Source organism: Euprymna scolopes, chromosome 9 (genome assembly GCF_053919585.1).
Source record: "Euprymna scolopes isolate OS-2025 chromosome 9, ASM5391958v1, whole genome shotgun sequence".
In the NCBI taxonomy this organism is placed as follows: domain Eukaryota; kingdom Metazoa; phylum Mollusca; class Cephalopoda; order Sepiida; family Sepiolidae; genus Euprymna; species Euprymna scolopes.
In genome coordinates this window covers 93692635-93947982 of record NC_136490.1, presented here as the reverse complement: position 1 = coordinate 93947982, position 255348 = coordinate 93692635, and the positions used below count along the sequence as shown (strand labels likewise).

Sequence of the window (255348 nt, the reverse complement as noted above, 5' to 3'; positions counted from 1 at the left end):
AAGTGGTGACTCCTACGTAAAAAAGAAGAGAACCCAGAAAGCATGGAAGAAAGATATCCCCCCTTCTCTCTCTCTCTCTCTCTCTCTCTCTCTCCCCCTCCCTCTCTTAATCCCTGTTCACTAGATATACCAGTATATACAATTTTCACTGAAGACAACTACTAGCCAACCTGTGACAGCCCAAATGATTTTCAACTCTTCATTTTCTTCATCCACTACCCAACTTTTTGCTACCGAAATAAACCCTTTCTTTGTTGTTTTAAAAGTGTAATTAAAAAAAGGATTTTTGTTAGCATTCGTATGACATTCTAAAACCCGACTTGTTCAATTTGGTACCAAGAACTGGACTTTAGTTTTTTTTTTTATCACGTCTTGACTTTAGTCTTTTTTTAATCACGTCTTTTTTGGGAGTGAAGTGTCATTGATATTCAAACCAATGCATATCAAATTACAAAAAGAAGTTTTGTTTTTCCTACCATGCTACATTTTTGTTGACTATTAATATATAGAGGTAAGTTTCACATCTCTAAAGTGTTACAAATTTTAGTTCTCATTTTTATTCTCTCCTTGTTGTTATTATAGTGATAGCCATCCTATTGTTATAAAGTGTACTTAAAAGTCTCCTAAGTTCGAGACTAGTGCTCTATTTATAACACCAGATGACGATCGGTGTTCCACTTTTTTCCAACCCATCTCATTGGTCATCTCTATTCTCTACATACCTCCCCTTATGACCACAATACCAATGTTTTTTGATCACTTGTCGAGAAAGTTCTGTGTAGTTGTGAGTTGGTCATTGCATTTGTGGGGATAATGGTCTGGGTTAGGGTCTTGGTGGTCGTGTTACTCTCATGGTGCACTATGGAATCAGACTTGTTGGTTTTTGCTTGATCAAGTCTTGGTTATCCACCTCCACGTCTGTGTCGGATGTGTCATCTGCCACCATTAAATCATCATCTATCTTTTCTGCATCAATCATCTCATGTATGTTATGCGGGGATACACTGTCCTCCACTCTTGGCTTTTGAGGAGGTGGTTGTATGTGCGAATAATCTGGCGTAACCACGATAGGTTGGATTTTCTGGAAGAAACGTCGATTCCATAGTGTGATCCTGCTGCTTCCATCCAACTGTATCCGGTATTGTCTATTACCCATGGTCTCAACAACTTTTCCTGTTTTTGTCCATCATCATGAATATGGTCCCTTCTGATTCTGCACCTGCACAGATTCGCTGACCTGAAGCTGTTGGAGTGGACAATTGTGCATGTTGTACTGCTCTTTGCCTTTTTGCCATCGCCTTTCTCTCAATTCTTTGGTTTCTGTCCAACAATCATAAATCCGGTGCTTCTCATGAAGTAAAGGGTGTTGATCCCTCATGGTTTGACCATATAATATTTCGGTTGGTGATAATCTGAGGTCATGGTGGGGCGTCTTCCTATTTATAATCATTGCCGTACCCATCAAAGCAGTCCATGAGCATTCTTTTAGCTGTTCTTATGGCTAGTTCGGCTCAGCCATTAGTTTGGGGATAATGTGCAGATGGTATACATTTCTTTATGCCCCAGTCCTCTAGGAACGATTTATACTCCAATGAGTCTAATGGTGACCATCCATCAGATGATATCTCCTCCTGGTGCATCATATGTACAGAATCATCCCCTCAATGCATTGCATACTGCTGCAGCCTTCCCTCATGGTAGCAGGACAACCTCATCTTAGCTGATGTATCAGTCTGCATAAACCGTGTAACTCTTCCCATGTATATTCAGTTGGTGGAACAAATATAGCTGCTGGTGTCATGGAATGTGATTTAGAATAACTATCATACATTGTAACTCGGGCTGTGAAGACAACCATTACATCTAACAGAAATACAGTTTCTCACTTTATTCACTTTCTATTAGCCATTAGAAAATTAGCTGAAATACAACATCAACTTAATTTGGAAAAACAAACTTATTTAAGATGTAACCATATGGTGGAATTCAACACCTTATATTTTGAAAATAAATTAAGAACAACGAAAAGCTCTTGTAATGTGTACTATATGATAAGATTCCTACCTTAATAACTTATCAATGGAGACTTCTTTGAAAAAATATTCAGTTCCTAAGTCCATTTGAAGAAATCACCAAAGAAACTTACAAAACAGTAACCATATCAATGATACCTACAAATTTAGCTGTGATGTTATTTCTGTCAAAAACTGTCCAATCTAATTCTATTATTTTTGACTTTAGTGGAATCCTTCTTACCATTGTTGAACAATTCAGGTTATCGATAGAAACATGAATTCTTTCTATCTAAATGATAAAAACTTGTGTATGTTTACTTTCCTAGACCCATGATTCAAATATTAATTTTAAAAGATTGACATAGAAAACATATTTAGAATTGATGATGATCATCAGTATACACTACCTGGCTGAAGGTGAAGAAATATGAACATGTGTAAATTATAACATGGCAACTTTGACTACTGACAAAAAGTAATCAGTAAAAATGTCACAAAAGATACTTTCATCACTCCTAGTATAAGTAGACAATAGGAAATAAAAGTATTATTATTTCTCATTCAATTTCGACCTTCATTTTTGAGGTTTGAAAAGTGAATATTGCATCATTTATAATAGCAAAATTACATTGATAGACAATTTTTAAAGTATCATCATAAAAACTAAATTCAATGACAGTAAATATGAATATTTTATATAATTCTATACATAATGATTTTTATGCCTATTTTTTAAACAATTCCAGCTGCAACTTACTTCATTATAAGTCAATAAAATTGCTGATGTTCAATTTTGGTGGCGGAAATGAAGTATCAAATGTCATAAACATATACTAATTTCAAAATTACATATCACAAAAGCTATTAAAACATACAGATGTGAAATATTGCATGCCCAATCAATACATATTGTAAAATGCTATATTCAAATGTCAGCTCTTTATACCATGTACTTCTTAAATGATATCCTCAAGAAAATTATGGCGATGTAATTAAGTAAACATATATGTTCAATATCAATTTGATTTTAATAAAAGAAAGAGTTGCATTTTATCAGCAATAGACTGTTATCCTCATTTTCATAGCTGTTATTGTTTTACCATGTTGTGGCCAACTCATCATCTGAATAATATGAATAAATAAAATAATATATAATACCATTCAATACGGACCTGACAATTAAAGATCAGATAAGAATGAAAACTTGGATTTATATGACCAAAAAATCCAACCTTCATGGCCCGTGGCACAGTGAATAGAGACATTGAGTCTCTACGGTTACTAGTGAGCATTGCATGAAGATAGCAGTTTCAATCCTAGCCAAAGCAAGCCAGAAAATAAATGAAATAAACAAAATAAATACACAAATGACTCATCTCAAAGGATTTCAATGAAATAAATAAATAAAATAATATATAAACATACATTGTGTTGAATATTTATTTCTGTAAACAATCACAAAATATAAATATCACTGATGATGAGGATAATCATTTGACTTTGACTTGTGTTATCCATTAATTGAGAGTGAAAAATGTGTGCAATATGATGTTCATTTACTCATTGTGGACAGAAGCTCCAGTTCAAGAGGCCATTATCATTTTCCAGAAGCGTCTTGATCATAATATGAGAACTTCCAGTCTGACGTTTGATCTCTGGAAATGCCAGGAAGATTTTTCTAGCAAGTTTATTGTGTCAGGAGTCATGTCCAGTCAGCACCAAAAGTTTGCATTAAACAATTGCAGACATGCACGGAATATAACCATGCAGCATCTTATTTCTTACATGGTCATCAAGATATGTTGCAGATGGTGCGTAGCATTTTATTGCAAAGTACAAAAGTCTAAATGTTACCTGATCCAAGAAACTTATTGAATCATACACAAAGTTCAAAGACAAACAACATACTAGTGTTGGGACGATTAATCAAGATCGGAATTGGAAAAATTAGAACTTTTACGGGTATCAGAATCGGTATTGGAAAAATTTGTGCCGAAACGATTTTTTTGTCTTTTTTATTTCATTTTGCTCAAAGCAAAACCTCACAATGCTAATAGTAATGATAAAATAACTAATAGTTATTGATTTTAAACTACCAGTAAAACTGAAATGGATTTGCTGGTTTTCTTATTGTTGTTCACTTATTTTAATTTCTCATCATTTCTTGGCAGTCCTAGGTTGCATGTAGCGAGGTTTTGCAACTTTACTGTCCAGTGACTTAATGAGAGCTGTCGACTAACTATAAACTATTTGGACCCCCCCCCCCCAAAAAAAAAAAAAATGAAATTCTGCATTTTTTAGGTTGTTAGACAATTTCAGAATCGGAATCAGCAATTGTAGCAGAATCAGGAATTTAGAACAGAATTGGTAATTGTATCAAAATCGGGAAAAAGTATTGGTATTATTATCTTTTCATCACCAAAATGGTTTTAATTGTTCTCCAGAGAGATCTGTCAATGTCAATCTGGGTCAAACTATGATTCTCGATCCTGGAAGAATTTGATTTACATTGGCTAAGACTATAAGAAAACCTACAAAAATGGTAAATTAGAACATGGAAATAATATTTGCTGTAATGAGCATGGATCATGAGAAACCAACTATAAAGTGATAGCCCTTGGTTACATTGTGAATGAAATCAGGTGAAACATTGTTTATAAACCCTAACCCAATGAACTACTAAAGTGTATGAAATATGCTTCATATCATTGTGCATATACTGATAACTTTTATTTGTATAAGTACGTAGTGGGGTGACCTGATGATCGCCTTCCTGATTGTGCTACGATAAAACAACACAAGACAAGCATTTGATGTAAATCAGTGAAAGATTGTTTATAGTTCTTCTCCGGGAATTAATCCATGTTTTAGTCATGTAAATTCATTCAAGTTGAGTGCAAATGATGTGGAAATTGTGGTCGTGTTTCTTTCACAACGAAATGTTGGCTTATTCCCAAAGCAGTGCAATCAGAAAAAAGGGTTGGATTCAGAATTCTTCTCAACAATCAGCATTCTATTTCTTCTCCCTCATAGCCACCATTGTAATTCTCTTTTGGTCTTCTTCATAACTGACAACAACCTCACGTGTACAAGATAAAAATGTCACCGTCACTGGAACAAACAAAAAAATGTCTTTTTATACTGTGCCTCAAATCACAGTAGCACTTAAATTTGCGTTTATCTTATTTTTTGTATCGGATAGGTTCCAGGTTCGAATGCCAGCACTTCTCTACAGAGGGCACATGCCAACTCTTAACACTTATTGCTGTGGCTCTCCACACTGTTATTATGATCAGTTTAGCTCTGTGTGTGTGTGTGTGTGTGTGTGTGTGTGTGTGTGTGTGTGTGTGTGTGTGTGTGTGTGTGTTTATAGCATCATCTAATATAGAAAAAGGAACCCCAAGTCCGATCTCTTTCGGGGTACCTCTAAGCTGCCAATCATCCCAAACTGGACATTATCCTCAACTATTGCAAATTCAAGAGTGTACATAAACTGTCCTTACAGAGTGAAACAATAAAAAGCAACAACACTACAGCTTTATTTTAAAACTTTTATTGAAAAAATCAATTCAGGTAATTGATTATGTAATAGAGCTGACATCTATTCAATGTTGCCGCCTTCAGCCTCAATCACTGCCTTGATACAGGTTCAGACTGGGAGTATATCTTTTCCACAAGCACCGGTTGGAGCTCAGCGAATACTTGGCAGATGACAGCAACCAGGCTGGCTTTGGTGTTGTATGAGGTCATGTTGGTGATGTTCTTGATGTATGACCAAACGAAGTAGTCCAGTGGGTTTAGCTCGGGGGAAGAGGGAAGCCAGTGAGAGAGGGATACAAAGTCATAGAATTATATAGAATAGTTAATTTAATTTTAATGTTTATTTTAATCAGTGATGTTGAACTTTAACTAAAATGTTGTTAAAATGACTGACTTGATTTGAAGATTAAGCTTGATAGTCAAGAACCCGCCGCCATATTTTGGCATGCCTCATTGTCAACAAATGCAGGGAGATCCACACTAAAATGAACTAACTGCAGTTGATCTGTTGACAATCTCCCAACGAACCAAATTTGCTAATCAGGCTTTTGAAAGATTAAAATGCCCAGCATATGCAAGTTGCAAGGTGGTGAATAAGGTAAGGGGTGATTTTGAGAGACAGTTTTTCTCTTTTCGTGGAGGAATCAGTTTGCTGAGCCACTTGTGTAAAAGCTGTGTAATGAAGTTTCAGCATTTGTTCTAAGAAAATCAAGCTATAGGAATAGATTATATTTTTCTAACACAAAAATGTCTAGAACATCCTGTATCAAGTCATTTTCTTTCAGTTAGCAGGTTCATCCATTTTCCCTTTTTCTTTGCCAAAAACATTGAAGCAATGCTGAACATGAACTTAACTTCAGTTTGAATCAGCAGCATCAATATCACAGTTTTACGGATCTTTAAATTTAGAACATGGGCTAAGAATTATTGCTGAAGCAACTGGTCACAACTTATATGACAATCATGGTTTCTGAGATTGAAACTGAACTATTTTTAATGTGGAACCATGGAAAATATAACATTAAGTAACTTTAGAAGCTACGATAGTGTTACAGTGCCAGCTCTGCTTTTAACAAACCTAAAGTATCCGCCTCTACTAAATGAAAGTTCATAACCTTTAAAAAGTTAGATTTACATTTAAAAAAAAAATGATTCCACTTGTTGAGTTGACCCCATCTCAAATTGAGGCTGACTACGTCTGATGATTCAATGTTGCTGTAGTCAAGCCATTTGGGGTTCCAACGATGTATACCATAGAGGTGAGAGCCCAGAATCAACTCGGCATCTTGTTTCACCATCTTGATCCAGGTCTTCAGCACAACGTTTCTTCCAGCTCTGCAGTGGGGCTAAGTCAACAGCTTCATGGATGAAATCGCCTGGTTCTCGGCAAAGGGAGTGGCCAGACTCTTGGAGGCTCCTTGTGAGGATAGATTGGACAAGTGGCAATGTTTTTGCAGCATGTAATTAAATACATCCATGAAATTAGAAAAAAAAAACGATTTTCAAAAGAACAGAACTCAATTTTGGCCCAGATTAAAGCATGTGAAGTTAAGTAATGTTGAGCCTGGTCAGTACCAGATGGGTGACCATTTGTGAATAACAAGCACTATATGTGAAAGGATAGCAACATCTCCATTTATTTATTTTATTTTATTTTAAACAATATTTTATTTTCAGTAATTATTTCTGTAAACATTTTCTGTAAATGCACATATTAAATAAAAAAAATTCTGTAAATAAGCATATTTAAATGAAAATAAACAGTTCCCGGATATTCTTCTGTGTTGACCCACATTTCTGTTGGGATATTAGATAAGTAACAGTGTTTATTTCCGAGTTTAAAAATAAAAGTGGCTTGGATCGGTAAATACACAAGATCAAGATAGTCTTATTATATAACTAGCAGGATGTGTGGAAATTCTTTGGAATTAGAAATATCAGCAAATATATTTTGATAGAGCTGATATTTTTCTAAATAGTGCAAAAACATTTTTTAGCCAGAGAAACAAATAACATGCAGCAAATATGAGTTTATTAAAATTTCTATAAAAACAGAGTCCATCGTATTTTAAATATAGAACTGATCTAAATGAGATAAATTAATAAAAAATAACAAATACTCAGAAAGTAATATTGTACTACAGAGTTCAATAAAAGTAATAAAATTGCATTGTAAGAGACAAGCTTTAATTTACTCCTTCAGTCCAGCATCACTTCGCAGAAAATATTCTCCTGTTTTCCCCTATTTCTTTCAAATGTACCCTTTTTTATGTAACATTTTACTGATTTCCTTCTTTGGTGAAGAAATGTTGCATGTAGAAATTACTACAATTTTTTTATCACACTATTGTAAGAATTATCATATATTATTATTATGATATTTGAAAACGTGGCTAAGGGAGTTTACACTGTTTTATGATTGGCCTTTTTAAGGCCAAATTTCGTGATACAGTTTGGCATTTAAAAATTGTATTTGACAATTCTTAATGTGTAATGTACAGACTAACTAAGAAAGAAACTAAAGGTATATTATATAGATTATGTCCTGCATACATTATATTAAGTATGTATAATAATGTCATGCATATGCTTATATTTAGCATATATAATTATGTCCATTTTATGTTTATAATCTGTATATATTATGATGTCATGAGTATGTTTATATTTAGTATATATAATTATGTCATGAGTATGTTTATATTTTGTATATATAATTATGTCATGAGTATGTTTATATTTTGTATATATAATTATATCATGAGTATGTTTATATTTTGTATATATAATTATGTCATGAGTAATTTTATATTTTGTATATATAATTATATCATGAGTATGTTTATATTTTGTATATATAATTATGTTATGAGTATGTTTATATTTTGTATATATAATTATGTCATGAGTATGTTTATATTTAGTATATATAATTATATCATGAGTATGTTTATATTTTGTATATATAATTATATCATGAGTATGTTTATATTTAGTATATATAATTATGTCATGAGTATGTTTATATTTTGTATATATAATTATGTCATGAGTATGTTTATATTTTGTATATATAATTATGTCATGAGTATGTTTATATTTTGTATATATAATTATGTCATGAGTATGTTTATATTTTGTATATATAATTATATCATGAGTATGTTTATATTTTGTATATATGATTATGTAATGAGTATGTTTATATTTTGTATATATAATTATGTAATGAGTATGTATATATACTGTATGTATTATTATGTCCGGTGTATGTTTATATTTTATATATATTATTATGTCATTTGTATGTTTTTTTTATGTATAATTGGGTCACGTATGTTTATTTTTTGTAAATATAATTATGTCATGTAAAGATTTATATTTTGTGTATATTTTTATGTATATGATTATATTTTGTATATATTATGTCATGTTTATATTTAGTATATATAATTATGTTGTGTATATGTTTATATTTTGTATGTAAAATTATGTTACGTATAGGTTTATATTTTGTATGTATAATTATATATATGTTTTATTTTATATATATATTATTATGTCATGTGTGTGTTTATATTTTGTAAATATAATTATGTGATGTGTATGTTTAAATTTTGTATATATAATTATGTCATGAGTATGTTTATATTTAGTATATATAATTATATCATGAGTATGTTTATATTTTGTATATATAATTATATCATGAGTATGTTTATATTTAGTATATATAATTATGTCATGAGTATGTTTATATTTTGTATATATAATTATGTCATGAGTATGTTTATATTTTGTATATATAATTATGTCATGAGTATGTTTATATTTTGTATATATAATTATGTCATGAGTATGTTTATATTTTGTATATATAATTATATCATGAGTATGTTTATATTTTGTATATATAATTATGTCATGAGTAATTTTATATTTTGTATATATAATTATATCATGAGTATGTTTATATTTTGTATATATAATTATGTTATGAGTATGTTTATATTTTGTATATATAATTATGTCATGAGTATGTTTATATTTAGTATATATAATTATATCATGAGTATGTTTATATTTTGTATATATAATTATATCATGAGTATGTTTATATTTAGTATATATAATTATGTCATGAGTATGTTTATATTTTGTATATATAATTATGTCATGAGTATGTTTATATTTTGTATATATAATTATGTCATGAGTATGTTTATATTTTGTATATATAATTATGTCATGAGTATGTTTATATTTTGTATATATAATTATATCATGAGTATGTTTATATTTTGTATATATGATTATGTAATGAGTATGTTTATATTTTGTATATATAATTATGTAATGAGTATGTATATATACTGTATGTATTATTATGTCCGGTGTATGTTTATATTTTATATATATTATTATGTCATTTGTATGTTTTTTTTATGTATAATTGGGTCACGTATGTTTATTTTTTGTAAATATAATTATGTCATGTAAAGATTTATATTTTGTGTATATTTTTATGTATATGATTATATTTTGTATATATTATGTCATGTTTATATTTAGTATATATAATTATGTTGTGTATATGTTTATATTTTGTATGTAAAATTATGTTACGTATAGGTTTATATTTTGTATGTATAATTATATATATGTTTTATTTTATATATATATTATTATGTCATGTGTGTGTTTATATTTTGTAAATATAATTATGTGATGTGTATGTTTAAATTTTGTATATATAATTATGTCATGAGTATGTTTATATTGTGTATATATTATTATGTATATGTTTTATTTTATATATATTATTATGTCATGTGCATGTTTATATTTTGTAAATATAATTATGTGATGTGTATGTTTAAATTTTGTATATATAATTATGTCATGTGTATGTTTATATTGTGTATATATTATTATTTATATGTTTTATTTTATATATATTATTATGTCATGTGCATGTTTATATTTTGTAAATATAATTATGTGATGTGTATGTTTAAATTTTGTATATATAATTATGTCATGAGTATGTTTATATTGTGTATATATTATTATTTATATGTTTATATTTTTAATATATTATTATGTCATGTGCATGTTTATATTTTGTAAATATAATTATGTGATGTGTATGTTTAAATTTTGTATATATAATTATGTCATGAGTATGTTTATATTGTGTATATATTATTATTTATATGTTTATATTTTTAATATATTATTATGTCATGTGCATGTTTATATTTTGTAAATATAATTATGTGATGTGTATATTTAAATTTTGTATATATAATTATGTCATGAGTATGTTTATATTGTGTATATATTATTATTTATATGTTTATATTTTTAATATATTATTATGTCATGTGCATGTTTAAATTTTGTATATATAATTATGTCATTTGTATGTTTATATTTTGTATTTATAATTATGTTATGAGTATGTTTATATTGTGTATATATAATTATTTATATGTTTATATTTTTAATATATTATTATGTCATGTGCATGTTTATATTGTTTATGTATAAATTTGTATGCAACACCAAATTAAAGACAGCAGAGACTGTTTTATTATTTCCCTAGAAAGTTGTTCATCATGACTTTGAAACTTAATTCTTATTAATTATAATTAATTCTCAAATCTTTACTAGGAGTATTGACCACATGTGTTAGACATGTGGATATTAAAAACAAACTCCCGGTTGTGTTTTGCAAAATAGTTAATAATTTTATAGATGTTAGTCAAGTCAGTTACTAAATGTCAGAGCGTCAATGAATCCAAGCCAAGAGAAACAAAGTATTTAGACTATGGCAGGTGTCTGATGGAGAGTGTTTACGTGGTATCTAAAAGTCTTATGCGCTGTCAATATTCTAAGCAAGGTAGGAGTTCCATACATAGTATGCAAATTTTAAGTCTGGTCATAGCTGTAGTTCGATTTCACTAGGTGGCTGTAGAGTGGCTAACAAAAGTATTGTTGAGTAATGTCTTATTGAGATATTTAGAAAACTAATATGTATTGCCTCCAAAAATATGGCTGAATCTACTCATTTTTATGTGTTTTTTTTTTTTTTTTTTTTGTAATACTCAACAAGGCACAGTGCCACTTGGATGTAAGGGACACTATGTCTGTTCGCACTACATTTAAATTTCTGCACCTCAGTAGAGTTAGATAAGCAGAAGATCGGGAAGGAATTCTAAAGTTCAGCAGTTCAGGGGAGGGAATTGTTATAGTAGAAGGCTTTCCAGCTTCTGGGGATCTCTACAGCGAAGGGGTAGAATTTTGCTGCTTGTCAAATTAATCAAAGGTATGTAGACTGAGGGGGTACAAGTGCTAAGAATTCGTCATAGAATATTCCATTAAAATACTTGTAAAACAGGCGCAGGGATGTAACATTTTGGACAATGGGACATATATATATATATATATATATATATATACCACCATTTTTGGCAATTTTATAAGTTCGAAATCTTGGCGACAATTGATCAGAATTTAACAAATGAGTGCTTGTTGGAAAATTAATGACCTAAATTGTGTAGTAGGCTATGTGACATTTGCCCTTAAGGTCGCACATTAAGGGGATCATCCATTATTCAGAGCCTATTATTGGCACTTTTTTTACAGCCATAAACTGTTTCAATCATAATCATTTGTTTTCCTAGTTTTGCATATGAATTACAAAATATCTGATATTTCCTCAAAACTTCTGACCTTAATGGAGGGGAGACTAAAACTTGTAGCTATGGTTTCAAACGATCTGAAAAAACAGCAAATGGAGACTTGATTCCAAATATTTCTCATATGTTATATCTCCCCTCTTTGGTTTTCATACATAAAATAAATTTTACAGTATATAAGGATTATTTGATACTAGAGATATTCATAATCGTACACTATTTCCAAAAAAAGGGAGATGTAAGAAATATTTGAAATCAGGTCTCCTCTTGCTGTTATTTCAGATCATTTGAAATCATAGCAGTAAGTTTTAGTCTCCTCTCCATCAACACCAGAGGTTTAGGGAGTATATATATATATATATATATATATATATATATATATATATATATATATATATATATATATATATATGTATATATATATATATATATATATAAAAGTGAAAGTGTCTGTCTGTCTGTGTGTGTGTGTACATTTCCCTACGCAATAACTCTGTCAATTTTAAGTCTACAGACTCAAAATTTGATATACAGGGTACTGAGATTTGGGAAAATCGATGTGATCGGTTTTCGGCCAGAAATGTGGCTGTTAAGGGGTCAAAGTTCAACGATTTGAGCTTTGAGAACTCTACCAAACTTCTCCGACAATTTAGGGTCTAAACACTTGAAATTTTAGATATAGGTTCCTTGAACATGTATCTAACTTAATAACTTGATTTGAGCACAAAACAATAAATTTTAAGAGGGCATAATAGGGGCCAAATTTTAAAAAATTGACCACTTTTTTTTTTGCTCAACATACATCTCTAAATACCCGGGCAACGCCGGGCACCCATATTGGTATATCTATAAAAGTGAACGTGTCTGTGTATCTGTCTGTCTGCGTATCTGTATGTCTGTGTGTGTACATTTCCCTACGCAATAGCTGTCAATTTTAAGTCTACATACTAAAAATTTGATATACAGGGTACTGAGATTTGGGAAAATCGATGTGATTGGTTTTCGGCCAGAAATGTGGCTGTTAAGGGGTCAAAGTTCAACGATTTGAGCTTTGAGAATTCTACCAAACTTCTCCGACAATTTTGGGTCTAAACACTGAAAATTTTAGATATAGGTTCCTTGGACATGGATCTAACTTAATAACTTGATTTGAGCCCAAAACAATAAATTTTAAGGGTAATAATAGGGGTAAAATTTAAAAAAGAAAAAAAAGAAAAAATATATATATATATAAGTATATATATATGTATATATATATGTATATATATATATGTATGTATATATATATGTGTATGTATATGTATATATATATGTATGTATATATATATGTGTATGTATATTTATATATGTGTATGTATATATATATATGTGTGTATGCATGTATATATATGTGTATGTATATATATATGTGTGTGTATGTATATATATATGTGTATGTATATATATGTGATGTATATATATATGTGTATGTATATATATATATGTATGTATATATATGTATATATGTATGCATATATATATATATATGTATATATATAAAATAAAAATTACAATTAAATTTACCAAAATGATCCAAGATGGTAAAATTAAAGTATATTATAAATATTAAAGAATTAAAATTTATAAAATTATCTCAACCAGATGTAAAAGCTTGATGAAACCAAATAGGAAATAGAGCTTATAATATGAGCAAATAGTTAATAAAATATGTTAAAAAAACACTTTGAAATGAGTTAAAAACATATTTAATCTGAAAAGGAAACACTAGATAAATGGATAGTCCTTAATCCGCGGAGTTTCAAAGAAATACTTCCTTCTTATCAGAGGGTAGGAATTAGCAAAATGCGGGATCGGATTTTGCATGCAGAAGTATTTGATGAAACAACAAGTAAGTCAAAGATCTTACTTGAAAGCAAAAAAAGTGAAGCAGAAGGAACATAGTGAAGAAAAAGGTGATTACACATGAATGGATAGTCTGGTGGAAAATAAAAAATCCAGTGATGGTAAAATCCAAATGTAAAACTTCAAGAAAGTTAAAAGAATTTCCATTTGTACAAGTAAAATCCCAGGAAATCCCATATTTGGAAGAAGATGGTCCATAATAATCCAAAGGCAGAAATCCATGGAATAATTCACAAAAATGTGTACAAGGAATAAAGAAAAGATTCCAATAATATTAATAAAAGAAAAATAAGATATGCTTTTCACTCTACTTCCGAGATTTTACGAGAGCTGGTCCAAAAAAGGAAGATGCTGCTTATTGCTCTTGCTTTTATAATTGTTTCCGGTGGTCTTTTGTGCATGTGTGGATTTCCTTTGAAAGGGAAGTGATGTTGTCCTTGTGTGCATACGTGTGCACGTATGTGAGTACATGTGTGTATGTTAGCGTGTGTGTGTATACGCATGAATGTGAGTGTATGTACGCGAACGTGAATATATGTATGTGTGTGGACGTGCGCGCATATGTTTGTGTGCGCGTATGTATATGACAAGTAATATAGCTTGAGATGTGAACGCGTGTTTTTGTGTGAGACTAGGAAAGGCTCCGACAACGTAATCCCCCAACGCAGGTGATTACAGAAACATGTATGCACATATGTAGCCATTAATGTTTGTATAAATAAATTTAATATACCTGCTCTGTTCACTCATTGAGCACTCTTTGGTAGACACATGTTGTTTCATTGGATGTACTTCTAGGAAACTAAACTCTACTGGCTAAATATGTATATATATATATGTATATATGTATATATATATATGCTCTATGTGGATGATTGTGATCTGGTGGCTCATATAGTGGCTGATATTCAGCATCTTGTGGACGCCTTTGCAGTTGCCTGCAGCGCATTGGGCCTGACTATCAATCTGAAAAAACTGTTTTAATGTATCAGCCTGCTCCGTGTATGCCATACTATGAGCCATCAGTTTATATCTGTGGATCAAGGATAGCAGTTGTCATAAGTTTGTATACTTGGGTAGCACACTGAGTATGTCTGGTGCTCTGGATGATGCAGGGCAAGTGATGCCTTCGGAAAATTGGACAAGCGTTTGTGGAGACGTCATGGGATCTTGCTGCCAACTAAGATTAAGTTTTATGCCGCATGCGTTCTCTCTGCTCTTCTCTATGCCTGTGAAACTTGGACAACATACGGGAAGCATTTGAGACGTATCGAGCGGTTTCACTAGACGTGCCTACGGCGAATCTTAGGTGTGGGTTGACAAATGTATGTCAGTGATGTGGAGGTGCTTGAACAGACCCAATGTCTTAACATTGAAGCTCACATTATCAAACATAGACTGAGATGGAGTGGACATATCATGAGGATATTAGACAGTCGACTTCCCAAACAACTCCTTTATGGCGAGCTTGCTGAGGAAAGATGTCTGGTTCAAAAGCCTAAAATGAGATTCAAAGATTGTTTGAGGTCCAACTTAAAAAAATGTGAGATAGATGAAAGAACCTGGGAGAAGGACCTTGCAGGGAGGTGTGGGCAAGTTTGAGGCATATAGAACCCAGTATGAGCGGCTGAAACGCAATATCCGAAAAGGGGGGGGTGAAAGGAGCCGTGGATGGGCGGGGGTGCCAAATTGGTCTGGAGTGTGAGGTTTGCGGAAGATTATGTCTGGCAGGGCTTAAAAGCCACCTTCGTGCGGCCCATCACTGAATGTTTTCGTGTTTCTGTATACCTTTTTTCTTGTGCTATATCAAGCAATGGCAATGTTCGAAAACGAATTAGCTGCCATCATATGTATATATATATATATATATATATATATATATATATATATGTATAAGTATATATATATGTATATATATATGTATATGTATATATGTATAAGTATATATATATATGTATATATATATGTATATGTATATATATATGTATATATATATGTATATACATATATATATGTATATATATGTATATATATGTGTATATATATATATGCATATGTATATGTATATATATGTATATGTATATATATATACATGTATATATATATGTATATATATATGTATATATATATATGTATATGTATATGTATATATATATATATATGTATATGTATATATATGTATATATATATATATGTATATGTATATATATGTATATGTATATATAGATGTATATGTATATATATGCATATGTATAGGTATATATATATGTATATGTATGTGCATATATATATGCATATATATGCATATATATATGCATATATATGCATATATATGTGTATGTATATATACATATTTGTATGTATATTTATGTATATACTAATATATGTATGCATAAATATGTATGTATATATATGTATGGCTATATGTATGGACATATATATGTATATGTAGATATTTACATCTGATATATGTATGTATGCATGCATACATATGTACGTATGTATGCCTATATATGTATATATATATATGTGTATGCGTATATTTATATACAGTGGTACCAAAAAGAAGGTCTGCACTTATCTTTTTTTCAAAAACCACAAACGTAAGCAAAATTGAATGTAACTGTTTAAACAACCTATACGTCATTTTATTTGCCTTCTATTCCTCTATGATTTTACCTGTTCATATTTGACTTTTAATTGAGATATCCTAGTGTTCACGTCAATTTAAAAAATTAACTTCAAATCGAGAAGACACAAAGAATGGAAAATTGTTATTTAAATATATCTGTAGAACATTAATGCAACACGAATACAACAGGAACACAATGAACTAGTTAATATTTAGTAGCATAGCCCTTCTGCAAGTTTTGGGGCATTCCTTGAATTAGTCTGCAGCAATACTCTAGTGAAAGGGCATCCCACTTCTCTTTCATTTTTGTCCAAAGTTCTTCCAGATTTGAAATTTTATCATTGCGTAGCTGTGGTTCGATTTAATGCCATGCGTTTTCAATAGGATTGAGGTCTGGAGATTGTGCAGGCCAATCCAAACACAGGATATCATGCTCTTTAAGGAACCTTTTAACATTGCCTGCTGTGTGAATGGGAGCATTATCCTGCATGAAGATCATGCAAATTCCGGCCAAATTAGGGTAGAAAATGCTCAGTCAACATATTAATGTACTTGGTTGAATTAATTCGACCTTACAACAAACTATAGACCCTGGACCAATAACACTGATAACGCCTCACACCAAACTGAACCTCCACCTCCTTGAAGTGTTGAAACTGTGCACCTAGGATTAAACACTTTATCCTTCCTTGGATGAACATACTGCCTACCATCACTGCCAAGCCTATTAAACTTGCTTTCATCGCTAAAAATTAGTTTTGACCAATATGAAGAGTCATGATCTTCATTGCATCTGACGAAGTCCAGACGGCGTTTTCTGTTTTTTAAACAAATCATTGGCTTGCATCTTGCAACACAGCCTCGTAAATTAAATTACTTCAATCTATTCTTAACTGTAGAAAGAGAGCACTTTTTAAGAAGATTATACTGTTGTTGGATTTGGGGAGGGGTTTCAAATCTGTTTCTGAAGCTGTGAATCTTTATAGCATTGTCTTCCCTGTAAGAAGTAACTCTAGGATGACCAGATTTATGAGCATCACGAACATTGCACAGTCATTCGCCCTGTTTATTCATTATATTTTAATCTGCAGCTGATTTCTCAATTGGATAAACCAATAAGATGGAGATTAATGAGTTTCTGACAGTCACTAAGATAAAGTCGAGGCATGTTATGTTGTATAACCTGGAACAACAACAGTTACGATTAGAGATGCTTTTTTGCCTAAAAGGTGGATATTTTAAGCTAGTTTTAAGCTCATTTGTTTCTGCAGAGTTTCTTTTGCCTTCTTGATTGGAAGTTAATTTTTTAAATCGACGTGAACACTAGGCTGCTTCAATTAAAAGTCAAATATGAACAGGTAAAATTATAGAGGAATAAAAGGCGAATTAAATGAGATATAGGTTGTTTAAATAATTACATTCAATTTAGCTTAACTTTGCAGTTTTTGAAAAAATGACAAGTGCAAACTTTTTTTGGTGCCACTATATATGCATATATGTGTATATATCTATTTATACATATGCATGTATATATATACTAGCAAAAGTACCCATCGTTGACTGGGTTCAAAAACAGCCTACAGAAAATGGACTCTGATTTATGAAAGTATGATAGGTTATGAAAAGGAAGGGTTGTAAAGAGATAGCTTCGAATTTGGGGGTATCAAAACCAAAGCAAAATATGATGAAAGTAAAAATAAAATAGATAAACCCCATAATTTATTATACCATACCTGTTCACACTGAAACACTTATCACAATATTCTGTGGATCTATATTAAAAAACCTTGTTAAACTTTGTGACATATTTGCATTCTATGGAGGTCAGGTACGAACGAACACCCCATAATTTTATTATACAATATTTCTTCAAACTGAAACATAATTATCAAAGTATACTTACGCACATAGATATGAAAAGTCTTTATTAAAGTTTATGCCTATTTCCATTCTATGGAGACCAGGCGTGAACGCAGACCCTACAATTTTATTATACCATCCCTATTAAAGTTAAAACATACTTATCAAAGTATTATTATGTACAGCTATATCAAAAACACTTGGAAACGTTTTTTTTTTAATTTTTAAATTTTTTATTTCCATACTTTGTGGACCAGACGCGTATGCAGACCCCACAATTTTAATGAATCATCATTATGCCAGATCAAACATACCCATTCCTGTGTCTCGATACATCTTCTATCATTATATGTGATCAGTTTTCTATAATAGTCAACCATATAGGAGCCTATTCGTGACCAGACACACACACAGACGTTCAGCTTTATATTATAGATGTGTATGCCTATGTATGCATGTATATATGCATGTATATGCATGCATATAAATATGTATATATGTGTGTATATATATATATGTGTATGTATATGAATATATAAGTTTTTGTGTTTTAACTTATTTTAGAGTGTTTGAAAAAAACTAGTGTCAAGACTGTTGAGTTAGCACAAAACAATGTCGATTTTGTTAAAGCCATTTGGACCTACATACAACACAATCACATTGACACATCGGTTTTCACCAGATCATTAAAGTTAAGCAATGTTGAACCGGGTCAGTACCAGATGGGTGACCATTTGGGAAGGCTAGGCGCTGTATGTACCTTCTAGGAAAGTTGGGCGTTGGGCCAGCACCATCACCCCGAAAAAAGAACTCCTCACTACAAAAGCATCTAGAAAAATTGTGGATGGCCTATGCCCCTCCAGGGGCTCAAAGCTATGGATAGATGGATTTGGACCTACGATAATCCCTCAAAAATCGAAAATTAAACAAAATACTGGTAGAAATTCACCAATCATGCAAAAATGTAATGTTTTATTAGTATTTTGTTTGATTTTCGATTTTTTGAGTTATTATCGAGGGTCCAAATGCCAATAATAGAAACGTCATTTTTTTTGTTCTAACTCAACAGACTTGACACTAATTTTTTTCAAATCAAATTTTTTAAATAAGTTTAAACATAAAAACCCTTAGCCAGGGAGTTAAATAGTAACTTATTCTGTAGCATTTGTTTGTTTTATATTTTCCCCCCCTTTTTTTTGCTTTGTTGGCTATTGTAAAAAATATCCAAAGCTGTTCTTTTTTTAATTTGCTATGTAAAATTATTTACATATAAATTATTTACTAGGGTATTATTTGTACTAGGAGTTACTGCATAAATATCTATCTTTCTGGTCTTGTCGAACATGAACAAAACGGGTTACTATCATTTGTTTTAAGAATAAATCAATTTCATTCAAACAGTTTCAACACAACAATCTGAGCCTTCATTTAGGGGGGGAGATGAATTAGCATACGGTACCTTCTAAAAGTACAAATTTACCTTTTAAAAACATATACCAGGTGCATTCCAGAAGTAATACCTCTTAATTTTTATTCCGACTGAATAGATAAGAAGGAATTGCAAATTGCACTGTTATGATGACTGAACTTATGCATTCATGACCTGAGAGTTTCATCTCTGTTTCAAATATTGATCGTTTGAGACTATGAAAGCAACCCCCTCTCATGGATGCACATCAGAAGCAGAGATGTGTCATTGAATTCCTGGCAAAAGTGAATCATTGAGAATGGTGGTGACTATGTAGAAAAATAAATTCTGGAGCATGAAAGGTTGCTCGTTTGAATGGTACCACTCCTATCTTCGTAGCTCTTCAACTTTTTGAGTTAAAAAAATAAGAGGCTTAATCTTTTAATGATCTTCATCTCACATTTAAGTAACACTCTCGTATAAATAATTGAATTCATTCAAAACGTATCACAAGAACTAAAACAAATAAAATAACATCTACGTAAATCGCGATATATCCAAACAATTGTGCGAGATGGTCCAGTGGTAAGAGTTTAGGCTTTTTACCATGAGGTCCTGATTACGAATCTCACTAGATTCAGCCACTGATGAGTCATAGATGATGAAACACATGTCAGTAGATAATTATATTTTAAAAAAAAAATATATATATATATATATGTATATATATGCATATATATGTATATATATATATATATACACACACGCACACACACACACACACACACATGACAGAAAAGAATGAACACTGAAGTAAATATTTTTCCTAAGATTGATATATGCTTGTTTATATTTACAGATAAGAATATTGCTGAAATAACTTAGAGCATCTCATTAAAATTGCACCTAACAACATTGAAGCATGCCATGAATCAAAGGAGGATCAGATTTATCAGAATTTCTGTGAGGACAAATCGTGGGTTAACATGAAGTTGGTCTTAGTCAATGCAAAATAGCAGGAAATCTTTCAATACTCCTTTTTACTGTTATAGAGTGACTGTACAATTCACAAAAAAAGACAAAGAGTGCACAAAACCTCATCCAGGTTGCTCTAGGCCCTCTGAAAGAACCTTGCACCCTGTGAAAAGAAATGTTAAAGATGATCTTTGGTGCAAAGCGTCTGACGTTGCAACACAAGCTGGTGTCAGTCCCAGAACAACTCAAGTATTTTCCCAAGCTAGGCTACTATGATAAAGCTGCAAGAAGGAAACCTCTTCTTGGTCCTGCCAATATCAAGCGTAGAAAAGAATGGGCTCGTGTGATGATGGAGAGATCTATGACTTTTTGGACCAATGTCATTTTCTCTGATGAATCATGATTTGCATTATTTCCTGATAATGGAAGAGTATGTGTATGGAGGCTCCATCAACAAGAGTTTGACTTAAAAAGACTCCAACCAATGCTGAAAGATGGGGATTTCTCGGTTAGGGTATGGGGTGCAATTTGGAGTGATGGTCGCTAAGACCTAATGGAGTGCAAAAGAAACATCAATTCTGCTTGAAGGATTCCTACCAATATTCTCAAGTGGTAAAACGAACCCCCTATTTGTGGAAGACAGAGCTCCTTGTTACTCTGCTAGGGTGCCATAATATTGGTTGAGCCAAAATGGGATTAATAAACTTCCATGGCCAAGTCAGTCCCCAGACATGAACCCAATTGAAAACCTCTGCCGCATATTAGACTTGAACCTTCGTAAAAAGAAAAGAAAGTCATCTTCTAAGCCTGAACTTTTAGCATTATTGCATCAGACTTTGCAAGAAATTCCTCAAGATGATATGCGTCAACTGATGAATTCTATACCGAGAAGGATCCTAGAAATAAAAACAGCAAAGGGAATTTCAACCAAGTATTAATTATTAAATTTGTGAGCATTTATTTGTGATTTTGTTCTTTAAATTATATGTTTATTGAAATAAACTGTTTCTATGGGTGTTTATTCTTTTCTGTCATGTGTGTGTGTGTGTGTGTGTGTGTATACACACACACATATACAGGGTCATCAATATTTAGCGTTACAGTCTATTTCAAACTATAATTTGAATCATTTTTCTCGGTATTCCTTTATTTTTGACACTTATTCATTAATCTTTATACTTTCAGATACCAGATTATAATCATGAGTAGTATTTTAGACAAGCGGACTGCAATTGTTGAGCTGTTTAAAGCAGGAAACTCTAGGAAGGATATCTGTAAGAGCCTGAAAGTGAACAGAATGCTGGTGTGGAGGACTTTAAAACGTTTTGAGGAGACTGGAGACATTCAAATTAGGCCAGGGCAAGGTCGCTCTTGAACAGTTAGAACCCCTAAACTTGTTATATCCATCAGAGAAAAGATCAGGAGGAATCCTAAGAGATCCATCCAGAATCTGGCTAAAGAGTCGAGAGTGTCGTATGGGACCATGTCAACTATACTTCGAAAGGACCTGAAGATGTCTCTATTCAAGTATGTCAAGAAACAACACCTTTCTGCTCAAGTTGTTGATAAACGACTCCAAAGATCCCAGATTCTTCTTTCCCGCATTCAGGATGGCATGCTACCAAATCTCGTTTTCAGTGATGAGAAGAAATTTGATGTTGAACACCACTTTAACACTCAAAACGATCGGGTTTGGTCGAGGGATGGGGACGAAGGATCCCGATTGGTGACAAGGAAACAATGTGCCGCCTCATTGATGGTCTGAGCAGCCATGACAGAGTCCGGTAAAAATCCCCTCTTTTTTGTTGACCAGGAGGTGAAATTGAACCAGCAAAACTATCAAGATAACATCCTCGTTGGCACATTGTTGCCCTGGGCACAGAAACACTTCAAAAACCGTCCTTGGTTTTTTCAGCACAACTCCACACCATCACATGGGGCCAAAAAGACTCAGGAGTGGCTTTCCGAGAATGTCCCACACTTCATTCCCAAAGAGGAATGACCCCCATCTTCTCCCGATCTGAATCCTCTTGATTTTGGGATCTGGTCATACCTTGAGAGCAAGGTCTCGGCCACTCATGATCAAAGTTTGGAAGCTCTGAAGGTCAAACTGCAGAAGGAGTGGGCCAAAGTCCCCAGAAAGTAATTTGTGACACATGTAAGGCTTTTCCTAAACGTCTTCAACTAGTTATTGATGCAGATGGTGGACATATTGAATAATATTTTGTGTATCAACTTTCTATTGTTTTTTCTACAATAATATGTTTGCAAAAATTCTAAATTTTAATTTCCTAAATATAACCACTTTAAGTTGTAACGATAAGTACTGATGACTCTGTATATATATATATATATACATATATATATATATATATATATATATATATTCTCTGTAGTATAAATAAATAATCAGATTCTGACCATCCATCACCTAGCGTTTCCAACCCTCTTTGGCTGTTCATCGCCACCTGACGATCTCATTAACCCCTATCCTCGAGTGGCCTTTAGGCTTTGATAAGTTGTGAAACAGTATAAAAAAATGCATTAGTAAAATATAAGGTCAACTAAAAATAGGTAAAAAAGAGTAAACCACGCTCAAAAATATCATTCACAGGATTTATCTCCCATAGAAAAAAGTAATTTGTTCTCTCTCTCTCTCTCTCTCTCTCTCTCTCTCTATATATATATATATATATATATATATATATATATATTCTTTTCGTTGTAATGTGGTAGAAATATAAGCAATTTTAGTTTTAACTCATTTTTCCAAACTTACCGTGTTCCACAGAGAGTCCGCCGCCATTTTGAATTTTCAAATGCATCAAATACATCGGTAAACGCTGTATGTTTTTCGAGCTGAATAAACATGTTACATTAAATAAAAACACTAAAAAATGATCCAGTTAGGTAGAAAAGTAACTTATCTTTGATAACATTTATTTGTTATTTATTTGTTTTTTGTTTTTTTAATTACATTTTCACCCCAAACAAGGCGCATTGCCACTTTGGTGTAAGGGGCTACTATCAGGGGCAGCAACTACTGGGGCACTATGTTGGGATTTGGGCAGCAAGATGTCGGTTCACGTTGCACTTGAACTTCTGCATGTCAGTACAGTTGGGGAAGCAGGAACTTGGAATGGAATTCCAGAGTCTAGCGGTTCTGGGGAAGAAACTACTGGAGTAGAAAGATCTTTTACATCTAGGGATCTCTACTGTGTGGGGGTGGGATTTAGCTGCCTGTCAGGTTTGTCGAGGGTGTCTACGTCGTGGGGGCACAAGTGTCTGCAGTTCTTCAGAGCCACCATTAAAATACTTGTAAAACAGGCAGAGGGATGCAACATTACGTCGATGGGACAGAGGCTGAAGCTTAGATGCCAGTTCAGGGCCTATCAGATTGGCGACTCTTTTTTGAACCTTGTCTAGGAGCGAGAGACTAGTAGCAGATGCACCGGCCCAAATGTGACAACAATACTCCATACATGGGCGAATGGTGGCCTTATACAGGTACAGGATACTTTCAGGTGTCAGCAGTTTTCTAGCACGGTAGAGAGAGCCTACCTTTTTCGCAGCGGCCCTGATAATGTTTTCAATATAATTGTTCCAACTCATGTTTCCTGTGAACGTTAGGCCAAGCAGTTTGAAAGATGTACTCTCAGACAGGGAGTCACTGGCCATTGCTATTGGTGGCAGAGAAGGTTTCATGTAATTCTTGAATGAAACCAGTTTAGTCTTGGCAGCATTGAATGTGATCATCCATTTATGTCCCCATTCCACTACAGATTGGAGGTCATCCTCTAGTGTTTTTGCCATTTCTTTAGATATGTGTTCGTTTGTTTTCCTGTCATGCCTGTTATAGAGTGTAGTGTCATCAGCATATATATCCATCTCAGAGGCAGTTTTGTCGGGGAGGTCATTAATAAATATTAGGAACAATAGAGGTCCAAGGATAGACCCCTGAGGCAATCCCGCATTTATATCACACTGTTTAGACGTACGACCGTCGAGGACAACCTGGATTTTTCTCTTATCTAAGAAGGATTTAATTATGTTAAGTATTCTACCAGTGATACTGTATGATTTAATTTTCCTGAGGAGACCTTTGTGCCATACCCTGTCAAAAGCCTTAGATATATCTAGAGCTACCACTCTGCCCTCCCCCACTTTGTCCAGTGAATAGTATATACGTTCAGAGATTACAGTGAGGATGTCAGCTGTGGAACGGGCATGTCTAAATCCATATTGTTTGTCAGTCAGAAGTTTAGCATCTGTAAGGTGCCGGACTAGAACGTGGTTAATTATGGTCTCAAATATTTTGGCGAAAAGTGGGAGGAGGCTAATGGGGCAATAATTTGATGGGTCAGTTCTTTTGACAACTTTTTCGAATCTATGTGTATAGCAATACAAACACCTGCATAAATACCTGGTATTTTTACAGGATTACTGAAAATTATCAAATCGAAATTTAAAAAAAATTGATTTTTTATTTTAATTATTTTTACTATGCAATCACTTATATTGGTTTGAAACTGTCGAAATTAAACTTAAAACATTGTTTGCAGTTGTTTGGTAGAAAGTGAAACAGTTGATTCCATAGATGGTGGCCCAGGCCCACTGACCCATGCTCACGGCCACGAATTAAAAATAGGAATGTGTGAGCAAGTAAATTCAATATTGCCAACATATATTTGTTAAATATGAGGTCAGTCAAAAGAAGTGGGAGTGGGGAGTCCTAGATAATTATCTCTTTTTAAATTCCATTTTTTTTTTTCGCTTCTACAGGACGAGATTTTGTAGTCGATAAATGGAGTTTTCAGATTTAAAAAAAAAACAACAAAAAAACAACAAAAAAAACAATGGTTTCAACTGATTTTTTGTCAATTCTAATAAGTTACAATGGTAGCTTCCAAATTATGCAGGAATACGTAGATACCATTGTTTTCATGTGAAATTCAGTATTACGATTTCCGAAATTTTGTCCCAATAGTGTAGAAGCGCCTCCTCACTCCTCATTGTGCTCCCTTCCGCCCCACTCCGCAAAAACCTGAAAGTAAAAGAATGCCAATTATTTCTTCTTGTCAAGCTGCACTGTTTTTTGTTTTGTTTTGTTTTTTTCGTGTGCACATGCAATTTTGCACGTATCTAAATTCACATTGAACAGTCGAATCGCACACAATTCACGAAAGCTCAATTCACTCACAAACAATACCTCCGCTTTGTTTGTGAATGAACACGGAAGCGCATTCGATCGGTTATCAAAGGTCGCTCGGTTTCTTTTTAAACGATATCAAGCCTGACCGTTATGGCCGTTTAATTCATTGATGATTATCTGAGTAGCGGAAGCCGAGAGATTTACTTTAGAACCCAAACATTTTTTTAATCAATCCAGCTTGTTAATTAATTTAGGGGAATTATGTTTTTAAACCAGACCACATCGGGGGCCCATTCATTTATTCTATTTCATTCTTCCCGTTACTACTCATTCAAGATGAATGTAACTTTTCCATTTGCTCTCCAGTCGCCACCCCGTCAAGCACCTTCCATATACCCGAAAAAGGAGAAAAAAAGGAATTCCATTGAACCTTATTTATTTACAAGAGAGACAGCTACCTACGCGCTCTGTTCTACACGCCCACTCACGCATTTTCTTTTCTTTCTTTTCGCTATTTTCTTTTTCTTCTTTTCGGTATTGATTCCTTTATTATTTAAATTCTTTATTATTATTATAATTTTATTTTCATGGTAACGGTTCTTTAACTTTTGAAAAATGTTTTGTAGCTAAATTGCCTCTAGCTTACACAGAGAGAGAGAGAGAGAGAGAGAGAGAGAGAGAGAGAGAGAGAGAGAGAGAGAGAGACACACACACACACAGATAGATAGACAGACAGATTTTACTATTTTAGGCGATTACTTTCTTTCTTCTTCTTTCTCACGAAGTTTTTAGGGTGTTTAGGCGATTATGTCTAAACACCCAAAAAACTTTGTCAGAAAGAAGAGGAAAGAAAGTAATTTTAGACTTTAGTGCGTTGATTAATTTCATATATACATTTCAGGTAAAATTATCTCCATTTCCGTGCCATTCTAACTTTTGAGGGCACTTAACTATTTTTTTTTACCACAAACCCTAAGTCTGAGTCACAAGGTAGTAAAACCATGTAATTGTTTTTTAAAAGTGCATAGCATAGCAAAAAATAAAAAAATAAAAAATAAAATCAGTTAACTTCTTTAAAACACTGAAATAGTGTAGAAATAGGGGGTCATCTTACGTTCAATTTATATGTGAAACTGATCCCCATTTTAAATTCTAAAATGATTTCTTTTCGCCAAGTTATCCAGGGTGTTCACATGTAATCCCCATAAAAAGTAGAATCTCATTTTTTTTTTTTATGGGAGGCGGTAACTGAGGGTGTTAATCTACAAAGATGCCAAATGTTTTGTTTCCTCGTTTTTTGCTAGAAATATGCTGCTTCTTTTGTTAGTCCCTATTTACTTACCCCCCCCCTTTCCTCTCCTCCCTCATGATGGTAGACTTAGACACCAAGTCGTTTTTAATGTGAGGAAAATCCAACACCCCAAAAGGTTCACTCAATATAGGAATAAAAAAATGAAATTATCTCGGCCCAGAAGCATTTCTCCTTCACCGACCGAGGACTTAGAAAAGATGAAATGTAGCATCAGAACAAATACTAACCACACTTTGCTCCTAACCAAAAGGCTAATAAATCGAGTCCCATTTATTTGCTCCCTTCCCCACGAGGGCAGAGTTAGACACAAGGTTGACTTTCTGTCCCAAAAGGGGGCACTATGTATTGGGGGGGGGGGACTAAGTCTAGAAGTAATTCTTCTCTACTGACTGAGATTTGGTTGCTTTGTATTACGGCATATCAACCCTTTTCGGGTTATTTAATGCCGAATCCAGTGATTTTAGAAAAACTTTTTATATTTCAAATTCTTTATATCTTTAAATATTTATTCCTAGTGTTTGGTTAAGTTGTTTTATAGATGAAATTTTGTTGTTTTTGTTTTTGACTTTGCAGAACATGATTGAGTTTTGCACAGAGAAAGGGGGAAAAACAAGAACATCAATGTTTGCTATATTTTAGACTAGGAAGCCAGTATTTTCAGAAAGCCTGATCTGGTAGCGCCAGGCATTGGCTAAGGATAAAAAATATGAAATATAGTATCATAATAGTATCAGAACAGATACTACACTTTATTCCTAGCCACAAAGATTCAGGAATCTTTCATGAAAACAGAAAAAATGCGATTTTTGTATATATTTTTTTCTAGAATTTCTTAAAAAAAAAAATTTAATAGATGAAAGTTGGGAGAGGTTGAGGACGACAATATTTGAAATGGCGGGAGGATGGAGATGAACTCTTGAGTTATGAGACGTGATGGATGTGGCCAACAAAGGAATGTGTGAATGGGTAAAGAGTGGTCGTATTGTTGCCCTCCTCCGTCACGGGAAGAGACAAATGGGGTTAGGGTTGCTCAGTTGGTTAGATTTTAGGTTATTCTGATGAAATGAATGGGAAAGGGCGAGCAAGGGTTTTTGCGTGGGCGGGAATGGAATGGAGTTAAGACGTGGAATTCCAGATCAGGTTGGGGTTGGAAGAAAAAGGAATTCCAGGATTCCTTGTTGTCTGCTGCACTTTGTTGCAGGAAAGTTGTTGGTCTGTGACGAATCCACGTCCCGCATTGGATGAATTGTGTGTCAGCAGCAGATGCGCGTGCGTGCGTCTGCATGCATGCGCGCGTGCGTGTGTATGCGCGTGCGCGCGCACGAGTGTGTATCGTTTCTTTTCTTTATTTTTTTTGTCAATCTATCAAGGTGTGTGCGTGTATATCTTTTTGCGTATATATCATTTTTTCTTTGCATATATATCGTTTTTGCGTGTGTATATATCGTGTGTGTGTGTGTGCGTGCGTGTGTGTGTGTGTGTGTGTGTGTAGATCGTTTTTTTTTTGTATATGGGTTTTGTCAATATGTCAGTGTGTGCGTGCGTGCGTGCGTGCGTGCGCGCACACGCGTATGTGTGTGAGTGTGTAACCTTCTTTCCTCACCTGCTTCATAAGGAAAGAGACAGAGAGGGAGCGGGAGAGAGAGGGAGCGGGAGGGAGAGAGAGAGAGAGAGAGAGAGAGAGAGAGAGAGAGAGAGAGAGAGAGAGACGTCCACCCTACCAAAACAATGTCTGGATAGTAAGTTCGTGTGCCTACAAAACACCCACACACACCTAAGAAATAGAAGATCACCGACAACCGCGAAAGCAAAAGCGGGGGAGGAAGAAAGAAATGGCGAACAATGCACGCACACGCGCATGCGCGCAAGCAAAGCCCAAGCCCACCTCCATCATCAGCTTACTTTTAACGCTTAACCCACAATTCATTCTTTTAATAAAAAAAAATTTTTGAAAACACTTTACCTAATTCTCTTTTCATTCATTGTTTCTTTTAAGGTCTTTTCTTTGTTAGTTTACCTACTGAAACTGCCTTAAAAAATCAAAAGTTATCCATTTAACGCATCTTTGATAACACAGAAACGCGTGCGAAAATTAACCTTCTTTTTTTTCTTTTTTCTTTGATTTACGCCCAAAACAGGTTTATGAGAACAAATAAATCGTAATACTTGACTTTTGCTAATAAACTTTGATTCGAGACAAAAATGAATTCTTTATCAATAGTTTAAAAATTTAAAGGTTGATTTTTACATTTTGCACATTGTGCCAAACATTTTTTTACGGGCGATCGTGCAGTAGAGTTAACAAGAAAAAAAAAAGGATAAAAAAACAAACAAACAAACAAAAAATAAAAATCAAATAAACAACAAATAACTGTTACCAAACGCAGCAAAATTTACTTTTCTTCTTGTCTATTCAATTTTCATGTAAGATTAATGATCTATACGTTTGCTCTGATTACTCTTACTTAGCCAAGCCAGCGTGCTTTTCAAGATGACCGACAATTGTAATGTTGTATGTAGGGTTTTGCAAAGAGACAAAGGAAGAAAAAATTGACTCAAGTTTTTTTTTTTTTTTCAGTTGAAACGAAAGGCATTTATTACCAGTCGTTTCATCACCAAACCACAGACACGAAATTTTCCAAGCCAGCGATAATATGGGTGCGCCCTGTGTTTCTCTTGGGTTAATTATCCGTTTCCCAGTTTGAAGCTCACTTTACGTAACACAGTTGTCCAACCATTTTTTGTTAAAAGTCCGGATTGCAGTTTGTAGCAACCAGCACTTGCTACTTCTCACAACTTTGAGATTTGAAATCCATTTCCTCCTGGCTTGTCCAATCCACATGCCAGCTCTTTATCACATGACAGAGTATATAAAAGGCAAAATCTGAAACTCTCAACTCTCTTTGATCCTGATCCTGCCTGGGAGCAGAGTTCGCCTGGAGCTGAAGCCTCAAGCAGAACGTGAGTACTACAAGCTAGCTATGGCTCTCTTCAAACTCACATTTATTTCCACGTGCTGTACCCAAACGAACATTCTTTATCATGCTAAAGAACATACAACTTATACTCACCCACGACAACACATTAATACACTAACGACTTTGCCATTTCTTTCTTTTTTAATTGGCTTTCTTCATCCTGGCAACTACTAGTTATAAACATTTGTGGACTGAGCTGTTCTCTCCTCAACAAGCCGGAAATATATTAATTCTATCTCTACACAAGAACACTTCAACCTACTAACCCGTTTCTCTCTTGTATGCATCTACTAAAGCTACTAACGAAGATAACAAATAAAGTTGTTTATTAATTGTTAAAATGAGACTTCCCTTCGTTGTCTTCATTATAAACTAAAAGTTTGTTTTAAAAGTTCCTCTCACACTAACATGTGTTTCCTGCTACATGGTTTCAAAATTTCTCTGTCCTTTTCTTGTCCTTCTTTTGCTTCACTGTGACATCAACTCGCACCACAGCCTGGTCATTTGCACACGTCAAGATGCCGATGTTGCTATATACACATCAATGGCTTTGTTACACAATTACTTTGTTTAAATTCATTCACTTTTATGAATCAGACGATTCTGTTGTTGGAATTGATTTTCCTAATAATCTTTGAGACAAAATTCGTTCTAAAAAGACATTTTATGAGAGGAACCTGTAGCAGCCAACACTCACTACAAACAGGTAGAAGCTAATTCTCTCGACTCGAGATTTGAAATCCATTTTCTCCCTGGCTTGTCCAATTATAAGCCAGCTCTCTATCACGTGACAGAGTAAATAAAAGGCGAAATCTGAAACTCTCAACCCTCTTTCTTGCTGCTCTGCCCAAAGCACACATCGCCAGGGAATGTGAGTACTACAAGCTAACAATGTCTCTTTTCAAATTCCCATTTGTTTCCATGTGCAGTACCCAAACAAACAGTCTTAATCATGCTAAAGAACACACACACACACACACACACACACACACACACACACACACACACACACACACACACACTTACTCTTTTTACCACGAGACACTAACCTTTTGTCCTCTCTCTACTATTGGATGCATGCTCCTACATACATAAACACACTGAAGTCATAGCCCTTTCTTTCTCCTGTAACCGGTTTCCTTTGTACCGACGGCTACTAGCTATAAACATGTGTAAACAGAATTGAACTATTCTCTCCTTCAACCAGCCGGCAATATATTAATTCTATCTTTACACAAGAACACTTCAACTACCCTGTTTCTCTCTTGTACACTCTACTAACGAAGATAACAAATAAAGTTGTTTATTAATATAGAATGAGACTCCATTTCATTGTCTCATTTCTATAAATCACGTAAATGTTGTCAATATCCTAAGTGAAAGTGTTTCTGTGGAACGAACTGGATGCGAACTTGGTACACCCAGATTGTGAGTCTGTTTTGTTAAACACTATTTCTCCCTTTTAGTTAAATGAATGATCAATTAATTAGTTAAATTTATTTGAATTGTTATTAATTATTAATTTTCTGAAATTATGATAAAACATTCAATAGAAATTAGCTAATGTTTGAAAAAATGATAATAGAATTTTTTGTGCTTGCTAAGATACAGTCGACAGATCGATTGTTTTTTGTAGGTGATTTTAAGCAAAAACAACACTACTTACTTAATTGTCATGTCGAAAATAGTAATAGATCAAAAAATTACGAAAATTCAGAGTAGAAAATTATTTATAATTAAAAGTCATTTTTACAGAAAATTGAGAGAAACTGAATTTTCCACCTTGAAAATTGCAAATGCAGAGTACATACTTATTTCCCTTTTCGCCACTTTAATAGCAACCAACATTTTAGCCTCATAGCGATAGACTTTTTTTCTTTTTTTTTTTTTTACTAAAAACATAATAACAATTATTCTGCTCAAAGAATTTTTGTAATTTTTGGATATATATTAATATTTTCGACATGACAAGTAAGTACTGTCGTTTTTGCTTTAAAGCACATATTTAAAAATCTTCTTCAGGTGTATCTTATCAAACCCGGGAATGTTTCTGTCAAACTCGGGAATCTCAACTGCATTTCGAACGGAACCTTTCATTTACTTCATGGAGTTAACATGCTCCCATTCCGTCAGCTATGACTAAATAGAGGTCCTAAGTAATTCGCAATTTTCAGAGGTTACGTCGACTGAAACGCTGTGAAAATTATACTCAACGTGAGAACAGTTGTTTGAAGAATCTAAATTATTAATAATATTAATAATAAATAATTAAAGATTAACTTGTAGAATATGAGGTCAATGAATGTTCCGTGTTCACCATCACATGGGGGTCACCAAAATCTAGAAATGGGAAACAAGAAAAGAAGTCTCATTCTAACATTTAAAAACAACTTTATTGATCATCTTCATTAGTAAGAATAAGAAAACGGGTTAGTCATGGAAAGTTTTTCTTTGTGGAGACATTGATGATTATACAGGCCTGTTGAAAGAGAGAAGAGTTCATGTGTGTTTGTGTCTAAAAGTAGGAGTGGAAACATGCATCACTAAAGACTAGAGATAGTACTGTATGATGAGAAAGAGAGTTTGTGTTTCTACCGCACTGAAGCCCATGTGTGGAAGTAGCCATGTAGACTTGTTTGTATTCATGTCTTAGTCGAATTCCGGAGCGCGAAGGCCAGGTGAATTCTGTTCAGTCCCAAGAGAGAAGTTGGGGGTAACAGGTCTGTTTTGTGTGGAGTTATTGTCAGTCCAACATCTAGGAAGAAAGAGAAAGAGTGTTTGTTACTGGTTTAACCTTTTATAAACTTGGTCATGTGACAGAGAGCTGGATTCTGATTGGACAAACAAGGAAAGAAGTGTATTCAGCCCCGAGAATTTGCTCCTGCTTGTGTTTGTTTCTATTTTGTCTGTTACAAACTCAAATTGTCAACAAACCCATTCACATAATGGATATTTTAGAAGCTTTTTTGATCTTTATCTGATAACTTATCATGAACAGTGTATATCAACTGTTCTATCTTCTCTGTGATCGTTTGTGTGAGACAGATTGCCACAGTATTGCATTTCAACCTTGATGCAGAGAACCAAGTTGCCATAATCGTTACAGAAACACTTCAGTTCACAAATTGTATGTATTCACATTTGAAAACGAAAAAAAGAAAATGCCTTCCAAAAAATACTTTAAATTTAATTTTGCTCCTTTATTTGAAAATGACATCAGTATGAAAACAATTCCGATCCAGTCAAAGTATTTGCTGGAAGGAATTTTATTTTTGGTTCCAACCAAATGAAGTGACTTTGTATTGATGAATTCATTACAAAAGGTGGCGTTCATATGAAAATGATTCTGGCAAGATCAGAGTATTTTCTGAAAGAAGTAAATCGAATGTTATTTCATTATTCTTAACAACATGCTATAATGGTTCATCAAAAGAACTGATAAAAGAGTGCTTGTTTATCATTTTGTGATGGTCCGGATTTCAAAACTGATTTTGTGGTTTTTAAACTGCTGATATGAAAGTAATTTCTGGCTTAATTAAAGTGTAAACAAAGAAGTCAAGTATTATGGTTCATTTGTTCTCTTGAACTAGACTGAAACATTAATTTACAAATGCGCCTTTGCTATATTAAAGAACTTATCTGTCTTTCTATTTTCCTGTCGTTTAGTCACACACACACATACACACACACACATACATAGTAAATGTGACTGTATTTATCTTCCTAGTACGGCAAGTAGATTAGACGCAAGTGTCGAAAAGTGGAATTTAAAAGCCTGTGACTCCAAGGAGGAGCACTTTGGCCTACAAAAAAATGTCTGTGCATTCATTCCTCAATATAGGGGCACCTTAGGCGGTTAGCAATAAACTAACCCTTTCTCAAAGAGAGAGAAAAAAATCTGTGACGGTGAACCCCCTAGAACTGCACAGGACCAGCAATACACAGCAATCAACAGGGAAAAGACCATTACAAGTATGGTTTAAACTGTTGATTTTTGTGATTGCATATTCTATTTATTTACTTAGGATTTTATGAAAGTTTCTTGAAACAAATATTTGACAGAAGGTTGTTGAAACAAATATTTGAGAATATGGTAATAATCAAATATTAATTTTGTAGGAAGGAAACTATCTCTGTAAAAGCATAACATTGAGAAGGAATTAAAGCTATGTAGAAACAACTGGAGACAAGCAGGGAGAAATTCAGAATTGTTTTTGATGGATGGTTGCAATACCATCTCTAGGAGCTCCCACCCCCAATCCATAATACAGGTTCTCCACTAGGAGACTGCTCTTAATACACAAACTAATCTAGTTTATCTATAAAAAGTGTGTTTGAGGACATATACTCGACGAATTTTTTATCTCCAGACTTGAAATTTGGTATATAAGGTATTCAGACATGTAGAAACCCTTTTAATCAGTTTTCATCTGCAAAAAGTGAATACTAAGGGGTTAGAACTGAACAATTGATACGTGGGAGTCATTGGATTTTTATTTGGTTGCTGTTTCACAAATGCACGTGTGAATCGTTCTCATGACAGATTCCTTATGTTAAGAATAAGTAAGTTTGAAAACACCTAAAAGTAATAAAAAATGATATACAAACAGTGAAAAGTAAATATGCAATATGAGAGTTTGCAAACATGTGCATTCGCGTGAACATATGTTGCGTGAAAAGATGTTCAGTTGACAAATGCACACAGTTGCTGGTTCTTTAAATCGTGGGTGTATAGATAAAAGAGTCATCTGCTTCTGATAACAAGAAATGCTCGTGGAGTTATCTCCCCTGATAACAGGAAGAGAGTGATCTCCTCTGATAGCCGTATATGGAGGAGAGATGGTAGTAGCCATTTGCTTTTTGGGTAGATCTTAGCAACGACTCTCAATAGGATTGAATACTATTGATTGAGAATGAGCATTGTTTTTAGCTACATAGGCCTAATACAAAGAGGTATCCAGATTGGAAGACTCAGTCACAATCCAGGATGAACTACAGGAGACATGTACATCAAAAACAAATATGCTACTCTTTGAACTGCTACAGCCAGAAAAGCTCAACTCAGAGGAGTACTTTTTATATCAGATACGACTAGTGGCAATGAAAGGATTTCACAAAGGAGTTCACTGACAGAAATTCCACATTGAGTAAGACACTTCTTATCAAGACTGCGTGGCAAGTTAAATTTTGAAAATTTCAAATTCAATGTCCAAACAAACTTACCAACAGCAAATGGACAATTCAGATTGCATGGTTGCCAGACAGATGATAGCTGGACTGAGAAACACCAAACAGCAAAGGAGGATACTGGCAGAGGTAGCTTCGATTACTATATTGGAACAGACATTTTCATGGTTGGTTTGCCTGGAGACAGAGCCAACTCCCTATTTTAATGATGCTGCATACCCTCGTATGCTATCTAGTGTACAAAGGTTGAACTAGGAGAATAAGGCTCTTTCGATCCCACAATACGCCAACAGATGTGGAAAGATGTCACACTCTAGAGGGTCGATGAGTCAAAATGTTTGTCCAGCACCTGAACTCAAATGATACTTTTGCAGAGTGGTGATAAACCTGAAAAAGGTATGCCATAAATTTGAGGGGTATACAACAAAAACCATAAGCAAAATATCGAGAAGTGGGGAGTCAGTCATATTCTCTAATGGTACCTCAAATAATGTTTCTTCTCGCAAACACAACAAAGCACAACCAGCAAATGTGGCTCACTTCAAGTGGGATGGGGAACAATTTCAGGTGTGCACCCCAGAGCTACTCCGCACCTCAGTGACAGTGGAGATGATTATGATGGTGTAAACTCACGCAAGATTCAGACATGTACTGAAAAAAAAAAATGGTGTGCCAGCACAGTTATCACATCTCTGCCTTTGCAGACACAGGGGCACAGACGTATTCAAGTGGGTCTGAAATTCAGAAACTACTTGGATACCCAGAAGGGTACTTTGTGTTAACCACCCATCAGATCTGAGGCATAACAGACAGCCATTTACTCATCAAAGGTATTTCTGCACATAAAGGTGGGATAAAAGTGATACAGCCAGCCGTATATATGTCAGAAAACATCTATGGGCTTTATTTGTCACATTGAAGGAGTTGGACTTATTACATCATACTTTCCTGGCCTCGCTATCGTGGAATAGCTCCTTACAGGGAACATAAAAAATTGGCTCTTTGTAGATCCTAAGGAAACCATAAACCATTCAGGCATGAACTGAAACAATGGCTAATAGAACATTTTAAATCAAGCACATTCAACACATGTCCACATCAATCACTGCAAACAATGGAAGATAAACCTGAGAAATAAAATCCATCCCAGGGGTAACACTAACAGCAATTCACACACCGATAACAATTCCTCATCACAGAAAGAAGGTGAAGCAAAACATAAACAGAGATGTTGCACTGGGGATAATAAAATAGATAATTTGCACACCTACTACCTTTGTTCAAGGATGGTAGTCATGCCAAATAAGGATGGATCTCCAAGGCACACAGTGGATATACAGAATTTGAATGATGCTACTATGAGAGAAACACATCACACCTCATCCCGATTCAATCAGCTTTCAATGCTGGTATCAGCACACACCAGAAAAATGGTACTAGCTGCATGAAACAGATACAACAGCCTACCGTTATCCCCAGTCATACAGGACGCTACTATGTACATTACCGAGTGGGGTCGATATAGCTACCGTCAAGCACCCCAAGGATTCCATGAATTTAGGGATAGATACACCCGTCGGGTTGATGACATCATCATAGATATAGTTCATGAATACTGATGCATAAACTACAGCCTCCTATGGTATGACTCAACAGATTGACTACATCAGTTACTCCATAAACAAAAGGATTGTATTTAATCCAGACAAGTTTCACTTTGCTGAAATGGAGAGGGAGTTGGCAGGATTTTTGGTTACCACAAACGGTGTTAAACTCACAAAAAGAATGATAGAAGCCATCCTTCACTTCCCTATCCACACAAATATCACTGGGGTTAGATCCTGATTTAAATTTGTGGACCAGTTGTCATATGCCTTTTCACAAGCAGAAGTTATGGTCCCCTTCCAAGAGTACCAAAAAGGACAAAGAACAGAAAGTTCTATTTGGATGAAACACTGGAGCACCTATTCTAAGAATAAGAGGATTGAGAAAGCTATCCAAACATTTGAAATAAACACAGTGGCAACAGATTACAGCAAAACAGGAATATCGTATTTCCTATTTCAGAAACACTGCAGATGTCAGATTGAATTGGACATAACTTGTGGGAATGGTCACTGCAACCTCATTCTAACTGGATCTCATTTTACAAATGACAGAACCACAATATGCATCAGGACAAGGAGAAGCTTTAGTCTTGGTGTACCAGATGTGCAGATTTGCTAATAACAGGGGATCACCTACCACTAATAAAAATATTTTCAAACCAGACCCTGGAAAATATTAAAAATCCCCACCTTTAAAATTTCAAGAAAAAAACACTGATGTATATATTCCAAATAAAACATCATCTGGGAAAATTTAATTTAGCCCCTGATTGTGCATCCTTATACCCAGTAGTTACCCCACCATGATCAAATTGATATGGCAGTCAAAATTGCCTTCACATCGATGTATGAAAGTGATCCAAAATTGAATGCCATTATATGTGAAAGAATATGGCCACAGCAGCCACAGATAAAAAATGCAGAATCTTAAAAGATCTAATTCAAAATGGCTTCCCCCAGTCACGTAACGACTTCCCATCCCAGGCTCGCCTATGCATGAAGGATTATATTGCCTGGAAGGAGTTATTACCAAAGACAACAAAATCCTGATACCTTGACAACTTTGTGCAGAGATATTGGAATCTTTTCAATTTGCACATCAAAGTTCAAATGGTATGCTGGCGAATACAAAATAATGATAGTTCTGACTGGTTTGGATGCTAACATCAGGCAAACCAGATCCCAGTGCCACACTGACAACATGATTGCACCATCTCAGCTCAGGTAGTCCTTGATGTCTCCAGAAGACTCGAAATTTCCATTACAACACATGGTGGTTGACTTTGTCGATAGGGTAGGAACTTTATGGTGTTCACTGATCGATATACTGGATGAGTTGAAGTGACCCTAATGACGTTGGGTAGGGCCTAAATTGTATGTGATACATTGAGAACTTGGTTCTCTACTTTTGATGTGCCTGAAGAAATCTTTGAGTCCCAGGAGTATGACTCCTTTTTTGAGGAACTAGGATATATGGAAATGTATTTCATCAGTTTATTATGCTCAAAGTAACGGTTGTGCAGAGTTAGCTGTTAAAATCCACAAAGCATACACTAGCTGGCAACATGGACAGATATGGATGCCTGTGTCATGATCGAGCTGCTTGGGCATTACTAACCCTTTTAACATCCCCGTCTAAGACCTTGACATGTTCCTGGCGATAATGCTATATGGTTAAAGATGACTTTCCTGCCCTACAGGATAAATATCAAATGTGGAAACGATGGAAAGAAATAGGCAAAAGGAATTGGCAATGGCCTAGAGGCATATATGGAATGAACAATTGTACAACCAGCAGTGTAATCCACTCCAGGAACTCCGAGTTTATATTCAGAACCAGGATAGTAACTCCTCGTGTCAATGGACGAAGACTGGGAGGATCATTGATACACAAAGAAACTGACAGTGCCAAGTGTGAGTAGATGGGAGCAATTGAATAACACTATGCAGCCATCAGTTTTTCTGTAAAACATACTCAGTTGTGAATGACCCACATTATGCCACACCCAGAACCTCAATTTCATCCACAAATCCTGAGCCTCTTCAGGAATAACCATCTGAGGAAGCAATGACGGTTGAACAGCGCATCAATGTCTGATCGCCCAGCAAGCATGATGAAGAAAAATGGAAATTGATGAGACCACTCAATCAGTCCCTCACCATTAAGACAACCTTTGTGTCACAAAACAAGAACACCAAGAAACTTATCTCTACAAATGCTTGGAAAATTACACAAGTTTTCTGGTGCACTTAAAGATGACCATGACAATTCTTCCTATGGTCACCGGGTTGGGGGACATGTATAGATGTATAGGTGAAAGCGCCATCTGCTCCTGATAACAAGAATACTTGTGGAGTTATCTCCCCTGATGACAGGAAATAATCAAGGATTTATATCCACTGAGAGCTATATACATCCATGGTTAAAATTATGGAGCACCTATAAAAAACTTAGAGGTTAAAAGGTCAAGAGTTGTGCAGTCAACAGTTGAAAGCAAATGTAAAATATTTAACAGTAGATTGTAGTATTTATTTGTTTTAAAGCCTACTTTCAAGAATCTTAGCTGAGTTTCATACTAAATTCATTCCAATATTCAAAATGATTCATTGTCCTACTGGTGAAGAATATTCTCAGGTAGACACTGTTAGGATGATGGAATTCTTGAATCATGTTTATATTTCAGAATAGTTCCCAATGCTATTCTATACCAGTCCTGGAGACAAAGAATTTTCAGTGAGCAGCTGTTCTGTACAGGTTCTGGACGTTATAATTTTGCAAGCAAAGAGCAGAAGATCCTTCTCGTGTTGACACAAAAATAAATATGTGCTGGAATGTTAAAAAAAATTCTGGTTTCTGATTGGTTGATAGCAGAACATTGTTCGATTTGATCCATCAGTTCCTATTGGCAGCGTTTATAAATAGAATCTCCCAACTTTCAGGGATCATATCATAAAAAATATTGCAACAGAAATGTATGCAAGGGAGTTCAACAATGACTAAAACTTACAAGGAAACAAAGTCTTTCAAAAACAGAAAGTGACAAGGCTGTAAAAAGTCTACAACCACCAGGGAATACAAATCTTTGAAAAGAGCACCCTTGCAGAAAGGAAGTAAAGTTCTTCAGAGCTTGCTGCTTAATTTAGAGAGGATACAAACAAAAACTTATCAGGTTATTAGAAGTGGGATTAAAAGGATGCAAAGCAAGGAAGCCTCAGGTCAACAAGAAAAACGACTGGAATTTGCAAAAAGCATGAAAATTGAACACATGATGATTAGGTCAAAATTGTTTGGTCTGTCGAGAGTAACTTTGAAAGAAGTTAACAAACCTCTATTTCTTAAACTTTGAAAGGAATATTGAATTTTTTATGCGAATGCACACGTATAACATTTATTCAAAAATGGTAGCAAATTCTCATTGTTTTCATTAGATTGTTGGCACCGCTGGAGCGGTTTATGGTCGCCATAGGAAAGGAGAGGCATTTCATCCTGATTGTGTGGTTCCAACTATCAAATTTGGAGGAGTAAGCGTAGTGGTTTGGGGCTGCATGGCTTCTTCAGGCACTGGACTGTTGTACACGTGTGAGGGTAGAATGAACTCTACAATTTATACTAACATCCTGGACCAGGTTTACCAAACCTCTTTGACTAAAATATTTAATAATAACATTCAAAGTGATGTAATCTTCCAACAAGACAATGCGTCATGCCATACGTCAAAAGTTTCAATAGGTTGGTTTAAGAAAAAAAGGATTACAGTGATGAAATGGGCCCCTCAATCCTCAGACCTAAATCCCATTGATACTTTGTTGTCTCATTTAGGGAAAAGAGTGAGAATGCACAAATTTTCATCAAAAAAAGAATTAGAGGCTAAACTTCATGAAGAATGGCAGATAAGTTAACAATTAAATAGAATAAATAAAGTCAATTTGATACATTTAATTACACATACACATACATACATGCATACACCTGCACATACATGCACACACACACATATTAATTTCGAAATAAGTTATGGCATATTTATATCAATTCTAAGAATTTAACACCTTCAGCAGTTTAGACTTACGATCGTTTCTGAGATTAAAGGTGTTTATTAATACTATGCTGTCTCTGCTAGAATAAATAATAATAAATAACAGAATAATAAGGAGTGAGTGAAGCAGCATTTTCTTTTTTCAGTTTGGACTGGAAAGCAAGAATCCTGAGTGGCTTGAAGATGGCACAGAGTACTTGGACTGGAAGTCTGTGGTGGAAACATGGAAGTATTATTCTGGACGTCCCAAAGGTTGTGACACATCATCTCATTTTCTCCTTGTGCAGGGAAGCTGATCGGGCATCTACCAGTGTGTGGGTAGCTCCGGGTAGTAACAAGCATTTTAAAGTGAATAGCCAATATCATGATCTGAAGAGGAAACTACACCATAAAGGATGCTCCACTCTGACAAATTGTCCAAGAAATAATAACCAGAGTGAAGCAGAGTGATCCTTCACAGGGACTATAGTGTATGCATGGACAAGGTGTCAATGTATGAGTAGTTGCAAGTTTTCTGGGGACCAGTGTGCTCCTGGAACAAGATGATGCTGTGCTCAAAGATACATGTTGACTGTGATCCACAGACAATAAATTGCATATTAACTTGACTAAACTTGATGCAGCACTGAAGGGCATCAATCTGGCATTAAAATTAAAATGCATAGTCATACACTTAAAAACAGACTTTGTAAGCGTGTATCAGTAGCTAGTATACACATTCACTGGAAAGACCAGGGTATGGACAAATGCCACTAGTGAAATGTTGTTGCAGCAACAATTGGAAATGATAAGGGAGAAGAGTATGGACTGCCCATCGATGTTGTTCTAATCCTGTCAAGCCAGAACTTGGCAAACCCCATGACCTGAGTATCACAAAAGTGGCTAAAGAGGATGAAATATGCAATTGAGCCTGTATTTCTGACTGGTACGATGACAAGTGATGAAATGACAAACAGTCAGATCATGGAGGTACCTAAGAGCAGTGGACATCCAGACATCTAACGTGCAGTATATTTCGTCTAGTGGGTTTTACTCAATGATTATACCAAATCTGATGTCTCATCAGTTATTAGAGCATGTGAAGAATATCAAATGATTGATCCAGCCCCAGTTAATTGGACAAAAAGGGGATTAGCAGTAAAAGATAATTGGCAAAGGCTGGGGATGGATATAACTCACTTTAAAGGGAAACAATTTCTGGTGATCACTAATTGCAACAGTCCAGCACAATTTTACCATTTAACGGCCGTTGTCACAACCGTACTCCGGAGATGTTATTTAGCATCTTGAATCAATATTCTTTGAGCACAGCGAACCATAGGAACTGCTTACTGACAATGACACTGTGCTTACTAGGGAAATTCAGGGAGTTTTCTGTCAACTGAGGAGTGTACTTATGGGTTTGGTGTGCCTAGGTGCCAGCAGGCAAGAGTATCACAGAACGATGCCACCACAGTATTAAATAGATTGCAGCTAGAAAGAGGTGAAAGCATGTAGTGGTACAACATTACACCTAAAGATGATACATTATCGTTGATTGCACCTGCCAATGAGATCTACAGATATGAGGTTAGGATAAGGAATGTCAAACAAGTGGCTAAAGAGGATGAAATATGCAATTAAGTCTGTATTTCTGTCAGATCATGGAAGTACCTAAGAACAGTGGACATCCAGACATCTAACGTACAACATATTTTGTCTAGCGGGCACAAAACTAGTACCATCTGGGCGACCTAGTATGGGTCAAGCTGGCTTTTTATCAATGCATGTCTAAGTTCCAAAAGGAAACAGGAACAAAAGTAATCAGCCCACAAGCCATTATTGTCAACAGCGTCCTGCACTATGTGAAGCGTGTGTCACCTTGAAATAATGCTATCCCATCTAGCACAGCAGATGATGAAACTTCAGATGACACTGGATGTATTACATTGCCTGGCCAGCAAATAATACAAGAGGGAGAAAACTCAGAACCCAGATGAATGCCATCCCATCTTCAAATAATACTGAGCATATCACACTGCCTGGCTGACAGACAACATGGAATGGAGAAACCTCAGAACAACCCATGTGATGAAGCACATGCCAGAGATTACGGAGAGAACTTGAATGCCTACTAGACACTATCCTCGAGTGTCTAAGGTCTCTCTGTACAGGGGTTTGTCAGAACAATCTGGCACGAGGATACTTTTTCCATAGAAGTAAACCCTGACCAAATATTCAAAATCACATAATATTCACAGCCTAAATAAGATCTCACTACGGCTACCCCACAGCTTTTCCAAGGAAGGTGCACCTTCTCCAAGTGTGACCTTGCATGTGCTGTGATCAGGGATCAGGAGAGAATGTAGACAATGCATGACGAGGCAAATGTCATGCCGGTCAACCTAAAGATGTCACCACGTGTGTGCCAATGCTAGTACTTATTTGCATACATGTAAGCCTCAGGAAGCATAAAAGATGGTGAATTTTCTTGCATGGGTAGTATTTGTTTCAGAATCAGACAGATTCCCATGAGTCGTTTGTTTCAGAAGAAAGAGACGGGAAAGAAGTAGGAGACAACCAAAACAAAAAACTAAAACACAATATATTTACATTTAAATAAAAATATAAGACAAAAATCTAATAAATATGCAAGAATATAGAAAGAATATAGAAAGAATAAAATGAAGAAATATTTTCTTTAATTGCAGGAATTTCTATCCTTGAAAAAAAAGATTAGTTTTTACTGGAGACAAAATAAGAATTATACTCAAAGAAAAGTGGAGAAAGTTAACTCAGAGTAATACATTTTGAAGAAAAGGAACAACAACCGTGTATATAATTCGAACAATTTGATTTTAATAACTAATTAAGAATTATATACAATCAGTAAAACGTAAATACACGGAATGGGGGTTTGTGAATACGTGCATCCGCATGAGGAAGTATTCTGTTAACAGGTGGATACCAGTGGTGTAGCAAAGGGGGGGCACATGTCAGAGTGCGGCATTTTGAGAAGGTAAAAGTAGAAAATAGAAAAAATTGAAATAAAAAATGTAATAAGATGAAAGTCTGGGACAAATAACAACAGAAATCTAAAATTAGATCCTTGATTGTAATTTCATGTAAATAAATATTTTGAGGACTTTCGGAAATTTTGAAGGTTAATGGATTATCAATGGCAAGCGAAGTGGAGATCAAATCCTTGCAGTTGTGGTTCTTTCAGTTGTAAGAGTGTGTCTTTGCTTGCGGCAGTCATCTAAGTCTTGTGTCATAGTACCATCATCATTATCATAGCCATTACTCAAATCGAGCATACGTGCATCCAGAGGCTTCTCACATGAAAAGATAGTCCAATTCGAGTCACACATCTGATCACAATTTAGGCACACATTATCGTATAGCAATTGTGTACATGGCTGATTTTCGTGGCACACTATTCTTGCTGCTCTCAGCTCTTCAGCATGATGATGCTGTTCATTTTCAAAACTTTTTAAATTAACCCCTATTCCATTCCTCCGAGTGCACTCACCTCCCATGTTGTGTGATCAACTCCACACTTCATATCCTTCTTCAAACGATTTTCTGTCTTCCATGGTACAATCAACGTACGTCAGCAACGTCAGCCGTAGTAGTAAAAATGAAAAAAACAGCATGAGCCCTAAGCGTTTATTGTGTTGGAGAAAAATTATTGTAATCACTACAAAAATATTAAAATTCACAAACTGTTATACATACACTGGTGGCTAGTTGTTTTTCTGGCATGTGCTTTTATGCTTTTTTCTTTTTCTTTTTTTTTTACTAGGGTGTCACCATCTATCAAGAGTCAAAGACCACTCAAGGATAAAGATGAATGATGAGAGAAAATCGTGATGATTAAAATGATGGTGTTGATTGGGTAGAAGTTGATTATTTAAGTAGATGGCTCAACAAGAATTTGTTTACATTGAACTTGAAAATGACCATGTTATAGTCTTGCAGTCTAGCAGTATAATGTTCCATAGATGGGTACTTCTGTAGAAAAAAACTTTCATGGCAATTTTGTTTATTTTTATGTAGAGGGAGAAAGAGAAACGGAAACTACTGACAGTGGTTGCAACTAGACGAGGTTTTGCTGTGAATGTTTTGCAGAAGGAACCATAGAGTGAAGATCAGTCGAACACTTGTCATGAAAATAACGAAAGAGTAGAGAAAGACTATCAACATCTCTTCTGTGCAAACGAAAAGAGGCATCATCGAATAGGTTTTGAAGTTGTTTTTTGTATTCCGTCATGGCAATAAAGGATGCTCTTGACAGCACCTATCCAAATATGGCAACAGTATTCAATCTTAGGCTGTATTTGGCTCTTATACAAGTAGGGGATTCCATTAGGCGTGAGATAACTTCTAGAGCGGTAGAATTTTTTTTTTTTTTTTAATCATGTTCACCCCTTACAAAGCATATCGCCACTTGGACGTAAGAGGCTACTATTTGGAGCCATGTCTAGGAAAGATTAACAAGATATTTATTTATGTTACATTTAAACTTCTGCATATCAGTACAGACAGGGAATTCCAAAGTCTAGCTGTTCGAGAGAAGAAACTATTAGAATACAAAGCTTTCTGGCATTTAGGGACAACAACAACAACAGTGAAGGGGTGAGATCTTATTGCTAAGCGGGTTTGTCGGGGATATGTACATCGAGGGGGTACAAGTGAAACAAGTTCATCAGAACGATCCAACTATTTTTCTAGCAACCTTGACAACAGATTTGATATAAGACTTCACTTGTAGGTTTGGCGGGAAGGTCAGTCCTAGCGCCATAAAACTAGCATTTTTATCGGATGTTCACACTTATGTTTGAAATAGTATTTTCATCAGCCTTTCAGGATTCAGTTTTAAATAGCACTGTACTTGATTTGCCGCCTTTAAGTTTGAAATAATATTTTGATGTTTCTGACAAAGGGAGAAGAGTTACTATTTTCTTGGTCAGAATCTATACATACAACACTTATCATTGGCTACTTTTTAGTAAGGTACTGGTTTGTACCCACTAATAAAATATATTTAATGAATACAGCACAAAATGAACAACAAACTTCTTTCCAACAATAACAACGTAAAAGGGTGTTTAATTGCAGTAGAAGTTGGAGGTCGGACTGAGATAGAGGAAGGGGGAACAGAAAGTTCTTTCGGGGTCAGTGTCGGTCAATTAGGATATTTCTTGTGTCGTCCTCAGTTAGCAGTTGTCTCCAGTGAAGACCGTCGATGCTAGGTCGAGTTGTCTAGTGGGCAGGGGACGAGAGAGAAGAGGTGTTGTTAGGCTGAAAATCCGGTCCTGACTGGTTGACGTTCCCTCAAGACTTTAGGGAGCAGATGGGTCAATGCGCCCTGTAAGCTGATAGGTTAACCTATGGCTGAAGAATTCAGAGGGGGGGGCATTGATTCCCTAGAGAAAGTAGTTCTTTGTGACTGCTACAACTTTATCATCTTGAAATAGTATTTTGTTTAACTTCTTACATCAAGTGGCTTCATACCTTGTCTGGAGCGATTTCCATAAAAAAGAAAAAATGTCTTTCAAGCATTGGTTGTGCAACCAATCCAAGAAAAGGAAAACTTGAAAATAACACTAGTCGCTCTCTGTTTATCTTAACATTGTTTTTGCTCATCCTGACCTCAATGGATTGCTCAACTTTTGCTTCAGTATAGACTCCCTGCACATATATCCTTACAGGAGGTATCCATTGTTTTTTGCAACTGAATAGAGAAGTAATTAGGCCGATTGTGTTCTGATTGCAACATTTCACATTAATCTGTCGGCTGTTTGCCAGCGGTCAGAAATTAAGTTTTATTATTGATCATCTACGTCCATTCGATATGACAAGAAACTATAATTATAATAAAAATATCATCTTCATCTTTATATATTAATAAATTTATGTGACAATTTCATGTGTGTTATTTGGTGCTGCCAGATCAGGCTGTCTGACGATACTGGATTCTTGACCTGAAATGCACCAAACATTGATATTATTGTTTTTTTGCCTTTCCCTTTACAAAACTTAGTTATGTGTGCAAAGTCAAAAACAACAATTTTGCTCTACAAAACAACTAAACCAAATGCGATGAATAAATATTTGAAGATATAAATAATTTGAAACATAAAAACTTTTTCCAAAATTACTGGATTCAGCATGAAATTACTTGAAAAGGGTTGATATGTTTGTAAAATAAAACAACTCGCCTAAAATGCACCAAACATCAGTGTTATTGCTTTTTCCTTTTTCATTTGCAAAACTCAATCACGTTTTGCAAAGTCAAAAACAAAAACAACGAATTTTCCTCTACAAAACCAGCAGACTAAACTTTATAGATAAATATTTGAAGATATAAAAAGCTTGAAGCATAAAACCTCTTGCCAAAATGATTGGATCCGAAAAAGACTGATATGCTGTAAAACAAAACAAGCAAACCAAACATCATAAATAAATATTAACACATACACAAAAATTTTTGTGTATGTGAGGAGAAATAAAGAAGAAGTAAATGGCCTTACATGCGGCTGAATATCTGCATTATTCGCAGTGTGTGTGCGTGCATGTTAATGAGCGCTTCCCTGTGTGTATGCATGCATGTGGATCATCATGTTTTTTCAAGATGGCGGAAAATTATGTAGCAACGGAGTCGTTGACATGAATAGAGAAGTGAGTGAAGAGCGATGAGCGATGTGAGGAACGCAGAGTGTGGAGCGCCGAGTGAGAATGAGTGAGTGAATTCGTTTAAGTATTTGTCGATTGGCTCCCAGGCGATGTGAAAAAAAAGGTTTTGAAAATTAAATCCTTCTTTGAGCGTTGATTGGTTGGGAAGTGCACTCTTTAGTCACATGGTATGCTTTCAACTATGTCCACCGAACAAAGCGCATTTTGAGTTTGGTTCCCCATAGAATTAGCGTGGGCGACTTTTTAAAAATCTTTGTGCCTCTGAAATTTATCTTTTTTTGTTTGTGTGCGTAATTGGGTTTTTATCTATTTATTTGTTATTTTTAGAACAAGAAGTGAATGCATTTTTTTTTAGGTGTGTTTAACCGTACAACATAAATTATTTTCGAAGTTATATATATCGATATATATGCAGTGACCAAACAAGAAACGATTTTACTATTCAACTATAAAGTCCCTGACAAGTGTTTAACAAAGAAATTTGAGCATTTTAAAAGATACAACAAGAGAATATTTACGTTGTTTACCATAAGTTGTAAGTGCTAAATGTGGGAATTAGATTCCTGACCTGCGGTTCTGTGGTCCTTATTTTAATGTTGCAAATAAACAATCACCTAATAAATATATTGTATTTGTTTCATTGTTAGTTATCAAAGAAAAAAATTAAAAGAATTGTTTTTGGAATCGGAAATAAGGTTCAAATTTTTCTGATTTTGATACCAATTTCAATATCCTAAAAAGTTTCAATTTTTCTGACAATCCATTCCAATTAATCGTCCAACACAATTTGTGTGCTGCTGCTGTTTCTGTAAGCCCTCCTCATTGATTGCAGGTATTTGAGGGTCCAGTGGTTTCATACAAAATGAAGTAAGGTTTTGCCCAGAATGCACAAAGGAATGATGGTTGCATATACACAGATGCAATGCTATTGTCCTTGTGGTAGATTAAAAATAAATATGTGAGACGAACGAGCCTTTTCTTTCTTTCTTTGTTCAGCTAACTCTTTTTCCTTTTTTTTCATTTCTTTTATCGTTGGAATGTTTTGTTCTTTTTACATTGAGATGTGATTCTGAGAAATGCTAAAAGGCAAATGACTTTAATTGCTACTTTTTCTCTTTCTCTACTTTGGTTGAGATTCATTCTCTTCATCACTTCAAAAGCAAGCCGAGTTTCACTGGAATGTATAAACTTTCCTCTCAATAAAAATCGTTTCAGATTCCCAAACTAACAATCCTGTGAGAAATTCAACATGCTCATACAACAGTGACTTGATGAACAGAAATTCAGAGTTCTTCTGGGAACATCTGCTACCTGTTTCAGAGCCAACTGACGACCAGCTACCAGTTTCTAGAGCTCTCTGACGTCCAGCATCCACTGACGACCAGCTACCTGTTTCCGAGCCCACTGACATCCAGCTATTAGTTTCCAGAGCTCACTGACATCCAGCATCCACTGACGTCCAGCTACCAGTTTCCAGAGCTCACTGACGTCCAACATCCACTGATGACCAGCTACCTGTTTCAGAGCCCACTGACGTCCAGCTACTAGTTTCCAGAGCTCACTGACGTCCAGCATCTGCTGATGTCCAGCTACCAGTTTCCAGAGCTCACTGACGTCCAGCTACCAGTTTCCAGAGCTCATTGACGTCCAACATCTACTGATGTCCAGTTACCTGTTTCAGAGCCCACTGACGTCCAGCTACTAGTTTCCAGAGCTCACTGACGTCCAGCATCTGCTGATGTCCAGCTACCAGTTTCCAGAGCTCACTGACGTCCAGCTACCAGTTTCCAGAGCTCACTGACGTCCAACATCCACTGATGACCAGCTACCTGTTTCAGAGCCCACTGACGTCCAGCTACTAGTTTCCAGAGCTCACTGACGTCCAGCATCTGATGATGTCCAGCTACCAGTTTCCAGAGCTCATGTACGTCCAGTATCTACTGAGGACCAGCTACTAGTTTCCAGAGCTCACTGACGTCCAGCTACCAGTTTCCAGAGCTCACTGACGTCCAACATCCACTGATGACCAGCTACCTGTTTCAGAGCCCACTGACGTCCAGCTACTAGTTTCCAGAGCTCACTGACGTCCAGCATCCACTGACGTCCAGCTACCAGTTTCCAGAGCTCACTGACGTCCAACATCCACTGATGACCAGCTACCTGTTTCAGAGCCCACTGACGTCCAGCTACTAGTTTCCAGAGCTCACTGACGTCCAGCATCCACTGACGTCCAGCTACCAGTTTCCAGAGCTCACTGACGTCCAACATCTACTGATGACCAGCTACCTGTTTCAGAGCCCACTGACGTCCAGCATCCACTGACGTCCAGTTACGTTTCCAGAGCTCACTGACGTCCAACATCCACTGATGACCAGCTACCTGTTTCAGAGCCCACTGACGTCCAGCTACTAGTTTCCAGAGCTCACTGACGTCCAGCATATGCTGATGTCCAGCTACCAGTTTCCAGAGCTCACTAACGTCCAGCTACCAGTTTCCAGAGCTCACTGACGTCCAACATCCACTGACGTCCAGCTACTAGTTTCCAGAGCTCACTGACGTCCAGCATATGCTGATGTCCAGCTACCAGTTTCCAGAGCTCACTAACGTCCAGCTACCAGTTTCCAGAGCTCACTGACGTCCAACATCCACTGATGACCAGCTACCTGTTTCAGAGCCCACTGACGTCCAGCTACTAGTTTCCAGAGCTCACTGACGTCCAGCATCTGCTGATGTCCAGCTACCAGTTTCCAGAGCTCACTGACGTCCAGCTACCAGTTTCCAGAGCTCACTGACGTCCAACATCTACTGATGACCAGCTACCTGTTTCAGAGCCCACTGACGTCCAGCTACTAGTTTCCAGAGCTCACTGACGTCCAGCATCTGCTGATGTCCAGCTACCAGTTTCCAGAGCTCACTGACGTCCAACATCTACTGATGACCAGCTACCTGTTTCAGAGCCCACTGACGTCCAGCTACTAGTTTCCAGAGCTCACTGACGTCCAGCATCTGCTGATGTCCAGCTACCAGTTTCCAGAGCTCACTGACGTCCAGCTACTAGTTTCCAGAGCTCACTGACGTCCAACATCTACTGATGACCAGCTACCTGTTTCAGAGCACACTGACGTCCAGCTACTAGTTTCCAGAGCTCACTGACGTCCAGCATCTGCTGATGTCCAGCTACCAGTTTCCAGAGCTCACTGACGTCCAGCTACCAGTTTCCAGAGCTCACTGACGTCCAACATCTACTGATGACCAGCTACCTGTTTCAGAGCCCACTGACGTCCAGCTACTAGTTTCCAGAGCTCACTGACGTCCAGCATCTGATGATGTCCAGCTACCAGTTTCCAGAGCTCATGTACGTCCAGTATCCACTGAGGACCAGCTACCTGTTCCAGAGCTCACTGACGTCCAGCATCTGATGATGTCCAGCTACCTGTTTCCAGAGCTCACTGACGTCCAGCATCTGCTGATGTCCAGCTACTAGTTTCCAGAGCTCACTGACATCCAGCATCTGATGATGTCCAGCTACCAGTTTCCAGAGCTCATATACGTCCAACATCCACTGAGGACCAGCTACCTGTTCCAGAGCCCACTGACATCCAACCACCGGATTCCAATGCCTGATCCTGTTTTACTCTAGCTGATTCTGATTACACGCTCTTTATTAACTACAATTTAACATTTCAGTTCTCTGTAAATAAAACACGATACCTATCGTCTTTAAACAATCATTAGTTTCTCGTTTTACTTTGCTATTGCTGTGATCTCTTTGTCTTGTGTCTACTTTATATTAGCTGTACCGTCGATTTGGCACATTCACACTCTTTAACTCTCTGCAACAGTTCTGCACCCAACACATAAAGTTTAAGACCAGAGGATGCTGAGTCCTGATGTTAATTCCTTTTAGATTGCTACCCTGTTAGCAGGATAGCTTAGATACTACCACGTTTCCAGTGTGTGTCTATTACATTGAGGAGGGGTGAGACTTGGGAGGGGTGGGTTTCTTGCTTTCGAACAAGTGAACACATCCACTGTACTTAGCAACTACCATTCATCCTTCATGACGTCACACTGCTTTTGAAAACCACCATTCATCCTTTATGACGTCATCCAGTAAATATATATTTTTTGAACGTCAGGGGTGGGAGTTCCGGTATAGGAGCATTGATTTAATTTGAATAAAATAAAATATGCATCAAGTGTGCTTGAAAACAAAATTACAATGCAATATTACGAAAATAAACAAATATTCTACTTGTTTGAAATTTATAATTTATATATATATTTCGGAGTTAAACTCCATCCTCAGTATTTTGTCTTTTTCTTGTTTTGTTTTTTTCTTCTTCTTTCTTGCCATGTTGTAAAGTTGGAGAAAGAAAAGTCAGTAGTAAAGATCCGCGCATTGAATCTCAGTAGTTGTATTTTGAATTGTCGGAAACGGTATGTTGGCTACACAAGATTAAAGTCTGGGGTGTGCTCCATTATAGAAGAATTGATTTAATTTGAATAAAATAAAATACGCATCAGGTGCGCTTGAAAGCCAAATTACAACGCAATTTTACGAAAATAAACAAGTATTTTACTTGCTTGTGTTATGTTGATTAATCGGACTATTATTCTCATCTTGGGTGTTATTAGCACAACGTTTCAGTCACCACAACCTGCGACCATCTTCAAGTGTTGAGAACATGCTTTTTTTCCTACTAAGGAAAAAGAGGGTTGGCTCTGCATTACAAGAATTCAAACTGTTTGTTTGAGGGTGAGTCCGTAGATCATAAGAAAGCTTCAATCAAGGGTTACTAAGATATTTTTTAAAGGCTTTCCTATGACTCGATTTTTCAGGATATCTATACTAATTGTTGATATTAGTGAAAAATTGTTTTACGAAACAGAGGATCAATACCCATGCATATTTTTTTTTTTTTTTTTTTTAAAAACATGATGTATGAGGGACAACTCTAAGAAAAAAGAGTTTTTTGTTATTGTGAAGTTACCTCCCTTGGGATGGGCATATATCATGTTTTCTTTTTTCTGTGATTTTGTAGGCGTCCAAATGCAACTTAAGTCTATGCTGGGGGGACTAATGGTGTTATTATTATCTATTATATGTGCTGCCTCTTTAAGTTTTGTGATCCGCCATCTTTCTTCTGTATCCAGTATTTTGACATCATCCCACATTAGAGAATGGTTACTCCCTTTCTTTCACACATGTTCAGCTAGGACTGATTTTTCAATTTCAATAAACAAATATTTTATAATTTAAATATATTTCAGAGTTAAACTCCATCCTCAGTATTTTGTTTCTTCTTTTTTTCTTCTTCTTGCCATGTTGTAAAGTTGGAGCAAGAAAAGTCAGTGGTAAAGATCCACGTGTTGTGTCTCAGTGGTTGTATTTTGAAATGTCAGGAACGGTGTGTTGGCTACGCGAGATTCAGGGGTGTGAGTTCCATTATTGAAGTATTTATTTTTGGTTTAATTTGAATAAAATAAAATACTTTTCTTGCATCTGTTGGGCTGAAATATAGTTCTAGGCAGTTCCAGGAGGTCCATCCTCCCAGGCTTTATCTTCTCTCTCTAAGAGGGGATTAATTTATTGTTAATCGCCTGCGGCGTCCCTATTAGAAAATATTTTATGAACCTGAAGGTATCTCCTTGTGCGCTGGTTTTCCAATCTACACCTTCCGACCTTCTGTCACATCTTGCCATGTTGGGAAGTAGATAAATACCTATTTACAAAAAAAAATCCATTCTCATCAGAGATCAGCCACTTTTTTTTTTCCCCCCATTTTTTTTCTGCTTATCAATAATAGTAAAAAAAAAACAACAAAAAACAAAAAAAAAACAACAACAACAACAACAACAACAACAAAAAAGAGTTGATGAATAAAATGTCCTTTTGAAAACCAATATGCAAATATCATGTTTCATCGGATATTCTACTTACTTGTCAGATTAATAACAAGCTCAAGATGTTTCCTCGAATAGTGGTGGAGAGACTCTTCTAAATCTAAATAAATTCATGATGATCTTTGGCATGGTACGTCATCAATACACCAAGTCGATAAAAGAAATACTGCATGATGGTGCTTATCACACTACTTATTTCCATTTTTGTTTTACTTTTTATTCACCCCAAACAAGGCAGATTACCATTAGGACATAAGGTTCTACTATGTCTGCAGGGGCGCTATGTATGGAGGTGAGCAGCGAGATATTTATTCACATTACATTTAAATTTCTGCATGTTAATATGGTAATCACCCTCACCGATCAAAAAGATTTTTTTTTACACAGGAGTCACTACTTATCAAGGCCTGGAGGCCACTCGAGGATAAAGGTTAATGAATGTACAATAGTCAATGGGATCATATTGTAGTAATTCTTAGTATTGGAAATTTGGTAAATTGGATTATTTAAGGAGACGGTTCATCAAGAACTTGTTTACATTGGACTTCAAGACGATCATATTGTAGTCAGCTGGAAAGCAGGGAAACATAAGAGAGTTCCACATGCGTGCAGTCTTAAGAAAAGCTTTGTTCATGGAATCCACATTTAGGTTTAGGCACAGATAAAGAGTGGGGGAAATTATTGATAGTTTCAGCTAGACGAGTGTTTTTCATGAAAGTTTGGCAAGGGAGTGGGCATAGATTTGAGCTCAGACGGGCACTTGCCATGAAAATAACAATAAAGCTTGCCATGAAAATAACAATAAAGCAGAGACAGGTTTGTAACGTCTCTTCTGTGTTAAAGAGGTTGCAGAAAAGAGCATCCCCTATTAGGCTACAAAGTCTATTTTGCTGAATAAATAAATTTATAAATTAAGAAATTCTAAATAAATGTACAAATTTTGAAATGCTGGGGCCTAACTGTCAAAATGGCAGCTCAGAGGGTGAATCAAATATTATGATGACTACAAATATGAATGTGGCAGATAATTGAGCATGCTGAATGATATTGTCAGTATATATGGGTTAAGAAACACATACAGATTCGCAAGGCCCCTTATTGAATGGCCTTGTGTCTAATTGTATGCATTTATAGTAAGCATAAATAAGCACGGTAACATGCAAACACGATCCACATACTTTTGGTATTAGATAGATTATGCAATTGTTATTGGGAAGTAATTGGACCGATTGTGTTGTGATTGCAACATTCCACATTAATCTGTCGACTGCTGCTGATGCCTATTTCTAATTATCCGACTGTTTACCAGCAGTCAGAAATTAAGTTGTGCTATTGATCAGCAATCCATTGTGAGAGGAGATTATGATTATAATAATAAAAAAATGACATCTGCAACACACACACACACACACACACACACACACACACACACACACACACATATAATGAATAAATGACAAAAGTCTATATTCCAAATTTCATGATGTTGACCATCTTACAATTTATTCCTTTAATTCACTTGACACTTACTTACTTGAATTAAAGGAATAAATTGTAAGATTGTCAACATTATGTAATTTAGAATATAGACTTTTGTCATTTATTCATTATATGCTCTGTAATTACATTGAGCTTCTTAAATAAGAATTAGTATATATAAAAAGGAAATATAAGTAAATAAAGAATATTTCCACAGAAATATATATATATTATATATATATATATATATATATATATATATATATATATATATATATATATATAGGGTGACCCCAAAAAACGGGCCCCATGTACACTTTATGTGATATCTCCATTATTTATTCACCGATTGCCCTTATTTTACAGGACATGGCAGAATCAACGACTGTGAGTACACCAAGACCCCAATGGGACAAAGAATACACTGTGTTAAATTTTACTACAAGACAGGCTCATGTAAGAAAACCAAGGACAGTTTCATGCATCAGTTCGAATGTGAAAAGGCTCCATCCAAAAGCAGAATTCAGAACTGGGTGGACCACTTCGAGAAGTATGGAACCGTGGAGAACCTCAAGGCTGCCAGAGAGAACCGTTTAAGCCACTTGGGACGTCACAAGAAGCGAACAGCCGAGCTGGTCGAAAGAGTGAGAGAGTCTCTCCAGTAGAGTCCGAAACGCTCTGTGCGTAAGCGAAGTCAGTCCCTCAGTATGTCCCGTGAGACTTACAGGAGAGTGCTGGTGAACGATATCAGGGCTTACCCATACAGAATACAGACACTGCAGACCCTTACAGCCTCAGACAAGAAGCAGAGGAGGACTATGGCAGCCAAGATGCTCAAGAAGATCGAGAAAACATCAAGTTTCCTTAACCTCCTTTGGACCGCAGATGAAGCCCACTTCCATCTTGTCTTCTGGAGGTCCTCCAGACCCAATGAAATAGCCACCAAGCCTCTGCACTCTCCTAAGTGCACGGTGTGGGCTGCAATCTCAGCCAGAGACATCATCAGACCAATCTTCATCGAAGAATTTGGCGCAGCAGTGACAGTCACCCAGGAGCGGTATGTGAAGGTCCTCAAAACCTTCAAGAGTGAGCTCCAGACTATCTACCCGTCGCTCATGAGCAAGTTCTGGTTCCAGCAGGATGGAGCAAGTTCTCACACCTCAGACCTGTCCCGAGATTGGCTGAAAGAGAACTTCGGAGGCCGAGTGATCAGTCTCAAGACTGATTTTGAGTGGGCATCCAATAGCCCGGACTTAAGTCCCCCAGATTTTTTTCTTTGGGGCTATCTTAAGGACAGAGTCTATGCAGTGAAACCCAGAACCATCACGGAACTCAAGGAAGCCATCAGGGAGGAGATGAGAGCCATTACCAATTCGGTCTGTAAGAACGTCATGGACAACTTCGTACTGCGTCTCAAAAAATGCACGGAACTAAATGGAGACCATCTAGAACATATGCTGTAGAATGGAGAAAAAAAGGCCAAAGACCCTAGTGTTTTGATGTGATGTTTTGAATATAATAAACTAGTTATGACCAAAGTTTCATTTCATTCAGACAAAACATTAAGAAACGGGGCCTAATTAGAATTGGGCCCGTTTTTTTGGGTCACCCTGTGTTAATCATGACATCCTGCACTGATGATTCCCGAAAGGATGAAACACTAGTGTCTGTAGGTATTTAATAATTATTATAGTGAATAATTATAAATAAATATATATATATATATATATATTAAGTAATGTGATTTATAATTTATTTGAATTAGCTCTAGGACATTTAACTATCGAGCTTATTATATATCTAAATTACAACGAGCTCTTTCTATTTTCTGTATTTTAATTAAACTAGTAATTTCACTGTTACATTAAAATACACTCAGCTCTTTAGACTATTGTTCTAATCTCCTTTAAATTATATATATATATATATATATATATATATATATATATATATATATATATATATATATATATATATATATATATAATATTTTTTATTTATATAGACAAATATTACATCGTCGCTACGCCAAACTTGCTAATGTTTCGGACAAATTGGTTTGCAAGAAACCAAAAGTTAATATACGGATAAAAATAATTGTCAGAATAATTGTTAATGATTAGAATGACATAATAGGAGATAAAAATTAAAATACAGTAACAATTATGGAAGTAATACGGACGTCAAGAAATGTCAAATAAGTAATAGTTAAAACACAATACAATCATAGAAGTAGATGTAAATAATAAAGAATTTAAATTTAAATATTTGAAAATTTTAATTTTGAAATTTTGAAAATATATAAAATTTAAAAAATTAAAAAAATCTAAAAAACCTAAAAAACCTAAAAAAACAACAACAAAAAAAATTAAGAAATTTCTAGCAAGATAGAATTACAATTACAATAAAGTTGAGAATGTTGCACATGTTGGCAGTTTTATTTAACTCATGGTTGAAGAATGGATCAATCCTCAACCACTTTATCATAGGTATCCTAAAGCTGTTTATGCAAAAAGAAAGATAGTGAAGATGGGTTACATAATTATAGGCCCTTAACAATGGCTAACACGGAGTTAAAGATTTTGCCCAAGGTTCTTGCACATCGTCTGCAGCTTGTCCTAGCTGGCCTGACTAGCCCTGAGCAAACTTGCACCGTGAAAAGTAGGACAATTCAGGATAATCTGCATTCGATGCACTTGATCATAAAAAAAGTTGACACTGAAGCCTCGCTGATCAATTTAGATCAGTCCAAAGCCTTCGATAGGATGGACCACCATTACTTGGAGGCCGTTTTATCAGTGGCCGGTTTTGGCCTTCAGTTTTGCTCATGGGTTCGCCTCCTTTATGCCAATCCCACAGTGCTGGTAGAAGTGAATGGAAGGATATTAAAGCCCTTCAGTTTATTCCGATCCATTCATCACTGTTGTCCATTATTACTGATGCTCTATGTGCTTGCGTTGGAGCCTTTGCTACGTAGGCTAAGGGTGAATCTGGTCTTACTCGGTATCACTTCCAATTAAATTTTATCTTTTTAGGCGATTTTAGAATCAAAATTGGTAATTGTTTTGTAAAGTACTCCGCCTATGCTGATGAAGTAACAGTGTTTGTAATGAAAAATGTCGAGACTAGTGTTGTTAGTACAGAAATCAAATCGTATGAGAAAGTGGCAGGGGCCAAAATTAACTGTGGCAAGTCTTGTGGCTTGTGCATTGGTGCCTGGAAAGGAGTCTCCCTTCAGGGGCCCTTTAGCTGGAGTGACGGTTCTTACAAGATACTTGGCATCTGGTTCGATCCTGATCTTCAATTGGAGAAAAATTGGTTAGAAGTCTTGAAAGCGGCCCAAGATGCCATTAGTCAGTGGATCTACAGAAATCTTTTGTTAAAGGAGAAAGCAGAGCTGAGTGCTTCACACATATATCCAATCTTCATATACCGGCTTTCAATTCTTTGCCTCCAACTGGATACACTGCTTCATTTGTAATGGGCTCTGTTTAAGTTATTATGGCTTGGAAAGTCTCATATGGTCCATCATGAGTTCTGTTATCTCTATCCTTCTGAAGGCCGTCTAGGTATGTCAAATGTGGAGATTCATCAACACATGCTTCAGCTGTATGTCCTAGATCAAATGTGTACATAAGTTAATGAAAATGGTGGCTTCCAGAAAGATGACACTAAGAAAACCTTCCCAGTTTTGAGAAGTGTGCGCTCGAGTGAGATGGAGGCACACAAGCGAGTGCTCCTTCTATCAAGAGTGTTGTCGCACTTTGAAACTCCTTCTAAGGGTGAAAGAACACCTCTCTGATACCCTGCTGTTGTTCCAAAAAGCATTATAACAGGTATTAGTGTGGGAATTTGTTGAGGATATTACTATTGAGGGGTTCGTTTCGATGAGGTGGCAGCATCGCTCGATTTGGGTTTGGGTGCCCGGGTTGGGGTATCTCACAAGCAACAAGGCATCTTTGGCCTAGCTGGTAATCCAAAATGCTTTCTAGGTCAGTAAGAGACTTCAATCAGTTGGCTTGACAAGTTTCAACCTGGAACCCATCAATGTTTGTAGCAACTGGGTCCCAGCAACTGATGGGCTTAGAAGACAAATATGTCTGATCTTGCTAGCAGTGATGAGGGATGTGATATGGAGGACTTGCATGAAAGTGGTTTACGGAGCTGAGGACTTTGTTTCTCCCGACCTTGTTCAAATTTTCCATTTTTATTTGTATTAAAGCCAAGAGAGGATTGAACTCTCTCCATCTGACTTTGCTGAAAGGTGGGTGTCTGTTGCACATGTCTGTCATGTAAATAATGGTGGACGTTCCTAAGGCTAGAGGATTTTGGGTTCCAAAAATAAACGTCAGCTTTGACTTGTTTCCTTAAGTCAAGTCTATAGTTTAGCTTAGATTTCATTTTTAGACACTTCAAGTTCATAATTTAGCTAGTGTGTGAGAGGTCTTATTTTTCTTCTTTTTTTTTTTTTTTCGACCTCAACTAAGTGACAGATCACATGATTTGCTAGAGATGCAGATTCCCTTGTGATGTTTTTGTAAGTGATGATAGTACCTATTTACTATGCCTCCCCACGGGACAGAGTTAGACACCAGGGTCATTTTTTAACGTGGAGAAAAGGTACAAAAATAAAAATTGTCTCAGTCGTGAAGGATTTCTCCTCCACCGAAAGAGAACAAGAAATAGAAGTGCAGCATCTGAAGAACAGATACTACACTTTGATCTTGTCCCGAAAGCGATTGAACCTGTATGACCTTTTTCAACTGGTAAATCGGTGTATTTGCCACAGTTTTAAAAGGTAGGGTCTTTATACTAACACCTTTTCCTTTCTTTTCATTGTAAATATAACTTTTCTTTCCTTCATCCACTTCCAACCCTGCTTTCACATATTGTATAAAATTGGGTTTAAGTAGGTTAGTCATAGTATGAGTTTTTGGTGATTGATATAATATAAATGCGGTATTATGGTGAGAACGTTTGAAAAATTATTTGTATTATTCAAACTATTTTCATCTTGGTTGTTATTTTCACAATGTTTCGGCCACTGTAACCTTTGACCTCTCCAAGAAGATCTTTTTAAACTCAGGAACCTTCTTTTTAACTTGGTAATCTATATGTATTTTCAAACTAAATCTTTTATTTAAGCTATGAGAGTAGATTATTCTTGTTCTGTCAACCATGACTATGTAGAAGGGTTAAGTTTTATGTTAGTAAATATAATCTGCAGTATGGATTGAACCTTCAATTTTCAGAAGACGGTCCCTTAGAACCGATTGTAAATCAACACTTTTAACCATTGCACAATGGGTTCATGTGGACAATATAAAATTATGTGTTGTCTCAACCTCCACTTGACAAACCTATTACCTAGCGATGAGACGATTCCAAAATTTTTCATTATTCCGATACAATTACCGATTCTGTTCTAAATTCCCAATTTCAAAACAATTCCAAATTCCAATCCAAAATCGCCTAAAAAGATGAAATTTCATTGGGAGTGGGGATGATTTAATGGACAATCCTTATTTACCTTTAAATGTAGATATTATTTTCTTTATTTAATTTGACAAACTAATTAATGTTTTCTCTTTATGAATTTCGTCCAAGATTTTCTTCTAGATTTTTTTATAGTTGTACCTTTCACTTATTCAATTATGCCATTTTTACCTGTGCCATTTTTACTGAGCCATTTTTATAACATCAGTTTTACCTAAATTTGTTATTATGGTCTAGAAATTTTAGTTTTCCTGGTAATTTAAATTTAATAAATATTTATTATTTTATTATTAGTACTAGCAGTGGAAAATTAAACTTTAAACAAAAAAAAAAATAGTTAAAAGAAAAAATAATAATTAATCACTTTTGGAATCAGAAACTAGGCTCAATTATTTCTGATTTTAATTCCAATACCGATATCCTAAAAAGTTAATTATTTTTAGATTTCTAATTCGATTCTGATTAATTGTTGCAACACTATCATTCTATCATTTACCCTTAACCTCCAATGGCCTTCAGGCCTCGATAAGTAGTGACTCATTGGTACAAAACAAAAATAAAAACTTACATCATGCCGATTTTCTTCAGATGCATTTTTTGAACGTGGAAATTTTATATTAAATTCCACAACCCATAGAAAATTTTGAACTGAACACTTTTATTTAATCGTAGATTATTCCCATTCCGTCGGCCAGTAGAAGTGTTAATTAATTAAATTGTTATTCTTAGTTATTATTGCCAGTGGTATGAATTGTACCTTCAATCTCCAGATTACTGTCATTTAGAACTGATTGTTATTCAATGCACTATGGATCCAAGATTTAACATTAAAAAAAAATTGCACCTGAAGAAGGTCAGAAGTTACATTGACCAAAACTTGAGAATAACAATGAAGATGAGGATAGTAACGGAAGAAAAGAAATAATCCAAATTATCAATCTTCATTGCAAAATTTCTGTTCAAGTTCAATTTTTAGCTGGGTATTAAATTTTCTATACAGATTTAATGTACAATAACTCTTTAGTATCTAATTGTTCGACCAGTCTTTACCCAAAATAATAATGTTTGTAAAAATATTTTTTTGAATGAAAGGAATCCTTGGTAAATTTTACTTTTACTCCAACTCAACACTCACTTTTAAAATGACAACTTTTGAAAAGTTTTCGAGTATGCTGAAAACAAATATCACATTCAAATTTGGGGCAGACAAATTTCTCGATATTAAGACATTTTTTCCAATGTATTACTTAATGAATTTCAGTAGTCGTTGCCATTCTTAACTGGAGGAGGGAGTGTTTTGTAACACGCATGTGCATTAGTACTTGTTTAGTTGGGTGAAAAAAATAGCCGCCAGTGCAAACATAATGGATTACATTGGATAATAAAGTCTTAATATCCATAAAACTACTCGTCTGCATCAAATTTAAATATGATATTCGTTTTCAGCATTAACATGTTGTCAATTTAATGGTGAATGTTGAGTTGCAGTTAGTAAAAGAAATGTAGGCACCTCCAACCCATTGTGTAGAACGTCATCATTATACACATTAAGTAGTGACATTATCATTTAGTGTGATTACTATAGTTTGGGTCAATTTCTATGGAAGATCATTTATGCAGAAATTTATGAATAAATAAAATGTGCAATAAAACAATGGATAAAAAACAATATAAGGCTTACCTTTTACAAGACAAATAGATTTTAAATAACGAACTACACAGACGATAAAATTAATTTTTACCTGTTCAGGTGATACATGTATCTAAGTATGATGTAGCTACAGACCTACGTACTTTTTTGGAAAAAAAAGCGCAAATGTTGATTATCACCTCTCTCATTTTAAATAATCAAATCCAAACGAATTTTTTTTAGTTAATTTTACTTTTGCAATTTTTATCTCAAGAGTCATATATTCTATTATATGAATATATATTTTTTTATTATTGAAAATCTGTTATATAAAAAAAATCTGTTTAAACTTCATATCGCGCAATATTTGAATTGAATATTATTTAAAACTTTTTTAAAATCACCGAAGAAATACAAAGGGAAAGAATAAGATCATAATTGTCTCAAGAGTTGCTTCCCTTGTGTAAACGTCTCCATGGCAGAGCAGTTGCCAGGAAACGCTAACTGTACAAACACTTGTTTGTGATTAAACTGATCTTTTTATTATTAATGCTAAAATTGTTGGACAATGAGTGGAGGGAAAATTCACGATTTTCCACATTTAAAACTCGATTCAGTTATCGGTTTTAATGGTAAGTAGTACAGAGATGCATTCAAATTTAAGTCATTTTTTTATTAATACGTTGCTCTTTTTTAAATAGAGGATTCTTATAATTTAAAAATGTTTTGAATAAAAAGAATTTGTCATATTACCAAAGTTGCAAAGAATTTTCCTTTCTACCTAACATCAGAGTTGCTTTCTAATAACTCCCCATCTGTATCTTTGGTAATTTTCCAATATTTTTTATGTGATTGTCGCTGTATATTTCTACAATTAGTCAACTGTAAGATCATTCCCAGAATTATACACTAAGGTGCTGTAAATTTTAAAGAAAATCTGTTCAGCCATTTCAGAGTCTATAAGGAACGAACTCACACATGCAGAGACAAAGTTGCATTTATATATATATATATATATGTATATATATATATATATATATATATATATATATATATATATATATATATATATATATATATATATATATATATATGTATATATGAATTTTTAGAATGTGAGAGATGATATAATTATTTCCGCAGTCAAGCAACGAAGTAGGTACATTCCATTATCAGGTTTACTTGTTCTGTGTTAGTAATAGAATTTATTGCGTGTGGCACAGTTGTTCAAGTAGCAGAGTACTCACCTCCTTTGCAAGAGATTCGGGTTTTGAATCCCGAGTTCAGACGTGTTTAAGGGCGAATCTCAAGTCTTAAATTTCCAGTTTCAGTTTGTTGACTTTCATTGCTCTTGTTAGATGCAACGTTGCTTGATTGTGGAATATATATATATATATATTAAAATGAAGATTGGTTCGTACATATTAAAAATAATAATTGATGAGCTAAAAGTGTGTGTTCAATCTAAAGAAAATAGGTGATGCAGAATAATAGGCGACACAAATAATGTCAGATAAAAAGTTATTAAAAATATTATAAAAATAAAATATTATTAAAAAAATCAATAAATATTTCATGAAATAGTATATTTTTTATAGGACTAAAAACCAATTAAAATTTTTTTTTTTAAATAATGTTTTATTTATTATTTTCTGCAAAACATAATTAAGTATAATGCAAATTTTCTATCTGAGACTGTTTGCTGCTGACTGTATCATTGAAAATTTTTTTTTGGGGGGGGGGGCGGGGGGTCCAGCAGAACTAAAGTATTTATATGTGTGCGTATTTTTTTCCTATATTGTCACTCCAGACTTAGGATTAGTGTTAGGTGATTAAAGGGCATTTTTTTATTTTTTTTATTTTTTTTATTTTTTTTTTTTTATTATTATTATTATTATTATTATTATTATTTATTTATTTATTTATTTATTTATTTTATTTTTTTTTTTTTTCTGTGTTGTTTTTTTCTGAAAGAATGAGAACAAAAACCACATGCCCTTCATTAACCCCACCTCTTCTCCACACTCTAGAAATCAATAAAATAAATTATTTGTAAATTTTCTGCTTATTTGATAGTAATCTCAAGATTAGAAAAAAAAATAAAATAAAATAAAAAAAAGATTAAATAGTAAGTAGATTCCACTGTCCCTATTTACTCGTCCAAACACGAGGGCAGAGTTAGATACAAGCTTGATATTTTATGTGTCAAAGATCCATCTCCCCCAAGAAGGGGCAATCCAGATTTGTACAAAAATTTAATAGTCTCGATCTAGAAGATTTTCTCTTTGAATGATCAAAGATAGAGTAGATAAAATGTAGTGTTGGAACAAATACTATACTTTGGTCCTAACCAAAAGACTAAGGAAGATTCCACTGTCTATACTATAAACATGTATTGATTGAAGTTGGGAGTGACACAAAGGTTCTGTTTTCATTGACTACTACACTGAGATGTAGGGGAGAGCACAACTCTTGAATTGTTTCATGTACCCTGGATCTTTACCTTTGTAGGAGACTAGGATATATAAATACCCCAATCCCGTTACAAAAGAATAATGAAACGAATGGAATTGAAGGAAACAAAGACTCAATTGATGGATAAGATAAACGTCGTTTATTTGCTGTTGAAAGAATGAACGTTTTAGTTATAACATGTGTCCATGTCCGCGCGTATGTAACCAATGTTCGTTGCAGGGTTGGTGTTGTAGAAGAATAGGAAATGTGTGTTCATCTCACTATCGTTTGTTCACGCGTGGGAAGAGAAATAAGTGTTGTAGTGGAAATGAGAATACTAGTCCAGCGTGTAGACAAAGAAGAGGATATTAGAGTTGTCATCAGTTAGTAGTCAGCTACGCTAAGGTGTTCTCAGGGACCAGTAGTAGATAGAGAGAAAGAGTGGGAATGTGTACATACGGTCTGTTAGCTCGTGCCCCCATACATAGTAGTAAGTGGGCGTGACGCACGCGAGCGGTCCAAAGACTGACCGACCAGCACGGAAGCTGGGCCGGAAAAAGGAAGAGCCGGTTGTGACTCTCTCTTTTATACTCGTTTCCGGTGGTCATTTGCGCATGTGTATAATTCCTTAGAAAGCGGAAGTGATGTCGTCCATGTGTGCGTTCGTGTGCGCGTGTGTGAGTACATATGTGTGGGTTAGCGTGTGTGTCTATACACGTGAGTGTGAGTGTATGTGCGCGAACGTGAATATCTGTACATGTGTGGACGTGGGCGCGTATGTTTGTGTGCGCGTATGTATATGACATAACTTGAAATGTGAATGTGTGTTTTTGTGTGAGACTTGAAAAAGGCTCGTACACCTTATAATGTTGAGTGCTTTGCAGGAGTCTTTTAACAGGTTGATCTGAAGAGATGTTTCATGATGACGAATTAGTCCTTGCCTTTGAAACAATGAAAGGTGTACTTCTTAAGCTGAAGACTTGGAGGAATGCTGTAGAAAGTAAAAGTTTGAGAGTAAATGTTACCAAAGTGATGAGCAGTGGCTGTAATTTTGGAAAGTCTCAAAAAGAAGAAAATTCCTATGTTTAGTTTGCAGAATGAGCAACTCAATTTTTTTGCGGTATTTGTAAGCATTGGGTAAACAAAAAAAGTGCAGTCAAATTACTGATAGTTTGAGAAATTATAACCAGCTTGTGTGCTAGAAGTGTAGACAATAGAGACAGATCAGAACTCAAATTTGGAGAAAGTATATCTATTGAGGTTGTTCAGACGTTTTTTACTTTGAGAATATGATTGGAGTATAGGGTGGAGCAGGCGCTAGTGTAAGTGTAAGAGTTAGAAGTGGATTGAGTAATTTCAGGGAACTTTTGTCATTACTAACCAGCAGAGCGTTACCGCTGCCGACCAAAGGAAGAGTCTATTAAACATGCGTGCAAAGAGTAGTGATGTATGAAAGTGAAAGCTGAGTAGTGAGGGTTGAGGATATGCGTTGCATGGAGATAAATAATATGAGAATGATATGATAGATGTGTAATGTGAGTCTTAAGATCTGATAACATCGGAGGAAGAGTAAATCTGTAGAGTGTAGGGAAATGTCTGCAGAACAAGAGACTTTGTATGGTTATATTGAAAGAATGGATGAGAGTTCTTGGATTGGTGGATGTAGAACAGTTGGAGTAGCAGTTTAAGTTGGTAGGGGAAGACCAAGTCAAACATAAGAGAAAGTGATAAGAATGGATTAAAGATAAATTAAGACCTATTGGTAATAGTCACCTAATGTACTTCCTAACTTTTGGTGTATTTGCTACCGGAAGTGGTAACAAGGCAAATCAGTTTCTTCATTTTTTTTTTTTTCTCTCATGCCTATATCTCCCCTGTGCACGTACTCTTTTTCTTTCTTTCTTTTTTTTTTTCAAAGGAGTCACTACTTATCAAGACCTGGAGACCATTCGAGGATAAGGGTTAATGAATGTACAATGGTCAAAGGGAACATGTCATAGTAATCGTTAGTAGTGGAAATTTGGTAAATTGGATTACTTAAGAGGATAGCTCATCAAAAATATGTTCACATTGGACTTGAAGACAACCATATTGTAATCAGCTGGAAAGCAGGGAAACGGAAGACAATTCCACAGGTGTGCAGTTCTAAGAAAGAAGCTTTGTTCATGGAATCTACGTTTAGGTTTAGACACAGATAAAGAGTGGGGGAAATTATTGATATTAGTTTCAGCTAGACGAGTGTTTCTCATGAAAGTTGGGTGAGGGAGGACCATAAATTGGAGCTCAGATGAGCACTTGTCATGAAAATAACAATAAAGCAGACACAGGCTCGCAACATCTCTTCTGTGAGAAAGAGGTTGCAGGGAAGAGAAAAGGGCACTCCCAATTAGGCTATGAAGTCTATTTTGAATTATATCAAGGCAAGATAAGCTGCTTCGAGCAGCTCCTGCCAGAATGTGGCAACAGTACTCCATCCTTGGATGCACTTATCTCTTATACAGGTAGAGAATTGCATCAGCAGTGAGATATGTAATGGAGCGGTAGAACGATCCCACCATTTTTCCAGCAGCCTTGGCAACTGCTTTGATGTATGTGTTTCAGCACAGATCACGAGTAAAAGTCAGACCTAGGAGCTAGTCAAAACATGAAGTCTCTCCAAGACGAGAGCCATTCATTTCAATTGATGCCAGATTGGATCAGTGCGTTGATGATGGAAAGATAGAAGCTTAGTTTTAAATGCATTAAAATTAACCAGCCACCTTTTTCCCCATTGCAGCACATGACCAAGATAAGAGAGAATCAGAACTTGGTCATTTACGGCCTTTGAAGCATTGCCATAGATGGTTGTGTTGCAAGCATAAATGTCTACACTCTTTTTTGTATTACATTGTTTTTTTATTTAATAATCATTGAAAAGTTTTTTCCGGTCTTATTTGAATTAAGAATTATTTAAAGTACTTTTATTTTTTAAAATAGTTATCGAAAACACTTTTTGTGCTTTTTTTCAAAAAGAATTAGTGAAAACACATTTAAACAATTTTAATTAAGAATTATTAAAATTAGTCTTATTTTTTAAAAAGAATTCTTGAAAACACTTTTGTGCTCTTTGATTTTTTTAAATAATAATTGAAAATATGTTTATAAATTTTAATCAAGAATTATTGAAATTAGTTATCTTTTTTTAAGAATTCTTGAAAACACCTTTTGTGCTTTTTTTGAATGAATTATTTTTTGTTAATTTTTTTGTATATTTTTCAATTGTGTCCTTTTCTTATATTTTATTTCAATAAATCACTTCACAATAGAAATACTGAAGAACAATAAAAGTGAAGGAACTGATTTGCCTTGTCACCGTTTCCGGTAGCAGACATACCGGAAGTTAGGAAGTAACTATAACCGACCTGGTCAGGGAAAGGTTAGTTTGGAAGTCAGTTTCTCAAAGCCGTCTAACAGATGCAAGCATGTAAAATGGGCGTTAAATCATCAATAATAATAATAATAATAATAAACAATTCTGATTTCGTTTATGAACGTCTCTGGAAAGGGATGGGATTGATTTCCAGACGATTTCCCTTAATCCCGGCTTCAAACCAGGAGCTTCAAAGATCAAGGGTTTTCCTAGGGATGTTGGTGGTACCTATAATTGCAGATGTTTGAAGGTCACCTAAAGCATTGGGGATTTGTAGTTTTTTCAATTGTCCTTCCAGACAACTTGATACTACTCCTAGTGTACCAACTATGACCGGGATTATTTGTGTTTTAACCCCATGTATACGCCTTATCTCCAAGGCCAATGGAGCATAATTGCTCCAATTCTCATTCTCCTTCTCTCTCACATTCCTGCCCCAGGGTACTGAGAAGTCTACAATCTGCCAGTTTTTTGAGACCTTGTCAATGACGACCAATTCCGGACGATTATGTTCCAATTGCTTGGTCGTTATGACACTTTTGTCCCACCATACCTCTACCTTGTCATCCTCACTTGTTCTCACTCCATCAGGCACCTCCTCAAACCATTTTCCAGCACACTTTATCCCAACCCTCTTACACACCTCCCAATATATTCGGTGTCCCATGCGATCGTGTCTTTTACAGTACTCTCTCTGGGCCAGTCCACTACACCCTGCTGCAAGGTGTGTAATTGACTCTGAGATCTTACCACAAATCCGGCATTCTGCAGCAACTTCCTCTCCTAGAACCACTTTTTTGAACAATCGTGTTCCTAATGCCTGCTCTTGTGCTGCACAAACAAAAGCTTCAGTACACTTAGCCAGATACCCAGCTCTAAGCCATTGCCATGATCTTTCATCAGCCACTTCTGCTCTATCCTGGAAGAACCTTCCATGCATTTTCTTCCTAGCCAGTTCCTCTGCCCTTTCTCTATCCATACGTTTCACATAATCACCCTTGGTCTCACATACCTCCACTTCATTGGCCACAACCTTAAGCATCCACTCCTCACTTCTAACTAAATGCTCCTTCAGCGACGTCTCCTCGGTTATAACACAATCTTTTACACTTTTCAATCCTCTCCCACCATCTTTCCTCTTTTGATACTGCCTTGCTACGCTACTTCGAATGTGAAATATACCAAACATTGCTAAAACTTTTCTTGTTTTGATATCCATGGCATGCAAATCCTTGTCAGACCATTCTAAAATTCCCGCACTGTATCTCAAAACACTGACTGCCCATGCATTTACTGCTTTCATTAGGTTTCCTCCATACAGTTTCGACTTTGCAATTAGTTTCACTCTTCTAAGATACTCTTTCCTGACTTTTTCCTTCATTTCTCTGTTCATGATGCCTACACCCTCCAGCACTCCTAAATACTTATATCCTGTATCTTCTATTTCTTTCATGATTTCTCCATTTGACAGCACTATTCCATTCGAATTAACCTTTACTCCTCTTTTCATCACCAGCACCGCACATTTACTAATCCCAAACTCCATCCCAATGTCTTCTGAGTATGTCCCCACAAGTTCTACCAGTCTCTCCATTTCCTTTTCATTTCTACCGAATATTTTCAAATCATCCATAAACAGTAGATGGTTGAGGCGTCTGTCACCAGATCCAAAGTTATACCCCAGTTTTTCTCTCTTCAAGAGGATGCTCAGTGGCATCATTATCATTACAAAAAGAAGTGGCAATAACGAATCTCCTTGAAATATCCTATCTTTAATGCCAACCTGCCCCATCTCCTCTCTGTTTGCTGTCAGCACCGTTTTCCATTGAGCCATACTTGTCTCCAAAAGCCCTACCACATTCTCAGCAACCTTCATCATCAATAGTGTTTCACATATTCATGAATGAGGAACCATGTCATAAGCCTTTCTGTAATCGATCCATGCTACGCTCAGATTCCTCTTCTTCTTCTTCTTTGCATCCTGCATTAATGCTTTATCAATTAGAAGTTGCTCTTTAGTACCTCTCGAGCCTTTCCAGCACCCCTTTTGTTCGCCAGGAAAAACACCATTACTCTCTAGATGTTCATAAATTTTCTTCGCAAATATTCCAGTCAATAGTTCTCGCATCAATGGCAGACATGTAATTGGTCTATAATTATTGGCATCTGTTCCTTTTGCAGGATCTTTCCTAATCAGTGTTGTTCTTCCCTTCACAAGCCAATCAGGGACATCTCCGGACTCTACAACCCTTTGCAGAGCAGCAGCTATAGGTGGATAAAGGCATGGAAACTGTTTAAACCAGAAGCCCATCACTCCATCTGGACCAGGTGCCTTCCAGTTTGTCATCCTTCGTATGCCAGCCTTAACATCATCGATGGTTATCTCAACGTTCTTCATCTGCTGCATTTCTGATAGCCTTTCTCTGACCTCTCCCAACCAGCTAGCCTTCTCATTATATCGCCCTCCAACAGACCAAATCCCACTCCAGAACTTCCTTGCATCTTTTGCATTTGGAGTGTTGTTATTTCCCGCCTGTTTACTACCATTTAATTCTTTATACAGCTGAGACTGATTGTTCTGGAAAAGGTTGTTCTGCCGAAATGCAACACTTTTTCCAACAAAGTTCCCAATTTTCATACCACCAGTGTGGACCTTCTCTTTCAACATTGTTAGAACATTCATCGTTCCTTTTCCCAGCAATCTATACCTCCTTTCAAGCTCGTCCCTGGCTTTCTGTCTTAGTTTAACTCCTTTTCTTATTTCTTCGATTCTATGAATGTCTTTCTGCCACCGTTTAATACTTTCTTCAAGCCGCCTCTGCCAGTGTGACCCTCCATCCCTCATTTCTCCCTTTTTCTTCTGTAATAAGCCAAGACGATTCGCAATAACGTATGACGCCGCACACAGAAGCCTGTTAAGTTCCGTAATCGATATGTTTTTTCTTATGATGTTGTGAATTACTCCTTGAATTATTTTTACCTCGTTTTTATTATTATTATTATTATTATTATTATTATTATTATCATTATTATTATTATAACAACAACAACAACAACAAGGAGGAGGAGGAGAGCTTTATTTTTTTTCTTTTAAAGATAAATCTTTTACAATATTTCAGGACGGAACCCAAATGGTATAATTGTTCACCCTGACCGTGAGCACATCATCTACTATCTTGGTTTTGTGGTCATTGTGGAGAATATTAACACCCAGGAGCAGTCACTTCTCTCTGGCCACCACAATGATGTCAGTTGCCTTGCCGTCTCTAAACTTGGACGTTACATAGCCTCGGGACAAACAATCTACATGGGTTTCAAGGTACATTTCTCTTTCTTGCACAATTTCCCTATAATAGACACTTGCAGTCCTGTGATTACTGCTATTTTTATTTCATTTTTGATATTGTTTTCTGTCTATATGGTTTTCAATATACACAATGTTTGGAAAATCGATAGCATAACTTCTGGTTTGTTCTATATATATATATAAATAAGTTTGGAGACCTTGGATTTCGTGTTATAAACCATTGAAACAAACATGGATCAATATTCTTCATTGTAAACACCTAACGCATAAAATGTGGATCGTAGTGAACTGTTATCTCGGCATGGGATACATAAATACTATATGTGTGACAAGATCATGTGTAAAATTATAGAAACGAGATACACTTTCATATATTAGAGATTAGCAGGACCTGTTAACCAACCTTGCCCGGTAGAAAGCACCCCCCCCTCCATTATAAAAAATGAAGTTACAGTTGTTGTTGATGGCCAATTTCCAACCTCCTTATGTTAAGAATGGCTTTCAGAATAGACACCCTCAACCTCATCATTTTAAGAACGGCTTTCAGAATAGACACCCCATTTTTTAAGAGGGGTTGTCAAAATATTTGCACCAAATTTAACCTTAATATTCTTTGTCAGCATACCCACCCACAAATGCTATAAACCAAAAATAATTGGGCGTGGCAGTGTCGGTCAGAGAGAAGTAGATTTGTTTATCACACGTGCGTACAAATCTGTGGTCACTGAATTACACTGCTTAATACAGGTTTTTATATCTCGAAAACTACTTGTCTCTGCCAAATTTGAATGAGATTGTCTTATTCAGCATAGTCGAAAGCCTACAAACTCATCATTTTAGAGAAAATTGTTGAGGTAGAGCTAAGATAACAATTTACCTAAAAAAAAACAAACAAAAAAAACACAGTTAATATCTGTGCAGTGTCGATAACGAGCCCAGAAATGAAAATTAAATAAAATACTCCACAGAATGTAAAATTAGTAAGAAAACAAATATTTAACAAATAAGTGTTTGTGTAGGCAATGTAATTTACTTTAAAATCTATCTGCCTAAAATTTTGGGACGTTAACTTATTTTTAAGCAGTTGACACGATAAGTAACATGATTGAAGCCTGGGTGCTCATTGGAAAATATATAAGTAATTAAAATCGTCCACTAGTAAATGTAAAAAAATAAGAAAAAATACCCCCCCCCCCCAACTAAAACAAAATAAAAAAATAACATCGTGTAAGGGTTGAAAAGCTGCTCCAAAATCGAAAAATAAATAATGGTACCCGTTAATGTTGTTTTTCTTAAGGCTTTTTTGGAGGGGGAGGGGTAGTGCCATGTAGGCACTTTGTGGATAGATAAGTGTAAGGTTAGCAGTATTTAATTTTCTGTTTATGAGCAGTTATCATGTTTGTTTTGTTTTTTTAGCACAATTGCCTCATGTAGAGAGTGACACCATATTGGAAAATTTCTGGAGCATTCGTTTATGTATGAAGAAGTGGACTCCGTAATAATAGAATTGTCAAGTCTCGGCCAATCAGAATGGGCAGATTTTGAGAAGGGAGAATTTATTTTTTTTGAATCGGGAAATGGAAAGATTATGCTGTGTGGGTGAAGCTATTAACCAGTTACAATGGGTGCAATAAAAGTATCATATTAAAATGTAGAATTGGTCCTGGTGTCACTTGGTAGCAGTGGAAGAACTAAATACCTATAGAGAAAAATAGGGACTTCTTCCTCTATAGATGTTGCAGTTGTGATGGTGTTACTCCTAGGATGCAATGTAGGATTTTATTATAACGATTTAATGTGTCTAAAATTATGTTTGGAAATTACATAAGATAGTGGCTAATAGCCTAGACATATTGAATTTGTATGTGGCATCTGTTATTGCAAACCTATGATACTTTGGTCCAGAGGGGAATTTCTGCAGTCAAAATATTATATAGGAGAGGAGATATAAGAGATAAGAAAGTAGACCTCAGATTTACTTTTGGCTGTCTCATAACTCTTGCTTCCCTTATTTTGTCCTTTTGTCTTCACATTTCATGAGCAATATTTCTGACATATATTCTGGTTCAGAATCTATCCATCTCACACTTATTGTTGATTGGTTTTTAACCTTGAAATAGTGTTTCTTTTTAGCGCTTTACATTAAATGGCATCATGTCTTATCTGGAACGATTTCTATAACAAAAAAAGAAAATCACACGAAAAGAAAAGCAAAACATCTGTTATAACAACATCAAAAGGATGTGTAGCATGTGTAGCATAAATAAAAATGAAGATTTATTTTATTTTACAAATCAATGCTCTCATTGAACAAATTTGGCCACACACTGACCAATCAGCTTGCAGGAAGCATTGATTCCATTTGTCTCCTAAGGAACTTCTTTAGCCCCTTTGGGAATCATGATCAGTCAGCAGAGAGAACTCAGCAAGCATCAAAGAAAGACCTTTCTTTGCTCCCCTGTCCCTGTCCACTGGACTCCCCAGCAAGAACGATCTTCACCAAAGATAAGTGCCGACAAAATAAACCTTTTTGTTGTTGTTTTAAAAAAGTTCTTGTTTTTCATTCCCTGCTATGTGTTCGATTGCTATTTATTTTGGAGGGGTGCAAACTGGCATCCCTAAACCTGTGCCTCATGTTGTCACGTACATGAACAAAACCATGAAAAAACATTAAATCCGTGAGGCTCAGAAGAAAGATCTAAGCATCATGATCAGTGGGGGTTGCTTTCATAGCCAACATGGGGTAACCGTTTGGTATTCTGCAAATGTTGGCTCTTCCTATTTCAGTTAACAGAATACAACAATCTAAATATGAATGAATAAATATGCTCAGCACAAACCAAAGAGCACGTTGATGTATATTAAGAAAAGATATTATAGTAATGTAGTGTTATCATAAAAGCAACTGCCATATAAAAAGACTCTTTTACAGAAGCACTTGTATCCCCTCGACATAAAAACTCCTAACAAACCCGACAAGCAGCAAAATCCCACCCCTACACAGTAGAGCTCTCTAGGTGTAAGAAAGCCTTCTACTCCAATAGTTTCTTCTCCAGAACTGCTAGACTTTGGAACTCTCTTCTGGGATTCTGCTTTCCCAACTGTACTGACATGCAGAAGTTCAAGTGTAATGTGAATAGACATCTTGCTAGTCATCTCCTTTCTTAAGATCCCTTCAACTTATGTTCTCGATAGTAGCCCCCTACATCAAAGTTTGGGATGAAAATGGAATAAAAAAAAGAATATAATCCATATTTCACAATCGAGTTTCCAAACACTTTGTATATATTTTACAATAATTTTTTTATTATGAAATGTATGGCGACAATAAGGATTATATTGTCGATTTCAATAAAACATTGTTTCTGAAACGATCGTACAAACGTTTGATTTTGTTTGTTTTTTCCTTTTCAAACTGATTTTCAATTAAAAAATTATGAATCATTTTACTCAATATTAAAATAGTTCAAGGATATCTATACCTATCAAGCTTATTATATATCTACATTACAACGAGCACTGTTTTTCTTTTAATAGTATTGATACATTTACTAATACATTAAAATAAACCCTTCTCTTTAGACTCTAGGTCTAATTCCCTCAAAATTATATATATATATATATATATATATATATATATATATATATATATATATATATATATATATATAGTCTTGGAAGTTTTTCAACCTTTAAAACTATATAAAAAAAATTTTTTTTTAAGTTTTAGTCCTGAGTCCTTCGTTGGAAAACTCCTTTTCTTTGTAAGTCAATTAATTTTGTGTAATCACTGCATTAGTTTGCTTTCAAGAATTTATGCTAATCTTAATATTATTGTAGGAATCATCAGCTGTTTACCATGAAAAACTGTTTCAAGATTAAATAGTTATATCTGAAGACATGCGTTTCATCATTTCTATAACTCATTACCTCATCATTGTCGATAATCCTAATGAGATTGGAAACCGGGATCCCAGTGATTAGGGTTCGATGCTCTATCAACTGAGTTATAAAACTGCTAGTGACAGTTGTAAATGTGTTATAGTAAAACGAAATAATTGAATTAGAAATAACAATAAAAATAAAAAAGTTAATTAAATCTTTAACTTTGATTTTTGTTTTAAAAACTTATTTGTGTACAATTGTTGTTAACTGTTTTCAGGCTGATATAATTGTATGGAATTATGAAACTAAAAGCATACATTGTCGCTTCACGCTTCACAAGGTCAAAGTTCATGCCTTGGATATTTCACCAAATGAGAAGTTTTTGTTGTCTTTAGGTGGACAGGATGATGGCAGGTAAGATTTTTAATCAATTGAAATCAAGGTAAGGACATCCATTTCAACTTTTACAGTGAGACAAGGGATATACTGTAGGCCCCATCCGGAAAATATTACGAAATTAGATCAGTTTCAAAAAGTTGTTTTAAGCTATATGAAATTGGGGTGTGCCGAGGATTTGACGATGAAAAATTCTATAGTTTGATAAGAAAATTTGGTAAGGATGGAAAAAAGTTTTACTCCATTCTTACTGGATTTTCCTATCTTGTCAAAATCACAGAATCTTCCATTATCAAATTTTCTGTTACTGAATCTTCCTAAATTGGAAATCGAGTGTTCACATCTTTCTTCTTGAGATCAATATTTAATAACTAAGCAAATAAAAATAAATATCCAACCACCACTTTTCGCTGTATTGTCACCATAATTACCAACACAGAGAGGTGTGGCTTCTGCTTTGTTCAGAGATTCAGAATGCCTGAGTTGGATAGTAGGGAAGTGCTCCTCTTTCCCTATTAAGTGACACATGAGTATTGTTCCTTTCTGCCAGGCAAATTCATATCCACTGGGTGAAGATTAGTCTTCCTTCTCTTAAATAATCTTCTTCCCTTAAATGTTCAAGGCAAATAATGGAATCATGAATGGTTATCCATCTCAGGCAACCTCATCTAGGACTTCCACATGTGAGCTGCTATGGTTCAATATGTAATACATGCTTCGAAGGAAGCCAGTTCAACTTAACTAAGGCGAATGCTGCCACAGTTATTTCTTTTTGAAGCTGGGGAGAGGTCACCATTTATAAAGGCCAAAAGCCACTCGATAAGAGCATGGTTTTATTTGGTTGTTTTGTTTTACAGTATGTCAACCTTTTTGAGGTTATTCTAATACAAAATTTTTAGTAAAAGTTTTTATGTTTCAAATTCTTTATAACTTCAAATATTTATTCATAGTGCTTGCTTTGGTTTGGTTGTTTGGTTTAATGCATGTCAGCCTTTTCCAAGTTATTTAATGCTGAATCCAGCCATTTTGGAAAAGGTCTTCTGCTCCAAATTTTTTATATCTTTAAATATTTCTCCATAGTGTTTGGTTTGGTTATTTTGCAGAGGAAAATTGCTGTTTTTGTTTTTGGCTTTGCAGAACATGATGGATTTTTGCAAAGGGATAGGAAAAAGAAATAATAATATCAATGTCTTTTGCAATTATTGCAATCACAAAGTTGGTTTGATCTAGGTTGGTAGACTTTTTCCAGTTTTGCTTTTATGATTTCTATTTTTGTACCATTTGTCTGGTGGACAGTGATAAATTGTTTAAACCAGTAGCATATTGGTATTATTACTAGTGTATGATCCCAGTATTTTTCTAATTCTGATACAATTACCGATTCTGTTCTAAATCTCAGATTCTCATACAATTATTAATTCTGACTCTAAAATCGCCCCATGGAATTCTACCTTTCTAACGTAGAATTTAAATATTTTCTTTTTAAATATTTTCCTTGGGTTAAAAATAAAGCTTCATTACTACTTATTAAATTAAATATTAAATATTAAATAAATAAATATTAAACAAATGAAATATTAAATATTAAATAAATTAAATATTAAATAAATTATTAATTATTAAATAAATTATTAGTTAAAATAAATTATTAATTTATTAAAATAAATTATTGATTAAATTATTATTTAAATTATTAATTAAATTATTAATTTATTAAAATAAATTATTAATTAAAATAAATTAGTAGTCTAAATAAATTATTAATTATTAAATAAATTATTAAATATCAAATAAATTAAATATTAAATAAATTAAATATTAAATGAATAAAACTTACATTACTACTTATTAAATTAAATTATTAACATTAAAACTGTGTCATATTAGCCAATGCAGTGAAATCCTATTAGTTTTTAATTTTTATTTGCACAATGTTTTAAAAACTTATACAGAAAATAAAATGCAATTTTACTTATAAGGGAGACAACTCTTTTATATTTTTCAATTAAAATATGAGTTTTGATTTTACGGGTATAATTGAAAATGTTTCTATATCATCAGTTGTCCAGATGAGATTGTATTACCTTTAAAATAAACTGTTTTTTTATAATGCCGATAACATGATACAACAAAAATCAAATTAAAACTATGTATCACAGAATCAAGGTTTGATATGTCAACTTAAATGCTGTTTAGGCCCAACTTTTAAAATCTCACAGGATAACTTTACATGTAAGATGCATCGTAACAACTAGTATATATATATATATATATATATATATATATATATATATATATATATATATATATATATATAAGAAATAAAAATTACAATAAGTTTACCAAGGTATTCAAAATGGTAAACTTAAAATATATTATAAATATTACGGAGTTAATATTTACAAGTAAAGTAATCTCAACCAGATGTAAAAGCTCAATAAAACCGAAAAGGAAATAGAGCATGTTTTATTAATCATTTGTTCATATATATATATATATATATATATATATATAGATATATATATATATATATATATATATATATATATATATATATATATATATATATATATATATATATATATATATATATATAAACTGCAAGGAGTATATATTTGCTAGTAGCAATTATATAATTTTTTATTTTATTTTAGCATTGTGCTTTGGGACATTTCTGCCAAAGAGGCAATCTGTGGATCTCCTGCCCAAGCAGTCACTGCTGGAATTTCACTTTGCTGCAAATTTTCCAATACATCTGACTTCATGTTCATTACTGGAGGAGAGTAAGTATACAAATAGGACATTTTAAAGTCCTTCTCAACAAATAGCAGTAATGATAAAGATTAATACTTATCGAATCTGAAGTGACTGCAAGGCTTTGCTGATCGCAATCTCAAGCGAGAAAACGGTGTATGCTCAGTGACGTGGGTTTATGATCAGGTTTTGTAAATTTCATACACCAACATCAATCCATTTTAAAAGATGAGACACTTTTTATAGAGAAGCAGAATAAAAAAATGTGGTTTTGCTTGTTGAGCAGCTGTTTGCAAGAGAGAAAAATTGCATTCTCATTGTTGTGTTTTTTTTTGCTTTGTTTTCGTAATTGTTTGTAAGTTGATGCAAAAACACTGATTCATCTTAAAAGACGTGGCATGATGATAATGAGGTGGAAGGAAAATGCACAAGCCTTTTCTAGTCTCACACAGTGGCGGCTCGTGCCTGAGATTAGTGGGGGTGCTGCTTTAAAAATTTTACATATTTTTTTAATATCGTGTAAAGGAATTCGAATATATAAATAAATATTTAATCAAATAATAAACAAACATTCAAATAAATATTCAAATATATAACAAAGACAAATAATCAATCAGAAATGGATAATACGCAAAAACTTTTTTTTTACCCTTGGCCGCGTGTTAGCTTCACTACTAAATTCCTAATAAATTAAAATAAACAGTTTCTGCATATTATATATTTCCATCTGCTACCGACTTAAATCCCAACGCTAAAAGTGTGCGTATTTAAAAAAAAATAGCACAATATTTTATGTACAAGAACACTTTATGTGCAGATTTTAATAATAATTTTAAAAAATATAAGTAAACCTCCCTTCTTTTTTTTTTTTTTTTTGCAATAACAATGTTATCATATTTATACAGGCGCACACTCTAAGCAAACAACGAATTTCACGACACGGAACTGTGCCAAGCGACAGTTTTTAAGCAGCTTTCATCGGCTGCCTAAAGTGTTGAGACACTTGTAGTCTGTCTAAACTGTACGAACGAACTGACCAAACCAAGATGGCCGACTCCTATTTATATCACCACAAGCAAGGGAGGTAACCATGTAACTGAAGCAAGGGAGGTAACCAATGTCTACATTAACATTGCTGCTGTCCTCAAGTGAATAATTTATTTCTGATTTAACAAGTCCCTTAGAAGCTCAGACGAAGCTCCTGCCTTGGTCAAACAATCAGAGACCTGATCACAACCCTTAATCCATTCTATCTGTATCTCTCCTCTACTCTTCATTTCCTTCAGCCTTGCTACATCTATTCTCAATCGTCGATCGCTTACCAGATTGTTGGAATTCAATGTCTCCACAAGTGATGCATTATCTGTCCTGCAGAGAACGTCTGGCAATTTAGATAACTGAAATACCTCTTGTATCATAACCGCAGTCAAAACACCAGCATCAGCTCCCTCATTCAGAGCAAGAGTCTCTGAGGCCAATGGGCTTTTTGTCACTCTGTCCAATTTCTTTGACGCCCAACACATGGGGGCCATTTTGTCAGTACTTCCTCCAATAAAGACAACAAAACCACCCTGTGAAGATCCATCTTCCAGACTGGCATAAGAGGCATCAGTATAACACAAAATGTGTAAATCTGAGGGCTTTCCCAATTTTGGAAATGTTATAGAACCCTTCTTGGATTTCAATTTTGATAAGGCTTTATTCGCCTCAAATAAGGCTTTTACTTTGGGATGCTTTCCAGTGTTGCTCATTTTACACACATCAAAAGCTATATCAGGACGTGTTTGAGTTGAAACCCACATCATGTGACCTGCAAGTCTCTTCAACTCATGCTTTTCTTCTTCATTCAGTTCATCATTTTTCCTCAGTATCCTCCCTTTGCTTATTTCTATTGGAGATATGGAAGATACATATAGATCTTGTTCTACAGTGATCCCATTTTCCTGTTGATTAACATTCAGTCCAACATATTTGAATGTTCCACTTTCATGAGATCCCACCTTAAATTTTTCTTTCAATGTTGCAATCACATCCCTTTCAAACTCTGTGTTTCCACAGAAAACAAAATCATCCACGTGCATAGCAAGAATTCCAGTCAAATTTCCTTTAATATCATGCCACAAAAACAATGCATTATCATAAGCACTTGCTACTCCTTTTAATTCAATCAAAGCCTGAGTAACTCTCTTGTACCATGCCCGTGGAGCATCATTCAATCCATAGATGCATCTTTTTAATTTCCACACTTGAGATTTAGGACAAACATCAGATGGTGGCCTCAGGTACACATCTCTCTCTAAAATACCACCTTGCAAAAAGGCTGAGGTAAAATCTATGGTCTGCAGCATCCAATTCTTTATTGATGCGGTTAGCATGACCATTCGCATAGCTTCACGGCTACATGTTGGGGAGTCCGTTTTCAGATTACTATTTTCTTCATAGCCTCGTGCTACAAGGCGAGCTTTCATTGTTTTCTGATTATCCTTGAATTTTTCAGTAATCACCCATCTTGTGGATATTGTTTTTTGACCTGTGTATGGCACACATTCAAATACTTCATAGGTGTTCATGTTTTTTATTTCTTTATGCTTGGCATCCATTACAGCTTTCGACTGCTCTTGTTCAGCGGTGAGCAGGACTACATTTTCCTGTTCAGTATATTGGGGCACTTCTCTCCAATGATCAATATGATTCCAGTTGATACAAACTTGATCCTCGTTTTCATCCTCAGGTTCTATATTGATCCAATGACTATATTTGCCAGTTGATTTAGGCTGTACTGACATAACCTTTCCTTTCTTCCACTCCCCACTTCCATTTATTTTATAAGTTATGGTCTTATTTCGGCCAGGTTTTTCAGTCTTATCTCTTAAACTGGTAAAACTATCAACAACTTCTTCTCTGTCTATATCTTCACTTTCTACCACTTGATTCTGCAACTCCTCCTCCTCAACTGAAAGGTATTCATTCTTCCCTTCTGTAGTGTTTCCCAGCATTTCAGCTTTTTTTTGTTCTTTTTTCGTTGTTTTTATTCACTTTCATCAATTGGCACGGATGCATCCTATAAAATGCTCCGCCATGTCTGATTAAGACAAACTGGCCTTCTCTGCCTAACACTTTTGCTGGACCACGCCATCCTTTAAAACCCTGCCTCCGATAATAGATCTGGTCTCCGGTAGCATAATCTTCATCAGCATAAGTTCTGACATTAGACCTGAGAGCTCTCCTAATTCTCTCACTGGATTCAGCTTCCAAAAAGTTTCTCCTTGCACTATGGAGAGCATTTAAATTTTTTCTCACCATGTCACTTGTAGTAGAGGACTCCATAGCAGGTAACTGGTCTGTCAGAATTGAGGGTGTATTTACATTGAAACCGAATACAAGTTCATTTGGACTGTGTCCAGAGTAATTGAGGAGGGCATTTTTTGCACAAATAGCCCATGCCAAGGCAATTTCAGGTTCACACTTCTCATCGTCAATTGTTTTTTTCATTGCCTCAGCAACTATCAAATTATGACGTTCTACAGTACCGTTGCTGAATGGACTTTCTGCGGCAGTAGTACAGGTCTCTATGTTGAGTTTTTCATTCATCTGTCTATAGTGTTCGTTGTTGAATTCACCCCCATTATCACTCAGAAAACGAACAGGAGATCCGAAATAGGTAATCCACATCATAAAGATGTTTTTGATGATCTCCTCCTTCTTCTTTGTTTTGATCAATGTTGCCGCTGAATACCTGGTAGCGGCATCAATGAGATGTAGTATCCACACCTCATTGTGGATGAACTCTTTCAAATCCATGCAAACTGTGTGATTAAATCTATTGCCAAGAGGCAATCCCACAACCGGTCGCAGTGGAGCTTTTTTAAATCTAAGGCAAATTTGACAGTTTTCACAAACCTCCTCAATCGCCTTTATAAATTCCTTGTCATTGAATTTGCCACTTTTTTTAACCAAGGAAACAAGTTTTTCCTTCGAGGCATGAGCAAACTGTCGATGAAGTTTTTCTGCTTTTTTTTTTTTTTCTGTGAAAGAACACTGACCAAAATTCTGAACATGTAATACAATGTTCTTAGTACCACTATGATCCAACAACTTATTTGTTAAGGGGAGACAATAGTGCCCTGAAGTTGTGGTCTTTAGTTCAATACATTTATCAAAAATCCAGCACATATCTTTCCGGAAATCTAGCACTATTCCTGCTGTCTTCATTGATTTATGACTTAATAGAAGAGGCAAGTCGTTTTTCACAATATCTGCTTCGATATAAACTCTTATACCTCCGAGTGTAACCGGAAATTTAGCAACTTTAATTGCTGTGACAGCCACTCCATCACCAAAACAAAAACTCCGGTTTGAGTTCGTATACTTCACTAGTTGCAGGTCACTTTCATTTAAAGTATCTAAATAAACATCAAGTCACACTTCGCCAGCCAGTGTGCGAGTACAAGCAGAATCCAAGACTGCCATTCCAAATGTTTCCTTTACAAGATTTGAGATTTTTTCATTTGTACTGTTCAAATAAATATTTTCTTGAATGAACAACGTAATGTGTATTTGTTCTGTCGCTTCCGTAAACCTGGGCGTATTTCTAGGACACTCTCTAATTAGATGGTTCGGAGACTGACATTTGTAACACAACAACACGTTTCCACTTCGGTCACATGGATTAGATTGTCCTCGACGAAAACGCCTTTTGTTGTTACCCGGTTTAGAATAATTATAGTTGACGATTTCGGGCTCTGATTTCACTGCCGGTACATTTTCATCACGATAAATGTCACCAAATACTTTCTTTATCGATTCCTTCATGTTTTGATACGTCAAAACAGAACACGTTGTCCGCGCTAATTTTTCGTTCTCTTCCGATATGTTAACCGTGTTCAAAACAAGAAAAGCTTGCACTCCTTCCGGTAGAATAATGTAGAATTTTTTTAATCTTTGGTACAAAAACTCATAACGAACAAGAAAGTCATTTATACTGGTACCTGACGATCTTTTATAAGTGTAAAATTCCTTAAAAGTCATGTAAGCGCGCGTGTGTTCATCCTTTAAATATATGTCATCCAGTTTCTTTATTAAGATCTTCAAGCCATCTCGTCCGCCGATGTCACTTGTTGGCAATTCACGGACACATTCTCTAATATTCGGTGGTAGCGTCAAAAACACTGCTGGCCCTTTTTTTTCCTCAGAAAGATCCGTGAACAACGACCACATTTCAACGTCTTGTTTCCAGTTCTCGTAAACATCCTCCCCCTCCAACAATGGAGGTTGTTTGTTCGAAGTTGCCATATCCGATATCCGATCTGTCTAGTGCTACAGACAAGCTGTACAAAAAAAAAAATTTTTTTTTTTTTTTTTTTTTTTTTTCGTTTTGTCGCACACAGAGGGATATCTCTGCTACCATTTGTTGAGACACTTGTAGTCTGTCTAAACTGTACGAACGAACTGACCAAACCAAGATGGCCGACTCCTATTTATATCACCACAAGCAAGGGAGGTAACCATGTAACTGAAGCAAGGGAGGTAACCAATGTCTACATTAACATAAAGCGTCTAATCCGCGCATGCGTACAAGAGAATTTCATTAAGAAAGTGTAACTGTGAATTTAACAGCTCCAAGCAAGTTTTATTTTTGTTATTATATGAATTTGGAGATACCGACATTAAAGTTAATGATTTTATAATGTACACATAGAAAAAATAAAATAATAATAATAATAATAATAATAATAATAATAATAATAATAAACAAACGTATTATTTTTAGTTTTATCATTAATATTGTGTAGAAATAACTTGGGGGTGCTGCAGTCCCACAGTTCCATGCACGAGCCGCCACTGGTCTCACACAAAAACACGCGTTCACATTTCAAGCTATATTACTTGTCATATACATACGCGCACACAAACATATGCGCCCACGTCCACACACATACATATATTCACGTTCGCGTGCATACACTCACATTCACGTGTATACACACACACGCTAACATGCACAGATGGATGACGTCACTTCCCCTTTCAAAGGAAATCCACACATGCGCAAAAGACACACCGGAAACACCTATAAAAGGAAGAGATAAGCTGTTTCCAGCCCTTTTCAAACCAGCCTCCTAGCTGGACGGTCTACGGACCGACAGCGTGCCCTTTCAGCATGCGCGCACGCGCATACCTCACACCACTTGCTACTATGTGGGACAAAAAGCCAACAGGCAGTACGTACACTTTATACGCTTTCTATCTCTATAACCTGGATTGACTTTCTCACTCTATCTCCCCTTTCGGCTTTGGTCCATCAAAACAGACATGTGCGCGACGCTCTACTGAGCTTAACCCTCTCTTCCTACAGGCCGGCTTGCCACTTTGCATTTCTCTATTGCATTCCCCTTTCCTTCCACGCGCGTAGTCATCAACGGCTGAATGAACACATGTACACCCAAGACTTTCATTTCTCAACAGAAAATAAACAGGTTTATTTTATTCCAGCATTTGAGTTCTTTGTTTCCTTCATTCAATTCGTTTCATTATTTTTTCTTGTAGCGAGTTTAGGGTATTTATATCCTAGTCTTCTACAAAAAGCACAATGGTGGTAAAAATTTGTGCAGTTGGGAAAGCATTTTGGTAGTTTTGTTTTGATATTTTCGAAACAAGAATTCACCCTCCTCAAGTTTTGGACCATCATTGACGTCTTACTATGCCACAAAAGATTTTTCAATTTCTTACAATAGTTTTACATATTTAATGTACTTTGTTGAGACAGTTATCTTTAGTAGAACCTTCAACCTCGAGGATGTCGCTTAGAAGTGATTATTATTTAAAACTTTTTCAGTTGCAACACATTTCCCAATATAAATTCCGGAGTTTGGCATAAAAATTCCCAAGTTCAACAAGATTCACATGAAGGAGATGAGCAGTTACATTGTCTAAAACATTGTGAGAATAACAAGATGATAGTCATTTTCTTTTTATTGCTAAATTCCATTTGAACAAATTAAAGTAAAGTTTGACTTGTTATACCAGCCATTTTAGTATTTATCATTCCTTCACTTAAGGCATTAGGTAATTTCAGGAATGACTAGGTGAAAGTTATCAACACTGAAAGTGAGTTTTTGTGAAACGAACTGGATAGCAGCTCGTCAGTCTGTGTCATTAACTATCAAAAACCCGTCGCAACACTACAACACAATGAAATAGTTTTATTAAACTGTTTTCTTTTTATTTGCTATAGTATTTTATAATTCGACTTCATTCTAGTATGCATCATTAATTAGACTTCGTTTCCGTATACATCAGTAATTAGACTTCATTCATTGATAATCAAGTTTAATCATTTGACTGTAAATAATAGAAGTGTATTCTTTGAACTTTTATTCACAGATATTGTTTGCGCGTTTGGGAACTTGATGTGAAAAACCATAAAATCCGACCAACAGAAGTGAAGCTGCGACCTTATAAACGAATCATTCAGTGCATTGCTGTGAGAAAAATTTTGTTTATTCTATTTGCTAATATTTTTTTTCCACAAACACTTAATATTAATTTTTATATCCAAATATTTTGTAACTTTTATTGAAAAGTCTGATGAAAACAAGAATACATAATTTGGTTTATGAATCTTTATTCAGTGCTTCTCCAGAATTCACCCTATATTAAAAAACAAAAAAATAAAGAAAATCTGTATGATATACACACCTATGATGGAAAGAAAATATCATATTCCAAAGATCATGTAAATTAATCAAGAAGTTTTATTTTTAAACAGAACATTTGATGTTATGGTGTAACTATGAGCAACAATTTTGCAATGCCATGTTGAAAACAGTCTGAAAGAACACGGGTGATAACACCAAATAATTCAAATTTGCGACATTTTTAAATATGCTTGCAAATGATTTTCTTTATAAAAATAATAGAACTTTATTTAATCCACGAGAGTAGCATGTTCTTGTTCCATCAGTCATGACTTAGTAAAAACCCTAAGTAATTCATAATTAATTTTTAGGATTGCCTGCACTGACGATTGAATCTTCAACCTTCAGAAGAGTGTAACTTACAACAGAATTTTACCAAGTACTTTATCCATTACGTTAGTGGTACTTGGCAAAATTCGGTGCATGCTACCCCCATGGATTAAATAAAGGGTTCCGTTTGAAATTCTGTGCAGATTCCTGAATTCAACAGAAAGGTTCCCAAATTCAACAGAAAGATTTCTGAGTTTGACAAGATATACCTGAAGAAGGTTAGAGGTTATATCAACCAAAATATGGTGAAAATAACTAGTGTTGGGACGATTAATCAGAATCGGGAAAACTAAAAATCTTTAGATCATTCCCCACAAGTGTGTTCTTTTTACGTTTTAGAAAATATATGCACATTTCATGTGTGTTTTCACAGTTATCGGGAAAAATAACAACTTTGTAGTTAAATATTTAGAAATTTATAAAGAATCGGAATTGGGAAAAATATTGGAATCATCCCATCACTAAAAATAACATTCAAGATGAGAACAGTAGTCGGAAGAAAAATATTCGTCACGGGTGCGAGCCTCTCTCCCAACCAACACTTTTTTTCCTCCCTTTTATACCTCCAAACACCCAGGCAATGCTGGTTGCCCTCGCTAGTTAGAAAATAAATACTAAATGGCATCTAATATATAAAGTTATCTTGTCAAGACCAAATAGCATTTAAACTGACAAATAAGACTTTACTTCTGACTAGTCCACTTTCATTGGTACCATGTTATTAGAAATATAATTCACGAGAATTTATTTTAAAATATTATTTAGACCAGCCCAAATGACTACCAATAAGAAACATTTATAAATAATCACCTAAAAATGAAAATCACTAAGGGAGATAAGATATTTTGAATTGAAAAATATAATAGAAGTTGTTTACCTTAAGTTTAAAAATGTGCAAATAAATAAGAATTAAAACTAAAATAACTTTGTTGCATCTTGGGCAATGCAAAATAGGTATAACTAGTTTGAATGTTTCTTTGTTACGAGTAATTCTGTTTTTTTGTCATTGCTGTTTTGGTCTTGTTACTTTCCACATACATGGTTCCAAAATTGTCTTATTTCTGTCAGTTCAGGTTGTTTTAGTTTGTCCTCTGTTTACAATGGTAAAAGTATGTTACATTATTTTCCAAAAATCCCATTTTATTTGTTTAAATTTGTATCTGCATCTTTTTAATCTTCCTTCCATTGCTAGTATCTTTTATTTTGTTTCTGAATTTTTTTCTGCAAGGACCCATGGTGCTTAAAGTACTTGAAAAATCAATTGTGTTATAAGGAAAAACAATACCCCCCCTTTCTTCCTTTCATGTCATGATAAATGTATGTATTAGTCAAGCAGACACCCCATCCCCAACCTCCATCCATCCACCCACGCAAAGAAAATCACAGAGACAAGATCCCCCACCTCATCTCCACCACCTTTCGACAAGACGGCGAACATAACGGATGTAAACCAGACAGAAACCCCAACCCACCCATCTCAGAAGGGAACACAAAAAATAAATAAAAAGACTTGAGTCAGAAATTTAGTTGGGCTATGGACAGCCAGGGGAACACTGGTTAAAAATGAGTGCCCCGAAGAAAATGGGGTTAACACCAGCGTAGAGAGACGCACAGGTGAAATATAGTCCATTCAACTCGGATCGGCGGATCGCCATTGGACCGAAAAGGGAAATCAACTCAAAGCTTGAATATACCTTGGCTGAATGTTATTCTTGGAGACGAATATCCCTCCAAGGGAGAATCTTATGCTTAAAATCACTCGTCAGGAATAATGTTAAAAGAAAAAGAAAAAAAAAAAAAAAAGAATGGTGACGAAGAAGAAAAGACATTGTGTTAACGATGCTCGTCGGGACCAGACAATAATCAAGAAGCTAAGTATTTATCAATTTTCATTCACTCCAATCTGCCCAACCCGCTCCCATGTCTCTATGCTAAAATATCATTCATGTTATGCATAAATTGACTTTTTGCCATGTGCAATGAAAGAAGATATACGTGACTGTCTGATTCTAAATAATAACTGCGACTAAATTTTTCTTTTCATTCAAAAAAAAAAGGGAAAAGGAGGGGAGAAGAGACAATACATCCCCATGAACAAACTTTATTATCGTCCCCCTCCCATCTCGACCCGTAATATTGTCTGCACCCCCATTAGCATTATTGTTGTTTTATTTTTGTTTTGCATTCACCTGTATTACACTCATGTAAATGAATTAATGTATTTCTAGTACGTTCATACTCGATTGTGTCATCGTCGTTCTTATTGCCTTATTCTAATAATTAACCGTGAATGTCGTTAAGGTGTTTCATGACGATAATGCTGGTTCGAACCTTGACAAGTGACATTTGGTTGTAATATCGTCATAACCGGCACGCTGCATATTTTTTATTTTATTTTACAACTTGCAGTTGGAAGGAGAATTTCAATTTGAAATTCCTAACCCCGGGCTATCGACACACGGGATTCCCATCTGAGATCCCAACACACGTTAGACCCAAAACCATTACAATTGTAAAAAGTGATGTTCTCCTCAAGGTTGAAGGTTCATGCTCAGTGTGGGCAACTGAAAAATACAATTGTAAATTACTTACGAGCTTTATCCAGTCATGGCTGATGGAATAAGAGCACGCTACCCCTGTGAAGTAAATAAAAGGTTCCGCTCGAAATTCCATCCAAATTTATGAGTTTGACAGAAACATTCCGGAGTTCGACAAGATACACCTGAAGAAAGTCAAACGTTACATCGGCCAAAATGTTGTGAAATCACACTCATGATGAGAACAGTAGTCCGATGAATCCAAATAATACAAATCTTTTGTTTTGGTTCTTCATATTTTTAGTTTTGCCTTTCTTCTTTGTCAGCAAATGTTTTTTCACTTCATCATTTTCTGATCTCTTTGGCTTTATTTACAGTATTAGATTATTTCTATAGTTTGCTGATTTGAGTTTCCAGTCTAGTTTCCCATTCAGACTTTACTGATCCATTCTTGTTTAAGATTAGTGAAAAATTTAATCAGCAACTACATTTTGTTGTTGCAATAATAATAATAAAAAAAAAACATAGAGATACAGTGGACAAATTTCAGTGAAGCAAAGAAATAAAGACAATTTAAAACTTTGTATAGAAAAATTGGTGCAAAGAGAGACCAGCATATTTTATTTTTTAATTACTAACTACAAAATGGAGGAGTGGATTAAGGGATGGCTTCCTTTTACAAATATCATTATTATAATAATTATTATTTATTCAATAGAAATTCTCAGAAAAGTCATTATTGGTGATTGCTAAGTGGCAATGACAAGTACTGTTCAAGTGACAAGTCTTCCCAGAATTCCGGCATTTTCTATTTTTTTTCATTAACTATCGGAAATCATAGTGATATTCCCTAGAGTCTGGGTGGCAAATCTTTCCAGATTTCTAGTACTTTCCACCTCTTTCCATAATTTTTATAAATGAGTTTGCATTATCGCAACAGCCGCTTGCCATTGACTTCTTGTTGGCAATGACCATTGGTCTTCACTGGAATTTGGGTAACAATAAGCCTCCCCAATTCTCAGTCCTCTTCTTGGTCTTTCTATTCTTCTTGATCCTTCTTAACTATTTTGTGTGATACCAGTCGATGTTGACACTACAATTTTTTTAGGGGTGGGGATTAGCTAGCTTACAATTTTGCAGTTTCAGTTTTCTTGGTTACATGTGGTGTTCCATTATCTTTTTGTTTTACTTCTGTTGTAGTTTCCATATAGCTGGTTAACATTTGTAACTCATGTGAATTAATCTTCGTAGTCGAGGATTTTCCTTAAGATTTCAGCTGTTTTCAACATTATTGTATGTTGTATAATATATTTTGTGTATATTATTATTATTATTATTATTATTATTATTATCATTATCATTATTATTATTATTATTATTATCATTATTATTATTATTATTATTATTATTATTATTATTATTATTATTATTATTATTATCAGCTCACAAGGAGCTTTATGACACAGGTCATAAAGGATTTCTCCTTGAGAACAACCTGTGGTGTTCCCTGGAAGCTGAGTGACAACAAGTCTCCTCAGATTTCCAGTACTCTCCACCTCTTTCGACAACATTTGCAAATGAATTTGTATTATCGCAACAGCCGCTTACCATTGATTTCTCGCTAGCAGCGACCAGTTCTCTTGGGATTTGTCCAGTGGAGGTCTGGTCTGTGCTCTCTCCTCAGTCTTTACATCCTCCTTGAGCCTTCTCGACTATTTGGCATTATTATTATTATTATTATTATTATTATTTGTACTCACTAGGAGTTCTCACACATATCATCATCAGATATTACCCACTAACAATAATTGGTGGTGTTCCCTTGAGTCTAAGTGACAACAAGTCTCCTCAGATTTCCAGTACTATCTACATCTTTTGATAACCTTTGTAAATGAATTTGTGTTATCACAACAGCCGCTTGTCATTGATGTCTTGCTGGCATTGGCCATTAGTCTTTACTGGGACTTGAGTGGCACTCTGCCCCCACCTCCCAAGATATCCTAGTATTATCCACTCTTCCAATGGAGTTCTAGTTAGTGGTCTTCTCCTCAGGCTTTCCATCCTCCTTAATCCTTCACAATTATTTTGTGTGAGGCTGATACCATCTTTTTAAGGGGTGAGTACAATTTATAAGACTTCTTGCAGTTTCAGTTCTAAGGTTTATTTGTTGTCCCTTCCATAATTTTGTTGTATTTTTGTTGCAATTTCCATATGGCTGGTTAGTGTTTATAGTCTATGTAGGTTGGTTTCTGCATTCAAGGATTTTCTGTAAGATTTTAGCTATTTACATCATTTTACATCCATTGTATAGTCTCAGTTTTTGCCCTTGATTACACTTTCTCGTGGATTTTTTTCCAGGTTTGTTGGGGCTTCTACAATTATTGGCATTGACTTTTTCATGTTCCATATCCCTTTCAGCTATCTCACACGCTCCGTGTATTTGCTTTGTTTTTTCCATCTATTTGATCTTCATCCTGTCGGCTGCTGAGATGATAGAATCTACAATTTGGCAGTTTTGTTCCTTCTTGCTAATTATTATGATGACCAATCTACTTACTTGGATGAGTTTATCTGTCTGTAGCGCCATGTCCCAAAGGGTTTTGTGGTTTTTATTTTCCAGTACTGTCTCCGGTAATTGACTGGAAATTGTTTTATCCTTTAAAAGGAATTCATCAGTATTTTCCTAAAAAAATCTTGATTTGTTCCTGCAGGTTGAAGAGGATGATTCTTATTTTTACTGTGGAACAACAACTGGCGACATATTGTGTGTGACCATGAGAACTTCAACTCTTGCAGTGATTGGGCCGCCGAAGAAATTGTTTTCCATGGGAGTACAAAGTTTACTACTTGTCAAAACAGGAGGTCACCATGAGCTACTTGCCGGGGCAGGTGATGGCACTGTCGCCATTGTAAAGGATAAAAGTAGCAAATTTCAAAGAACCAAGTAAGTCATTCTGTGATAAGTACATTTTTACTTTTCATATAAAATGCTAATTTTTCTTTTCTTGTTTTAATATAAGCGTTTTGTTTGTTTTTAATGAAAAACCAACATTTTTGTTTTTCTTGCATTCACAATTCATAAAGATCATGGCTGTCTTTTTAAGGGTAAATCAAAACAGTAGTTTTTATGACTTCAGGGAAATGCATCGGATTGACTTAGAATGTTATTTGTTGTTGTTTTTTTTTATTCGGGCAAGTGTATGCGCAGAAACTATTTTAAACATTTTTATTTTGAATGCTGAGGAATAAACTTCGCTAGTTACACTAAGACGCTAAAACATTTTTACTTTCCTTATAAAATGTTTTTACTTTTTTTAATATAAGAGTTTTATATCTTAAATAAGGACCAACATTTTTGTTTTTCTTGCTTTTCAATTAAAATCAAAACTATTATTCTCACGTCTGTTAGGAATATTATTAATTTAATTTTTGTTCCATCTTAAGTCTGGATTATTACACATTTGTGCTTCCATATTTTGTAAGGAAAATGGTGGTGGGGGGGTCGTTGCTTCGTAAATTTGTTTCAAGGAGAGTGGATCTTGGACCTAACATACCATGTTTCTGACAAAGAGAATTTCTGTTTTCTAAGCCAGAATCTATTCCATTTAACATTTATTGTTGCCAAGTTTTTTACCTTGAAGTAGCATATATATTTTTTTAACTCCTTACATCAAATGGCTTAATGCCCTGTCTGGAGCGATTTTCATAGACAAAAAAAAAATAACACAAGTTTTATATGATGCAGATAACACCTGTATGTGACTGAAGAATAATATGAGTAAGAGATTGATGAGTACATTAAGAGAAGAGAGACGTGTGTGAACGTAAAATCTTTATTAACACTGAAGAAGGATACTAGGACGTACCATGTGATTATGTGGTGGGAGGTTGCAGGCAATGACGATAGTGGAAGTAATTACAGTTAAAGGGAAGTAACTCGTATTAACATCCATACATGACCAAAAGCAAAAATACACACACACTCGTAAAATTTAACAGTTTTTACCTAGTAGAGGGATTTTTGTTTATTTCTTTCTTTTATAAGGATGGACAATGAAAGCGAATGTAGTTTGTTTGTTTGTTTGTTTGTTTGTTTGTTTTAACCAAAAACTGAATTCACCTGATTTAAAAGCATCCACGGAAATCTAAGAGAATTATTCGATTGAATTTGTCAGTATGTTCACTTGTAGATGCGAATTAAAAAAAAAAAAGTGAAAAAAGCAGTTTTCGATAGAAAATGATACTAAAAAAAATGAGAAATTTAAATGTAAAAAAATGTCTTCAGAGATTTCACTTATAGTTCGTCTTTAGCGGAAAGACTAGAAGTCTCAACCTTATTTTTCTCTCATCAATCATCTCTCTTTGAGTCAGCAATCGGGGGGGGGAAAAAAAAAAAAAAAAAAAAGAAATTAGTATAAAAATTACCAGTTACCTCCCTTTGAGCGGTATAAGATTAATCTTCCTTTGTACTTTTATATTTTGGAAAATGCATTAAAATAAGTTTTATTTACTTAGCAAGAAACAAAAAGTATTAAAACAATTAAATTCTCTATTCATTTTCAATATTTCTAGCAGCTTATTAATATAATCCTTGCTAAAAGTTTGATTGAAAATGTTGAGACGTTATAGCAAGGGAGTTGGAAGCTACAAAGATTAAAGAGAATGGAATTGGCAAACCAATGGTACAGGCAAAAATTGACGAATAAAGATAAGGGGACCTAGTTTTAAACGCCGATTCATCATACTTTTTTTTAAGGTTTCCAACTACTTTTTGATTGTGTTTGAAAGATTAAAGAAAAAAAAAATTTGTACACAACCAATTCAGCTAAATTTTGAAGTTAAATAAATTCATTGTAAAAATCCTTTAAAAGATAAATATTAGTTTTCTGGGTCTATTTCAAAGATGATTAGTAAAGAAAAGTCCTAAGATATTGAATTAATTAAAAAACAAACAAACACCTTGTTTGTACAAAAAAATAGCTTAATTAGCTCAAAAACCGAGAGATTCTGCCTTTTGCAAAATCACAACAAACGGGAGTTTTGTAAACATGGATATACGGAAGCCTAGAATTTCCACCAGTCGAAAGGCTCTCTGAAAATGACGTCATGTAATTCAAAAGAGGGAGGGGGTGCTAGTTTTCTTTTTTTTTCCCCCCCAGATGTGCATCCGTACATTCCTATCTTGAACGTTTGTATCATTTTTGCCATTTTTAAAAATTTATTTGTTTTTCTATGTTCCTGTTTTTAAATTAATTTTCTTTTAATTATTGTTCAAGATTATATAAAAATTATATTATGTCGAAAGTTTCACATTCATGCAAGCAAGGAAAATATTGAAATCTTGCATATAAAAATTATGCGAAATCTGTAATTTAAAAAACAAAAGCAGAAATATTTTTTGCAATTATAATTTTTTTATGTGAAAATATTAAATAATGCTTAATATAATGATAATATCTCACTGCTGATGCTATTCTCTATCTATATAAGAGCCAGGTACGTCCAAGGATGGAATACTGTTGCCACATCTGGGCAGGAGCTGCTAGAAAGGACTTGTCCTGCCTTGAAAGAGTTCAAAATAGACTTCGTAGCCTCGTAGGAGATGTCCTTTTCTCCTCCTTGCAACCTCTATCTCACAGAAGAGATGTTGCGAGTTTGTCTCTGATGTATCGTTATTTTTATGGAAAGTGTTCGACTGAGCTTCAATCTATGGTCCCCCCTCGCCAAACTTTCACAAGAAACACTCGTCTAGCTGTAAACACTATCAATAATTCCCCCCACTCTTTATCTGTGCCTAAACCTAATCGTAGATTCCATGAACAAAGCTTCTTTCTTAGAACTGCATGCCTGTGGAATTGTCTTCCGTTTTCCTGCTTTCCGGCTGACTACAATATGGTTGTGTTCAAGTCTAAAGTAAATAAGTTCTTGATGAGCCGTTCCATATAAGTTATCAAATTTACCAAATTTTCATTACTAATGATTACTATATTGTCCAATTTCTACTGTACACTCTTTAACCCTTATCCTTGAGTGGCCTCTGGGCCTTGATAATGTGGTGATGCCTCTGTAAAAAAAAAAAAAAAAAAATATCGATAATTTGAGAAATTAATTTTTCCTTGAGTTATATCGAATTCATTAATATGGATTTTAGGGACTTTTTTCGTAATGTTCCTGTAAAAATATAATTTTTTTTTTTTAATTGTTACAATTTATGATGCGTTATTTTCATTAAAAAAAACAAAAAAAAAATAAATTCATTCATTTTACTTACTACTAAAAACCATCACTTTAGTAAAGGTGTTTTTTGTTTAAACAAAATAATAGATTTCCACTAAGATTTAAATAAAAATAATGCATTCTTTATATTACGTGATCATTATTTGATAAATACTGAAAATTTCATTACAATTGGTTAATTTCCTGATTTTTGATGAATTTTTAAGTAAAGGAGGGGGGGGGTCAAAATGTTTATACATTTTGAACATCAGCATTCATTTTGCACGCAGGCAATTTCAAATGATGTTAGATCTGCTATGATCTTATATGTCCGTAGAAAAGTTATGAGCATTTATTCCTTGCCAAGTTCTGGATAAAATAATAGCATTTACAATAATTAATTTTAAACAGTGATTGCGTTTATTTCGAATTACCCCCCCCCCACACACACACACACCACATCATTAAATAATTAACAGAATGGTTGATATAATGTGAAAAGTTTTGAGAGATTTGTGTATGATATAGCTAACTGAGCACGTCATAAATGCACTTTGCTTTATAAATCATAGGTGTGTTCCCTTGTCTTGATAGGGCCATTTCGGACGACGATGGTGTTTTTGAGTATCACCAAGAACCAATTCAGCAATTAATGTAAATTGCTGATATAAATTTGACAGTAACCGAGGTTTCCTATGATTTACAAACTGCATTTTCTTCTTCTTCTTCTTCTTCTTCTTCTTCTTCTTCTTCTTCTTCATCATCATCATCATCATCATCATCATCATCATCATTTTAATAACTCTTACTGATTCTTTTACAGGAAGTCCATAAAACTCAATGGCAGCATAATGTCTCTTTCTCTCCGAGGATCAGGGCATCAAGTGAGATATACTTTTTTATTATTATTTCTTGAGATACTAACATGCGTTAAAGTAAAACGCATCAATATGTAACATTACGATTTCTTTAGATATACGGTAGTCATTCAATCACATGGATGACATGCCGAAATAACAGACAACCTCTTCACAGGAATTTGTTTTTTACGTTGATCATGTATTATGGAGAACAGGACTCCACCAAGCAAATTATGACAATGTCCTATATGATGAGACCTACCTGGTCGCATATGTTATTGCAAGATTTTCCTTCTTCTAACCTATTTGTCTTACTGTTGTGGAGACTCAGCCATGCACACGATATGAACTCTTCTGAACTGTATAAACAGACTGAGAAATACTGACTCTTGAGATGGTGTGCGTGTATTTCATAGTATGTGTAGCAGTGACACTTCACGGCTTAAGATTTTGAATATCTTTAGTTTGTTAGCTCAGTGTTGATTGATGCTAGCTGTCAACTTTTCTTCTGGCTTACCCAATCATATGCCACCTCTCTGGTGAGTTGAACACGTGATGAAGTGCATAAAAATTAAACCATGGCAGCTCTCTCTCTCTCTCTCCGTCTCTCTCTCTCTCTCTCTCTCTCTCTCTCTCTCTCTCTCTCTCTCCCATTTCGGCTCTCAGACCAGCAACACTCTTCACAGGACTTAGACTTGAACTTCTCTTCAGGGCCTGAAGGTCGACTAAGACAAAAAGACAAAGAATCCATTGTGGCTACTGCCAAACGATAGCTTCAACCACACATACATGAACTCTCCTTCTCGCACAGGACTGTTTAATCATTTGTTTCCATCCATACATGGACGCATGCTTCTACTACTAACTTCAACGCACATTCATGAACTATTATATTTAAATTATAAATTTCAAACAAGTAAAATATTTGTTTATTTTCGTAAAATTGCATTGTAATTTGGCTTTCAAGCGCACTTGATGTATATTTTATTCAAATTAAACCAACGCTTCTATAACGGAACTCACACGCTTGATGTTAATCTCACATAGCCAACATACAAGTCCCGACATTTCAAAATACAACTGCTGAGAGATAATTTGTGGATCTACTGACTTTTCTTTCTCCAACTTTACAACATGGCAAGAAAGAAGGAGAAAAAAAGAAACAAAATACCGAGGATGGAGTCTGACTCCGAAATATATTTAAATTATAAATTTCAACCAAATAAAATATTTGTTTATTTTCGTAAAATTGCGTTGTAATTTAGTTTTCAAGCGCACTTGATGCATATTTTATTTTATACTAGCAAAAGTACCCGCCGTTGACTGGGTTCAAAAACAGCCTACAGAAAATGGACTCTGATTTATTAAAGTATGATAGGTTATGAAAAGAAAGGGTTGTAAAGAGATAGCTTCGAATTTGGGGGTACTAAAACCAAAGCAAAATATGATGAAAGTAAAAATAAAATAGATAAACCCCATAATTTATTATACCATACCTGTTCACACTGAAACACTTATCACAATATTTTGTGGATCTATATTAAAAAACCTTGTTAAACTTTGTGACATATTTCCATTCCATGTGGTCAGGCGCGAACGAACACCCCATAATTTTATTATACCATATTTCTTCAAACTGAAACATAATTATCACAGATAAATATGAAAAGTCTTTATTAAAGTTTGTGCATATTTCCATTCTATGGAGGTCAGGCGTGAATGCAGACCCCACAATTTTATTATACCATCCCCATTTAAGTTAAAACATACTTATCAAAGTATTTTTATGTACATCTATATCAAAAACCCTTGCAAACGTTTTTTTTTTCATTTTTTTATTTCCATACTTTGGGGGCCAGGCACGAACGCAGACCCCACAATTTTTATGAACCACCATTCTGCCAGATCAAACATGCCCATTCCTGATCCTCGATACATCTTCTATCATTATATGTAATCATTTTTTTAAAATAGTCAACCATATAGGAGCTTATTCATGACCACACACACACACACACACACACACACACACACACACACACACACACACACACACGTTCAGCTTTATATATATATATATATATACATATATATATATATATATTTTGGTAACAAGTCATTATTCAAGCTTGTCTGATTGAACACAACTGAGTTATTCTTTTTTCCGATTTTGTTGGATAACTTTTTAATTCGCCGAGCGGTCTTTTTTTTTGCCTGGCATGTTGTATATTATGGCGCCCAGACATACTTGAATATATATATATATATATATATATATATATATATATATATATATATATATATATATATATATATATATATGCATGCTCCATTTCTTGGAATGTAGTAAATGAAATAACTACCAGTATAACACAATGATCTCTGTCTAAAAGATGAAACTTCCAACATTTAACAATGTTTATCATTATGATTCATCTACTTCAGTATCAGCCAGATGGTATTGGTGTTATCAGCTTTGATTGTCTAAATGTAAAATGTTTTTGACTCATGATGGGGGGGGGGTGCTTCCAATGATTTCAACGATCGTTTTTATAACCACAATTAAAATAACCAACTAATCAGAAGCTTCAAAAGTTACTCTAAAAAATGTTGAATTTTGGATGCAATCAGTTCGCATTTGATTCTTTGCCGCCATCTTTGTTACTAGGAATGACTTAACACTTCATATTGCGATTACATTGATTCTTTGCCGATTTGATTTACTGCCGCCATCTTTGTTCAACGTAATGTCTCAACACTTAACAATATAAGTATTTTTTTTTTTTTTCATTTCAGTTTTTTGTTGGCACAAGCAAATCTAACCTGTACAGATTTAACTACATGGAATTCACATACAAACTTCTCAACACGGGACACTCATCTGCCATCAGTGATATTATATTTCCTGCGTAAGTTATTTCTACTTTCTTCTTCACAAACACATCGTTTATTATAGCAAAATATCTCTTACATCTATCCGGAAAACTGTTGATGCTAGCGGTTATTGTCCCCCCCCCCCCCCACTAGAAGGCTACTATTTCTAAACAGGCTTTTATTAATTGCTGAAAAAATAATAGAAATATTATGGGTGTTGTTTGATTGAATTTATGGTTAGGTCATATTAATATGCAATCACCTTTTTTTTTCCAATATATTTTTACTGTTAAAACTAAGCAAAAAATACCACATTAACACAATGGTTCCTGTATCACCAAAGTTGTTAAGCAACACTGAATGTGGCCAGTGTTGAATGGTGGACCAAGAACTCTTATATATTATTTCAAAATGGCCATACCATCTAAGCCTATTCTTCTATGCACATAAAGTTCAGATTTAATCTTCATCTGAGGTCATCAAACTTTAAGACTCACATTACATATCCATTGTATCATTCTCATATTATTTCTCTCCATGCATTGCATGTCCTCAAGCCTCACTATTCACGTCCCATATATCATCATACTGAGTACACATGCCTGATACTTCTCTTGGTCAACAGTGGTAATGCTTTATTGGTTAGTAATGATAGAATTACTTTAAATTTACTCCATCCACTCCTGCTCCACCTTGTGTTTCAATGGTATCACCATGATAAAACTTTGATCCTATTTCTTATACAACATTCTTTCTGCAAACTCACTCCTTAAATATTTCCTCCTCTTTGTCTCCCTCTTCAGACCACTGTTAAAATATGTTATCTATGTCTCTTCCCCATATCTAATGTGTGATATTCAGCATCTGGCGAAATTTCAAAGACTGGCTACTCAAATGGTGCAGGGTCTGTCGGATCTGCCCTATGAAAGCCGACTCAAAAAGCTCAACCTTTTCTCTCTTGAGCGCTGATGATTACACAGTGATTTGATTTTGCCTTCAATCTCCTCAACAGGATTATGATATAGCTCAGGATTTTTTATTTACTCCTGCACCAGAAAAAGAACTACGCAAACACTATATGAAAATATTTCGCCATTAATTTCGATTAAACAGTTCCCAATCAGAATCTCTGGACTTTTTTATTTTATTTTACTTCAATTTAAATTCTCAGAAATCAAGGGTCCCACTACCTCAGTCTGTCAGATACATATATATTCGAATGTTCTATTAAAGTTCTTTATCTCTCAAACACTGAGTTAGTAAAGAAATTGATAACATAATTTTCCTCTCCCCAATTAACCATTTTCATATGTTGTAGTATATTTTTTGTTCTGGTATCTTGGTCTTACTGGATTCCAGAACAAGAATTTATCCAGTCTGATGGAATATCCAGCTTCGTGCTATTACTTGAGATAATATCACTTGGAGAAGGTGCACCATTCCTCGTAAAAGCTAATGTGCGTTAGCCATAAAAAGGAGATCTTATTTGGGCAGCGAATACTATGTGATTTTGAATATTTCATCAGGGTTTACTTCTCAAGAAAATGTATCCTCAAGCCAGGCTGTTCTCGCAAACCCCTGTACAGAGAGACCTTAGACATCCGAGGATAATGTCCAGTAGGCATTCAAGTTCTCCCCAGTAGGCATTCAAGTTCTCCCCTTTGGATTTTGGAATAGATTTCCAAGTGAAGTAATAAATGCAACAATTTAAGGTAAATTTAAACAAATGCTGGACTACTGTGTCCTCTTTGTAAATTGTTATCATCTTTTCCCTTCATGGCATTTAAGCATAATTGTTTCATTTTTTTTTTTGTTTTTGCCAAATAAAAGGAATTGAATTGAAACCGATAACCTACATAGCTGCCTTCAACATTCATATTTTGTCCACATCTGGGTTCTTATCCATCTACATTGTCTAACACTTCTTGAAGATATCAAAGAAGCATTTCGGAATGATAAAGAAAGTCGTTGAAAATATAATTAAGTTGATATCTGAAACAAAAAGAAAAGACTTTAAAACCTTGCCTTCTCGAATTGAACATAAACTAAATTGAGTTATAGCAAAATAATTGCTTTTTATCAGCATTCAGATTTTTTTTTTTTTTTTACATAACTGACCTTAAACAACCCAGAGAGGTTGTATCAACCTCTCTGGGTTGTTTAAGGTCAGTTATGTTTTTTTGTTGAGATTCTTTATTTTTCTGATTCAGATCTTCGGATATATATTTTTTTAGCTTTTTTTTTTAGGAATTTAAAGATATTTGCTATATTAGTATTTTTAAATAAAATTTTCATATTATTACTTTTGAAGAAAGACTTTCTGAGGTTCTTTAGTGTTTCACATTCCATAAGGATGTGTTTGACAGTGACAAGTGTTACATATTGGTTGTAATTCTTTGTTCATAATAAAAGAGTGTGTTAGATTTGGGTGCCTCTGCGGAGCTGGGATAGGATAACTTGGTCTTTCCTGAATTTTGAGAGAGCACGTATATATTAATCTATCTTGGGTCTTATTTGAAATAATTTGTTTTGGGTGTTGTTGTTCCATTTTTGTTGCCATTTATTTTGGAGAAATTTATTTATTTTTGGTTTCAGATCTATATATGGAATTTTTAGATTTTGGGCGGGGGGTGGGGGCTAATTTGAGAGCAGATTTGGCTGCTTTGTCAGCCTTTTCATTAACTTTTTCTCCTGTGGCTCGGGGTCCAGCATAAAACAATTACTTTATTGTTGGACATATTGTTTAGTTTACATAGAAGTTTTACAATGAGAGGATTTTCAAAATTTTTATTTTGTAATGATGTTAATACCAATAGTGAATCTGAAAGTATGATGAATTTTTGATGATTGTTGTTTGAGATAATGTCAAGTGCTAGTTTTATTGCATATGCTTCTGTTGTAAAGATTGAGCTTTCTGTTGGTAGAGAAGTTTTTTAGGTTTTTATGTTAGCTACTGCTGTGCAAGCTGTCTTTTCATTGTCCTTAGATCAATCTGTGTATATGAGGTGGTATTTTGGATATGACTTTCTGACTAATCTATAGATAAAGCTAGCATAGTCTAATTGGGATCTGATAAGGTATTAATATATTTTATGAAGGGTTTGTTGATTAGCTCCTCACTTTGTGTGAGCAAATACTCAGTTGGTTTTGTTGCTTTTTCTTAATTTATGTAGGGCATGAAATTCAATTTCTTATTGAATATTACCCCAAGAAATTTGTATTGGTTGACCACTGGTATTATGTTTCCCTCTAGTTTGAGAGCTGGATTATTATGCATTTTTCTTACAGAAATGAAATGAACACACTGAGTTTTAGTTTTTGAGAAACTGAAGTCATTGTTTATAGCCCAGTTATTTATTCTATTTAGATTTAATTATAAGGTTCGTGTGGGAGCCATTCCTAGTCTCACACAAAAACACGCGTTCACATCTCAAGCCATATTACTTGTCGTATACATACGCGCGCACAAACATACGCGTGCACATCCACACACGCACATGTATTCACATTCGTGTACATACACTCACATTCATGTGTATACACACACACGCTAACGTACGCACATGTACGCACACAAGGACAACGTCACTTCCCTTTCAAAGGAAATCCACACATGCGCAAAAGACCACCGGAAACAATTATAAAAGCAAGAGCAATAAGCAGCATCTTCCTTTTCAGACCAGCTTCCGAGGTGAGTGGTCGGCGCACCAGCCGCCGCCGTTTCGGCATGCGCGCGGATGTGCGTGCCTCACGCCACTTGCTACCATGTGGAGCAAAAAGCTAACAGACCGTACGTGTCCACCTTATATGCTTTCTCTCTCCATGGCCTGGATTGACTTTTTCTCATTTTCTCTCTCTCTCGCTATACTACAATAGACTTTCCTTCTCACCAGCTAATAGCGAGAGACGCACACCAAACTGGATTGACTTTTTCTCATTTTCTCTCTCTCTCGCTATACTACAATAGACTTTCCTTCTACCAGTAAACAGTGAGAGACACACGCCAAACTAAACACGTGTTGTTCCCTTTTCTTTCACTTGTTTCTTCACGAAATAAATTCTAGTTCGTTTAAATCAAGTAAACGTGTTGTTCGTTCCTTCCTCAAAGCAATTCATTTTTCCTTCCTAGAGACAACTCACTATTCCTAATTTGCACCACCACTACAAAGTGGTGAGACCCGAACATGAGACAAACACGCATTTCCTTCTAAACCACAAGTCCCGCAACAAACTGGCGACCGACTGACATGAAACGAACAGGCATGGTGACCCTACTTTTTTGAAAGGAATTGTTTTGAGCGAGATGCGCGTTTTTATTGATAAAGAAAAAAAAACGAACATTTCAACAAAGAAAAACAAGTGAACTACTATCGACAAGAATCTCAACGAACTACAAACAACAATGACGTAACCCCTCATCAGACTCGGCAGAAAAATAAACACGCAGCTATCGACTTCATACTGAAAATAAAGAAAAATTTGAGCTCGACAAACATTTTTCACGGTTTCCTGACATTACCCTGCAACAAACGCGAGGAGCAAAATCACATAGGCCTATGCAATTCTCTCCCGCACAGCAGACGCAACAACAAAGAAACAATTACAGGATATCCCTATCAGCACATAGGAAGAAGCTGAATTAACAATGAGTTGAGATGCACCACACACACACGGATAAACTCAGAACTGGAAGTTTCGTTGATAATGGCAACTGGAAACTCATTCAACACGAACGAATGCACAACAAACGCCCGTACAGACAATGTACACACACTACCGCAGACTCACATGCGAAGACAATGGCAACTGGAAACATGTTCAACACGAACGAATGCACAACAAACGCCCGTACAGACAATGTACACACACTACCGCGGAGTCATTTGCAAAGACACTGTCAACTTGACACATGACGTCAACATGAAACAAAAATTTTTCTTCCAAACGAACAATTCACTTTACTGTCCAAGCAACACGCTGCACATGTCAGCACACAACAAAAAAAGCAAACAAAACAAAAATATCAGTCTAAAAAAAAAGAGTAAGCGCATTTTCCATGCGTAAGTAAATACTTTTTTTACAAACACACTCCATTTCTGACGTTTTTTTAAACAACCACACCAACAACAAAAAAACAGGACAAAAAGTCAATTGCCGAAAACATTACTTAAAAAAAAATATATATATATATATACACTGCATATTTTCTTTTTTCCTAGGAAGGAGAGTATTGTGGGAGCCTTTCCTAGTCTCACACAAAAACACGCATTCACATCTCAAGTCATATTAATTGTCATATACATACGCGCACACAAACATACGTGCGCATGTCCACACACGCACATATATTCACGTTCGCATACATACACTCACATTCATGTGTATACACACACACGCTAACGTACGCACATGTACGCACACATAGACAACGTCACTTCCCTTTCAAAGGAAATCCACACATGCGCAAAAGACCACCGGAAACTGTTATAAAAGCAAGAGCAATAAGCAACATCTTTCCTTTTCAGACCAGCTCTCGAGAGGTTTTGGGAGGCACGCGCTTGTGCGCGTCACGTCCCCTACTATGTATGGGGCACGAGCTAACAGACTGTATGTACACTTTATACGTTTTCTATCTCCATGGCCTGGATTGACTTTTTCTCTTTCTCTCTCTATACTACAATAGACTTTCCTCCTCACCAGCTAACAGCGAGAGACAAACGCGGACATGAACACGTGTTGTACCCTTTTCTTTCATGTGTTTCTTCACGAAATAAATTCTAGTTCGTTTAAATGAAGTAAACGCGTTGTTCATTCCTTCCTCAAATCAATTCAATTTTCCTTTCCCAATGTAATTCATTTTTTGTACGACTGGTGGATATATAATATATCCACCAGTCCACTACAAATTGGCGACACCCGACGTGATGATGAACACACATTTCCTTCTATACACTAGACCGCTACATTCTTTTTATTGTTTGGATATGGGAGGATCTGTAGCTAATGACAAAGTCATCAGCGTAGAGAACACTGTCAATTGTAGGCGTTAAGTTTTTTATTATATTATTTATTTTAATTGAAAATAGTGTTGTGGATAGGATACTTTCTTGTGGAATATCTTCTGTTACATTTTTTGTATCTGATAGAGTTATTCCCATTCGAACTTTGAAGTTTCTAGTACATAGGAAGTTTTTGATAAATAATGCAAATCTTCCACTTATGATTTCATATCTCCAAGCGGTATCATAAGCTTTTTCTATGTTGAAAAATATTGCTGTCATATGTTGTTTTTGATAAAAGTTTGTCCTACGAGAGTTTCTAATTTAATAATCTGGTTATTTGGTCGATTATTCCTCTTTTTTTTTTCCAAAATCCTGTTTGAATAGTTGTGATTTGATTGTTTTTTTTCAAGTAGCCATGTTAGTCTGTTGTTGGCTATATGTTCCATTGTTTTACATAGGCAACTAGTTAAAGCAATGGGTCTGTAGTTTTGTAGGTTAGATGCCTCTTTACCTGTTTTAGGTATTGGGATAATTGTCATTTCTTTTCCATGTTTCTGGGAATAAGTTATTTAAATCATAACATTCAAAGTTTTTCATATTGATTTTGTCCTTTTTCTCTTGAATGTTTCTTGGAGGCATATTACAGATGAGTTTACTTAATCTATTAGTAATTGTGATTCTTTGTAGTTAGCCTTTAGGCCTTGGCAATTCCGTTGGATTATCTTATGGTTTACTATAAGGATTTTTCCTTTAGTTTGCTATTTTTTTGTTTTTTTCAAAAGGTTCATGCTTTTTTAGGTTTACTGTTTTTGTTCTTCGTTTTTTTTTTATCCAGAGAAGCTAGTGTTTATTTTTACCCTCTTTTTATGTGATATCTTCAGTTTGTTTTAGTGAAGTTTGATGACTTTGAGTTGGTGTATTTTTTTCCTTTCTTAAATTATATTCTGTTGGTGCATTTCTATTTGTTTCTACGACCTCTATTTTTCAGATTTGTTATTTGTATTTCTAGTTTTTTAGTTTGATCTGTCTCTTCTTTGTGTTTTATTTGTATTTTGTTTTTTTTTTGTTTTTTCTTACTTTTCCAAAGATTGGCGATGTTTTTCAGCTTTAGATGTTTCAGCTATATTTTTTGATTGAGTTATCTATTTCCATCTCTTCAGAGGGGTTTGATTTGTTTTTTGTTGGGGATTCTCTTTTTGTGTTTTTGTTTTTGTTTTAATTTTTTTTTAGAAATTCGTCCATTCATTTTGGTCTATTAATTCATTGTATTTGTCTGTTTGCTGTGAACTATTTAGGTTTGCTTTCCCTGCCATTTTAGCATAGGATTGATTCTTCATATATCCTTCAACTATACCTTATCAGAGTCAAGAAGGAAAAACGTGTAAGAATATTTTGTTATTTGGTGTAGCGTTATGATCAGTTCTTCTCGCAACTAATTTTTTGTTGAAGTTGTTATTGTCTCCAAGATTTTCAAAATTTTTATTTTGTAGTGATGTTAATATCAATAGTGAATCTGAAAGTATGATGAATTTTTGGTAATTGTTGTTTGAGATAATGTCAAGTGCTAGTTTTATTGCGTATGCTTCTGTTGTAAAGATTGAGCTTTCTGTTGGTAAAACCTTTTTTAAAGGTTTTTATGTTAGCTACTGCTGTGCAAGCTGTCTTTTCATTGTCCAAGAAAATACCACTCCATGGCTTACTGAGCATTATCATTGATTATATTTCTTACAATAAATCTTTTATTATGCACATAACCAGTCTTTATGTCATTGTAAAGATGACGATTAACCACATAAAAAATAGATGTGTAATAATAGTGAATAAGAGAAAGTGCTTTGATAATAATATATTTATTTGATCAAGAAATTTATATACATACTAGTGCACTTACCATATCTACGATTTCTTCTTCACAATCAGTTCGATGGAAGTAGGACATTATGACTCATGGTGGCCTTTCTTCTGTCAAGTGAAGTTGTAAAAATAACACTCATGATAAGAACAAATAATACAAATTTATAGAATCTATTTTATAAGAGTGAGAGAGAATCGAAAATTTCCAACTGAAATCTTTATTTAATGAATTTAATGAATTCAGGCAAGTCTGTTCAACAGTGCAGATATCTTAACTGTAGTCTCTGAACGTATATACCGTTCACTGAACAAAACAGGAGAGGGTAGAGCGGTAGCCCTTGATATATCTAAGGCTTTTGACAGGGTATGGCACGATGGTCTTCTAAGCAAAATTAGATCATATGGCATCACTGGAAGAATACATAATGTAATTAAATTCTTCTTAAGTAAGAGAAAAATCCAAGTTGTTCTTGACAGTTGTACATCTAAACAATATTATATAAATGTGGGAGTACCTCAGGGGTCCATCCTTGGACCTTTATTATTCCTGATATTCATAAATGACCTCCCCGATAAAATTGTCACCACTCTCTATAACAGGCATGAGGGGAAAACAAATGAACACATATCTAAGGAAATGGCAAAAACACTAGAGGCTGACTTCCAATCTGTAGTGGAATAGGGACAAAAATGGATGGTCACATTCAATGCTGCCAAAACTAAGCTTGTTTTTTTCAATAACTACAATAAACCTTCTCTACCGCTAATAGCAATGGCCAAGAACACATTGCCTGAAAGTACTTCTTTTAAACTCCTCGGCCTAATATTTACAGGGAACATGAACTGGAATATATACATTGAGAGCATTGCCAGGACCGCTGCAAAGAAGGTGGGCTCTGTCTACCGTGCTAGAAAATTACTTATGCCTGAAAGTATCCTATACCTCTATAAGGCCACCATTCGCCCATGTATGGAGTACTGTTGACATATTTGGGCTGGTGCATCTGCTGCTTGTCTCTCACTCCTGGACAGGATTCAAAAGAGAGTCGCCAACCTGATAGGTCCTGAACTGTCATCTAAGCTTCAGCCTCTGTCCCATTGACGAAATGTTGCATCCCTCTGCCTGTTCTACAAATACTTTAATGGTGAATGCTCTGACGAACTGCAAGCACTTGTACCTCCTCGCCGTGACTACCCCCGACAAACCCGACAAGCAACTAAGTCCCACCCCTTTACAGTAGAGATCCCTAGGTGTAAGAAAGTCTTTTACTCTAATAGTTTCTTCCCCAGAACTGCAAGTCTTTGGAACTCCCTTCCGGGATTCTGCTTTCCCAACTGTACTGACATGCAGAAGTTCAAGTGCAATGTGAACAAACATCTTTCTACTCATCTCCCTTCATAGTGCCCCTGCAAATTATGCTCTACTTCAAAGTGGCACTGTGCCTTGTTTGGGGTGAAAATTGAATAATAAAAAAAAAAAAACATTTGCAGAAGGCAAAGGAGTTCAACAACCGAAGTATTATAAGCATGATAAAGACAATTGTCTGAAACATGTAGATAGTATAGCTATTATAAGCCATATTCATATATTGACAACTCATTTTTCGAGTGTGCCTTTTAAATGTGTTTTCGCATCTCTACAGGTCTGTTGTGCCTCAGTTTTAAATAGACTTTTCATCACTAACATCTATGAATGCATATCAGCTCATTTGTTATAATGGTAAGAGTGTCCACTAATAGGCCAGGATCTGAGGTTCAGTCTTCAGTGAAGTCATAAAAATGCTACTTGGTCCCTACTTGCTAAACACTAAGCTTTATAAGGAGAGGATGAAGTGGAGTAATACTGTTATATAGCCAGTCAGAGTGTATATGTACTGTATATATGACGTGTATATAACACATGTATAAACGAGTCTCTACTATTGATGTTCATGTATTTCATTTGATCGTTTTTAGTTATATGTATATTTTTAATAGTTTATTTGTGGGTATGTGTGCGTGTTCACATATAACCACAATAAAAAGACAGATATCATTCCATGGGGTGTACATCGGAAAATAGAAAAACATTCTTTTCATCTGGTTAATCTTGCGTTGTCAGCTTCTTGGGGAAAAAAAACTTACAACAGAAGTCTTTATTGTATTTACAGCTTTTATTTTCTGATGCTTCCCTATTGAAAAAATGCATGCTGGTCTTCAGTTCTACATCTTAATTATCGATCACCCCTCTGCTTGGGGCCATCACGATTTGTTGACCGTCTCCCTCGACTTCCAAGTGCCAACTCCTGTTACTGACTGACTTAACAAACTTTCTACATGTAAATCTAAAATTCATTACATCATCAACTCCATGTAACCAAAGACACAAATCGGTTGATCTATTTGCACCACATATTTTGCTCTAACATTCTTAGTGAAAACATAACTATCCGAATGACATTTGATCCATCAAGTTACATTCCAGGAAACCATTTAATGTAAATATTTTTATTCTTGTAAAACAACTTTTTGCATCGCTAACATTTTTTTATCTAAGCAAAAAGAATCATCATAATCAACTATCAGCAAAACTAACTATTTTCTGGGAAGCTAATAACATAAAGATCTCGGAAATAAAAATATAGTAGCTAAGAAAAAGGAGCCTTCAGGTTGCTATCGACTATAGTCAGCCACTTAGCTTTTTATTTTTAGATGCATCTGTAACGTTAACCTTTGAAATTTTTGTTCATCTGCCATGCTTAAGTGTGAAATAGTATTTTTGTTAGTTTGTCAGGTTAAGTTTAAATATTATTATTTTTTTTTTTTGTCATGCATAAGTTTATAGTAGCATTTTCGTTAGTCTGTCATGTTTAAATTTATAATTGCGATTCTGTTGGTGTATTCAAGTTTAAGATAATATTTTTCTTGCTCAATGCATGGATTTAATGGTTGCACATTAAGAATGGATTTCTCTTTTATCTTCTAGTGATGTTCCGAAATTGTTCCTCACTTGCGGAGCAGAACAAATCCGTGTTTGGCACACTCCATCACAGAAAGAATTACTCCGGATTGTCGTGAACAACATGACATGCAATGCTTTAGACATTTCCAAAGACGGATCAGTGATTGTTAGCGGTAAGTGTGGCAATTATCAACATTTTAAGTTATGACTAATGTGTATTATTGGCTCACAACGAGCTTTCACACAGGTCTTCAGATATCTTTCCCTGAAAACAGCCTGTGATGTTCTCTGGAAGCTGAGAGACAACACGTCTCCCCAGGTTTCCAGTACTCTCCACCTCTTTCGATAACATTTGCAAATAAATTTGCATTATCGCAACAGCTACTTGCCATTGATTTCTCATTGGCAGCAGCTGTTGGTCTTTGCTTGGATTTGAGTGGCAATAAGTCTCCCCAACATCCCAATTCTCTTTGCACTTATTTGGTTGAGGTCTGGTCAGTTCATCGGTCTTTTCTTCCTCCTTGGCTCTACTTGGTTATTTGGTCTTGATTTTTTTGGGGGGTGGGGGGCAGTGATGTGTCAATGTGGGTAGGGTTGGGTTTGTATTATTATTATTATTATTATTATTATTATTATTATTATTATTATCTACTGACATTAGTGTTTCATGCTTATGTAATCTTTAGTGTAGGTAATAATAATTACTGCCAGTTAAAGAATTCAAACACAGTTGCAAAGTCACCTTTGAATCTGTAACCTGATACTCTACTCCCAGGCCAACATCAATTAACATTGGACAGAAAAGAATATAAACTCTACATAACACACACACACACACACACACACACACACATATATATATATATATATATATATATATATATATATATATATATATATATATATATATATATAAACCAGGTATTATGACTATAAAAGCACAAATAATTTAAAAAAAAATAAAACACAAAATAAAAACTGCACTAGTAACATATTACTGGAAGCTCAAAAAAATTTGAGCACTTGCCAATTAGTTAAGTGGAAAATAATTTGACTAACTAGTACATGTAGAAATTTAGATACCCATGTAGATTATGCCTAAATGAGAAATCTGAAATTCTAAACTTTAAAAACTTTCAAAATCTATTAAACTGTAGAAGTGAAATAGGAATCAATTTGATATGTGGAATAAATTTTACTTTAGGATAGCAATACATAAGAAAAATAAAATACAGTTATTAAAAAAATAACAAGCACACATGTTAAAATAAGTTCAACACATTCACAAAAAAGGGCATATAACCTTATACAAAATAGGACAATAGTATAGAAAGTAGAAGTCAGTCAAACCTTTGTCTTAATGAAGCTCGGCCATTGGATAACGAACACTTTAACTTGTGGCTGTGAATAAAAATGAATCTGATTGGTTAGCTAGTTAAACTAAATAACATATGGATATATAAAAATGTAAGCATTGTAGCTTAAAAATTCCTTACGGTGATAAAATGCTGAAGATTCTGTGTAGCTTAATTGTCATATATGTTCATTTCAAATAACTTACTATATATACCGATATACATGCACACATGAAAGAGAAAAAACGATTAACAGTCGTTTCTGATAGTGCAGACTTTTTCCTAAAATTGATGTTGAAATTTGAAAAGTAATGTTTTATTTCCTTCTTTATTTGGATTCTTTGTATTCTTGAGGTCGCCACTCGGTTGCCCCTTCCCTTTCCATGTTACTTCTTTTTCATTTATTTATTTTAATTTTTGCAGCATGGAATGATGGCCGCATCCGTGGTTACTACCCAGAGAGTGGCAAATTGATGTACCAGATAGAGAATGCACACAATCGTGGCGTGACATCCATCGCATTCATATCTGATGCAAGTCGCATCATCAGTGGAGGAGGGGAAGGTCAGGTTCGAATTTGGGAGGTGAGCACAGGCTACACCCAGAAGAAGGATGTGTTCAAAACGAAACTTATTGAGTCAATGAAAGAACACAAGGGTTGTGTAACACAAATCAAGGTTTTCCCCAATGACCATCAATGTGTGTCAGTCAGTACAGATGGCACTTGTGTAATTTGGAATTTGGAGTAAGTAAATCATTTCCAGGTACTTATGTAGTTTACCAACCATGCTGAAATTATAACATTTTAATTTAGAAACCCTTTCTTGACGTGGGAAGGGGATAACGTTTTGTAACTGGGTATTTATGCAGAACCCTGCTCAAATGATACTGTTATTATTTAGAAACCTATTCTTAACATGAGGAGGGAAACATGTTTTGTAGCAGGGTACTTATGCAGAATACGGACTATGCTGAAATAATAAAGTTATTATTTAGAAACCCGTTCTTAACATTTGGAGGAGGGCTTTGGTAACTATTCTGTATGTTCATTTAATAAAAAAACTAAAAAAACTGTGAAAATTTGAATTTAACTTGAAAATCCTATCTAAAACATACTATGGCCTGTATTCTATATAAGTGTCCATTCCTTTTTTTTTTATATATAAAACACTGTATACATAAATATCTACAAGATACCCCATTGAGAAACCACAAACTTGTACAACATATTACTTGCCATTAACGTTTGTTTTGTTTTGCAGCATGTCAACCCTTTTTAGGTTATTTAATACTGAATTTAGTTGATTTTTTTGTAAGTTGTGCTTCAAGTTCTTAGTGTCTTCAGATATTTATTCATGTTTTTTTATTCTTTTTTATTGTACGGTGTATCAACTCAGTAGAAATTACACCTTTTGTTAGATTCCGTTGTAAACATCAGCTTATTTTTTTTATGGAAATCTCTCTATACAAAGCATGAAGCCACTTGATGTAAGAAGCTAACAATAATGAAAGATGATTATCAAACAGACAAGAGATGCCTATTGGTCTTCAGCTTGTAAAGAACAAGGTTATAAGTACGAAAGATGATGCCCATTGGTCTTAGTCTTAAAAAGACCAAGGCTATAGGGAGGAGGAAAACAGTCAGCAGGGAGTTCCACAAGCCTACAGTTCTTGGAAAGAAGCTACTGTAATAGGAAGCTGCGTTACAATGGGGTATCAAAACAGCGAATTGATGTCGACCACTAGACCAATGAGTCAAACAAGTTAGAACAAAGGAAATACAGAATAGATCAGACAATTCTGCAGAACACATACCATAACGGAAAAGACTGAGACTAGTGACATTACCTGTATAAAAGATAGGTTGTAGCGAAGAAGAAAGGGTGAGGACAATCAAATTACAGATAAATTTCTGCATTATTAAGAACCTTCAAATGGGACATAAATTCAACAACCTAGATATGACAACAGTACTCCATATACGTAGTTTTCTTTTAAATATTCTACCTGGAGAAGTGCATATTCTCAGATTTGTTTCTTTATAATATTTTTGTCAAGTGTGTTCTAATCTAGACAATTTGTCAATATAAGTCATATTATACATGCCTCCTGGAATAGAAAGCCAATTGGAGCTGCTTCCATACCAAGGAGGTAAGAATGAGTGACATTTCTGTTTACAATATCGAGTCTTGATAATATAACTTGTTCTTTTCCATTCTCATTTTCATAGGATCATCATTTGTTCTTTTTAATTTGTTATTTTATTGCTTGTATTTTATTGTTGATGCAAAAATTCAATATCTTCTTTCACTTACTTCTTTGTACATTCAAAGTTATGCCGCATATTAACCTCAAAGTTCTTTACGGGATTTATAGGATAGTATGCAAATGTGATACTTAAATAAATAGAACAAACCTTGAGCATTTGGTATTGCTGTAATCACGAAACTTGATATGCGATTAACAGGGGACAACAATGTCATCACCAATAGGATACATGAACACACTGGACAATCCAGACTATGTAGAAATATGGATAAGATGCTTTGAGGTGCTGTCCACAGTACAGAAACTAAAAGATAAACGAAGCAAAGGAGAGCAAAATGAAATTACTCATATGTTCCTTGCAACAGTTGGATGTGAGGCAATTGAAAAAGTTTCAAAGACGGCATATCTAAGAAATTTGGAAAAGCTGAGCTTACAAGAAATTGGCGAGATAATAAAAATGAATATCATATCAAAGGAAAGGTTAGATAATGACTAGGGCTATGACAACTGAATATTCTTTTCATTGTTTTGACTCTCGAGTATATATCCGACACAGTCAGACACAATTAATCAACCAAGAACCACATCACTCTATATAAAAGCATATAAGATATCAACGGATACACACTCGAGAGTCAAAACAATGAAAAGAATATGCTGTTGTCCTATTCCTAGTAATCACTGGAAGAACAAAGTTTCTGGAAACAAGACAGCAGCCCGATGAGTTTATTGTATATACGCCAATTAAAAGAAAGAGTAAGATCTTGCAAATTTGAAAAACTTGGCACTGGTAAAAGGAAGGGGAATTAATCATGCTTCAATGGATAGAAGGTATTTATGAGCTTTTAAACATAATTGTTAATTTAACAAATTTACAAACATCTATAGAATTTGTGCAGCAATTTGAATTGATGAACAAATGTAAGCAACAATCGAATGATGTAAAAGCATATTGGACAGGCGGACACGAAATGTTATGGAAGTTTTGTGGTAAACGGTGTCAAGAAAAAAAAAAATTCTCAGCTCTCGGTAAGACTTGATCGATGTGCAAAAGAAAAAAATCATTCCTCGAATATGCGCAGATACAAACGTTGAGGAAATCAAATATACATAAATGATAGACGCAGAGCAGAAATTTTCACAGAAATAAAAATAAATGGGAAATATTTTCACAAGCTCGTCAATACTGGCTCTGACATAACCTTGATTCCAGTAAATTCTTAGCAGATTATAGCCAAGGCTAAAAAAAGTCAATCTTGCAACTAAAACAATTCAGACACTTTTGAAGTCAGGTTTGAAACGAAACATCGCTTTAAGATGATATTTATTAGTCATGGCATGCACTAATGGTCACAGACTGCTATGTATAGAGGTATTAAAGAATGACACAGCAAAATTAATTCTATGGAGTCAGAAGATCAAGAAATTGGATTATTAAAAGGTTATAAGGCAAGCATTCGATTGAAAGAGAACTAACATTCTAGATTTATCCAAGCGGGACAATTACCCATACATATTTTACTTATTGTAACATCAAAACGTCAAAGCTAAAAAAATAATTTACCAGAAAAATTTAGAAAAGGTCAGTCAAGGGTAAAGTGAGTGGGTGTCACCAATAGTCACGATTAAAAAGCTTGATGTATTATCCAGGCTAAGTTTTCAAAGCAAAAATGAAGAAGAACATAAAAATTCAGAGGATAAAATTATACTATGGATAGAGATGCAGTGCTATCTTTTAAAACGCTATGCAGAGAAACCCAACAAGGCCCAATACCAAGCAGAATACTTGAATGTGTAAGAAAAAATGTGTGAAGTAACTGTTCTATAGCAAAGAGATCTTTATTAGTAAATGGAAGAGAGTGGCATTATATATGATGAAGACACAATAGTGCCAATCTAAATTTTAAGGAATATTTTTTGTTCAGGATGCCATGTTACTTACCATGTAAATGACATAAGAACAAGAAACGTCACTGTTTACAGCAATTGATGATTGTTCATTTTTTGTTGCAGAAATTACCAACGTGATGCTGTATTATTTGCCAACACATTGTTCCAATGCGCGTGTGTCCATCCTGAATGCTGTCAGGTGATAACCAGTGGCACAGATCGAAATGTGGCTTATTGGGAAGTGATTGATGGTTTGCAGATCCGGTCACTGGAAGGAGCCAAGTCAGGATCCATTAACGCCATGGATATTTCGGCAGATGGGAAATGCTTCATCACTGGTGGCGATGATCATCTTCTCAAGGTCAGTCTTTAATAGTACAGTAGAACCCTGGGATACGGTGGCCCTAGGATACATTTTTTTCAGGTTGTGATGTGGAAAACAATGTTTTTCCAACCCCTGGTTATGATATTTGCTCCATCTTATGGTGTTATTTATAATGTTATTTGATTATATACATGTGTATTATATTAATAATTTTTGTTACTAATCTTTAATCTGGGGTTCTACTGTATTAGCAATTTTTTAATTTTATTTGTTAGTGAATAAAAATGTATTTAGTTGGTTTTGTGATATACACAGATCTTTAACAGCTGTGCATCACTTGTGTTACTGAGAGGAATAACGTGATGGATATAGTGTTTAAAAAGTTCAAAAGTTCATGATATTTTACGAATCCTGTTGTGTTGATAGGGCAGACATGAGTCACATGTAATGTGATAATGATATTGTACCCTTACCAATAGCATGCAGAAGAGATGAAGTGATTAAATTTATAGCGATATCAAATTTAAAATAAATTATTTTTACATAATGGCTTGAATTAAAGTTTAAAATACAAAAGTCAAGTATCATGGTTCAGTTGTGTTCGAAACAGAAACATTTATCAATATCAAAGAACCTACTATTGCTGGGCCATTCTGCTTGTGCGGTGATAAAACTTGTGATGTTAGGCTGTATAAAGATGTTAACTTTGATCAAAATCAGACTGTTCCTTCTTTAAGTAAATTTTTTCGATTATCGATTTTTGATACTTATCAGAGACATTCTGATACAAAACCTATCTAAGAATACTTCCAGACAAATAAAGTACATTTATGTGAAATTTATAAAAAACTGGCTTAGCCGTTTCGGAGTCCATGGAGAACTCACCCACACATTCACACACAGACACAAAGTACCTTTATCTATAAATACAGATAGAGATATGTATATATTTCAACTTGAAATAATAGATTCACTGTCTTTTTTAACATACTACTTATGTATATGTGACAACAGTTGTAAAGTTATCTAATTTGCATATTGATTTTGAAAAAGGATGTGATTTAATTAACTTTTCATTGTGATTAGTCACACTCATTCGAAATGCACGATATATGTTTTTGCTTGAGTGATGATGAAATAGAAAAGAATGAATAAAGACATGGTCGTGGGAATCTAATTTTCTACTGTTTATATATATATATATATAACAAATTACCACGTGACTAGAAAAAAAAAATATATATATATAAGTAAATTAAAAAACAATCCCTACATTTATTTCTACAATATACCTGAGGATGATAGAAGTACTTCTGTCGAAAGCGCTCGCGATTATGGATTCAACATATACAATTTCGAGAAAAACACAAAAAGGACTATTCGGAGATTGGAGAAGATAAAAAGGAAAATTGTAAAACAGAATAATTCCGTGCTATTTAATAATATTTGTCTAAATATATATATATATATATATATATATATATATATATATATATATATATATATATGCACACACACACACACAGACACATATATATGTATAGCCCACATGCATAGATCATGATGTTAAAATCATTTGATCTGTCTAGACTTATTTGAATAACATTTACACTTCATAAATGTTAATTTCAACTAAAATTCTCTCCATGGTACACGCTGGCCAAGGGGTATGTTCCTTGCTAATGGAGTCAGAAAGGATGAAACACTAGGTATTGATATTTTATAGGTTTCATTTTAGATGTTTCCATAATTATAGTAATATATATATATATATATATATATATATATATATATATATATATATATATATATATATATATATATATATATATAGTCATCCACATACAGTACTGTTTCACTGTCTCACAGCTCATTAGTGCAGCTAGACTAGCAAGTATCTCAAACCAGGATTGAAACTCGCCTGCCAAGGCGATATTCAGCGTTTTTTACCATTACATTATTTGGCTGTTGCTAAGATGAGTATGCGAAATTACAATGTTTAAACATTGTCCAAACGCCTAAGCTCTATTTGTTTTACACAAAGAGCATTGCTTTGTACCCTAGTGGCATTTTGTTAATAATCGGTATATCCAAATAGGTTGGATGTAAGATATTCTTGAGAGTCTTTCGAAGGGTAAATGCTCAATTTTAAGTACAAAACAATATTAATAAGAAGAATGGATGAAAAATAAAAATGTTCTTATGCTAATATACAGCTAACCAGCAATAATCAGGATTATTTGTTTGTCTACTTAAAAAAAGATTCCAACGGCTTTAATAGAATTATGGTAACATTTAAAATGAAACCTATACAATATCAATTTAAAAACAAAAACATCAAGTTTATTCAATTGCCATGATTAATTTTCATGTTTCAGTTGAATTAGTCATTTTAAAACCATATAAAATGTATCTTTGTGAAGTAAGTTTATTAAAATTTTTGATAAATGGGAATTTATTGTAATTTAATTTAAATAATTAAACACTAATTCCATAACAGTACTTATTTAAATGCTTATTTTAATAAATTAATTCAATATAGGGGGAAAAAATAAATCGACCAGAAAACAAAATGAATTTATTGATAAAAAAAAAAATGTAAACTACAATTTTTTTTATTTTTTATTTTTTTTTTTTTTTGGACTACTAATCTCATCTTGTGTATTATTTGCGCAACGTTTTAGTTGATGTAACCTCCGTTCTTCTTTAGGTGTATCTTGTCAAACTCAGAAATCTTTCTGTTGAACTCGGGAATCTGCCCCAAATTTCTAAGGAAACCCTTTATTTTGACTCCTTAAATTCATATTAGAATTGTCTGCAAGGACCCTTGGTATAGTAGATAAAGTAACTGGTAAAATTCAGTTGTAAAGTTACACTTTTCTGGAGGATGAAGGCTCAATCTTCAGTGCGACATTAAAATACAATTGCAAATTATTTAGGACTGCTACTCAGTCATGGCGGATGGAACAAGAGCATGCTACCCCCATTGATTAAATAAGGGTTCCATTCAAAATTTTGTGTCAATTCCTGAGTTCAACAGTAAGATTTCCAAGTTTGAAAGAATACACCTGAAGAAGGTCAGAGGTTACATCGACTAAAACGTTGTGTGAAGACGAGAACATTAATCTGAATGATCCAAATCATAGAAATTGTTTTGATTTTAATCAAATTTGTTTAACAGAAAAATCTTTTGTCAATTCAAAAGCTTTTTTTTTTAATATTTATTGATATATTCATTTCAGTTTTTAAAATTTTATGAATTTAATTTTTTTTTCTTTAATTATTTGAATTCAGCTATGACCTTATTAATTGTAATCAATTGAATTTAGGCATGACTTTAAATTTATGCCTGACTTTTTTGATTTTGATTAAATTCATTAATTGAATTTATGTTTTACTTTATTAAATTTGATTAATTGAACTTATATCTGACTTTGATAATTTTAATTAATCAAATTTATATCTGCTTTTAATTTTAAGTAAATTCAGATAAAATTTTATTAATTTTCGTTAATAAAATGTTTATGGTTTTATTAATTATAGTTGATAAAATGTTTTTTCATTTTATGAATTTTATATATATAAATCATTCTAAATATAAATATTATATTCATAAAATGTTTTGCTTTTATTAATTTTCGTTATAATTTCGTTTATGACTATTAATTTTAATTAATGAAATGTATATGTAAGTTTATTAATTTTAATTATTCGAAATTGTGAATGACTTTGTTAATTTGAATGACTTAAATGTTTGACTTTATTAATTTGTAGATGTGGGATTATGATGAAGGCAGAGTAATTTTTGTGGGAATTGGACATGGAGGCAGCATCAAACGTGTAAAAATTAGCCCAGATCAAAAATTTATCATCAGTGTGGGAGACGATGGCGCCATTTTACAGTGGGAAAATCCAATCAAAAATGAACCAATTCAAGAAGAAAACACAGAAGATACGACAAAAGCAGAAAATTAAAGATTATATTTGCAATTGCTCTAATTTCATTGATGACATCCAGCATTCCCAATTTTCAAAAAAACATATACAATAAAATTTAAAATTTCTCAATTGATATTTTCTTAATTTTTGAGATGAAGTCTAATTATTCATATTATTTGGATTCTCTGGACTATTGTTCTCATCTTGAGTGTCATTTTCATAATGTTTTGGTCAATGCAACCTCTGATCTTCTTCAGGTGTATCTTGTTAAACTCGGGAATCTTCCTTCTGTTGAACTGCATGGAATTTACAATTGCAAATTACTTAGGATTTCATGGTTAATAGAACAACAGCATTTTACTCTGGTGAACTAAATAAAGGGGTCAATTTGAAATTCCGTGCAGATTCCCGAGTTTGATAGAAAAATTTCTGTGTTCGACAACATACACCTGAAGAAGGTCAGAGGTTACATTGGTTGAAACGTTGTGAAAATAGCACTCAAGATGAGAACAATAGTGTAGTGGAGTCGGGAAAGGTGAAAGTAAGAAAACACGACGACTGGTAAGAATACGAAGAACATTTATATCCAGAACAGGGTTAGTGATACAGGAAGATTAGTAAGTCCGTGGGGAGTCGTCTCTGTATGACATCCTGATAGCTCTCATTGAGCGATCTATACTTGCTGCATATATGGCTAATGGATAAGTCCATCTTAGTGATTATAAGGATGTGTATGTCCCCATAACACCCCCCTCCCAGGATTTTTGTTCCGGGTGAAAAACATTAATATTTTTTCCTTTTTGGATCGATGATAAGGGGTTCAGTAACCTTTCTCTTCCTTGTCGATCGGCACTGTTCTAAGTTTGCTTGGGGAGGCTCGATATCGAACATATCATATAACGTATCGCTAGCTTCTTCCTCAACTTGAGGTGTGTCTTTGCCATCGTTACGACGACGTCTAATTTGATTTATATGTCTCTTGTGAGTGGTGGTAGGGCCTAGAACAATTTAGGTTGTGTCTCCAATTCTTTTGTCAATTGTTACCTGTTCCCAAAACGATGTATTGTTTCCGTATGCTTTAAAGAAAACTTTTTCTCCTGGGTTATATATTTTTTGTGGGAACGGTAGTGGTCCTACCTGAATTTGCTTGTTTTGGCAGTAGTTTTTCGAATATTGGTCGTATTTTTCGTGCAAACATGGTCTCTGCAGGAGACGTTGCCTCAGAGGTATTTGGGTTCGGTGTGATCCTGTAAACCTCTAAGAACTGTTGTAAGGCCTTATCTGAAAGTGTTCCTATAAGCTTTCTTCAATGCTCTTTTCAAAGTGTCTATGAAACGTTCTGCCTGTCCATTTGATCTTGTATGATACCGAGGTATAGTAAAGTGTTTTATTTGAAAACTGTCGCAGAATTCCTTAAAATCAGTTGATGTGAACTGTGTCCCGTTGTCGCTGACTAAGCAATCGACAATGCCAAATTGGGCAAAAAGTTCATGGAGGAAAGAGATAGTGACCCCTGTGGTGGGTCTCTTGTACCGAGTACTTCTGACCATTTTGAATAGCTATCTACTACAATCAAGTAGTAGACATCCTCCATTGGTCCTGCGAAATCCACATGTATTCTCGACCAAGACTGGTCTGTCTTTGGCCATGGTTTGTAGGTGATTGGTGGTGTTGTAGCTGCTAGAGAACAACCCTTGCAAGAATCCACCAAATTTGAGATGTCTAAATCCATATTTGGCCAGTATACATAACTCTGCATAAGGCTTTTCATCCTATTCTTCCCTGTATGTCCTGCGTGAAAATCTCGTTTCTGTAAAGTCTTGGGTATAACCACCCTTTCACTATATACTAGTACGTTGTCACACAAGGAGAAAATGTCTGCTATCTGTCGATGTTTTTCTATGATTTTCTGTTTTGTGGAGCAAATGAATTCGTCTTCTTGGGCTTCGCATTTTATTTCGTGTAGAGTAACTGGTAGTTCTTTAATCACGTTAAACATCAGATTCTTGATCTTGCTGTCATTTTTTAAAGAAGCAATAACAGTGTCTTCTAGTTTTTCGTTTTAACTTGGAATTAGCCTTGACAATCAGTCAGCATGACCAATTTTTTGTGAGGGTAGGTATTCTAACTTAAAGTTATAGTTAAGTAAGATCGTACCCCATCTCAGCATTCTGTTTGCTGTATACACAGGTAGTCCTTTCTTCGATCCGAAGATAGTTAGGAGTGGTTTATGGTCAGTTTGCAAATTGAAAAATCTTCCATGCAAATAAGGATGGTACTTTGTTACTGCAAATATTATTGCGAAGGCTTCCTTCCCGATCTGCGAGTAATGTTTTTCCGAAGGTAATAACGTGCGTGACGCATGTGCCACTAGTTTCTTGCTTCTATCCGGCATTCTGTGTAGTATGCAAGCGCCTATCCCATGAGAGCTTGTGTCACTGGCAACTATGATACCTAATTCTGGATTGTAATGTGTAAGAGATAGGTCGGACGTCAGTGCAGTTTTTATTTTGTTGAATACCTCCTGGCATTCAGATGTCTATTCCCAAGTACTGTCTTTCTTCAAAAGTTTGTTAAGTGGGGCCCAAAGATTATGCATGTTGAGCTTTGCAGTTCGGCGACATTCCCGGGAGTTGGCATGTTCTTTATTGCAGTTGTCCTGTCAGGATCTGGTCTCCTTCCTTCCTTTGTCAATTATGTATCCTAGGTATTTAATTTCTTCTAGAAGAAATTTGCACTTTCCTTCCTTAACTTTGAAATCAAAATCCTGTATTCGTGAAAATACTTTTAGTATGTGCTCTCTATGTTGTTCCTTGGATTTGCTGATGATAATTATATCGTCCAAGTATTCAGTTGCGAAATCGAGTCCGTCTAGCATAGTATCCATTATTTCTTGAAAAATCGCTGGAGCGACCTTAACTCGAAATGCTAGTCTATAAACCCCTGTGGTTGTTTATGCAAAGTAGCTTTGAGCTATTTTCCTCCACCGGAATCTTAAGATAAGCCTCATTGAGATCGATCTTAGAGAAGATCTTACCTCCGTTCAGTTTTGCGAAAATCTCCTCGGGACTAGGCAGTGGATAATGGTAGTCTTTCAAGATAGAATTTAGCCCAATCGAAAAATCAGCGCAAACGCTGATTTCCTTCAATTTTTTTTATGTACATGGTAGGAGCCGCCCATTGGCTGAATTCCACTTTTGATAAGATGCCGGTCTTGACTAGTCTGTCAAGTTCCTCATTAATTTTCTCTAGCGAAGCGAATGGTACGTTCCTTTTTTTTCCTAAAAACTAGTTCTGCATTGGGTTTCAGTTCAAATTTGGCTGTTGCTTTCCTACATTTACCCAAGCCCGCTGAAAAAAATTTCAGGAAAAAGCTTTTTTAGATCCACTTTAAGTTCTTGTTTTTCTGTAGAAAACGATTCTACTTTATGGCAAAAGGCGTTGATCGGTACATCCCACAGATTAAATTCCTGAAACCGATCGGTCCCAAACAAATTTTCTGTGTTCTTGAGCACATATAATTTAAGTTTTTTCATTGTACCATTAAAAGTGACATTTGTAGTTAGTTCTTCAAAATTTATTTTTTCTCCAGTTTTTGCTGACTTGCCAGTTTTATGCATAGTCGGCCTATTTAAATTTCTCCACGTCTGTAAATTTATTATCAATAAGTCCAACCTTAAGTCTAACTGTAATTTAATGTCCTTTTTTAAAATTCTAAGACGTATTTTTGACTGTTATTTTCTTCTTTCTTATTCATTCTCGTCTGTTGAACCCGAATTTTACTTTTTCTTCTGCCATTTGCAGTATGAGCTTTTGTGTCCTAGTTTTTTGCAATTAAAACATTCTTTGGTATGAAAAAGGCAATCCTTTGACCAATGCAAGTTTCTGCAGCGAAAACAAGGGGTTCAAGGTTTCTGAGTACCTTGTCTTTCGTGCTAAAGTGGAAGATAGCGTTTAGTTTCCATTTTGTTTTTTGGAGAGTACCCCTTAGTTCTTCTCTGTATGTTCTTTATGTGTGCAATACCAGCTTCTTCGATGTTCTTTGAGTCCTTCTTGATACTAATGATTCTTTGGCAATCTTTTCGCTAGCTTTTGTACAGTTAAGCCTGGTTCACTTTCCAGTTTTGACAAAACTCTTTGACAGATCTCAGAGTCTCTTGTCAAAGTTAACCTCTGGACGAATATGAGGCACTTGAAATCATTGGCACTCAATTCTGACAATTTAAAATCGTCACAGCGTTTGTTAACAACCGAGGCGAAAGTCAAGTAGTCCACATTGTCTTTTTTCGTAAGGTTCAAGCATGTCCCCTGTCTTTGGAACAGCGACGATTTCGAACTAAATAGTTCAGTTAGTCATTTAACGGTTTCCGTAAACATCAGATCGCTAGTCTTTTGTGGCAAGATATAGTCAAAGAATTTGTCGTGTTCCGTAGCCCCTAATTTGCTGAGTTACAAACGGACTTTTTTTTGGTCTGCCCAATTTCCACAGTTGATATTGTACAGATCTTCATACCGTTTGAAATACGTTTCAAATGTTTGATTTTCTTTAGGACAGTAGGTGAAATTATTTATTGTACTTAGCACCGCACTATGGGAAAGCGCTGTATCGCTCTCTGTAGCTTGATTCTTATTCATTAAAACCTGGAGTAGTGCTTCAGTTCTCTTTTTCTGCTCTGTTTGCAATGCAAAAGTCTGTTATCAGCTCTCTTTTGCATTTGGATCATTCTTTCTTCTGCTTGCTGTAGTCTATCGTCAGCTCTTCTTTGCTGGTCCATTTGAAATTCAATTAGACGGGTTATCATCTCTTTCACATCTTCCATTGTGTCTCTTTATTTTATTTTCTCAAAGAGAATTTTTTTTTATTCTTTTAAGGGTATTTGTAACTTAAACGGAAATCACAGCAAAGGAAAAATTTTATAATTTATGGACTAGTATACTCTTCAGTAGTTGTAGCAGAAGTGCAAAAATTATAGATTAATTTTGCATACACTTATTTTCTCGTTGACACGTGTTTCTTTTGTCTCTGATATGCCAATAGTTCAGAAATGGGTCAGATTTTTGTTTTACCGTAGAGAAAAAAATAGTACAATATACTACATACACCATGCAATATACAACATGAAATATACAATACAATATAAAATATACAATATTACACATGCAATGTAAAATATACGATATAACACATACAATGTAAAATATACAAGTGGGTTTGTGTTCAGCAAAGTTACGGTTTAAAAAAAATATTCTGGGTTCCGGTTTTCAATAATAGATATTGGTATACGAGCAGTATTTTCCTCACTCCGCTGGCGAGCAAAAGTTTAACTAACCGAAAAGAGTCTTTATTTTAAAGTGCTTTAAAAAATTGACAGGTGAAAATAAAAAAATAATAGAAGGTACCATTTCCTTTCAATGTGTGTGCATGCCGTTGCAAAAAAATGGGTTGGACGAAAACAAAAAGAGAAAAACTTTTTTTCTTTTTTTAAGTCATCAAAACAAAAAATTGGCTTCCCAGCCTGTAAAAAGTCTATCGCAATAACTACTTTGTCATAAAACAAGAATTCATTTCCCGAAATTTCCATAACAGAGAAAAAAAATCTTCGACATAAAGTCCATATGTAATTTGCATAAACAATTGCATTGACCCATTCTACGGCAAATTAAATCAAGATTGCTTTTCTTTTTTTTCTTCCTTTTTTAGCAAGCATGAAAAAAAAATTCTACTTACAATTTCTTTGAGAAGATAAATTTAAGTGCAGACTTTTCTTTTTTTATGTCGCAATATTTCGTTGTTGAACTTTTGAGATTTTGCATTGTAACTTAGAGAGTTTGCAATTGACTATTTCATACAGCTGGAGAGTTGAAGTTTTTGCGCATGAGTTTTTTTTGTTTTTTTTTTTAATTTTTTGTTTTTTTACATCCTTGTCGCCATTGTAGTGGAGTCGGGAAAGGTGAAAGTAGGAAAACACAATGACTGGTGAGAATACGAAGAACATTTATATCCAGAACAGGGTTAGTGATACAGGAAGATTAGTAAGTCTGTGGGGAGTCGCCTCTGTACGACATCTGGATAGCTCTCATTGAGCGATCTATACTTGCTGCTTATATGGTTAATGGATAAGTCCATCTTAGTGATTATAAGGGTGTGTCTGTCTCCACAACAAATAGTTCACAAGAATCCAAATAATACGAATTCTCAATTGATGTTAATTCTTCTTTTTTATTGATTTCTATTTTTTCCTTTTTTTTAAACTTTTGCTCACCCCAAACATCGCACTGTGATTAGAGTTCAGGTTATAAGGAGGGTATCCTAAGTGTGAAATTGTATAGCAAGATGTTTGTTCACATTACATTTAAATTTCTGCATGTTAGTACCGTTGGGGAAACAGAGAGCAGAAAGGGAATTCCAAAGGCAAGATGCAGCTGTCATAAATAAAGACTTATTTTCTGTTGTGGAGAAATGTCCCTGCTAGGTGATTTGGCCACACACTGATCAATCAGCTTACAGAGTGCATTAATTCCATTTTTTTCCTGAAGAACAGATGTGGCAACAGTACTCCATTTTAGAAGTAGAGGATTATGTCGTGAGTGAGATACCTTCTAGGACGATAGAATGATGCAATCATTTTTCCAGCAGTCTTGGCAACAGATTTGATGCAAATCTTCCATTTCAGGTCAGGAGTGAAGGTCAGACCCAGGAGCTTGTTAAATCGGAGGAGCTTCTTTGAGATGAGTCATTCATATCAATTAGGGCCAAGTGGGAATCAGAGTGTTTATGATGAAAAGATAGATGTGTTAAGATTAACCAACCATCTTTTGACCTATTACACCAGGGAGAGACTGATTGTTGGCCTTTGAAGTGCTGCCATAGATGGTAGTATCATCTGTGTATATGTTGATGAATAAACTTAGAATGTGATTTGGGAGATCATTGATGAAGATAAGGAAGAGAGTTGGGTTCAGTACACATCTTTGAGGCACACTAGCATTGATACTTTGACTTTGGGATTTCTGTCCATTCACAACTACTTGTATAAACTTATTGGAAAGAAAAGGTTCAATGGTTGAAAAGACATTTCAAGATATTCCATAGTTGGAAATCTTATGAAATAGATATTTATACCAAACCCTATCAAATGCCTTTGATATGTCAAGAGCTATTGCTCTAGAGAGAAAACCTCCATCAATAGATTCACTTAGGTTATGTGAAATTTCTCTATTTAACATTTAACACTCAATATTGTGAACATTGAAATCTCCAGATGTGAATGTTGGCTAAGGAATGAGCAGACGGGGTATGATCAATTTGCTTAGTGATACTCTTAACGATTGCTACTCCATCAGTGTGGAAATGGTAGGGGCAAATGTAAATACTGTCTTGTGAGCAAGTACTACTTAAAGCACATATAGGGATGTTTGGGGTCTTCTTTGGAGATATCCCTATAACAGGGGAAGCTATCCCTAACATAGGCACATATTCCATGCCCATGGTGATGTTGAAGGTTGGGTTTAGATGTGAACTTAAAGTAGTCTTTGAGGAGAAATCGGCTAAGAAAGCAGTTGAGTTAATGGCAGTTTCAGACAGGAACAACAGGCTAAATTTGGTCGCCCATAATTGGATTTCAACTTTTGGAAGCATGAAATGTAGGTCTCTGATGTTAGAGAAGGAAACCTTGTAGTGCGAATCTATGTTGGAAGTTGTGGTTCTGAGTTTTTCGCTGTTTTATTTGTTGGAATTTTTCATAGTTAGGTTGGAGAGTTTGTGGAGGGGCTTGGAAGAGTTGTCTAGAACAGGGCTGAGGGAAGCGAAAGAGAGAATAGGGATGGAGAAGAAAGTGAAGAGAGGAAAACTTTTGTAGATAAATGAAAAGGAAAAGCCATAGCAGTTTCCAATAATATGGTATTGAGAGGCCACACCAGAAGCTACTACATGGTCCAGACTCCATTCACCAAAAGGCAATGCAGCAACATCAGTATTTTGCATCTGCTGATAAGATGCCCTCCTTGGCAGTTAATCTAAGGTTCAGGTACTTGACTATCAGGTAGATAAAGTCAGTCCAGGAAAACATTTATCTCTAAGACTCTTATTAATAACATGACAACAAGAATAGAATAGAAAGAGAATTCAGTTTTCCCTAGCTACTGCTTGCACAAGACTATCGACTGAGTATACAGCGTTTTCTTCATTTATTAGAAACATTGCTCATTTGTTGAAGATAAGGACTGAGGAACAAAACAGAAGCGAGAGTTTCTGGGGTGCCGAAAAATGCATCCACAACGCCTTTTCTGCTCTCGTTAGAAAAAATAAACAAAAAAACACAATTAAGTATTGTACTTAGAAGTTCACATTTATTTTAAAGAAAAGATTATAGATAGGTCCTTCTCTCATGGTGTTACATGGCCTAAAGGAAAAATAACTTTCAATGGGAACTAAATCTGCCTAGTTTAAGGGTTCAAAGCTAAAGAATTCACCTACCTACCTTAAATATAAATGGTTTTTAAAAGACATGCTGAAAATCTTGTAAGAATCAGGAATGAAAATAAATTTGCTATTTCTTGCAAAACTATCCATTCTTTTTCAGACTAAGCCATGTCCCTGGCTTATTTCTTAGATGGCTGGACACATACTTAAATTGCTTGACAGCATTTGGGTGTTGGTAGGATGGAGTCTAAATCTCAACTGATTTTTTTTTCTGAATATCCTTTTAAAACATATTTATCTATTTGTTATCATTTAGGGGGTGCGCCCATCCTAATTCACATCTGCCCTTAAAAACTTTTAAAATAAGTTACATACAAAAAATTAATAGATAAAGGAATTGCTCTGCATCAAATTTTAAATTTTATTAATTCATTTTTAAAAGGATCAGTGCAAACACATAGCCACAATAATATATATGTGCTTGGTAAATTCTTAAACTAATAAACTCACCATTATGAATTATGGGATATGTATTCTAAGCAACATTGTATATAACATAGGAGCATTATGATTTTTTAAAAACTTTACTGTTTACCGATGTGCCACTAAAATTGTACCATACCGCCAAAAGAAAGAAAAAAAAAACATTAAAATTTAAAAATAATACTACCCTCATTTTAGGATTTTATATAACTGCTAGTTATATAAATGAACTAGTGGGACGCTATGGAAATTCCAATTACTTTATATAACTTACTGTTACTGATATCTCTATTGAAATAATGTATGCATGGTTTAATATTTAGAAAGAATTGTCTTTCTTCTTCCGTAAAAATGATTGGCATTGTCAGCTAAATATTCTTTAAATAAATAAAAAGAGTATCACTTTAAAAAGTTATTTATAAAATTGTGAGAATAGAATACACAGTATATCATAAAACAGAATGCTGTTGAAACAGGATGCATGAAAAAAAGATAAAAGGAAAAACGAATAAAATACAGGAATAAATCATCAAAAATGAGAGTTTTACCTTTTTCGTTTGGATCAACAAACGTCTTCAGAAAAAAAAAATGATCCAAATGTAACACTCTCGTTTTTGATAATTTATTACTGTGTTTAATTTATTTTTCATTTTGTCATAAAATTGTAGCAATTAGATGTCTATAAAAATTACATCAGAATAAAAAAAACGTAAAAAATAGGTTAAGTAGAAAAAAATGACAGAACTCGATTTTCGAACAATTCATTCTGAAATGAGTAAACCAATTACTTTTAACATTGCATTTTTTGCGAAGCCAGCAATCTCGTTTTTTTAAATAAGTGCAGCACATGATTATGTATATAAAAACTAGTGTTGGGACGATTAATCGGAATTGAGAATTAGAAAAATTGGAACTTTTTGGAGTATCGGAATTGGTATCAGAATCAGGAAAATTTGTGCCTATTTTCCGATGCCAAAAAACGATTCCTTTAATTATTGTTTTTAATTGATTTCGCTAAAAACAAAATCTTCCACTGCTCGTATTAATGATAAACTAATAAATATTTAACTCATAAAACTAAAAATATTTACATCATTCCCCACAAGTCTTTTTTTTTATGTTTTAGAAAATATATGCACATTTAACGTGTGTTTTTACAGTAACTGGGGAAAAATAACAACTTTGTAGTTAAATATTTAGAAATTTATAAGGAACCGGAATCTATAATTTTATCGGAATCAGGAATTTAGTGCAGAATCGGTCATTGTATCGGGATCAGGAAAAATATTGGAATCGTCCCATCACTACGACAAACATAAATAAGCATATTATTATACACTACAAAATTGTTCAACAAAGGCAGAAATGGAAAGGAGAAAATAAATCCGGAGAATTAAATTTTATAATTGTTTTTATTTTTATAAAAGATCAACAACTCAAACAGAACTGAAAAGAAAAGCAAAGGCGAAAATAAGTCTCCTAAAGTTCTCAGTTGCAGGGTAGCACAACAGGGTTAAAGTTTTTATAGCATTAGAAATGAACAGTCCGATAATTTTCTCAGTCAAGACGATTACACATCAAGTCAGAACATGAAGATGAAAGTTAAGGAAACGTGCAAATTGCCCAAACGTGCATAAATGCGCCAATTCCAAAATCATTAAAGTTTGAGGCAGCAGTCATTCAACAAAAGAACAAGAAAACCACATAAAATATTTAAGAGACAAAATCATGTCAGAAATAGAAAATAAAAATGAACTTATCTCCGACTTTAACCTTTGGATTAAATCCATGCAAGGAATATTAATTCATATACGATGATCTCATACCATCCATATACAGCATAATCACGTTGACACATCGGTTCCTGTCAGATCACCGAAGTTAAACAACGTTGAGCCTGTTCATTGTTAAAATGGGTGACCAATTTGATAATTTCAGGCGCTGTATGCAAGAGGACATCAACACCTCCCTGCAAGAGTTGCAAAAACCTAACATCATCATCTCTCCTAACAGGGATATACATGCGGCAGGGGACTGCTTGTTAATTTCATACTCCCATAGAAACTTCCTCCTTTGGAGGAAACCGGTTAAACCCGAATAGGTTTAGTGCCGACACACATACAAACACATGCTATTCATTTCTTTTATATTTTACTTATTTTTTATCTTTTCTTGTTATTCCTTCTTTTCATTAATAAAGGATACCCATGACTCACAAGACTTTAAGCCTTATTTAGTTAAGTTGAATACACGACTCGTAAAAACATGACAACCTTGTGTTGCAAGGTACCATAATGGGGAGATGCTTACTTCCATCTCGAGCTCCACCGAATTCATAATTTTATCTCCATTCAAGATACAATATCTTTCTATTTATCCTTGTTGCTTCTGCGAGATAGCACTCGAAACTTGAGGTCTTGTACCATCTGCCTTGAGGGTAGGAAATTTCAGATACATAAAATTTTTGTCTAAATGGTTGATTCATTTCACAACTCGCTTATCGTGTTTAGTTCAAACTGTAATTTCCTGTCCATCAGACATTGTTGATTTTTCAGCACAAGACAATTTTGCATTTTGCTTTCCCTTAGTGATACAAACTGCAGGGAACTTCTTCCATCTTTGCTGCCACTTTCAGAAGTGAGAATTTCTTCTGTCCTCTTTTTTGCAAACAAATCTCTCGCTCACGCACGACTATACATTACCCAAAAAGTGTTACATTGATTAGCTGATTTCCATCATCTGACTCCAATTTTCCTGAAGGCTCTGCCAGCATACGTGATGCAGCAGATTCAGGCAATGGCAGCGCCTGATGGGAGAATGGTCTGGTGATGCTCAGTACTAGGAATGTCACAGCTGTCACTTGGAACTGATTATTACTAGGCATTTATATCCTATCATGACGCCACAAATTATCAATCCTCACCTCAAAAATTCTAAAATAGAATAAAATGAAGTTTCAAAATACACAAAAGTCAAAGAGAGAGAGAAAAAAAAAACAAACAAAAAGATATTGTAATTATCAGTTGTTTATTATACATGTTTGTTGACTTTTTTATATAAATTAAACGAGATTTAAAAATATACAATGATTCTATCACATTTGTTGAGTGAAAAAATGTTCATCATAATCCATTATTTATTTTCTATTCAGCCAATAAGTTGATCTGTGAAGAGATGACAACTTTATTTTTTGGATTCTTTTTCGATTGGGAAATTTATCAACTGAGAAATAATATACTATAAGCATCAGATTAAGGAAAATAAGAAGAACAAGGGAAAAGTAATAACAGGTATATAGTGCATGTGTCTCCCCCCCCCCATTACTCCCTATTCTATTCTAATATGAAGAACCCTCCCCATCACCATGAGGAAATTGCTCTTTGCAACTAAACCATTGTTTGAATCATCAAAGATCAAGGAATTATCATCCAACTAATGAAGTTGTCAGTATTTATTCAAAACATGACATATTTTATAAGCAATACAAACTTTCAAAATTAACAGAGATTTTCAAAAAGCAATAATGTTTTGCTTTTGGGTTTTGTTTAATATTTTGCTACTGTTGAAAGTGAAAGCAGTTAAGAAAAGAGTAAAAAAACAAACAAATACAAGCAGACATGAAATAACTGTTACTAAATGCAAGGAAATTTACTTTTCTACTTATTTGTATAATTTTCACATGCTTTTATTGATCGTAAGATTTATTATCTATGAATTTTGTTCTTGCCACTTTTACTTAGCCAAGAAAGCATGATTTCCAACATGGCCACAAATTTTGTGAGTAACTGATCATGTGTTTCAGGATTAAAAGATAAAAACATGCTTACCCTAATTGGATTGGCAACCACCCTCAGACTTAGGGTTGTGATTACACCAACCCCTCTTTTAAAAAATTTGTACTATCTTTTAAACCAGAAATTTGTAACGAAGTCTTGCTGAAATTGGTAATGATTTTGGAAACTATGCTTGTTTTGTTAATAAAAAGTGCCAATAACCAATGCATAGATAATACATTTTAAAATCAGTAAACATGTGAAAATTGTATAGATAAGTAGAAAAGTAACTTTTTCTTGCATTTGGTAGCAGTTATTTGTCATTTACTCGTTTTTACACGGCCATTTCAAATTTTTTGCTAACTATACTGCACAAAGTAACTGTACATAATTTTAAGTAAAGTGCCAAAATATAAAACTAGGATGGTCTTCAGAGCATTACGGAAACAATCCTTTCCAGGACTTCTCAACAGACATTGATTGATCCCGGTCTGGGAATTTGGAGCTAGGTACTACCTTTCTCAGTGAAACTTATTTAGAAAACAGATAAGTATAAAGTAGAATTAAATCAGTTTTATTAAATTCTTTAAAATGAAAAAGAATAAAGCAACAGTTTTGTTGTTCCATCTTAAATGTGAGGGGGTGGGGAAAGAAAAAGAAATGTATATTTTGTCTTCTTTAAACTTCAATTATACAGCCATTTTTGATTTGATATAAACATTCATTTAAAGATGGAATTCAAAATTTGAGAGTGTAAAAAAAAAAAAAAATGCAAGAATTAAAGAACAAAAAATTTGATGCAAGTCCAGAGTTCAATCTAATTAAAAAAAAAACAAAAATACAGAAAAATCTGACATAGAACAAAAATGTCATATTCCAAAAACTCCAAGTCAATCAAGTAATTTTTTTTATGTATTTTAGAGATTAATAGTATATCACAGCCATTACAAGGCTAATTTTAAAATTCTGGTACTTTGAATTGAGTTGTCTCCTTTATTAAACATGGTGAATCAAGATAAAATGTCTCGCTTCCTCATAAAATTTAATTTTCTTATTAAAAAAATAACTACTTGATCAATTTCCATGATTTTGGAATATGACTTTTTCGTCATGTGACAGGAATGTAGATCGTATAGATTTTGCTGTATTTTTGTTTATTTATTAGGTTAAATTCTGGACAAGAACCAAAAATTCTAACACAGAATTTGATTTGGCTGCAAACCAGATCCTCTCAGCGATTTCCATGCTCAGCTGAGCATACTTGCACGATTTTTAAGCATGCAAATTATTTCAAATGAGGGGATCCAAAAGAAGAACTCTGTTAAATCAGCAAATCCTTTCTTGCAGGCATTAATCAGAGGGAGTCATCTACATCAGGGCACCATTTCTTAGCCCCAGGCTGCAGTTTTGCAATAATGGAGAACGAGTTTCCCATCACTACCATAACACTGAAATAAAACAAAAAGAGCAATATATAAAGACATTTTGTAAAAAAAAAAAAAAAAATTTTTAAATAAAAATTCTTTGATACTTGATGAATAAGCAAAATTTATTTTGTGGATGTCACACGTCTAGTATAGTGATTGCGCCCTCTCCCATCTCCTCACTCAACAATTTATGTTATAGCAGTCACATGGTTGAGATCTGTCTTCTGTTGTGCATATAATCTTTTGTGGTACATCTATTGCTATGCCCAGACTTGTATAGCGACACGAGCGTTTGGTACACAGCAAGTATATCTACGTTTCTCATTTCTGCCCAGTCTTATTTTGGCACCTTCTATAAACAGTTCCAGAACAGAAGTTGCTGAGACCAGATGCTGCGAATCTCTCTTTGTCTCCTGCCATAGCATGGCAGGAAGAGATAGAACTCCAGAACTCATGCTTTTGTTTCATTATTCACCGACTGGCTGAACCAACCTATTTTACATTCTTAAGTTCTTGTGCTACTAACTGTCTGCTTCCTATTCTATTTGATGAAGCTGCTAAATAAAGTTGATTTAATTGGAAAGATGTTGGTGTTTTTATATTTGTTATTCTCACAACCTCCAATCTTCTTCAGGTGTATCTTAGTGAACTCGGGAATCTTTCTACCGAACTCTAATCTGTACTGAATTTCAAACAGAACCGTTTATTTAATCCACAAAGATCTATGGGGTAATGTATAAAGTAGTATTGGGACAATTAATCAGAATCGGAATTGGAAAAATCAAAATATTTGAGGATATTGGAATTGAAAAAATTTGAGCCTCATTTCCGATTCCAAAACCAATCTTTGAAAAAAATATTTCTTTGACACAAAAAATTGAAATAAACACATATTTATTTATTAGTAGATTATTCACTTACAAGTAAAAATAATGGCCAAGGACTACAAGTGAGGAATCCCATTCACAAATGTATCATTGACTCTTGAGTCTAATTTATTTATTTTTTATTGGTGAAATATTTTAAGCAAAGTAAACATTTTAAATTCACTTGCTTATTTCACCAATCACATTTATTTTCACACCCACTTAATCGTCTATATGACACTCCTCAGACACTTCACATTAAACAATTTATTCTGCTAGACAAGTCTTATTTTTTTGGTAACATTCTGAGCTTGTCATTGTTTGATGGCCCCAGTTAAAAATATGAATGAAAATCTCCCAACGAATTTATCAAAATATTGGATAGAATACATCAAGGGAAACAGAAGTTTGTCAAATAAAATAAAGAAAAGTATATCTATATTTAAAAGTAAACCCCCTTTCCTAAAAAATGAGATTTTACATTTTTAGGCGATTTTGTGTAAATACACTAAATAAAAACAATTATTTTTAGAATTTAGAGTGAGAGTTAGTTGCGCATATAAATTTTACGTAAAATATTCCCTGTTTCAGGATATTCTAACTGTTACGGAAGTTAACTAATTTTTTACTGCTAACCCTAAGTTTAAACTGTAAAATCATATCATCAATAGTTTTATTTTTGTCTTATGGTTTGTAGTAAGAAGTAAATACATCCTTTATGAATTTTAATGACATTTTCTAGTAAAGGTTAAATCAAGAACATTAATAGGGTCAAGATTTAAAGCAAACAAAATTGGTAACATGTCCTTAAAACACTGTCTGGGCCAAAAGAGGTAAACATTTTACATTAAATTTATATGGAAATTTACATTAAATTTATATGGAAAACTGATTTTTGTTGTTTTATCTTATTTTTTATCACAAAGTTTTTCATTTTGTTTACATGTGATTGCTTAAAAATCACATTTTTCTTTTTGGGTAAATTAGCTTATTTATGAACAAAAAATTAAAATTGCAAATTGACAAAAAAAAAAAAAAAAAAAAAACAAGCATCGATAATTTCATAAGAATGTTATATTTATCAAGTATCAGAAAAAATTATTAGCAATAAAATAAGAACAGTTTTGTCAAGAAAAAATACTAATAAACATTTACTGGGAATTATATAAAAAATAAATATAAAAAAGATTTATTTAAGAATTTAGAGTGCAGGATCAGTTTTACATAATAACTTTAACATAAAATAAGCTACTATTTTCAAGATATTCTAGCATTTTAGAGCAATCAACAAATTTTTTTTCTTCTCTGGAGTATGAATTCTACTGTATTTTTTGTGGGGGTAACTTTTTTAAGGGATTACACATGGTTTTATGACCTAATACATCGGACTTAGAGTTATTAGTAAAATATTTAGTAAACATCCATAAAAAAATTAGAATGGCTCCGAAATAATTATCATCTTACATTAAATCCATAGAATAAACAACTCCCTCACTCTAAATTCTAAAATAAATACTTTTTTTCTTTTGGTCAAATTTTTAAGGTGCTTAAATGTAGTCACCTAAAATAGTAGAATCTCATTTTTGGGAAATGACTAATTTGAGAGTGTTAATCTATAATTTTAGCATTATTATTATTATTATTAGCTCACAAGGAGCTTTCACACAGGTCATCAAAGATCTCTCCTTGAAAACAGCCAGTAGTGTTCCTTGGAAGCTGAGTGACAACACATCTCCTCAGGTTTCCAGTACTCTCCACCTCTTTCGATAACATTTGCAAATAAATTTGCATTATCGCAACAGCTGCTTGCCATTGACTTCTTGTTGGCAGCACCTATTAGTCTCCACTGGAATTTGAGTGGCAATAAGCCTCCCCAAGGTCCCAGTTCTCTTCACACTTATCCGGCAGAGGTCTGGTTAGTTCCTCAGTCTTTCCTTCCTTCTTGACTTGACTATTTGGTCTTACTCTTTTTTTTGGGGGGGGGGGCAGTGATGGGAGGATGGGAGAGGTTAAAGAACTTATAGATATGCGGCTTCAGTGTTCTTGTTTCCATGTAGTGTTTCATGTTTTGCCTTTGCAACAGTTTGTCTGGCCCGCGTTTGTTGCTCCTATGTGTTAGTTTCCACATTCAAGGGTTTTTCTTAATATTTCAGCTGTTTTCATTATTGTTGTTCGTTGAATTTTTCCAGTCATTCCTCTGATTCCCATTTCTCCCATTCTTTTTCAAAATTACTATTATTATCATTATTTATCTTGTTTTTTTTATTTTTACAGTAAAACAAATCAATCTAATAAGCGACCAAATCTTTATAATTAGGAAAAAACATAAGAACATTCTTTGATAGAGGAAAGACACAGCATAGTAAACCAAGCCAACAACCCACTCGCCCTTTTCATGTTCAGAAGAGTTTTCTAAATTGTAACATTATCATTTAAAAACTCATTCTAAACTTGGAGGAGGTTTTGTTAGTTATCCTATTCATATACCATCATCTTATTTTACATGTCAATCATTGACTATTTTCAATTAATCACGAAACAATTCAAATAGCATTTTATACAATAACGATAAAATAATACATTTCAGCTTTGTTTTAAAAATTAAAGTTATCTTATTATTTGGATTTACCAGACTACTGTTCTCATCATTTTTTTTTATTTCGACGTTTCTGAATTCAAGATGAGGATTGGTTATTTCTATTATTTAGATTCATCGAACTACTGTTCTCATCTTGAGTGTGATTTTCACAATGATTCAGTCAATGTAACCTCCGACCTTCTTTAGGTGTATCTTGTCAAACTCAGAAATGTTTCTGTCGAACTTGGGAATTTGGATGGAATTTCGAGCGGAACTCTTTATTTACTTCATGGGGTAGCATGCTCTTGTTCCATCAGCCATGAGTGGACAGAGATCCTAAGTAATTCGCAATTGTATTTATTGGTCGCCCACATTGAGGATTTAACCATCTTTTGAATTGATTTTTCCAAGTACTCTAACCACTGCGCCACGGGTCTGTGAAATAAATAAAGGGTTCCACTTGAAATTCCATCCAAATTCCTGAGTTCGACAGAAACATTTCCGAGTTCGACAATATACACTTAAAGAAAGTCGGAGGTTACATCGACCGAAACGTTGTGAAAATCACTCAAGATGAGAACAGTAGTCTGATGAATCCAAATAATACGAATAACCAATCCTCATCTCCAAAAAATCAGAAAAGTTAATTTTTATTTATCTCACAATTTTCAATCAATTACAAAACATTTGAAATATATATTAAGTAAGGTGTACTTGTGTAATATACTGCTTCCACGTTAGTGTAATTTTATGCTTGCAAAAATATATGCAAACATTACATTAAGTTTTACAGTAATTTGAAAATATTAAAAAAAAAATCTCTAATTATTTAAAAATTTAAAAAAAATCAGAATCAGTAATTGTATCAGAATTGGGAAAAATTTTGGAATCGTCCCATCACTAGTATAAAGTATTAAGCCAAATTTAGTTCTAAATTTAGTTCTTTTGGAGGTTGAAAGTTCAATTTTCAGTGTGCGCAATAGTAAGAATATGATCATGGCTGATAGAACAAAAGAAAGATACTCCTGTGGATTAAATAAAGATTCCATGGAAAATTTCATACAGATTCCGGAGTTCAACAGAGAGATTCTAGAGTTTGACAAGCTACACCCGAGGAAGATTGGAGATTACATTGGTCAAAACTTTGTGAGAATAACAGAAAGATGAGAAAAGTAATCTGAAGAATCCAAATAATATATAAAACAAATGGTTAATTTTGCAAAAGAGCATATTTTTCTAAGTATTATGAATTCTATTGGGGAAAAAAATCAATTTTTATTCGTCATAAATGCCACATGACCAAAATGAGGTCTTTTATAGAGATATGTGACTTTACTAAAAATGTTGTTTTTTGCGATCACTTGTCTACCAAAACGCAAACCAATTTTTCTTTTGAAACTGAAAAATGTTATATTTTGTGCCTTCAATAACCAAATGAAAATAGGAGTACTTACATCAAACAAAGTCCCAACAGGAGTGTCAAGAGCAGGTGCAAATGATTGACTCACATAAAGGAACTACAAAAAAAAGGAAATAGAAATATTACAGAATATGTATACATCATGAAAGTGAAAGAAACAAAATAATTGACAAGCAATAATAACTTTCTCTAATTTAATTGTATATCAAACATGGAAAGAATGCATCAGTGCAGGTAGTCGTTGGTATTTGTCTGTGGAGGGACATTTTATTTGGTTTTACAGGTTTCAGAGAAAGTGGGTAAAACTGCAGAAAGAAAACAAAAAACTGCAATTTAAATAACATATTTTTGTCCTTTCCCTCTCACATTGGAAGAAGATGCAGCTGCACAACATTATTGTAGATGACAGAAGTATACACATTATAAACTCTTACAGTCTTTTCTATAAATACTATTATGACATGCATTCTTCAAAATTGTATCTGTTTCCTTTGTTCCAGCTCCTTTGACTCAGTGGTCTAGTGGTCTCCATCAATTCACTATTTTGATACCTCATCGTAATACAGCTTTCTATTCCAGTGGCTTATTTCCAATAGCTGCAACTTTCTGGAACTCTCTTCCTGCTAACCGTTTTCCTCCTACCTAAAGCCTTCCTTTTTTTTTTTTTTTTTCAAGATTAAAAATAACAGGCATCTCCTGTCTTTTTAATAATCATCTTTCATTCTCAGCTCCTTACATCAAGTGGCTTCATGACTTGTCTGGAGTGATTTCCATAAACACACATGCACACACACACTTGTAAACTTGAGTGTCTAAGGTCTTTCTGTACAGGAGTTTGCTACTAGTAAATCCAGACTGAATATTCAAAATCACATAGTATTCACAGCCCAAGTAAGATCCCTTGGTATGGCAAACCCACACTGACTTTTATGAGGAATAGTGTACCTTCTCCAAGTGATGTTACTTCAATTGTAACACGAAGCTGGATGCTCCATACTAGATAAATTATTGTCTTGGAATCCAGTAAGACCAAGAGGCGAAAAAAAAAAAGATATACAAAAATGGTTAATTGGGGAGAGGAAAATTATGTTTTCAACTTCTTTACTAACTCAGTGTTTGAGAGATAAAGAACCTTAATAGAACATTCAAATATCTATGTATCTCATGTAGAGTTCAAGTGTTATCCTCAGGAAGGAGGCTCCCTTGATTTCTGAGAACTTCAATTGAAGGAAAAAATAAAACAAAGGAAAAGTGTTACAAACGTTCATAGGGATAAAAATATGAACCACCATATTCAGAAAAATAAAGACAAGAAAAAGGGGAAATGGTACAATTTTTTAGGGTTTCATGAGATAAACAACTGATAAATGCAACCGTCAACAAATCACAAAAGTTAAAATATTACAATCAGAATTCATTTATGCACATAATACAAAAACACAGGCTAACAAACAAAAACCGATGTGGGTTTCTAATTAACTTTAAAATTGAATAGACATACAATAAATTATAATACAACAAAAGATACTTATATTGTATGTGAACTTTAAGAGTGATGAAGAATTGGTAAAGAATTCAATGTTCCATGTGGCAAAAGTATTTTAGGGTGAAAAGAAAGAATTCATGGAATTGTTTCAAACGTGAAAGCACTTGAATGGTCATAAAAAAAATGAAAATGGCACTAACCCTATATGGATATAACCGGCTTCCTCCAAAGAAGCAAGTTCCATGGGAGTACGAAGTTTACAAACAGGCCTCAGTCGAATGTATATCCTCAGTAGAGGAGATGATGAAGTTAGGATTTTGCAACTCTTGCAGGGAGGTGTCAACGTCCTCCTATATACAGTGCCTGGAATTCCCAAATTGGTCACCCATTTGGTACTGGACAGGCTCAACGTTGCTTAACTTCAGTGATCTAACAAGAACGGGCGTTTCAGTGTGATTATGTGGTACTCGAATGGTTATGAATTTGGTGAAAGGAACTTGTCGTGGGGTTGTCACTACCGTATGAGATGAAAACATTGGTTACTTCTTTATCAGAAACTTTTTGTAGATGGTCATTTATTGATGAAATGTGTTCTGTTAAATGAGCAATAATTGATTCCACGTTGAATGTCAAAATAAATCTCTTGGTAAAATTATATGAGAATGCTGAATATTTTGGACAAGGATTGATAATTTGTATTATTGGAATTATTTGGACCGCTGTTCTCATCTTAAGTGTTATTCCCACAACATTTCGGCCAATGGATCCATCGGTAACAGATAAAGTACTAAGTAAAATTCAGGTCTAAGTGACACTCTTCTGGAGGTTGAAGGTTCAATCCTAAGTGTGGACAATACTAAGAATACAATTGCGAAGACTTCTACTAGCAATACACATGAAAAAATTTAAATGGTTTAAAATATTTCAATATTGGTATATATAGAAAGAGCTTGATAAGCTAAGAAAGAATCTTTTTAAATTTTTAAAATGCAATTAAAATCAAGGAAGTTATGACTATTTTTATGCCTTGTGTGTTTGGATATTTTCCCCTCTTTAAGACCATATGCGTTTTGTCACATTTTTTGCACTACTTTTTCAGTAAAAATGCTATATCTTTGTTAAAACATAAGACTAAGCAATGAAATTTGCCATATAAGTGTATTTTTGTGCAAGGAATCTGAATATGCTACTGAAAATCTCCAGAAATGAATGGTTTCCAAATAATCTGCAGTAAATGCGCATAAATACGCTGCGATTGCTTAAAAATGCCATGTATTCATTAAAAGAAAAGAAGTTAGAGAACTCAAAGTTTAGTTGTAATGCATTTTATGTGCCAAAAACTGAAATCGAAATCTAGTATTGATTAAAAATGAATATATTGCAATATTTCTTTGGTATTATTATAGATTAATACCTTCTGTTACCCCTTCCCATCTGACCACCTCTCCAAAATATGTGATTCTACCTTTATAGACAATTGCATGTGAACAACTTGAAAAACTTTAATAAAAGATATACAAAAATTATTTTAGAATTTAATGTAAAATGATTTCCCATTTTGAATCAGTCAAGCGTTTTAGGGCAGTTACCCCCCCCCTTTTCCTATGATAGATTAATCTTGGGTGTTTTTTTTGCTTGTTTGTTTGTTTGTTTTCTAAAAGGCGATTATGGGTGGTTTTAAGAGGGTCTTTGTGCAATTATGAGAAGGTGGAGACGTTGCCACTGACTTTGGGTTAATGATAGGGCTAAGGAAAATTATGTGTAAACATCCTGAAGACTTGATAGAAATAAAACAAAAACAATTTTAGAATTTAGAGTGGGGGTTGGTTTCACATAAATGTAAAATAATTCACCATTTCAAGACGATCCTAGTGTTTTAGGACAGTTGATCAATTTATTTTATTTTGGGGAGGGGGGAGATTAATCATGTGCACTTTTCTTTAAACGTTTTTTATGCTTTTTTTATTTTTATTTATTTATTTTTTTTACACATATGAGCTCACAGAGGAAGTTTGTTAAATGGGGAGCTCTGCCACTTGTACTTAGTGCTATTGTTAAGATTAAAGGTTTTAGGAGGAGGCTTGCCACTCATATCTAGGATTAGACATAGAATTAAGCGAGGTTTTTTTGTTTTTTTTAAGAGGGTGTTTGATACCCATTGTGAAACTTTACAAGAATTATGACAAACAGACAAAAAATAAATGTTATTTAAAATAGTGACGTCCCTCTAACAGAAAACATGATGCTTGGAAAAATATCAAGTATTTAAATATAAAAAAGAAACAAGTTTTTGCTAAAACTGACAAATTGTTAAAAATTTTGAATTAATGTTATTTTGATTTTTAATTACATTTCATGTCTTTTCCTACCGTTGTTATTTTTTAACTGAGCACCTCCTACAAATATTTAAATATTGATTATTTTTTTATTTTATTTTATTTTTTTTAATAATGGGTAAATTAGTTTCCATTCGATAATAATTCACTGAAAACATTTTTTAAGGGACGAAAATTAGAAGTGTGTGTACCGTTCGTAGACGTGAACCAAAACAATGATATTTCACATTTTCGCTTGTTAAAATATTTTAAAATTTACTACTACCCAATTTTTAAAAATATTTGTATGGTTGATAACAAAATAGCTTTAACTAAACATGTAAGAAAATTTTTTTTATAAACAGATTTTCAATTAAAAAAAATCGATTTGAAATAAAAATAAACAAAAACAAAATGTCTGTTTACGCCATGTTATCGCTGCTGCTGCTAATACTACAGAAGTCTTGATTCAAATTCATAACGATTTTTTCGGATATTATGTTTTTAAATTGTTACATACCACTAGAGAAAACACTGTTCAATCATCTTTTTAACGAATAAACATAGTAAAAAGATTGTTTTATTTAATAGTGAGTGTCCGAAGAAATTTTTTTTCAAAATTTTCAATACTCATCATTTTGAAATCTTTTTTTTTAACACAACAAAAAAACAAGTGATCAAATGAATTTCGGACACTCAAAATTATTAAAAATGACATCTCTTTTGGCTAATTTCCAAATTTCATTAAAAAATTATTCACAGAAACACGGTACGAATGTTTAGAAATCAGGAGGGGGGGGGGGGTCGTTACAAAATCTTACCGAAAATGCCGTTTTATGATGTTCACATTTTTATCACTTTATTTGCTTAAAACTCTAAAAATATATAATGTATGTTATTATTTACTAATTCATTTGAAAGTGTATTCATTTCTGAACAAAACGGTATTTTGAAGACTTAAAATGCTTTGGTTTTTAAAATATGACTCTTTAAACAGAAACCCCTTGAAATCTGATTATCCAAAGCGTTTTAATGGCCATGTGTATTGTTACTTCTACCTAGTCATGCCGAACAGAATATGAGCATGCTACCCTGTGGATTAAATAAAAGGATCTGTTCGGAATTCTGTAGATTCCTGAGTGTGACAGAAAAATTCTGGAGTTTGGAGAAGGTTGGAGCTTACATCAGCTGGACTGTTGTATAAATAACGTTCAAGACAAATACAGCAGTCTGAATAATCCAAATAATATGAATAAATCTCAGTGTCATTTGGCAAAGATGTAATTGTCTCATCAGTATTTAAGTCTCTTGATGAAACTGTGATGAAAATTTAAATATAAAATCATTGAAGTTGACTTTTTGTGGCATAACCACATGTTGCCTGTCTGACAACTTGTTGACTCTAACATTGTTTCTGTGGTCTTCTCCCCATTGGCGTTTTCTTCTAAACACGGCCATATCATTGTAGCCTCTCACTCCGATGATTGCCAAGAGAGTGCACATAGATTTGCAAGTATAGAAATAAAACAAAAGAAAACACAAACTCTGATGCCTTCCGTACATATTCGTTGGGCTTTGGGTGTGTGTGTGTGAATCTCCCGAACCTCTAAATGCTAATGTCTACATCTACATCCACTGTCAAGGTTGTGTTTGTTAGTCGGTTGAGGAGTTTATTTCACCATCTGCTCTGAGCCACAATATGTCTTCCTCAGAGCTTAAACTCTAACTCCATCAAAGTCGCAACTGGCAATTCCTGTCAACTGTACTGTCGTCAACAACACTGTCAAAACAATTGCAGAACACTAGTCTACCGTCATAAAACACCTCGTCAATTCTAAATATATCTCAGGTCCTTTGTCATATTTTAATTACAACCGTACCTAAAAACACACCCACACGCTAACCCTAAAATATATTAACTAATTCTTTTGTTTTAAAATAACTGCTTACCTAACAATGCCACTGGTTCTTTGTTCTTGCCATCTATTACATTTTGATTAAAAGCCCTACTCTAGCTGTGTTAATTTGTTTGCATTAAGGAACAAATTCTGATCCATTGTCTACTGAAAAAAATGTATTTTCTATTTCTTTTGCTATATTTCTTTCCTCTTTTTTTCTTTCACTTCCAACACTTGAGAGTGGTGGGAGGCGTTCAGCGATGAAGTGATAAAATATGCTGCAACATTATATAAGTCTACAGTCAAGGCTAAATTTTTCTGGATGAAAGTTCTAAGCATTCCATGCTAATTAACTGGAAGTTGAGAATGATTTTAAAGGATTCTCATTAGGTTATCTGTGATCATCTGAACCTACAACTTTATCGGTTTGTTTACTTTTTAGTTTCAAAATGTCATACCTAAGAAGCTTAGCATACAACTTGACGGTCTTCAGAGGAAAATATAGTTTTCCAATCTTAATTCATTATCCTGTTTATGAATGTCTTTCAGAATTCCAATGAATCATTGCACCGCTAGTAGAATTGATTGTCCACCAAATAAATAAGGTTACTTCTATATGATTGACAAGTTTTGATCATAACTTCATGTCTCTCTCCAAACAGAAAGAAATAACTCAACAACAAATGGTATACAACAGAAGGAGATTAAGTATGATGATTATGACAACTTACCATGGAGTCTGAGGGATCACATTTTATGTATTTCTTAATGAAGTCACATATTGAGCTGACTTTTTTACTCCTTTCGACTGCCCATCGTTTCTTTTTCATGATAGGAGCATCACCAGCAGGTTTGAGGAGGACATCAACTTAAATAAAAAGAAAGAAAAAAAAATGTATAAAACCTTAAAACGAAACGCAAAATAATAATGGATATTAGGTTTCAGAATTTTTTAGATGAGGACTGATAATTTGACACTCCTATAGACAATCGCTTGTAGTAAATATGCTAGTTAGAAATAAAATGACTGGTAAATTTCAGAAAATATTTGTGATGAGAGAATGTTTATAATCAATCAAACTTCAAATTATCTCCCTTGAAATTGAAAACTGGACAGTATAGTGATATCAAGATGCAATTCAAATGAATGCCCAAATGCAACTGGCTTGAATAGCCATTCTCTTCCTTTTTCTGCTTTGTTGGGATGTGCTCTCCTCTTCATTTCCAAAAGCCAGTTGGAGTTTTCACAGGAAGGTGAAAATCGTTATAAACCCAAAATCTATCAAGCTGATGAAAACTTAGAAACCTCTATAAAAACAAAGAAATAATCAGGTCTCCAGCTGGCGCATTTGAAAAACCAAAAAACATACCCCCCCCTCCCAAAGCCAGAAATCACACCACACCTCTTTTAGGCTTTGATAAAGAAAATTAGGTTTCTTAAATAATTAAAAACTACTGGTTACTTTTTGTTAAATTTTGGTGAGTATTAACTTTTACCATCATAAGTTAGTATTTCCTAAAATTTTAACTAGCATATTTACTACAGGTGTCTATCTAAAAATACTAAGAGTTTTTTATTATTTTTGGACTATGAAATTTCAAACTGATCCTTTTATTTAATCCATGGTTACAGATTGGGCAATTGCAAAAATCGATGGTGTAATCATAATGCGGCTTAAAAAGGTGTGTATAAATGGTTTCATGTTTTGTTTTATTATTACTAAATGAACAAACATTTCAATTAAAATCTATTTAGTATTATACATGCAGAAAAAAAAAATTAAACTGTGTCAATATGCTACAAGAACCATAGTTTCGCAAAATGGTGTTCTATTGTGACTTCTGACACCAGTTGTTATATATAGCAGCAAGAAAGATGGAGTATTAAGTTAAATATTTACTGAAAGCAACGAAATGGATGAAAATGTCTATTGTTGATAAATTTCCGAGAAGAAGAAAAAGTCCTTGCTATTAAAGTTAGAGTGAAAATAGAAATGTCTGTTGTTGAAAGGATGTTCCGAGGTGAAGAAAATATTAAGGTCTTTGTTATTAAAGTTATTAAAAGCGTAAATAATTTGAAATGTTCCTTGTTATAATGGTTTTGTTGTTGGTGATGGTGGGTGAATGGCTTCTGCTACTATAAGAAAGAAAGGGCGACGACATTCAAGTTAGCTGCTGCTGTTAGAGAGAGAAAGAGTAATCCATATGAGTCATTGCATCTACCTCCGCTACCACTGCTGCTCAGCTAATGCTGCAAGCATTTATATATTGCACACATGGACGTAGTTGAGACATATTACCAGGTGTGAATAATAGGAAATTTTTGCTGTCAGGTGTGTTGTAAGTACGGCACAATCAAGTTGACACACTGGTTCTTGCCAGATCACCAAAGTTAAGCAATGTTGAACCTGGCCAGTACCAGATGGGCGACTATTTGGGAAGGCTAGACGCTGTATATACCTTCTGGGAAGGTTGAGTGCAAGGCCAGCACCCTCACCCTGTAAAAAGTACTCCTCGTTACAAAAACATCTACAAAAGTTGTAGATGGCCTATGCCCCTCCAGAGGCTCAAGGCTATGGATGGATGAATGGAAATATTTTTAAGGATATGGTTAGCCTTGGCGTAGGGAATGTTGATTTCCCTGATTCTGCATTTGTTTTATTTCTATTAAAAAAGGTGTGCCTGTGAATGAATTTATATTAAGTTTGCTACTTGTAGTCCTTTCATAAATATTTTATCACATATTTTCGTATCTCATCTGCCGAAATTTCTTCTCTTAGTGAAGCTATTTCCTTGGGCAATGTGTTTTGCTCGATAATTCTTTACTATAATGAACTGTGTTATTTTTCTAGTGATTCAAACAGTATCATAATTTAGCAATTTGGTTCGATTAATAATTTAATGTACAAATGATACTATAATAATTAAATTTAATAATAAAATAAATCCTATTAAACATAAAACAACCACAAAAAAGAAAAAAAAAGGCAGAACGGAAAAATAAAATGGGTATTCCTACAGAATTTGAACCAAACAAACTTTTGTCGAAATAAAACTGGTTAATGGTTCGAGTTAAACAACAAGATACTTATGTAAAATACGGATTGTGCTACTTTTTTTTTTTTTAGTTAAATTCAATTTTTACGGTACCTAGTCTTTATTAAATTGTTAAGTAAAAGAACAGAATATATATTATAAGATCTCTTTTCATGTTAAGAATGGGTGGTATTTTTTTTAGATTAGGTCCACCGCCACAATTTTCTTTTAAATAACACCTTTTGTAGGTTTTCGACTATGCTGAATACGGAAATCGCATTGAAATTTTGCATAAGTAGTTATCGAGATATAAAAAGTATTATGCATTGTATTCTTCGGCGGCCATCTTTTTCTTTTTTTTTTTTTACACGCGTGCAGCGTCAGTCATAGATTTATTTATGGCGCGCGCACGCGCGTAAAAAGATGGCCGCCAAAGAATACAGTGCATAATACAACTTTTTATATCTCAATAACTACTTATTTCTGCAAAATTTCAATGCTATTTTCGTATTCAGCATAGTAGAAAACCTACATAAGTCGTCATTTAAAAGAAAATTGTGGAGATGGAGCTAAATCTGAAAATTTGCCAAATGGGTTTCTAAATATTATTTCAGCACGGTCCGTATTCTACATAAGTATCAAAATCAATTCGGTTCACATTCTGTGGAAGTACTAAAAATGTAAGTAAAAAGAATCCCGGACAATGCCGGATCAACAAAGGCAGACCTTTATTGCTTTTTAGTTTAAATTGTTTTTGTTTGTCGATTTTTACATAATTAAATTAAAATAAACAATATAAACTTTACATATTTTAGTTTAGTTTTTTAATGACGCGAAAGAATCCATGTTTTTTAGTCTTGTTTCCTCATGACTCGACTGAACGAATATTTTCTTCTCTATTCTAGTGTCTATCATTTTCTTATTTATTTTATGAAAATGGACAACAAATACTACGTGTTTATAAAAACTTGATTCCCAAACCTTTAGGCTTGATTTGATGTGAAGGGCTAGCCGTTGCACTCCCCGATTCTAAAACAGGATGACCACCAACAGAAACGTTACTGGCCGATTCAGTTGTTGTGTCTTGTGTTGATTCGTTTTCCGACATTTTGTTGTCTATTTTTCTCTCTGCCGATAAACACCGATTCGAACCGAACAGACGACAAATATTTATTGAAATTCTATTTTTTCTTTTTTGTACGGAGAAAAATTGTAAATATACAAAAATCTATAAACTTATTTTTAAAAGCTAAAAATCAAATGAATAATCTAAAAAAAAGAATTTTTTTAATTTAATATCCAATAAAAGTAATTTTCGTACACGAAAGTTATACGTATTTCTTTAGAGGTATTGGTTTTTATTTAAGTGATAAAATATTACTAGTGCAGAGAGTGATCCGGACTTAAATAATAACGTTATTATTTAAAAAGCCATTTTTAACATGGGGAGGGGAGGGTGTTTTGTACCTATTCTATACTTCAACCTTACAATTGAATAAAAAAATATATAATAAAACTTTAATTAAACTTGGAAATACGATTTTAAAAAATAGCGCAGATCACTCTCTGCACTAGCACCGATAAAATTTTATCCTTTGGCGCTCTCCACTCCACTCTCTTCTCCCGTCGATTGTATTTTTTTTTTTTGTATGATAACACATTAGGCAGGACACTGCAAATACATTGAAAATTTTGGCAAACCAGAAGAACGCCCGACTCAAAGTCCGTATCAAACGGTGTCTGATCAGATTCAGTTCCTAATATTCCACTTCATTCGTAATATAACTTCGGACGAGAGTTTCAATTTCCAAAATTTATTAATTTATTTATTAAATTGTTAGGTGAAAGTACAGAATAGTTAACAAAGCCTATCCCCTTTCCATGTTTAGAGTGGCTTTATGAATAACATCATTAATAACGGTCAGGAGTTTTAGGGTGGCTAGTCGTTAGTTTTTAGGGAGGTGATCATTTTGGGGATGTCGGTCAGTAGTTTTTAAGGAGGCGGCCGTTAGTGTTTGGGGATATGTTCACGCCAGTTTGGAGGGGAGGGGTTACTTATGCGGGTTTTGTGAGGAGAAGTGTATTTTTGGATGAGAGGGATTCAGTATTCACAGAAATATTTTTAGTGAAAAGGTTTTCAGGGTTTATAGTCAAATGTGAGATTACAAAAGACATTGTCATATAATAATAATAATAATAATAATAATAATAATAATGAGTCGAAAGGAATATATTCACAAAATAAATAATTTAGATATGTTTTGAATGGAAGGTTTACAGGTAAGATTGGAGTTTAGGTGGCGATTAATCTCGAATCCAAAACAACCCAAACCAAAAACGAAAGGGACACAATCTCGATTCACCGGTTTTTATCCATGGAAACAGTAACCATATCATTCAGTTTACAAATAAGCTGAACTTATTTTCCAAAATTAAATATAAACAAATTTTTTTCTTTTATTTTAAACAATATTCGAAATTTCCTTTAATACTGACTTATTTTAATATTAATCTTTTGGTACTAGTACAGTTTAATCAAAACATTAAAAAATGAAAACATCAAAAAAACTTATGGAATGAAATGAAGCTCACCGAAAAAGAATTTCACTTAATTTCATCAAGTAGTTTGTTTTACAGTGAAAAAATAATTTGTGGGTTTGTATTACTGTACACAAATTCGAAAAAGTTGTCAAAAAAACAAATATATAACAAATAAATGTTATCAAAGGCAAGATAAGTTACTTTTCTACCGAACTGGATATAATTTTCGTGTTTTTATTCAATGTAACAATAACATGTTTATTCAGCTAGAAAAGCATACAGTGTTTACCGATGTAATGGAAAATTCAAAATGGTGCCCGACTCTCTTTAACATGGTAAGTTCTGGAAAAGGTGTTATAAATAATAAACTAGACAAAATACTGTTAGAAATTCGCTCAATATATGTTATCGTGACATGGGTTGACATATATTCGGTGTTTTTTAAATAGTATTTTGTCTAGTTTATTATTTATAACACCTTTTCCCAAACTTACCGTGTTAAGAGAGAGTCGGGCGCCATTTTGAATTTTTCAATACATCGGTAAACACTGCATGTTTTTCGAGCTGAATAAACATGTAACATTGAATAAAAACACACACACACAAAATTCCAGATAGGTAGAAGAGTAACTTATCTTGCCTTTGATAACATTTATTTGTTTTTTGACAACTTTTTCGAATCTGTGTACAGTAATACAAACCCCAATTTGTTATGATACCGAACAAAAGGTTCGATTTTTAGGAAGAAAAGCTAGTATTAAAGATGGGGAGGGAGTGTCGGCGCTTTAAATTGAGTTATCTCCCCGTGGCGTTTAGAAACTCCAAGAAAAAAAAAAAAAAAAGAAAACCCAAGATGTCTGCCTTCGACGCGCTCTCATAAAAACGTTTTTCCGCTGTAAAAAAAAAAAAAAAAAAAAAAAAAAAAAAAAAACTACTCGATCAAATTAAGTGAAATTTTTTTCGGAGATCTAAAAAAGTTCGATACAAAACACCTGATGAAGGCCGGAGGGCAAAACGGCCGAAACGTTGTGACTACAACAACCAAGATGAGGAAGTCAGTCCGACAATCTCAATCAATGAAAACACCTCATCTCAAAAATACAGACAATTACTATCTTCAAAACGGATACGTACAATATAACCTTTTTTTTTTTTTTTTTTTATATATATATATTTTCACTTTTTAATGTCTTGATTAAACTGTACAAATACCAATCTTTTTCTTTATTGAAAATGTATCGCTAAAAGGCATTAATATTAATTTTAATTCAATTTTAGTGATATTTGTTTACTCCGTTGACGTCGCGCTGGAAATGAAAAAAAAAAAAAAAACAACAACAATATAAACAGATTTTTTAAAAATAAAAACGAAACAATTTTTTTTTTTTACATTGTAAACATAGAGAAATAGAACTTTTGATAATTTTAAAAATTATAAACAATACGAACAGAATTGTTCTGGTACTTTTGGTGTGGGTTTTAAACATTTTTCTTCTGCCATTAGCGACCGCGTCTTGAAATTTTTTTAGTCCTTCGTTACTGACTTGTAATAAAATATAATTTGCTTGTAATTCTGTTTTTATTTTATTAATCTATATAATTATAAAACTCAAATGATCTTGTAAAGGGTGTTGTAACCCACATCCGGTTTATGACTTCCGGTTGCGCATGCGTACATAAACATAAACCCATAAGTTATGGGTCCCATAACAGCGGGTGTATTAGAATTTTTGAAGGAATTTTTGACACCCCTAACACGAAACTGCGAATAAAATATAAAAAACTCGTAATTTCTCTTTTAAAAGTGGGTTGTTTATTTTCTTTATGGATTATACTTCCAAAATAAACTATTAAAGTTGTTTTAAAAGTAATAGAAATATTTTTTTTATTTTTCAAAAAACAGTAATGAATTTTACGAACTCAATATTTTTCGATTCTTAAACTTTAAAAATCTATCAAAATTTTTCTATTGATTCTATTTTTACGATATTTTCAGGATCAATGTGAAATTTTATGCTCTTTCCAATAAACCGAATATAATATTTTAGACAAACGTTTTTTTTTAAATTCACATTCAAGTGTCTATTAAAAAGTGAATAATTAATTTACTCACCAAAGTTTTATATATCACAAATTGAAGAGAAAAGGTCAATAAATAATATATTCAAATTTAAAACAAAAAAAGTAGTGTTTTTTAGAAATGTACCTGTAAAGTTCGAAGTTTTAAACCTTTTTTTTTTTTAACCACGTTATTTGTTTTTTTTTTCTTTTTTTTAATGAAACCTTGGTCCTTGCTCCTTTAATTGAAAAAAAAAAATTAGGGCTTGAATTACATTTTTCGAGTGGTTATGAGCTTGGAAAGACAGGGTGTTGAATAATTCACGCCTCCCATTTTGAAATGTCTATTGAAAACTAAATAATTAATTTACTCACCAAAGTGTTATATATCACAAATTGAAGAGAAAAGGTCAATAAATAATATATTTAAATTTAAAATAAAAAAAAAGTAGTGTTTTTTAGAAATTTACCTGTAAAGTCCGAAGTTTAAAACCTTTTTTTTAAAAAAAACACATTGGTTTTTTTTTTTTTTTTTGCTTTTTTTTTTTTTAATGAAACCTTGGTCCTTGCTCCTTTAATTGAAAAAAAATTAGGGCTTGAATTACATTTTTCGAGTAGTTATAAGCTTGGAAAGATGGGGTGGAATTATTTACTATTTTTCACGAAATTTCTGACACACCTAACAAATCGCTACTTTGGCAGAATTTGACCTGCGCACTGAAATATTAACGTTATTATTTAGAAATTATTATTTTCTTCTACACTACCAACATAAATAACCCCCAAAATATGTTTTTTTTTAAATTGCGTTACAAATAAATAATCAACGTGACAATAAAACGTATTATTTTACTGTTTACGTTTTCAGCATCCCAATTGATTTTTTTTTTTGCGTTTAAATTAAACGATATATCAAAATTTGAATTTAACTTTAAATATCATGGTATCTGTCCAGTGCACATTTACCTATAAGTATGGCAAACCACTTATAATTCAATGGCTGCAAGTTTTTTTTTTTTCAAAAATAAACAATTATAAACAGAACGATTCATAGAAATCTATCTATATTCTTTTTACATTTTAATATACTTTCATAGAAATGTTTCTGTTATGTCACAAAAAACTATTTTCTTCACGTCACAAGTGTCACACTCATAGATTAATTCCATAGCTAATATAAGATACTGACCCAACGGGTCACAGGTAGTCTAGTTATAAAATAAAATTCCAATTTTTGTTTAAATGATTGAAATGCTTCTACTACAATGTGGAACGATATAATAATCACCCTAGAAAAGATGGCACGATTCCATTTCCATTTGATGAAAACTGGGTTTCGTTTTTTGTTGCAGGCCATCTACTAGTTGGCCAGTTGTGTACAAATACCAAGAGCAATAAGAGCCTTCTATTATGTCTCAAAGTGACACAATGTTAAATGAGTAAGATCGGAGATGCACCACTGTACAACTCATGCTCTCTACCGAACCAACTTATGGCAGAAGAACCATTGCAAGCACCCTCAAAATGCATCACTGGATTGCCTCGAATAACAGGGATGTGCCCATGGTGATGAAAACAGTTTCTAGCCACGGTTATGGTCTTTGGTGTGGTTGCAAGTGAGGACCACATCATGCCACCTCATATCTTCAAAGTCAGCTTGAAAGTCGACATCAAAGTGTACCTACATATGTTGAAGAATGAGGTGATTTCCTGATGCAATCAAGTGGCCGCTGGCTGACTCTGAGTGTGGAAACAGGACTCAGCACCAGCCCACAAGTCAAAAAACTTCAGGAGTGCTATGACTTTGTACCTCCCCTGACCTGAACCCACAGGACTACTTTGTTTGGTCATATGTTGAGAAAATCACCAACATGATTTCCCACAACACTAAAACCAGCCTGATTGCCATCATCCATTGAGTATTTGCCAAGCTTCCACTGGCGCTTGTGGAAAAGGCATGCTCCCAGTTCCGGACCCATATCAAAGCGGTGATTGAGGCTGAAGGCAGCTACATTGAATAGATGTCGGCTTTACTACATAATCAAGTTACCTGAATTGATTTTTTCAATAAAAGTTTTAAAATACAGCTGTAGTGTTGTTTTCTTTAGGCGACACTTTTATCGTTCCACCCTGTAGATTTGTAGAATGATGAAATATTGCTGTTATAAGCCATCACAAATACGGTTATGCTGACTCAAAAAGAAATTCAATATAACATCGAGTCAAGAAAAAATATATCACATGTATGCAAATGAAGAAACAAAAGTTTAATACCTTGGTAGCCTGTTATTCCTGGTTCTATTCTCTAAAATACACTTTTTGTGTTTATTTTGTCATTTTCTGTGCAGATATATATGTTTTTTAATGTGGAGGTTCATTTTTGTTTAAAGGAATCTTCTAATGTTCAGTTTTTTTATTGTTTGTATCCCATGCTGCCACCATGTAATGAAAAAGGTGTGTAGTTATTATGGAGGCATTGTTTTCATATTAATGATTTATTAACATATGAACATCAGATAGCATCAAACATGTTCATTACCACATGCTGTTAAAATTAAAAATCTAATGACTACCAAATGATTACAATCCTTGCACATAGGAAAAGTACTAGAAAGTTTCTTACGCCTGAAAGTATCCTGTACAAAGCCACCATTCGCCCATGTATGGAGTACTGCTGTCACATTTGGGCTGGTACATCTGCTACTAGTCTCTTGCTCCTGGACAGGGTTCAAAAGAGAGTCGCCAACCTAATAGGTCCTGAACTGTCATCTAAACTTCAGCCTCTGTCCCATTGACGAAATGTTGCATCCCTCTGCCTGTTTTACAAGTATTTTAATGGTGGATGCTCTGATGAACTACAAGCCCTTGTACCCCCTCGACAAAAATACCCCCTGACAAACCAGACAAGCAGCGAAGTGCTCCTACACAGTCAAGATCTCTAAATGTAAGAAAGCCTTTTACTCTAATAGCTTCTTCCCCAGAACTGCAGGATTTTGGAATTCTCTTCCGGTTTCCTGCTTCCCCAACTGTACTGATATGCAAAAGTTCAAGTGTAATATGAACAGACATCTTGCTGCTAAACTCCCTACATAGTACCCTGCAACTTAGGTCCCTGATAGTAGCCCCCTACATCAAAGTGGCAATGTGCTTTGTTTGGGGTGAAAATGTAATTAAAAATATAGGAAAGTAGTCCTATAATATTACTACAGTGGGGGCATGAACAACCAGTTCTTTCGCTTTTTCATTGGAGTAGAACCTGTTAGAGGAATCCATGAATATTTTCTGTCGACTGTAGGTGAGCAGATGATGACAAAGAGGGATGGGAAGAGTCAGAAAAGATGGAAAGAAGGTTTCCAACTAGGTAGCTTCCTGTGATATGGTTTAGGATGCAGATAAATCATTTCTAAATTTTTGTCTCCCCATAAACTCGGATAGGTAGCTGTTGAGAAGCTGGTTCTGCATTACTTTTTGTTGCATTCTTCCACATCTTTTCAATGATTTGTTGTAGCCTTCATAACAGAGTTGACAGACCATTAAGTGGTGAAACCCTTTCCCTTCCACTTTGCTGCATGCTTTCCAACAGTCTGATATGATCCAGGTTCCTGGCAGAATATATTTTTTTATCATAGGAAGGAGAGTTTTGGTATTGCGATTTGGTGCAGTGACCAAGAAATCCTTCTTCCCAGTGAAGACTCAGAGCAGTGTGAGGAGTCTGCCGGCATTATGTTTCTGTCCGTTAAAGACAGACTCATCTATCTCCTATGCATGCCCTGGGCCTCTGATCTGCCAGGGATTCCTCAGGAAATAATCCCAGCAAATGTTCTCATAAAGTTCCTCCATTGTGCAACGGTGTGTCCAGAGCCCACCCCACATTCCCTCATCATGTTTTTTTTTTTGGTCGATGTGCCCACAGGTAGATTATCTTCATTATTTGACCAAATTTCAGGTGAGATTGCTCAAAGATAGTCCACTTGCAGCATTTTGCATTTCGGCATCTCCAACCGAAACCAATATAGATAGAGGCTCGCTTTCCTAGGATACATTTAATACCACAAGCCCAGCAAACTCATTTTAGATGCTAAAAATTCTTTCTTTTTTTTTTTTTGACAATAATCAATGACTTGTACAAGTGTCTCTAGCAGTTTATCCAACATGGATTAATTGCTTCCAGTGTGATGCACCATAATTTACAACAAATTTTTTTTTCAAAATTTATTAAAAGTCGTCTGCTAATTATGTGGCTTCTCATTGTGTAATTGTATTCATGTTTGTTGTCACTTTTTCTGATTTATTGATGAATTTGACCAGCGCTCAGCATATTCCGGCAGTTTACATCAGGTACCAAGCAAATCTGAGCAGATGGTTACATATGTCTGGTTCACAAACTGCACCAGTACCTTGAATAGAAGTCCTAAATAATTTTGATGAAAATAAAACTGACACAATCATAACTAAAATGAAGATCTCCGTTATTTTCTTCAAAATTGGAAATATTTTCAAATTTGTACAGTAATGGAATTTGCTTAAATCTTTTTTAAGAAGAATTACTTTAGGATTTTGCTTTTATTTTTATACAACCATATCTATTAGGCTAAGAAGAAAGTTCTTGTAGAATTTTTACTTTTGATTTTAAATGATGTATTTTCAAATAAGTTTTCATTATAATACCTTTACTTTTTATGTCATTTTAAAAAGCATTTTTTGGTCTATCTAATCGTTTAAATTACAATCGTTTTAAAACATTTCTGTCTTCTTTTCAGAATGTTGAATACAAGATGGAAAAAAGCAAAGTCGCATAATTTTCTTATTTCAATTCAAGTTAGGCCGAAAAGCTGCTGAAACAGCTCATACTATCAACGAAGCGTTTGGCCCAGAAACTACTATTGAACGCAAAGCATAATGGTCATTTAAGAAATTTTGTGGTGGTTATGAGAGTCTTGAAGATGATGAGCGTAGTGGTCGGCCATCAGATGTTAATCAAAGCCAATCCATGCACAACTGTTCGAGAACTTGTTTCTGAATTAGATGTAACTTATATGACGATTTCCAACCACCTGAGAGAGATTTGAAAGACAAAAAACTTGATTAATGGTTGCCTCACTGCCTCACAAATTGAATGACAACCAAAAAAAAAAACGCCGTTATGAACTGTCATCTTCCCTTCTTTTATGCAACAAGGATGACCCGTTTCTCGACCGGGTTGTGACTTGCGAAGAAAAGTGAATTCTGTACAACAACTGACGACATTCAGTTCAGTGGTTAGAAGCCGACCGACAAAGCTTTATGACACTCCCAAAGCCAGAAAGCCAGAGTTGCACCAAAAGAAAGTCATGCTCACTGTTTGATGGTCTGCGACCGGTCTTATCCATTACAATTTTTTAAATGCAGGTGAAACCATTACGACAGAGAAGTACTGGCAACAAATGAATGAAATGCATCAGAAACTTTGACAATAACACCCAGCATTAATCAACAGAAAAAGCCCAATTCTCTTCCATGACAATGCCCAACTGCACATTGCCAAACTGACCCTGCAGAAGTTGAACAAATTGGGTTATGAAACTCTGCTTCATCTGCCATACTCTCCAGACCTCTCACCTACCGATTACCACTTTTTCAAGCATCTCAACAACTTTCCATTTAAGAAACCGTTATAAAACCTAGCCAATATCAAAAACGTGTTCAGCGACTTCATCGCCACCAGAACACAAAATTTTTATGTTACTTGCATAAATACACTTGCTTTGTATTGACAAAAATATGTTGATTCTGATGGTGCTTATTTCGATCAATTAATTTTTGCTTGAGCCGAGATATGTTCATCTGAATGTAAAAGTTAAAAACCGCAAGACCTTTCTTGTCAACCTGAAATAAATATATATACATGTACATATATATGTGTGTGTGTGTGTTATCTATTTGATATTTATTTATTATTTTATTTATTTTAAATTTTTTAAAAGAGTTTTAAACGTTATTTTTAAAATGCTTTTTGCTTTTTTAAATTAATTAATTTTCTAACTGTTTGGGGGTAAAATTAGGTCATATCACAAAAAATAAAAAAAAAAAAAATCTTGAGAATTAAAAAAAAGTGTATATGAACTGTCCATGCTTGAAATCTACCGCTATTTATAAATTACATAATGGTCTATATATATATATATGTATATATATATATATATATATATATATATATATATATATATATATATATATATATATATAGTCTAGATATATATAATAGTCTATATATATATATATATATATATATAGTCTAGATATATATATATAGTCTAGATATATATAATAGTCTATATATATATATATAGTCTAGATATATATAATAGTCTATATATATATATATATATATAGTCTAGATATATATAATAGTCTATATATATATATATATATATAGTCTAGATATATATAATAGTCTATATATATATATATATATATAGTCTAGATATATATAATAGTCTATATATATATATAGTCTAGATATATATAATAGTCTATATATATATATATATATATAATAGTCTATATATATATATATATAGTCTAGATATATATAATAGTCTATATATATATATATAGTCTAGATATATATAATAGTATATATATAGTCTATATATATATAATAGTCTATATATATATATATATATATATAGTCTAGATATATATAATAGTCTATATATATATATATATATATATATATATATATATATATATAGTGTTATAATGGAATAATTCCAGGAGGAAATCCGGGTATGAGAGCTCAATGTGGTAAACAGAGCAATAACATAAAAATATAACACGGAAATTACATAATTGTCGCTGCAATAATTTATTTCAACCTTATGGTATTTTCAAGCATCTAAGCTAGACAATTACATTTTTGATACTAAAATAAAGAAAGAAAAAGAATTGGGCCCTGACTGTCAAAAACCAGAGGGGGTGGTAGTAGCAATCCACTTAATACATTTTATAGAGAGGGTGGGAATTAAGTTAGTATGGGAGGGATTTTTTTTAAAAAACAACAAGAACATTATGACACTTAAACGACTGTCCGGTTACCCGACGTAACAACAGACACACACACACACACACGCACGCACGCACACACACACACACACACACACACACACACACACACACACACACACACACATACGCAACACACATACACACCTAAATATGCACATTCTTACCCGTAAATGACTTGACACACGTTTACTAACCTAGGAAGAAGAGGGAATAAACTGACAATCGGCTGCGCGTAAGGGAAAGAGAAGAAGAAAGAAAAAAGAAGGAAGAGAAGAGAGTGACCATCCGCTGCCTGTCATATGGTTTAATTTAGTCTAGACTCTCATAGAAAGAGAAGGGAAAGGATAGAAAATGAAGATTATACGCGCGTCATGGAGTTAATTTAGTCATGGAAAATAAGTCTATTAAAAGATATATATAAAAAAAAAAAAAAAGTTGGGTGTACGTATTCCGAAGTACCTGTTTATCCAAATTACTTATGAATAAATGAGATAGCATTAAGAAAAATTTTTTTCTGCAGATAATACATTAGTTATTAAACTGATATAAGTCAAAAAGATCAAATAATACCACTAGACATTATTAGATTTAATATAAATTAACACAAAACTTTAAAATAATAACTATTTTATTTATTTATTTCTTTATGCGTGCATGAAAGTAATTTTGTGTACGGAATGAATAAAAGTATATATTAACCGAAACTAAATACGTCCTATGGAATTGGGGGCGACTAATAATGCAATTTTCTGCATCTTAATCAATTAGGAAGTGAAATATTAGTGAGCAAAATAACAACGACTGCTATAATCACCAATAAAATTAATTACATAAAATACATAAAATATTAACTACATAAGAATCAGTTTTTTGAATTCATAGTAATATATTACAAATACAATATAGAAAATTTAAACGTATTATAAGATAATATTTATTTCAAAATAATTTTAACATGAAAACATACAGATAGTTTTAAAACTTTGTATATAACTTTTTTTTTTATATATCTTTTAATAGACTTATTTTCCATGACTAAATTAACTCCATGACGCGCGTATAATCTTCATTTTCTATCCTTTCCCTTCTCTTTCTATAAGAGTCTAGACTAAATTAAACCATATGACAGGCAGCGGATGGTCACTCTCTTCTCTTCCTTCTTTTTTCTTTCTTCTTCTCTTTCCCTTACGCGCAGCCGATTGTCAGTTTATTCCCTCTTCTTCCTAGGTTAGTAAACGTGTGTCAAGTCATTTACGGGTAAGAACGTGCATATTTAGGTGTGTATGTGTGTTGCGTATGTGTGTGTGTGTGTGTGCGTGTGTGTGTGTGTGTGTGTGTGTGTGTGTGTCTGTTATTCCCGGACAGTCGTTTAAGTGTCATAATGTTCTTGTTGTTTTTTAAAAAAATCCCTCCCATACTAACTTAATTCCCACCCTCTCTATAAAATGTATTAAGTGGATTGCTACTACCACCCCCTCTGGTTTTTGACGGTCGGGGCCCAATTCTTTTTCTTTCTTTATTTTAGTATCAAAAATGCAATTGTCTAGCTTAGATGCTTGAAAATACCATAAGGTTGAAATAAATTATTGCATCGACAATTATGTAATTTCGGTGTTATATTTTTATATATATATATATATATATATATATATATATATATATATATATATATATATATAATTTATTATCATAACTTAACAAAAACAAATTAGAGTACTAATACTTACCTAATGACTAATCTCTTTCTCTATATTAAAACACTGTTGGTTGGTTGTTTTTGTTTTACAGCATATCAATCCTTTTCAGGTTATTTAATGCCGAATCCAGTGATTTTGAAGAACAATTTTTTAATAGAGTATATTTGTTTTGTTTTTTAAGTCGGTTTCTATTTAACCCATAGTTGGAACCCTAACAGGTACTACCAGTCCAGGTCAGAGTAAACCTGGGAGCAATGGCAATCAAAGGGTGGCTCCACACTCTCCAAAGCCCGCAAGCTGGCTCCTCACCATCGGATATAGTTTAAGGTTATATCCAGGACCTAATAACATTGTGAGACAACTTCATGTTTTTGAGTGTATGTATTTCTCGCGACAACGTAACTTTGACGATTACACATTGAATTATTATTGTTTTTTTGTTTACTATTGTAAAACTAACAGATATTTAAAAACACTCTTTTATCTACAACTACTATAAATAATTTTCCTACAACAGCAGTAAATAATTTTCCTCTCTTTTTCTGTTTACCTAAGACTAAACAAAATTTCCATGAACAAAGTTTCTTTTCAACAAATACCATTCTATGGAACACAATATCCAGCTGACAACAGCATGTTTGTTTTAAAATCGAATGTTAACAAATTCTCTTAATCAAACTCTGACCTGTCATTATTGCTAATCCTTATTTTGTTGTTTCATCATCCATTTGGCAAAATCATTGACCATTATCCTCGATTGGCCTATTAGTTTTGATTGAAGCAGTGATTCGTAAGTATATAAAAAATTATGCTCTAGTAGGTATTATGTTTTTAGTGACCCCATATTCGAGTATACCTTTTCCATACAAAAGTCTACCGTCTTGTGTGTTGCATTATCGTGGCTCACACACGGTCATCAGACGAAGAAAGAGAAAAGAACAATAGTAAAGTAACAATTGGATTTACATACATGAATATTTATTCCAAAATAAACATTTTGTTATGACAAATGAAAAAAAAGGTTACATGAACATGTAACGTAGTACATGGTATCATGCATAAAGAAAGAACAACAATGGACATTAGCACTAAAGAAAGAATACATTATTGGTCCAATACAATTGGTAAAGAATACATATTGCCAGTTTTGTAGATAAAGATATATGCATGAGCAATGGATAAGTATGAAATTGTCATTTACTTTGTGTTGGTCTGTTCTGGAAGTCTATACGACTGCTACCAGGAATGTTCGTATGGGTCACAGAATCATGGTTTGTGAAGGCCATGAAAAGATGGTCAACTGATCAGATCAGATCTGATAGTTTTGAAACACCAGCCAGAAACTTGAATTTTTGCATGTTTTCTTAATTTCTAGACAGGAGAATGCATTACATGGATCATTTGGACTACTGTCCTCATCTTGGATATTATTCTCACAATATTTTGGCCAGTATAACCTGCAGCCTTCTTCAGTTGAATGTAGTCAAACTCGAGAATTTTTATGTTGAACTCGGAAATCTGTACAACATTTCGAACAGAACCTTTTATTTAATCCATCAGTGTAGCTTGCTTTTGTTCTATCAACCATGACAGGGTAGAAGTCTTAAATAATTTGCAATGTCTGCAAGAATCCATAGCACAACAGATATAAATGCTAAGTAATAATCGGTTCTAAGTGACAGTCTTTTTGAGGTTGAAGTTCAATCCTTAGTACAGGCGATACTAACAATACAATTACAAATTACTTAAGACTATTATCCGGTTATGATTGACAAAAAGAGAGAAAGCTACGCATGGATTAAATATAGGGTTCTATTTGAAATTCCATGCAGATTCCAGAGTTTGACACGATGCACCTGGAGACAATTGGAGGTCAAAATGTGAAAAATAATTTCCAAGATGAAAACAGAAGTCTAAAGCTTCAAAATAATAAAAATTATTATTCCTTATCTCAAAAATTCAAAAACATTACTTTTTTTTCATATTGTTTGTTGAACAATATTTTTCTGATAAAGCAGTTCATTTTGTTTTATAGGAAACAGCTTGTATGCAGTTTATTCTTTTTTATCTTATCCGTTATGTGGCACATTTTTAATATTTGTTACCAGCATTGGGAAATACATGTAAACTTAAATGTACTCTCCTATGACAATATTTATGTAAAAGTAAATCCTTACTTTCTACTTTAAAAGAAGACCATTTCTCCTCACCCCTTATTTTTTCTCTTGCTTTTAATCTTTTTTGTGGGTTACAAGTTTGATGATTTTATATTATGTGGAATCTTTAAGTAGGGCCACAAACCACACCTACATTTAATATGAACAGAGATATAAAAGTTATTTTAGTGAAGAAAGAAAATAAAGGATATATGAGGGTTATTCCAAAAGTAAAGCCTCATATTTTTTTAACTCCAAAAGTTGAAGAGCTACGAAGACAGGAGTAGTACTGTTAAAATAAGCGACTTTTAATCTCCAGAATTCATTTTTCTACATAGTCACTGCCATTCTCAATGTATTTTTGCTAATAATTCAATGACGCATCTCTGCTTCTGATGCATATCCATGATAGAGGGTGCTTTCTTAGAGTATCACACCGTCAATATCTGCAACAAAGAGATGAAACTTTCAGGTTATGAATGTATAAGTTCAGTCAATGCAATCTGCAATCCCCTCTGTTCCATTAGATGGAATAAAAAATAGGAAGCATTACTTTTGAAAGTTCCTTCGCATGTATGTGCATGCACATAAAATGGAAATAAATGAAACTTTAAGAGAATGTCAGGGTCAACAGGTAGCAAGTGCTAACTAAACATAAACAGTTTTGCAAAAGAAAAATGAAGAAAACCGAAATTTTATAAAACATTTTTATACAAGGTATAAGAATATAAAAGTTATTTTTCAGTCATTTATATAAATGCATGTTTGGTGAAGAAAGTTGGGTTAATGGTCACAAATCAAAATGTTGATAGTGTAAACATATGTGCATGTGAGTTGTGATCTAAATTAAAATTGGCAACACTCCTTTTCACTGATACCATAATCTGCATCACCTCTTAACTTTGATGTACTTTCTAATTTACCAAACATTTGATGCCTTGTTCTCCAAAATTCGTTCCATCTTAAAGCAGCCACTCCTCTCTCATTTGCAAATTTATGCTTTTATATTTTTAAACCACATTAGTATTTGGCAGTGTGGCATTGTGTATTTACCTTGTTTTTTTTTTGTTTTTTTTTTTAATTTTCTTCTCAGTCTGTTCAAGCTGGGGTTGAATCCAAATATTCACCTGATAACTCAAATATTTCAACCGAGAGATCTTTTTAATATTCTGATTGTCCCTTTAAGTGCAATTATCTGAATCTCTATTGCACTTGGCTCACCGGCCAGGTAATTTTTGGAATTCTATTGTTATGGGTCTAGTTGCTCATATAATTACTGGAATGATAGAGATTTTCCTACGTTTCCAGTTTCTTTTCATGTCATGCATAAGTACTTGATATTTTATTATGCGCATGTTGATGAAGTTGGTATGTGAGTCCTTTCTTTTAGCGACCAGCTTCCCCCTCCACTGGGAGTGAGGATAAAGAGCATATATGCTAGTGTCTTTCAGGTGAAGTCTGAAGAAAACAGATTTTGTTGATTAGTTTTGATAGAGATTTTTTAGTTTTGTTATATCGCAAGATCCCCACACAGTTACATAAACAAAGCACGGGACAAGGAGGAACTATGGAACAACAATGGCGGTGCGGAGACAAATGTTGTTTGTTGGCAAAATGTTCAGAGCTGTATTAAACACACATCGGGGTGTCAAAACACATCCACTCCCACACCCACATCAACAGCATAACCCGCAAATCATCCGGGTGGAAAACACATTAACGGCATCAACTAAATTAGGAGTAGAAATATTAATAATACACCTGAAAACCCCCCTCACATGCACTTCAAACATAAATAGTTAGGTCACGGAGTACGGTCGCGACGTAATTCCTACATAAGCTGATTCGCAATGTTTACAGCTTTGATGGGATATATACAACTGAATATACCTCCAAATAAGTGAATCCCTGATGTGTGGTTAATTACGGAAAACTAACACAAATAAAAAATATGATGGCCATTTTTGCCTCGTAGCCGCTATGTCCCCTACTACGTCCGCGCTCGCTGTATAAATAAGCCGACCGTCAGAGAAAAAAGTCAGTTACCGGCAGATTGCCAACCAGAGCAGATCGCCTCGCTGATGGTACCAGCAGCAGCAACAGCCACGCCAGTTCTCTTCAACCCTTTCCAGCAGCAGCAGCCACAGCCGTTCCCCTCAGCTCTTTCCAGCAGCAGCAGCAGCAGCAGCAGCAGCCACAGCTGTTCCCATCAGCTCTTTCCAGCAGCAGCAGCCACATCCGTTCCCATCAGCTCTTTCCAGCAGCAGCAGCAGCAGCAGCAGCAGCCACAGCCGTTCCCCTCAGCTCTTTCCAGCAGCAGCAGCAGCCACAGCCGTTCCCATCAGCTCTTTCCAGCAGCAGCAGCAGCCACAGCCGTTCCCCTCAGCTCTTTCCAGCAGCAGCAGCAGCAGCCACAGCCGTTCCCCTCAGTTCTTTCCAGCAGCAGCAGCGACAGCTCCCCTCTTGGCGACAGCAGTTGATTCAAAAGTGCTTAGTCACCTATCACTGTTTGTTCCCTGAGGCTTACCACCAGAGGACTCCAACCTACCATAACACCTGGATCCGTATTCCAGCCTTCCTGGCGCCTAGTAGACTGTGTATACCAATTCACCTTGACCCTCAATAAAGGTTTGAACTGAATTACTACGTTTGTTCTCCTTGCTTCCATACGCTCATGTTATTATATAACAATTGGTGTCAGAGCGTTCAGCAAGATGAGTACAGACAGCTACGAGGGTTTCACGCGGTCGGAACTATTCACATTAATTAAAGAACAGAAGCATCTGCTATTCAACCTGAGGACAGGCTCGACACAACCGTCAGAAGAGGCACTTCAGGAGATCCGAAACGACATAGATGCCATGACAACCGCCCTGAGATCAACAGCAATAACAGCAGCTACCACCCCTCACACAAGCAGCGACTACAGCATGCTAATGCACCAGCAAACAATTGAAATGAGACAACAGAAGCCCTTCCACCCTGGACAGGACGTAAACCAATTCATATCAGCGCTCACCAAAATATATGCAATACACGTCTTACCGGAGGTAACAACATACCCAAGTCTGGAGGACGAATTTGTCAAGTCCGCGAAAGACATGCTGGACCAGGGTATATTTCAGCAAATGCTGGACTCTGCACAAGACACATCCACCTTCAACAACCTGAAGGAGTATCTACTAACAACCCACGGCAGTCAAATAACCACCTTCCAACATTTAAGCAAGGCCTGGGACTTAGAACGACATGATGGCGAAAAACTAACAGATTTTGCCGGTCGACTCAAAACCACGCTCAGGGAAGCGGCCGTCCACATCAAGGCAAAACACAGAAAGGACAGAAACAATGAATTATCCGTTGATGGACTCATATCAATCATAGCCGCAATGCTTATGAGTGAAAAGGTGAAAGGAACACAAACATCTACCCTCACCTCGTCAGAACAATGGACAACCACTATACGGCAACTGGTATAGCGGCGGAAGCACAGCGATACCTGGATCGCGGCATAAAATCTGATGTCACCACTTCCCAAGACTCCGCACTTCTCTATCAAGAGCACTACCCGAGCCAAAGAAAGCCCCACCACGTAACAAACATGCACACGCACTCTAGTGGACGCAATCGCTCGAACTTTATGGATGCACACAAGAAAACCGATCAACGTCAACATCAGCAACAAGAAACTCGCAGACAAACAGTAGGTTTCCCTGTATGCCAGAGATACCTCAGAGGCCTACCCTGCTTTAAGCAAAATTGCAGTTACCGTCACCCACCCCGCACCCAAACACAAGCCCTTGTCGCAACAACAGACTACAACATGCCAGAGACAGAGGACCAGGATTTTCACTTCGGTCAGGACGAGATGTGATGCCCTGACCGACCTGCTCCAATATCAGTCATCACGTCTTCAATTTTCAAGAACGAACCAACTACTCACCACTTGTCCACTCCACCTTTTACATTGACGACACAAAATTCTCAGACATCGTGATGCTCGATTCTGGATGCTCGACCTGCATCATACCAGCATCGCAGCTGCCAGATGAGGCCAAGAAACACATAAAACGCTCGGATGTCCAAGTGAGGGGCATCAATGGTAGCATTACCGCGCTTGGCCAACTAACATGCAACGTTATAATCGGCAACCAGGACACACCCACATTCTGTGGCATAAACGCCCTAATAACGGCACAATCTACACCAATCCTGATCAGCCAAAACATCTTATGCTAAGATACCCTCATCTCGTACACGGTCGACAACGAAAAAGCGAAAGTGGAGTTCAAGTGCACACTCGCCCAAGAAGGCTCCACACACACAGCTAACATCGTACGGCAAACGTCGTCACCAAACAGTCCCACAGGCGACTCACATACCAATGTCATCCAGGACTACCTTGCTATCGGACCCCATCATGAACTCCACACCTTGGACGAAAAGCTTACATGGCTAAAACACAACACAGGACTCACACTGCCAAACCATTCTAACCGAGATGAACTAGAGGCCACCACCAACCTATTAATCCGCTATGCCGACATCATCGGTACTGAAAATGGCGACAAGGGCACATTCATCCACCCCATTCGGATACCAACCAACGGCCAATCACGCAGCCAAAAACAACATCCAATTGCCCAAGCCCTGAAAGAGGAGGTCAATGCCGAGATTGGCCGCATGGCAAACAAAGGCATCATTGAAGCCTGCAGCGACCCCAAAGGTTTCAACAGTCCAGTATTTGCCGTACGTAAAAAAAATGGGTCAATTCGCGTTGTTGCAAACTTTAAAAGAACGCTAAACAAGGTGCTAGTCGACCTGGACCCCTACCCAATACCCAGGATGGATCACCTGCTCAACAAAATCGGCAAGGGCAACAGGTATTTTGCATCCCTTGATCTGCGTAGTGGATATTGGCAGATCGAAATAGATGAGCAGGACCGGCACAAAACAGCCTTCACATGGAAGGACAAATGCTACCAGTACACTTGCCTGGCTTTTGGTCTCACTTCGGCCGGACAAATCTTCTCCCATTGCGTAGCAGGCAGAGGCTTTAGCCATGGTCACATCATGCAGCAACATATCATCTTACATCGACGACAACCTGGTGCATGCTAAGACGTTCAAGGACTACATCATCGCGCTAGAACAATTGTTCATGGCCCTCCAAAAGTTTGGACTTAAGCTGAACCCAGACAAATGCTCCTTCCCTGCACCTGAGGCAAAATTTTTCGGCTGCATAATAAACAGCGAAGGGTTCAAGGCCGACCCTGAATATGTTCGTGCCATAGGAGAAATGAAACCCCAACCTCAAGAAAGGAACTCCAAAGTCTCATCATTGGATCAGACAATTCCTTGAGACGCGCCTTCATGAACAGATCAAATCGAGCATGTTCTCAAAACTCATGGCTCCTATACACGAGCTCAACAAGGCCAACAAGCCATTCCACTGGACCGAGAATGCGGACAGAGCATTCCGGAAGATCAAGGACCGATTATCCTCCCTGCCGGTTATCTCATTTCCAGACTTCTCCATGCCCTTCATGCTCACTACTGATGCCGGTGATGTCGGATGCGGAGCAATCCTGATGCAAGAGTCCAGCAGCGGGAAGAAGAACATTGTCGCAGTTGCGTCCCACTCCTTCAATACAACAGAGCAAAACTGGTCCACAACGGAACGCGAGGCATATGCAGTGAAGTGGGCGATACTGAAATTTGACTACTTTCTACATAACTGTCCCTTCGTTGTGTTCACTGACCACAGATCGCTGACATATCTTGCCCAACGAGAATTCAATAATGCAAAAATACGAAGATGGCAGGACGAGATATCATGCTACAAATTCATATTAGAATACGTGGGCGAATCTAACGTTTGGGCTGATATGCTCAGCAGAGGCTGTGGACAGAAGAAGATCAAGACTCCCAATGACCCCAATCCAGCAGGAAGGATATTCATACTGGAGGGCTCGAGCTTACGCATCTACGTCTCATCATGGTGCATCGGTGACATCGACAGTCTGAAACTTATTTCCAAGATGCACACACCACGGAACGCCCACACACAAAGACGTATGAGCGACGCGTTTTTCGCATACCACACCTACTCCTCCATTCCTGCTGAACAAATCTGTGAACACCTGGATATTGCAACTGAACAACAGAAGGATGAGACCCTGGCCGGAATCATACACGCACTCCAAGCATCATACCCGGACGGTCCACAAATTGATCCCGATGACCACCGAGCTAAATTGTTCAAGAGAAAGCTACATCAATTCTTCTTAGAACCGAGAACCATGGTCCTAATGATAAGAGACTACAAACATTCCCCTAGGCTGGTCGTACCATACAAGCTGAAACCCAAATACCTCCATCAAGCACACGATGCCAACAACCACTCAAGCATAACATGGATGCAGGAACTCCTCTCCAGTTACTGGTGGGAATCCAAGAACAACCACATCAAGGCTTATGCTGATTCCTGCATCACATGTGCAAAATGCAAGGGAAATTATGGTAGATGCACTCGCTGGCCCATGGGCCACTGCAAGTGGGTTAAGAGACCTTTTGAACTCATCTTTGTGAACTTTGTCACAATGCCCAACTCAAAGGGAAAAAGATATATACTTACAATACTGGACAGCTTCAGCCGGCACCTCATGGCTATACCATGTGCAAGAGACCATGCCATTGATGCCGCCCGTGGCCTGTACCAGTTGTTCCTCCGACACAGAGAAATCCCACGCATAGTGTCCTCCGACCGAGGCACACACTAAACACGGGAAGTATATCGACAGTTCTGCGAACAAATGGCCATCACACAGGAACTGCATTGCCCTTGGCACCCACAGAGCTCAGGGAACATAGAGAGACAACACCGGACAATGAGGAATGCCATCTACATGCTGTGTGAAGACAGGAATTGCGAGTAGACAGATGTTCTCGAATTGGTTGTGTCATCCATGAATGCTAGAACCAACAAGGCCACCGGTGTCTCCCCGCATTTCACAATCACGGGTCACCACCCTAGCATCGGCTTGCCAACACCCCACAGAAAGGAAGCCAGGAGCGATGACCCAGGTGCATATGGCATGCAAATCAATGCCCTGCTAAGACAGGTTCATCACCATGTCGCCCTGGCCAATGATGAAGCAGATCAGAAAATGGAGAGCCGTGCAAAGCACTTCTCCCACAAGAACCCGCTACAAGTAGGAGACAAGGTCCTACTTCACCGCCCTCAATCAGCCACGGCCCAATCAACACACATGCAATGGATAGGAAGCTTCACTATCACCAAAACCAACAGCATGATGTATCAAGTACAAGATGAGAGCGGCATCACAACTTGGATACACCGGGTGCACATCCGACGAATAGCACTACGCCCACCGCACTTGTCTATCACAGACCTCCCACCCCCACCCAGTATCACCGACGAACAGCAGCCCACGAACGGCCCCACATGCAATCCTTACGAGAATCGGATGCCATCCTCACAAGCCAGTCAACCCAGGAGATTACCAGCCAGAACAACAAGAGGACAACTCCCTACACGCTTCAGAGACTTCGTCATGTAAATGTGATTGAGATCTGGGGGGGCCATTGTTATATTGCAAGATCCCCACACAGTTACATAAACAAAGCACGGGACGAGGAGGAACTATGGAACAACAATGGCGGTGTGGAGACAAATGTTGGTTGTTCGGCAAAATGTTCAGAGCTGTATTAAACACACATCGGGGTGTCAAAACACATCCACTCCCACACCCACATCAACAGCATAACCCGCAAATCATCCGGGTGGAAAACACATTAACGGCATCAACTAAATTAGGAGTAGAAATATTAATAATACACCTGACAACCCCTCTCACATGCACTTCAAACATAAATAGTTAGGTCACGGAGTACGGTCGCGACGTAATTCCTACATAAGCTGATTCGCAATGTTTACAGCTTTGATGGGATATATACAACTGAATATACCTCCAAATAAGTGAATCCCTGATGTGTGGTTAATTACGGAAAACTAACACAAATAAAAAATACGATGGCCATTTTTGCCTCGGAGCCGCTATGTCCCCTACTATGTCCGCGCTCGCTGTATAAATAAGCCGACCGTCAGAGAAAAAAGTCAGTTACCGGCAGATTGCCAACCAGAGCAGATCGCCTCGCTGATGGTACCAGCAACAGCAGCAGCCATGCCAGTTCTCTTCAGCCCTTTCCAGCAGAAGCAGCAGCCACAGCCGTTCCCCTCAGCTCTTTCCAGCAGCAGCAGCAGCAGCCACAGCCGTTCCCCTCAGTTCTTTCCAGCAGCAGCAGCGGCAGCTCCCCTCTTGGCGACAGCAGTTGATTCAAAAGTGCTTAGTCACCTATCACTGTTTGTTCCCTGAGGCCTACCACCAGAGGACTCCAACCTACCATTACACCTGGATCCCTATTCCGGCCTTCCTGACACCTAGTAGACCGTGTATACCAATTCACCTTTACCCTCAATAAAGGTTTGAACTGAATTACTTTGTTTGTTCTCCTTGCTTCCATACGCTCGTGTTATTATATAACAGTTTGCACTGACTTACCGTTTTCACATATATGTGTTACTTTTTGGGGGTTTGGAAATATTTCCATTGGTTGAGTTCACACGTTTCTGTGAAAATTTTCTTACCTTAGAGACCTGGACCATGCCAAAGAAACATTTTTTGCTAATAACACATGAATCCTGAAAAAGATATCCACACCTCATGACTCAAGGCATGACAAGAAGACCTCAAAAAAATTATAAAATGGGCTAATGACAGCAATATGGTTCCAAATGAAACAAATTTGAACTACTTCAATATGGTAATGAAGATCATCTCAAGGAAACATCTGGATACTGATGTGGGCAACAAGAAATCACATCAAAGGAAGTAGTGAAGGATCTAAAGGTTTATATAAGCAAAGATGCCACCTTCACACAACATATTGACCACACCACAATGGCTGCAAGACAAGAGGATGGATACTGAGAACCTTCAGGAGTAGGAACAGTGAGTGCATTCTCACATTATGTAAATCCCTTGTTCTCCCAAGGCTGGAATAATGTTGTCAGCTGTGGTCTCCACAAAAAGTAACAGAAATCTGCAAAATAGAAGCACCCCAGAGAGCATTCACCAGCAAAATATGTGGAGTAGACCAAATGAGTTACTGGGAGAGGCTGAAGGAGCTAAAAATATATTCACTACAACATCGAAGAGAACGATATATTATCATCTATATATGGAAAATCTTGGAAGAAAGGGTCCCAAACACAACAATAGTAGAGATAACCCATCAACGACAAGGAAGGACTATATAAAAACCACACTTAGGATCAAGTCCCTCATCCACCACAGCTTTACCTACAGTGGTACAAGAACGTTCAACTACATTCCAGTTGCAATAAGAAATATAAGGAGAGTGTCCCCCGACATTTTCAAGAACATTTGGACATTTGACTGAAAAAGATATCCAACCAGGCTACCCTAGTCCCAACCGCAATCATCTAGTCGACTGGACCTCTATAGGAAGTGGACAGCCCGGATGTAGGCGAGCCCCAGCTCAGCTGTGTCAATAACCAACGGAATAACACAAACAACAAACAAACAACAACTGTAACTGTTTGCTTTTGAGCGTTTATAGGTATCACTTGACGATTAAGTAGTCACAAAGTATTAAATTCCAACAGTTGGCAAGAGTAATTCAAGGGAGATAACTATGGTATAACTCAGATAATTTGAAGTCAACATTATAATCAATTATTTATTTAATTAAAAATATGCAATACCGCATAATAAAACGAAATTTAAAAAAAATCTTATTAAGAAAATGGTTTAATTACAGAATTAAATCTACTAGAATGCATTTTAGTTTATTCATGAGCAAGTCAGACATTTTAATCTGTTGTTAATAGCAAAAAAAAAAAAGAAAAAAAAAGAATGAATTATTTCTGTGATCCTTTGAATTTTAAAATTAATTTAGAAGCATTTAAACTGTCTGATAGGGCTTCAAAATTCTTGTTAAATCATCATCATTGAAAGTTTTAGAAGCTGTTGACATCCAATAATTTGACGTTTCTGAATTTTTGAGATGAGGATTGGTTATTTGTATTATTATTCATTGGACTACTATTCTCATCTTGTGTGTGATTTTTCACGTTTTGGTCGATGTAACCTCCGACCTTCTCAGGTGTATCTTGTTGAACTCGGGAATGTTTCTGTCGAACTCTGGAATTTGGACAGAATTTTGAGCGGAACACTTTATTTACTTCACAGGGATAGTGTGCTCTTGTTCTGTCAGCCACAATTTGCAAAAGGCTCCCACCAAACCACATCCTCACACATATAAAATAAAAAAAATTGATTAACTTTGGAAAAACAATGACACTTGGACAAAAAAGTTGCGACTGTTGTATTGAAATGAAGTAACATTTATTTATGGGGTTAAGAAACATTAATTCAAATCGTTCCAACGTTAAGGTTTTTTGCAATGAGTGTTCTTTAGGCAGGCTTAGCTAAATAAGTGTCTCATGAAAAAGGCAGGAAGTTTAAGATTACTGATTTTTATGGGTTTGCATTACTATACACATAGATTTGAAAAAGTTGTCAACAAATAAATATATAACAAATAAATGTTATCAAAAGTAAGATAAATGACTTTTCTACCTAACTGGATAATTATTTTAGTGTTTTTATTTAATGTAACATGTTTATTCAGCTCGAAAAACATACAGTGTTTACCGATGTATTGGAAAATTTAAAATGGCACCGGACTCTCTGCTGAACACGATAAGTTTGGGAAAATGAGTTAAAAATAAAAAAATATACAAAATACTGTTAGAAACTCGCTCAATATATTTTACCGTGACATAGGCTGACATATATTCGGTGGGTTTTTAACAGTATTTTGTATATTTTTAAAAATTTTTTACTCACTTTTCCAAACTTACCGTGTTCAACAGAGAGTCCGGTGTCATTTTAAATTTTCCAATACATCGTTAAACACTGTATGTTTTTCGAGCTGAATAAACATTTTACATTATATAAAAACATTAAAAACCAATTCAGTTAGGTAGAAAAGTACCTTATCTTGCATTTGATGACATTCATTTGTTATATATTTGTTTTTTTTGACAACTTTTTCGAATCTATGTGTATAGTAATACAAACCCGTTTTTATGAACAGAAGGAGACACGTGGTTATTTTCTTGGGTGGAAAAGAAAATCATTAAGCCATGTAAGCATCATGCGTGTGTGTTCATCAGATCAGAAAACAGTAGTTCGAAATAGCATTGTTGAAAAGAAGAATTAATTCTCGTTTGATATGGTAACTTTCTATGATGAGAATTATTTTGTGGCATTCTTGGTGAAGCTGTTTTACGTCTGAATAAACTGAGTACAGTGTATGTGCTGAGGACGAGTAGCGGTGATGTTTACTCGTAGAACTGCATCCTGGACTGTTTGAATTTCGGCACTAAAACCTTATATACCGGTGTTCTGAAATATTCTAGTCTGTTTTTTTTTTGTATAACTGCGTGTGGAGCGCAATGTAGTTCTTTTATTTCACGTGTGCGGTTGGGCAAACTACAACATTGTAATCCTCGGCCTTCGAGACAAGATCACAGTATAGTATCTATTCTTCAGCTGCTGCACTTCAATTTCTTGTTCTCTGTCAGTGGAGGAGAAATCCCTCACGACTGAGACAATTTTTATTTTTGTTCCTTTTCTCCACGTTAAAAAACGACCCTGGTGTCTAACTCTGTCCTGTGGGGAGGCATTGTAAATAGGAACTACAACATTGTAATCCTGTGTATTCTGATATCCGTGGGCATTGAAACAGTGATTGCTATGAAAATGTCTCTGCCGAAGATTTGTTCCGGCCGTATGTAGCGGTCGCTACAAATTTTATCAATGCACATTCAAACAACATAAACATAAGAAAATTAGAGTTTCATAATAATTTGGTTCTATTAATAATTTAATGACCAAATGATACCCTAATAATTAAATTTAACTTTCAAAATTCTATATAAAAAAAGAAGAAAAGAAAACTATTATTGTATATCACCCTCCCAGTGACATTCTCTTTTTCGCAGGCGATTCTTTGCAGACATCCTGAAAAACTTGACTGAAAGGAAAAAGTTAGGTGCTTATACAAAGAGAGGCGACAGAATATCCTTTTAAGCAAAACAATACTACTTACTGAATTATCATGTCGAAAATAATAATATATCCCCAAATTATGAAAATTCATCAAGTAGAACTGCTATTGTGTTTATAGTAAAACAAATATCTTGCGTATCGGTTAAACATGTTGAACGCCATTACAATGTAACCCAAAATATGCTTTCTGTGTTATGTCACCTGTTTATGCAATCTTCACGGTCTACTCTAAAACATGTATGAAAAATGCAATTTCCCTAATTTTTTGTAAAAATTACTTTTGACTATAAATAACTTTCTACTCTATGCTTTTTCGTAATTTTTGGATATATTACTATTTTCGACACGGGAATTAAGTACTGTGGTTTTGCTTGAAAACGTATATTAAAAAATCGATCTGTCGCCTCTCTTTTTAACAAGCACCAAAAATTATTTTAGAATTGGAGTAGAGAATCAGTCTACAGTCAGCCTCCATTTCTGAGCTATTCTAGCATTTTGGGGCAGTTAACCAAACACTGTTTTTTGTTATGTAGGGACTGTCAAAATTCACCACAGAATTACTCCACTCTATATATAACACGATGTAACTTTTAAATTAAATATTATCAATATAACTTTTGTATCATTTAAAAGAAGAGCAAAATAAACCAGTAATAATTAAAAAAAAATTTTTTCATCGAACGAAAATAATGAAATTGCGAGACGAAAATCGTGTTGGCATAATTGGCACTTTAAAATAACGTTCCCATGTAGTAGACATTCCGAACGTGAAAACATACCCGTATTTAATAAATCTAGCAAAAATCAGCTAATGGCCAGATTTTCGTGAAATTCTCGATCCTTATCCATTTTAGAATGAAATTACATATAAAATGTAGTTTTCGTAAAATATACGAGGGGAAATATTTTTTAGTGCCCTTCATTTATTTTTTTCGAAATTCGAGCAAAATATATTTAAATCTATCGAAATTTCTATTTATTATGAAACATAAGAGTTCAAATAGGTAAAAAATATTTATTTTTAAAAAATTTAAATACACATATTGAACAAAAATTTACCTTGAAGTTGCAATAAAAAAATTGATATAAACTTAATGTTTTTTTTTTAAATAGCGTTTTTTCAAATTAATATATACTAGTGGGACCTGTGGAAATTCCACAGCAGCATTTTTCCAATGCAATATATTGTTGCTGGGCATGCTGTGAGCATTCTATTCAGCATGAATGAAGGCACAATCATATTCTAGTTTTTTTTATTAAAACTGTATTGCCCCCTTACTAAAATAATAACTTTGATATATTTCATGAGCTGATTATTTCATTACAAACACACCGGTCAATTAACTCATATTTTATCATTTTTCATAATTATTGAATATGTTACTATGTTCGACAATAATTTTGCATAATTTCAACCCACATTATCGCCTCTCCCTTTACTAAAATATTAAATTTGATATATTGTATCGACTGATTACTTTATAAAAAAACACAACTATTAATTAACTCACATTTCATCATTTTTATTTTTAATAATTCTTGGATATAGTACTAATTTTGACAATAATTTTTCATCATTTAAACTCACCATATCACACACCTTACTAAAATAATAACTTTGATATATTTTCTAGGCTGATTATTTCATTACAAACACATACATCAATCAACTCACATTTCATCATTTTTCGTAATTCTTGGATATGTTACTAATTTCGACAATATTTTTTTATAATTTAAACCAACGTTGTCGCCCAACCTTACTAAAATAATAACTTTGATACATTTGCTGGGCTGATTATTTCATTACACACACACTAATTAATTAACCTCCATTTCATCATTTTTAATAATTCTTGGGTATGTTATTAATTTCGACAATCATTTTTCATAATTTATACCCACATTATCGCCCTCTCTTAATAAAATAATAACTTTGAAATATGTTCTGGGCTTATTATTTTATTACAAACACACTAATGCATGAAATCACATTTAATCATTTTTCATAATTCTTGGATATGTTACTTATTTCGATAATCATTTTTCATAATTTTAACCCACATTTTCGCCCTTCCCTCTTTACTAAATAATAACTTTGATATATTGTCTAGGCTGATTATTTCTTTACAAACACACCAATCAATTAACTAATATTTCATCATTTTTCGTAATTCTTGGATATGTTACTAATTTCGACAATAATTTTTCATAATTTAAGCTCTCCTTATCTTCTTCCCCTTTACTTATATGATAACTTTGATATATTGTCCAGACTGATTATTTTATTATAAACACACCAATCAATCAAATCACATTTCGTCATTTTTCATAATTATTGGATATCTTACTAATTTCGACAATAATTTTTTTATAATTTAAACCATCCTTGTCGCCCTCTCTTACTCTTTTTAGTAAGAGAGGGCGACGAGGATGGTTTAAATTATAAAAAAATTATTGTCGAAATTAGTAAGATATCCAATAATTACGAAAAATGACGAAATGTGATTTAATTGATATATTTTCTGGGCTGATTATTTCATAAAAAACATAACTATCAATTAACTCACACTTCATCATTTTTCTTAATTCTTTGATATGTTACACATTTCGACAATTATTTTTAATATTTCTAACCCACATTATCAACCACCCACTACAAACATAATAACTTTGATATATTATCTGGGATGATTATTTCATTTCAAACACACCAAACAATTAACTAACATTTCGTCATTATTCATAATTCTTGGATATGTTACTTATGTCGACAATCATTTTTCATCATTTTAACCCACATCATCGACCCACTTACTCAAATAATATATTTGATATATTGTCTGGTCTGATTATTTCTTGCAAACACACTAATGCATTAAATAAAATATTATCAGTTTTCATAATTCTTGGATATGTTACTAATTTTGACAATTATTTTTCATAATTTAAACCATCCTTATCTTACTTATATAATTACTTTGATATATTTCCTGGGCTGATTATTTTATTAAAAACACACACGCGATTAACTCATATTTAATCTTTGTTCATAATCCTGGATATGTTACTAATTTCGACAATATTTGTTATAATTAAAAACCCACATTATGCCTCTCACTCCTACTTATATAATATATTTGATATATTGTCGGGGCTTATTATATCATTACACACACACAAATCAAGTAACGCGCATTTCATAATTTTTCATAATTCTTGGATATGTTACTAATTTCAACAATAATTTTCATAACTTTAACCCACTATGTCGCTCCCCCTTACTTAAATAATAACTTTGATATATTGCGTGGGCTGATTATTTCATTACAAACAAATAAATGCTGGGTATTCTCATAGTATATATGTTTCACCTATTTTATCCAATCCCGGGTGTCGCCACATATTCTGCTACTATATATCGTTCACCTATCTCATTTGATCCTGGGCGATGCTGGGTATTTTGCTACTATATGTTTTCCACCTATCTTATTCAATACTGGGCGATGCTTTCTGATAGTATATATTTGCACATCTCATTCAATCACTGGACTGACTTCATGTCCGCCACCCTATTGTTGAAAATATACATTAAATAAAGTAATGTTTTAATCGTAAACTGTTTCAGCCATTTCCGGGACTGACTTTATATCCCAAACCCACTGCTAAAAATATACATGAAATAATGTAATGTCTAAATAGTAAACTGTTTCAACCATTTCCGGAACCGACTTTATATCCAAAACCCACTGATAAAAATATACATGAAATAATGTAATGTCTTAATAGTAAACTGTTTCGGCCATTTCCGGGACCAACTTTATACCCCAAACCCATTGCTAAAAATATACATGAAGTAATGCAATGTCTAAATAGTAAATTGTTTCAACCATTTCCGGGACCAACTTTATATCCCCAACACACTGCTAAAAATATACATGAAATAATGTAATGTCTAAATAGTAAACTGTTTCAGCCATTTCCGGGACCGACTTTATATCTCAAACCCACTGCTAAAAATATACATGAAATAATGTAATGTTTAAATCGTAAACTATTTTAGCCATTTCCGGGACTGACTTATAATCCCCAACCCACTGTTGAAAATATACATGAAATAAAGTAATGTATAAATCGTAAACTTTTTCAGCCAGTTCCGGGACCGACTTCTTATCTCCCATCCTACTGTTAAAAATATACATGAAATAAAATAATGTTCAAGATGTAAATGGTTGCAGCCATTTCTGGAACCGACTGCATATTTCCCACCCTAATGTTAAAAATATACATTAAATAAAGCAATGTGTAATGCGTAAACGGGTTCACCCATTTTTGGGACTGATTTAATATCCTCCACCCCACTGTTAAAAATATACATGAAATAAAGTAATGTTTAAATCATAAACGGTTTGAGTAATTTCCGGAACTGACTTCATATCCTGTACCCCACGGCTTAAAATATACTTGATATAAAGTAATGTCTAAATCATAAACTGTTTCAGCAGCTTTTCGAAAGAAATATATAAAAACATTAACACGGTTAGGGATTAGGTCACCGTTGCTTCAACATGAATGTCTGAGTGTACTATCAGTTTCAGCATTCCAGTGACTTAAATCCCCCTATTTTTTGGTGTTGATTAATGGAGGAGAAATCCTTCATTACTGATACAATTCTTATTTTTATTATTGACCAGAGAGCCTCTTTTGGGGAGCTGGTTTCCCCCTAAATTTCTAACCGACCTCATGTCCAATTCCGCCCTTGTGGGGACGCAATAAACAAGCAAAAAAAAAATAATCAGAACGGATATTTTTCAGGGCATTTTATAATTAATCAGGAGTAACACTTCCTGGGCATTTTGTAATTAAATCAGAAATAACTTTTTCCAGTTACTTTTTTAATATTAAAACTTTGTTACATTAAACATAGTACCTATTCACAATGCCTCCCCACGGGACAGATTTAGACACCAGGGTCGTTTTTTTAACGTGGAGAAAAATTGTCTTAGTCGTAAAGGATTTCTCTTCCACTGAGAAATCGAAATGTAGCACCTGAAGAGCAGATACTACACTTTGATCTTAGCCAAAAGGCCAAGACAAATCATTTTTATTAGCTTTGCCTCAACAGCGACACCAATTTTTTTTTAATATATTATTTCCTTTTCAAGGGTGACAAGGTTTATTTCACTTTTTGGAATATTCCACTTTCCTTTTTTAGGGATGCGCAGCATGATAACGGACGGAGCGATAAGCGTAATAATATACGGATTATAATCGGTTAAATTGCCAAGAAAAAGAAACTTCGTAAACATTAATTAATTTTTAAAAGATTAAAACGATTAAAATTCCATTATTTCAAAATGTTTCGTTACAACATAGATTTTTAATTGTGTTTATAGTTTTTTTTTAATATTAAGTTTTAATATAAACATGACTCTTGTCAGCTATTTTATCGCCAGATTAAAACCAATTTGAAAATATTATTGCATAAATCTTAAGCATTTTGTAGCCCCCCCTCATATTTTGTTTGTCTCTTTTTACCGAACAAAATATGGAACACCGTAGGTAACCAAATGAACATTCAGTAAAACCGTATTTCATATTTAATATACAAATGTTTATAATATTATTAATTGTTAAACTGTGTAAATCTTAAAACCTAACAAAATTATAACAAAGATTAATTATTAATTACAGTTTGAAGAAGATAAACAAAGGTTTTAAAAAATCATTAAGTCGCTTCTGCTTTTCCATACCTCGTATAGTTAACACAAATTTGACGTCACGGAAACATGCGGTCCATTTTTTCACAATCGTTTGGCAGACCCTATTGCTATGGGATGTAAATACTGTTTTCTTTTTTTTGGAAGGGGGGCACTTTTTTATGCGATTAACTGTGGTTTTACGAGAGTTGGGTTTTATTTTGGGAGGGGGATTGGCACAAGAACAGAGTTAGTGTAAGATAAATTTTGGTGTTTGTTCAGTTTGGCACTTATGGCGACAATTAAAAGTAAAGAAAATACAGAAGAGTCTGTATGATGTTCTCGCATAGAAAACACTGTTTTTTTTTTTTAATGCAAGATAGATTGTGCGTGTGTGTGTGTGTGTGTGTGTGTGTTTCAGGGTATTCACATGTAATCGCCTAAAAAAGTTGAATCTCATTTTTTTTTTAGTAGGTTGATTCAGCGGAGAGTGTTAATCTATATATTTACAAATAATAAAATAAAAAAGACTATTTGACAAGGCTATTAACCTTTAATCTTCAAGTCAACTGATAAAAAACACAGTTGTTTAAAAAATCGAAATTTCGTTCCGATTTTACGAATTATCATTTTTTTTTTGTTGTTTTTGTTTTGTATTCAGTCAATATTTTTGAATAAAATATAACTGTCCGATTATACAGCAATAATCAATAATAATAATCAATAATATATTTACACTAAGTTTTAGCATAAATCATTTCGGATACCATTGCATATTATTGAATGATAATTTGAACAACACAATCAGACAGAAACGAAACGAAATTATTTGTATTCCCCAAACTATTTTTCATATAACCCGTTTCGATTTGTTGTTATAGTTTATGTGACCGGCTGATTACCATTTGTTGGTGGTTGTCCCTAAAAAAAAAAATGTTGTCTGCTGTGCTCAGAAGATGTCCTCAAGTCCATCAAGTCTTGAAAAAACAACCCTTTCATGCAGGAACGAAATTTTATCAACAGAGTGACACATCTCCGGAATTTTATACTGACGACCACAGACAAATAAGAGAATCACTCCGAAAGGTCAGAGGTCTTTAAAATGATCTCAGTTTGATTTTAAAAAGTTTGAAAGGATGACATTTTAGAATAGGGGCAGCACCCGGCAGCAGGGGCACCGTCGAAAAATCTCACTCATTTTTTATTGAAACATTTTTTTGTATTTTGCCTACATTTTTGACAAAATTAATTTCGGCTCGAAACAAATTCTACTTTGTTTTTTTAAAAAAACTTTTGATTAAAAGTTCACATTAAAAAAACTTTTTACTATGAACTTTTAATCTAAAGTTTTTGATAAAATTTTACTACTTGCCCCCATGCTGTTAACAGAAAATAACGAGACTTTTTTTTTTTTTTTTTTTTTTTTCGTGCAATTACATATCAACCGTCTGAAAATACCTGGACAAATAATTTAAAATGATTTTAAACTTTACTATATAAATTTAACGTATAATAATCATCCAGTTCTTGATTACATAGCGTAGAAACAAAACGTGTAGTATTACCTTGGTAAATGTGGCCTGGTTGTTCCACTGAAGCCTTACCTGCAAAAGTTGACTGCTACAGGTGTTTATTGCGAAAGCCATTCTTAACATGGAGAGGTTGAGGGTACTTCAGTCGGACAACCAGACTACCACATTGACCCCTAACCTCCTATGTTTTTCAATACGAAATATATTACACACACACATAGGGAGGAATTACACAGGAAATAGGTGAGAGTGCAGAAAAAAAATCTAAAATATACGAATAGTTCTGAATGACAAAAGGGACGGTCATTTTGGAAGTACAAGAAATTGTTACTCGCTGTCTTAAGATATGTGTCAAGAACTAGGTGCAACTGCAATGGTGCTTTTTAAAGTAAGAATTATATCCTCTTTTTACCCATTACGGTGCTTGTTCCTATTTACAATGCCTCCCCACGGGACAGAGTTAGACACCAGGGTCGTTTTTTAACGTGGAAAAAAGGAACAAAAATAAAAATTGTCTCAGTCGTGAATGATTTCTCCTCCACTGACAGAGAACAAGGAATTGAAGTGCAGCATCTGAAGAACAGATACTACACTACACTGTGATCTTGTCCCGAAGGCACGGTGCTTGTTAAGCTATAGTTGACAAATCAATTTTTTTTAAATATATCGTTTTAAGCAAAAACAACATCCACGTACGTACTTGTCATATCGAAAATAGTAATATATCCAAAAATTACGAAAATTCCTTGAGTAGAACAACTGCTATTGTGGTTTTAGTAAAAAAAAAAAAGTCTATGGCTATAGACAACATATATTGTAGCCATGACACAAGTAATCTAAAATATTCGTTTCGGAGTTATGTCCCCTGCGTGTAGCCTACTACTGCCTACTTTATAACGTCTAAGAAAAATGCGATTTCACCTGGTTTTCCGTAAAGCTTGAAATAACTTTCTACTCAATGATTTTTCGTAATTTTTGGATATATTACTACTTTCGGCATGATAAGTAATTACGTAATATTGATTTTGCTTGAAATCGATCTGCACCCCCATTACCCTGAGGTATTGTTGCTTAGGTATTTCTGGGGGTTTGATGTGTAAGCGTACGAATATAACCTCATTTTTTATTTTTACATTCACAGTTTGATGGGAACAAATGTTAAAAATTTAACCTAATTTTTGCTTTTATATTACATAATTAGATAAAAAAAAAAAGCGTCTCAATTAGTGAACTTACAAAAAAGAAAAAAAAAGAAAAAAGGTACTTGTACAGTTTAGTCAAGACATTAAAAAATGAAAATACGGGAAAAAGTTTAAATTGTATGTATCTGTTATGGAACGAAGTTCTCCGAAAAAAAAATTCACCTAATTTCATCAAATAGTTTTTTTTTTTTTTTTTTACAGCGGAAAAACACGTTTTTATCAGAGTGCGTTGAAGGCAGCCATCTTGGTTTAAAAAAAAAAAATTTGTTTGAATTTTAGAAATGCCAAAGGGAGATAACTCCAGTTAAAGCGCTGACACCCCTTCCCATCTTTAATACTAGCTTTTCTTCCTAAAATCGAACATTTTGCTCGGTATCATAACAAATTGTTTTTTCGCTGTAAAAACAACAAACTACTTGATGAAATTAAGTGAAATTATTTTTTGGAGAACTTCATTCCATAACAGATACATACAATTTAAACTTTTTTCGATATTTTCATTTTTAATGTCTTGACTAAACTGTACAAGTACCAAAAAGGAATAAGAAAGAGCACAGCACAAGCACACCGTATCAATCGGTATTGAAATAAAAGAAAGGAAAAAAATCTTAAGGCGATTTTTTACAATAGTCAACAAAACAAAAATGTATCGAAAAGACAACAAACAAATGTTACTAAAGGCAAAATAAGTTACTCTTCTACCTATCCGGATTTTTTTTTCACGTTTTAACTTATTTTAAAACGTTTATTTACTTTGACACAAAAGTAGTGTCAAGTCTGTTGGGTTAGAACGAAGAAAAAAAAAAGGTTTTATTACAGCCATTTGGACCCTCAATAATAGCTCAAAAGTGGAAAATTAAACAATGTAGAAGATTACATTTTTGCATGATTGGTGACATTTATTAGGTGGGTCCATAACAGTATTTTGTTTAATTTTCGATTTTTAAGCAAGTATCGAGAATCTGAGTGGCTGTAACGAAAATGCCATATTTTCGTTTTCATTCAAAAAACTTGACATTAATTTTGTTTTCAAGTAAATAAATTAAAATACAAAAACTTATCCAAGTAGGTAGAAGAGTCTTGCCTTTGGTAACATTTGTTATGAAAGGCAAGTAAAATGTATCAACATTAACACTGCAATGAATAAAAACACATAAGACAAAATTGATGAATGAGCTGTTAGCACGTGCCAAAATAAAATGGCCGTTTCATGCTCGCTTTATTTACAAAATGCACCATAAAAGACTGTTACGCCCTCTAGTGATAAAGGGCATCAGTAGTTTCATTGGAGTGTAAGGGAGATAACCCTGTCCAATATATTACATCCCTTCAATCTTACACCGGATCACAAACATAGTCTTCAAATTTTTTTGGTTGTCTCTGAATACATACTGACTTGCGAGAGGGTGGTGATGCTGATTTTTCTACCACTGCTGGAGTCCCTGCAACTTCTTCCATATGCCTGCTCTCAAGTACTAAACTTTCTTCAGGAACTTCAGGTGTGCCGGAATTCTCAAGATTCTCTGTAGCATTATCTGCTTGTATCTCAGGCATAAGTTCCACTGCTGCCAGTGATGGGAATTTCACAAGCTGGTCTGTATGTCTCCTTACTAGCCCTTTACCGGTTTCCACTTCAAAATTCACTGCTCCCAACTGTCTGGTAATGGTACCTTCAATCCATCGTTGAGTAGATCCATGGTTACGCACAAGTACAGGACCGGCTACTTTAAATTCATGAAGCGGTACCATTACTTTGCTCCCCCTTTCCATTTTATTTTTCACATCCAGAGCCCTGTATGTGTCAGGCTTTGCCAAATGAAATGCCGTTTTTAACTGTCGTTTGAACATCAGCTCGGCAGGAGAAACCCCAGTTGGTGAGTTCGGAGTTACCCTATAAGTGAACAAAAATCTGTTCACCTTGGTTTCAAGTGTTGCCTTGTGGTCTGTTTCCATCCTTTTAAGTGCTTCCTTGAAGGTGTGCACACTGCGTTCGGCTTGTCCATTTGAGGAAGGATGGTAAGGAGTTGTGAAAATGTGCCAAATTCTATTAATATTCAGGAATGCTTTGAATTCTTCACTTGTAAAACAGGGACTGTTGTCACTCATGATTAATACTGGCAGTTCATGTGTTGCGAAGATCAATTTCTCAATTGTGGTCATAGCAGAAGATCATTTCGTTATGCATATTTCAGTCCACTTTGAATGAGCATCCACTAGTATCAAAAACATGTGCCCCAAAAATGGACCTGCATAATCTAAGTGGACTCTCTCCCATAGTGAACTTGGATATTTCCAACATTGAATGGGAGCCTTGCCAGGGTTGCTTTGATTAAGCATGCAAGTTCCACAAGCTTTACCAGCTTTCTCAATATCTGCATCCAGATTTGGCCACCACACATAGCTGCGAACAAGGGCCTTCATCTGCACGATCCCTATGTGTGTCTGATGCAATTGCTGCAACACTTTCGTTCTAAGTCTAGCCGGAATTACAACTCTACTTCCCCATAATACTGCACCATCTTCACGTGTCAACTCTATCTGCTTGTGGAAATAGGGCTTCATTGCTATATCAGGCATACACCTGCTCCAGCCACTCAGGATGTATTTGTACACCTGACAAAGTAGGGTCTCTTCTTGTCTCCATTCTCACTGCCGCCACAATCATTGGAGCATCAATCAAGTCCATCATGTGTATCTTGTTAGTATTTGGTGTGGCATCTTGTTCCTGTTCACTGATTGGAAGATGACTGAGACAATCTGCATTTCCATTAAGGGACCCGGCACGATACTCCAACCTATAATTGTAGGCAGCCAGAAATATGGCCCAGCGTTGAACTCTGGCAGCAGCAAGAAAAGGAATTGGCTTGTGTTCAGCAAACAACCCCAATAACGGTTTGTGGTCGGTGAACAACATAAAATTATTCCCATACAGATATTGGTGTAACTTTTTCACTGCAAAGACTAGGGCCAGCCCCTTCTTCTCAATGTGTGCATAATTCCGTTCTACTTCAGACAGAATTCGTGATATGTAGCATACTGGTGTCTTCCTTCCATCTTCTGAACCATTACAGCTCCCAGTCCATAGGGAGAAGAATCTACTTGCACTAGAATAGGTCTAGATGGGTCAAAATGAGGTGCAGAAAACAGCATCTTCTTTGTTTCTTCAAAGGCCCTTGTTTGTCCAGCACCCCATACCCAGGAAGCACCCTTCCTCATTAAGCTATGAAGTGGTTCCAGTATTGTTGATAAATTCGGCAAATGACTATGATAATAGTTAAATGCCCCAAGGTAGGCTCTTAATTCCATGATGTTTTGTTGTGGCTACTTTGTCTGGAAGAGGCGCTGCGCCTTCCTTATTAATTCTGAAACCCAAATATGTTACTTCAGGAAGGAGAAACTTGCACGTTTCTTTAATTTTAATTTGGCCTTATCTAGGGCAGCAAATACACTCTGTAAATGCTTCAGATGACTACTGTCATCACTACCCGAAACCAAGATGTCATCCACATGCACCTTGCAAAAAAGGATGTTCTTCAACCTTTTGTCCACCTCCCTTTGAAAAATCCCTGTAGCACTGTGTACCCTAAATTGTAGTCTGGTGGGCTGGTATAATCCTTGGTGGGTGTTTACAGTTAGCAGTTTCTGGGTTTCTTCATCCAATTTCAGTTACTGATAGGCATGGCTCAAGTCGAGCTTGCTAAATTTCTGACCCCCTTTCAAAGTAGCAAATATATCTTCTGTCCTAGGAATGGGGTACTTGTCACATGGTGATGCCCGGTTTACTGTTTGCCTGTAATCTCCGCAGATCTGGATGCTCCCATTATCATTTTTGGCAACTGGTACAATGGGGGCAGCCCACCTAGAGTACTCCACTCTTCTGTAAATTCCCTGAGTTTCCTGGCGATCTAGCTCTTTCTCCACATTAGCTTTTATTTATTTATTATTTTATTAAGGCACTGGTCTTGCCCGACAAAATTTGGGACTCACCGTTTTATCAATGGGTATTTTCACCTTAAAATCTTTTAAACACCCTCATTTCTTCACTGAACAGTGACTCAAATTCTTTGAGAAGCTTTTCCAACCTCGAAGGGGAATCTTCCTGGTATAAAGGAAACATGGTTCTCCAATCTAGCTTTACCTTATTTAATCAGTTGCGGCCAAGAAGTGTCGGTACATTTCCTTTCACCACCCGCAAAGGTAGTTGATGCTTTAACCCTTCTTGGATTACTTCCATGTCTGTGGTCCCATGTGGTTTAACTAACTCGCCAGTGTATGTTCTTAACTTCACATGGCTTTCTTTTAGATCACGAATTTGGCCAATTTTCTTGGACTTTTCTAGGCTCATTACTGTGCATGAAGCTCCTGTGTCCACTTCCATGACCACTTTCTCTTGATTAATTAGTAGTTCCACTAATACTGATGGTGTCCAAAGTGTAGCAGTTGTGTGCAAGTCTAGCTTTTCCATATTTATTTCCATTTCTTCTACAGAACAATTTTCCTCCACATTGTTCACCGCTCTGCTTTCCTTCTCTCGTGCTGCTGAGCTAGCAGGCACGCTTTCTTCTTGTCTATACTTCCGATGAGTATGCCCAATTCACCTACATTTAAAACATTGCTTGTTTTTAAACTGGTACTTGTCCGCCTGGTAGCCAGTGGTTCCACAACGATAAAACTCTCGTTTTAATGGCAACCTGTGTACGGACATTTCACTTTCACTCGTCTGTGCTCCCAACATCAACTTGGTATATTTCTTTGCGATTCCATGAACACTGCTATTTCAATGGCCTTGTCCAAAGTTAGCATCCTTTCACCAAGCAAACGCTCCTGTATCTTATCTTTCACTCCCACAACCAAACGATCACGTATGTGTTCATTTACTTTTTCTTCGAAGTTGCAATGCTCCAACATTTTTCTCAGTGTGGCCACATATTCACTGATGGACTCGCCTTCTCGTTTGTCCCTCGTGTTGAATAAGAAATGTTCATGTATCTTGTTGGGGGCCGGCCTGATGTCTCTCCATCAGAATACACAGTTCTTCAAAAGTTTTCTGCTCAGGCCTGTTTTTGACTAAACCCCTAAGAATAGCATAATGTTTTGCCCCAATAACCGACAAAAATATAGCACGCTTCTTACCTTCATTCAACACATCATTGGCAGTAAAAAAAAAACTTTACTCTCTTAATATGGTGCGACCATTCTTCTTCTGCACTATTCCATTCTTGAATTGTGCCTAGCAACACCATTTTTATCCATTCCTCAGCAACTTTTACTGGTTCGTTGGGTTGTAGGTGTTCACCACTTTTACTTTTAAATTTTCTTATTACTCCTCCGCATTATGCGTTTCTCGTCACCAATTAAAGTGTATCAACATAAACACTGCAATGAATAAAAACGCACAAGACAAAATTAACATTATAGATGAATGAGCTGTTAGCACGTGCCAAAACAAAAATGGCTGTTTCAGGCTCGCCTTTATTTACAAAATGCATCGTAAAAGACTGTTACGCCCTCTAGTGATAAAGGGTATCAATAGTTTCATTGGAGTATAAGGGTGATAACCCTGTCCAATATATTACAGCAAGACTGTTATTATTTGATGTATATATGTATTTTTTCATCCCTGTTTTTGTTTTGCTGAATATTATTAAAAAAAAATGCCGAAATCTAATTATAGAAATAAGGATTTCTGAATTCATTTCAGACAGCGGGTGATGGAGGGGGCTGCTCTTGCCTTCGTATTTGTTCCAAAAGCTGTTCTTTACGTGGAGAATTTGGGGGTAATACCCCTAAAAAGCAACCCTGTGCAGGTTAATCTTCAGTGGAACAACTAGACAATATTGACCCATCTAAAGGATTTAAGGTCGAGTTAATCAACGTTTGTTTTCTTACGGCTTTTTCTCTATATATTTGCATCACAAAAATATATGCTGAAATATTCTTTAGTTTTTGGTACTGAGTTACGTTTGAAAAGAAATTTTGATTGTGATAATGTCATTATTTGCAATTAACTTACCTTTCTTACTGTTTATTGTCTGACAATCCGCTCTGATTTTATACTCTCCTTTCTGGCACTCCTTTTTTCTATCTCTGTTTATTAACAGTCAAAAGTAATCACTGTTCTTTTGCAGCCGACAAGAAGAAAAGAGTAGTAATATTATTGGCTCAATATTCATAATATCATGCAATTATATGCTGACTATCCATTTGTACCAGCAGTTTCTGGAAAGTGGGGTCAATAAGTGTTTCAATACCATCTCTTCATCAGTTGGGGGGGGGTCTTCTGATGAAAATGCTGATTCAAACATCTTTTCAAACATTTATTGCCCTGGGAACTGCTGATACAAATGGCTAATCAGCACATAATTGTATTATATCTTTATACATAATAAAATAGGTGTAATTTTTCCCCTCTGAAAAAAAAAACTTTTGTAGATTTGCAACCGCAGACGCCACCTATAAATTCGATATAGCCGCTATATGCTGTCGTTTTTGTGCAACTTATTGTTCACTTCTTTTGTTATCGAACAATACTATATTAATTACTAGAAGCATCACATTTAAAATCTTAACAATAGAAACAAGATTTTCACCCACTGTTTTCTCCTCATACTTCCCTTAACTGGAAATTCCTCTTCATTAGGAACAGCTTCTGATATAACACCGTCAGTGTTCTGTTTTTATCCCATAGATTTCGCTTTAGTCCTCTCCACACCACACCTTGAAATAATGACCTCTCCCTTGACAAGTTATAGTTACTTCGGATTGGTTGTTAGCATACGATTACTTGGAATTAATAACTACTGGAATACACAATTTCCGAACAGATTAGATACCACTTTCAAAAACAATGTTACACTATTGCGTTTCTTGTTACAAAAACATTCAACTACTTCTAAGAATATAGGATTGCTAACAAAAAATTACTGATCTGCGTCTACATTTTTATAATTTCTTTAAAAATAAATTCCATTAATTTTAATATGAAATTTTTAGTTGCATTCGTTTGCTTTCCTTATTGCCATTTATAGCTGCACTTTTTCATAGTCGCCTGTCCCCCGTCTTCATGTTACGAAAAAGTTTCTGACTATTGACATTCACTCTAAGCCAGCGGTCACTAAACTTTTTTTTTACAGTGGGCTGGATAACTTAAAGAATGACAAACTCTAGCCGCATAATCATTCTATTCAATACTTGCAAGCCAGAACGGAAGCTCTGAGAAAAAAGACGCAAAACTAAGTTTAGCATTCCATGTTAATCATAGGTGGTGTGTGTGCAATGAACAAAAAACATGTTAATTTACTACAAAGTTATCAAAGAAAGCGACAACAGCAAAAAGATGTAATCTTACAAACTAAGCAGCAAAAAAGGTTAGTGAGATTTGTGAAGGCAATAATGAAGGATGAACAAAACGGAATCTGGAAATGAAAGACATTGAATTTGAAACATAATCAAAATCCTGTTGGAATACAAGAAAAGCAGAAGGTTTAGAGGTCACTGGTGAAGCTACGGCTCACCAAAGGTAGGGGAGAGCTGGGAGGAATGAAATGCCAAATTTGAAGAACAAAGCAATCAGGAAGTCTACACAAGCATGAAAATTTCCTAGTATATACGATAAATCATTTTGACACACCAGTTCTGGCCAGATCACCGAAGTTAAGCAACATTGAGCCTGGCCAGTACCAGATGGGTGACCATTTGGGAAGGTGAGGTAATATATGTACTGCGAGGTAAAATACCAGGTTGGGAAACTGATGCGATCTATCCTTCTCTTGAAGGTAGATGAGCCTCTCTTGCCGTCGTGGGCAACCCATCTAGTGATGGCATCGCAATAAAAAAAAATACCCTTGATAGCCCTGGCAAAGCATCACGTATTCAGCTATAGACAAGGTTTGAATTACATTACAAACTTGTGTAGTGAGTTCAATCCCGGCTGCGGCCGCATGTTGACGCATGTTATGTTACCTAGTATTCTAAACGTAAAATTCAAATTGAAATTTTATCACAAAGTTTTGTGTTCCATATGTTTTATAAGGCAAATTCAAGTGCAGCTGGCAGGCCGAATGAGCTGATGTCACAGGTTGGATTCAGCTCGCAGGCTGTAGTTTCGTGACCTCTACTCTAAGCCAATGATAAAAGCTTTGTGTCTGTGTGTTCATCAATTTTACTTACTGTGTTTACATTAATTCATTCCTTTTAAAATTTCATTTTTTCTTTCTTCCTTTTTCGTCAGCGTTCAATTGACGAGTTTTCATATTTATAAGTATTATGCACTACTTAAAATACGGAAAAGTTGTAGCTTTGAAAGCACCTCCACTGTGATGATCGGTGTAGTAAGTAATCGATACTTGCTAGATATCGATTATTACTGTTGTGAGGTTGAGGGATGGATAGCGAAAGAGAAACGAACACCCGAAATCGTGCTTGGTAAATATACAGATGGATTATCCCCGGTTGTCACCAGGGGCCGTAACTCCTGTGCCACCAGAGGTTATCTCCCTTTATTGTTTAAGACATTACACCCACGAGGGCACAGTTAGGCAAAATATTAATTTTTGTATGTGCAAAATCCAGCTCTCAACCCTAAATAAAGTGCACTCTTGAATGGGGGGGGGGGGTACCTCAGTCTAGAATAATTTAACCATCTCTAACTGACAATTTTTATGCTATCGGCTCAAATTCTGTAGAAGCATAAAATTTAAATAGTACACGTTTCTTAAGGATAAGTATTCTGACATAATATTCATTTGCACTGCTTAATATACAAAAAGGTGTAGCTTTGAAAGCCTACCCACGAGGGCATAGTTTGGTATAATCTCAATTTTTGTATGAGCAAAATCCAGCCCTCAATCCTAAATAAAATGCACTCTTGATTGGGGAAAAATACCTCAGTCTATAAGTATTTCTCCATCACTAACCGAGGACTAAACAGACAACAGTTTTTATAGCAAAATATACAATAATTAAATACTCTTGATTAGAATAAAATTATAAACTGATGCAGTCTAGAAAGATTTCGCCGTCACTAACTGTGGCTGGACAAATGCAACATTTGTTTTTTAAGTAATAGACCCAAACTAACCCTATATGCTAGTAACCTCCAGTGCTGACAATCACAGCCAGTGGCTTTTGCTGTCACTGCCAGACAATGCCCGGTAGTGGAAGCCAGATTATTTTATTTGGGTCCTGGCCGGCAGTGCCTGCTATTTTTCAGGGCTGGCAATGACCCCCACTAACAACCGTAATTTACTTTGTTTTCGGTGGGGGGTGGGAAAAACCTTTATCATATCTGTTCTGGCTTTGTCATACTTTCATTGAGCAACGCCAGTACACGGGCCCTGCTAGTTATAAATATATTAAGAGCTTACTAACGTAGTTGAAAACTCTATCATTATTTCTTCAATCAAATCATAATTTTGATTTCTATATCTGGGATGAAGACCATAAGCCTGTTTTTCCATGTTTTTCCTTTAAGAATTATGTACTGAAAATTTTTTATTTTTTACTCTTAGAACATTCCAGTGTTGTGAATATTTTCCTTTTCAATGATTTTTGACCGTTTTTTGCTAGACATATTCTCTGTGTTTAACATTTTATGCCTCACGCTTTGAGCCCTGTCAGCTTACTCCATATTTCTTTTCCGAATTACCTTTGGACATGTCTCTTTATTTCTGCTTTTTTGATGACAGGGGATTGTTGTTTGGAGTAAATCTATGGATTACTTTTGTTTACCTTCAGCTCCTCTAGAGACATAAAAAAAGTTTTATTTCATGACGGTTATAAAATTCTGATATAATTTAGAATTACTTTTTTTTTTACTGGAAGAGTCTTTTGGGTTTTCATTAGTGATTTTGCTTTCAATATAAGCATAGTTTCCTGAAGAGGTCTCTAGTTACTAAATACTAGAGGACTGAAACATGCTCATGACTGTGTAGCAACACATTACTGCTGATGTAAAAACAATTTGGAAGTATATATATATATATATATATATATATATATATATATATATATATATATATATTATAGTGATGGGACAATTCCAAAATTTTTCCAAATTCTAATACCAAGTACCGATTCTGATTCTTAAAAGAAATTCTTAATGTGAAACGTAATAATCCCAAACTGAATAAGTATTGAAAATTTCATTAAAATCTGACGATTTTTTACTAGAGTTTTGCTAGATTTATTAAACACATGTATATCTGCACTTTATAAATGACCACTACATAGTAACGTTGGTTTAAGGAGTCAATAATATAAACACAATTTTACTCTCACATTTTCATATGCTGAAAATTAAAAAAAAATTATTACCAGTTTATTTTAAGCTTCTTTAGAACTACTCTTTACCCTAATAATATAATTGATTTTGAGCAGAATTTTTCACATCAGGCACAGAAGGTATGATGATAATATTAACTTACATGGGGGGAGGGGCAGTTCTGTCGTGCATGTTGGAGGTACCTACTGAGCTTAATGGGTAACTCAGCAGAGTCACAGTGTTTCTTGTTCAAATGAGTAAAATCACAATTTTTATGTGAGTTGTTAAAATAATCTCACCTTTAAATAATCTCAAATTTAAAATTTAAACCATAACATTAACCCTAATTAATTTTTTTTTCAAAATTCACCTGTGAGTTTATTATGCTCGTCTCTTGTAGCCAACAACTAGTAATATATACAATAACGCATGTACAACTATAACTAGCCAGATTGCAAAAGTTTCTTGAGGTGTATGATTCGGATCAGCTAAGAAAAAGGTTGTAGACCACAACTCTATATTCTTGCTTGATGCCATTATTTTCTACTCGCTCACTCGTGCCATTTTTATCTGTACCATTATTATTGTGAACTGTGAGCTGCAATCATTATTTAGACATTTACATGCTATGTGAACTTATTTTTTGCTTTTTGTGGAGGTTTTTGGAAAATAAATAATTTTCATTTTTTTTTTTTTTTTTTTTTAGAAATTATAAAATGAATGAAGAAAAAATGATTAACAATTTGTTTATTTTGAAAATTAACATTCTTTTCTAAAAACCTGATACTGCAATATATATATATATATATATATATATATATATATATACACATATATATATATATATATATATATATATACACATATATATATATATATATATATATATATATATATACACACACACACACACTATTTCATAGAAAATTGATGCACACATCAGACGTTTACTGAATACTTTTAGATATTTATGCATTAGGAATGCAGGTGCATCTCTGTTAACTGAGATCAAAACATTAAGATTTTGATTATTCAGATTTTGCTCTTGCCTTGAATGTTCTTTGCACAACGTTTCAGCTGATGTAACCTCCAACTTTCTTCCGGTGCATGTTGTTGAACTCACAAGAACCTGTGGTGTAATGGATAAAATACGAGGTAAAACTTTTCTGAAGGTTGGAGCTTCAATTCTCAATGCAGAGTGATACTAAGAATACAATTATGAATTAAGACTCCTACCCAGCTATGGCTGTCAGAACAAGAACATACTACCCCTCTGGATTAAATAAAGGTTTCTATTTGAAATTCCATGTAGATTCCCGAGTTCAGCAGGAATATTCCTGAGTTTGACAACATACACCTGTAAAAGCTCAGAGATTATATCAGCCGAAATATTGTACGAATAACACTCAAGATGAGAAGTGTAGTTCTGAATAATGAAAACAGTAGAGATGATCAATCCTCATTTAAAAAATATAGAAATATTGATTCAAATATTGCTGCTTATTTCTATAATGTTTTTCTGATGTGAAAAATTCTGCTCAAAATCAATTATATTATTAGGGTAAAGAGTAGTTCTAGTTCTTATCATCGATACTGATGATATAAGGTTATACATTTGTTTGTAATGTGCTTATCTAATCAGACTGACAAGTATAATAATCATAGAAATGTGGCTACAAAATATTGGATTCAAAAGCACAAGGGTTTCAGTTTTAAAAAAATATGGCTTCTTAGTATTGCAAAAAAAAATGTTGATTCACTGATTATGAGATTATTAATTTTATCATCGATACTAATGATATAAGGTTATACATTTGTTTGTAATGTGCTTATCTAACCAGACTGACAAGTATAATAATCATAGCAATGTGGCTACAAAATATTGGATTCAAAAGCACAAGGGTTTCAGTTTTTAAAAAATATGGCTTCTTAGTATTGCGAAAAAAAATGTTGATTCACTGATTATGAGATTATTAATTTTATTATCGATACATAGATCATAATTAATATTGAAGACATTGATTTTTCAAGCATTCATTGTTTTATCTTTTATTTTGTCATGTATTATGCCAGGAACATGTGTTTGTATTTTTTTAGTCAATATCTTTATAGGTATGGATTTAAAAATGTTTTTTTTAGTAAATATCTTTATAGGTATGGATTTAAAAATGTTTTTTTAGTAAATATCTTTATAGATATGGATTTAAAAATGTTTTTTTAGTAAATATCTTCATAGGTATGGATTTAAAAATGTTTTTTTTTTAGTAAATATCTTTATAGATATGGATTTAAAAATGTTTTTTTAGTAAATATCTTCATAGGTATGGATTTAAAAATGTTTTTTTTTTAGTAAATATCTTTATAGATATGGATTTAAAAATGTTTTTTTAGTAAATATCTTCATAGGTATGGATTTAAAAATGCTTTTTTAGTAAATATCTTTATAGGTATGGATTTAAAAATGTTTTTTTTAGTAAATATCTTTATAGGGATCGATTTAAAACGATGTTTTTTAGTAAATATCTTTATAGGTATGGATTTAAAAAGATGTTTTTTTAGTAAATATTTTTATAGGTATGGATTTAAAAAGATTTTTTTTAGTAAATATCTTTATAGGTATGGATTTAAAAATGTTTTTTTAGTAAATATCTTTATAGGGATGGATTTAAAAATGTTTTTTTAGTAAATATCTTTATAGGGATGGATTTAAAACAATGTTTTTTTTAGTAAATATCTTTATAGGTATGGATTTAAAAATGTTTTTTAGTAAATATCTTTATAGGTATGGATTTAAAAAGATGTTTTTTTAGTAAATATCTTTATATGTTATCGATTTAAATTTAGTAAATATCTTTATAGGTATGGATTTAAAAATTTTTTTATTAGTAAATATCTGTATAGGTATGGATTTAAAAATGTTTTTTTAGTAAATATCTTTATAGGTATGGATTTAAAAAGATTTTTTTTAGTAAATATCTTTATAGTTATGGATTTAAAAAGATTTTTTTAGTAAATATTTTTATAGGTAGGGATTTAAAAATGTTTTTTTAGTAAATATCTTTATAGGGATCGATTTAAAACGATGTTTTTTTAGTAAATATCTTTATAGGTATGGATTTAAAAAGATGTTTTTTTAGTAAATATCTTTATACGTTATCGATTTAAATTTAGTAAATATCTTTATAGGTATGGATTTAAAAATGTTTTTTTTTAGTAAATATCTTTATAGGGATCGATTTAAAAATGTTTTTTAGTAAATATTTTTATAGGTATGGATTTAAAAAGATTTTTTTTAGTAAATATCTTTATAGTTATGGATTTAAAAATGTTTTTTTTAGTAAATATATTTATAGGTATGGATTTAAAAAGATGTTTTTTAGTAAATATCTTTATAGGTATGGATTTAAAAATGTTTTTTTAGTAAATATCTTTATAGGGATGGATTTAGAACAATGTTTTTTTTAGTAAATATCTTTATAGGTATGGATTTAAAAATGTTTTTTAGTAAATATCTTTATACGTTATCAATTTAAAAAGATTTTTTTTTGTAAATATCTTTATAGGTATGGATTTAAAAAGATTTTTTTTTTTGTAAATATCTTTATAGGTATGGATTTAAAAAGATTTTTTTTTAGTAAATATCTTTATAGGTATGGATTTAAAAAGATGTTTTTTTAGTAAATATCTTTATAGGTATGGATTTAAAAAGATGTTTTTTTAGTAAATATCTTTATAGGTATGGATTTAAAAATTTTTTTTAGTAAATATCTTTATAAGTATGGATTAAAAAATTTTTTTTTAGTAAATATCTTTATAGGTATGGATTTAAAAGATATTTTTTTAGTAAATATCTTTATAGGTATGGATTTAAAAGATATTTGCCAAAAATAACATCTTGAAACTTTTGAGTAAATTTGTTTTATTGTTTATTACAAGATTGTTTGATATTTTATGCTGACGGAACCAGTTGATCGTTTGCATTGGCGTTGCTTTAATCAGCAGCAGTGGCAATTAGTTGTATAACGTCCGTACATCATTTTTAGTCGTACATATTTAGTAAAACCCTTATGTGTCAATGCACCAACTTTCATGACACTGCCAACTGTAGGAGATGTCCTCCACAGATGGAAGTATTTTGCTCATGTGTGTTACATACACTACATGTTAACAAATCGAGGGTGAACACGGTGCTTGTTTACAAGATTACTACTGTCTTTGAAAAGACAACATAATAGTTGCAGCTTTTGAGAGTTGTTGGATGAAATAGATTTTCATTTAGAGAATATATTAGAATCAAAGTAAATATTTGCTTCGGAGATCTAGTTTGCCTCCGATTTGGAGAGTAGAATTATGTCCCTTTGCACATTTCAGAAAGAGGCAATCTTAAAGTGTTATAGATTTCCATTCAAATAAGACGTTTGGGACAAAGCAATTGTTTCTTTTCTTGTGATAGAAATTAAATGTAAATAGTTGGTTTACAGAGGAGTTTTAATTTTTTTTTTTTTAAAATATTCATCCTATATCTCACAAATACCACGCTACACATCAAAAGTTCTTCATCAAACTTGGATGAGTTTGTTTTGACTTGTTCAATTATACTAAATAAACCTGCTTTTAGCTGAATACAACTCTAGACAATCTTAGAACTGACTACACACCTTCATCAATGTCTCCTGATTTAAGCCACTGACTACATACCTTCATCAATGTCTCCTGATTTAAGCCACTAACTACACACCTTCATCAATGTCTCCTGATTTAAGCCCCTTGAAGCTCTAGTGATTGCTTTCTGTGATTATTCAAAATATATGCTTTTGGTAGTGTAAAATAAAGGGAGTGACATTTTTTTTTTCTTAAGAGGGACTGTTTTGTGACACCATGCAGATCTGCTGGTGTATTGTGCCATCTTGGTTCATATAAAGAAATCTAAGGGAATGCAATTAAGTGAATTGTGAGACCAAATGTTAGATGAAGTGTGATGGACGAAATTCTCTGACAGCTTGGCCCGGATCTTCCAGCTGGTATGACAGGGTCCTAAATCTTTCTACTACACGCAATTACCTGGTCGATCTAAGGTTTCACTGCCTCACTCAAAATGTACATGTAACCATCAGTCTTTAGCCTTAGACCCATAAGAAAGAAGTGGCGTGGCATGTCACCTTCAATGCTCACTACATCAAAGATGATGATGTCAGATCAACAATCGTGTGTTTTTCTGAAAGCAAATGGTTGTGATAATAAGAATACAAGCTTTTGGTATGTTGGTTTCTTCTGGTGCTGGATTTTTTTTTTTTTTTTTTTTTTCTTCACCAGCAAAAATTGTTACATTGTAGTAGTAGTAGTAGTAACAGCAACCATATCTGTTCCAATTCAATCAAGTGCTGGTGTCACAGACAAATAGAGTAGCATCTGAAAAAAAAAAAAAATTACTGAAACTTTGAATCCACAGAGAAATACTGACAACAATTCAAACACATGTGAATGACATGATGTCCAAAAATGATTTTTTGAGCAAAAACATGTGATGTCCTTTATTGAGCTATTTTTGGACTGCCAAAAGCACATACTTTGCATAATCATGTGTGTTCGATTTTCATCTCGAAACTAGATGGTTCCAGGTTTGTGCTTGCACATGGCCACTGTTTCTCTGCAGCGAGTGCATGCCAGTTGTGTCCACTTATCCCTTGCTCTCTCTGCACCATCACCACATTTTGTCTCTGATATAACTTTGTCGTTGAATTCTGAATCTTTCAATTCCCTTCTAAAACTTTTCTACCATTATTCTGTTGCTGTTGAGGAAATCTGATATCTCTTTATTTGTCCTTCATGTGTGGATTCTAAGAACTCTGTATCTCATCCACAAATATGGAGGTTGAAAATTGTCCATAATCAATTATTCTGTTGAAAAAGAATGGAAATAATGTCACTGTTTTGATGAAGACAGTATTAACAACAAAACTAAATATATATATATATATATATATATATATAGAGAGAGAGAGAGAGAGAGAGAATTAACAGTTGAAAATTTTGAACATATATCGTCCACACCATATATTGTAAGACTTTGGATTGTTATTCCGTTACTTTGTTTTTATTAAATCTTAATTGTTTCATTGTTTCTCTTTCAGTTAATTGAGCAAGAAATCAATCCATATGTTGATAAATGGGAAGAAGCTGAACTATTTCCTGCTCATGAAGTGTTCAAAAAGCTAGGTGACCAAGGATTTTTAGGGGTCAGTTATCCTACCGGTAAGTGTTTATTCCTTGCTTTTATATGCAACTAGCGGGGGTACCCGGCGTTGCCCGGGTGTTTGTAGGTGTGTGTGGTGTTAAATAAAAAAGAACCCGGAGGGGGGGGGGATCGAACCCGAAGCCCTGACGCAAAGTTTGAAAATAAAATCGGCTAGCCAGAATGAGTTATTGAAAGATGTTTGAATTTATTTAAGAACCAAATTGACAGGTGCGCGGCTGGAATTCATCGAGCGTTACAACGACGACGTAGGTTTGTTTGTTATAAGTGAAGTAAAAAAAGAAAACAACGTTAACACTAAGCGGGAAAAAATAGACAAAAAAACCTAACGTAAGGCAAACAAATGATGAAAACAAAAACGAACACGTGAAAAATGGCTTAAATAAGCCTGTTTCGATATTAAAATTTAAAAAATCGAAAAAAAAAAGAAACATCTCACACCACGATTCGAACCCAAAACATCTAGATAATGAACCAAGGCCTTGATCAACTGAGCTAAGATGATGTTCACGAACTTTGTTCGTTTTTTTAACTATTTAAAGTAAATCAGGTCACGACATCATCTGACGCATGCGTAGAATCGGTCATTGTCACGAGAGGACCGTTTTTGTTGACCCCCCCCCCAACCGTCGAAAATTGTTGATTTCGGGGTGAAAAAGGTAACGTTTTTGGCCAATTTTTCGATATTTTTTGAGCAAAGGATGGAGCTTCAATGTGATACCGAGTTTGTGAATTTTCGTCGTGTCTGTCGAAAGTTTTTAGCAGACATCCAAACATACACACAAACATACATACATACATTTTCGCTTTTATATATATAGATTAATTAATACATTAATTTCTAGTGTCTGATTGGGTGTTTTTTTTTTTCTCTCTCACTTTTTATATGTTTACTAATAAATGTCTGCAGCATTGACCAGATGTAAAATGCACTGAAATGTTAAATTGAAATGCATATCATGTTTGTAATTAAACCATAGTAATTGCACAATGAATTAATTTCTTTAAAATCTACAATTTTGAAATTCCTAAAAAAATAGTAAATCATTGCTACTTCTATATGGGGTTTAAAAATAGTCTAAAAAAAGGGTTGTTTTTTACATTTACATTGCAGTGGACGTATCTGTGACGTGTTTGGTCACAACCACTATTGCTATTTATTTCACTTTGTTAGCAAATAGAAAAGCGACCATAATGGAGGCCAGTGTACCCAATGATGCAGAGTTTAACAGAGCTGAGAAGGAAAAGATAACAAAGTATCAAGGATGACATAAAACGAAATTGGAAACTAAAAGAGGTTTTAATTATACTAATCATCATAGGAGCAACTGGGCTTATGAAAAAGAACTTTACAATGTACTTCGCGAGTATACCCGGAGAACCAAGTGCAAGTGAAATACAAACGATTGCACTGAAAGGGATGACTAGAGTCCTAAAACGATCTCTTGGTTGAACTCACTAAAACAGGGGTAAATGTCAGACATCAGGTTAGATGTCCCATCCCTAGAAAAAGATGAAGAAAAATGGAAAAAAAAAAAGAAAAGTGAACTTGAATAACTATAAATAAGTTTCTTTACTTCTTTCTATATTATCCTTATCTCTGAATGAACTCGATGGCATAACGGATAAAGTACCAAGTAAAATTCACTTCTAAGTGACAACCCTCTTGTAGAGGTTGAAGTTTCAATCCCCATTGCAGGTCCTGCTAAGAATGCAATTGCGAATTACTTAAGATTTTTACATGATCATAGCTCATGGAATGAGACCATGGATTAAATAAAGAGTTCTGTTTAAAATTCTGTGCAACAGAAAGATTCCTGAGTTGGAAAAGATACACCTTAAGAAGATCAAAGGTTACACTGGCCAAAACGTGAGCATAAGATTCAAGATGAGAACAACTATCCAAATATTCCAAATAATTAATTATCATGCCGCTTATGTCAACGATACTTAAATCTAAGGGAGATAACCAACATAGACATAGTAAAAATAAGCATATTTTGCAAGGTATAATTTGGAAGGCTTATTAATTAACGTACATAAAACAGAAAGTAAACAACCTCTTACAATGAAACCATGGTAATTAATCAAAAACAAAAATTAAATAAACTTGTTGATTAACGAAAATAAAAAAAACTCTTTGAGGAAGATTTTGAAGTCTTTAAACCATCAATTTAATTTTTTTTAAACGAAAATAAAAAATTAAAAATAAGAAATTTGTTTTTCTTTATTTTAGATAATCAGTCAGCGTCAGAATGATTAAAACTTTTTTTAAGGAGATTTTGAAGTATTTAAACTGTCAATTTCTGGCTATGATTAAAGTTTAATTTTTTTTTTCTATTCTGTAGTTTCACCTAGCAAAATATACCGTAACAATTAAATTTAATAAAAAAAAAAATTGCACCATCCTTTCTCTGCCTGAGTACCTGTATTGTCAAAACTCTTATCCAAAAATAAATAAATAATAAAAATTATCCATAAAATCTTAAAATGTACAAATGTATTAAAAAAAAAAAAATAACAACGTTCAAAGATTCTGCACAAGATGAAGTGTTTGGTTTTCTCTCTCTCTCTTTAATAAGGGAAGCATTTTTAATTCGCTAATTACATTGTAAAAGGTTGTTTACTTTTGTTTTGTGTACGTTGATTAATAAGTTTATTTTGTTACATAACATTGTTATATTTAGGTATGGGCAATTAATGGCTGCTTCGGTAGGGGCGGGGCATTGTTTTTAACGCTGGTTAATCATAATAATTTTTTAAATTTTCGAGTACTTTTTATTGTATTTGAAAGATTATAGTTTAAAGTTAATTTCTCAAAGATAAAAAAGTGTGTGAAATAAAAAATACATGGAATAATTTTATTTCAAATCTGAAAAACCCTAGATTTCACGTAAAAATTCATCATGACAAAAATCGCGTTTACATTTTTCTGGCAAGAAAAATATAAGTTTTCTGGAATTATTTCTAAGTTAAGTATTAAATTAAAGTCTTAAGAGTATGAATTAATACTATAAATGTACTTAACTTTTGCTAAAAAAGTAATAATTACCCAAAAATGTATCACTGGTTAGAACGAGCATTGTTTATCGTATCCATAAAACCTCTGGCGGCAAAATTGAAATATGTATGGAAGGACAAATTAGACATAATTTATGTCTTTATTTAACACTATTTTGGCATACAGAGCGACTTTTTTTTTTGAGTTGCAGACCCTCCTTCCTTCATTGAAAAATGCATAAAAGTTTAATTCATTAATTATACTACTGACAATTCTTTGAAAAAGAAAAAAGTTAGCATCATTATTAGTATTAATACAGAATTACAATTGGTTAAGAAAACAATTTATAATCATTGAAAAAATTACACACTGAAAAGATACAAACTTACGTTAAAATTTATCAATGTTTATGTGAAATTTAAAGTTGATAAACACAGGCGGGTAATTGAAAAGAGGAGGAGGGTGGACAAAACAGACTGATTTTCTTTTCAACTCTTTACATCCGTACTTACCGACATGGAACGTTCATATCATTTTTGCCATTTTTTAATTAAATTATTTTTCTATGTTCCTGTTTTTCAATTTAATTTTTAAAATTTTATTTTCCAAGATTATATGAACATTATGTTATGTTGATAATTATACGTTCTTGCGTGCAATGGAAATATTACAATCTTACAAAAGATTACGTTAAAAATGTAAGCGAAAAAGAAAAGTAGTAATAATTTTTGCAATTATAATTTATTTTGTGAAAATATTAAATAAACAATGCTTAATTTAATGATAATATTAGTAGTTCGAGAAATAAATTTTTCTTCGAGTTATATCGAATTCATTAATACGGATCCAGGGCTTTTTTCGTAATGTTCCTGGAAAAATTTTATTTTTATTTTATTGTTACAAATTACGATATTTTATTTATATAAAAGAAAGCAAAAGTAAATTCTTGTGTTTTTTATTTACTACTGAAAACCATAACTTTAGTAAAGGTATTTTTTGTTTAAACAAAATAATACATTTTTCACTAAAGATTTAAATAAAAATAACAAGTTCATTATATTTCGCAATCATTAGTTGATAAATACTGAAAATTTCATTAAAATTGGTTAATTTCCTGATTTTTGGTGAATTTTTTAAGTAAAAGGAGGGGTCAAAATGTTTATACATTTTAAGCAGCGGCATTCATTTTGCCCGTGCCTAGTTATATTTTAAGTTTGTTGATTAACTTGTTTTTTTGTTGAAATTTCCGAGACTAACTTCACCCAGCACTTGCAGGTATAGTATTCATGTATCTTTTTACTGCTTCGGCAATTTCTGGGACTAACCTCACTCAGGTATAGTTTGATCGCTAACTTGTTTCCTTTTCGTAAACTGCTTCGGCAATTTCTGGAACTCGGCTACAGTAATCGTGTAATCATTTTTTTTTTTTCATTTAACATTCTTTCATTGTTCTACTGATTTTTTTTCAGCGTCCCAAATTATATCTTGCAAAATGTGCTTATTTTTGCTATGTCTATGCTGGTTATCCCTTAGATTGAAGTATCCGTTGACATAAGCGCCATTATCATCTCCAAAATTTAGAAACATAATAATTAGGGCGTGGGAGACGGAGGTGGTGGTGGTGGTGGGGGGGGGTCTCCTCACTTCATGGGATATAACTCTGGAATCTGTTTCTTGGGTAAAAATTATAAATCAAGGGGGGTAACTTTTGAATAAATTATCTGCCATTCTACCTTTAAAGTCTTCAGAACTTTAAAGATTTTGAAACTTATGCACACTATTTAAGTTCCTAGTAAAAATTACATCTAATTCACTTTCTTAAACATTTTGTTCAACTATATTCATTTCTATAAAGAACACACTTTTTAAAATGTTGTACATATCAATATTTATTTACACACACACACACACACACACGCACACGCACAAACTCCTTTCTGTTTATTTTTTTTAATTGTTGTTCAGAATATGGAGGTCTTGGATTGGATTTTTCTTACTCAATGGCAGTAGCTGAAGAATTGGGAAATATCAATTGTGGAGCTATACCTATGGCCATTGGGGTACAAATGGGTATGGCTATTCCAGCTTTGAACAGGTAAATCACTTAACTTACCATTTGTTTATCTTTGTGGGGAATTAATTACGCCATATTTTGTTTCCATGTTATAATTGTTTTCCCATCTGTAATCACTTGATAAATGTTATAGAAACTGATTGATTGAATACAATGAGTTTGATAAATTAGATCATTTAACAATGTTAGGAACATGGTTGATTATCAAAGGACATTAGAAAACTCTTAGTCTCAAAGCCCCTATATCCCAAACCATGTATGTATGTACTGGAATTCGTTCAAACTAATTAATATATTCCATCCATCTTAGCCCTCATAACAGCTATATATATATATATATATATATATATATATATATATATATATATATATATATATATATATTAATTGCAACTCTGCACATTTGTAAGACCCCTTTCAGTGAAGCCACCTGTTGCCCACTGTTTGTGTTCTAGTTTCCTAAATTCAACTTTGGCCTCTACTTGTGTTAGACTAGTGTGTGGAGAGGCCCAATCTGATGAACTGACTGGTTGCATTAAGTCTTAGCACCTAAATATCTAGTTAAAATTCTTCAAATTGTATATTTGACAAACATCCAACCTTTTTTCCCTCTATAAGTTCTAGAATTGTTGGTTGTAGTGAGGAAATAGGACTTCTACTTATGTTGAATCACAGGGCATGAAATGCCATTGGGGCACTGGAGGCCTGAAATTGGTTGGACTTTATGGTCTTAATATTGACTGAAGTACATCAGCTGTGTATCTCCATCTTAATCAACATAAATGAGCTTTCTACCGCTGGCGAATTCTCAACAGAAATCAAAGATTTTAGAAATATCTGTTTGACTACTTTCTTACATATGTAAAATATTGCTTATACACGGCTACATAATGATACAATAAAATTAAAAAAGGATAAAGATAGTTATTAATGCAGTCTTTAAAAAGCTTATATAAATGAGATGTACAAAAATTAACCATTAAGTGTTTCAAGAAAATTACTTTGGCCATATTTCAGGTGTGATATAATAATTTGATCAGAGAATAGAGATAAAAATATCTACAGATTTTTAGAGATATAAGTTTTTTTTCTTTTACTCTTATTCAATTCAAACAAAGCATATTGATATTTGGAACGTCAGCGGCTACTATTTGGGATCGTGTCTAACAGGTAACTGTGAAGAGTTGAGCAGCAATATGTCTGTTCACATTATATTTAAACTTCTGCAGTTTAGTACAGCCAGAAAAGCAGGAAACATGGAAAAAATTCCAAAGTTTAGCATAGGGATAAAACTATTAGAGTAGAAGACTTTCCAGCATCTAGAGACCTCAACAATGATTGGGTGGGATTTTGCGGCTTGTCGGGTTAGTCAAGCATATGCACATTGAGAGGGCACAAGTGCTATGAGCTCATCATTAAAATACTTGTAAAACGAGCACAGAGATGTGATCTTACGATGATGAGACAGCAGTTGGAGCTTGCCTGATAGTGCAAGACCTATTTGATTTGAGGGAAAAACGAGTGAAAAATGCAACAGTCCAGACAGAGCAATAATACTCCATGTATGGGCGAATTGTAACTTTGTAATGATATAGAATGCTCTTTGGTGTGAGTAATTTTCTAGCAAACCTGGCAATGTCCTCAATGTAATTGTTTCAATTCACATTGCCTGTGAATATTAGGCCAAGGAGATTGAACAGTGGCCTCTCAAATAGGGGTAGGTGTATAGCAATCGGTAGTTAAGAAGGTGGTTTTGTAATTAAGGAAAGAAGATCAGTCTTAGTAGCATTACATGTTACCATCCACTTATGGCCCTGTTCCACTACCAACTAAAAGCCATTTTCTATGGTTTCTGCCATTTCCTTGGATATGCATACACTCGTTTTTCCCTCATATATATTATAGAGCCTAGTGTCATCAGCAAATATACCTATTTCAGACACAATTTTATCAGAGAGGTCATTTATGAATATCAGGAATAATAAAGGTCTAAGGTCCAACCCTAGAGCACATCTGCATTAATATCATGCTGCTTAAAGATGAGGACAACCTGTTTTTTTTTTCTCTTGTCTAGAAAGGATCTGATTGCGTTGAATCCAGAGCAGATTGGATAAAGCATTATATAATTATTAAGTAAAGTATTTAAACAATTAAACAAAGTATTTAAATGACTAGATTTTTATTATTTGCTCAAAGTTATATTTTGTTGATTGATTTTATTTGTGTATGAATTTATAAATAAGTAAATAAATATTTTAAAACAATTTTTTAAAAAAGGGGAAAAAACATTTGCTTTATTTTAGGTTTGGTAGTAGCAAATTAAAAGAAGAATTTCTAGCCCCAACCATTGCTGGAGATTTTGTGGCATGTCTTGGTGTAAGTGAAGTTGGAGCTGGTTCAGATGTTGCAAGTAAGTAACTGTTATTTCTTTATCTATTCTATAATGGCGATTTAAAATATTATTTAAAAAGAACATGGTGTTAAATAACACTGGTTATTATATTTAATTATAAAAGTAAGTACATATAACATTGTTTTTCCTTTTAAATAATGTTCTGAATTTGGATTATAAACATACACAAAAAAGTCATTGTAGTAAAAAAAATAATATAGCCGTTATGATAAATATTAATTGTGGAATATAAATATATATATATATATAGTGGTTAAATAGCCAAGAGTTAACTCTTTCAAGTGACAATTCCCAGAATTAAATTTGATGCACTACCATCAAACCTTGCTATTCCAAATCTAATACTCTACTGTGAAAACATGCTACTCCAAAACTTGTAACTCTGCTATCAAAACTTGCTGCTCCAACATCCAAATCCTTACAGCCAGAGTCTCTGAAAAGACATCCTTTTTATTCAAAACCAGAAGCATTTCATTTGTATATCAAGTGACAAGACAGCAAACATATAAAGAGAAGTAGCAGGCATTTTTTTTCTTTTCTTTTCTTTTTGCCTGTCAACAAACTCCACAGGCTGCATAAAAACAGGTGCATACCAATTTTTTGTTAAATATATATATACACACACACATACACACACACACTAGGGTACATTCTCCATCAAAATTATGGAAAAAAAATTATGCTTCACGAATGTTCACACTTATAAGCATATAAAATATCTCAATCCCTGGAGTTTAAAAAAATAATGAAAACGTCTAAAACTGGAAAGTTAAAAGAAAAAAAAAAAAAGAAAAAAACGGTATAAAAATCAGTTTTCCTATCCATGTAAACTATCATTTTTAAATATATATAAAATATCTTTTTTGAGAACATGACTTTTTACTCATTAGTTTCTGTGTGCTTATCATATAACATTTCTTTCACTCTCTCTCTCTCACATATTCCTTAAAACTCTTTTACTAAAAACTATTTCTCTAAAACCAGTCCTCTGAAATGTGGTCACTTAAAAAGTAGAACCCTAAATAAAATTCATCAAGTGACACCTATTCATACGTTTATTTTTTAAAGTTTTTTTTTTTTAAGCCAAATATGCTGATGCAGTTATAAAAATTATATCAACTGACTTCATTGTTTTGTAAAGTTCAATCTCAAGAAAAAATGGATACTCACTATGAGGATACCTGTGCACAGAATCTATACTGAAGCAACGACTGCTCATTGTGCAATCCTCAACTACATTCCTCCTTCACTAGCATTGTTTTAGTCTTGTGGCAAGAACAGGACAAATTGAAATAATGGAGGGATAAATAATGGAGAACTGATGTTTCGATTTCCTTTTCCTTGACTAGCTGGAGAGAGAATATATGGATATATATTTTTTTACACAAACAATATATATATTTACTAAAAGCGATAGAATTGAAGGCTAAGGGAAGTAATCGTAGTTATCTCCCACTACCTATATATGATAAAATAAATATTGTTTGATTTGTCTCCCTTGCAATTGTTTTAGATGCTCAATTTTATATTTGAATTTTGCCAATATAATTTCTCTTTATATGCTGAGATATATATATATATATATATATATATATATATATATATATATATATAATCTTATATATACTTATATAATTTATCTTATTTTCTTTTGTATCCTTACTTGTAACAGGTAAATTCGAGCTAAAGATTTGTAGGTTATAATTATAATTATAATAAAAAACACATTGTATAAACCTATATATTATAATGCAGAACCAATATATTAATACTAAAAAATGTCGAAAATATTATGCTTCGCTAGTGTTTGCACTCGCTAACTATCTATGTATATTACCAAAATATTCACATAAAAGATAAATTACGTCAACAATTTAATTTTTCATATAGAAATTATTAGCAAATAAAATTAAAACGCCATATGTTGACAAGAATTTTTTTTCTAAAGCGCCAACCCTGGTCCCATCACCATAGTGTTGCATTCTTGTGCCTGTTTTACAAGTATTTTGATGGAATGTGCTCTGATAAACTTGTAGCACTTGTTCCTTCTCGATGTAAATATCTCTGACTAACCTGACAAGCAACAAAATCTCTCCCCTTCATTGTAGAGATCCCTAGATGCAGGAAAGCTTTCTACTCTAATAGTTTCTTCCCTCAAACTACTAAACTTTGGAATTTCCTCCTGCTCTCTGCTTCCCTGACTGTACTGACATGCAGCAATTTAAATGAACAGACATTTCATAGTTCAACTCCCTGCATAGTGTCCTTGTAGATATGTTGACAATATGCCTTGTTTGGGATGAATAAGAGTAAAAAAAAATTTTTTTCAGAAATTAAATCATTGTTTTCTGTATCCAAAATATCTAGACAGGAACTGAAATAACCAAAATAAACATATACTTAGAGATAAACTTGTCAAATGGTAATAATATCACTTGTTTTGCTGTTATAAGAACCATCATCACTATATTTATTTAATGATATACTATGACAGGATTTTAATTGTCTTCATAATATTTTGAGACTTTTATAAACTTTTTATTAATTTCAACTTTTGCTATTGATATCTTAAATGTTACACAAACAAAAAAAAAATATGCTTATTCATGGTTCTAGCCAGTCGACTATAAAATTGTTTCACTAGAGTTTAACAAACGTCATTAAAAATGGTGTTTTGTTTTCTTGTGTGATTTTCATAATCTAACTGATATTTATTAGAATCACCCTAAAACATTAAACGACAATAACTCCACAAATTTTATTTACTTCCCTTTAGCTTTCTCAGTACCCCATGCTTAAATCTATTTGTAGCAATATGGTGGACCAAATCTTTGATTTCAATAGATAATCTTGATGGTAGCTCTTTATGTAAGAGTCTTGTTGCATAGCTAACCTGTAGCAGTTGTAGGCATTGGTGTCTTCTTTATAATAGCGGTAATTGTAAAAGTTATTAATAATGACAAAACATAATCACTTGAAGTTTAACAATATTTTTTTTTTAATTTTTACCCATTGGTTTTCTCCAGCCCATCTCCCATAATGGTTGGTGCTACCAGATCAAGCTGTTTGAAAATACTGGCTTCCTGACCTAAATGAACAAAACATTGCTAATATTATTTTTTCCCCTTTTCTCTTTGTAAAACTCAATCATGTTCTGCAAAGTAAATAACAACCAAACCAAACCAAGCACTGTAAAAACGTATTTGAAGATATAGAGAACTTGAAGCATAAAAACTTTTTCCAAAACTACCAGATTTGGCATTAATTGACCCCAAAAGGGTTGATGTGCCGTAAAACAAAACAACCAAACTCAATTGGGGATGAAGAACTGTTTTAAACATGTTTGCTTTCAAAACAAATATGTCAGCAGCTTATCCTGGTGCTACCAGATCAGGCTGTATGAAGATTGGCTTCCTGACATAAACATTAACTGTACATTAAAACATTTTTGTTTTGTCCTCTACACCTTTGCAAAATCGTGTTCTGCAAAGCAAAAAAACAAAAACAACACTCCCCTCTCACTCCCACCCTCTCCTTTTCTTCCTCTCCCACTTCCCTACTGGCTTCCTGACTTGAAACACATCAAACATAAATATTATAATCCTTACCAGTTTGCAAAGCTCAATCATGTACTGCAGGAACGAAAGTAACAGAATCCACTGCAAGACAACCAAACCAAGCACTATGAACTAGTGATAAAAGATATAGGAAACTTGAAACAGTAGCTTTCTACAAAGTTGCTGAAAAGGGTTGATGAACTGTGAAACAAAATATGTAAACCAAACATCATGTATAGTTGCTTAAGGATGTGAAAAACTTGAAATAACAACTTTTATTCAATAAATGAATTCTACATAAACTATTCCAAAAGGGTTGATGTGCTGTGGAGCAGGACAACTAAGACAGGCACTAGGAAAGAATATCTGAAGATATAAAGAACTTGGAGAGGTAATATACACAAACGCCTACATGTTAACATTTAATTCTCCTCAAATACCAGAGACAATCAATATAATTTATGAAATAACCAAAGTAGAACAGTATATTCCAAACCCACTACAATGCTATAAATGCCAAAAGTTTGGGCATAATAAAGAAATCAAAGAAATCAAATATGTGGAAATTGCAGGCAAAAAGACCTAAATCACAAAAAAAGAACATTATCCTAATGAAACCAAATGTAAAAACTGCCTAGAAAATCACCCCTTTCGCTCCAAAAATCATGAAATATACAAGCGAGAGAAAGAAATCCTAACAATCAAATACCAAAAAAAAAAAAAACAATCTTCTGAGAAGTCCGTAAAGAAGTGACAAATTGCACCAAAAAACACATATGCAACAATAACCCAATAACCAAACAAAACGCACAAGTACAATGGTCTAAACCACCCTCCAAAAACCCCAAACATAGCAAAAGAACTAAAAAAACATACTTGAAGAATTAGAATCCTTTTTATCTGAACAAAAAATAAATCTTAATAGCCAAATAAAAATCAGAAATGAACAACCCAGCACAAATGGAGACAAAACAAAGGAAATCGAAAATTCTCTCAACAAAATTGGAGAATCAACCATTAAAGAAACTATGCACCCCAACTCCAAAGATGTAACAGATCCAAGTCACTAACGCAAACGAAAGCAGATGTTAAAAGTAAACACACAATATCAAGAAAAAAAACAACAAGAAAATAAAACATAAACCATGACTAATAAAATACTACAATGGAATATAAGGGCTTTAAAATTAATATTGAATAAATAATACTCCTTATTAAAACCCTTCGTCCTGCAATAATTTGCCTACAAGAAACACGTAAAAGAAAATGACAGAATTAATATAAAACATTACTCAATATACAACTACATAAACATATCATCAAACATGGCCATTGGTGGATCATCATTACTCCTAAATAAAAAATATTCCACACATCGCAGTAAACTTAAAAACAAACATACAAGTGATTGCAATAACCACAACACTACACAAAGCAATAACCCTCTGCTCACTTTATATACCATTGAATGAAACAGTAGATGAAATGATCTAATCTGAATGATCTAATCCAACAACTGCTAAAACCTTTTTTTATTGGTGGGTGACTTTAATAGCAATAATGAACTATGGGGCAGTAAAAAAAAAAAACAACAAAAGAGGCCAAATCATTGAAAAAATAATCAATCAAATCCAGTTATATTTACTCAATAACAAGGAGAACACTTACATCCATCCAACAACAGGAACACTATCAGCAATAGACCTAACATTATGTAACCCAACCATATACATGGACTACAGCTGGAGACCACATGATGATACATGTGGAAGTGACCACTTCCCAATTTATACTGGAAAATGAGAACTCCAAATTAGACGACAAAATGCCCCACTGGCATATAAAAAAAACAAATTTGGAAAAATTCCAAAATGCATGGCAACATAAATGAATACCCAAAGCAAACACTAAATTGGAACATATTATCTATTTCAGCCTTACTTTCCATTGCAGAAGAGAACATACCAAAAAGCTCTACATCCTCAAAATACAACAAAGCCTGATTCAATAAAAGGTGAAAAAAAGCCATAAGAATAAGACATATTAACTCAAAAAATAAATAAATAAAATAACCCAACCAAAGAAAATTGGGACATATACAAAAACATATACAAAAACAGCAGAGCGAAAGCATGGAAAACTATCAAAGAATCAAAATGGAATTCATAGAAAAACTATGTATCAAAAATAAATGAAAATACTAAAACTAAAAAAATATGGGAAATTATCAGGAAAATATCAGGGAAGAATAATAAAAACCTGATCAAACGCCTAATATACAACAACATGGGAAGATCATGGACAAGGAAAACATTGCAAACAAACAAGCAGAAGAATTTCCAATAAATTCATCATAAAAAAAACAAAAAAAATTTCAAGTTATAATCAAAACGAAGAAAAGAAAAAAATTAACTTCCAATCAAAAAATGAAGAAAAGTACAACCAACCATTCAATAGCACAGAACTAAAAGAAGCAATACACAAATCTCATAATACAGCAGTTGGCTCTGATGAAATCCATTATCAATTTCTTAAAAAACTACCAAAACCATGTCTGGACTACCTACTACAAATATGTAATGAAATATGGATAATAACAGTATCCAAAAAAAAACTAGAAGTAGGCTATAATGATCCCAATACCCAAACCAAAAAGAGATCATACAGATACAACAAACTACCGACCCATTACTCTGACTAGCTGTCTATGGAAGATATTTGAAAGAAAGATTAACTTGGCTCTTAGAAAACAAAAATCTGATTACAGAACATCAATTGGGTGTCAGGAAAAGAACCCCATCGACCACTTAATAAGACTTGAAACAAGTATAAGGAACATTTCATAGCAATCTTTTTTGAAGGAGTAAATTAAAGAATGTCTTTTATAATCCTATTTTATTTGTATTGATCTATGTAACATAATATTACTTTCTGAGTATTTATTAGTACTTATTAATTTATCATATTTGAGACAAAGAAATGTTAATAAAACTAATTTTTTTGCACTATCCAGAAAAATACCAGTTTTTTTGCAAAACATATTTGTTGATTAAATATATTTCTCATTATGTGGAATTTCCACGGGTCCTGTTAGTTATTAAATATTTACCTAACTTGAGTTGCTAATATTAAATGTTTTGATATATTTATTCAATCTCTTTTGTTTTGTTTGTTCATAAAGGTATCCAGACAAAAGCTGTTCGTGATGGAGACGACTTAATCGTAAATGGAGGAAAGATGTGGACGACAAACGGAACCCAAGCTGATTGGATGTGTTTACTTGCTTGTACGTCAGACGGGCCGCCACACAGAAACAAGAGTCTTATTTGTTTGCCAATGAATCTTCCAGGTAAGCATCATAAACCGATAAGTATCAGTCAATAGAAACCACCTGTATTTGGACAGATTAAACAATTCCGAAGAACATATGCCATGGTAGTATTTACAGAAAAGATTGACATTAGCAACATCATGTCTGTTACAGAGAAGAAAGAAGGGTTAGGTCAATCAAATTACAGATGTGTTTCTGCACCTTTTCAAGAACTCAAATGGGGCAGATTCACTATCCCAAATATGACAACATTACTTCATACATGGTCTGATAGATTTGTAGACATAGAGAATAGCCCCAGGTGTAAAAAAAAGTGTTTAGTGCAATAGAAAGAACCGGTTTTACAAGAAGCAGAAAGAGCAATGGATCTAATATGTGAATTCTAAGAAAGATTTGATGAGAAAGAAACACCAAGAAATTTCAGAGTTGGTTTTTCCTGAAGAGCAGAGCTATCCATGAGAATCTCAGGAAGAAAAGAGTTATGCCTATGATTGAAAGACACGAGTTGAATCGTAACAGGATTAAATGAAATAAGCTATTTCATACTCCAATCAACAACTGAACCCAGGTCAACTTCTAGAAAAGCTGCATATTTCAACTGTTTGAAAGGAGATAGGTGAGAAGCAACTCGAGAAGACATAGTGGTGTCATCAGGATGGATGTTAATTTTCTGAATAATATTCTCTTGAAGATCATTCATATTTGCTTCATTATTTTAATATGATAGTAAAATCTGAATTTATTGCAATTCTTATTGATTTTTGATTTGTATCTTTTCTATTATTTAGACCACTGTTCTCCTCTTGTAATTTCTACTGAACTCTTTATTTAACCCATGGGAGTGGATTGTTCTTCTTCTATCAGACACATCCAGGTAGAAGTGTTAATTATTATGTTATCCTTAGTTATAGTAAGTGCACGTTGGTAAAGGTTGAAGATTCAATCCTTACTACAAGCACTAAAAACAAAGCATAACATAATTAAAAACAATTGGTGAGATATGAAGCAAGCTTACAGGTGACCATGTAGGACTCCCTTCCTCATGACCATCTGAAAAAAAGAAAGAACAATAAAAGGTCCTACAACTATAAGAAGTAACATGTCATTTCAAATTTTCAGTTTCATTTTTATTTTAATAAAACAAAAGGTTGGGGTAGGTAATTTTAAAAAATTATTTCCTTTGCTAACCATCTAATCTGGAGAACTTTGTCACATGCTTGAAAACAGAACTCTGTCCATGGATCGAATGCTCTATTGTGTCATTTCTTATGTGGTTTAACAAGTTATACTAAAGTATGTACGAAAAACATCTTTCTGCAGTGAAATGTTGCTATTCTCCTACATATAGTGCCTGGTATTCCCAAGTGGTCACCCCTTTGGTACTGACCAGGCTCAACATGGCTTAACTTTTGTAATATAATGCTTATGATTGTGCTCACTACTGCTATATAAAAAATGATAGCCAGTGATTGTTGAATTTACTTAATATATTTAATTAAGTTTGACAGTGGCTAAGTGGTTAATGACACAAACTGAAAACCTGGGTGTGACAAGTTCAAATCCAGTTTGTTCCACAAAAACACTTTCATCAAATGTACACTTAACCTTGTGTCTAATCTCCTGGGAAGGAAGTAAATCAAATAAAAGGGGGTTCATAGTAGGCAATTTATCTCTTGCAAATACCGGCCATGAAGATGAAATCCAAGGTAGTGACATAGTCCAGAATGCATTTATTGAAAATTTCAAATATTTCTCATTATTTTGAACTCATCCATGATACGGATGAAGTTGTCTATAATTCAACCTCTTAAAATACATAGTGCTTTATCTGTTATGCCTTTGGTCCTTGCAGACAATTCTAGTATGAATTTTGTGAACCTTAAACATATTCTTATTTTTAGATGTAAACTCTTACTACTTATCAGTATAGATCACTACTTATAATGACAAATTATATATATGTATATATTCAGACAAGTATTGTTGAATAGCACAAGGAGTTCTTGCTTAAAGAGTTTTTTTTTTTATAATTTTTCAATTTTTCGTTCTTATTTCTTGGTTGAATCTGTGCAAGAAAGTTCCATAGTTGTCTTGGTCCATCCGTTTTTTTCTTTTGGTTATTTTTTGCAAGTACTTTCAACTGAGTTTCAACAGTCATCTTCAGGCAGTTTTGATTATTGTTTGTTTAAAATATGGATGTTTTTATATGCTTCAGTTAAAATTATATTAAAAAAAAAAAAAAAATTATATTAGTGAAAAAACAGATGGATCAAGATGACTATGGAATTTTCTTGCACAGATTCATCTGAGAAATAATAAGAATGACAATTCGAAAAATTGAAAAATTACAAAAAAAGCTCATTAAGCAAGAACACTCCATGCTATTTAACAATACTAGTCTGAATGGAATCATGCTGCCTAAATACACACACACATATATATATATATATATATATATATATATATATATATATATATATATATATATATATATATATATATATATTTTAAGTCCAATCCTCATTGTGGGCGATACGAGGAATACAATTGTGAATTACTTAAGACTTCTACCTGATCATGGCTGATGGCACCAAAGAGCATGATACCTCCTGTGGATTAAATAAATGGTTCCATTTGAAATTCTGTATATAATCCCAAGTTAAACAGAAAGATTCCAAGATTCCAGAGTTTGACAAGATACACCTGAAGAAGGTCAAAGGTTACATAAGCCAAAATGTGCAAATGACACTCAAGATGAAAGCAGTAATCCGAATAATCCAAATAATATCCATGAAGATGAAATCCAAGATAGTGTCACAGTCCACAATGTACTTATTGAAAATTTCAACTATTTCTCATCATTTTGAACTTATCCATAAATGGGTATTTTAACTAGTTGTCTATAATTCAACTCCTTAAAATGAGCAGAGAATGACCAATGACAAAAATATATCATGCTAATTTGTTTCAATTCAAATTAAAAAGAAAAGTTTTCTTTCAGGAATTCATGTGGCCAAAAAACTGAAAAAGTTAGGAATGAAAAGTTCAGATACGGCTCAGATATTTTTTGAAGATGTTCGCATTCCACGGAGTTACATAATTGGTGAAGAAGGTCAAGGTTTTACATATCAGATGCTACAATTCCAAGAAGAAAGGCTATGGGGTGCAGCAGGAAGTAAGTCTAAAATTTATTTTTGTTCGTTATATGTATGTATGCATGCCTCGAAAAATGTGATAAAAAATGAACAGGAAATTTTAATATTTTTTACAAATGTAAATAAAAAAATGTTAAACTATTTTTTTTCTTGTTTCCTTTTTGACTATTATTAATTGCTGTGACAACAGAATATTCTTTTGATTCTTTTGACTCTCGGGTATATATCCGACACAGACACACTTAATCAACCGAGAACCACATCCGTCTATATAAAAATATATAAGATATTAATGGATATATACTTAATAGTCAAAACAATTAAAAAAATATGCTGGTGTCACAGCCCCACTAATTACAATTTGCTATTGCTCTGAAGTTGGAACTGTTCTCTTACTATTTTTAATGATTAATTTTCTTTACTGTACTATTTCAGACTAATGTACTTTTAATGCGCAATTCAGGAGGTCTGTATTAGTGATGGGACGATTCCAATAATTTAATGATTCCAATACAATTACCGTTTCTGTTTTAAATTCTTGAGTCTGATACTTTTAAAACATCTAAATATTTAGTTATAAAGTTGTTATTTTTCTTTAATTTTTAATTTTCGGAACCATTGTGATATGTGCATTTGCAAACGTAAAAATACACTTGTACAGGTGATCAATAGATTTTAATTTAGCTGATAGTTTAAAATCAATAAATATTTTTCATTTTATCATTAGTACTAGAAATAGAAAATTTAGCTTTAAACAAAAATAAACAAAACAATTTAAAAAATTTTTTTTCATAAAAAAATAGGCACAACATTTTTGATTCCAATACCCCCAAATTTCCGCTTTTTTTTATTCCAATTAATCATCTCAATACTAGTAGGTAGTGTAATGTCCATTTTGTTGTCATGAGACAATCTTCCCAAGCATTACCTTCTTTTTTTTTGGGGGGGGGGAAGCAGTGTAGCATATGTCTGTTTGTAAAATATACTATTTTTGCTCATTAATAACTATTTCAAAATTTATGTGTTAAAAATAAGGAAAATATCAGATTCCTCTTAGATAATATACATTTTATCTTGTTTGAATCATTTTTAAGCTTTGTTAATGGAATTAAAAGAAAAAAAAAGAAGTCCTATCAATTTTATTGATGACCCAATTTTGTTTTTTTTTTACATATATTTCTTTATTTAATGCAAAAAACAAATATAAAATTCATTTTCATGCATCAAATTAATTCAGTAAAAAAAGCAAAACAATTTTTAATGTGTAAAAAGAAAAAATTTCCAATAAGACGTTATTTTATCATGGGAATAACATTATATTATGTTTTCATTTGCTGACTTGTGTGTATAACCCCTTATACACCCATGTCGTTGTCATGAACACCTATGAAACTTCTCAGATGCGGTTCTTGAGTTATAAAAATAATTTAAGAAGAGATAGTCACAGAAAACATCAGAGTGCAGGCTACTTGTATAGTGATGAGAGAAAGAAAAAACTAACATAGATATATGGATAACTTGTATTGCTAAATCTAGTTAGATTATGCATGCTTGCTCTGCCTCCCACCTCATATTAGGGACAGCAACCCCAGATATGTTTTTCCTCCTTGAAATCTCACCAGCTAAGAGACAAAAATAAATCTTTGACCTAGAAATCAAGACCAGTACTTGATTGATTAAAGACTCCAAGATTTTGGCAAAAAGGGAGAGGAGGCTAATGGGGCAATAATTGAGTGGTCAGTTCTTTCGTTAGAATTCTTGTAAACTAGTACAACAGAAGCAATTTTCCAACAGTCAGGAAAGCAAGATTCGTTAAAGCATTTATTGTAGAGAATCAGAGCGACCTCAGTGAAGCATTGTTTTTAATAGTATAGCAGAGAGAAAATCGGGCCCACTTACTTTCGAGGTGTCTAGATTTATTATAGCATTGTAAACAAGGGAAGGGGTGATTTTCAGGTGCATTGATTGTGGCCACTGTCCTCAGATGGAAATTTGGGGCAGGGCCTGCTGGTTCTAACGTCGAGTTGGAAACAAAACGTTGGGCAAGCATATTTTCCTTTTCTGTAGCTGTGCAAACAATCTCAAGGTTGTTGGATAATGGAGAAATTGTTGATTGTTTGCTATTTACTACGTGGTTATAAATTTCCTAATTTCTGCAACTCTATACATTTTCTGATGACTTCAGAATACCTTCTCTTGGCTGTGGCTATTTCTCTTTTACAATTATTTCTAGCTTCTTCAAACTTTTGTCTATTAGTATTGGACTTATGTTGGATAAATCTGCGGAATGCAATAATAGTTGCACAATCAGAGGTGAACTATTGTGGAGAGTGTGGTTTGATAAAGTACTTCCGTGTGGGAACGTATGCTTCAATTGCTGCTTTGAACCATTTAGTGATCTCATTTGCACACTGTTCCGCAGGAAGAGAAAAGATACTGCTCCATGGAGTGTCTCTGATGTGATCCTTGATGGCTTCCCAGTTAGCCTCCTTATGTGGTTTTATTTGGTTGGTACAAAAATAATGTTGTTTTTTGGCGTGTATATACTTGATAATAAACAACATTATTTTTGCACCAAGTTAATACTTTCGTCTGAGGTCACCTCTTATCCTTAAAATGTCACTTCCATAATGTTCCTTATCTTTCGGTTGACAATCATTTCGTCTCATTAACCTTCATCTTCGATTGGCTCAGCCTTGATAAATGGTGACTTAATAGTAAAAAAAATATATTATTTCTAATAATTGTGATTGGAATAGTTTATCAGTTTTTTTCTTCACAAATGGCTTCGTCCATAAATTAAAAATGGGAAGTGATATGTTGATAATGGTTGTGTTAATTAATTATTATGTAGAAAATATATTTGATTAAAAAAAATTACTATAATATAAAATGTAAATAAAAAAGAAAAAAAAACTATCCCGCAAAATAATTCGAAGGGAAATAACTGCAAATAGATGCAAGGGAGATAACTATCTCAGTACTAATGCTATCCACCAGTGACAAAATATTATTTAACTCATTCAATACATAATAAACTTTCACAGTTATTCCTTTAATGATGCATATGATTCACAAAAAAAATAAATAAATAAAATTGATATCCTGAAATACTTTTTCATATCTACTGTACACAAAGTTTTTATATCCAACTTTAAAATAGTTAGCAAAATCACTGATAACTTATCTTGATGCATCTTCAAGATGTATTTTTAAACATTTAATTTTAATTCAAATTCGACTTTTTTCCCCTTCGATGATAAAATTAAAATCGATTTTATTTTTATTAATAACTAGTTGGCGTCGTCCGCTCACTCTCATGTCAATCCTTATTCACTATTTAAATCATTCAAATAAAACTAATCGATAAGAAAAAGAAGATAATCTATATTTTTAACATACTACTACAACTACTACTACTACTAATGATGATGAGAGAATGTTTTTGTGTCTATCAAAAATTGAAAAAAAAATTATTTCCTTTTTTAAAATTTAATTTCTACTCTTTTCACTCCAAACAAGACACATTGCCATTGGGACATAAGAGTCTACTATTAGGGAGCATGCCTTCAGAAACATTCTAAGAAGTTGAGCAGATGTTTGTTTGCATTAGATTTAAATTTCTGCATGTTAATACACTCAGGGAAATAGCAAACAGGAAGGGAATTCCTAAATCTTGCAGTCTAAAGGAAGAAACTATTAGAGTATTAGAGCTTTATGGCATCATAGAACCTCTACATAAGATTTTGCTGCTTGTCTGGTTAGCCGAGAGTATTTACCCATACTCACTTTGTCCATTTCAAATTTGCGGAACTTCAGACAGAATTAGAGCTGTTCAAAGCTCTTTTTCATAAAAGCTTTGTTAAAAATCTTTATTTTTTAAAAAAATTTTACTCATCATTACTGTTTAATATACCTATAAAGTTGAGTTTTTTTCACTCTGTCATTGATATTAAAATAGCAATACCACATCATGTTTTTCTTAAATAAACTCAAGTCAAGTATTATTGAAAAGCGTGTAAAAAACAAAAAAATATTATCTTTAGTTTTTTTAAATCGGTTCATTAGAACTGGAGTTATGACCATTCAAAGTATCAAAATATGCATGGTCCACCGGACATTTTGCCTTAAGTCAATCCAATTCAAATACATATAAGCTTGTGACTTAAAAATGGTAGGAAATTTGCACAATTTACAGACTAACCCATCTTTAAAAAGTTGTAAATTCAAATCTTTTTAAGATATTATGATGAAATTTTGAACATATCATAATACCATGAACATTCAAATGGCTGTATTTATTACCATCTCACTTGATAACTTGCATACTAATTAGCATATTTCAGTTTCATTTTAACAGCTTTAAGTAGAAACATCATAAAAACAGCTAAGAAAAATGGTAAGGCTTTATCATGATATGAAGTATTATTCTGATGGGCATTATCATTTGTTATTATCACATCATGAAAAATTCAAGATGGTGACTAGGAAATCCAAAATGGCCTCCATGACACAGTTCAAAGAAATTATTAACAAAATATGGCTTGTTGCATATCAAATTAAAGGAAATTTTGTACAGATTAGAATTTTTATGTTTTCAAGTACATTAAACTAATTAGCATACTAATTAGCATAATTAAGTTCCATTTTAACAGCTTTAAGTGGAAAAATCATAAAAACAGCTAAAAAAAATGTGAGGTAAGGCTTTATCATCGTGTAAAATATTATTCTGATAGACATTATCATTTGTCATCATTACACCATGAAAAATCTAAGATCGTGATCGGAAAAATCAAGAAGGTCACCATGACACTATTCAAAGAAAGAAATTAACAAAATATGGCTTGTAGCATATCAAATGGAAGGAAATTTTGCACAGATTACAATTATAATATTTTCAAGTACATTAAACAAATTAGCATAATTAAGTTTTATTTTAACAGCTTTAAGTTGCCGTGACAATTATCAGGTGGGCTTTTACCACTATTTTGTATAATTTTTATTTTTAAGTTATTGTCGAGACTTAAAAAATTTTAAGAAACTGTGGCCATTTTTTGTTCTCATATAACGCTCGACACTACTTGTTTTTCGAACAGAGTAAACATTTACAATACCAAAAATTTATCGAGATAGGTAGAAGAGTAACGTATCTTGCCTTTGGTAACATTTATTTGTCATATATTTGTTTTGTGACCACTTTTTCAAACCTATGTGAACTGTAAAACAAACCCAATAAATGTTATCATAGGCAAGATAAGTTATTCTTTTACTTAACTGAATAAGTGGTTAAAGGCGTTTTTACTTAAGTAAAGAAAGATGGTGACGAGTGAAGCCGTTTGCATTAAAATTAAACAAAAACAATTTTTTAACAAAATAAAACAAAATTACACCACTATTTTTGTTATCCTATTTTCAAGTAAAATTCAAGTTTTATGATATCCTTTTTTATTACATTGTTAGGTGAAAGTACAGAATAATTACAAAACATCCTCCCATTTCTATATTAAGAATAGGTTTCTAAATAATAAGGTTAGTACAATATAATTATAATTTTTTATTTAATAGTGAGATGAAAGTACAGAATAGTTACAAAACACCTTATCTCCATGCTAAGAATGGGTTTCTAAATTAGGCGTTTCAGAAGTTTGAGGGCTCTGTTTTAGAGTTGCGAAATCCCAACCCTTCAACTTGAAAAATTATTCAAAATTCAGAAAATCAACCAATTTTAATGAAATTTTCAGAATTTATTAATTAACAGTAACAGAATATAATATAAATATGTATAAAAATAACATTTTTTGGGCGTCTTATTTGTTGTATTAAACATTCCTATCCTATTTAAACGTCTTTTTCATCTATTTTCATACAAATAAACTTTTGGTAATTATACACTTATGTTACCGTGCTGAAATAATGTTATTAATTAGAAATCCATTTTTAAAATGTGAGAGGAGGGTGCTTTTTGATTATTCTGTATTTTCACCTAACAATTTAATAATAAAAAATCATAAAATTTGAATTTAACTTGAAAATACTATTTAAAAAAAATAGCACGGTAACATAAGTGCATAAGAACTAAACTTTCTTCTATTCAATTTTTTGTTTAAATTGAATATATTTTTAAAAACATTTTTCAACGTTAAAATAGAACATTAACAAAATATTCTTGTTCTTTTCATAATCAAAAACTGATGTTTTCTAAGTAATTCAAAATAAAAATAAATGTATATCTTCTTGCTGTAAGCCACTTTGTAAACAAACATTTTGTTATGAATTTACATGATGGCAAAGTAAAACAATCAAATATTGGTGCTCACTATCATTTCTATTGATGCATAATGAAAAAATTCTTAACTAATTCTTTTCAAATTTTATAACAAAAGAAATAAATATTTTAGCTATTACACATTGTTTAAATAAAGTTTCTATCTTGATTTATTTTTGTACTAGAAAGATGTTCTAACTTTTTACTGGAAAGTCGCATGTGTTTTGTTCGAATTTTGTGATAAAGATGATTCTTTTCTCTTGTTTTAAAAATATCATTTGTATGTTTATATGTATCTATATATCTATAAAAGTGAAATTGTCTATCTATGTGTGTGTCTGTGTGTGTACATTACCCTACCAAACTACTCTCTCAAATTTTCAGTCTACAGACTTGATATTTGGCATAAGGGATATTAAGATTTGGGAAACTCTTTTTAATTGGTTTTCAGACAGAAATTTGTCTGTTAAAGGGTCAAAGTTCAACGAATTAACCTGTGAAAACTCTACCAAACTCCTCTGCCAATTTTGGGTCTAAACACTTGAAATTTTAGATGTAGGTTGCTTGGATATAGATTAAACTTTTTAATTTGATTTGAGCCCAAAACAATAAAGGTCAAAGTTGAAAGAGTTGACCTTTGCAGACTCTACCAAACTCCTCCACTAATTTTGGATCTAAATACTTGAAATTTTAGATGCAGGTTACTTTGGTATGAGTCTAACTGTTTAATCTATACATATGCACATAAAGTTATGAACAGTACATAGGGCCCGAGAAAAGCCAGGCTGAACTGTTAGTAATTAATATATATATATATATATATATATATATATATATATATATATATATATATATATATATATATATATATATATATATATACATGACACTCAGATCAACTTGCTGGGTCAATGAAACCGTCCATCCGGTTTCCAACTTCCACTTTCAAAAACTCTGTGCATGCATAGATTTCCAGCATCTTGACATGCCATTTTCTTTTTTTTTTTTTTTGTTATTGGTATTTTAGGAATCATTCTTTTTTGAATTTCATTTTTTACTTAATTTCTACATTTTTTTTTTAAAGAAATTCAACATAATCAAAACGAATATACATAAATAAATAAAACTGAAGATGAGTAAAAACAAAACAAAAATTTTCTAGTTTCAAAAATTCGTCTGATTAAAAGGAAAATGATCATTTAAAAATTTTTTTTTTTTTTATCATGTTCACACTTAACAAGGCATATCACCACTTAAATAGAAGAGGCTACTATTTGGGACCATGCCTAGGAAAGATTAGCAAAATGTTGGTTTACATTACATTTAAACTTCTGCATATCAGTACAGTCAGGAAAGCAGGTAGCAGGAAGGGAATTCTAAAGTCTAGCTGTTTGAAAGAAGAAACCATTAGAGTAGAAAGCTTTCTGGCATTTAGGGACCTCAACAGTGAAGGGGTGGGATTTTATTGCTAAGCGGGTTTGTCGGGATATGTATGTCAAGAGGGTACAAGTGCAACAAGTTCATCAGAGTGCATTCCATTAAAATACTTGCAAAACAGGCACAGAAAATGCAACATTATGACGATGATACAATGTTGGATCTTAGTTGACAAAAGTGGGACATATTAGATTGAAGACTCTTTTTTGAACCCTATCCAAAAGGGAAAGACTAGTGGTAGATGCACCAGTCCAGATGTGGCAACAATACTCCATGCATGGACAATGGTGGCTTTGTAGAGATACAGGATACTGTCAGATGTGAGTAGTCTTTTAGCATGATAGAGGGAACCCACCTTCTTTACAGCAGCCTTTGCAATGTCCTCAATGTATTTGTTCCAGTTCATATTGCTTGTGAATGTTTAGCCGAGGAGTTTGAAAAAAGAATTCTGAGGTAGGATGTTATTTGTCATGGATATCGGTGGTTGGAGAGATGTCTTGTAATTGTTCAAGGAGAGCAACTTAGTCTTACTAGCATTAAATATTACCATCCATTTATGGCTCCATTCCACTATGGTCTGGAGGTAATTTTCTAATGATTCTGCCATTGTCTTGGATTTGTGTACATCTGTTCTTCCCTCATGCATGTTATAGAGTGTTGTATCATTAGCAAATATACCCATCTTGGACACAATATTATCAGAGAGATTGTTAATGAATATCAGGAATAATAGTGGTCCAAGGATCAACCCCTGAGGCACTCCTGCATTAATATTATGCTATTTGGATGTACATCCATCAATGACAACCTGGATGACCCTATTATGTAAGAAGGATCTAATTATATTTAGTATACGTCCAGTTATATCATACAATTTAATTTTCATTAGCAGCCCTTCGTGCCAAACTTTGTAAAAGGCCTTGGATTTATCAAGAGTACTGTGTCTAACTGCATCTGTGAATCCTGAGAAGCCAACCCAATTTTTATGCTGGACATTAAAGTCATCAAGCACATGTATTTGGGTGTTACTATTTAAGGAGAGTGCTGCATCTATACTATCAGAGACATGATTGATTGACTTGAGGAAGAATGATAGAGAAAATATAATTAACTAATTATTTTTGTAGGTTACAAGCCTATAAATTTGACATTTTTCTAATGTCTATATATTTTCCTTTTTTATTCCTGTCACTGACGTTTCTTCTAATTTCACATGATTATCAACTATTACTTGTTTGTAGATTGTTTTGAGAAATTGTTTTGTTTTCATTTTTTTTTCACTAACAACAATTGTTTGTTTCCTTTTTTAAAATAGACTCCCCCCCCCCTTCCCTTAGGTTTAACATTTGTTTCAAAATTTTAAAATTAGGAAATGCTCACAGATATAGCGAAAGGCAATCAATAATAATTTAGAATTGGATTAAAAAAAAAAGTACATTTTTAGCGTGGTTGGTGCAGATCGCAACAGTCACAATAACAATAATAATACTAATAAGTTAGTTATATAGCCAGTGTTTGATCAGTGCAAATCAACCATTATCATGTTGATTCCCTTAGAATGAAAATGAAATATTCCAAGATGCCCAGTAAACAAATGTTTAAGATCAACAGAAAAGATTTAATGTAGCAATCCCGACAAATTAAAAAAACTGATTTAAACATAAATATAAAACATATAACTATAACTAAAGGCAAGAATAAGAATTAGTGCTTATAGTAGTGCTCTGGAGGTCTCCTGATTTTTATTTTTTTCACTCACTTACTCTTCAAGGGCCAACAGAGAATCTAATATTTTACTAAAACTGATAATTTTGCTTGCCTACTTGCATATTGAATCTTTTAAATGCTGAGAGGAAGAGCAATTAAGCAAGATATAAGGGCACATTCTATTAAAGTACAAGTATTTGTAAAACAAGTACAGAGGTGCAACACTGTGGTGATGGGACAGGAGTAGGAGCTTGGTTGACAGATTTTTCTCTTTGATTCTGTCTAATAAGGAAAGACTAGAAATTGATTCACCAACCCAGATGTGGTAACAATACGCCATTGCTAATATTAAGATCAAGCTTTCCCTTCATTTCTCATAAACGTATATTCTAATATGTGATTTTCTTTCCTTTCTTTTTTAATATTTTCAATTATTATAAAGATTAAGACTTAGCTTCGTTGCTTATAAACATTAAGTTTGCATATGTGATCATTGAAGTGAGATGGATACATGTTCATTTTTTTTGGTCTTTATTTTTTTCTTCCTTTCACTTTCAGTGCTTGAACCGCTGGAGAATATAATCCAACTAACCATTGATTATACAAGGCAGCGAAAAATATTTGGGTCACCTATACTAAACAATCAGTACGTTCATTTCAAACTTGCAGAACTTCAGACAGAATTAGAATTGTTGAAAGCTCTCTTTCACAAAAGCATTGGTAAGAATCTTCATTTATTTAAAAAACAATTTCTTTTAGTTATCTTTATCGTTTATATTTTCTATATTCTATAAAACTTGGTAATTTTTGCATGCTTGTTTGCACATTGGATCTTTTAAATACTGGGAGGAAGGGCAATGAGACAAGAAGATCTGGGAAGAAAAGAATAGAAGGTGGAATTGTAAGAAGAGGATAATGAGGTAAATAATGGGTGAATGAGACGAGAAATGGTAAGAGGGAGAGTGGAAGGAGAATGATGTAAATAATTAAATGATGTAAATAAAGATGTTCAGTTAAGTTTTGAGGAGTTCAGAAAATAATAAAAAAATAAGAGATTACCTCACGTCTGCAATGGTTACTTCTGGTTGACCTGCATGCACAGATGGATAATAACCCGCATTATAACCCGTTGACCTGCATGCAGATGGATAATAACCCGAGTTGTTTTGTTTATTTTTTCACAAAATTGATTTTTGATATCGCGTTGACACACCAGTTCTCATATCACCGAAGTTAAGCAATGTTGAGCCTGGTTAATACCAGATGGGTGACCATTTGGGAATTCTAAGTGCTGTATGTGCTCTCTGCTTATCTCGGACTTTGTTTCCAGTCGTCTTGTACATACACTTCACTTGCCACTGGTATTTAACAATGTCAATTCAGGAGATGTGTGGTTGGAGATTGCGCAACTCCTGCCACAAAAATTTCACGTGCAGGCACCTTTTCGTGGGTATCTATAGTCTGTTAAAAACTGAAGGAACCCTGATTTTTAATGTAGTGCAACATTTCTTTTGAGAAGTAATTTGAAAACGAGAATTTAGGATGCTTAAAATGTACACAACTGGTTTTTACAAATAAGGACATGATTCGTTTGTTTATTAAAACAAAAAAAAGAACACTCACCAAAAAATAAGTAATACCTTTATCTCCATTCAAAATAAATCTTTCTCGATATTAAAAATCGACCTTCTGATGAAAATTAAAATAACTGAGATTTATTATCAGTTTATAGAGCATACAAGTCAAATGGAAGAAACAAGTGTAAACCTCAAGTTATCTCTTTTATTTTACTTAGTTTTTTGGGTTCTTAAAATTTTATATACTCATGTGTACTTGGCCTTTTGGTCAAGATCAAAGTGTAGTATCTGTTCTTCAGATGCTGCACTTAAGATAATTTGTACCAGTCAATGGAGGGGAAACCCTCTATACTGGGAACCGCCTGGGTAATACCTAGGAGGTCCACCCTCCCAGGCCTTGCCACCGGGCTTTCTGGTGGGGCAAGTTTATTGCTTGCTGCCTGAGGCGCCCCGACCGGGGAATGCCGACGGGGTTACTCAGGCAATTTTTAAAATTGCAGGAGTGCCCCTCCTTTAGGGGAGCCTGCGGGGTTCCCACTTTCCGGCCTTGTGCCACATAATGCTGATGTGGGCAGCATTTAAATAAAAACCCTCTATACTGGGACAATTATTATTTTTGGTAACCAGAGTGCCCCCTTTTTGGCTACTTTTAGGGGAGCTGGTTTTTACCTCACATTAAAAACGGCCTTGTGCCTAATTTGCTCAGTGGGGGAGCAAATAAATACCATCTGTTCTTCAGATGCTGCACTTAAGATAATTTGTACCAGTCAATGGAGGGGAAACCCTCTATACTGGGACAATTATTATTTTTGGTAACCAGAGTGCCCCCTTTTTGGCTACTTTTAGGGGAGCTGGTTTTTACCTCACATTAAAAACGGCCTTGTGCCTAATTTGCTCAGTGGGGGAGCAAATAAATACCATCTGTTCTTCAGATGCTGCACTTCTATTTCTTGTTCTCTTTCGGTGGAGGAGAAATCCTTCACGACTGAGACAATTTTTATTTTTGTACCTTTTCTCCACGTTAAAAAACGACCCTGGTGTCTAACTCTGTCCCGTGGGGAGGCATAGTAAATAGGTACTCATGTGTATATATACATGTTTCTCTGATGTATGTATATGTAGCTGAGCTATATCATATAGTGTCTCTTTTGTGTATGTGTAATATATATGCACATGGGTCGTCTAGCAGCTCATATCATCTAGTGCATCATGATGCATATGCACGTGTATATACGTGTCATATATATATATATATATATATATATATATAGCAAAACTGGTAATTAGTAAAATCCTGAAGAAGGTGCTCAATACCATTGCAGAGCAAATATATATTTTTTATTACCGTTTTATCTGTTTTAGTTACACATATTTCTGTTACCGGATCGTATTCACGATCCAGCAACTTCGTCAAACTTGAACAGAAGTGGTTATTATGATTTGGAAAGACAATATTAGAAGACGATGAAGAAAAACAAGAAAAAAAAACTCAATTTTGATCTGACAGCATTTAAGTTTTAAGATTTAATAAATAAATAAATAAAACATCGAACAGTTGAGTATAAAAACCTTAGATAGACATGGATTTCGAGTGTATGGAGGAGAGAGAGAGAGAGAGAGATGTAGGTGGAGAGAGAAGGAGAAAGGTAATGTTGTCATGGTGTCACATGGAATTTACACGTTAATGATTTACGCGGATTGGGGGGGGGCCTTATTCGGAGTAACTAAGATGTGTCCTCTTAAGATAAGCAAAAGTTACAACCAATTTAAGTGAATTACCTATTTAAATGCATTTGCTGTAAAGGTCTTTAAGAAATTAAATAATTTAAAATAAATTAAAAATTAAATTAAAAATTGCTGGGCATGGATTGAATAGGAATAAAATTATAAAATATATTTTTTTTTTTTTTTTACATGGAGTTCACCACTTATCAAAGCCCCAATAGCCACTCGGGGATAAGGGTTATTGTGTGTACAGTACTCAATGGGATAGTGTAGCAATAGTATTGGAGAATTGGTAAGATGTCATTAATTAGGGGAGCGGTTCATCAGGAATTTGTTTGTGTTGGACTTGAAGACATCCAGGTTGAAGTCGGGAGGGAAACAGGCAAGCGGAACAGAGTTCCACAGGTGTGCAGTTCTAAGAAAGAAGCTTTGTTTGTGCAATCTACATTTTGATTTAGACACAGATAAGGAGTGGGGAAAATTATTGACGGTGGTTTCAGCTAGTCGGGTGTTTTTTGAAAAAGATTGGCAAGGGGGGACCAGAGAATGGAGCTCAGACGAGCACTTGCCATGGAAATAATGATAGAACAAAGACAGGCTCGCTACGTCTCTTCTGTGGGAAAGAAGTTGCAGGGAAGAGAAAAGGGCATCCCCACCAAGCCACAAAGTCTATATTGTACTCTGTCAAGGCAGGATAGGCTGTTTTTAGCAGCTCCTGCCCATATGTGGCAGCAGTACTCCATCTTTGGACGTACTTGGCTCTTATATAGATAGATAATTGCATCATTAGTGAGATATCTTCTGAAACGGTAGAAGGCTCCCACCATTTTCCCAGCGACCTTGGTCACAGACTTGATGTATGTGTTCCATTAAGATCAGGAGTAAAGGTCAAACCCAGAAGCTTATCAAAACATGGGGCCTCCCCTAGACGAGAGCCATCCATTTCAATTGATGCCAGATGGAGATCAGAGTGTTTATGATGTAGAGATACGAGCTTGGTCTTAGATTCATTAAAGGTAACCAGCCATCTCTTTCCCCACTGTAACACGCACTCAAGATCAAAGAGAAGAAGAATCAGAGAGAACATCATCATTTACGGCCTTTGATGTGTTGCCATAGATGGTTGTGTCATCAGCATAGATGTCAACGAAGAATTTTAGTATGTGTTTTGGGAGATCATTGATGTAGATCAGGAAGAGAGTTGGGCCCAGTATGGACCACTGAGGGACACCAGCATTAATACTGTGGGCCTCTGATTTCTGCCCATCAACCACTACTCTTATGAGCCTATCAGAGAGAAATGATTTAATGATTGAGAAAACATTTCCAGTTATACTGTAGCTGGAAATCTTGTGTAGTAGGCCTCTATGCCAAACCCTATCGAAGGCCTTTGATATATCAAGAACAATTGCCCTAGAAATGAAGCCTTTGTCGAGAGATTCGTTAATCCTATGAGATATAACTGTTAGCACATCTGCTGTAGGTCTAGCAGAACGGAAACCATATCGTGTGTCGTTAAGAAGTTTATTTCTGCTGAGGTGGTTGACTACTTCTCTATTTATTGTGGATTCCAGCGACTTACTCATGACACACAGGAGACTTATTGGTCTGTACTGAGAGGGGGATGACTTATCACCTGAATTCTTAATATTAAAAATATGCATGTAGGTAGATATAGGTAATAATAATAATAATAATAATAAAAGATAAAAAATATAATATATATATATAATAAAATAAAATAAAACTAATAATGATAATAATGAAAATAATAATGATAATAATGAGATAAAAAAAGATAATAGTAACAGAGAGCAATACTAACAATAGAATGATAAAGATAAAAGTAATGGTAAAAATGAAAGTAAAGGAAATTGGGTAGATATATACATATACATACACACATATGTGTATGTATGCATATATATGTATATGTATATATCTACCCAATTTCCTTTACTTTCATGTTTACTATTATTTTACCTTTATCATTTTATTCTTAGTATCACTCTCTGTTACTATTATTATCTTTTTTTTATTATTTTTATTATTATCATGATTTTATTATTATCATTATTAGTTTTATTTTATTTTATTATATATATTATATTTTTTTATCTTTTATTATTATTATTATTATTATTATTATTATTATTATTATTACCTATATCTACCTACATGCATATTTTATAATTTTATTCCTATTCAATCCATGCCCAGCAATTTTTAATTTAATTTTTAATTTATTTTAAATTATTTAATTTCTTAAAGACCTTTACAGCAAATTACTCCGAACAAGCCCCCCCCACCAATCAGTGTAAATCATTAACGTGTCAAATTCCATATGACACCATGACAACATTACCTTTCTTGTCTTTTCTCTCCACCTATTCCTCTTTCTCTCTACATCTCTCTCTCTCTCCCTTCTCCATACACTCGAAATCCGTGTCTATCTGGCTAAAGTTTTTAAACTCAACTTTACCCGTGTTCAATGTTTTTTTTAATTTATTTATTTAATTATTAAATCTTAAAACTTAAATGCTGTCAGATCAAAATTGAGATCCCCCCCCTTTTTTTTCTAATATTGTCACAAATCATAATAACCACTTCTGTTAAAGTTTGACGAAGTTGTTGGATCGTGAATACGATCCGGTAACAGAAACATGTGTAACTAAAACAGATAAAACGGTAATAAAAAAATCCATATATCTTTGTATATATGTAATGTTTTCTTTTCTTGTATGCATAAATGTTTATTAAGTGGGTGGCTGAGTGTGTGTGGTGTTTACACATCTACAATTTCACATATAGACATACTTCATCAATCAAATGGGACACATAACATAATGAAGGACAGTTCTTTTAACATGATGAATAATATCTTTGCTGTGGAGCAGATCAGACAAAAGGAACACATACCTTCTTGAATAGTTCTTTGACGTATTGCCTTGAAATTGAAGACACTTTTACTCCCAAGAAACTCATAACGACCAAGTTATATTTTATATATAACATTTATTCTCTGTTTTTGGGTTCCTTTGGATTCGCACGCATTTTTCAGTAGTTCTTATATTCTTCTAGTTGGTCCAGTTGAATGCTACCACAACTCTAACTCGAACCTCTTCTGGCAGACTGCTCCTCCTGACTAACTAACTGACTCTCTTGACTGGTTTGTGTTTCGTGAATATGTGATAACTCTTTCTTTGTTAGTTATCATTGTAAACTAGAATTCCAATCTTTCATTATAAATATTCAATTGTAAATATTTTATTTTTTAACTATATCTCTTCTAACACATTTTTCTGCCATTGAAAAGATCCATTTCAATTTCTTCCTTTATTGAAAACATTAATTTCAATAACGGTTTTCTTTATTGAATATTTCATATTCAATAACATTTGAACATTTTTGTAGCGCCACCTCTTGCCTCCTCATTCCATCTGGTCATCCGAGAGTCCAATATCCAACAAAACCCTAATTGATCCAACATTTTGATTTTTTTAGTATATATCTCCAATTTATTGAGCAATCAGCCTTACAGCAATCATATGCAGAGTCTTTGGGACTCTTATTAGGATTGCAATAGTGAAACATTGAAACACAAATCATCTAGTTAGAAACTCCCAACATAATTTCACATTTGATAGATCATTTTTTATGAATTTATGCTGTCTAGGCACGGATCCTTGCATTGCAAATGGATATTCTAAAATTAGCGAAGGTGTAATAAAGAGCAACAATAATGATGTAAGTTGTGGCAATTTAAGTCTCGAGTCTCTCGTTACAAATAAAGTGGCCTTGCGAACTGGTAATAATCATGACGAACACACTGGTATGATTAAAAAAAGTGTATTAACAAAATATGTTACAGGATTCATGATTCTGGAGCCATAACTGCCATGAATCACAGGATTTACTTCCTTCCCACTGCAAGAAAATGTGACACAAAGTCGGAAGGTGGGGAGCATCAAGCCAGTATCCCTAATGGAGGAACACTGAGTAGCCTTGTTGGCATTCCTTGGAGAGGGCACCTTAGGCAGCAAGCAATAAACTTACTCCATCTGAAATATGAGAGGCAGTGCCTGAGAGGAATGTCTCAGCTTGATAGATAAAAGGTCACCAAAATGGCCGAAAAAAAGATTGGGACTTACACAAGACAGTACAAGTCTTCCCGTCCTTCAATCAACTTAATTCTTAATATTACCCTTAAAATCTGAATAGATGCTCTATAAACTAAAAAAAAAAAAATGAAATTAAAAGTTAACCTAAAATGACGTAAACATAGCACTAATACCGAATATTTAATTATCGTTAAAAATCAATAATCAAATAATTGACATAACTTTAAAGCGAAAGCACATAATTTCAGCAGAGGCTCATAATGTAACAGTATACATGCTCAATCATAGAACTTATGGTTCGAGGTTCGAGCCTTATAACAGTCAACTTATGCTGATGAGCTGTAGAATAGAAAAACACATGTACATAGAGTATTGTTTTATGCTAGTAAAAGTTATTTTTATTTTTATGTTCTCCAATTTTTCAGTGATCATCCTGTATGTTAATCTATGAAATGTGAGTGAATCAACGTTTATTTCGCTTAGGCTTTTTTTTTTGTATATACTTTAATAACACACAATACATGCTTAAATATTTGTTAGTTTTCAGATGGAATTATGTTTGAAAACAAAATCTATTTTAATTGTTCTAATTAGCCATAATTTGATCATAACTTGTCAAGTGACTCATTTGTTATCAATTTGCTATCTATCACCTTCACCCTCTCTCACTGTGGTTTGACCCTCCACCTCCATGCTGTTATTTTATATGGTAATTTACTTTTGTCACTGTTTCTACTCTCTTTCTTCCTTTTGCCTTCTTTCAACAGTCTTTGGTGCTACCAGATGAGGCTGTCTGATGATACTGGCTTCATGACCTGAAACACACCAAATATTAATGTTATTGTTTTTCTCTCTTTCTTTTGCAAAACTCAGTCTTATTCTGCAAAGTCAAAAGCACAAACAGTTTCCTCTACGAAACAATCAAACTGAATACTATAAATAATTATTTGAATATATAAAGAACTTGAAGTATAATATTTTTCTCCCAAAATTACTGGATTCAGCATTAATTAACCAAAAAAAAGGTTGACATGCCATAATACAACAAAACCAAACATCATAAATGAATATTTGAAAATATAAAAAACTTGAAGCATAAAAGCCTTTTACAAAATTACTGGATTCCGCATTAAATAGCCTTAAAAGAGTTAATATGCTATAAAACAAAACAACCAAGCCAAACTTTCACCAGTCAAAGTTAATAAAACTAATTATAAAACACCTGATTGGAATAGTCCATTAAATAAACGATAGAGAATATCACCACAGTATGATAACTAGGTCTATGACAACAGCATATTCTTTTCATTGTTTTGACTCTCGAGTATATATCTGACACAGTTAATCAATCAAGAACCGCATCAGCACTCTATATAAAAGCATATAAGAGAGCAATGGATACACACTCGAGAGTAAAAATAATGAAAAGAATATGCTGTTGTCCTAGCCCTAATGATAACTATTTAACTTATAGCTGGAGAGAGACTAATTTTAGAGTTTGGAATTTTATTTTATTTTATAATTTAAAAAAAAAAAAAAATTTAATTTGTTTTCATGCGAGTCAGGGAATTTCTGAATTTGTTTTTAGATAATGGATTTCTTCACATTTGACAAATAAAAACAACCTCGGAGAAATCATAAAAGCATATTGATTGGAAGTTTTATTATAATTTTCAATTTTAATATTTTGAACGGTCCTTATCAAAATTAGGTGGAAGAGTACAAATACGATTGATAACTTAAATTTTTTCTTTTTTTTTTTTTTTTTTTACAAGGGTGTCACCACTTATCAAGGCCCAGAGGCCACTCAAGGATAAGGGTTAATAGGTATACATTAGTCATTGTGATTTTAGCATAGTAAGCAGTGGGAATTTTGAATCTTGGATTACTTAGGGGGACGATTCAATTAGAACTTGTTCACATTGGACTTTTTCTTTTTTTTTTTTTTTTTCATAGGTATCAACTCATTATCAAGGTCAAAGAGGCAACTCAAGGATAAGGGTTAAAGAGTGTACAGTAGAAATTGGACAATATAATAATCATTAGTAATGAAAATTTGTTAAATTTGATAACTTATATGGAACGGCTCATCAAGAACTTATTTACGTTAGACTTGAAGACAACCATATTGAATATGACAATAATGATCTATTGCAAAAAATAATGTCTAGGAAAGACAACTCTTACTAAAATATGAGAAGTTACCTCCCTTGAAAAATCTTTCTACGAAATTATAAATTGTTTCCATCAGTTATTTGAAACGAATCTACTACTTTAGGAATCGAGGCCGGTGAAAATTGATTGACTAAAATAAAAATAGGGGAGAATGACGCATACGGAATTCATAAGGCAGAAAGAATGGCGATTTGGTGTCTGTGTGTAACTGAAACTCTGTCTTATTTATCAAACTTATTTATAACATTGAGAATTATTATCTTCTTTTGATAAGACAAAAAATAAGGGAAAAAGCGAAAGGAAAGTAGATGTGATGCGTCGCATCGCCATCGCCGATGCGATGATGAAAAATGTAATTTTTGTTAAATAATGAAACAAATATTTTGATATTTATTTGGTTTGGAGTATTTTTCATCACGCATAACAGTACAAACGAACAACTTATTCATAAAACCGTAAAAATAGAGTGAAATTTTGTAATGGTTGTGTGTCTTGTTTTGAATCTTTTTGTGTTAATTGATTAAAAAATAAATAAACAGAACGAAAAATGTAGGGTTTGTTTTTACATTTTTTTTAATAAAAAATAATTAAATGAAAAAAAAAAAAAACAAAGAAAAATATTTTAAAAGGAAAACATTTAAATAAAAAGATTAAAAGTAAGATTTAAAAAATTTTAAACACGATAAAAAATATATTTACAAAAAAAAAACAATTAAAAAAATAAGAGTAAAAGACTATTTAAAAAAACAAGTTTAATTTTTTTAAGGCAAGATTAAAAAAAATGTTTCAAAGCAAGATAAAAAAAATGCTATTTTAAAAAAGCAAAAATTAAAAAATATTTAAAAAAAAGTTTTAAAAAGCAATATTAAAAGAAACAATTTACAAGATTAAATTTTTTTAAAGCAAGATTTGAAGACACAGGAACAAATTTTGAAAACCAATATGAAATGTTAGCAAAGACTTGATAATTATTATTAGATTGAATTCGAATATAAAAAAGAAAAATAAGCAGAAGCAAATTTGATTCATTTCCGGCTTCCTTAAAAGACATACAACATAAAAAACAACTCTGTCATTATAAAGTAGAGATGCTTTATCCACATCATCAATATTTTCTTCACGTTACGTTATTATGAATCCTGCATGCCATCTAAGAACTATGCTTCATATAAAGAAACAAAGAATAATATTTTATCTAGAAGTTTTGATCTGAGATAGATTTCATCCTGCAAGGTGAACTGTTAATGTGTTAGCTGTAATATCACATAGGATCAGTGAATCTCTTGATGGGGGCTTTGTTTTTAGAGCAAAAGCTCTTGATATATCAAAGGCCTTGAATATTTCTTTTAAAAATTTTCTTATTGTGTCCAAGCTTGGGATGGGACATCCTACCAGATGCCAAACAATCACCCACTATATAATACATTCCAACCGAGAGATCTTTTAAAGATTCTAACCGTCCCTTTAAGTGCAATTGTTTGAATCCCTCTTGCTCTTGGTTCACCGGGTATATTTGCCAGGTAGATTTTGAAATTCTTTTTCATGGGTCCAGTTTTTTCTATAATTTCTGGAATGATAGAGATCTTCCTAAGATTCCAGTTTTTTTACATGTCGTACATAAGACCTTGGTATTTTGTTATTTTTTCCCTCTCAGCTGTGTTTCACCCAACATCGTTGGGGGACACTGACTTCTACTAAGGTTGCTTCTTGCTCCTTCTTATCCTATATCAATATGGTAGTTTTAATAGCTTTGTTTTCTAGGTATGTAGCTATAGGGATTGTGTAGTGATAGTGGATTGTGTATGTATCCGACACAAAATGTTGCTCCACAAACTTGCTAGCTATGGAATATTTAGCAACATCCTCACATCAATTAAATCCTAAAGTAGTCATTGATGGGCAGAGATCAGAATCATATAGAGTCAATGCTGGTGTGTCTCAAGGATCTATTTTGTGTCCGACATTGTTTCAGATCTTTATTACTGATCTTCCGAATCATATCGTGGGATCATTTGTTGACATTTATGTAAATAATTAAGTTACTAATTATTATAAATTATATTAAATAATCTAAATTCTACACAATCTAAACCATTAACGATTGCTAACTACCATCTTATATTAATTAACCTTTAACCTCAAGTAGTCTTCAGGCCTTGGTAAGTGATGACTCCCTTGTAAAAAAAAAAAAGATGACACCACTATCTATGGCGGCACTTAAAAGAGCACTGGTAATCAAAATTTCACTGATTTCCTCTCTTCAAATTTGAAGCACTCAGGGAAGAGGAAGTGGATTAAATATATATAATGTAAGTAAATGACAAAAAGTCTGTATTCCAAATTTGAAGATGTTGTCCATCTTACCATTTCTTTCTTTCAGCATGTTAAAATGTTCAATTCTTGACAGCACCTGTTTCTTAGTGCAGAATCATTCATATAATTATTATGTCAATTTTTTAATTTATTCCACCCTTACTCATCAGTAGAATAGGAACTCATCAATTTAAAAAATGAAAATAAAGGAATATGGGCATGATTACAAAATCTGAAAATCGGAAGAGAAGTTGCACTCGTCTAGCTGTAAACACTATCAATAATTCCCCCCACTCTTTATCTGTGCCTAAACCTAAACGTAGATTCCATGAACAGAGCTTCTTTCTTAGAACTGCACGCCTGTGGAATTGTCTTCCGTTTTCCTGCTTTCCGGCTGACTACAATATGGTTGTCTAAGTCTAACGTAAATAAGTTCTTGATGAGCCGTTCCATATAAGTTATCAAATTTACCAAATTTTCATTACTAATGATTACTATAATTTCTAATGTACACTCTTTAAGCCTTATCCTTGAGTGGCCTCTTGGCCTTGATAATGTGGTGATGCCTATGTAAAAAAAAAAAAAAAAAAGTTGCAATAGTATTTTCCTTTAGTTAGACCATCTTGAAGGTACAAGCCTTGGACGTGTCGAGTAAGTGGGAAACCAGCTTGCTACTAGTTATTATTAGGTCTACATATCACATGTCTATAAATGACACAATCACGTTGACACACCGGTTCTTGCCAGATCACCGAAGTTAAGCAACGTTGAGCCTGGCCAATACCAGATGGGTGACTATTTGGGAAGGCTAGGTGCTGTATGTACCTTCTGGGAAGGTTGGGCGTGGGGCCAGCACCCTCACCCTATAAAAAAAGAATTCCTCGCTACAAAAACATCTACAAAAGTTGTAGATGGCCTATGCCCCTCCAGGGGCTCAAGGGCTATGGATATCACATGTCTGAGCTACTTTGCTTTTAAAGAAAATCTTCCTCAGATTCCAACATGCTAATCAATCATGTGATTCCTGACTTTTGCTTTCTGTCTTTTATCTACATTTCCCATGCGTCTCACCTTGAAACTTCTGATGTGTTTGCCGTTTTACATTGTAAAAATAGGGAAAGTTAACCTGTTTTAAAGTCATCGGAACACAGCAATTGGTCTCCATGCTTATAATAAATTGTGCTGTGACCTTGTCTTCCTCTTTTCAGGATTTAATTCATTATTGGATGCATTCTACTTTTATGAGGGCCTGTGAAAATAAAGTTTTAGAAGTTAAATGTCTAAAAAATATTGCTTTTGTTTAATATAATTTTAAAACGTATCTATTGGGTTGGTTGTTCTTTATTTATTTTAATGTAATTCATTTTTCATGCAGATTTTGAAAATCTTCAGAATGTGTGTGATTTGTCTGGCTGTCAAATGACAATCTTGTTGAACTATGGTTTTCACGTTGTCACTGTTGATCATCCTTGGTTGGCCAGAGGAAGGAGTATTTCTTACTGAAATATTTCCTATTCAGAGCAAATGATTTCTTCTACACTCGTTCTCGAGTAGCATTCTCCACCATACACATGGCATATCTTTATGCAAGTTTCTCTAACTTCCTTTTTTGTAGTAAAAAAGCATCAGCTATCACTAGTACTTTGCTGGATCTTTCATTTTAAGGCCTAAACTACAAAGGAAAATGTAAAAGCTTCTCTGCTTGGAGGCTTATTATGCACTAACATCAACAAAACTCACTACAATAAATACAAGATTTGAAGAATAGGAGTATAAAATGATTTTGAAGTGGTCAGAAAGATGACGTTCAAAAAACTTTTCACTTGATCACAGTCGATCGTCTTTGGCCAGCCAGAGCGAAGAGCATCTCGCATTGAAAAATTTCCTTTTCGAAATCAAGCAAACCATTTCTTAAGCAGCATTTTCCTTATACACATGGCATATCTTCATGCAGGTTTCTGTAGCTTTTTTGCTTTTCTGCAGTAAAAAAAACATCACATGTCAGCAGTGCTCTGCTTTACCTTTCATTTCAAGGCCTGTAATACAAGCAAAAACATAAGAATTCTTCGCAGGCTTATTACACACTAACGTCACCAACACTTGTTACAGCAAATACATACTCTGAATATTAGGAATATAAAACTATTTTTAGTAATTTAAAAGATAACATTAAAAAAAATAAGAATCTTTTTGTCCAACCCAATATATAGAATCATGTGACATTTTGCTTAAAAGAATAGATATCTGAGAGAATGTCTAGGTATATATAGATTGTTTGATTGCTTTGTTTTACAGCATATCAACCCTCTTTGTTTTATTTAATGCCAGATTAAGTAATTTTTGAAAATAATTTTATAATTCAAGTTCTTTATATTTTCAAATATTTATTCACACTGTTTGGTTTGATTGTTTTGTTTTATGGTATAGTAATCCTTTCTGGGGCATTTAATGCTGAATTCAGTAATTTTGGAACAAGTTTCAAGTTGTTTATATCTTTAAATATTTATTTATGGTGTTTGGTTTGCTTGTTTTGTGGAGGAATATTTTTGTATTTGATTTAGCAGAACATGATTGAGTTTTGCAAAAGGAAACGAAAAACAATGACACCAATGTTTGGCGCATTTTAGGTAGGAGGCCAGTATCTTCAGACAACCTGATTTAGTAGCATGAGTTTGGTAAAGATAGGAAGATGGTAACTGTTATATCGTGGGATGCATTGGATCAATATGACATAAAATATCTTACCGCAGAGAGTCCAGTTTTCACGTTGATATGTAGCAGCTCATGATGGAAAAACGCAACACTTATGAACAAATAAGGAACCTCTCACTGTTGCATAACGATAAACGTTTATTAAGAAGACACACACACATGTAACTACAATTCAAACATAATAAATGAAAGTTAGAAGTCCAAATTTGATAAATGGATGAACGGGAATGATATTTATCTCGCCATTTTCAAAGTCACACTGTTTTCCCTCCACTTTCTCCACTTCCGGTTGTTGATCTTGCGAGAAATTGTGAGAATTTAAAGTTTAGGACGACGGACAAAGGGAAGCAACTTTGCCCAAAGAAGTAAAGAATTACTTCCCTTTGCATTATACTTTTGTTTCATCCCTACAGTAACCAATAAGGAACAAGGTATATAGAACAGGTAAAAATGAATACAGCATCATGATAAATTCAATGTTTGAAATAAAAGGAAAATTACATTTTGGACGTCCGAGTTGCTTTGCTTCGAAATGAAATCTTTCCTAGATTCAAAATGATCGATTTGGAGTTCGACTTTTTTTAAGCATAATTCTATTTTTTTTTTGTTTTATTTAGTTTGCTCTTTGTTTATTAGCTTATTTCTGTCTGTTTTCACGCATAGACTTATAAAAACATAAGTTGATTTATTAAACAAACGGACACTTATCTATCTGCTGCGCAATAACAGTTTTATGCGATTCCATCCAAATGAGTGCATTCAAATATAATTTGATTTGCAATGATGTGTGTTTTGCATGTAATTTTATTTAATTTTCTTTTATTTCTAACATTGAATTTATTTCTGTCACAATCAAACATCTGCAATGCAGAGAGTCTATTGCTTATGCATTTATTCTGATCAATGAGTAATGAGCATGCAAACAAAAGAATAATGGAGATTTGACATCTGTCTGTAACCGAAAGTATGTCATATTTCTCATTGATTGGTTTTGTAACTTATCGTCTTATTTTGATACTGTTGTCAATATCTGCGTACACATTAAGATGGGTTTAATTCAAAACAGACTCTGTAATTAGTATGCATTAAATTACTGCTGCACATTTAGGGAGGTGCCGCTGGGAGCACTCTTTCTTACTTTTACAGTGTACAAAATTGACTTTGTAATCGAGTAGCGATAATCTCCCCCCCCCTTACAGCCTCTCTCTCATGGGAGAAACATTACAAAGCTCTCTCTACTCTATTGTTATTTACATGGTAGGTGCTCAACTGAGCTCCAATATTTGGTTCCCTCCATAAAACATCCACAACAAGAAGTTGTCTAGTTACAACCTCAGCAAAGTTTCTTTCCTAGAATTTCCCTTCTGTGAAATAAAATGCCACACGTTTGTTTCCCAACTGATTGCAACATGGTTGCCTTCAAGTTTAATGTTAACAAATACTTTTTGAACTTTCCTCTTGAATAATCAACTTCTACTCATACCACCCATTCTTTACAAACTAAACTGACAATCTTTTTAAGGCTTATCCTCAAATACATGTGGGCTTTGATAAATGGTAACCCATTAGTATATAAAAAGTAGCTACTAACCATCCCATTCAGCATTTTTTCTAACTGGAGGTGTCAATTGATGCAAAAAATTAGATGTAGATGTGGGTCTGTAAAAATAATGTGAAAGACAGAATTTTCTACATGAGGCTAGAATGTGGAGAAATAGGAAAATTTCATTAAAGCGTAAAGAGTAGAATTTGAGCTATGTGTTCAAGGTGTTGCATTACAAAGAAGAAGTCACCAGAAACTTGTAGTGGATAAGCTGATAAAATCTTTCTCATTTTTCTGAACTGCAAAAGAGAATGGTCGTATTTGGAGCAGCTGCTCCCTCCTGCTGAGGGAAGCCAATTTGTATACTCAGAAGAAAAACCATTGAAAATATTGTTTTTTATTTACTTCCTTCCTACTGCAGGAAGATGTGATGGAAGGTGCTAGTGCTCTTAAATGAGAGGCACTCTGACCTATTAAAAATTACCTGGGCAACTTGTCAATATTTCCCAGTAGGGGTGCCGCATATAGTAAGCAGTAAATTTACTACACCTAAAACATGGGAGGCAATGGCCTGGAAGGGTGGATCTCCTAGAACTGCATAGGTCATCAGCTGTTCCTCAGTCAATGATGAAAAGACATTTCAAAAATGACCTAGACTCTGTTGGATTTGGTGCCAAAGTATTAGTCACGGCTGAAAGTATTATTAAACTTTGAATGATTGTGTATTGTTGCTATTAATTTTTTACAATCACTAGTATTAAAAAAAACAACAACAATAAAAAGGAAGATGCTATGTATCACTTATCGAACAAGACTCTGGCTATTTAATTGACGAGCCTAATTTGAATAATCTGCTAAGATTGAAGAATTGGTTCCCTGTCGTGCTATAAGGCAAATAAACATAAAGAAAAATGCAAAATGTTTATTTTCCTTGTTTTTTTTTTATGTGAGCACTGATACCTTTGGGAAAAGTATAGATCCATAATCTCCCTTCAGCTATGGGTAAAGTATTAATCTGTGTCCACTTAATTGCTCTGACAAACTCCAAGCATAAGTACCCCTTTGACAACAATATTCTCAAACCTGACAAGCAGAAAAATCCCACCTCTACACTGTAGAGATCCTTAGATGTCGTAAAGCCTTCTACTTTAATAGTTTTTCTTTTGAACTGCTGCACTTTGGAATTCCCTCTTGAACCTCTGCTTCTCTGACCTTACTGACATGCAGAAATTCAAGCGTAATGTGAACAGATATTCAAGCGTAATGTGAACAGATATCTCGCTACCCAACTCCATAAATAGTGTCCCTGCAAATCTGGTCCCAAGTAGTAGCCCCTCACGAATAAGTGGCTCTGTGCCTTATTTGGGGTGAAATGACAATTAAAAAAAATTGTATCCAATGAATCATTGTTAGTTATTGTTTTGAGGTGATTTTGAAGTTCAGAAGTTAATACGTGACAATCATAGGAACGTGTAAACAGACAAGACAAAATTGAGGGAACACATGAATGATTAGCATGGTAGGAGATAAGTAGAGAAATTAATAGATATCTAAAAAAGATGGATGGCTTATTTAGCTAATTATAAATTCCAGTTAATTTGAACAATTAAAATCTTTTTTAAACATAACTCAATCCCAGAACTAAAGTATCTTTTAGTAAGTATTTTGTGTTATTAAAGGATATAGGAAATAAACCTTAGTTAACTGTTAGAACATTTAAATAATTTTCAATAATGGTTATGTTTTTAAGCAATTTAAAGAAACCATTGAAATTTTCTTTGATTTCCTCTGATGTCAATAATCAGTTAATGTCCTCTCAACTGTTAAATTCTTTCTCTCAGATAGGCTTATAAGAGCAGACGTCGATGGATAGAAGTCAGAAGTTTATAGTATCAACGCTGGCCTCCCTCAGGGTTATATCCTGAGGCCAATGTTTCCTGATATTCATCAATGATTTTTCAAATCACATTCTTAGATCATTTGTAGATATTTATGCTGATGATACGACCATCTGTGGCAACACTTTAAAGGCTGGCAATGACCAAGATCTTATTGATTCTCTCTCTTCTGACCTTGAGCAGGTGATGCAATGGGGAAAAAGGTGGCTGGTTAATTTTAATGCCTCTAAAACTAAGCTTTTCTCTTTCCATCACTAATGCTCTGATCCCCACCTGGTTCCAATTGAAATGAATGGCTTTGATCTTGGGGAAGCACCATGTTTGGACAAGCTTGATTGATATGAAACACATGAAATCCATTGCCAAGGTCGCCAGAAAAATGGTTGGATCATTATCTCAGTTGAGAAGGTATCTCACTCCTGATGCAATCCTCTTTCTGTATAAGAGCCAAATGTGTCTGGGGAAGAGCTGCTCAAAGCACCCTTTCCTGCCTGAACAGGGTACAAAACTGACTTTGAAATCTGGTGGGAAATGTCTTTTTCTCTTCTCTGCCACCTCTTTCTCATAGAAGAGACATTCCAGGTCTATCTCTGCTCTATTATTATTTCCATGGCAGATTATTGATTATTTTTATTGGTATTTATGGTTCTGTCATGTAAAGCATTCGAGGCAAACACCTGACTAGCTACAAATGCTAACAGCAATTTCATTAATCTCTATCTGTACCTAAAGCTAAACAAAACTTTCACAGGCAAAGTTTTTTCTCAGAACTGGTCACTTGTGGAACAATACTACGAAGCTGCTTTCCAGCTGACTATAACATGGTCATTTTCAAGTCCGATGTAAACAAGTTCTTAATGAGTTGTCCTATAAAATAAATTAGTTAATCCGATAAACTCTTATCATTATATGGCCTCCATGGCCTTGATAAGCGGTGACTCTATTGTAAAAATGTCCATAAAAGAAATGAAACATAAATAAATAAAATTCATATTTTAAATACATTTTCTTTATTTAAAAAAAAAAAATTTTCTTTATTTTATAAAACAAAAATAAAATTAAACAAAGAATATGTCTATAAAGAATGTATCTAAAAAAAAAAGGTTTAAACATTTAAATGATTATTTTTATTGGTATTTTTAAGATTGAAAATAATTAAATAAAAACGAATTTGTTTCAATTCATTAAACCTATTAGCCGTTTTACAGCTATCTGTAAGAAACACAGTGTAAACATGTATTGTATTTTTTTTAAAGAGAAACACTATCATGCTAACTTTTTTTTTTTTTTTTTTTAAATAATTGATCTTATATTGGAAATGTTATTTGTAACTTTTTTCTCTATAACTCTTTTTTTTTCTATAACTATATTTGAAATTATTTCTGACTAATATATACAGGCAACTAGAAATTAAAAAAAAAAAAAAATTTCAAACTTGGTAAAAAATGAAGACCATTTTAGGCAGTTTGTTTTCATAATAATTAGTTAATTTGTTTAGGAGTGAATTCTGTACATTCAAATATGTAAACTCATACTTAACTTCATATACATGTATCTCCTAAATGTTAAAATTTACAAGAAAAAAAAAAACGAAATAAAATAAAATAATATTCTATGTTACTGATCATGTTACTGAGAAAGTATATTCCAAAATTCATAATGATCAGTTCATTAGTTTAGGAGTTTATCCTGTACAACAATATACAGTGCTGACAAAAAGAAAGTCTGCACTTGTCATTTAAAAAAAAAACCCCGCAGATTTAAGCTAAATTGAATGTAACTATTTAAAAAAACCTATATCTCATTTGATTTGCCTTTCATTCCTCTATAATTTTACCTGTTTATATTTGACTTTTAATTTAAATATTCTAGTGTTCACATTTAAAAGATTAGCTCCAAATCGAGAAGGCAAAATGAAACTGCAGCAACAAATGAGCTTAAAACCAGTTTAAAATGCTCACTTTTTATCATCTCTACTCGTAAAATATCTACTTTTTAGCATCTCTAATCATAATTGTTGTTGTTCCTAGGTTATGCAATGTAACATTTAGTCCATACACATCGAGTCTCTCTTAGTGATCGTCAGGAGCTCATTAATCTCTACCTTCCTGGTTTATCCAATCAAGAAATTGGCTGCAGATTGAAATGTGATGAGGAAATGGTACGGATGACCGGCAATGTTCGTGATGCCCCTAAATCTGGTCGTCCTAAAGTTACTTCTTACAGGGAAGACAATGCTATCAAGAACAACAGTGTGATCTTGTTAAAAAGTGCTTTCTTTGTACAGTTAAAAACAAATTGAAAGAATTTAATTTGCGAGGCTGTGTTTCAAGACGCAAGCCAATGATTTCTATAAAGAACAGAAAGCACTGTCTGGAAAGCTACTAGCTATCAACTACATGGTTAGAGGTTCAATACCTAACATAGATGCTAGTCTACTTGCACTTGAGAGCTGTGATTCAGCAAAACAATCTGTGGTTGACTCTTTCTCTATCTCTCTCTCTCTCATATATATAATAGAGAGAGAGAGAGTCAGTCACAGATTCTTTTGCTATATAACAGCCCTTCAGTGTAGCTAGACTAGCATCCACCCTAAGTTAGGTATTGAATCTCCAACTATGTAGTTGATAGCTGGCAGCTCTCACTGTATATATATATATATATATATATATATATATATATATATATATTAGATCTTATTGTGATAAGATGTCTGGTATTGTAAATAGAGCATTATCATAAATATTGAAATGATGAAAAAAAATCGAATATGATAATTTACAAGTTTATTAAATCATCAAGTGTTCAATCAAGGAATATAAAACCCGGCTTTTAATTCCTGGATTTTTAAAGAAAAGCTCTTCTCGTCAGAATGAGAAAACTAATAAAATGACTAATTATTGGCTAGCATTAATTTGAAAATTTGTAGCAAAATTTTTTAAAGATGTATTTAAAGAAAAAGTATATCAAGGAACGTTTCAAAATTGGTCAGAAAGACATTACATTAATGCAGATATTAAAAAAAAAACAATTTGAAAGTGGTAAAGTCGTATTCAGTAGGAAAGTGATTAATTTCAATAAAGTTCAAAGTGAAATGATTAATTCCAATAAAATCCAAAGTCAGAAGTCTGTGAGAGGTCAGTATATCAGTGGAGACATCATGCCGCAAATAAAGCTCCAAGAGTTAATTCTATTTATATTAATTATTTAGATTTAGATTTTTTTAGCTATATTGGTTTTCTGTAGTTTCTCATTTAATATAATATTTTTGTTTCTTCATTTAATTTCCTGATTCTTTTACAGGTCTCTACCTTCAAGGTAATGATGTTACAAAATATGCCTCCATGTGTAAACTGAAAGCTGGCCAACTCTCGCGACAGGTAGTTGACTCCTGCCTACAGTTTTGGGGTGGCATGGGATACACAGAGGATGCTCCTATGAGCCGATTTTATCGGTGAGTTGCTTTTTATTTTTACCTCAAACTGTTGGCAATATTAGTGGATGCAATTAGATTACTTTTCTAAAAAAAAATTACTCATAAATTAGTTGATTGAATCTGTTCTTAACTAAATTTTAATTTTGCTATAAAAAAATTGCAGGAAATATTAGTGGATGCAATTCTTTCATGTCAGAATTAAGGAGCAAGTCAGTAATATCAATTTACATACAATTTTTTATGTAAGATTTGAAGACGGAGCCAATAATAAATTGGATCAACGAATATTGCAGGTATTTTTTAATATCAAAATTGAAGATCAAGTCTTTACTTTAAAGCACCAAACATTGATTTTTTTTCCTTTTCCTTTGCCAAATTCGATCATGTTCTGCAAAAACAATAGCAACAATTTCCCCCTACAAAACAACCAAACATTATGAATGAATATTTGAAGATATAAAGAATTTGAACCATGAAAACTTAAAAAAAAAAAATTACTGAATTCGGTACTCCATCCATCTAGCGTGGCCGCAGTTGAGATTGAACTCACTACACAAGTTTTGTAGCGTAATTCAAATCTGGTCGGTAGCTGAATACTTGATGCTCCACCAGAGCTATCAAGGGTATATTTTGTGTCACCATCACTAGATGGGGTGCCTACCACGGCTTAAGAGAGTCCCATCTACCCTCGAGAGAAGGATAGACCATGTCAGTTTCTCAATCTGGTATTTTACCTCGCGGTGCAAAATTCGGTACTAAATAACCCAAAAAGGATTGATATGCCATAAAACAAAACCACAAAAGCAAACACCATGAATAATATTTGAAGATATAAAAAACTTGAAGTATAAAAGCTTTTTTTTCAAAAATTACCAGATTCAGCATTAAATGACCTGAAAAGGATTGATATACAGTAAAACAAAACAACCAAACCAAAATTATGTTAGATCACCTATTTTTATATTTGCCTCAACTTTTTTTTGTAACACAATATTATATATACAAATACTAGCATACCTGCTCTATCAAAAATGAGGGGAAAAAATATTACCCTTCACCAGTGTTTGCACTAATATTCATCTTCATATAAAACTCATATCAGTGAAACTAAAATCACTTTAACCACATTAACCACTTAGCTACTGTCTCATCTTAGTTGTTATACTAACAACATATCAGCTGATGTAACCTCTGACCTTCTTCAAATGCATCTCTTAGAACCTGATTACCTCCTAGTCAGACTTGGAAACTTCTGTCTGAATAATCTAAATAATCAATCCTCATTTTAATATAATATTTTTATTAATATATATATATATATATATATATATATATATATATATATACGTGTGTGTGTCTGTTTCTATGTGTATGCAAGGCAGATTTAGAGAGAGAGAGAGTGGGAGAGAGTGTAAACAATGTAGTCTAGTGATGTCACCAATTGTGAACAGCTAATAGCTTTGAAATGTCAGTCAGCTGCCATGCACGGACGGTCACAAAATGGCTGAATGCATTGTTTTCATGTGCACTCTGCTACAAGGCAGCAGGAACAGCTTGTCTGCAGTGCATGTCGGCGCCATTGCTGCCAATGCTATCGTTGACAAGTGCCACTGCCATCAGCCTCTTGTCTTGGTAATTAGGTCCTCACTCGTTGTGACCACATTGAAGCCATCATTGCTGACATTTGTTTTCGATTTCTTTTTTTTTTTTTTTTTTCGTTTTTATGGAAAGACGGGATGGCAGTGTGAATGTTGGTTGTATTCTTTGCTTTAGCTACAAAGTTCTGCACAAATCAAATACAATTGCTAACTTTCAAATTTATTTTTTTTTTTGCCAACATGTTCTACGTCAATAAACTTCAATAATATTAAAATCTAAATATCTTTCAAGTCAGTTTTATCTTTATGTTCATTTTAAATTGATCAAGAACTTATGGCCATTTTCATGTTTTTTCTTGGACTATTGTTTTCAATAATGATCATTTTCTTACTAGTGCACACTGTCTGGTCAAAAATAATGAAAAAAAAAAAACACTTATGCTTCGCCAATGTTCACACACACTATTTTTCTAGATATGTTACTAAAATATTCATAAAAAAAAAATCCAAGAATTACATCATTAATTGAATTTTTCATATATAAATTATTATCATTTCTGATGAACTAAAGAAAAAAAAAAGTCCACTCAGCATTAACTTTTTATTATAAAATGTAGGCTTTCTTTCCAAATTCATTTCAGATAATGGGCAAGTTTGATGTAGTTGTCTGACTTGCTATTTACCTTTTTTATGGAAAGATGGGGTGGCAGCTTGAGTGTTGGTTGTAACTACTAAGTTCTAAACAAATTAAATACAAATACTATATTTCTTTTGATCTTTTTTTTTATTATTAACATTCTCTGCATCAATAAACTTGAATAATGTTAAAAGCTTTGTTATCAATGTAAATTGATCAAGAACTTATGGCCATTTTCATGGTTTTTCTTTGGACTATAACGCAGCGATTATTTTTCTACTAGCGCACACACTGTCTGGTTGAAACTGATGAAAAAAAACTTATACTTTGCCAATGTTGACAGGTTACAAAACCAGCTTCGAAATCTAGTCGGCACAGCCCCTTCCCCTCCCTATTTTCATGGCAGGTGCTCAACTGAGCTTTTATCTGGTCCCCTCCCCCCAGTAAAACATTTGCGGCAAACACTCGTCTAGCTAAAACAACTATCAACAATTTCTCTTATTCTTTATTTGTGCCTAAATCTAAATGAAAATTCCATGAGTAAAATTCTTTCCTAGAACTATCAGTCTGTGGGACATATTACTGCGGGTCTGATTCTGAGCTGACTATAACATGTTCATTTTCAAGTCCAATGTAAACTAGTTTTTGTTGAGCTGTCCTTTTAAATAATCAAACACTACTTAAATTCCACCATTTCCAATCATCACAGTGTATAACTTAAAAAGTCATGTTGAGAGGATACTGTGTAAGTTTTTTTTTATAGTTTCTTTTTAAAATTAAAAAAAAAATGTGCAAGTGAATTGATATCTGTTTCTTTATAATTTATATAAAAAATTATTCAGAAAAGAAAAAACAAAACAATGTATTGTGTGTTGAATGTTTATAGCCAAAAATCTAAATTTTTTAAATATTTTTATTTTTTAGCTTTAAAATCAATTCTTTTTAGCTTTGAAAGGTTAAAAAAGAATTTGCTAAAAATTGTTTTAAATTCGTTGTTATTTAATTTTTATTTATTGCGGATTATTATCCTCATCTTTTCTTTGTTGTTTCACAACGTTTCGGACAACTATTCCTCTGCCCTTCGTCAGGTGCTAACCGCGACAGATAGGAACTCTGAATCTACTGCCTTCTGTAGTTGTTGTCGTCGTCTGATCACGTTTTTTGGCCAAGTAAGCCTCTGGCCGGCTTTAGGTAGGATTGAAACTGCTATCTTCAGACAATTCTCACCTGGAATTGTAGAGATTCAACGTCTATATCAACTGCACGTCTCTATCAACTGTGCCAGAGAGATATTGAATCTCTACGGTTCCAGGTGAGAATTGTCTGAAGATAGCGGTTTCAATCCTACCCAAAGCCGGCCAGAGTTTTACAGAAGGCAGTAATTGCAGTGAACACAGTCAGGAGATTCAGAGTTTCTATCCATCGTGGTTACTACCTGACGAAGGGCAGAGGAATAGTTGGCCGAAACGTCATCAAACAACAAAGAAAAGATGAGGATAATAGTCCGCAATGAATAAAAATTAACAAATAATACTCATCTCAATGAATTCCAATTAAATAATATATCGTTATTTTTTTATTGTATTTTTTATTCATTTTATTTATGTGAAATTTTCATGGGTTCTGCTAGTAAGATTATTATTGACCTAACATTGACAAGCCAAGGTTTCAACCTTATGGTTTGTATCGTCAGAGACAAATAATGTTCTTAAGTAGAGCTAAGAACACTATTTGGCACTGATGAGACTGTAAGATCGAATCCTGACATGCAATGTAAATCTTTATAATATTATCACCATAACTGCTCTAGTCTTTAGAGTATTGTGTACTTTGTGGATTTTTTTTTTTTTTTTTTTTTTTTTTTTTACAAAGGCATCACCACATTATCAAGGCCCAGAGGCCACTCAAGGATAAGGGTTAAAGAGTGTACAGTAGAAGTTGGTCAATATAGTAATCATTAGTAATGAAAATTTGGTAAATTTAATAACTTATATGGAACGGCTCATCAAGAACTTATTTACCTTAGACTTGAACACAACCATATTGTAGTCAGCCGGAAAGCAGGAAAACGGAAGACAATTCCACAGGCGTGCAGTTCTAAGAAAGAAGCTTTGTTCATGGAATCTATGTTTAGGTTTAGGCACAGATAAAGAGTGGGGGAAATTATTGATAGTGTTTACAGCTAGACGAGTGTTTCTTGTGAAAGTTTGGCGAGGGGGGACCATAGATTGAAGCTCAGTTGAACACTTTCCATGAAAATAACGATACATCAGAGACAAACTCGCAACATCTCTTCTGTGAGATAGAGGTTGTAAGGAGGAGAAAAGGACATCTCCTACGAGGCTACGAAGTCTATTTTGAACTCTATCAAGGCAGGACAAGTCCTTTCTAGCAGCTCCTGCCCAGATGTGGCAACAGTATTCCATCCTTGGACGTACCTGGCTCTTATATAGATAGAGAATAGCATCAGCAGTGAGATATCTACTGGATCGATAGAAAGATCCCACCATTTTTCCAGCGGCCTTGGCAACAGATTTGATATACGTGTTCCATTTAAGATCAGGAGTAATGGTCAAGCCCAGAAGCTTGTCAAAACTTGAGGCCTCCTGAAGACGAGAGCCATTCATTTCAATTGATGACAAATGTGGATTAAAATGTTGATGATGTAAAGAGAGAAGCTTGGTTTTAGATGCATTAAAAGTAACCAGCCACTCCTTTCCCCATTGTACTACATGCTCAAGATCAGAGGAGAGAGAATTGGAGAGTACTTGCTCGTTTACTGTCTTAGATGTGGTACCATAAATGGTAGTGTCGTCAGCATAAATGTCTACAAATGATGTAAGGATATGATTTGGAAGATCATTAATGTAGATCAGGAAAAGAGTTGGGCCCAGGATGGATCCCTGAGGGACACCGGCATTAATACTGAGAGCTTCTGATTTTTGCCCCTCAACTACTACTCTTATGAACCTATCAGAAAGAAATGATTTAATAATTGAGAAGACTTTTCCAGCTATACCATAGCTAGCGATCTTATGAAGTAAACCTTTATGCCATACCCTATCAAAGGCTTTAGATATGTCAAGAGCAATTGCCCTAGAAAGATTGCCACCGTCGAGAGATTTGCTAATCCTATGCGATATAACTGTAAGGACATCTGCTGTAGATCTAGCAGAACGGAAACCATATTGAGTGTCACTAAGAAGGTTATTTTTGTTGAGATGTTTGATTACTTCTGTATTTAACACAGCTTTTTAAAAAACGTATAGCTTTTATAGAAAAAAAAAGTCTCCCACGAAATTGAACATTTCCCAAATTATATTTGCATATTATCTGAACTCAAAAACATGCGGCTTTTTTTTTTTCTTCTAAAGTATGCATTACTTCTAGCTTGTTAATATGTAACCCTAAAGGTATTACTTCTTAACCAGATTTTTAAACGAGTTAAAAATAACCAGACTTTTTCAATTTGATAAAAGTTCCATTATAGCATATTTATTATGCGGTGGAGCTGGAATGGTCGAAGATCCCAGCTGGACCTAGATAAAGGCAAAAAGTATCCATGCATTAACATGGGAGGGTAGACTATCTTCAAGTACTATCCTGAATGGGGCAACGGACTTTAAGTAGATATTAATGAGTCCTTCTCACCTTTTTTTTTTAAATTTTATTTTATTTATTTTTTTATTTTTTTTTCTCAATGGAGAGTAGATAATGCATTTGGATGTGTTATCGGCAGCTCCAGTAACTCTCGCTTCTCCTTTCTTGTCCCTCAGTCCTCATTTCCAATGAATGATTTTTCTGACAAAGGGTGAAGAAAAAGCTGCTTTCCAGGTCGGTAGTACTTTGTCAAGAGTAGCCTGAGATGTCAGAAAATTTCTGTTTCTATGTCTATCCTTGTGGTCATGTCACTAGTAAGGGTGCTGGAGGTAAACATTTCATCTGGGCTGATGTTACCCGTCTGATAGTCAGGGACCCGAATCTTGGATTAACTACTAAGGAGGCTGTCCTATCAGCAGGTGCAAAGTACCAGGGCTGCTGTATTGCCATTTGGTAAATGGATTTTGGACCATACAGTAGTTTCTAGTAGGGCCTCTCGATGCCATACTAGTGGGTAATTGTTACAGCTTTACCTTATCATGTGCTACAAAATAACAAAAAAAAATTTTCTTGTCTTTTTCTCTCTTATTTTTCCTCTTTGTCCTGCTCCAACCGAGTCTACCGATCTGCTCCACAAACCCCAAAACTTCAACAATCATGACAAATCTCCAAAAAAGAAACACAAATAAACCTAGAACCCCATCCTCCAATGTAGACCCCTACTACCAGGTCTCCTTCTCCAAAATCAGGGGTCTATGTTCCAACCTTCCAGAGGTTGAAACACAATTACAGGAGACAAAATCGGACATATTCTTTCTAAGTGAAACTGGCATAGGGCCAACCACTTCTCTAGACGAATTCATGATTAAAGGATACTCCAACTTAACATCTAAATCTGACCCCCAAGATCACCATGGGCATAGAATATGTGCTTACATCAAAGATG

At 34.0% G+C, this 255348-nt stretch overlaps 3 protein-coding genes and 1 long non-coding RNA gene across 5 annotated transcripts in view; 2 read left to right on the top strand and 2 right to left on the bottom strand.

Moving 5' to 3' along the window:
• Positions 1-25897: 25897 nt before the first annotated feature.
• Positions 25898-129279, bottom strand: LOC145284783 (uncharacterized). Its single transcript, XR_013868880.1, has 3 exons — positions 129246-129279; positions 107112-107182; positions 25898-26080 (listed from the first exon to the last, which is right to left on the bottom strand). It is a non-coding gene; the product is annotated as an uncharacterized LOC145284783 (long non-coding RNA).
• On the top strand, positions 62975-119921 carry LOC145284781 (cilia- and flagella-associated protein 52-like). Its single transcript, XM_080133748.1, has 12 exons — positions 62975-63131; positions 71482-71681; positions 75832-75968; positions 78605-78733; positions 86088-86187; positions 91980-92212; positions 96308-96368; positions 99141-99253; positions 110040-110188; positions 111794-112115; positions 115652-115889; positions 119628-119921. Exons 1-12 carry the CDS (start codon positions 63068-63070, stop codon positions 119826-119828), a joined length of 1947 nt encoding a protein of 648 aa, XP_079989874.1. The 5' UTR covers positions 62975-63067; the 3' UTR covers positions 119829-119921.
• Positions 129280-131705: 2426 nt separating the features above from the next.
• LOC145284779 (ubiquitin-like protein ATG12) lies at positions 131706-151676 on the bottom strand. 2 transcript variants are annotated; one of them, XM_080133747.1, is made up of 4 exons: positions 151487-151676; positions 145192-145328; positions 138796-138858; positions 131706-133918 (listed from the first exon to the last, which is right to left on the bottom strand). In XM_080133747.1, the coding sequence occupies exons 1-4, from the start codon at positions 151536-151538 to the stop codon at positions 133859-133861; spliced, it is 312 nt and encodes a 103-aa protein (XP_079989873.1). In that variant the 5' UTR covers positions 151539-151676; the 3' UTR covers positions 131706-133858. The 2 variants fall into 2 exon arrangements, with proteins under 2 accessions (XP_079989873.1, XP_079989872.1); XM_080133746.1 differs by lacking the exon at positions 151487-151676 and adding an exon at positions 148478-148638.
• Positions 151677-181726: 30050 nt separating this feature from the next.
• Positions 181727-255348, top strand: part of LOC145284778 (putative acyl-CoA dehydrogenase 6) — a 168236-nt gene continuing 94614 nt past the window's right edge. The window contains exons 1-8 of the mRNA XM_080133745.1: positions 181727-181965; positions 200006-200126; positions 205094-205223; positions 207506-207612; positions 214354-214521; positions 217505-217678; positions 227626-227787; positions 248435-248585. Coding sequence (XP_079989871.1) covers positions 181813-181965; positions 200006-200126; positions 205094-205223; positions 207506-207612; positions 214354-214521; positions 217505-217678; positions 227626-227787; positions 248435-248585 — 1166 coding nt within the window. The 5' untranslated portion in view covers positions 181727-181812. The remainder of the gene's footprint in view (positions 181966-200005; positions 200127-205093; positions 205224-207505; positions 207613-214353; positions 214522-217504; positions 217679-227625; positions 227788-248434; positions 248586-255348) is intronic.

Excerpts from the sequence above, each read along its gene's own strand:
- LOC145284781 (XM_080133748.1), top strand. The coding sequence starts at position 63,068 with ATGAGTGGAGGGAAAATTCACGATTTTCCACATTTAAAACTCGATTCA. Across the intron at positions 71,682-75,831 it reads CAATCTACATGGGTTTCAAG|GCTGATATAATTGTATGGAA; the intron begins GTACATTTCTCT and ends AACTGTTTTCAG. Across the intron at positions 75,969-78,604 it reads GGTGGACAGGATGATGGCAG|CATTGTGCTTTGGGACATTT; the intron begins GTAAGATTTTTA and ends ATTTTATTTTAG.
- LOC145284779 (XM_080133746.1), bottom strand. The coding sequence starts at position 148,604 with ATGTCGGAAAACGAATCAACACAAGACACAACAACTGAATCGGCCAGT. Across the intron at positions 145,329-148,477 it reads ACATCAAATCAAGCCTAAAG|TTGATGTCCTCCTCAAACCT; the intron begins GTTTGGGAATCA and ends TTTTTATTTAAG. Across the intron at positions 138,859-145,191 it reads GTGATCCCTCAGACTCCATG|TTCCTTTATGTGAGTCAATC; the intron begins GTAAGTTGTCAT and ends TTTTTTTTGTAG.